The sequence below is a fragment of the Mustela nivalis genome (genome assembly GCF_964662115.1).
Source record: "Mustela nivalis genome assembly, chromosome: 11".
Taxonomy (NCBI): domain Eukaryota; kingdom Metazoa; phylum Chordata; class Mammalia; order Carnivora; family Mustelidae; genus Mustela; species Mustela nivalis.
Genome location: NC_139030.1, coordinates 102,009,201 through 102,297,558, shown reverse-complemented (window position 1 = coordinate 102,297,558; position 288,358 = coordinate 102,009,201). Strand labels below are relative to the sequence as shown.

Genomic DNA, 288,358 nt, shown 5'->3' with positions numbered 1-288,358 from the left:
TCGAGGGAGGACAATTATCAGGTGACCAGTGCTTACCTCACGGGTGTTTGCTGCAGTCAAGTACAAAGGCTCTTCTGAGATTCCCTGACGCATCCCCGGCGCCAGCCCCTGGCCTTTGGCTGGGCCCCCCGAAACTGCCAGAAGCACTAACACCCGTGGAAGCAGGAGACTTCCACAAGCAGGAGACTTCCACGAGCAGGAGACTTCCACAAGCAGGAGACTTCCACAAGCAGGAGACTTCCACAAGCAGGAGACTTCCACAAGCAGGAGACTTCCACAAGCAGGAGACTTCCACGAGCAGGAGACTTCCACAAGCAGGAGACTTCCACAAGCAGGAGACTTCCACAAGCACGCCCCAGTTTCTTTCTCTTTCTTCCTTCCTGCCCCTCCTCCCTCCTTCCTTTCTGTTTCTTTTGATGGTTCAAGGGTTAAAACTACACCTGAAGCAGAGGAGATCATTTGAGAAGAGTTTAATAAAGAGGCTATGAACAAGAGTAGCAAAAGCACAGGAGTATTTTAGCACTCAGCACCCAGGCTGCCTCTGGGGGAACTCACCGCCCCAGGCCTGACGGGGCAAGGTAGGCTTAGTGAGACCCGGGCGGCTACGGAGAGATGGCTGACAGGAGCTTCGATGGGCTATGGGCTATGGGCTGACAGGAGCTTTGATCTCCCGTCACTTTTCAGTGACCTCACAGGGAGGGAAGAGCCCAATAAATATTTGTTCCTACAGGGTCCTTCCTGTACTTCCTGTTGCCCTCACCCAACTGGAAGCCAAAGGGCTGCAAAACTCGTTAACATCCACTATGGGTCCGACTCTGGAGACACAGAGCAAAGCAGAAGGAGGTCAAGAGAGAACCTAGGAGGGTAAGCAGAACACGTCCAACACAGGACTAGATCCCTGGCTCCCACATTTAATTTCTGGCTTCATGCCATAATTAAGAAGTCTCTGAGCCCAATTTCCCCCTCCCTCAATTAGATTTGAAGGCATCTTTATTCTTCCGTCTGCTGACTAGATAGCCTATTGTATTTTAACTTCATAGACTTTGATTGCCTACTTTCCAAACTCCATGATTATTTCAAAAGTCACAAGCCAAAGTGATCATGTAGAAAACCAGCCTAGCATTTAATATCAGACAGACAATGATGGGTATTCAAATACTCACTGTTGGCATGTTCAATATCTAGGGTTTACTTTAACACACACACACACACACACGCACAGTTTTCTTGGAGCCTATACTAAGAGAGCAAAACCTAAAATCCCTCAGTCCCAAGCCAGACTAAAATGCTAGTTCCCCTAAAGTTAACTACATAGACATCTTTTGTGCTAAAATTCATCCAGGGCGGCTGATACGGCTTATGTGACAGGGGCTTGAATCTGGAATGATACATGGAATTCAAGCTTGGAAACCAGCCAGAGTATTTCACCTGCAAATTCTTACACTGGGCACTCTCTTCCCGGCTCCAACCCCATTGTGTGGGCAGAGAGATCCTGTTCCTGTCCCCCCCCCCCCGCCCACACACCCCCACTCCCTCCCGGTACGGTTTCCCAGGTTAACCATCATCTGATGATACCTAGCCAGAGAAATGTTTTGGTTTTAAACACAGAACTACTTCGAGTCATACATGGGTCGTTTTTCCAACACGCAGGCTTATAGGAGTGGATTTTCAATCAGAACTGCATGTCCTTCAGGCTAGCTATTTTGGATACCATATTTTCCAAGTGGAAAAATAATCATGGTTGAGCAAAGCACATGGCCAGGCGCACACCTGTGGCACTCCACCTCTGGGGCGGCCGCGACTGAAGGCAGATGCCCGACAGCACCTCAAGACAAGTGAGCCTGAACACGCGGAGACCCCGGAGCCCAGATATTCAATGCTGTCTCTTGATTTGTTCCACTACCTAGACTCAAACCAGAGTTTCTTTCTTTTTTTTTTTTTTTTTAATTTTATTTACCTATTTGACACAGAAAGAGATCACAAGTAGGCAGAGGCAGGCAGAGAGAGGGGGAAGCAGGCTCCCTGCTGAGCAGAAAGCCCGATGCGGGGCTCAATCCCAGGACCCTGGGATCATGACCGGAGCCAAAGGCAGAGGCCTAACCCACTGAGCCACCCAGGCGCCCCTCAAACCAGAGTTTCTTGAAAGTAATTTAGGAACTCACCAGGAAAGAGGAGTCATCAGCTTTTTAATGAAGACATCTGTGTCTGTATCTCTATGTCTCTATCTATGGGTAAGGGTATTATCTATTGCTGGCTCCGGTTACATTATAGTTCAAGTTAAAGGTCCATGTTTGGTCAAGAGTATCTTTATGGTCAGGATTCTAAATGTCTCCCATGATCATACTTGGTTGGTATTGAATCGTGTATGTTGTGTTGAATATTCCTTGACATCTACTCTTGGTCTGTAAGTCATGCAGCAAACTTTAGTCAAAAGCAATATAATTCCAGGGTGCCTGGGTGGCCCAGTTGTTAAGCGTCTGCCTTCGGCTCAGGTCATGATCCCAGGGTCCTGGGATCAAGCCCCACATCGGGCTCTCTGCTCAGTGGGAAGCCTGCTTCTCCCTCTTCCATTCCCTTTGCTTGCGTTCCCTCTCTCACTGTGTCTCTCTCTGTCAAATAAATAAATAAAATCTTTAAAAAAAAAAAAAAAAGACAATACAATTCTGACCTCCTAGTACACTGGCTGGATTCTCAAGGCACTTTTTTCTTTGTCTATTCATTTGATCCCTTTCTTAAGTAATCAGATAAGAAGAATTTTTAGGTCCTTCCATGTGCAGTACAATAGGATAAAAAGGAATGAACCTCAAGGAGGGTGCCTGGCAGGAACCGTCTGGTCCAGAGAACCAGTCAGCCTCGGGCACCCCACCAGAAAGGAGCTGGTGAAGTAAATACCTGACCTCACTACCTTCCCTCTACTTGCCTTGTACCTCATTTTTCTCCACTTATCAACTATTGACAAATTTATTAGCCTCCCTTAACCTTAATTTTTCTTTTTCTTTTCTTTTTTCTTTTTTGCAAATTTGGGGTGGTGATAAAAAACTATTCCATTGCGTTGCTGCGAATGTTGCTGATTAAATGAAAATGTCAATCCCTTAGGATATCATTTATAAAAATAGTGAAATGAACAATAGCTTCATCCACTATCTCTTTCTTCCCCACTCCACTGGGCCAGGCAAAAGCACTTGCAAACAAGCTAGGAATCACAGCATTTTATCCTTCAAAATGATCCTAGCCGTCATAGCCCCTCCCTTCCGTGTACCATTCCCATTCAAGGCCCTGTTGCATAAGCTGCGGGGTTTGAGCCTCATTCAGATGCTAGAGAGCTTTGTGACTTTGAACAAGTAAGTCAACTTCTATTGGACCTCAACGGCTCCATGAAATGAGAACCTTAACACCTGGCTAGACCTCTCTGGGGGTGGGGTGGGGCGGGGGGTGGGGGAGGAGCTCGTGGACACCACCTGACGGCTCTGTCGTGATCCCCCTCTCTGGCCATGCTTCAGCTCTTCTCCCCCTGACGGTACCCTCGTTTCTTTGAATGGTGGTTTTTCACCTGAAAATATTAAAGGACAGGGAATATTTTATGATGGAAACTGGTGACAAAAAATGCCTAACAAAAAGCGACAGCGGGCGGGGGTCTTCCAGACGATAGGCAACAAGGAAAAGGCTCTGACGTTGAGTGTAAGCACTCAGGACGATGGGGCCATGGTCCCAATATTATAAAGGAAATAGCATATGCCTTCCTGAGAGTGTGGCTGATTTGGGATCCCGCTAAAAAGTTTAAGTGAGAAATAATAATAGAAAATAGGGACTTCTGCAAGTTTTGAAGCCAGAGAAGGAACATAAAAGTGTCTTCCCCTTGGGGCGCCTGGGTGGCTCAGTGGGTTAAAGCCTCTGCCTTCGGCTCAGGTCATGATCTCAGGGTCCTGGGATCGAGCCCCACATGGAGCCCAGCATCAGGTTCTCTGCTCAGCAGGGAGCCTGCTTCCCACCCCCGCCTGCCTCTCTGCCTACTTGTGATCTCCGTCAAATAAATAAATAAAATCTTAAAAAAAAAAAAAAAAGTGTCTTCTCCTTAAAGGAGGAGCACCCAGCCCAAGATTGTGGGAAAGATGGGGGACATGAAAGCTTAGGGTTAGAGATACCAAATGTGTGGGGGGCGGTAATGCACACGTGAGCTGATGGGAGCCTGCACCGGGGTGGGGGTGGGGCGTCATGACATAAGTAGATAAAGAAGATAAATAAATAAGCAAACGAGACAGTCTGAGGAAACCTCTGACGGGCTGTGAGAACTTCCTGGATGAAGGAGAAAGTGGGAAGAAGTGCGAGAGTCGATTCCGAAATTTCACATTCACACACCTGGGAGAACGTGGGAACTTGGATCCGCGGCGGGCGAGGGAAGAGACAGATTTCTGTGGCGTTCAGAGCAGAGGGGCCGGCCTACGGGTCACATGGGTGATGGGAATAGACTCACGGGAGGGAAAAACGTGGTGTTCCTCTTCAAGGAAGCACACACACGTGGGAGCAGATGGCCCAGTCTGGCTCCAGGCTATACTGTCTTGGTTTATTTGGGTTTATTTATCATCTTTGAGTGGCAGTCCTATTTCCATAGCTACACCATTTTACTCATACAGTTTATGAGTCTGTGTGTCATTCTGGTTAGTTACGTATAGCTTGTCCTTAGCAGACTGGAAGCTCTCTGAGAGCAGGGATCCTGCCTGACTTCTCTGGATACCCTCCAGGATGTCTAGGAAATGGTTTGCACGCAGAGGTGCTAATCGATATTTGGAATCGATGATGAGCCGGATCGCCTACATGCACTGATGAGATCTTCCTAAAAAACACAAAGCAGGCAAGACAGCCGCCTCTATTTCAGGCATGGAACAATGGGAGATAACACATGAAAAGAATATTTAAAAGACTGCTCAAAACAGGAGCCCCTGGCTGGCTCTGTCTGGGGAGCGTGCAACCCTTGATCTCAGGGTTGTGAATCTGAGACCCATATTGGGTATAGAGATTACTTAAAATGAAATCATAATTTAAAAAAAATAGTTCAAAACCAAAAACCAAATTCTTCTTGGAAAAGAGATAAAACAGTAAGGCAAAGCAACAGGAGGCAAGATCTGGGTGCAGAAGTAGCCAGAGGTAGCGGGGTCAACCGTCATCCTGCAGTGGAGCTAAAAGGGTCCCAGGCCAGGCTGAGATGACCCAGTATTCCTTTTATGTATTATAGCATAACAAGCCACCCCCAGACTCAGTGGTAGGAAGCAACAACCATTTTATTTTATTTAAGAGATTTTATTTATTTGTCAGAGAGAGCGAGCACAAGCAGGGGGAACAGCAGGCAGAGGAAAGAGCAGGCTCCCTACTGAGCAGGGAGCCCGATGTGGAACTTGCTCCCAGGACACCAGGACCATGACTTGAGCCAAAGGCAGACGCTTAATGGACTGAGCCACCCGGGCGCCCCGACAACCATTTTATTAGGCACATGGATTCTCTGGGTCAGGAATTCAGAAAGGGCAAAGGGGACAGCCTTCTCTGCTCCGCAGTATCTGAGGCTTCAGCTGGGACCACTCACGCAGTGGTGAGCGATCTGAATGGCTGGTGGTGGGGACAGCTAGGGCTGGAGAGTCCATTTTCAAGATGGCTTCTTGACTCACATGTCTGGAGCCCAAGCTGGGCTGACTGAATGACAGACTCAGCGTCAACTGTAAACCTCACTAGAAAGTAAGGCAATGTGGGAAGAAATGAGAAAAGACAGACAAAACAACAAGGGTCAGCAAGAATGTAAGAAAATGAGATCTACCACGAGCAGAAGGAAAAACTTGTCAAATCCCTTGGAATTTAGTAGTATCTACTGCAAATAAATGAAGATTCATGTCCCTTGTAACCTAGCAGTTCCATTTCTAGGTAAAAGTCTTAGAACTTTCATTTATGTGGGCATCTGCCATATTAATTAGATGTTGTTGCATAACAAAGACCACAGTAACTCTATGGCATCCTAGAAGAAACATGTGTTGGCACGCTCATGCTTCTATAGGAGGGCTGGGGATCAGCTGAGGCAGGCGGTTTGGTTCCCAGCGGCTGGGGTGGTTCACAGCCATGTGGCGGTCAGCTGATAGGACCGGGACTCAGCCAGGAGGCCCAGCTCTGACCCATTTGACTCCTCCTCCTAGGCCTAGACAGTGGTCTACGCATGTTGTCATGGCAATGGCGGACTCGAGAGTGCTAATCTGACCACACAGGTTCTTTCCAAGTGTTTGGTCACATTTTTCCTACTAACATTCCACTGCACGAAGCAAGTCACATAGCCAAGCAGGAAAGTTAGTGGGAATAAAGGCAAAGTCACCTGGCAAAGGACAGGATCTTAGGGATTATTCCCTAAGAACGAGTCTTGAATGCAATCTACCACATTCACTGCAAAATTGTTTCTAATGGGATGAGGAGAACCTAAATTGTCATCAGAAAAAAAGAGAGTGGGTAAGTAGATTGTGGTGTTTTGGTCCATCCAGCACTGTAGAACAATGAAAATAAACTAGGGCCACCCATATCAACGTGTATAAACATCACAAACAAATGGTTGATTGAAAAAAGGACAAGTTGTAGAATGAAACGTGGAGCGTAAAACCCTTTATGGCAGGCTTTTAAAAGCTGCAGACTCAGATACATATTTCTTATGTACAGTAAAACTATAAATACATAGTGAAAATATAAATACAGTAAAACTATAAAGCAGGGATAAGAAAGATTGACCTAAGCCTCAGGGTAGTGATTAACCCTGGAGAAAAACAAAGATAAAATGGAATCCTGGAGAGGGGCGCCTGGGTGGCTCAGTGGTTAAGCCGCTGCCTTGGGCTCAGGTCATGATCTCAGGGTCCTGGGATCGAGTCCCACATCGGGCTGTCTGCTCAGCAGGGAGCCTGCTTCCTCCTCTCTCTCTCTCTATTTGCCTGCCTCTCTGCCTACTTGTGATTTCTCTCTGTCAAATAAATAAATAAATAAATCTTTAAAAATAAATAAATAAATAAATACAGTAAAACTATAAAGCAGGGATAAGAAAGATTGACCTAAGCCTCAGGGTAGTGATTAACCCTGGAGAAAAACAAAGATAAAATGGAATCCTGGAGAGGGGCGCCTGGGTGGCTCAGTGGGTTAAGCCTCTGCCTTCAGCTCAGGTCATGATCTCGGGGTCCTGGGATCGAGCCCCACATCAGGGTCTCTGCTCAGCAGAGAGCCTGCTTACCCCACTCTCTCTGCCTGCCTCCCTGCCTTCTTGTGATCTCTCTCTCTCTCTGTCAAATAAATAAATAAAATCTTTAAAAAAAAAAAAATGGAATCCTGGAGAGAGATAAAGTGGGCTCCAGCCATATCTGTGACATTGTGTTTCCTAAAGAAAAGATAAAAAGCAAATACAGTAAAATGTCAACATCTGCTAAATCTGGAATGCTGAAGGAAAGATGATGCTTATCTTGTTTGGTGAGGAAAGGGTTACAGCCAGCCAATGGAATAGCGGTTTTGGCCCTGGAAGAGAAACCACTGTCTGCTGCAAAGCACCTCAGGATTCTGCCCACTCTTTCTGCTGCCTCCCCTCCCTGTCAACATTTTGAAACTGCTCCAGGTATGAATGCAAAGCAAATGAGGCCAAAAATGATGACCAAGAATGAGCAAACCCCATTCATCTCATTCTGATCCCTTGTGGGCTTCGGTTTTAAATCGCAGACACACAGACCTCCTCTCGTTTTGTGACACGTTTGGCTGCTTCATGAGTCAGCAAATCAAGTGACTAGGACACCGAGTCAAGGTGCCTTTGTGGAGGGGACTGAGCGTGGAAGGGTTCCTTTCACTCACCTTTCTTTCCTTTTAAGTTCATTGTTTATCAAAGCACCGCAGAGTCTCTCCCCATCCCTAGGGGAAAGGAAAGGACCATTACGGAAAGAAAATGACACCCAGATTTTGTTAGCAAATATTAGGAAAATTTTAAATCATGGCAAGCAGAAACGACCAGCTGGCCGTGTCGACGTAGGAGCTGGAACGTAAGATGACTCCAAAGCCCTTCACTTTGAACATACGAGTAAAGCAAAAGTCAGAGGAAGAACATTGATTTTTAAGTAATATAAGGTTCAATATATTTTTCCCTGGTAGAGTTCAATTTACTGTCATTTTATTTTCACTGTGATATTTCACTCGAAAATGTTGGTTTGGGATTGAAATGTACACGCGTATGAAAAAACTTAGAAAAATCGCACAAGTATAATGTAGCCTTTCTAGATGGTCGCCGCTGTTACACCACGGCCGGCTGTGTTCGTATGTATTAATGGTAAACAGAGGACATGTCTTCAAAACACGCGCTTAATTGAAGAAAATGGGATTGTTGGATGCAAGGCCACGAAGGTGCCAGCCTGTATATTTTCCAGAAGCACTCAGCCCAAAATGAATATCCTTGCCTGTTTGCGATGTTACAGTCAACATTAATCTGAATGGTTTTTCAATGGAATAATTTTAAGGTCATTAGCTGTGATTTGTGAAGTTGCTCACGGTGGTTATTAATAAAGAAAAATCTCTCGCCCCTCCTCTGACACCCGTCTGGAATTATTTGTTACATAGTTCTCCTTCCAAAGACCCGTTTGAATTTTTCCACTTCTCCCAACTCTCATCCAAGCCATCCCCCTCTCTCCCAAGACATTCTGTCCTCCCCGTAGTCCGTCTGGCCTCCTCTTTGTCTGTTCTCCATACAACAGCAAGAGGAATCTTTCTCAAGTATGAAACTGGTCGCACAATTTCCGCTTGGAAAACATGTTTCCAGCACTTGCTTCCTATTGCCTTTAAAATCCATAATATGGCCTGGAAGATCCCACCTCTTGCTTAGGACTGCAGACTCCCCTCATGCAACTCCCTACTTCCTCCAGGGACTCCCGCCACGGGGCGGTTTTCATTTCAATCCAAGTTATAGGACAGTTCTAGAAGAAAGTGAAAAAAATCCTGTGATGTTCACAATGCCCCCATCTGAAGAAATGTCACACGCCCCTCTTCCCACAGCCTCCATCTCCCCAAAGACAACCACATAATTATTTCAGCTCACTCTTTGGAATTTTGTGCTCACATTTCTAAATATCATGGTTTTAAGGCTACTTTTATTTTTGTTTTTATTTATTTATTTATTTTTAAGAACCCTCAAAGCCCAACATGGGCCTTGAGCTCATGATCCCAAGAGCCACATGCTCTACTGACTGAGCCAACCAGGTACCCCCTTTTTTGGTCTTTATTTACTTCACTATTTACTTTAACTATTTTAAAAATAAAGCTCTAAGTAATCTCTCCACCCGCCATGGGGCTCGAACTCATGACTTTGAGATCAAGAGTTGCACGCTCTACCGACCAGGCCACCCAGGTGCCTCCTATTTTTGTTTTAAGTCTACTCTATTGAGTTCTTACTGTGCAAGGTAAGAACTTCTTTAATCCCGTTCTCCAGTTCTGCCCCCAACACCATCCTTCCCGTTCCCAATATAGTTACCTGATAATTATGGTTAGACATACCCTGTATTTACATTATTTGGGCTATATAAACATTTTTACAGCTCAGCCATGTGTGTCAAAGGTTCCTCTCCCTTCCTGAATAACGTACTTTCCCTGGAGTTATGAATTGTTTTGTTTTTTTTTTTTTCCATTGGTTTGATTTTCTTATCACTAAGTCAACCCTACACCCACCTTAGGTGAATAAACATTTTCTCCATACTCTCAATTAAGTACATGTCAGTGTTTACTAAGGTATTTCCCTTGCCCAGACTTCCACATCTGATGAGCAACTGTCATACTGGGTTCTCCCTCTATTCCCATTTTAGTGTAATTTCAGGAAAAAGCAAAGTAAGGGCATGTGTCCCATTTGCCATTTTGAGCCACACTTCTGGCTTCCTTTCAGATCCTTATTCAGAGGCCCAAGGGCCTTTGCACATGCTGTTCTCTCTTCCTCAAATCTCTTCCCCGCTCTTTGCCTAATCTCTTCTTGTCCCTTAGATCTGAGCTTAAAAATCACTTCTTCAGCAACATTCCCTGATTTCCCCCAACCAGCCATCCTCATTATACTTTTCCTTAATATCCTGTACTTCTCCTTCATAGCACTTATCACAAGTGTTAGTGCAGCGTGATAGCAATGGAAATATTAATTTTTTTCCCTCCACAACTTATACATGACCTTTTCCCTAATCAGACCATCCATTTATTCAAGGAAAGTGGGATTTGTATAGAGGGAGTGACAAGAGCAGGAAACATTTCATGCTCAGTTTTTCAACTTCCAATAGAAGCTTATAAGAATTAAAAGGGCAAGTCATGGGGATGCGCGTGGAGAGCAGAGCGGATGCTGTAGCTTGGGGACCGGGTAAGGAGGAAAAGTGGGGTTGGCATCGGGACCCTGGCCAAGCATTATCCTTGGCCAGGACCGGGGAGCCCTGGGAGGGAGCAGAGACATACAGTCCTGGGTGTACTTCACATATTTGGCAATCTGTTGCTAATATTCACTAGTACATAAGCCAATATATAGATGAAAAATGTAAAAGATCCCCTTTTATTGTCAAAATTATCGAGGGTCTGAAACTGCTTGCAGTGAATAGAAATTACAGTACAAGTCAGTCACTAACTCATTCTACCAACTGCCAAAACATTTGTTGGGTTGTGACAGTTGGTGTGCCCGTGTGTTTGATGCAGCTGTCACTGTCTGAGGAAGATTCTCCAGGCACCCCAGGCCACCTCCCCGGGGCCTCCCTCTGATTTCAGTTGCAGCTGAGGTAGTTGGCTTCCAAGCACACCATCAGCAGCCCAACACAAGTGTCTGCTAATCTCTTCGCTTTTCTGCCTGGAAGTACTCAACAGCAAACACCCTGGGGGCCAACCTTGCACAATGGTAACCAGACATCAACGGGAAACAGTGCCCTCAGACTCCCATCCTTTGGGAAGACAATTTTGAGGCACGTTCTACATGGTTTCTCCAAGGGTCCCTAGAGGGATCTGGCATCAGTTGCCCACAGTGGAAACCAGCACCATCACATGTCAGCTGTTGACATCCCTTCCTTCCCCATCTCATTCCCACTCCCATCCTCTTGCCTTCTGGGGTCGACTTCCAAATGTATGCCCTGTACCCAGTGCAATATCCTTGTCTTGGGCTCCATTTTGGAGAGAAACCCAAGCTCACATGTTCTCTGAATTATTTCCTGGAATGAGTCACGGCTCAAGATTGGGTGTTGCAGGAAACCTTTCAATGACTTCCCTCTTGCAGTGATAATCATTAGGGGAGTAGAGACCCTGTGAGGACCTGAGTGGTGGTTCACGCAGAGGCCCTCTCTCAGCTCAGCTGTGGAAGGAAGACCTTAAGAACTGGGGTGATGGATGTGTTCCTGAACTGGCGGGAGGAAACCTTCACAATGTGTATGTATATGTTTATCAAATCACAGTGATGTACACTTCACATACCTTACCATTTTGCATGTCAATTATACCTCAGTAAAGCTGAATTTTAAAAAAAGGAGGGAGGCTTTAGGAACTGGAGGCAACTTTCCAACACCTGAAATAAATAATCTAAAATCCAAAGCAAGTTCCAATAACCCGCACTCAAAGTCAGAAAAACAGCCTCAGTACTCTGGTACATAGGGTTTCTGCGATAAACCACATGTTCTGGTCTTCATGAATAAATGAAATTTATTCAATTTTACTTCATACTGTCATTACTCTTATATTATTTTGCAACTGACATGAAAATAATCCCGTAGTTTAAGAGTCAGCGCAGTCATTCTAGTGGACCTGAGGGTGATGGGTCCTCCCCGCAGACTTTTATCTCCATTCCAGGATAGGCCTCCACGGGTCTCTGGATAAAGCAGCAGAAGCAAGAAGGGTCAGTCAGTGAAAGACAATTATCATATGATCTCGTTGATGTGCGGAATTTAAGAAACAAAACAGAGGATCATAAGGGAAGAGAAGAAAAAATAAAACAAGATGAAACCAGAGAGAGACAAACCATAAGAAACTCCTTTTTTTTTCACTTTTTAAAAATTAATTTTATTAATTAACATATAATGTATTATTTGCCCCAGGGTACAGGTCTGTGAATCGCTAGGTTTACACACTTCACAGCACTCATCACAGCACATACCCTCCCCAATGTCCATAACCCACCTCTCCTACCTACCTCCCCCAAGCTGCCCTCAGTTTGTTTTGTGAGATTAAGAGTTTCTGATGGTTTGTCTCCCTCCCCATCCCATCTTGTTTCATTTTTTCCTTCCCTACTCCCCAAGCCCCCCACTTTGCTTCTCAAATTCCTCATATCAGGGAGATCATATGATGATTGTCTTTCTCTGATTGGCTTATTTCTCTCAGCATAATACCCTCTAGTTCCATCCACGTCATTGCAAATGGCAAAATTTCATTTCTTTTGATGGCTGCATAGTATTCCATTCTCTCTATATATATCCATAAGAGACTCTTAATTAGAGGACACAAATGCAGGGTTGCTGGAGGGGAGGGGAGTGGAGGGATGGGGTAAGTGGGTGATAGGCATTAAGGAGGCATTAATGTAACAAACACTGGGTGTTGTACGCAGCTGATGAACCGCTAAACTCTACCTCTGAAACTAATACTACACTATAAGTTAATTAACTAAATTTAATTTAAAAAAAAACAGAATACCACCTCTCCATTCCTAAGACTGTTAAGCCCCATCCAAATGTGGACATGTGGAATTCACCCACCCCACCCTTTTCAATGCCTCTTCAGAAATAGAAGTCCAGGCTTTGTTTCAGTTTTTGCTGCTATGTAAAAAAAAAAAAAAAAAAAAAAAAATCCCAAAACCCATGAGTTAAAACAAAAATTTATTATGATTTTTTTTAAGATTTTATTTATTTATTGAGAGAGAGACAGTGAGAGAGAACATGAGCGAGGAGAAGGTCAGAGGGAGAAGCAGACTCCCCATGGAGCTGGGAGCCCAATGTGGGACTCGATCCCGGGACTCCAGGATCATGACCTGAGCCAAAGGCAGTCACCCTACCAACTGAGCCACCCAGGAGCCCGAAAAATTTATTATGATTTCTAATGGCTCTGAGGATTGACTGGTCTCAACTGGCTAGTTTTCAATTGTGGTCCCTCATGGGGTTACAGTAGAATGTCAGCTGGGGCTAGTCGTCCAAAAGCTTGACTGGTGGGACATCCAAGATGGCTTCTTTACCACATGTCTGTTTCCTAGCCAGGGATGTTCGGAAGAACTGGAGGCTGTCCAGGCATTTTTCTTCCCATGGGGCCTCCCCATGTACTAGGTCAAGCTTTCCTGCAGCATGGTGGACTGAGGTCAATGTCTGGTTTGTCTTACAGAGAGCCTTCCATGAGACCAGGAGAAAGACTTCTTCTAGAAGTCTAAAAGCTACACCATGTAATTTCTGCCATATCCTCTTGCTCACTAGCAGCTTATAGGTTAGCCAGATTTAAGGTGAGAGGATGACCAAAAGAATCTGGATCCTGAGAGACTCAGTTCATTGCGAGCCATCTTTTAGAGACTTCCTACCACAGGTCTAGATATTAGAGGGTGAGAAAGGAATTTGGGTAAGACCAGACAATGGCCAAGCCCACCGACCTTGCTTAAATATCTATTTATTTGTGTGATCGTGTGTTTGATGGATTCTATCAAGACTAGGGTTTGGCAAACATTTTCTGCAAAGGGCCATGGAGTAAAAACGTTAGGTTTTGGGAGCCATGCATCTCTGTCACACTTATTCAGCTCTGCCCTTCTGTGTAAAAGCAACTGAAAACAATAAATAAATGGGCAAGTGGGACTATGCAAAATAATACTTTATTTACGAACACTAAAATTTGAATTTCTTATGATTTTCCCATACTGTAAAGTACTGCACTTCTTTTGATAATAGTTTTCAATTATTTACAAATGTAAAAGCCATTCTTAGCTGGTAGGCAGAACAGAAACAGGCGGCTGGCCAGGTTTGGCCCAGGGGCTATAATTTGCCAACCCCTGGTCTAGACTGAGGCAGGGACTGTGTCTGCCTTATCCACCCTTATAAGCCCTGTATTTAGTACATCCCAGCAGTGCTCGGTAAATATTTATTGAATGAATAGTTGATTTATACACAAATTATAACACCCTGAAATAAGAATTTCTCTGAGAAGTCTTTAGTGTTCACCCTCTCCATCAATCTCCTCCACTTAAAACCAGGGTCAAAAATTACATTTGCAGCTTTATTGACATTTTGCTGGAAATATAGCAGTATCAGTACACCCAAGTCTCACTTACCCATGCTAAATGTGCCCGGAGTACCTTGAATAATCTGAGATTTCAATACTGCAGAGTGATGGAGGTTTACTGCCTTCTCAGCTTCTCAGAGAGAGGCAAGCGCAGGCCGTGAATCGGTGGTCTCATAACTCGAGCCACACATCACTACGTAAATGCTGACATTATGATACCAAAGGGTCCTGGAATTGTCCAAAGTTGTCATGGAGACTCCTGCTCACGTCCCTTCATTTTCCAGCCATCCTGCTGACACCCCTGCCACGGAGGCCCGAACCACGGGACCTGCTGCCAAACCCATGGTCTCTTCCCTTTCTGCATTCCATCCTGCTGCTGCTCCTTCCTCATCGCTGCCTAACTTCCTTGTTTCCATTAAGGGTACAATCAGTCCCCAGTCCCTGAGGCTCAAAACTTTGGAATTTCCTTTTTCCTCTGCCTCTCCCCCATTATCCCATCTTCTCATTGCTACAGGTCCAATGGAGATCCTAATCATTCTGGTCTAGACTCTAGACCAATATAATCTCCAAAGCACCCCCCCCCACCACTTCCCACCCTCCCCACTCACCACACATGCACTTTTTGCTTCTTCTACCTCCAACACAATCTATAGATGTAAAACTAGGAGTAACCCTCAACCCCAAGGGTTATTAAGTAACCATTAATAGTTACTGCCTTTCTTCTTAATCATTCGAGTAGCCAGCTTCTTCTTTTTTTTTTTTTTAAGATTTTATTTATTTGACAGATGGAGATCACAAGTAGGCAGAGAGGTAGGCAGAGACAGAGGGAGGAAGCAGGCTCCCTGCTGAGCAGAGAGCCCCAATGCGGGGCTCAATCCCAGGATCCTGAGATCATGACCTGAGCTGAAGTCAGAGGCTTTAACCCACTGAGCCACCCAGGCACCCCAAATAGCAAGTTTCTTAAAGTATAAATCTCATCATGTCACTTGCTTGCCCCAAAACCTTTGATGGTTGTCCACTGTCAACCAAAGTGAACAACCTCCCTGGCCTAACATTCAAGCACTTCTAACCAAACGTTCTAGCCTCACCCATCATAGAGTGTCTACGTTTTCAGCAAAGCAGGAGTGGGACAGACTGCCTGTCTCCCAATACTTATTCTTTCCTTTTTCCTTAGAAATATCACACTTGGCTTTTATTCAGGCACGGGGCCACTGCATTTTCCAGCCTGCCTTGCAGTTAGGCATGTCTACTAGACAAAGTTCTGTCTAACAGGATGTGAGAAGAAATGTCATGTGCATCTTGTGAGAAGTATCCCTAAATGGTAGAGGGCATGCCATTTTCCTATTTCTTCCATCCAGTTAGGCAGAATGTGGGTGTGATGCCTGGACCTGGGCAGCCATCTTGGGCTGCAAACTGGAAGCCACAGATGAAGGGTGGCCACATAACATGATGGAAAGAGCCTGGGTCTTTGATGCTCATGGTCATCCTACCAACCCTGAACTCTCAACTCCTTTGTAAGAGAGAAAAAGAAACTTCTAACTTGCTTAAGCCATGGCGGTGTTGTCTGTTCTTTTGTTTTATCGCATGCAGGCAAACCAATCACAGGAATGTCAGGGGTTCCTCCTCATTTTCTCAGAATTTGTTGTTCTTGTCTCCAGGTCTCTCTGTTGTTCCCTCTGGCCATTGTACCCACCCCTTTTTATCCCCGTTCCCTTCTGCTATGCATATCTCTACATTTACAATCAACCCATTGTCAAGGCCCACCTCCGGTGTCTTCTCTGTGAAACCTTTCCTAATTCTTCAGTCATTAGAGTCTCCCACTCCAAAGATGCCTCCAGAACTTTTAATTCCCTTATGCAATGCCATTCTTCCTAGGGGTCATCTATAAACTAATCTTACCCCATGACCCGCCTTTTCTATGTGAGTGTGGACAGCCACCTCTGATAAGTTGGTATTTGTTGAGACACAATTCCGGGGTTGCTAGAGCTCACAGTGACTCTCCTTTCTTTGGGAACTCCCACTCCCCACACCCACTCCCATGACCTCTGTCAACATGCTTCACTCTATGCCTGTCCAGAGCCCTGGTTGACTGGACACGTGATGGACACCTTTCTCTTAGCTGACCCAGTCAGATTCTCTCTTCTGAGAAATGGAAGTAGAATTCAGGGGGAGCACATAATCTTGAGAGCTGTGGGCAGCCATGTTCTACCACAGGAGGTGAGGAAGTGGTTAGGGTTGGTCTGCAGTATGAGGAGAGGTGGACAAGACATGGAGAAAGGTTCTGATGACTTTCCACCTTCTTGGAATTTTATTTAACTGAAATTGTTGAAAGGTGACAGATTAGTTAGTGGCCAAATAAGGGAACACATCAGCGCTACCAATTTGGTGGAACAACCACATGGGTTAAAAATTTCACAGACTTCTTTTTCTTTCTCCCTAGGCCCAAATTGTGCCTTCCTTTGGCTTTTTGTGACATTTGTTATCTGTGGCACTCACATGACATTTATCAATTATTTACTGCCTTATTTGGTTAGTCTCCATGTACAAATCTAGCTCATAAATTACAGAGGGGCACAGCTCTTTTACTTCTCCTCCTGCTCCCCAAAGCTCAATGAATCCATTGGTGTGTTAGCTTTTCTCTATTTGCATTGGGAATAAACCAAGCGATCACAGGCCAGTGTTTGTTACCCAAATTAGATTAATACCAAGATTGAATTTATTCATAATTTAATTTGGTAGGAAACGAAGTCCACAGATGGAAAAAAAGAGAGAGAAGGCTTTATTTTCTGTACTACCTAAAAATCCTGACCCGAAAGAGAAGGAAAAACCAGAAGTGAGAAGGTTGAGGAAAAATAAGTTTCAGTAAGTGAATCACTTCAGGCTCTAACGTGAAATTCACTCTCAAGCGTGCTGTGCAATGGAACACGTATTCTTCTGTTTTCTGAGTTCAGCGGACAGCTGGAAACCCACACAGGATGCCAAACTATGTGACCTACATTTGCAGCTAGACGGCATTTGCTAAAATGAAATCTAAGGTTTAGAATCTTTTAGTTTAAATTTCCTTGGGAGTATTATGTATACTGGGTAATGGGGTAACAGACGCTTTACTCTGTTTTCTTCCAGGTATTTAAAACCACGTTAATCTATCTCTCCACTCATTGAAAAACAAAACAAAAAAAACACAAAAAACCAAAAACAAAAACAAAAACATTTCCCTTTTTGAAGGATTTTTGTCAGGTATGAAATATGAATCTATTGAAAGCTTAACCACACGTCTGCATCTTTGGAATGAAGGCAAAATCCTAAAATGAATGGAACCTCTTGCATTTTGGCTTACACTTGCTTTTTGTTAGCGTGGGTGAAATAAATAAGGCTAAATAATTAATATTGCAGTCAGATTCATTTTCTCTTCAGGCAAATGGTCTGTGAGTACATTTTCAGAAGCCAAAAGCAAATGTTTTAAGGGGAACTCCACATTTCCACAGGATTCCCTGAATAGGCTGACTCACATTTAGCAGCCGACTCCTTAAAGAGGGCACAGAGTTCGTTTTGATGATTGTGGTAACCACGGAGGTGGGCGGGAAACTCTTTTCTGGGGCCTAATCAGGGAGGGACTTCCCTTAAAAATCAAGATCTGTTCTGCCTCTCAATCCCCAAACCGAGCAAGGGCAGCCTCAACCTGAAGTGACCACGTTCCCTCGAAGCCTGTAGAGGCAACTCACTGAAAGCCTTTTATTTTCCTGCATGTCCAGGAGAACTTAACAAGCTCTTCCCACATTTCCATGGCTTTCATTTCTGTCTGGAATGTTTTTCCTATTCTTCTTTATTATTTCTTCCCCGCTCCCCCCATTCATCCAACTAACATGCTAAGATCTGTCTCAAAGGTCATTTCTTCAGGAAGTCTTCACCAACCCACCAAAATGAATCATTTTCTTCAGTGTCATATAACTCTTACAAATCACCTTAGTAAATGTTCTGTCCCCTTTCCCCAGGGGGCTGCCGCTCCCCCAGTGTATGAACTCCCTTTGTGATGGTGGCCCTGGTTTACTCCTGTTTGCATCTCAGTGCCCAGACTAGATAGAGTTTAACAGAGCTGCAGAATAAAAGTGTGTTGCTTTGCCACATCAATTATGCACTCTCCCTCCTCTTTCTTCCCTGGCTTTTTTTTCTATGTCTATAATCGTGCTCAAGTGTCTTGTTGGCTTTTTTTTTTAAACTATCCATGGTAAGAATGAGATCTTGGGATTTGCAACAACATGGTTGGACCTCGAGAGTGTCATGCTAAGTGAAATAAGTCAATCAGAGAAAGACAAACACCATATGATTTCACTCATGTGGAATCTAAGAAACAACAACAAAAAAATAGATAAACAAAGAAAAAAAGAGACAAAAAGAAAAAAGAAAAAAAAAAAAAACCCAGACAAATAAATGCAGAGAACAAATGAGCAGTTTCCAGAGGTTGGGTGGATGGGGGAGGAATGAGATAGATAAAGCAGATTAAGAATACACTCATCTTTTTTTTTTTTAATTTTAAAATTTTTTTATAAACATATGATGTATTATTAGCTCCAGGGGTACAGGTCTGTGAATCGCCAGGTTTACACACTTCACAGCACTCACCATAGCACATACCCTCCCCAATGTCTATAACCCCACCACCCTCTCCCTACCCCCTTCCCCCAGCCACCCTCAATTTGTTTTGTGACATTAAGAGTCTCTTATGGTTTGTCTCCCTCCCGATCCAATTGTGTTTCGTCTATTCTTTTCCTACCCCCCCAAACTCCCCATGTTGCATCTCCACTTCCTCATATCAGGGAGATCATATGATAGCTGTCTTTCTCTGATTGGCTTATTTCTCTACGCATAATACCCTCTAGTTCCATCCACATCGTCGCAAATGGCAAGATTTCATTTCTTTTGATGGCTGCATAGTATTCCATTGGATATATATATATATCACTTCTTCTTTATCCATTCATCTGTTGATGGACATCTAGGCTCTTTCCATAGTTTGGCTATTGTGGACATTGCTGCTATAAACATTTGGGTGCACGTGCACCTTTGGATCACTATGTTTGTATCTTTAAGGTAAATACCCAGTAGTGCAATTGCTGGGTTGGAAGGTAGCTCTATTTTCAACTTTTTGAGGAACCTCCATGCTGTTTTCCAGAGTGGTTGCACCAGCTTGCATTCCAGTGTAGGAGGGTTCCCCTTTCTCCACATCATCACCAGCATCTGTCATTTCCTGACTTGTTAATTTTATCCAAGGAATACACTCATCTTTATCGCCATCGACCCACAAGGACGACAAGAACCCCCAGTTCAGATGTATCTTCTTTCTCTTTATTTCCCGCAAGTCTACACACTTATATACGTTTACATGACCAATCAGCGAGCAGGGTACAGGAGGGAGCGAATCAGGCTGTGCACCTAAACAATCAATTTCGCTAGCAACCAATGCTGTTTACTTCCTCTTTGGGCATTCCGCTTAGTCTCACGAGGAAATCCTAACCTGGCAACTAGCCAGGCGCCATCTTTTAATGGTGGAAGCTGCTCTGGCCAGGGGCCTGCCTCCGACATCTCCCCCTTTTTTCTTTTATGGCAGGTATTGGGCCTGTCTTAGGTTGTCAGTGGCGGGGAATATCCTTACCCGTCATCAGATGACGGATATCAATGATCTGCATCCTGTCTTAGGTTGATATATTTCCCCCACCAATCTTACCCATCGTTGACTATCGATCCAGCATACTTAGCCACACTTGGGGGGATGTTCCAGCCTCGATGTCTAACAAGGCCTGCACCATGGCTTGCTGTTGCCTAGGTTGCTGTCGCCTCCAAATTTGCAGTTTCCTTACCAGTAGAATCAAGCCCACTACGAGGATTGTCATCAGACCAATTACGCTAGCCCATTGTTTCGTAAAGGTTAACACATCTTGCAATGTTTTGATTATCTCTGGGAGGGTTGCAAGCTCAACTCTGGTGTTATTTATCCTTGTTATGCCTAGTAGCAGGTGCTGAGTATAGTTTTGGAATTCTGTGGACTAATTCCCCTGCAAGTATTGGGAGAGCTGTCGGGAGACATTCTGTAAGTCACTCATATTAGTATAGGCTATGGGAGTTACACAAATTGCCGGGAAGGGTGCTATACATCCCAGTCCCAATAGGGCCCCCATATGTCCACTTGTTTTTGAACCAAATCCACTCTCTGGTTGACTATCAGGATTCCTGCTTGCAGATGTGCATTGATCTGAGTCTGCGTTTGAAGGGCAGCCGCCGTTCCTTCTGCAAGGGTGTTCACAGCTTCCACAGTGGGTATAGTTGCAGCAAGCGAGACTGCTGCTGCCGTGGCAGCTGCTGTAGATATAGCCAGTGCTGTCACAACAGCGGCTGTGATACCCAAATCTCTCTTCTTTCTGGATAGCACCACCGGTAACTTGTCCTCTGGAATGGAAACTGGGATAGGAACATGGGTAGGGATACGCATAATCACAGCCAGCTTGAAGGCCGTGACATTCCAGCACTGGGAAAGATAGCAATTCTTAGTGCAATTCAACGTATCATTCAGCTCGCTAGCATTTGTTACGAGGAAAAGGAACGGTGGCGAGACCCATATGGGAGTGGGCTGATAAGTAATATTATTGGGACAAGACACATTGACTGTTGTCTCAAAGGTACTAGAGTCATTTTGTTTATAAGAACAGTTGAGGAATTTGCCACCATTTAACATGGACACTGCTGAGATATCAGTACATGCTCCTAGCAAGTTACAGACCTGCCATGCATCAAAGGGAGAGGAGGGATTGCTTTGCTTAGGATTTTGAAAGGAATAATTGTACCCTGTAAAGGTATTATTTTTATAAGTAGGAAAGCGTGGAGTGAATGTAAAGCTATGCATTTCATTGATGTAAACTGAGCACAAAGTACTCTGACATCCAGACCACTCCAGTGGCCATACCCTGTTATTGGTGCACCTGGGCAACTTAAAGGTTGATATGGCCCCGAGGCATTAATAGGTTTCACAGGGGCCAAACCCTGGATCACAGGTCGTCCCATTGAGGTATGTTTAGCAAGCCTTCATCTAGGAACCATGGAGCTGCCTTTTCCACTGTATTCAAAAAGGCCCGAGCAGTTCTTGCTTTTAGTGGAGTTCCATTGGCTTTCAGCAGGTCTTTTAAAGACCCTTCCAACCGCACTTTAGATACTTCAGATCCCATTATGAACACACAGACAACAGACGCGGATGTTAAAGACACTAACTAGCACATTAACTTTTTACACGCATATACTTCAGTCGACCTTTACTTCCCGCTTTACCGCGGATTACCTTGCAAGATTCCTTTATTTACTTCTCAGGTTTCGGCACCATTTATCGCCCTCGACCTGCAAGGACGACAAGAAGCCCCAGTTCAGATGTACCTTCTCTCTATTTCCACAAGTCTACACACTTATATACGTTTACATGACCAATCAGCGAGCAGGGTACAGGAGGGAGCGAATCAGGCTGTGCACCTAAATGAACAACTTCGCTAGCAACCAATGCTGTTTACTTCCTCTTTGGGCGTTCCGCTTAGTCTCACAAGGCAATCCTAACCTGGCAACTAGCCAGGTGCCATCTTTTAATGGCGGAGGCCGCCCTGGCCAGGGGCCTGCCTTTGACAGACTTGATGAGCACTGAGTAATGTGTAGAACTGCTCTTTTATTATACATACACATGAAGCTAATATACTACTCTATGCTAATTATACTTTAATAAAAAAAAACCCACAATAAATGATTTTAACTCTTTGAATTAATAAGGATCCATGGGTCCACAGTAACATGAATGAATCATTAAATGAATGGAGAAGGGAAAGCTCTTCTTTATACTGTGAAGCCAATTAATAAATGTAGAAGGAATAATGAATTTAGAAAATTACCATTTTGCAACCCCATATAATAATAATTGATTCAGCAGGAATCATCAACAGATGCCATAGCTAGGGGTGAAAATTTGAAGAAAAACGGGCCATTTACATAGTTCCAAACTATATCCCATAAGATTCTTATTAATTATAAAGAGAAAAACAGAAAGTTTACAGTGAAGAAATCTAGCAAATATCATCACCTTGACCAAACAATTAAAGTGACCAGTGCGGGGCAAATCAGCACTGTGTGCCTCCTGATATGATGCACTGAGAAAGACACAACGTCACGTCCAAAGTATTCCTGCCTGCCATAAATGAACTGGCAGAATGTAATCAGGAGGAACATTGGACTAACCCAACTCAAGCAACATCCTACAAAACAACTGATCTATTCTCTTCAAAAATGCCAGACCACTACAAAGTGTAAAGAAAGATTGATGAACTATTCCAAGTTAAAGGAGACAAGAATGATGACAAATGAATGCAACATGTGGTCTGGGATTTTCTTTTGCAATAGAGGACATTATTGAAACAAATGATGAAATCTAAAGGAGATGTGTAAATTAGATGATGGCATTATACCAACATGAATTTCCTGATATTGATTACTGGGTTATTGTTATGTAACAGAATATCCTTCTCTTTTAGGAAATACACTGAAATATGAGGTATAAAGTGGCATCATATCTGTGACTTATTCCCAACAAGTTCAGAAAAAAATATAATGAGGTGTGTGTTGAGACCTGGAGAAGGGCATAGAGAGAGAAAGAGGGAGAGAAATAAAGCAAATGAGGAAAATGTGATGAAATACTAACATCTAGGAAACGTGAGAGCTATATAGGAATTATTTGTACTATTTAGAAATGATCTGAAGTCTAAAATTCTGTGAGAAAAAAAAAAGTCCATCAAACTTCCTTTAACTCTTCATCCTCCAATCAAGTCTCCAGAAGAAGGTATCTGGCAGTCTCTGCACTTGTCATTGACTCTCTCACCCATGATAATCCGTCATCCTTATCTATTACCCAACTGAAACGATCTTGATTTAATCTTCAGGGATCTCAGTGCCGCCAGATCCAATAACATTTCTCTGTCCTCTTCTACTTGTCGTCCCTGCAGCATTTGACACTCTCTTTACCTTATTCTTATTCTTAGGTCCTTAAGCCTAAACACGGTTTCCTTACTTACTTTTGTAGCTTCCCTCCTGACGATGCCCACAAGGGTCCTTCCTTACTATTATCGGAAGTCTAGTACTATTTGTGTATGACTCTTTTCATGCATTCACTTTTCTTACACTGCTCTCATCTTCAGTTAGCAAAACCAAATTCACCCCCCCATCACCTCCTTTGAGAGGTCTTCTCTGAATGCCACATCAAATTTTAGTGGTCCTTGTACCTGTGACTCCTCTCCACAGCACTTAGCACCATATAATATAGTTGCGGTTTTACTTATCTGTCTCTCCACTATAAAATCCCAAAGGACAGATACTATAGCTTATTCATCTTAAGGTTTTCAACATCTAGAAAGTTCCTGTCCCAAATAGGGCACTCGGTGTGTCTTGGGTGAAGAACTGATTGGCAGAAGTGCCACATTGAATCAGAGGAAAGAATCTGGCTTCTAGACCTCAAAGAACAAAATTTTATTCTCAAGTAGAATGTTGTGGTTGGAAGAAGGCATTCCTTTTTTTTAAGTAAGCATATTTCATAGTTATGGCTACTTAGTTCTTTAGAACTGTAATACCATTTGTGAAACTACTGTCTGGCTCCTATAATAACAAACCAAAATGGGAAAGCAAAAACCTTCCATGTAGACGTCCCTTGACTTGCAGGTCTTCTCAAGATTAATTTCAGTTATATTTCTCTTTAGACTCTAGTTTCCTAGTGTTTTCCATTTTAGAGAGAAAATGAGGTCTGGCATAGGGCATAAAATTTGTTCATTAATCTTCCAGCAGCTTCAAAGTGATGCTTAAGTAATGGCTTTATTCTTCTGCAAAAATATTGGTCAAATTGTTGAAACAGAAGGAAAGCCTGGAAGAGTTTCACAAGAGAAACACGTTCTTTTTGTCCCCCATAAGGATTCTGCCAGAGACCCACATTCGGAGTATCTTGTCAACTAGAAATGCACTGAACTACAGCTTGTTTTTCTAAAAACCATGACGATGTGGTAGAGATGATACATTAAGCCCTTGACAGAGTTTACATTTTATGGAATAACAAATTTGGTGTTGCTATTCTTTCTGAATAGTAACAAAAAGCATTACCTTTTTGTGTGTGGGGGGGGGGCGATAAGAAAGGGCACATTCAGAGCTAAAACTGGCATGGAGCCTAGTTTCATTGGCCTGAAGTTAGTACCTTTCTGTACTCGCGCTTCCTCTGTTATCTTAAGGAAAACACGGCTTCAGCTCGGTGTGGTTTTGCGGGGTTTGGATTCGAATAGGCATTCTGGATGGACAAGAAACTGTTAAAGCCTATAAAAGTCTCAACAAACTGTGAGGGAGAAGAATTGCTCAGAATTCAAGGACTCTTCTCAAAGACTCCTTTTTCACACACCCAAAATGTAAATCCAAATGCCGCTGTTGTGCCGTGCTCTGCACACAGAAATACAATATTTAGTGATGGTGATGATTTAGGATACACACAGTTTCTGAGGTATAAAACTGGAAGTATAACACAGCAATCTTTCTTGTTCCACAAGAGTACGAGAAGGAGAAAAGGTGACAACAAGATCAGTGAGGACAATTAAGTATTTGGAGATTAATTTTCAAAGGAGAGTACAAAGAAACATAGGAAAACATCTTTGTGCCCTTGGAGTCGGCAACATTTCTTTAGCAAGGCACAGAAGTAGTACTAAGCATAAAAGAAAGGTGGATAAATTAAACCATCTTAAAATATATAACTTCTGTTTATAAAGAGATATGATTCCTAAAAAAGAGAATCTACCCCTCCCCAAAAAGTGGGCAAAATATTATTAACATGAAGAATTTGATTCTAGGACATTTAAAAGGAAAAAAAAACTCCTATAAGTCAGTAAGACAGAAAGCAGAAAACTCAGTAGAAAAACTGGTTATTGATTTGACAGTACTTCATGAACAAAGATATCCAATTGGCCAATTAGCATATGAAACGGTGTTCAACCTTATTAGTCATCAGGGAGTTAAAATTATTAGTGTATCTTCAAAGATAAGTGATTGTGGCTGTATTTGTTTATGTGTATAACAAAGTATTCAAAGATATGGTAGGACACCTTTTTATTATTTGTCTATTTACTTAATTCTGCATTGCCTAAAGAGAAAGAAAATGGATTCCAAGATGCTCTGGCTCTGTCCCGAGTAACGATAACTGAGTCTTGAGAAAGATCTCAGACGTCATCAAAAGACCTGGCTCTCACTGAGGAAATAGGCTTTCATGGCTGGCCTCTCCTTCACATGTATTCGTTTCAAAATGACCACATCTCAATCACATCAAGCACCTAGATGACCATAATCATCTCAAACCATTCTCTTCAATGGGAGTGGCAAGAAGGAAACAGATAAAAGAAAATCTTTAAAGTTTAAAATGGCAAATAATCTACCCAAATTCCTAAACAAACACGAAACTTTGGATTTTAATTATTCAAGTATTATTTGATCCTTCCTTGGAGAAAACAGTCATTTTGTAAGTATGCTCTACCTGTCAGGCATGGTTCCAGAGTTTCAGGGATGGGAGACATATAAACTTTTGGCAGGTGTGATATTTCAAGTCACTAACTCAGAAGGGCACACATGTAACTTATTTTTTTGCTAACTGGAATCAGCTTCTGTCTGGCTGTTGGCATGTCCCTTAGTTTCGTCATTTCCAGATAAAGTCAGTTGTTTCAAGGTCTACTCCCGGATTTTTTCCTTTCCCTCCTTGCCTTCTCCAGGTCATGGGATTCGGAGTTCCCGTGGGCTAGCACCGCAGTAGTAGTGGGAAGAGGAGGAAGGATCTGATTGGCAGTCCTCCTACGCAGGCAGCTGCCAAGGCAGCCAATCAATCATTTGGGTTCTCAGGCACGACCACACCTCTGTCTGGGATTAGTAGGACAAGTCCTGTCTCCAGCCCTCGGTTTCTGTGTCCTCCTCATCCAGGTCTTAAAACCTACTGTCAACCATTTGCATAGCCCTTTCGGAGCAGAACAGCCAGGACCTCTCTTACCCTGGGGGGAGTGTCAAGCATCTCAGGGAGCACATCCCATGATGAACATTTCCGTGTGATTGGTACTACACGCGGGTAGATGGGATTATTTCCCCCAGTTGCCCTTTATCACCTTTTGGGTGTGGTCGGCCCCTGTTTGGTAGCTTGACTAGAGGAGGATCAGAGTTCCAAAGAAGGAATTCAGTGGAGACCAGGGTGGGGTGGATATACTTTTATTAGTAAATCAAAATAACATCCCAATGAATGCTCCCAAAGAATTTACACCCTCTAGGGGAGATAGACCTTGCACCAGTAAATATGAGGAAAGCTTCCAGATCTGTTTTAGACACATGTGTGTAAGGAATTTATTGGAGTCCAAAGGAGAAAAATAGCAAGTTCTATCTGGAAAGAGGTATGAATGAGAAGTTTCCTGGAGAGGGGCGCCTGGGTGGCTCAGTGGGTTAAGCCGCTGCCTTCGGCTCAGGTCATGATCTCAGGGTCCTGGGATCGAGCCCCACATCGGGCTCTCTGCTCAGCAGGGAGCCTGCTTCCCTCTCTCTCTCTTTCTCTGCCTGCCTCTCTGCCTACTTGTGATCTCTCTCTGTCAAATAAATAAATAAAATCTTTAAAAAAAAAAAAAGTTTCCTGGAGAAAATAATTCTAAAATAAAATTTAAAAGGTGAACACAATTCCCACTGATGACAAGTTAGGATAAAACCATTTGGGGCAGAAGAAGGAATATGAGAAAAATCTGAAGACTTTTTCCTAGATACAGCCAATACTGAAATCTCCTGTTATAATTTTTATTAAGTTCTCCTTGGCCTCCCAAATGACTTTGCTTTATTTTCTAGGTTGTTTGGTACATATGGATTTTTAAGTATTATAGGTTCTTCATAGATCATGCTTTTTGCCATTGTATAATCTGGTTCAATGTCCTATTTAACACTTTTAATGCAAGTTCCAGCATATCCAATATTAATATTATTTTCTGCTTTGTTTTTTATTTTTTCTGGTTTGGTGTTTTTTGGGTTTTGTTGTTGTTTGGTTGGTTTTTTGGTTTTTTTTTTGTTTGTTTGTTTGGTTTTTTTTTAGTATCTCTTCCCCATTCCTTTATTTTTATCCTTTGTTTTAAATGATTCTCCTTTAATCAGTGCATCACTGAATTTTGCTTTGATCCTAATTTAATAGTCTCTGTCTTTTGTGGGAGAATTGTGTTGGTTTCCATGTATTACCATCACCAATGTAACTGATTTTATTCCATTTATTTCATATTTATTTTATATTTTCATTTCTCCCCTTTTCTCCTGGTTTTTTTTTTTTTTCTGATTTGATCAAATTGCTTTTCATTCCTTTTCTTCCCTAGTGAGTTCACAATATTTTTCTAATCCATTAAGTTGTAACCTCTTCTACCCTCTTCTCATCATTACTCATCAACTTCTCTTTTATTATTTGAAAACAAAATAGGATTATACGGGAGTGCCAGGGTGGCTCAGTGGGTTAAAGCCTCTGCCTTCAGCTCAGGTCAGGATCCCAGAGTCCTGGGATGGAGCCCTGCATTAGGCTCTCTGCTCAATGGGGAGCCTGCTTCTCTCTCTCTCTCTCTCTGCCTGCCTCTCTGCCTACTTGTGATCTGTCTGTCAAATAAATAAATAAAATCTTTTAAAAAATAGGATTATACATTAACTAACTTGAATTTAAATGTTAAAAAAAGAAGAAAACAAAATACTATTTTAATCAACATGATGCACTGTTTCCCCATTGATAGAGTCTCATGCCCTTCTGTCTCTCTCCTGCCTCGGTAGGTGACCTTTAGAATAATTTCACTTCCCTCTTACGTCCTCCCATTCGTAGTTTCTAGGTTCGATCAGACAACTCAACACTTTCGATGTCAGACTGCTTTTGGATTTCACCTGAAGTATGTCATTGATAAGTTTTAAACATGGGATTGAAATGGTCAAACTTCTATTTTAAGAGAACACTCTGCTTTAGTGAAGAAGCTTGGATAGGAGGCAGATAGACTTTATAGCTCACATTTTCAGATGATCCAAATGCAGAATAAACAGTCAATAATGAAGGATTCAAGCATGCATGAGTTATGTGCAAAAACACGTATATTGTTTCCAGTGACAGCCACGTTTTTCTATTTTGTGCTTTACAAATATCGCCTCATAAACCTCATAAAGAAGTGGTAGATAAGCTAGAAGCAACCGATAGAAATTCAGATGATGATGGGATCATGAACTTCATTTTCTGATCACGATCTTTAAGTCTAGAATGCCAGCAGCTTAACTTTATGGTAAAGAGAAATTAGAGCAGTTGGGGGAAAAGCATTCACTTAGCATTTGACTCAGAAATCTAAGAATGCCAAAGACCAAAGTCTAATTCTACTGCTATTTCCTGTGGTTTTTGCTTTGTTTAAATGAGATATGTGCTATCTAAACTAATCTATATATATGGATTTAAAATTTTATGTATTTATTTGAGAAAGAGAGTGAGCTCAGGTACAGTGAGAGGCAGAGGGAAAAGAGAGAGAGAGAGAGAGAGAAAATCTCAGGCAGACTCCATGCTGAGCACAGAGCCCAAGGCGGGGCTTGATCCCACGACCCTGAGATCATGACCTGAACCAAAACCAAGAGTCATACACTTAACTGACTGAGCCACCCAGGCACCCCATCCTATTCTATATTTAAGGGAAACGTGGATATACTTTCTTCATCAAAGTGTGGCATTCCTTTAACGTTGTAACTCCTTATAGTATAACTAACAGTATGACCCCTAAGTCTGATGTCACAACATGTCAGGATATCTCTAATTATCTCAAAGCATAGCCATAATGGCAATACTATCTAATGGGTATTGTGTGATTATCACATGCCTAACATTGTTCTAATGCTTTATATGAATGTTGAACACTTGTATCAGAATTCTCACAAAATGAGCATTTCAGTTTGAGCTAATTAAAAATACACTGTGCCTACAGGTTAGCTGTGTTAGACTCAGGCCTAATGAAATGATTGCTTCCTGCAATTCTGGGGTGCCTCACCATCCCCTCCTGGTTCTCCTTATCCTACCCACACCTCCGTAAAAAGAACTTTTCTTAAGTTCTATCCGTGAAAGCTCTTGATTGAACCCTCTGATTCTTTCTGAGAGTCTAAATAAAACAGCAGCTCTCCTTGAATCTCTTACTGTTACACCAGGAGAAGAGACGAGGTAACTCCCTTCAAAGAACTTACTTGCCATTTACAAACAAGACTATTGATGTGTCTGGCATACTGTTGGGCACTGTGGAAGCGGCGACAGAAGTGCAAGGTCACTCTTCGTCAAATAGTGACCTTGGAATCCAAAGAGCTGGGTCTGGCTTTCAGCTCTGACAATTACTGACCAGTTACACTTTCTTGTAATTACCAAGGAAAAATAACTCCCACCTTGTTTCACAGGATTGTTACAGGGAAAGAAGAAAAGTTTGTACACGAGAGTGTGTTGCATGTTTTCAGAGCTCTACAAGGATGAGGCCACAGGACATTGGCTTGTATGGTCCCTAGGAGAGACAGCCGGAGAGCGTTCAGAATATGGGTGGAAACCATGGCCCCAGGGAAATGCCCCCTTCATAAACTTCTGTCTGCAGAGGATCAAGAAGGGCAAAAGGGCAGGGAGAAGAAACGTGACCTGAATCTGCTAAGACTCCAGCCTTCAATCAGGCACCCTACAGCCTCACTCTGGGCCACTCATCCCCCTTGCTTTTAAAAAACCAACGGAAAAAAAATAAATAAGTAAAAACCAATGAGACTCCACAATAGCTTTGCCTTGACCGTCTTGCTTCTAGCCCAGTGATTCCTCACTTTTCCAGATTGCCCCCTATTTCCAGACCTCAGAGAAGCCACATGATATGAAATTATCTGATGGAGGCACCACACCTGTGTGCCCTTTGGGCATTGTAGGGAACCGCTTGGGCAGACGAGTGCAGAGAGAGAACTTCACAAGGCCAACTGCTTACAGAGGCTGTGCTGTTGCCATTCAAATGTTCTACGCTGTTCTAAAGTTCAAGACATAATCACATCACTTCCTTCGACAATCAGGAGTGGCAGAGACAAGATTAGGTGACAGTCTCTGAACATCTGTTTGCTGGCTTTACATATTTATTAATGAGACTTTTAAAACATGTACAGACTATAAAATTACTCAGAAAATTTTAAATACTTGCTCTTTAGAGGCTAGTGGGGCATATTAATTTCCCATTGCAATAAACTTAACTGATTCTATGAGATGCCTCGATATTTGCAGATCTCGAAGCTCAATACCTGCCAGCACAGAGTTTGCTAACTTTGAATTTGCCCTTTAATTTTTAATCCGTGTGGTTCTTAAGAAAGAAATTTAATATATTGATTTGAAATTGTGTTCAATGAAAAATTAGCTCTCTCTGGGCTGCGGTTTTAAATTAATCATCGGTGAATTTATTGAGTCACTACGAAGGACCCGAATCTCTCTTACATGGGTGGTAACATGTCAGTAAGCAACCTCCTTCCCTAAGCAGGGAAAAGATATTCATGCATGGGGATGAGTGAAATGCTTCTAGAATCGGAATGAACTTTGCTGAAGGTTTACAGTGAGCATGCATACTTAAATAATGAGGAAAACAAATAATAAAAGACTATTTTGAAGGAGAACGGCTTGAAGACAGACAGGTAAAACTTCTGTCCCTAACCTCATTACCCCTTTCTTTGTTCTTGGTACTTCTTTCCCTTCTAAAAATCTCTCCAAGATCCCCAACTGCGAAGCCACACACAAGAATCAAGTAAACTTTAGTAAGCCGTTGAGATAACTTGTCCAGATTATATGCCCTATCTTTAAGAGCCATTCATTTATTCAACAAACATGCCTCTGTCCCCTCCGGTGTACTATCCGATGAGGTAAACCATTTAAAACGCACGGAGTCGGCACACCTGGGTGGCTCAGTTGGTTAAGCAGCTACCTTCGGCTCAGGTCATGATCCCAGCGTCCTGGGATCGAGTCCCACATCGGGCTCCTTGCTCGGCAGGGAGTCTACTTCTCCCTCTGCCTCTGCCTGCCATTCTGTCTGCCTGTGTTCATGCTCTCTCTCTCTCTCTCTGACAAATAAATTTTAAAAATCTTTTAAAAAAAAGAAGAAAAAAAAACGCACGGAGTAAGTTAACTGAGATACTGTCAGTTACACAGTGAAGATAGTCATTGTCATCATGCTGGTTTGCCCAGCATTGTGCGAACTGCAAAACCTTTTTCTATGAACAAGAAAAATATGGTCCCTGGCCTTGAGTGCCTTCCTTTGTGGTTGGGCAAGACAGAACACACACAAAAATAAGCAAGATAGTAACAATGTGATAAGCACTATGAGGGAAACAAATGGACTGTTTTGAGAGAAAAACTGGGGAAGTCATTTTTTAGAGGATTGAGTTTTGTGTAAAGGGTTGAACCCATGGGCCTAGGGTCACTTCCTTTTGTTAAAATACCCTGCTTTGTTAAAAAAAAAAAAAAATTCATTGAAACTAAGTCTCTAGGACGTTTGTTTAGACCGGTTAAGAAGAGCAGACAATCATCCCTCTCGTCTTTCTCTTGGGCTGTGGAAGGTTGGATCCATGTTTACTAACTTTATTATCAGAAGCAGAATGAAATTTATAGAATTCTCTTCTGAGAGGGAGATGCACGGAAGGAACCACCCTACCACCGTGAGGACACAGATATCAGAAATAACCAATTCTAAATCAAATCTGTCGTTGCAGTTCCTGCCTAAAATTAGTCATTGGATTCATTCCCCCCCCACCTTTTTTTTTTCTTGAGTGTAATCCAATTACTAAATGGTTTAGAAGAAATCCTAACGAAGCAAGAGTCCTGGTTAAAGGGGAAAGAAAATGAGACTTTGAAGTACAACCCAAGGACTGACTTTTTTTCTGTTTCTCTGCGAGCATGATGTTTTCGCGTAATTTAATTGGCTCATTGCTCATTTTTTGTCATCTCTTTCTTGTTTCCTAGCCCAGGGGCAGACCACTGTACTTTATACCATTGTTTTAACCTCTATCAAAGGCCTTATTATGCATACCCCATCCTAAGTAATATCAAAATCCATAATCCTTACCTTCAACTGAGTTCAATATAATTGGACTTAAAACAACCAATTATGTCCTCAATTCAGCTGGTGGATAAGGTGAAGAATGTAATTTCCCTGGAGGAAATGGGAACACCCTGATTCTGTGAAATACTTCTAAAGGGATTTTATGATTGTTCCCATGTCCTGTGAGGTCTGTCTCCCCTGCACCTCCTGGAGCATAGGCTCCATTTGTATATGTTACCTGCCCTTTCCCCAAACACCCCCACCTTCTTCCCAGCAGTCCTTTGTTCCTCCTTCCTCTGTAGAGAAGGCCTTTCTCTCCTCCCTGCCATTCCCTGGCTGAAATCCTTCCGGGCCCAGCTCGGCTCAGGTGGTAGCTCCTTCGAAAAACTTCCCCCATTCCCAGAACTGTTCCAACCTCTTGTTTGCTCCTGTAACGTGTCTTCTCACTTTGTGCCTGATTTTGTAGATCCTTGTGGTCTTTTTCTTTTCACTTTCTAATTTATAAATCTTTTTGAAAAGTTATTTATTTATTTATTTATTTGAGAGAGAGAGAGAGAGCACATGCAAGCAGGGGGAGGGGCAATGGAAGAGAGAGAGACATGCAAGCAGGGGGAGGGGCAATGGAAGAGAGAGAGAATTCAAGCCGACTTCTGGCTGAGCTCGGAGGCTGACACCGAGTTCGATCCCAGGACTCTAAGATCATGACCTGAGCCGAAACCAAGAGTCAGATGCTTAACTGACTAAGCCACCCAGGCACTCCTCTAGTTTGTAAATCTTTAAGAACAGGAATTTAGAAACATATGTTTAGTTTCCTTTATCCTTTCACATGTTGCCATTGGCCTACAAGGCAGTCCATATTTGTGTCTAGTGATTGAGTAATCAACCAGTCTACATGCTAGACCCATCATGATTTTCTTATGTTCTAAGTCCTTATGGAGTAGAATACGTTTTTCCTCCCCCAAAAGAATATATACTAATAAAAATTCTTTTCCTGCTCATGTTTATAAGAAAATATAAAACCTGGTACAGAGAAAAAGGCTAATGTTGGCTTTTTTTTTTTTCTGTTGCAGCAATTGCATGTCTAGAAAACCATTTTTCTCTAATCATTGCAATAAACATATAATGTGCTCGGGTAAACACTGCTGTCTGATGTGAACTTTTCCTGATGTAGGAGGCAGCTCCCAGCCAGGGTTTTCATTAAACAGGTTTCCACACTGGGAGCCGTATAATGCAGATACTACGGCAAGACATCTGAATCTTTTACTGGCACGTATGTGGTGGTTCCAGAATAGTAGTATTTTCCACCTCTTCATTACTGAATGCAAAGGTAATTAACATGCACTTATTGGTTTGGTAATTTCTTTTAATTAATTCCAGATTTGAAAAGGAGTCTCCTAGAGGATACCCAGCCCTTGTGGACTCAGAGGCTTCAAAACGGGAGTGGTCGGACATTCAAGTCATTAAATCAAAGAATGCTCCTCTCCCTCCCTGATGTTTGGAAGGAACTTTTAGCACATACACGTGTGCAGGTGCACACGCACACACACACACACATTGGTTTTTAGAATACTTCATCAGTTTAGCTAATCTAAAAACAGAGCAGAACATTCAGTTTTTACGTGTGTTGGGCTGATCACCAAATTTGATTCCCTTTGCAACAAAAGGCTCTATGAACGAGTTGAAGAGAGATGCCCCAATTAGAAAAAAAATTTACACGAGTCTCCAGGCTCTCGGCCACCCTTTTCAGACCCCTCAGACTTGCCCTACGGTCGCGGACTGGGTTAGCTCAAACTCTAGCAATTAAATCTTCAGACAAGCTCCAAATGGTGCTTTCGGGAATGTGGATAGTGACTATTTTGGTTCACCCCCCCGCAAGATGTGCCTCCAGACGAAGCCAGGCTCTGCCGGCAGCACACCCCCCGGATGACCGGCTCCTAGCCCGGCCATGCCTGCCCTGTGACACAGCAGAGTGCCGCAGACCTTTTTCTGCAAGCCTGAGACTTCACTGTGTCCAAAAATAACTAGACAGGCCAGGTTTGGATCGAGGAAACTTTTGAGCTCATAGACATATTTAATAATGGAAACACTGGTCCAAAATTTCCTACAGAGGCCTCTGCTTTGGAAATGGTTTTATTTAATACACAGCTACAAAAATACCATTTCTGAAATAGTGATGTGGGGCCCAGTATTTAATCTTTTCGGGACTTCTGGAAAAGTTCTTTCAACTGGTAAAATCCAAAGCTCTTCTGTTTTTCCTCAACAGCCACCTCTAGAAGGGTAACCAAGACTACGAGAAGCAAGTGAAACAGAGGTCGTCCGCCTACTTCTGATCTGATGCTTCCCTGATAAGGACTTCTTTTTCCCGGAAAATCTAGGGGCATTCTGTTCTGTTTCATACTCTCCTATATTTAAACTTGCAAAAATGGTGGTGGATATTTTTTATTTCATTTAATACTTAGCAATGCTATGCATATTGCCATTATGCAGCTTAAAATAAATGGTATCATTCCAAGGGAGTTTTGAATTCCCTGGAAAATCTTGCAAAATGTTTAAATCTCATTAAGTAAAAAAAAAAACAAAAAAACTCTTTTTAATCACCAGAGTATGTGATTTTTTTGCCGGCTCTAAAAGAAAAGGCATCTTCCTGCAGCAAAGACAACAGACGTTTGCAGTGCTCTGGTTGGTACTGCAAATAAGGCATCAAACAAGACCCAGCCCTTCATCATCTCAGAGAAGAAAAGGACTTTGGCTTTAAAGTTTTGGCATTGAAGTGCTGGCTTTGCTACTCCCGGTACAAACCTAACCTCATTTTACAAAACCTTTATTTTCTCTTCTGTAAAATGGGGCAATTCATTCCCCCCAGGATTGTTGGTAGAATCCAGTAATATATCTTATATGTGCAATCCTTTGGGAGCTCTGAAAGGTCAGAGAAACACATATATTGCTTTAAAAAAAGAGAGAGAGAGAGAAATGAAATAAGTTACTTTAAAAGCTATGGCTTTCTTTAGATGATGGAATATGTTGTCTTTTACTTTCCTGATTGCTACTAAGAGGCTTTCATAGCAGAAGAGAGCTTTTCTGTCTGTCCTCCAGCTTTTTGACAGATAGGTGAAGGAAACTGATCTGGGTCCAGAAAGTTTTGGCCAAAGGGTTATCAAAAGGCAAAACTACCCAGCACGTGTCTATTTGTGGACGTGCAGGAGCAGTGCACAGACACTGGAACTGTACCAGGAGCTCTGTACCTCCAGCTGTCGGATCTTTCTGGATTAGTGAGGGAACACTGACCCTTGCCACAAGCAGACCCTCAAATGTTACAGTGACCCCAATACAATAGAAGTTGATCTCTTGCTCACGTGAAGACCAACAAAGATGTCCCTGAAAGGTAAGGGCTTTTCTCCAAGCAGCATTTGAAGCACAGTTTCCTTGTATTATTTTGAATCACATATTAACCTCTAAATCTCTCTATATTTTTAAATTTGAAGATAAGCACCTATAGAAATACTGCCAGTGGTATATAAATACTTAAGAATTTTGAATGTTGAGTACATTGAAAAATAAGGGTTTGAGGGAAAGTCTGGGTGGCTCAGGCAATTAAGTGTCTGGGTCCCAGGGTTCTGGGATCGAGTCCCGCATCGGGCTCCTTGCTCAGTGGGGAGCCGGCTTCTCCTTCTGCCTGCCGCTCCCATTGCTGGGACGTGATCTCTCTCTCTCACAAATAAGTAAACTAAAAATCTTTTTAAAAAATAAGGTTTCAATTTGTTTTCCCTTTTATGCATCTGCCTTAATCCTGAACTCAATTTTCTCTTAGGAAACATTTAAATTCTAAAAACATCTTGCCTCAGAAATGCTAAATTTACTTCTAAATCTCCACTCTTCAAAAAAAGTCTAAACACACAGGTATGCAAAACTCAAAAATGATACGTGTGCTTCCTTCTTTTCTCCCAATGTTATTTTCAAATTATAGAGTCTCTTGGAGAGCGGAACTAAGCGAGCATTTGGAGGCGGAAGAGCCCGGGCCTCGTCAGAAACACTGCCATCTTGGTCTTGAAGGAAGAACGGTTATTAAGAAGCGAAAACATCTCTGAAATGAATACACCCTCTTTAGATTCCGTTGCATTTTTCTTTTTCTTATATTTTGTGCAAGATTCAGGATGGTCTCATGATCTCTTGCCAGCTCTTTTGATTAACAAGATGGTGTGGGGTGGGGGGAATGCTTTTTTGGAGCACACATCATACATTTTCCTAGAAGAATTGCACCGTACACGGTAATTAATGCTATAAAGAGTGAGTGTTTATTTGTGTGAAGGAGCTCCTAGCTGTATGCTCCGGCTGGCTAGGTGAGTGTTTCCTCGGCTGAGAGATGCACATTGTAAGGGCAATGGCATCCTTACCCAATAGGGGTGCGATGGGAAAGGAGCTTAAGGATACTATTCAAGGAGGAGAGAGTCCCACATTTCCTCCAAGTTAGCGGGACTGGGCTTCTGATCCTAGAATCGGACTACATTTTCTGGAAGCATCAGTGTGACGTCAGGCAGTAGCCGTGTAGAATGACGCTGAGACCATGAGCTTTGGGCTCCAATGGACCTGGATCCGAGTTCTGACTCTTCTCCTTACTCTCTAGGTGACTTTGGGCCATTCGCTTTACCTCTCCAAATCCTCAACGAGTTCTGTAAAACAGGACGACCTCCATTACAGGATTTTATGAGGATTGAATGAGATAATACGTGTGAAATACTTGGACGATATCTGGCATATGGAAAATGCCCAATACGGACTATTATCGAATTGAATTTTAGGACCCAAGAAGGAAGTTCGCAAGTAACTATGAGGCTTAATTTTTTTTTAATTACTCATGAACAGATTCTTTTGAGTGAGAGAAGCATGATTATTGTTCTAAAGTTCCAAATTTATTTTTAAAGGTCCCTCTAGGCTGAATTTGGTCTTCTTTAAAATTTAGTAAAAAGGCCCTTTACGGGCATCACATGACAATACAGCAGATTAATTTTTATTCAGAAAGAAAAAAGTGCATCATCAGTCTGACATAGTGAGACACCTGCCACTTTCCCGAGTATCATCCCCGCTTGTCCTCCCCTGATCATTTGCCTGATGTCTCCAGATAAGAATTGCTCTTAGGGGCTTTCCTGGATTTCAACACTACACACCTCCACCGGTTCGGAACCCTGGTTTGGCAGTGTGACGTAGTGGAAGGCAAATCTCTTTACACTGCTAAAGGATCCAGAGAAATAAACAATACCAGGTAATCACATTACCTGGCATCTCACCCCGGTCATCTTTAAAGGTGAAGAACTGTGATAACCACTGACAAGCCACGACTGTCTCAGGGAAGGAAGGCGAGGCTTTTCTCCATGCGTTTTCCTAGTTGTCGTCTGGTGTTTGAAATCCAGTTTCCTCTCCGGGCTCTTAAGCCATTTAAATCTTAAAGACTTAGGGATTTATGAACTTCAAAAATTATTTTCTATTTAAATGCATTACTTATTTTGAGAGAAGATTTCATCTATTATACACCGGTATTAAAGCATGATATTTTCTGCCTTTTGGGGAACTTTCTTTTTCACTCTAGGGACAGAATAATAGCAATTCTGTATTTGTTGGTAACTTTCAATTTCTGCATCGTATCACATTAGACCGACCCCATAAAATACTTGATTTCAAAGGCAATTTCACAGGAAATGCTAGCTTAACTCTTTGGCAATGACTATGCTGTACCTTTAATGGTCCTGCTCCCTGCTGCTTCCCAGCACTTAGACCTGCGCCTGACACATACTTGGCACACAGGAAATATTAGTTAAATATGGTGATGATCGATGAAATCAACCTTAGACATAAATTTATGTTATAAGCCCTAGTTTTAAAATAAAGATGCCTGCAAGATCACTATGGGATCAAAATACAAATAATGATTATTACTCAGTAAAATGAGACTATTAAAATATCTTTATTGATTAGCACATATTTTTCAAGAGTCAATACTATGTAGCTGAGCAGAATCACTGGCCATATTCTTTTACACAGATAAATCTTTGATTCTTCAAGTTCAAAGTCAAAACCATCAGGCACTATAAACTCTTTTGATCAACTGAAACTATTCCTCTGCTCCAGGAACTGCTCCAATGAACAGAATTTTCTTGTTTGCAATTTTCAGCTGGCAGATGAGAAACGCATGAAGCTTTATCCAAATGGAAAACTCAGTCATTCTTGGTAAAGTAGAAGGGAAAAAAAAAAAAAAAAAAAAAAAAACCCTGTCAGCTCTAAGAATTTGTCACTGGGAAGAATATTAAGGCGCTGTAACTTATTTGCACGTTACTTGAACTAGAACAGGCATCGACTGAGAACTCCTTAATTTTCACATTTAACTGGACTCTCCTCACAATTATCCTTCTCTTCATTCCCCAGTTCTGCGGCAACACACACACACACATACACACACACGTATGGGTGGTTGTGTGGTTTCTAGGAATTTCTTGGTGGGATTGGAAGGGTCACAGAAGGGGGAGAGATTCTCTCCCATGTACAGTTACTTTCAGTCCTGCTCAGCCTAGGACTCACGCAGGGGAGGTGAGGCCAAGATGGCTCTTGTGATACTCCTTCTGGGTCAGCTCTCTCCCCTCACCCCTGCCTACAAGTTGCATGGGAAAGTACATATTGCTGATGACTGCAGAGGCCCTCCAGGGAGGAAAGGCGGTGTTTACACAATTATTACTGAGCTGGATTCCAGACTCTGTATTGTTTTAGCTGTCTGTTTTAAATCAGAGAGAAGGGTTAGGAAGTATTTTGGAAACTGACCGAAAAAGAGAAGTGATGTGGACTAACGCAGGAGCTCCCAGACTTTTGGGTTTCCAGCACCAGTAACATGTCAAATAAGTTTGAGAACCAAGACCCAGTTGCCTCCTTTTATCTTGCCAGGTAAGACATTAAAACAACAATATCAAGCCATACTATCTATGTTCACCAGATCTCCGTAAAAGGAGCAACACTCTAATACCAAAACAGTAGGAAGAATGTATCTTTGAATAAAGGACCATCCCAAGACAGGATGGTTGGTGACCTTAAACAGGGAGGGAGAGAGAGCAGGCACAGTTAGGGGATCCCATGGTCATCCTAGGTCTCCTCAGATCCCCCTTACTGGTTCTTTGTGCCACCCCCCACCCCCACACCCCAGCCTCTTTTCTATGCTTCTGGTCACTTCCACCAGCCATCTTCTTCAGAGGACTGCCCTCAGGCTTCTAGAGTTGCTTTGGGTTCGTATCCAGAAAACCAGAAGTGACCAGAAGTGCCTGAGTGTGAAAGCCCAGTTCCCTTCCTTAGAGATAGGCCACATCTGAGGGATAATTAAGCATGATCAGGCTGAGAGTGGGATTGCCCCTGAAGTCATGCCCCTACTTGGCTTCCTTCCCATCCTGTCCCATTTCCCCAGCCCTTTATTGCTTTCTTCCTGGGAGCCATTCCTTAATATTTCCCATGCACATAGACCCTCCTCTCCAGGTAGCTTCTGGGAAACCTGACCTAAGGCACTCTGGTAAACATCTTCCCCGATCAGTATCCATGTGCTATGGCCTTTGAGGGAGCCCCTGGAGAGGAGACTTGGATGAGAGGGTTGGGGTTCCAGTGCAAGCTTCACCATCAACCAGCCGTCTGCTTTTGGCCACATCTGCAACCTTTGGCTTTTCCTGTTTCGCATCCATGTGACATGGTGGCTCTCAATGAATGAGGGTGACGTTGAGAGCCAATTCCACAAACACAGGTAAGGCGAAAATGCAGCTTCTCCACCTCCGAGAGCTGATCTCACTTGCTCATAAGCCTCTGCCCCAATGTGGAAGGAGGACAACATGCCGTTCCAACCCAATCAAGGTAGTTCATCCAATAATTTAAGTAGACTCTTGACATAATCAGTTTTTATCAGCCAAATGCTATTCTTTCAGATGTCCTCCTTTCTGAGGTGGCATCTGGAGAACAGAAGGAAGGTGTGTGGCCTCAGGGTGGCAGAAGAAAGGGGGACCTCAGAGCTGTGGGGTCACAGACTCAGACTTGACCCTCACACTGTGTGGTCTCTTTGGCCTTGTCCCCAGCTCCTGCTCACCCTGCTGGCGTCGGGTGTTGAAGATAGGGCTGGGCAACAGGGAGCACCTTCCTTGTCTCAGTCAGAGCATAACCCACTTCTCTGCGGTGCAGACCTCTCCAAGATCTCCCTGACATTAGGACCCCCTGAGGTCTGACTGTGATTTCCATTCGATGGCACCTGGATGGCACTCTGTATGCTTGTCACACTTCACTGTGTCCCCGCTGTGGTGACCCCTCTGCAGGCTCCCCAGCCACACTCAGTCCCCATATGTTCCTACAGATCAGGAAGGACATTCAGGTCTCTGCAATCCCACAGAAAAGCAGAGCGAGGCTAGTCCCCCCTTCGTCTCTGCCTGTCACACGGTGTCCTCCCTTTACAGTGAGTGAGTGCAGGGCGCGTGCAGCCAAGGTCGGAGTCTCGAACAAGAATAGGGATAAATGCATTCTTCTTGGAGCTCTCCCTTCAACTTACCCAAATGCTGCACTCTCTGGGATCTCTCTGTAAAGAAGAAAGATGGGGGCTCAAAGTCGATCCTTCTCTGACCTCTGTCTTTCTCCTCCCCACAATCCTTAGAGAGATGAGCTCTTTCTAGCCAGCTTCAACCCCGTGGTCCGTCAGGGGCCACCATGTACGCTTGGGCAAAGTGCCTGTGGGAGAATGCCCAACCGAGACAATGAGTAGGACTTGAAATCCAGTCTACCCTCTGCTCAGGCAAAGAGTTTTGTCTCCTTAGAACAAGAAGGTCCTTTTTCTAGATGTCATGAAAATACTGGAAGGTCTAGCAGCAGCTCTGAGGGTGTTGCCCACCCCTTCCCCGGAACTCCAGTGGCTGTCAAGGACGCAGTTTACAAGAGAGAAGAATGGCATACACATGGCTTCATCTTTTCTAAACGCGATCCACATTCTAGAGGCTGAAGGCCTTTGAAACCAGAGGGGTTGCGGTGGTCAATTAATGGACAAGTAGATGTTGTGTTTTGCCACGAGTCAGTGCTGGGCAAGGACCGGTGTCCTGAGGGCGGGGGGGGGGGGGGGGGGGGGGGGGGAGGGGGGCGGGGCGGTAAGACGTGACCTTTAAAGAAGCAAAACTGAAGCGAGCTTTGGGGAACAAAGCAGAAAACCACGCAACTGGGCACCAGCGGTGCAGCGCGGGCCTCCATCCCATGAAGCTTCCGGGCCCACCATCCAGGGAAGGCGGGTAGCCATGGCGGGACTCCAGGTGGGTGTGGACTGGTGGGCTTCCTAGATGTGCCACAATCTGACTTCTCTTTGCAGCAAGCTCTATCAGTTGGGCTTTCTCTCTTCTATCTCTATTCAATCGCTTCAAGAAAGAAAGAAAGAAAGAAAGAAAGAAAGAAAGAAAGAAAGAAAGAAAGAAAGAAAGAAAGAAGGAAGGAAGGAAGGAAGGAAGGAAGAAGGAAGGAAGGAAGGAAGGAAGGAAGAAAGAAAGAAAGAAAGAAAGAAAGAAAGAAAGAAAGAAAGAAAGAAAGAAGAAAGAAAGAAACCAGCCAAGCTTCCGGAAGTGGCTGCTGTTTGCGTGTGTACCTAGAACAGGGGTGTTCCTGGACCACCCTCAGGAGGAAAACAGTCACTTCTACCAATTTCAATGTGATTTATTTTCTGGTCAGATAAAAACCTGAAACATGATTATCAAAGTCAAACTTGAAGTGGATAAATCAATGCTGAGCCGCTGTGGATTCGATCCCCTCTCCTCAGCGTGACTCCCCACCCCACGCCCGCGGAGGCTGTGCCCCGCCTCATCTCCTCAGACAGGGGCGCGTCTGCCGGAGCTATCTGGCCAGCGTCCACAACAGGACATGAGGACATCTGAGCTGTTGTGGCCGGGTCTCTTTACGTCAGATGTATTCCTCCTCAGGCTGTCAGGGGCCATGTTTGAGTGCTTACCTCATACACTTGAGTGTTGCCCAGCGGTAATTTGTGCGGATCAGAGCGATGGGCTGACTGAGAGGTGATGGGCCCAAGCGTCCTCCAACATCTCACAGAACCAGTAAGGATCAGCATGTCCCTGAAGAGGCTGCAAATTTAGGAGATTCAGAGAAACCAGAGAGTGACTGACTTTTGGTGAACTAGAGTCTATACCTTCTTTATTTCTAGAAATAGATTTATAAATCTGTGTGCTATCTATAAATATTACAGATCGTTTCTAAGGAATAGAGAGAGAGGGAGAAAGAGAGTAAGAGGAAGAAAAAAGTGGAGAGAGAATAAAGAATGCTGACTAATAAGGGTGATAAAAAGGTATATTTATGATCCTTCTCAGAAGATGTTTTCTGGTGCTTTTTCTTTTCTTGTATTTATCAGAATAGATGCACTATGGAAAAATAATGCACTACCTAAATTCTACTTATATTAGCATAAAAATGAAAAGTAATCACAGGAAATGATTACAGTATAAGTATGCTTATAAATTCAATATTTTTCTTTGCAAAAGATGCAGTGCATGATTTTTAGTAGGAAAAAAAAAAGCATGTTTACTTCACATCTAAAAATGGACTTTTTTTTGGCCTGAGGAAGGAAAAAATACCCAGGATGCTTTACGTGAGTTAGTAGAATTCCAATCAGTCTGAACAACTCTCCCTACTGTCTGAAGCACTCACCAATATTTACAGAAATGCCAAGTCTGGCGCGCTATCACATGAGAACAGTAACATTCATGGTTGTTCCTGCCCATCCCACAGGGTTCTTCTGGAAGATAAAATGAGTCAGTAGTATGCACAGAAGAGGTCCAACCCTGCATCAGCATGGGGCTTTTCTCTCCATTCTGTCATAGTCTTCTGTTTGTCCAGGCCCAACACCATCTGTACACACAATGCAGGGTACAAGCGTGCTGAGTCATTGAAAAGAATGGGCAGATAGCAAAGTCTCAGAGAGGTGCCATCTTTCTCCCAATGGGCAACCCAGGACCACTGTGCAGGCAACTGCGGATGACAGAAACGTGACCCAGGGCCTTGAGGCAACAGCGAACAAGACTCCTACCCCTGCAGGGCTACCTCTAAGTATGACAATGAAAGAAAATAAAATAAGAGCATTGCAAGATTTTATCTTGAAACAGGCTTACATTTTTATCCGCTCAACTTCCCTCTCTTCCCTACCTTACAAATAGCCTTCTTTCTTTGCCAGCCTGGTTTCCGGGTTCTGTGAGGCAGAATCCGAAAAATGGACAGGAGAAAAACAGGACTCTGGTCTGGGCCTGGGGAAGACAGTTGACCAGTAGGTAAAGGCTAAGCATTACAAGAATGAGGAGCTTCTCTGTTCACCGGGTGTCTGCGAAAATGAGAGAGGAAGAGAAACCCCCAGAAAGGTTTCTAAAGATTGTGAAGTGGACTGTGGAGTAAAACCACACAATAACCGGAAGATACAAGTTCCTTCAGAAGAATGAGTAAGGTTGAACGGCTCCTGAATTACCTTTGGAGGTTTGACTGTGTTTTTTTGGCTGATACACCAGCTAACACTGGGCTGCATGAAGCCCTGGTGTTTCTTTAGTGTTCATCCGGGTACCCTAGCCACCGTCTCTCTTAATGGCATATATATTGTCTAAATTAAAACATATCTCTGACATAACTCAGAGGATAAACCTAGTGAGATTTTAATGAGACCTACCACATGTGCCTAAAAAATTCTTGAAACAACTAGAAATTCCTTTAGATCTCCACAATGATGTGGAAAGCAAAAGATTCTGTTTTCCACATGAAAGTGAGTGTTTCTAAGGATGCAGTATGCTCTAGTAGGAATTAATATGTGAGTCGTGAGTCTTGTCATCTATTTCCAGTTACAACTACAGAATTTTTTTTTCACTTTGGCTAAGTCATCCTTTCTGACTCTTTAGAACTCTCCCAAGGATGTAGTAAGAGAATAAATCAGATTATCATTTGTATCTGTAACATTCTAACAAAATGAGCCAGATTCTCACAAGGCTGGTACCTTAGTCCCTGTTCCAGGCACCCTGTGGTCCAGTCAAGTTGACACACGAAGTTAATCATCACAGCTGGGGTTATAAAATTATAAATAAAACCTTATTTTCATTGATAAAATGTTGTGTGCAATGTGTCTCTGCCTGTTTGCTTCAGAACTGGCCAAGAATTCATCCTTCTGGGTAAGGGCATGCCGACAGTGAGGGATTCCCCTGATAGATGTTTTCCTCTTAGACATTGCTCCTGAAGAGCCAGCCTGCTCATGAGTTGAATTAAAGGGGGGTCAAATACAAGGTCAGCAGCAGACTGAGAATAATATGGGCAAGGGGCTTATGGGATGACCAGAGGCTTATAGTTGGATGCCTCACTAGAGCACATCTATGGAAACTACTTCTTCCCATGTGAAACTCCCAAGACCTTGTACCACACCAGTGACTTAAGAGTTGGACCACCTTTGAGACATACACCCAAGGGCACAATGAAGTTGCTCCAAGAGGAAACAAAGGAAGCCCCTGGCTGATTGCCGAGCTCACATGTCAGCCCCAGAGAGCCAATCTCCCTTCTTTGCTTTGTCTCTCAGAGTTCATTTTGTTTTGCAACCAGAAATAAATTTTATTTTAAAACTGTATCTAAGTCACACCCCCACTCTTCTATATTAGGGGGCACCAACACTTCCCAAGGTGTGCCTTGCATCCAGATGAGACATCCCAAGTGAATATCGTTCTGGAGTAATAGCTTCTTTGTAATAATGACTTACAAGTAACTCATTACCTTCTCACCAGCCAAAAATATGCACTTCTCCAGGGCATATCTACATGACAGTAAGTAAATATAGAAGGAAAGAATTAACTGCTTTACATGGAAATATGCATTAATTTCTTTTCATGGAAATCGACTTGACAGACGGATAGTTCTGCCCTGATTCTTCAGTAGGTAACTATTCTTAGTTGATTAATTCCCATAATAAACAAGACTCTGGTATACTAACTTACTGCACCAGCCTCAAGTTAATCTCTCTCTCTCTCATTTATCTGTACATCTCCTCTGGATTATCAGTCTTCTGATATAATTATTTCGGTATACATCTTATCTTTCTGCTAGATTGTAAATTCCTTTACCTTTGTGTGATTCACCTTTATACCTTGCATAGCAATGAACACAGTGCTTTGCTTTTAGTAAGTCCTCTATAAATATAAGCAATAGAATGAGAATGTATATTTGCTATGCAAAAGCTAGTTAATACTTATCCAGCAGCCGCTAAGTAACCCATACTGTGCTATCCCAATGGAAGGACGTGATGTCCAACAAAGAGAGATTTAAAATGATGATAGTGAAATGACAGTTACTTATACACAAACAACCAGACATTTTGTGCAGTGGCTATTAGTGAGTTACCTTCTGCTTCGGTTAGTATCTTCTTCAGCTTGATGCAAAAACAAATGCAAAAAATTGTTAAAATAAGTGATACCATATCATGCAATACCCGGTTTCCGTAAATATTACTGCAGTGTATTGAGAAATACCGACTTATGTGTAAGCAAGTAAGAGAGTAAATATAACTTGACTAGCAAGATACTTCTGTTTCATGGCTAAGTAATATTCCATTGTATATACAAACCACATCTTCTTTATCCATTCATCACAAAGAAGAATAAAATCTTGTCATTTACAACGACATGGAGGGAGCTAGAAAGTGTTATGCTGAGCATATTCAGTCAGTCAGAAGGAGACAAATGTCATTTGGTTTCACTCATATGTGAAATTTAAGACACAAAACAAATGAAAAAGGGGAGAAGGGAGAGAGGCAAACCAAAACATAGACTCTTAACTGTAGGAACAAACTGATGGTTACCAGAAGGGAGGAGGGTGGGAGGTTGGATGAAACAGGTGTTGGGGATTAAGGACGCACTTGTGATGAGCTGTGTTGGATGAAAAGGTTGAATCACTGTAACTATGCACCTAATACTGACATTACGCTTTATGTTAATAACTGGGATTTAAATTAAAACTTTGAAATGTTTTTTAGATTTTTTTAAAAAAAGAAAAAAAGATGTTTTAGTAAAAAAACCCTATACTATTAAAAATAAAGATATCAAGTTAATTGTAAAGGTTATTTGCAAGAAGAACAAGCAAAAATAGCAGGAAACCCCCTTTTTAAAAGTTTGTACAAAAATCCCCACACACAACCAAGCAATAACAGTAGGGGGAAAAACCTTTAAAAAAGATCATTTGTGGAGAAGTATATCGAAATATAATATCAAGCCTCTATAATGAAAATTGTGTGGCATTGGCACATAAAGAGAGGGAAAGACCAATGGAAAAGGGAATCAAAAATGCAGAAACAGAGTCAGTTGCACATGAGAATATAATGTCTGATGAATCCAAAGTCTCAGATCAGTGGAGGCAAAGTGTACATTTTAGCAAATGGCAAGTGATAATTGAAAAATTACAAGGAATAATAGAAAATTGGATCCATTCCTCACACCATACACCAGGATAAATTTCAAATGGATAGCAAACTTAAAGGTCAAGGAGTAAAACCATATAATAACTAGAAAAGAATGATATGAGTGAATTTATAATCTGAGAATGGGAAAAACTTTCCTAATCAGAACTCAAATATCTAGAAGGAATCCAGGGAAAGATGGATGGATTTGGTTATATATAATTTAAAAAAAAACAAAACAACAACAACAAAAAAAAATGTTGAATGGTTAAAAAAATACTATAAGCTAAGTATAAAGATAAATGACAATTTGGAAAAAATATTTGATAAAGTGTTAATGTCCTTAGTATATGTGATGATATAAAGAAGTCATTGTCAACTTTTTAGGTGTGATCTTGCTCTTGTGATTACATTTTGCAAAAATAGTCTTTATTGTTTAGAGATGCTTATTCAAATACTTATGGATAAAATTATATACTATCTTGGATTTGCTTCAAAATAATCAAGGGGAGAAGAGGATAGATGAAATTAGAGTGGCCAGGAATTGAAAATTTTGAAGTTGGGTGATCAGGACATAGAGTTCCATTCTACTATCCTCTTTCCTTTTGTGTATATTTGAAATTCTCCATATATAAATATCAAATCTTTTGGGGGGAAAAATCTATATAAAATGCACAATTAGGTTCAAAAAACTGTCATTAGAGCTATGCTCATTACATATGTGTGAACACAAATGGAAGGCAAACAATCTCACACATTTGGCCTAATAAATTCTCATCCATTGTATTTTTAAAATAAAGGTCACTGCCTTCATCATTAGGGCTGACCAGATGCTCTGAGGGACTCCCCTTCCACAAAACAGTGAAATCCAGTTGAAGACAAATCTGAGACCTGACTGATTTCACACAAGATAGGGGGTGTGTTCAGAAGTCCTTCCCTACTGTGCCCCCACCCAAAATTACTGGAGACCAGAAGTACCAGGATCTGGGGCAGCTGGAAGGGACAGGGTTACCAGAGGCTAGCTGGACAACAGTGGGCTGGTTGGCCCGCTGTGGCAAGAGTAAAAGGAACCTCAGACTCTCTGCGCTAGCTGAGACCCTCAGGGAGGGTGATATGATCCCAGATATAAAGCTCCCAGGCCACTGGCAGAAGCAAATCATATCTGTGGAAAACCCAGCCAAGCTCCTGTGCTTTACTATTGCCCATAGCTGCTTTTTGCTACGGGAGCACAGTTGAATGGTTGCAATGGAGTCTGTAAAGTCCACAAAGCCTAAAATATTTTATTTTTTATTTATCATCTGGACCTTTACAGAGAAAGTTTGCCAAGCCCACCTTAGATCTTTAAGGATGATGCCAATTCCACTATCAACTCCCCTTCTCCCAAAAATGTATGCTGGTTTTGATTTACTATCTTGGCTGGGCAGAGGAACAGTTTCAGCAGCCTCTAGTTCACTGCCCTCCTACCCCCACAGGTGAAAGATCCAATATGGGGATTATTCCACTTGCCAAGCATAGAAATTCTAACTGTACCCTTATCCGTACCCTTACATCCTCAAGCTGATTAATGTCATGACTTGGCCCTAACTTTGGCTAAGTGGCCCAGGGGAGGGTTGGTGCAGATCCCAAGGGGGTACATGCTGTCATGTGGAGGAGAAACTGCTCAATTATTTCAAGGAAGGGGAATGTGCTAATTCTTAACAGGGGTAGACGGAATACTTCTGAAAGCTTAGAGGGTGTAGGGGTCCATGCACTCGAATTGTGAGGGGTGATTCACCCAGATGCGGGCAACCCAAAAGTAGGACCCCACTTTTCCCCAAATTAGGCATGACCTGGGCACAGCACACCCATCTTGGTTGGATCTTTAACCTTCTCTGGGGTTTGGTGACTTGATTAAGTCTTGGGCCTCAGCCTTGTATTCAACTTTCTCTGCCCTTCTGCTGTAAGAGATGAGAGCCCCTTTGTAAGTTACCAAAGAAGTCGTGCCTAGCTTTTCAATTGCTTGTTCAGCGTTTACAGCTTTTCATCATCTGTTTCTAGGGCATCAACAGTGCTTAGCAATAGGCATCCAATCGCATTCCCTTTGGAGCTGCTATTCCCATATAGTTCCCAACTGTCTGACACGTCAGAGCAGCTAGTGTATTACACTCCAGTACACCATCCCAATTCATCTCTGGTAAGATCATTAACCAGCAGATTGCTGCTGTGGGTCAGGTGTTACAGTTACTTATCCTACCACTGTGACCGGGGGCACCATCGCCGATAGGGAGGTGTGTGGTCCAGCTCCAAAGCCTCATCTTATCATCGAGTTTCTCTGACTACTCCTAGTACCGCAGATCTCTCAGATTGGGTTTCTTCTGCAGGAAAATGGGGGCTATACAAGGGAAGAGCAAATAGATTTATGGAAATTCTACCTAATATTCCTGTTCTTGAGTTGAGTGGTTGAGATCTGCTGTTGTTTATTGTGTTATCTGGTAATTTACATATATTTACATATAATCTTTTGGGTATATCTAACAATATTTTTTAAAGATAAGTAGGCAAAAAATAAACTGCTTAATAATTGTTTATAGTGCATAGCATCTTAGGTACAATAATTAGAAAACTATTAAAAAGCATTACTTCAGTAAAAACATTCTATTGTTGGTTCCTGGATACTTAAAAACAGTACATGTATTTTTTGCTGTGGTTGAAAGTATAGATGATCTCTTGGAATTAACCAAGAAGAGTAGTAGTTCACTGTCTTTGTCACTTTTTATTGTAATCTTGGTAGCTGATTTTGAATAGGAAAATGGCTCAATTAACTTTTAACAATATAGTCTATTTTAGTTTTTTTGGCAGGGGAGGGACAAACGGAGAGGGAAAGAATCTTAAGCAGGCTCCATGCCCAGTGCAGAGCCAGATATGGGGTTCAATCCCAGGCCTGTGGGATCATGACCTGAGAAAGTCAAGAGTCAGATGATTAAATCTACTGAGCCACCCAGGCTACCCAAGTCAGCTTTAGCTTTTAACCAATTGATGTTTTAAGTCTCCATTTTGACGTGCAGATATCTCTATAAGAAGTCATGACCTGAACGGGGCTCTGAGATGGCATTCTCAATGTAATAAAGGATAGTTTCCTGGATCAAGGTCTAATAAATCATTCATGCTGAACCTGCTTCATTGAGTTTCAACTTTCTATAAACTTGTTGCAATGTTAATGTACTGATTCTCAGTTCTTTGCATGATGGAATCCTTAAATATCGGTAAAATTTTACATGGAGTCATCAACAAAAATCTTGGATGACTATTTTTAGTTTTTTAAACAAGGGAGTAAATGATCATATCGATGTTTTGTAAAAACAAAAAAAAAACCACAAAAACCCACAAAAGAAAAAAAAAAAAAAACACCAACATATCTATCCTGCTGTTCTGTGGATAATGAATGGAAAGAAAGAGTGTTGGGAAGGAAAGAAGAGAAGCCACTGAGGACTCTTAACCAAAGTCCAAGTGAAAAACAATGTCTGAATCAGATGGTGGCAGTGATGATGGAGAGGACTAACCAAACCAAGAGACCTTCTGGATAAATCCTGGGGAAGAACATGGTGATGAATTCAATATAGAGATTAAGGGTAAGGACTACTCAAAGGTGACCAACGTTTCTAGTCAGGTGGGCAGGGTGGAAATGGTGCCATCTGCACAACTGGGTCATCAATAATTAATTGATAGGTTAAGCAAGGAAAAGCTTAACTCAAGTTTTAGCCATACTGATTGTGAGAAGTCTGTTGAGCACAGGGGTAGGGCCATCAGGGATATCCAGCAAGGATATTTGCCAAAGAAATACTCTGTAAAATTTTTAAATTTTTAAAAAACTTCTTCTCTGCTATTATCTCAGTTATGCCTTTCCTATTTTTCAAGAGGAAACCAAATAGATCTCGTGACCCTGGCCGAAGGAAGACAAGATAGCCATAAGGACAACCTGAATTCAAAACAGCCCTGGGCCAATCCTAGTACCATGTGTGGGCCCATGGAGGTTTAATACGAAACTGAATATTTCCCCATATTTTTTTTCTATTTTATTCTTTTTAAAATCATAAATATAAAAATATTGCCCAAACTACAACAAGTTCAATTCTTTATAAGTTTGCAACATACAGCCTGTGCTAAAAATGAATGATCATACACCGATGACCGCACAATCCGTAATTCCCATTTGGGTCAACACAGAAATAATCAATATACAGCAATAAGCCAACCGGTCGTTTTATAGATGGAATGTATAAAGCATTAGCAGCGGGTCCACTTTGGGCTTTTATTTTTAGTTGAGCTTAGCTGACCTTTAAATAGATTTGCATTGGGAGAAATGCAAAACTTCCTCAAATATAGTACCACTTAATTCAACACAAGTCATAGCAGGGGAGGGGGATGTGTCTGGAGAGACTTTTTATATTCCAGGAATTACAAAAGAAAGGTTCAAGACCAAGCTATTTCCCTGAAATCCCTACATTCGAGTGTCTTTGGGCTTAATAAAAAGCCATGGAAGTGTGTGCCCCCTCAGAGCTGTTCTCACCTCCGGAATTAGTTTTTGGCATGTACTCTCAGGTGATCATTAGATTTTGATAGCTGTCCCTGCAATTTGGTTATAATGCCACCAGATGGTGATAAAGAAAAAATATTAAGATCAAACTCTAGAGGCCACACCTCTGGGGTGCAGCAAGAGCAGGCAGTTAATTGATTAGGGGGTACATCTTTTCCACTAACAATTGTAGTTGGTGTAATCACAACAGCACAAGTCCATTGTTGTGGCAAGTCTTATGTAAGTGAATTGTCTTCTGGACCTCAACTTTTCCATCCAACCCCTTATGATCATAGGTACTTCTTCCATTCTCTTGCTCACCAATCAGCGCCTGCTTCTGCAACATCTGGCTGTTCATTGGGTACCAGTTTTCTCAAACACTATTTCAGTTATTCCTCAAACTTATCCATGAGATGGATGTTAATTACCCTTTCACTGAGGATTATAATACCAGGGGAAACTAAGAAGCTAAGAGATTAAATAATTTGCCCAAGTTAACCCAACTTATTGGGAATTCTATTAAACATCAGAGATTTTTTTACTGAGGTATTAATAACATATAACATATTAGTTTCACATATACAAAGTAATGATTCGGTATCTGTCTATATTGCAAAATGATCACCACGATAAATCTAGTTACCATCCATGACCTACAGTTTCAAAAATTTTTTTCCTGTGATGAGACCTTTTAAGATCTGTGCTCTTCGCAGCTTTCAAATAGTAATACAGTATTATCAACTATAGTCACCAAACTGTACATTGTATCTCCCTGACTTATATATCTGATAACTGGAAATTTGTACATTTTGACCCCCTTCACCCTTTTCTTCCGCCCCACACCCCACCTCTGGCAACCATCAATCTGTTCTCTATGAGCTTGGCTTTTTTGTCACTAACTGTTTTATTTTAGATTCGACATATAAGTGAGATCATACAGGATTTGTCTTTCTTCATCTGATTTATTTCAGTTAACATAATGCCGTCAGGGTCCATCCATTTTTGTCATAAATGACAAGACTTCATTCTTTTTTATGGATGAATAATATTCTATTGTGTGTACATACACAATTTTCATTATCCATTCATTCATCAGTGGACATTTAAGTCGTTTTCATGTCTTGGTTATTGTAACTAATCCTCCAGTGAACATGGAGGTATGTACATCTTTTCAAATTCTTTTTCATTTTTTCCAGATAAATACCCACAAGTGGAATTACTAGATCATAGGATAGTTTCATTTTTAATTTTTTGAGGAACCCCCATGCTGTTTTCCAAAACAGTGGACATTTTTTTAAAGATTTTTATGTATTCATTTGACAGAGAGAGAGATCACAAGCAGGCAGAGAGGAAGGTGGAGAGAGGAAGAGAAGCAGGCTCCCCGCTGAGCAAAGAGCCCGATGTGGGGTTCGATCCCAGGACCCCGGGATCATGACCTGAGCTGAAGGCAAAGGCTTAACCCACTGAGCCACGCAGGCACCCAAACAGTGGATATTTTTAAACCAGTCTTAACTCTAAGACCTCATCCATTACACGATCCTGATCTCATATGCATTGACCTGGGCTCTTCCAAGGTTTTAACAAAAGAGAATCTTTTGGGGAAAAGAAAAAATGGAATTTCCAGTGTGAAAGAGTTGGGGGGAACTAGAAGCTCTCAGGGGATATAGATTCTTTAGCTATTGGACCTACCAAGCCTCAGATGACATGTTGGTTGGCCTACTTGATTCAATTTAACAAACAATGATTTAAAGTCTCCAATTACTGAACACTGCACACAGTATTATGGCAGAAGTAGAGATAAACGAAACCAAGTTCTACCTCCTAAGAAGCTCATATCTCTCACCATCTTTGTCTAGCAAACATTAATGAATGGCATGCTTTCCTAATAGAAGAATTTGCCTTAATTAAGGCAGCAACAACCTCAGATTTATTAAGTGTAGATTAGTACACACTACAGGATTTACTTGGACCTATGCCAAGTCCCTACATTCCATATAGTATCAAGAACCACATCGAACGACAGAGGAGGAACATGAATGGAAATGAGGAGCACCCGTAACCTCTTATGTAGTTTTAAGACCACTAGAGTCTTATGGACCACTCACACGTTGCAGTGGGCATTCTTTTTATTTATCATCAACCCGTCCTTGGAGAATCTATTCCTTTCACACACGGTGAGATCCCGATGGAGGTATTAATCACACCTTCCTGCCACACTGGCCATTGGGAGTAGGTACATGACTCCTCAGATGATACAATTGTGTTTCTCAAAGCACGGTGATTGGTCCAAGGATGTATATCCTGTATATCCGCTCCAAGTAGAGCCAATCAGAATCCACTTTTGAATATGACCAATGGAACCCAGTAGAAGAAGCTATTTTTCCCACTGTGATTTCTAATCATGGACTATGTAAATTTCGCCTACCATGTGGAGTGTGTAGGTGGGATATAGCCAACCAAAGGCAAAGCAGTGCCAAGACCTGGAGAGAGTCACAGGACATGATGACATCATTTGAACTCTTGGATATATTACTTGGACTTTCAGTTATATGAAATAAACACATGCACACAAACACATAAGGAAAACATTTTGTAGGCATCCATTTTTTCAGAGCTGGTTTATTGGTTTGATTGTCCTGAAGAAGCAGTATGAAAAGTTGGGTTGAAAGTATGAGAAATTAGATTGAGTATCTGCTGCTTGGAATCAAGAATCTTGCCCTAACAAAGAAAAAAAAAAAATCGATGATACCCTTAAACTTAGTAGTTAATGGAGCCACACCTTAAGTCTCTGAGGACAATGAGGTGCTAAGTAGACGGTCTGGTACAGATGCCTGCTCCTCATTGGCTGTGCTCTCCTCGCTGCTTTTCCCAGGTCCGTTCCAGAAAGATTTGGAGCAATTTCTGCAGTTCTCCATCAGTATCAAGGACATCGCTGATCCCAGCCAGCCTGTACCTCCCTATTAGCAATTTGAACAGTGTGCCGTCAGGTATTGGGACCTGACCCTTTTTCTTTGCTCTGACTCTCCGCAGATGCTGAGCAATGAATGGAGATCGCTGATCTAAGGTTTCTACCTCCACAAAGAGAAATATTTTACCTCATTCCTCTTAGTGCTGAATAAATAGACACCCAGCTATGCATAATCTGAAAATAAGCATTTTGTGGGCCCTCGCTGACCATTGTTAAATTGCTAGGTCATTAATCAATTTCAATTACCTTGCACGATGGGAGGGTAGAGTCTGGAAACCAACCTCAGGGGTAAGAAGGGGGCTAGGGTGCCCTGGTCTGGAATCCGGCTACAAAGAAACATGCAAAAAGTAGCTGAGGTTTCAGCCTCACAAACTCTGATAATTTACTGCTAAAAATAAACATGTGCTCAAGAGACAACGACTATGTAAACACTCTCAGAAAGAATTTTCAGGATCTGCATACAGAAACTGCCATCCAATACCCAGGGAAGCTGAGGGCATGGCACACAAAGAAGGCTTTATCTTTTGGGGGAGCCAGCATCTGCTGAGCATGAAGGAAAGGCAGGACAGAGTCGCTTCTCTTGTTCAGGCAGGGAAATGAAACGTGATTCATTGTTCTGTCTTAAGCAGTTGCGCATTGACTGTTCCAAAACTATGCTAAATACTGGAGTGTGCCTTTCATTAGAATAAAATGCCTCTCCCTAGCCTTGGCATTGGGCTCCAAGCTACTTCCTGGGAAGTAGAGACATCAATACACCTTGTTCTCACAGAGTCCTCTGGGCCACATCCAGGATGTTACCTGGCCCTGTAGGCACTTAATTGTATGTACTTCTTGCCCACCTTTCCATTAATACTGTCTATTTTAGGCAAATGCCGTTTGTAAAAAGCAAAACCGTAAGGCAGTTAATGAGGACACAAATATGCAAAAATCAAAAAAAGGACTCTTTCCTTTGCCTCAGGTTAATCTTACACTGAAAGTTCCCTCACTTGAGGTGCATTTAAAATGTACAGTTTTACAACTTTTCAGCAACACTTCTAATATGTAAGAAACAGGACACGCGTTTGTGAGTGCCATTTTACCTCCATCAGGATTCACAAGAGAAGACTAGAGAGGAAGAATTGACCAAAAGAACAGCTGTTTCATGAGGCAAGAAGTTGAAAACTTAAAAGCCTTTAACTTGAAATTAGGTTTGGGGATTATCTGACGTCTTCAAATATTCATACAAATTGTATTCTCTGTTATCGCGGGTCAGAAGAGAGACGGCGTGATGCATGAGAATATGCTGTCCAGCACTGCAACGGGAAAACCTCCAGAATCATCAGTTTGTGGATTTGTGGGTTTTGAATGTGAATTTTTGCCACGGATCACACACTCATCAAGTTGCACTGGCTGAGCTGTGTGGGACACAGATGCCCCTGCCAAGACGAGGAGGGGTGGGAAAGAGCCGCGTGCTACTTGATTTCCTGCTTTCTGGGCTTGTTTGCAAGTCTGAAAGCCTTGGGCTGCCCCTCACCAGGGATCAAAGTTCCGTGAATAAAATAGCCTCCCAGTGGAAAGCCTCATTCCCCACCAGCCCAGCCCTGCCCTGTGCTGTGCCTTTTCACATCTGCCTGAGACATTGCAATGAAATTCTCCACCCCCATCTAAGCTGGAGTGTCCCTACAGGTGTCTTTCTAAATTTAGGTAGATGGTTTAGTTTCTTTTCTCGTATTTTGAGTTTGTTTATGAGCTTGTGATTTTATATAGTTACACATAACGCTTAAGAAGGATGCGAGTTTTTTCTAACTAGTTGGGGTCTGATTCTCACTTTGAGCATTTACTGAGTAACTAACATTTCTGACCACCAGCTAGCTCCTTTTCCATTCTCACTCCCCACATTAGAATTTTTTTGAAAAGCCATCATCTAATTCTAGTGCTTAGTAAGTCTCTCACAAGGCCTAAATTATGCCAGAGACCAGAATTTTAGAAAAAAATCTTGTGACTAACTCCATAAGCTTGAGTAATTCCCAGACTCCAGGATCCTTGCGATGGTTAATCTTATGTGTCAACGTGGCTGGGGCACAATGCCAAGCTATGTGGTTCAGTGTTATTCTGGATGTCTCTGTGAGGGTGTTTTTGGATCACTGCGCTAGTATAAAGCAGATTGCCTCCATAGTGTAGGTGGGCCTCATCTAATCAGCTGAAGGCCAAAATAGAACAAAATCATTGAGCTCCTCTGAGCAAGATGGAATTATGCATCAGACAGCTGGCTTTCAGACTTGAACTGCATCATTGGCTCATCCCTGGATCTCCAGTCTGCCAGGACTTGCCAGTCTCCCAGCCTCCCTAATTATGTGAGCCGATTCCTTAAAGTCAATCTCTCTCTGTGACTCTGTGCGTGCATGCGTGCATGTGTGCGCGCGTGTGTGTGTATATCTTATTTCTCCTGTTTTTCTGGAGAACACTGACTAACGTAACACTTTCTCTTCCATTTCATATTACGGAATAATCTGAATCCACTCTACAAACATCATGACTGGTATGAAGAGCTAAAGGAATAATACATGTGAAAGAGATTTGAAATCAATAAAGAACTGAACAAATATAAGGATTTACTTCAGTAAACCCTGAACTTAAGAATTACAGTGAAAATCAGCAATTTACTTAAAGATGAGCACCAGAACTTTCTTCTTCTGAAAAAGGCTCTTGTATGAATTTCTCTTCTTTGGTCAGGTTCCCAGCAGTGAGCTCAGACAACTTTGACCTAAAGATGGCCCCAAGGGCCTCAGAAGAAGTGGCGCTTTTTCTAGATGAAAAACCAAAGTCGTTCTCCCCATGTTGCTCCCCCAATTCTGGAAAAGATGGGGGTCCTAACTAGTCTCTAATAGGTCCCCACTCTCTTCAATAGGGTACCCAAGGGTTTTCTAGGTGACTCCTCATGTTCACATACATTTTGTTCACCAAGACCAGACTGCTGACACAGAGACTTCTTTGTTCATTCATATTTTTTTTTACCTATTCCTTCAACAAGTTTATAGAAGAATCCATTGATGTGTCGCACACCAAAGGTCCAAAGATGATGAAGAAACCATCCCTGTCTAAAAATATACCCTGAAGACTCGGAATTTCCAAGAGAGAAGACCAGAAACATTCTCAAATTCCTAAAATCAAGAAAAGGGAAATACTTTCGTAGCATCCTGGCTTTTCTCCTGAATCATATTTTTTGTTCAGTGCCACATACAATCTATGAATATTTTCACAACACACATTAACCACCTTTTCAACTTTTCTCAAGCTTAATCTCTTTACAAGGCAGTCATTTTTTCCTTATGCATTGAAAATTGTTCTGTTTGTTATGTGTTTGTTCCTGTTACTGGAGATATAATCTCTGGTGATGACCAGAGGGTCAGTAGAATCAATAGGTCAGGAGATTTATCTATTTACCTGATAACCAGCCTTGGACCAAGAAAACTAACTGAGAGGCTTTATCGATTTGCCAAATTCTACCAGCCTGTTCCACATGGACTACCCTAGTCCACACTGTTCCATTTCAGTCCAATTCCTGATACCCAATCTCATAATTCAAACAATTGAACTGATACCCAAGTCTGCTTACTGACATTTTTCTCTCCTATAGTTGACAAGGTATGTATTAAACACTTAAATGCCAAGAGTAGACTGCAAAATACATCTTCTCGTGCATAACTAGGTTCTCTGGGTGCTGATGCCATTCTGTCCTCTGGGACTTTACACCTTGCCTGGCCATTCTTTTTTTTTTTTTTTTTTAAATTAACATATAATGTATTATTTGTTTCAGCGGTACAGGTCTGTGATTCATCAGTCTTACTTACACACTTCACAGCTCTCTCCATAGCACATACCTTCCCCAATGTCCATCACCCAGCAACCCATCTCCCCTACCCCCTTTCCAGCAGCCCTCAGTTTCTTGAGATTAAAAGTCTCTTGCGGTTTGTTTCCCTCTCTGGTTTCATCTTGTTTCATTTTTCCTTCTATTCCCCTATGATCCTCTTTTTTGTTTCTCAAATTCCTCATCTCAGTGAGATCATATGATAATTGTCTTTCTCTGATTGGCTTATTTCGCTTAGCATAATACCTTTTAGTTCCATCCATGTCTTTGCAAATAGTAAGATTTTGGTGTTTTGATGGCTGCATAATATTCCGTTGTATATATATACCACATCTTCTTTAACCATTTTTCTATCAATGGACATCTAAGGCTTGGTCATTCTTTACAGTAACGTTTGCTTCCCACCCAGGGGCCTCCATTCACAAGCTGCTCTTTTCACCCTACCTGCCGCCCAACTGAGAGGCTTTATCGATTCGCCAAATTCTACCAGCCTGTTCCACATGGACTACCCTAGTCCACACTGTTCCATTTCAGTCCAATTCCAAGCCCTGATAAGAGGCTAGGCCAATTGTTTAATTTTTATTATATTTGAAATAATTATTTGATTTTCCATCAAACTCTTCCATATTTCCTACTATATTAAACTCTTCAATATCGTTTTTCTTTTGAGCTTGGCAAATAATCTTTTTATTTCTTTTTTTTTTTTAAGATTTTATTTATTGGGCAGAGAGACAGAGAGAGACAACAAGCAGGCAGAGCTGCAGGCAGAAGGAGAGGGAGAAGCAGGCTCTCCACTGTGCAGGGAGCTTAATTCAGGGGCTCGATCCCAAGATCCTGGGATCATGATCTGAGCTGAAGGCTGACGCTTAACTGACTGAGCCACCGAGGGGCCCTTCATCTTTTGATGTTAATATTACATAATAAGAAAAATATACAATCGCTAAGTGCATAGCTCAAGGAATTTTCAGAAAGTGAACATATCTGGTGTGTTGGCAGTACCCAGATGAAAAGACAGAACATTATCAGCACCTAGACATTCTCCTTACATCCCTTTCTAGCTACTGCAGCTATCTTGGCTTATCTGTTGTTTAGTTGTATGTAAATAAGAACAAATGGTATTGAAGTGAACACAGGTATGTGTCATTCTGATCTCCCTTTAGGAGAGAACTTGCAGTTCTCTCCTAAAGGAGACCAGTGAGCCAACAGACTACCTACTGCGCCATCACAATCCATTACAGAATTTACAAGACCATGCTCTCTCTAGGCTGCACCCAGCCAACAACTGTGCACAGTGGGAGAACTAGAGCCAAGCTATTTCTGCTTCGTGCTACACCCTCTCACTCTTTGGTCTAGGGGTCCTCACCAACCTGGCTGCCCCACTGTCAGAGAGTCTTCTTCCCCATCCTTCCTTCCTCCTTTTCTTTCCCATGTATCAGACCTGCACTGTAGTATGACCGTACCTACAGACCATACCTGTAGTAAGACAGCTCTCCCAGCCTATTTCCACTCTCTCTCTTTTACATATGACCTGTCTTGGAACTTCAATTCCACTTGGCATCTGCTTCTTAGAGGACCCAAACTGACACACTTTCTTTGCATCTGGCTTCTTTTGCTTAACATTATATATGTGAGAATGATCTGTGAGCAATCCTTTCATTAAGAAGTCAAATTATAGGGGCACCCGGGTGGCTCAGTTGTTAAGCATCTGCCTTCAGCTCAGGTCATGATCCCAGGGTCCTGGGATCGAGCCCTACATCGGGCTTCTTGCTCCACGGGAAGCCTGCTTCTCCCTCTCCCACTCCCCCTGCTTGTGTTCCCTCTCTTGCTGTGTCTCTCTGTCAATTAAATAACTAAAAAAAAAAAAAAAAGAAAAAAGAAAGAAAGAAAAAAAAGGTCAAATTACATACCAGTAAGGCTATGAAAAAGCTATGGACACACACGTTAAATTTTGGTAACTCACTGTAGTGTCTTTCTCATCTTTGCGAGTAGATCTATTTTCCTACCTGCCAACCTCTTTGAGCCTCAATTCTCCCAGAATGTCTAACGCAGTTTGAAGCACATCTCTGAAAAGAACAGGTCTCAGAAACAGCTCACAAACTTTCAACAGCTCACTCGGTCATATAACAAACAGACATCAACGCCTACACTGCCAGACGCCAAGAGGGGCACCCAATGGCAGGTGAAATCAATTCCAATAAATCAATTCAGTATCCTAGCATTTGAGAGCCCCACAGTGTGGCTCCAGTCTGCTTTTTCAGAGGCATCATAGTGTCCCCCCCCAACCCCCCCACCCCTCCCCGCCCCCGCCATTTATCCTTGAAGGTGTGCGTTCCTCCATTCCAAGGATTCCTTAGAACTTCCCACCTGTGACAGTCCTACCCTCAAGGCAGATCTGGGCAGGACTGCAATCTGTCCCTATTTGCACCCCCCAAACAGAGCCAAGTTTGGACGTCAGCTGTCGGGCAGAGTCTACGATGCTGGTAATAAGAAAGACAGGCCTTAGAAAATAAGAGGGGAAGCACTGGGCTGAGAAGAGACAGAACAGAGTTCAAGACCCTGTTCTTCCACTTTCAGCTTTTGTGACTTGACCTAGTCACTTCATCTTTCTGAGCCTCATTTGTTCAATAAAAAGATCAAACTGGATTGATCTTAAGTCCCTTATGACACTACTGAAGACTCCAGCCTTGATGATCAGAGAAGAGACAGCACTGGAGCATTTGGCTGCATAATGAGCCACAGCACATACTAAACGGTTCGGTCACTTTCATTTTGTCATTTACTCAGAATCTTCTGCACTGCCTTGCCCAAACACTGGGTAACCCAGGTCTCCATTTGGTACCTATTCTGTGGGCATTTCAGGGACTTGGATTTCCTGTATTCAAGTCTGGAATCCTTGAGAGCCCTAATTTCAGTTTGGAAGGGGATAAAATTGGCCCTGCATGTCCAAACTTAGAAAAGCTCCACATTCTATGATCCATCTGTGTCATAAACATGTTCACACGCCAACACACCCCCAAATCCAATGTCTTTAATATGTAACAGCTGTTGTGCATATCAATAACTTTGACTTTTAACTTGAGTTTATACAATTGAGTATGTCCTTTCGTATGGGTCTAGAAATTTTAATTGTAAGAAGCAAAGTGTTCATAATTCTAGGAATGCAAAATTCATCATTTCAATAATATTCTTTTGGTTTAGAATTGCTGCCAATGATCTAAAAATAGTTGAAGTTCTTTTGCTTTTATTTTAAATATGAATTCCTTTTGACTTGATCATCTGTCATATGAGGCTCCCAGCTTCCCTCTGAATTGAATTCTATGTGTGAATTTATAATGCCTGAAAATAGTAGGTAAAAAATGTAAGCATCAACAACATGCACACAACTACACTCAACTTAAAATGCTTACTATTAATGAGTGCGATTATGTAATATTTTAAGCACTTATTAGCACTTAAAAATCTTCATACAACTTTAATTTTCCCAGGAGTTTTAATTCCATTCTCTAAGCACAGTTACTTGCTGTTTTAGAGATGGCTAGAGAAACCTAGATAAATATCCAACTGGAAATTTAGTACATCTCTTTTCATTTATTATGTGACAGGAAAGAAAGGAAGCTAACACTGATTATGAGTATACATGCTAACTCATCTGCTAAGTACTTTCTCATATATACTCTCATTTAATTGTAGACAAAAAGCTTATAGTAAAACAGAGAAAAGTATAAATGAACTTTAAGGATTTAGCAAAAGTCTGATGACTTTACTGAATTTATGAAGATGTTTTCAATGCCTAATTTAAGTTCAAGTTGAATAATGAGTATTTATTTGAGCTCCCCAAAACATCACCTCTGATGTATAATTAAAACAAAATCTTCCAGGACGACCTTGATAATTAAAAATAGGTTCAGCATTTTGACCCTTCTATTTCTTCTGTTCTGTCATGTTCATGTAATATTAAAATTACATTTTATTTAGTCCCCCTTTGTTCAGCTTATTTTCTAGGAAATCTGAGAACAGATTTTCATTAAGTATGATGTGTTTTTCATTGAGTGTTGCAAAAATGGGCTTCATTTGTATCTAATAGACTTCATTGACATAAAGTAAGACATTTTTAGGTTAGTTCTAATTCAAGTTTTGAATTGTTAATGAGTCTGCCGCCAAAAAAAATAGCAATTAAAAAAAATAATAGCACTTAAATAGACCCATTTGTACCTCTAAAGTATACTGAAATTGCCCAAGCATGTAATCATAAAATAGAAATTATTGGAGGGGCAAAAGCTCTTTTATCCTGATTGGCAATGAACAGTCACCAAGATATAAGATTGTAAAAATTCCATCTTTGTAGAGAAAGAACAAAACAAAATTCTGCCCTTTCTAGGAACAATTTGTGGAAGATATAATATAAGAACGCATTCTTTACTCATGCAGAAACAGAAAAACATGGATAAAAGATGAATATTTTTAAATATTAAAATCTGTAACAACAATGGCAGTGCCAATTTTACCAGTTGATTGAAAGTTAGCATTTGGGGGAAATTGCTACATACTACTGTAGTTCACCAAAGTGGAAATATGATAAATAAGACTCAAATGACTTAAAAGAGTGATGTTATTAGAAACAGTTATTGATATTCAGGAGCAAAGAACCATCACATTGGTTTCCCGTTTGGTTTACACAACAGCCCAGGAAGTTCTCCAACATTATCACTATTCCCTTGTTACAGGCGATAGCGATGTTAGAGGCAGGCCAAGGTAAGAAAGGCCCTTGACTGATTTTTGAACTCCCTGTGGGCCCCATTTTCCAAGAGGTTTAATTGGGGGCATCAGATATACATAATTATTTACCTTTGTTCTCCCTCACCTGTATTCAACTTCTGTTAGCTTAGTCAATCAAGAGATTGTGTAAATTACAGGCCAGTGCTTCTCAAACTTTAACCTGCATAAGAATTACCTAGAGAACATGTTAAAACACAGAAACTCAGAACCAAACCCCAAAGATTCAAATTCAGTAGATCTAGGTGGGACTCGAGAATCTGCATTTTAATGAGTTCTCAGGTGATGCTCCTAATGCCAGCCCATTGGTTATGCTTTTCTGGAGAACCCTGATTAATACCACTATACAATGGGAGCCGCACCCACGTCATCTTGACGTTGCCTATTGCCATGCGTGCTACTCAATGGTTTCTAACTGACACACTTGCCATTTTAGCCTGATGGATTCCTCAGGCCAATAGAATCTACTTGACTGGTACACAGAGCAGCTGAAAGTGTCAGACAGACGGTGGGTCCTAGAGCACCCTCAACCAATGACTGAGAGGAGCTGGTTGCCCGTTCCCTCTCAGGAGTAACCCAAGGCCTGTCGTGCACTATCTCCCAGAGTTCAGGGCAGGATTGCAGGCCACTGCTGTTGTCTATGGCAGAAATATTTGGAACTAAACTCTTTATCAGGTTCTCTGCCCTTCCCTGTCTCATGTCCCCACAGTCCAACTTGTACTTCTAAGGATTACCTCCTAAGTAATCTGTTTTATTCAAGTCCTTGATTCAAGGTCTACTCTGGGTACGCCCAAGCTACATACAGACAGGGTGAAAGAATCAATAAATAACAGTCTGTAACAGTCCAAGCCTGTTATTTAGAAACACAGGGAAGAATGCCAGAAGAAACAGGGAAAACAGCTGAAAGTAATTGCCCTTGGGGGGAAGGAGATCTGGGATAGACCTGGGGAAACAGGTAGGTGAAGAACAGCTGGGGTTTGTTAAAACTTTGTAACATTATTTGATTATTTGATAAATGCACATGTATTTCTTTTGTGAAAATGAAAAATAATAGTAAAGTATGTTTTTGAGTTACTTACAGAATAGGAGCAGCAGGGGAGAAGAAAAATTTAAAAAAAATATTGGTTAACTAAGTTAGAAGAAGAGAAAAATTTTCTTGGAAGAAATGCGATCTTAGTAATCAGGCCAGAAAGATACGAAGGAAAGAAATCTACACAGACTTAACCTATACAGTATAGAAAGGAAGATGTACCCGAATCTAACTGCTTATATATATGGGAGGATAAAACAAGGTGGTGTTTTAGTCATTGCTAGCCCTTGAAAAGTGAGTGGACTCAAAAGAAATGGAAAAAAGAAAGACTCAAGATTTCAGGGAGCAAAGTGGAATGGTGTCCCTTGAGAGGGAATTCAGATGCAAAAAGTACTGAGTAGCATTCTCTTAAAGCCATAAGCAGGATGTCCATAAAAACATGAACTGGCCTGGTGATTCACAGACCTGTACCCCTGGGGATAAAAATATATGTTTATTAAAAAATAAAAAATTAAAAAAAAAAAAAAACCATGAACTGGGAAGTACCTCTTGGAGAATGAAATGTTTTCATTCAACGTTTCAGAAAACTTAAATGGCTTTTGAGAGAAAACAGCGGAGAAGATCAAGATAGAGTATGCAAAGCATTATTAAGGAGGTGAATTTCATGGTGACCTAGTTATTGTAGCATGAATCCAGAAACTGCCAGTCCTGTGAGAGAATTCACTCTAACCTTTCATAGAATTAAGTGGTTCAGCTTCTAGAAATAGCTGAATAAACTCCTATTAGATGATAACTACAGACTCCAGGAAAAATATAATAACAAAATAATCTGAAGTCTTAGAGAGTGAAAACAAAAAGGCAGATTTTGGAAAGGAGGGGATGAAGTAAGGTGAATTTCCCTTTTCTGTGGCTTTTAGGTCAGAGCTAAGCTGTAGTTGGCACCATGCAGAGCATCTCGAAGTCTGAAAGGAAACCAGTTATTCTTCCTTGAAGAACCAGAAGACATAGTGTGAGGTACAGCTGCAAGAAGCTGAGAGAATTATTCCAGAAAGTATTTGGATAGATGGAGCTCCAATAGCTCTGTACAAATCTCTGTTGGACCCCTCAAGTCTGGGTAATGATAAAAGGACTGAACTGAGATTTGAACCCCCACCTGAGAAACAGTGTTTGAAGTTTAGTCCAAACTGATAGTCAATTGCCTGATAAACCAAACTGAAATTAGATGAAACAGAAAAGTCAACACTCTCCAGAGGAATTTAATACAATCCAGTCTCTACATAATAATAACCACACAGTCTGGGATACAGCCCAAAATACCCAAATAAAACAAGGAAATTGTGACCCAGACTCAAGAAAGACAACAGTCAATGTAGATCCAACCCAAAATTAATGAGATATTAAAATTAAGAGGCAAGAATATTAAAACAGATATTAAACAATGGTCCATGAGGTAAAAGAAAATATGCTAAAAATGGATGCAAGATAGAAAACCTTAGCAAAAAAATAGAAATTATAAAAAAGCCAAATGGGAATTCTAAAACTGAAAGGTAGAATACTTGAAAAAAAGCATTTGCTGGATGGAGCAGAATAGAGATAACAGAGGAAAGAGTCAATGAACTGGAAGACAGATCAATAGAATTACTCTGAAAAATAGGGGGCACCTGGATGGCTCCAACAGGTGAGTGTCCAACTCTTGGTTTTGGCTCGGGTCATGATCTTGTGGGTCATGGGGTCAAGCCCTGGGTTAGGCCATGCTTGAGATTCTTTCCCTCTGCCCCCGCTTGGGCTCACTCTCTCTCAAAAAAAAAAAAAAAAAAAAAAAAAATAGAAAGGAAGAGGGAGGAAAAGAAAGAGTGAGGTAGAAAAGAAATTTTCTAGAAAGAAAAAGGAAAGGAAAATTAAAGAACAGAAACTCAGAGACCTGAAAGACAATATCAAAACATATCAAAACATCTAACAAATTTATAATTAAAGTCCCAGGAGAATAATAAAGAGAGAATGAAGCAGAAAAAAAAATATTTAAAGAAATCATGGTCAAAATTTTTCCAAATTTGGGGGTGCCTGGCTGGCTCAGTCAGTTAAAGCATCTGCCTTCAGCTCAGGTCATGATCCCAACATCCTGGGATCAAGCCCCACATCAGGCTCGTTGCTCAGTGGGAGTCTGTTTCTCCCTTTCCCTCCACCCTTCCCTCTTCTCATGCTTTCTCTCTCTTTCTCAAACAAATAAAAATCTTCCAAAAAAAATTTTTTTTTCCAAACTTGGTAAAAGTCACAAATTCACAGATTGATGAAGCTCAGTAAAACCCAAGCAGGATAAATGTAAAAAAACCCTTGTCTAGCACACAGTAATCAAACTGCTAAAAAACAAAAAATAAAGTTTTGAAAGAAGCCTGAGAAAAATACATTTCCTCTGGGTCATTGTTAACTTCATATCTGAAACAATGAAGGCCAGAATACAATGGAATGGCATATCTAAGGTGCTGAAAGAAAAAAAAAATTACATGCATGAAAATATCCTTCAAGAATGAAGATGAAATAGAAACATTTTCAGATTTAAGGAAAAAGAACTAAGGGGATTCATCACCACTTGAAGTGCTGTACTCCAAGAATTACAAAGAATATTCTTCGGGTTGGAGGAAGTGATCTGGATGGAAATGTGGATCTTCAGGAAGGAATAAAGAACACCAGAAATGGTAAAGAGCTGGATAATTACAGACATCTTTTTATTTAACCTTTAAGAATGCATACAGTTTGGAGGAAAAATTATAAAAGTCTTGTGGGATTTATAATATATAGAGTTGCAGTAAATATGGCAACCATAGCATAAAGGAAAAAAGAGGTAAATGCAACCACTATGGTTGCAAGGTTTGTGCATTTACATAAAATGGTAAAGAATAATTCTAAGACTATCTTAAAAAATTAAGGATAGATATTGTAATTCCTAGAGTAACTAGTTGAAACCTATAATGGAAAGAGGTGTAGTTAAACAACTAATAGATAGGTAAAAATGAAATTCTAAAATATATTCAGTTGGTCCAGAAGAAGGCATAAAAGGGTAAACAGAGAACAAACAGAAAGTGAATAACAAAATGATAGATATAATTCCAACCACATCAATGAAAACAATTCAGTGGTGATAGGAGTCTTTCAACAAATGGCACTGGAATAACTGGATTATCCATATGGAAAAAATTGAACCCAAGCTCACACTGTGCACGACTATGAATTTGCCATGGTTCAGCCAAACCTATGATCAAAATCAAAATTACAGTGGTTTTAGAAGAGAATCTAGGAAGATAGTTTCATGACTTGGGGAAAAACAACATTTTTTTTTTTAGGCAGGATACAAAAACAATCAACTGACGTGGAAAAATGATAAACTAGACTTCACCAAAAACAAAAATTTCTGCTCATCAAAAGTCACTGGTCTTTTTTTTTTTTTTTTTCCTTAAGATTTTATTTATTTGTCAGACAAGAGAGAGAGAGCACAAGCAGTGGGAGGGGCAGAAGGAGAGGGAGAAGCAGACTTCCACTGAGCAAGGAATGCAATGCAGAACTCCACCTCAGTATGCTGGGATCATGACCTGAACTGAAGGCAGATGCTTAACTGACTGAGCCCAGGCATCCCAAAAGTCACTGTTAAGGACAAAGAATAGATAAGCCACAAACAAGGGGAAAACTGAGATTTATTTATAAGGGTACTCTTTATAAAGATGTGATCAGAGTATAGGGACACTAAAAGAGATAGGGCCAGACCAGAGCTGGTCACAGCAGAGGGCAGGCAGAGGTTACCAGAAACCAGAAGGATAGAATCATGTACAAAGTCACCTTTAGAGGAGCTGTGATCTCCAGAATGCAGATCAGTGATCTTTAGTGGAGGAACACAGCCAACTTGGGGCAATTCCACAGGATAACACCCAGGGGAATAAAGAGCCTAACATTACTCTCCTCTATCTCTCTCATCTTTCACTAGGACTCCCTCTTGACCAAACCCAACCAGAAGCCAAGGGCAGGGAAGTTGATTGATATAATCGGGAGACACGGTAGGAGACCGAACCCCAACACCTTGGCATTTATATTCCCATATGAGTTTTGTCAAAATCACATTTGAACATTTTTATTGTATGATTACACAGGACTTGCCAACAGGACCATTCCAGACGTCCCCATAGACACGTGGTCAGATCTCTGGCCAACTCTCGGCTTCCCAGTTCCTTCAGCTCTCACACTCCCCATCATAAGTTTAGGGATCCCAGATAGCACAGTCTTGGACAGCACATTCATGATGCCTGACAGACTCCTTTCTGAGAAAGCTCAGCGTAACTTTCCTAACAGCCTACTATGGAAGGCTTCCTTACCTTTCATCACCACGCTTTTTAACCTTCCATCTTGTCTGCCAGGGTAGAGTAGGCCAGCCAGATACCTGTATATTTGCCAGTGATGTTGGACAGAGATTTTGAAATTACAACTGACTGACTGAATCAAAATTTGAATGTGAGATAAAGCAGAAGAATCAGGCAACTGCTAGTATTTGGAGCAGAAAACAGCTAAATCAGCAGTATATTAGAGCTCTTAGAATAGGGTTAGAGTCTAATTTCTAAGGAGATTTTAAAAATCAGATTTGCTAAATCTCACCTGTTTCTTGAACCAAGTTTCAACTTTTCAAGAGGCTGCTAAGGTTTTGTGCTATATCCCAAGAAACCCTAACAGATCTCAGTTTCTTGCAAACTTAATATACCCAAATGTATCCTTCCTTCAGTTAGGTGACAGATGTGAAAGAAAAAGGAAACTTACTGCCTCACACAATTGAGCAGCCTTGAAGAAATCAAGTGAAGTTTGATCTAACCATTCAATTATATCGCCAAGGACTTTTTTCATTGCCTATTCCTTCTGCCATCTATAGTGTTTCAGACAGAACCTGTCTTTTCATGGTGGCAGCAATTTCAGCCCTTACTATTTTATTATTGAGTGCTTGGAGGAGTAGAAAAGAAACTTCAGATAATTTCTGTACAAGTCTTGAGATTCACTCTTACTGAATCAACTCATGTCACATTCGCATCCATGAACCGATCTCAAGAGCTGGCAGCATTATTAGAGCTAATATATCAATGTCATACACCCGAAGTTAGAGGTAGGTTCAGCTTTTAGAAAACCATCTGACTTCCCAAAGATATGGGGTTATGAAGAATGGGATAGTGAAGAATGGATGCTTGGAAGCAACACATATGACCACATACATCTACTACCTAGCCTAAATGGCTACCCAAAGATGTACCTCTTCCACTGTTTTATGGGGTCCTGGCATTTGGCTTTAGGGCTCCAGAGACCAATCCAATATTTCAGACCAATTTTACTAAGTTCTGGTAGGCCACTCCAAAGGGGGAAGATGGGTTTATCTCTCTACTAAATTGAAATAAAATCTCCAATCAACCATCTCCTTCCTGCCTCCTACTAAAATACACAGATGCACACATATTATTAAAGGCATTTCATTCTTGCATGGGTCAAAATCCACACAGAAAAGATGCTTCATGGGGCTCCAGGGTGGTTTAGTTGGTTAAGAATCTGACTCTTGATTTCAACTCAGATCATGAGCTGAGGGTCATGAAATTGAGACCCATGCCAGGCTCTGTGCTCAGTGGGAAGTCTGCTTGATTTTGTCTCTTTCCCTATGCTTCTGTCCCTCCCTCCTCTCTCTCTTGAAAAAAAAAAGATGCTTCATGCAATAACCCTGAAATTTCCCTAATGCAGCATCTAAGAGTTTTGAGCACTTTAATGAGGTACCAATTAGATATATTCATCTCTATTACATACCTACCTTCTTTCTCATTATTCCTCTCCTACCTGAAAGGCCCAAGAGCTATCTAGAAAAAAACAAGCTTATAGAGCTCAAACATAACAAACTGATAAGCCAGTGGAACATGGGATACAAACAATGTTGATTTATTCCTTTACTATACAAATAAAAAAGTTAATAGAACACCTTGAAAAGAGAATAAATAAAGAGTATGTTTTCAAAAATTAGGCAAGCAGTTGGCTTAGGCTGTTGGCATAGTATCCCTGATTACAGACTTTTAAATTAAAAGCTTCCACTGATTCACAAGAAAAAACTCTCTTATAATTTGTTTAAATTTATATATGTTTCAATGAATTATTTTTTGCAAAACAATGAACTTCAACCCATACCTTCCACCATATATGAAAATTAACTCAAAATGGATCATAGACTTAAATGTAAAATCTAAAATTAAAAAATTTCTAGAAGAAAACATGGGAGAGGGGCACCTGGGTGGCTCAGTCTGTTAAGCATCTTCCTTCAGCTCAGGTCATGATCTTGGGGTCCTGGGATCAATCTCCCATCCATCCAGCTCCCCACTCAACAGGGAGCCTGCTTCTCCTTATGCCCTCGCCCATCCCCACTTGTGCTCTCTCTCTCTCTCTCAAATAAAAAAGAAAATGTTAAAAAAAATAAAAAAGAAAACATGGGAGAAAATATTTGTAAACTTTGGTTAGGCAAAGATTTTTTGGATATGGTATAAAAGTACAATCCATAAAAGAATACATTGAACTTCACCAAAATTAAAAATTTCTGCTCTTCAAAAGACAGTTAAAAGTGTAGAGCAGACAAGTCACAGACTGGGAAAAGATATTTGCAAATCATATATATCTGGTAAATAACTTGCATTCAGAATATACAATTTATCTTTGGACAACATGAGTTGAACTGATCTGGTCCACTTTAGACATGGATTTTTTTATATAAATACAGTATAGTACTGAAATGTATTTTCCTTTCCTCAGGATTTTCTTAGTAACATTTTCTTTTCTCTAGCTTATGTTAATGTAAAAATTCAGTATATAGTACTTACACAAAATATGTATCAAATCAACTGTTTATGTTATCAGTAAGGCTTCCAGTCAATAGCAGGCTATTGGTTAAGTTTTGGGAGAGTCCAAAGTTACAAGTGGATTTTTTACTATGTGGGGGAGTCATTGCCCCTAGCCCCCATGTTGCTGAAGAGACAACTGTACAAATAACTCTCAAAATAAGACATTTTAAAAGCGGGCAGAGAAAATAAAGAGATACTTCACCAAAGAAGATATAGGAATGGTAGGTAAGCACATGAAAAGATGCTCAACAGTGTTGGTCAATAAGAAAATGCAAATTAAAACCACAGTAAGACACCACTTAGCATCTGTTAGTATGGCTAAAACTAAAACTATTAACCACACCAAGTGTTGTTGAGGATGTGAAAGAATTAGAACAGACCATGGTAGAATTGTAAAATGATACAAAACTTGGGGAAACATTTGGCAGCTTCTTTTAAAGTTAAATATATACCTACCATATAATCTAGTCATTCTGTTCTTATTTATTCAAGAGAAAAGAAAGCATATGTCCACACAAAGACTTTTCTACAAATGTTCATAGCAACTTTATTTGTAATCACTGAAAACTGGAAACAACACAAAGGTCCATTAATAGGTGAATGAATAGACAAACTGTGGTATACCAATACAATAAAATACTATCCAGCAACCCTCTTACACTGTTGGTGGAAATGCAAGTTGGTGCAGCCACTTTGGAAAACAATGTGGAGATTCCTTAAAAAATTAAAAATAGAGCTACCCTATGACCTGGAAATTGCACTACTGGGTATTTACCCCAAAGATACAGATGCAGTGAAAAGAAGGGCCATATGTTCATAACAGCAATGTCCATAATAGCTAAAATGTGGAAAGAGCCAAGATGCCTTTCAACAGATGAATGGATAAAGAAGATATGGTCCATATATACAATGGAATATTACTCAGCCATCAGAAACGATGAAGACCCAACTTTTGCATCAAAATGGATGGGACTGGGAGATTATTCTGAGTAAAGTAAGTCAAGCAAAGAAAGTCAATTATCATATGGTTTTATTACTTGTGGAACATAAGGAATAACATGGAGGACATTAGGAGAAGGAAGGAAAAGTGAAGGGGGGGGGGGAGTCAGAGGGGGAGATGAACCATGAGAGACTGTGGACTGAGAAACAAACTGAGGGTTTTAGAAAGGAGGGGTGTGGGGGGATGGGTGAGCCTAGTGATGGGTATTAAGGAGGGCACGTATTGCATGGAGCACTGGGTATTATACTTAAACAATGAATCTTGGAAAACTACATCAAAAACTAATGATGTATTTTATGGTGACTAACATAACACAACAAAAAAAAAAAAAAAAAAAGAAAAAAATACTATTTAGCAATAAAATGAATGGACTATTGATAAATAAAGAAATAAGGGTAATTAAAAAAGAAGCCAGGCCCCAAAAGAGAGTACATAATATATGAGTTCTTTTATATAAAATTATAGAAAATAGGAACTAAGCTACAGTGATAGAAATTAGATTGGTCATTGATTGGCAGTGGGGGACTGGAGGATGGGGAGGACAGGAGGGATGAATCACAAAGGGGCACAAGAGGGAACTTTTGGCAATATGACTATGTTCCCTGTCTTGATTGTAGTGAACATTCAATAGGTGGACATATGTCAAAACATCAAATTGTACAATTCATATGTGTTTAATTTTTTGTATGTCAATTATATTTCAGTAAAATGCTAAATAAATCAATATTTAGCAAATACACTAAAATTGGAATGATACGGAGAAGACCAGCGTGGCCCCTGTACAATGATGACACACAAATTCATGAAGCATTCCATATTAATAAATATGTACATAAGTGACATTTAAATGTGTTTGTTGAAAATATCCAGCCATGTTGTCATTTGACAATAGTTGCTGAATGCTTCCATGCACTGAAGCTATAAGAGGTAGGAGACATCCTCCCAATACTCCAAAGGCTTTCAAAGCCATTGGCAAATTCTCATTTTGAACTCATGGGGCTGGAGCTGGTGGTGGGGCATAGGATCTAGAAGTCTAGAGCCAAGGACAAGGTATGAGCTGAAAGCATAGATACTGGAGTTGGGATACACAGAACAAATGAAATACCTTACATGGGAGGAGTCTAGAAATAGATTATAAATGGAGGAGTGTAAAGACTGAGGACAGAACACTAGGGACACTAACCATGAGATGTGCTAATGTGAGATGGGAAGGGGGTGATGGAGCTGGGATGAGAACTCAGAGTGTTGGCACAGAGGAGGCGGTGTCTGAGGACTCAAAGAGGCCATGGATAAGAAATGAACAGTGTCCACTGAACTTGGCAAATAGGAGGTCTCTTGGTGACAGCATTGCAGGTGCTATCTTAGAGAGGAAACTAGACACCAGTGTGCTAATATTCTTGCACTGTGCTTTGGTTATTGTAAAGGGGGCAGAAAAGAAGCAGTTTTGGACTTTTGGGTCATCCCTTCTCAGATAAGACACTACCGTACTCTAGAGCACTGAAAAGATGATGTCTGAGTCTAGTTTTTACTGCTCTGCTCTTTCATGGCCCCAGATAAACACAATCATACTCTCCTAATTTTGATCAGAATTCATGGCAGGTACCATTCATTATTCTTTTTCTCCTTCACTCAAGCCCTTCATTCAAATGCCTTCTTTCTTTCTAGCTCCATCTCTGTCCTTCAAGCTGCATCTCCACTCGCTTCCCTCCTCACCATCCTCAGGCTTCTTGAAATCTGATTCTGAGCTGACTGTGGGTGAGGACTGTGATGTCAGATTGTAGCCTGGAGAGTTTCATCACCAGACCGTGGGAGGCCAAATGTGGGCTGATCATCCAGATGAGAATTACAGTCTCATGAAAGCTTCATAGGTCTTGAAGTCTTCTATATGTCTCTGAAACCTTCACTACCAATGCAATTGACCTTTCTGGTCCCCTGCCTTCTCGATTCCCAGCCACCAAGCTCTTGACTGCTCTCTCTAGACCATCTGCCATCCTGTTCTTGGCTTATTGACAAAAGGCAATGTTGAGTGGGAGACTTTAAATTTGGATTGAAGTAGCTTTTTCAGAGAAGTAGGTTTTGAGTAGTGTTGTTCCTTTGGCTCTTTTATTATTATTATTAACATATAATATGTTATTTGTTTCAGGGGTACCGGTCTATGATTCATCAGTCTTACACAATTCACAGCCCTCACCACCAACACTTACCCTCCTCAATGTCCATCACCTACTACTTTGGCTCTTACCTTATGTCCTGGTCCTAGTAACTATGCTTCTTCCTTCTTCTTCACGTTGTACTGGAATTCTTAAAACAAAATCCCATCTCTGCTTCCTTCCTATTCCTTAACACTTGGCTTGTTGGCTGGCTGTATCAAAAATTTCTGTTGGTACAAAAACAGTGAATAACAGTGGCTTAAACAAGGCAAAAGTTTATTTTTCTCTCCTGTAAAAAACATCTGGAGGTAGACAGCCCAGGAATGCTCTGACAGTTTTCAGTGGTCAGAGACCAAGATTTTGTTTTTCTTTCTAGAACAACATCCTTAGCACTGTTTCTATTTGCAAGGTTTCCTCGGGGCCAAATTGTCTGTTGAAGCACCAACCATCATTGTTGTCTTTCAAGGAAATAGCAGAAGAAAGAGATAAAGAGGAAGGAGGTAGGAGGCACATGGTAGCTCTTTGTCCTCTTTTTACAGAATTTTCCAGGAAGTTCTATCTAGCAATAGCTGCTTATATTTTATTGGCTAGAAATTAGTTACATGGCTAAACCTTTCTATGCAAGCCAAATAAACAAAGATTTTAAGTAAGAGGGAACGAATGGATTTTGTACATATAATCCAAAGTGTCTGACATAATTGCTCAGCTTAGGAAACTTTGCCATTCATTTTATCCCTCTCTTTCCCTGGTCCAGGGATCTATCCTATCTCCATGATCCTAATATTTGCTGATGGGCTTCCAAAAATCTGACTGCCTGCTGATTACCCACCTGGGTCTCCAAATTTTGTCTGTTTCTAGAGTTTCTATTGCTGTATATATAATTGTTTAAATTACTTGATCAGTCCTATTTGATATTCCAGGCTGTGGACACCGGGCTTGGACTTCTTGTCTACAAATTCCTGGTGAGCAGTATTTTCCAGTATTGTCAAAGATGCTTGAAATTCCCTCAAGGAGAGAAAGATGAACATATTGCACAAGAGCAAACGTGGAAAGGGCGATGACAATCATCATGTCAGACAGGAATGCACATCTGGTCTGAGGCAAGCGGATCCTTACCCTGTGTGAACTACGGCTCTTCCTCTTCTCCTCCTTGTCTAATCAGTCCCTGTGTCTGGGCTGTGCCCCCACATCCAAGGGCTTCATTTTCAGTTTGGTAACTAGATTGTTACCTTCCAAAATTTCTCTTCATTGTGGCCTCCTTGACTCTGAGTCATTTCTGGCTGTAATTTCTTCAGTCTTAGACTTCATCTTAGAAATGATGCTTTCTTGACTTTTCCCTTCACCTGAGCTATCAGACACCCATTCTCAATCACAGCATCTCCTGGCTCTACCTTGAGAATGGTGATAAACAAGTTTGTTGGAACAGGCTCATACAGGCTTGAGAGAGCCAACTGTTAAATTTGAAATGTGTTAAAAATAAAGTAAATATAAATATGTTACATTATTGAATTGTTGATCGCTTGAAACTGGCTGTGGTAAGAGTATTTACAACATGGAACTTGGCAAGTGCTACCAACTAGGACCTGTTTTTCCCCAAAAGGTGGTTTACTAGTGCACTATTGCTCATTTCTCCCCATAACTGTCCCTTGTGCGTGTGCGCACACACACACATACATACACAGTGGACATTTCTAACTCCAGACCTTCACCTCTTCAGTCTTCCTTAGCTTCCAGTGCCAGATGACCTTTTAATACTTCCCTACAGAGAGTCAACATTTTGACTCCCACCTTAAAACACTTCTGACATTCGGTGATCAAATATATATTTTGGAAATATATTCTGGACCCTAAATAGACTTACCCAAAACTCCTGACCACACTATTTGAGAACTGCTCATGTAGCACATCTGTCTGTCTGCAGAACACCTGCAGGAATCATTTGTTGGGGGGAAACCTACACACTTAAGATGGTGTTCTGGTAGAGGGACTCATGTATCAGCATCAGGGACAGCTCTGCACAGGTTATTAACTTTTGTGAGCTTACTATTTGGAGGAAGAGAGTCAATTAATTATTACAGGTATTTCAGAGAGCCTTGTGCAAACCGTGCGATGAAAAAGCTTCACGAGCCAACCAAAATTATCGAGTTGCTTTGCCTTTGGTAAGAATTCTATTAGTTCAGATCTGGCTGTTCCCTTACCATGATCAGGAACTCTGTGACATGTATCTTCGATTAATAGCAGTAAAAAATGAGTTCTTACTTATCATTACAGTATTTTAGTAAATAAAACCATTCAAAAGGAAAAATAATAGAAGGACGATGGAAGGCTAGGGACCACTCGACTATGAATTTTTTAAGGGCATGCCGAAGTTTTACTTTAAAAGAGTTAATGTTTATAAACATGTAGAGGTTGCTGCTATGATGACTAGAAGCACAGGCTCTGGAGACAGACTGCCTGGGTGTGTGATAGAGCTGTGTTACTTACTAGCTCTACGATTCAGGGCAACTTAATCTCTCTGTGCCTCAGTTTTCCCACCTGTGAGACAGAAATAACAACACCTACCTTACATGATTATTGTAACACCAAAATGAAATACTCCATAAAGTGCTTAGAATGTTGTCTGGTATGTAGCAAATAATGAATAAATATTTGCTTTCATTCTTATTATCAATGCTCTTTTTGGAGTGCTTATGAGGTGTCAGAAACTATGCTACATGCATAGTCAATCTCTTGTAACAGTATGAGGACAAAACTAAACCCATTTTGTGAAAAAGAAAACAGACCTTCAGGGTGCCTGGGTGGCTCAGTGGGTTAAGCCTCTGCCTTCGGCTCAGGTCATGATCTCAGGGTCCTGGGATCCAGCCCTGCATTGGGCTCTCTGCTCAGTGGAGAGCCTGCTTCCCCTTCTCTCTCTGCGTGCCTCTCTGCCTACTTGTGATCTCTCTCTCTGTGTGTCAAATAAATAAAATCTTTAAAAAAAATAAAATAAAATAAAATAAAATTGGGCTTTAAATCTAAAGTTTATTATTAATGTAAGTAAGGTGCAGTATCCTTTGTCTGAACTTGCTTTGTTTATGAGGCAGCTGGATATAAAGATCCTTTTCCCCTGTTTTAGACATTTTTTTAAAATCCCAACTTCTTATCTAGAAGTTGCTGTCTACAAGGTGTCATGACATACTTAATAAGAATTTTAAAAATTTTCAAGTTTGTGTGTCATGTTTTTCATGGGGGTGAAGTCTAAATTCTAACATTTAGTCGTGCAATCAGGAAGTCAGGTTTTTTGGGGAGGGTGGGGGAGATATTTAAATAGCTGTGTGGACTGGTGTTCTTTAAGAGATGAATATTATGTCATTGTCAATCATTCATTCATTCTTCTTGTCAGGCACTGTGCTAGATACCCGGAACTAAAGACAATAGTCTCTGCTCACAGGGAGTGTGCAGGTCTCATCGGGGAGATAAGTGTGTAATTACTTAATTACGATGATAGAGCAAAGTGCAGAAATCAACAGGAATGTGGGGAAAAGGAGCAGAGAAGGCACCCTCAAATGTGGAGATGGTGGGGTCTGATAAAAATCCTGGGTGACCAATCAGAGACCCAAGCTCTACACTTATGCTTAATTTGTTTCATTATTATGCCTTCCCTTATGGCTGAATTGTATCCCTTCCCTTAAAAACCCATGTTGGAGTCCTATCCCCCAGTACCTCAGAATGTGACCTGACTTGGAGATGGGGTCATTAAAGTGACATTAGGGTGGACTCTAATCCAAAAGAGAGGGATTTGGATACAAAGACAGATGGGCATGACAGGAAGACAATAGGGAGAAGTCAACCATCTACAAGCCAAGGAACACATCCTTCCCTCACCGCCCTCAGAAGTAATCAACCCAGCTGACACCCTGATCTTGGACTTCTCCTCTCCAGAACTGTGAGAAAACAAATTCTGTTATTTAAGCTTCCCACTGCACAAACCCCACCCCCCACCCCAGTCTGTGTGGTACTTGGTTATGGCGACCCTAGCTGACTAAACGAGCACTGAGCTGTCACAAGCATGGCCCACGTCTCTGACTTCACTCCGGGCAAGGCACTCGAAACACAACCAACCAGAAAACTGCCTTGATCTGCCTTTGGCTCATTTGTATGCTGTGACTCAGAGGAATCTTGAGTTTTCTTTAAATAGCGACATTGAGTCTACAAGGTTCCTTTGTCCCCTCTAGTGTAGACACCACCCGTAGGCCTTTGTTTATAAGGTAATTTTAATTTACAGCAATATGGGGGATTTTTAGAGTACAGGCGACATCCAATAGGAAAACTCTCCAGTGAGTAACAGGTCATATGGTGCTACTTATGATGGATGGTTCACGAACATACAAAAGGACGTTCTATCTCACATGTAATCAGATTTGTGACAAAAGTACTCTTGGCAAGTGGAAGACATTAATACCCATCAGAGAACCAACAAACACATGTTTCCAGAGTGAATGACAGCCTGTTCACCTGCAACACACACACCTGTGCCCTTTGCCTTCCTGCTGGCACAACAAAGGTTGAATGAACCTGGAATTATCTTCCTGGGATACACAGTGATGTGTAACTTTTAAAACCGAAAACCAAAAGCCAAAAAAACCCCACCTTCCATTAGGTATATATTCATTTCACACAACAGCTTCTGAGGGGAAGTTTTCAACCTAAAAAATTCTGAAGCAGTGAAAAGATAACCTAATATTTAGCTCTCGGGTAGACTAAGCAAGTTTAGCCAAAGGACATTATTTGTTTGGGGTTTTTGTTGTTTTTGTTCCCAACATGTTTTGCCCTCAGGCCCGCAGGGCTACCCTTTCTTTGCTCACCCCAAGTCTTCCTCTTTCCTGGAAAATTTCCAGGCAGAACCCTGGTTCCGGGTCATAACAGCTCCATCTGCTGCCACTGGAACTCGGAGGGAGTGACTCATTCCTGTGCGTTTCCCTCAGCAAGCCTTCAACAAGCCTTTGTTCCTCTGCCCAACCATCCCTCAGCTCCTCAGCCTTGGCCCGTGTCCACAATGGGCTTTTCTTTCAGTCTTTCTTCATTTCTGTCCTTTTACTTTAAAAAAAATTATAATTGTGAAAATGATATACATAAGGGAAAAAAAGAAGTGTGTAAAGTTAAAAATGGAAGTCCCTCATTCCAAGGGTTATCAGTGTCAACAGGGTGCATATCCTTCAAGATATATAGATTCCTGTCTCCTTTCTCCTTTTTAGAGTGCATTTAGGGTACATATTGTTCTGACTTGCTCTTATCGCTTAAAAATATGTCAGCAGGTGTATATCTCCCTCATTTTTAACAGTTGTTGTTTCTCGGTGTATATGTATTACATTTATTTCGTTATTTAGTTATTACCTTAAAGATTTTATTTTTATTTATTTGACAGAAAGACATCGAAAGAGGGAGTACAAGCAGGGGGAGTGGGAGAGGGAGAAACAGGCTTCCCACTATGCAGGGAACCCAGTGTGGGGCTCGATCCCAGGACCCTGGGATCATGACCTAAGTGGAAGGCAGAAGCTTAACGCCTGAGCCACCCAGGCACCCCCGTATAACATTTACTTAACCATTCCTCTACTCATGAATGTTGAGGTGTGGTCCAGTTTTTTTGACTCTTACAAATGGTAGTATAATAGACATATAGCATAAATGTATTTTTACACACTTAGCGTTTCTGTAGGACAAATTACTTGTAATGGAAGTGCATGGACAAAGTATATATGCATTTTTAATATTTGTAAATGCTGCAAATTGCTTTCCAGAATTTTTATCAATTCAGACTCCAGTCAGTTGAGTTTGCAAGTTGTTACTTCTTATATGCACTCATGAACACTTGATATTAAAACTTTTTTTTGCCAAACTGATGAGTAAAAAATGCTGCCTTGTTTTTACTTACACTCTGATTATCAGTGAGACTGAATATGTTTTTATATGCTTATTAGCATATATTCCTTCTTTTGAGAATTACTTCTCCATATCCTGTGCAAGTTTTTTAATTTTGCTTATTTTCCTTACCTTGCTGCTTCTTTTTCCTATTGATTTCGAGAAGCTATTTGTTGTTTTGCATATGAAGCCTCTTCCTGTTGTTTATTTATGTTGCATATATTTTCTCCCACTAAGTAACGTTCAAATGTTGGGGTTTTGTTGTTGTTGTTGTTGTTGTTGTTTGTTTTTTTTTGTTTTTGGTACTCAGATCTGTTTAATCTTTTCTGTTAGTTTCTGGAGTTTTTATCATGATATTTCTAACTAATATTATAAAGATAGCCAATATTGTGAGTCTGTTACATTTTTAAATATTTTTTCTATTATTAATCCATCTGGAATTTTTTCTGGACTATGGAATAAGATAGTGTATGAGTTACACTTAGCCCTACAGGTCTTTACTCAGATAACAATTCCCTGTGGGTGGTCAGCAAGTAGCTACCACAGAGTGACTCAGAGACTCAAGCTCCTTTCATCTTTACTCTCCTCTAGGTAAGTAGTCAGCAGATGACCACCCAGGGCACACCGACCCACTGCCTGTTTTTGTAAATAGGGTTTTATTGGAATACAACCCATGTCCATTGGTGTACATAGAGTCTGCTTTCCTATAAAACAGCGGAGTTGAGTTGTTGCGATAGAGACTTTATGACCCACAAAGCCTAGAATGTATACTATGCGGCCCTTTATAGAAAATGTTTGCTGGCTCTCGTTCTAGAGACCCAGACTCCTGAGATACCACGTGGCAGATTAAACAGAGCACTTACCTGGTAGATGTTCCATGGGAGGGGCGGGGCAGTGTCTGATTCAACTTTCCCTTACTTTCCATTGGTCAGAATTCAGTCACGTGGCCTCACCGAGCTACATAGGAGGCCGGGAAATGTGGAATTATTAGCCAATCTCTGGCACAGCCTACCCTGCAGTGATTTGTTTCTTCCTATTTTTGATCAGAATAGGCTAGTTATACTGTAGAAACATTAAAAACCCTGCATCTCAGTAGCTTAGAACAAGGTGGATTTTCTTGCTCGTGCTGCATATCCACTGAAGGTGAGCATGGGCGACATCGCTCATTGTCGTTGTACACTCCAATCCAATGGAGAAGCCATCACCAGGCACTTTGCTGGTTGTAGTACCCGAGGGGAACGAGAGTGTGCTGAGGCATGAAGCTCTTAACTTCTGCGCAGAACTGATACTCCTAAGCAAGCTGCAGGGCTACATCGTCCTTCAGTAGGATGGAGAAGTGCAATCCTACTGTTTGCTTCAGAAGAAGCAAGGCTAGAATATTTGTGGTCAGCCCTAATGCATCACACACACACACACACACACACACACACACACACACACACACACACACACAAAGAACACATTCATCTTGTCCCTGAGCGAAATCACCCAGATTCCGCCCAGTCACTCCCCGAGTCAAAATCAAGGGTCTCTAAATGATGACTCTCCAGGTCTGAATACTGGTTTGGAGCATAGTAGTCTAGTGGTCTTAGATTAAAGCCTGGCAACTAAAATCATTCTCTGTCCCCATTACTTATTCAGATGCCCAAATGGTAACATCGAGACAACAACCGCTCATGGTCTCTAACAGCCTTCTGGGATCTGAGCTGCTTGCATGAGGGTAAGCCCTACTCTGAATGCCCAGAGAATCAGGAGCCCAGCACAGTCTATGGGGTGGAATATGGCATTTTGCTGAAATCGATACTGCAGGGAAAGAGTCAGCCTCATTGAAGAATAGGTCAGTATTGCCCCACACTTACGATTAAATAGATTGGGTGAAGGGTTTGGGCAAAAATATGGAGGAAAGCATATTCAAATTACCTATGTAGAAACATTAGACTATATAAACTAACATACCTTTTTCATCTCTCAAAGAACATTTGTTCATATGATTCTTGCTTGTTTTCTTAAGACTTCACTGTTCTATTTAATTTAGAAAAGAGTAAAAAGGGTTTTGTGGATTGTAATTATAGAGAATCATTTTGAACCATAGCATCATACTAGTATTAGAGAGATAACCACCAGATCAAAATTTCAAATAATATTTTTCAAATAAATTTTCAATATCTGGTGCAAACATGGATACATATTTTTTCCATATTCTATTTCTTTCAACTTTTATATCTCCATGCAGTTATAGAAATGTAATTCATATGTTTTTAAAATCATTTATGCTTAACTCATCAAAATACTGCTTTGGGAGTTATTTGATGCACAGAAAGTTTTTATATACTATTTAATAAGCATTTAAAACCCTCTCCCCCAGAAGTAGGAGAAGTTTTCATTTTTTCCAGAGTAAATAATTATTTTCTTTAGTGACTTTATAATTGTCTTTCCATGGGCTAGGTCATTCCCAGGAGAAGATTAATTTTAGTCTAGTCTGTGGTACAGTGGCCACTATTACACTCCTATTCTCCATTTGTTTTTTTCATCAGTTCAATGCTTTAACATTTTGCTCTCAATACACATGCCAGTTGTTCTTATAGCTACTACCTACTTGCTGGGAAACAGCCCCCAAATGCAAAGGCCATGTATGGGCTTCGGAAAACTTCCCGCTGGTGATACTCAGTTCTTAAAGGTTTTTCTTTCCGATATTACCAAACAAGTTCGATTTGGGAAGAGTATGAAGTGGTAGAGGAAAGGAATGAAGACTGAGTTCAATGTTATTTCCAAAGGCTTCCCAGGAAAACAATTTATCATTCATTTTGGAATTGTAATTATGGAGGTACCCCCATCAATTAAATGATGTATTTTGCTACAGAACCTAAAATGCATATTAAACTTAAGTCTAGTTGCTACAAGTTATCTTTTACTCTTAAATTTAATGTGCAATGGGGTATTTATTCTCCATATTTCTATGTAATAAGGCTTCTGGAAGCAAGTCTTATCTGCAGCACTGGTGGGGCCAGACTGCACAGTTTCAAATCCTCACTCCACCATTTGCCACTCCACCACTTGGGCAAGTAACTTAACTTGTCCGTGCCTCAATTTCTTTAGCAGGGAAAAAAAAAAAAAAAAAAAAAAAAGGCAAAAGGACAAAAGTCGGACCTATGTGATAGGATTGTTTGAAGATTAAATGAGTTAACACTTATAAAGCACTTACAAATGTTCAAATTATGTGATCAGTATACAAATCCAGTATAACAAGAACGGACACCACAAGTCACATACGAAAATGAGTTCCTTTACTTTCAGTTCCTCCATTTATTATGGCCGTGCTTTGTCAACCGAGGCACATAATGTTAGCAGATTTGAACTTTGCCAGAAAGGTGTCGGATTTTATTTCAGATTATGAATTCTTCAACATGGAACGATAACACCATTTTGCTGTACACTCAGAAACCCCTTCGAGTTTGGAGCGTGAGAGACATTCACTGACCTTGGTCTGATATTTGTAAGGGGCTTTGACATCCAAGGAGCCGTTGAGAAACACTAGTATTTAAAAAAAAAAAAAAAAAAAAAAAAGGAGTCTAAGAAGTCACCCTTTTCAAAAAAAATAAACTGGAGTGCTGCCTGCATTTCATTCTCCTGCCTCTGGAAGAGCTGTGTTATCTGAAGTGCTTCCATCATGAATACTGATTGAGAAACTGCCTTTACTTTCCCGACTCCTGCACTCCCAGGTAGAAATCCGTGGGCTGATGCCCCGGTGTCGATCTGGAACTCGGTCCTTCCTCGCGTTAGAGTATCGCATCCTCCCGGCGCCCATTGTGAGCGGGCCGCGAAGGGGAGGGGCGGGAGCGCTCCGGGTCCGCCGGGATCTGAGCACAGATCGGAGCCCCAGGACTTTTTAAGCGCCTCGTTGTGCAGGTCATTTGGAACCCGGCTCTCTGTGTTTACATTTCGAGCCTGGCTCGGGACCAGAAAGCATGACTACCTTCTAAAAGGAGAAGCATCCTGCGTTCGGAGACAGTGCTGGGGGAGGGGGGGGGCGAGGGGGCGGAGGGGCAAAGTCCACCCTCCCGGGGGTGGGAGGACGACTCTCCTGCCACACGTGCGGGCGGTGCCAACCTCTCCGAATAGCAGGGGCAGCTGAAGTGAGGTGGCGGTTCGGGGAAAGGCGAGGAGGTAGGTGTGGGGCAAGCGAGCAAAGTGCGGAAGCTGAACGGGGATTCTTCTAGAAAGTGGGGTGGGAAAAGGAGCTAGGGAGGGCGTGTGGAGCGAAGGCATCTGTGTCAGAACGTGCGTGTGAGCGGATACAAAACCCGAGGGAGGCGTGAGCAGCTCTGTGTGTGCGAGCGGGAGCGAGGGGCGCCGGCTCGGGGTGTGTGCGCCCGGGTGAGTGACACGGAGGGGCGGGCTGGCCGCGCGGCCGGCGGGCGGGGGCAGCTGCGAGGGGCGGGAGTGTCCCTGCGTGGAGCCGGCCGGGCCGGAGTTGTGTCAGTGAAGGAATCCAGTCCGGGGGCCGAGCTGGCTGCGCCCTCCGCCGCGAGCGCCGGCAGCGCGGGGCGAGCTCCGGACGGCGCGCGGCCCAGGCAGCGGCTCCCGCTCGGCCCGCCCTCCGCGCCGCGGGGACCGCCACAGCCGCCGCGCCTCCCCCGGCGACCGCGCCCCCGGTCGCCGTCCCCCGGCCCGGGACAGAGCGGCCGGCGCTCCGCACAGAGGTAAGCCCGGGACTCCCGGTCGCCGCCGCCCGGGACCCCCCACCCCCGGACCCCCGCCCGCTCCCCGCGCGGCGGGCCCGAGCCGGGATGCGGGGCTCGGGCGGACGCGGCGGGGCCTGGGCGGCCGGGACGGAGGCTCGGCCCGGGCCGCGCGTTCCGCAGCCTGGGCCGCCCAGCCCCCGCCGCCTCCCGGGGCGCTGGGTGTGGCCCCCGCTCGGCGCCGCCGCGGGCCGGCGGCGCGGACCGGACGCGGAGGTCAGCGTCCTTCCTTTCTCAGGCCGGCGCGAGCGAGAGAGCGGGCGGGCGGGAGGAGGCGCCGGGTCGGGCGCACATTTGCGCGCCTGGGGCGAGCGTGTGGCCGCCGCGCTCCGACGTGGACCCGCCCGCCCCGGATCTGAATCGGCCGCGGTGCCTCGCCTGCCCGCCCCGGGGCGAGCGCCCCCTTCCACGCGCGGAGCGGGGGGAGACCCACCGCCGCCCGCCGCCCTCGCTCCGAGCCGCGGAGCCGCCCGCCTCGGCCGGGACGAGCCCGCCCTCGCCCGCGTCGCGGCGCCGGGCGGGAGCGGGATGCGCTGGCCCCCGGCAGCGGCTCAGTCGCCGCGGTGGCAGGCGGGGCGATGCGGCCGGACGCCGGGCGCCCGGCCCGCGGGACGAAGCGGTCGCGCCGCCGCGTCTGGGCGTCCGCGGGCGGCGGCGGGCGGCGGCGGGGGCTCGGGACCGGGCGGCGGACTGAAGCCCCCCGCGGCGGTTGTGGCGGAGGCGCGGAGAGCGTTCTTGGCGCCCTCGGCACCCTCGACTTGGCGTGTCTCGGGAGATCGGCCCTGCTCGCCCGCACTCTGTCCGGTCAATCCTTGCGGCAGACGTGGGCGGTGAGGGGCTGAGACTTCACCTGGGCAGAGATGCGATCGCGGCTTCGCATCCTCGCGAGTAGAGGCTTCCCGGGGGGGGGGGGGGGGGGGCTCGGCCGGGGCGGGGGGTGTTTGTGAACTTCGTGAGCTTTCAGTTCCCAGCAGTCCTGGTGTGAGCGCCGACAAGCTTTTGGAGACCTGACACTGGAGATTCTTTCTGTACAGCGTTTTCCTTTCCTTTACAGACCCTGTAGCTCGAGAACTGGTGAAAAACCTTGAACTTCAAACACAGCCCCTTTCCTTACATAAAACGTTGTATGTAATATTTTTCCTTTGCTTTTTGAAACAAGATTTAAATGTTATGTTAAAAGCTTTTGCCTGTCCTGTCAAAAGTCAGGAAAAAAAAAAAAAGTCTCCGCAATTTTAGAACCTATGCAGATTAAGAGGTTTATTCCAGGATTTGAAAGAGTATTGTCGTGTGACCTTTATGGCATCGTTTTAGTTTGTCTTAGAGGAACAATTCATTGCCGTTCTGATTGATTTTGTTTTCTGGAGGTTAAGCAGATGGGCAAGATGGCAGGGGAAAGAAGGGACAGGAAGTCAAAATTGCTTCATTCTGAAGAAAAAAAAAATATTCAAGTAACTGATCCAATTGTTGTGAAAGATACTCTAAAAGACTAAGATTGCCTTCTGGATAAAGTAATTCATTGGCTTTATAAAACTGACACTTAACTGGAAAGCAGTGTGTTGTATACCTGGGGACAGTTTTATCAAGTAACTGTACTGCTTAGAACTATGTGTATGATAGTATTTATTGGATCTTTAACTGGAGAAAATCAACTTTGGGAATGATTTTCTGTTTGAACATGGCAAATATGGCTGCGGTCTCTAGTGTTTTAGATTAAACTCAAGCTTTGTTAAAACCTGTTTTATGAAGGAAGAGAATGTAAAATATGTCAAATTCTGTATCTGTATGGCTTTATTTTTTAAGAAGATTTTATTTATTTGAGAGAGAGAGAGCATAAGCAGTGGGGAGAGGCAGAGGGAGAGGGAAAAGCGGACTCCCCCCTGATCAGGGAGCCCCACAGGGCTGGATCTTAGGACCCTGGGATCATGACCTGTGCCTAAGGCAGAAGCTTAGCGGACTGAGGCACCCAGGCGCCCCCCTGTGTGGCTTTAAACACACACACACACACACACACACACACAGGACTAGCCTAGCCCCCAAGGAGAATTTGCATAAAAATACAAATCACTTGAATGCAGGGAATATTTAAGAGGATAGTAAAAACTCAACATCTGGCAAAGGAGTATATTGCCAATTTTCTTTCTCTCTTTAATGCCCGCCTCTGAAAATATTAAATTATTTCCTAGGAATCAACTTAATTTAACATACTAATCTAGACAGGCAGGATGATAAACTTCTTTTGTATTCATATCGTTTTAGGGAGCTCCCTAATGAAAGTCTTAAGTTGATGGTTTCTGTGCTCCCACTGATTTTTTAAGTGGCCATTGTGGGGATGGCTGTCTGTGGGCTTGTGAAGCTGTTTTATGCTTCATAATGATCAGGGAAAGAAAATGCTTAGGCCACACCATTGCAGTCTCTGAAGTGCTGCCAGTCGGAAGCATCTCGTAGAGCAATTTTGCTGTGCAGATGGAAATACTTGCCATAAGAAGTAAAGCTTTAGAGTCGTCTCATTTTTGGTTCTATCAGTTTCTCAGTCTCTGATCATACAGTTGTACTGGCATTAACCATGACTATTCATTTATGGTGTATGTATGAAAGGCGCCTTGGTGGTCTTTCTTCTATTATCCTTACACAGTCTTAATCAGCATCCCATGGTGGGAGCCAGGACAAGAACTTTTGGTTATAGGTTTAATGAAATGGAAGAAGTTGAGCTTGCTTATAGTTAAGATCCAAGCTGCCACCACCTGTCTGGCCATTGATGAAAGTGGAGTGGGTTTTGTACGTAATAGATAGATATTGCCCTGACATCTTCTGTAGACACTTTCCTGACTCTGATAATGGAATAGTAGGACTGTTAACAATTTTTGTACACAGAGAATAGTCGCTTTTATCAGCATGGCACAGAACATGAGGGCAGTTATATGATACGGAAAGATATAAGTGATGGAGTCTGTTTATTGATTTCTGAATGATTGTACATAATTCAGCTAATCAACTCATTCCATCACTGTTCTGCCTTCAAGTGTAATCACACAATTAAAATATTATTTTCCTGATACAAACAGTTAAAAACCCAGTATACATAATTATAAAAGAAAAACAAACCTTTCTTTTTTTCTTCCTTTTTTGAAGTAGTCTGCTGTGAAGGTGTTATTTCCTTGACACATCAAAATGGCTAATTTGGAGTTGTGATGCTTGTTATGTAAATAGGCCATATGCTGAATTTCTACAGAAGTTTATTCGTTCAGTGTTGTGGTAATGGATAGGATCCCCTAAGTACCAGAACTAAGAAACAGTCTACGAAAATGTATTTCTCTCTACTATTTTTATCAGACCCATTATTTTTGTTTAATCGTGAGTATTTTTATTTTCTAATAAAATATTCTTAAATGTGATGGTGTTAGCTATTCTTACAACACGTACATTTTTATCTCTAGTACTGTTCCCATTTATGTACCTGTTTAATAGACTTTTCATGGTGGGTGTCCTGCTGTGAGACTAAAGGCTGTGTGGCTGATAACAAACCTTTCAGATTCTCTGCTAACCCTGTTCCTTTCACAATGAAAAGACTTCCCTTTTTTTGATACCCAGCAATCTCTTCATCACCCAGAATTGAGACCCAGGGACCATACCTGACTCCTCTTCCTTTCATTACCTCAGTAAAACTCCATCAAGACCTGTAATAGTTTGTAATAGTTTCTCTGAGCCAGCCCCTACCTACATCTCCGCATTCCTCATTTTCCCCGAAGGCTCTGGTCCTTGGCCATCACTGTTCTAGGATGATTAGAGCAGCCTACGTCTTGGTCTCTTAGTTAATGAGTTCTCCTACTAAGCGTGCTTCCACATCAGCCGTTCAAACTCTTCTCCTTAGAACTCCTGTCCAAGGACTGTCTTGCAGGAAGACTGTGTTGACCTCAGGTTTATCTGATTCAAAAACCAGTGTTCTTTCTACTAGTTCAAGTTCTTTCCATGTGCCTCCCCCCAACCCCCAACTTCAGTCCCACCTCTCAACCAGGTTTTAATATACTCCACAGTCTTGCCCAAATTTGACTTACTGACTTTATTTTCTCCTTCTTTCCAACATGAACTTCTCTTCCTGGTAATTGGATCTCACTGCCCTTCTAAGATGACTGTGTGCCCTATTGTTCATGCTCTGCCTTTTAGAACGCCTTTTCCTTTTTCCTCTAACCTAACAACCATCTCCAAGTTAAAGTCAACCTGACCACATTTCTCATTTGTTTCTTCTTCTGCCCGTTTGTCCGCACCATCCCTTTAGAACATCAGATACTCTCCTGTGCCATGATATGCTTCATCTTGCTTTTCCAACTAGACTGCAAGTTCCTTGAGGGCACTGATGGACCCCGTATACTGTCCTTGAACCATCTACAGGGCTCTGGCATAGCAAACTCTTGGAAGTGTACCAGTAGAATCAATAAGGGTGAGTTTTTTGTAAATGATGGGGTTTGATATTGCCTGTGTCCTGCTCACCATTATGTCCCCAGAGCCTAGCTTGCAGCTTGACACCTAGTCATGACCTCAATAAATATTTGTTAACATAGAAATTAATGTTGACATTAGATAAAAGGGACAGGCATTTGAAGGAGACATCTGTCAAGGAGTTTTTTCCCCATTTTTCTTCTGTGGTTCTAATCAGCCTCTCCATTCATCAGCTGTGAGATTCTGAGGCCTCGGCATTTTCCAGAGTCGAGATAATGATGGAGGCTGGCAGTTGTGAGTTGGAATTAAGGAGGCTGTCGTTATTTTAAGGTGGAGTGATGGGTCTCAGTAGCGAGCAAAAATAAAAGCATTCAGGCTTTATGCCAGGATTTTATACCTGAAACAATTAGCCTGGAGTCCTCAGTTAAATTCAAGTTCAGCTAATCGACCATAAAATCCCCTGTATTGCAGGGGCTGCCCAGCCTTCTCATTTTAAAACTTCCTTGTAAATAAAAAAAAAAAAAAAAAAAAGAAATTCCTCTGGGGATCCATCCAGGGATGAAAGGTAAGGTAGGGGAAGTTGCCACATCACCATATTGTATTCAGGATAGAATTCAGTTCTTTTAAACTTGGAATGAGACTCCTTTTATCCAAGACCCTGTTTTTGCCAGGAAGGAGTTTATAGTTTTAACAGGAGGAATGACACATGTAAACCCGGAAACAAAGGTCTGAGAGAGCTCAGAAGGGAAGATTTCCCTTTTGCTGGGAGGCGGTGGGTCCTTTCTAAAGTGACAGTTGCCTGGGCTTGTTATTGAAAGATTTCAGAAGCTGTTATTGGGAATATGGGGGGCGGGGAATGGTGGCGGGGTCGGGGGGGATAGGGAGGGCCAGGCATTCTCCAGTTGCGACTGTAACATCAGTGCCCAGTGTCGCTGCCCCTGCTCCTGAGCTGAACCCCCACTGGAGCTCCCCCGGGCCTTGGTGGGCTGCGGTGTTCAATAATGAAACTTTAAGGATACACAGATCCCTGCGACAATTACTTTTGGTGCCAAGTGCTGAACTGACCATGATAGAAAGCCCAAAATAAATCTTGTAAGCAATATAACCAGTGCATTCCTGGGTAGCATCCAGCTTGTTCAGAACACGCGAAAGGTCTCCTGCATTATGGAAACACGGCTGAAGGTTGAAACTCTATGCAGGGAGAGATCTGGCCCCAAGGAGCCAGCCGGCTGTGAGGCGCTGCCCAGTGCACCCAGGAGAGCTCAGTAAAGGAAGAAACGTGCCATTCTCTAGAACCCTAGTTCTGATTCTGTAGAGCTACCCCCACAAACTGCAAACCTAGGACATATTTGGGGTCAGCGTAAGAAAGGTGGTCCTATTACAGGTTGTGCTGTTTCATGAGGTGGCTAAGGACCCCCACCCCCCACCCCTCATTCCAAAATGTATCCAAGCACAGGCTGTAACAGGCGGTGTCTCATTTAAATACATGCCTTATCTCCTTTTTTCCTCACAACAGTGCTCTCAAGTATAAACCCCCATTACCCCCTTTTACTGTAGGGCAATATCAAAGCTTAGAAAGGTTGAGCAGTGAGTTCGGAGTCGAACAGATGTCAGGCATCTGAGGGCCAAGACGGAGTATGTACTGTGACGAAGAAAGGACATGAACATTGGGTGGCCATTAAAATTTTTAATATATTTTTTAAAGATTTACTTATTTTTTTAGAAGATTTTATTTACTTGACACAGAGCAAGCGAGAGGAGGAACAGGGGGAACAGCAGGCAGAGGGAGAAGCAGGCTCCCCGCTGAGCAAGGAGCCCGATGTGGGGCTTGATCCCAGGACCTTGGGATCATGACCCGAGCCAAAGGCAGATGCCCAACCAACTGAGCCACCCAGGCACCCCTAGATTCATTTATTTTAGAGAGAGAGAGCATGCGAGCAATTGAGAGTGAGTGGGGGTGGGGAGGCAGAGGGGAAGAAGAGATTCCTCGAGCAGACTCCCGAGTGTGGAGCCCAGCGCGGGGCTCGAGGCGGGGCTCAGTCTCTGGACCCATGAGCTCACGACTTGAGCCCAGATCAAGAGTCTGGCACTTAACCAACTAAGCCATCCAGGTGCCCGCGGCCATTAGGATGTTCAGGGCCCTTCCCAACACTAGGATTGGTGGTTCAGTTCTCCTCAGGCCTCAAGATGTTGATCGCTGCGAAGTACAGTTTCATGAGCAGCGGCACCTGATTCTAAAAATTCAGAGCAAAGTGAACACAGCCGTGTCCTCTCATGACGGCCACCTCTAACTTTCACACTGGCAGGTCCATCGTCCAGGATTCTCTTCTGATTTTTGACCTGTGCACCCTAGTGATCAGTCTCTGCTCCTTGAAACTTGGCCCACCCGTTTTCCGAGTCATTCCTCTCTCCTGATTTCCCCTGCGGCCTATTCCTAATGTAGTTTCTCTCTGAATCAATGAAACCCACTTCACCAATTTTTCAATCTAGGAGTTGTTCTAGATTCCTCCTTCTTCCTCAACCCCTCTATTTCTCTGACCACCAAGCCCCGTTGAAACCATCTTTCTCAGAGGCTTTGGAATCTGCCCTGGCCTGTCTGGAACTTGTGCCACCATGACAGCTTTGGTTCAGGGCCTCCTCACTTCTCTGGAGAACACTGCAGTGGCCTCATAACCGGCCCCTCTGCCTTCTGCCTGGCCTGCCTCCAATCTGTGCCCCACACTGCTGCCTTTCTAAAAGGCAAATTTGATCATGGCTCTCTGCTGCTTAAAACCCTTCAGCAGAGTCACTGCTTCTCCAGGATAAAATCTAAGCTCCCTAGCATGGCACAAAAGCTCCTTTGTGATCTGGGTTCTCCCTTCGTGTGCGTATCAAAGTCTTCTGTAATGATCCTAGTCCCTGCCCGGGCTCTGAGCATCCCTACTCGAGGAAAGGAGTTGTTACAGGAGAGAAATGAGAGGAAGGATGGGAACAGAGAAGAGCTTCTAGAACTGTGCTCTCTAGTACGGCAGCCACTAGCTACGTGTGGCTCTCGAGTACTTGCAATAGGGCCAGTCAAAATTGAGATGTGACGTGAGAGTAAAATATGCCCCAGTTCAAAGACTCTGTGTGAGAAAAAAAATGTAGAATATTTCATTAACAAATTCAGATATTGATTACATATTGAAACAAATCTTTCGGATATAGCAGTTTGAATAAAACATTATTGAAATAATTTCACGTGTTTATTTTTATCTTTTTTTTTAAAAAAACCATGGCTACTAGAAAAATTCAAATTACCTGTGTGGCTTGCATCCTCGTTCTATTGGACAGCATCGTTAGGGAACAGCTCTTCATTCCCAGGAGATACATCCTCTATGAGCCAAGCCCCTGAGCTTGTTGAATGATTAAGTCAGCCCTACAGGTACAAAAAAGCAGCTATTGCTCCATTCTTAAATCCAGAGATACGAGTGGTATAGATAAGATTCAGAATCAAAGAGACAGATTGCGCAGGCTGCAGCCCGGAGTCATACACGCAGTGTGCATGGTGCTGAAATCATGATGATAGCACATCTGTCTTCCTTGGCTACCCAGGCGCCCTCGTGAGTGGGAGGGATGCTTGTGTGCCAGAGGGAAGGTATGAGATAGCCAGGAGGAGCAAGGGGAAGGTAAGTGGAGGCACATTCCCGAGAGGCCCCCGACTTGTGTGGCATCTAGAGTCTTGCCTAGGACCCTGAGACACCCCATCCTGCCACTGATCTTTCCCAGTGGTCTAAGGCCCAGCTCCCCCAGGATTCTGGACAAACTAGTGAACTAGTGGGTCTCGACCCTTAACAGTACATATGACAACAGCTGCGAGAGCCCTTGAGATACCGAGGGCAGCCATCGGGGATCAGTTGGCCCCCGAGGCTTGGAAGAAGGGCACATGGGCTCTCTGAAAGACCCAGAAGGTACTATGTTGTGTCCTAAGAGATATGCAGAGCTTTATGTTTTCACAGTAGAAAAGCCGACCAGTGGTAGGAAAACCAGAGCTTATCGGGCTGGGCAGGAGGGAGAAACCTGGAGGTGTGGGCAAGAAACCATGACTATCATGGGAAAAATTTAGCAGGATCAGATTCCAGTGAAGTCTGATAGGCAGAGTGACTCAGCGCCTTCTCTCCTAGTTGTCTGCAGATCGTGTTCTGTCGAGCCCCCCTTTGGTTCAGGGAAGAGTCCCCCTGAGCAGTTGTTTTTACCTGTGTCTACATATTAGGCATGTGTCTAAGATTCTCCTAAGGAGAGAGTTTCATGTGCTAAAAATAAAAGTTCAAAAGGCGTCGATCTACAGAAAATGGCCCGAGAAAATGGTGACCAAGTCGGTGTGGTTATTGCTCCATGTGCAGGATCTGGGACCAGTTTAGGCCATTTGCAGGAGGGTCCCAGCTCCTTTGCATCCATTCCTTACAGACTCCTTGTGGGATTGGCTCTGCAGTTTGCCTTGCCCAGGCAGTTTACCTAGAAAGCCGTAACTCAGCCTCATTCTCGGGTAACCACATTGTCACTTTGTGCCCTAGGTTTCCCTGTCTCCCTCATTCCCAGGTCTCTGCCTTGTGTTTAGTGTAGGAAACCCAGATTGCCTTCGGTAAGGGTCCCATCATAATTATCCGAGCTTTCTTAGGACAGTAGTCTTACTGCCGAGCTACAAGTCCTAGGCTGAGTCTCCGCTACTCCTTTCCAGGCTTCTTCAGTACCGACACCGGCCAGTAGTGGGCAGGAAACTCAGAGAGTTTGACAGCTTGCCTGGATACTGGCTGTTACCTGGTTCTAGACCCCTGACACCAAACACTGCTTACTAATGAGCTGCCCTCCTGGTCTCTGGATCCTATTTGTACCCACGTGCAACTTGTGGAGAGACGGGGAAGGCTTTTTCTAAATTATGATACATCCACTTCTTTGTCTCCAGTGGGAAGGCTGGTCTCCTGTGTAGCCAAGAAAGGTAGCAGCCTTCACAGTGTGATTTTAGAATCCATACTGCTCAAAAGGGCCCTCCAGATAGCAAGAGCTTCTCTCTCCTGCTCTCTGGTATGTGAAAGCCTACATACAAACTCTGTTCCCTTTTCTAAGATCAATAGTGCTTATCAGAAAAAGAGGACAAATTTGGTGCTTGAAAGACTTGGTTTTGATTTATGTAATTGGCTGTCTATATTATTTAAATTATTTAATCTTCCTGAGTCTTAGTTTTCTTATATATGAGGTGAAATCAATGATACCTACATGTTTTGTTGTGACTAGACAAAAGGAGACCTCAAGAGCCCAGCCGCAGGGCCTAAAATGCAAAGGCTAGGGAAGTGGTAACTTACCCGTGCTGGACACGCGCTCCTTCAGCTGAATACTTGGATGGACCCTTCCCTGAGACTGATGAGGAGGAAAATAAGCAATCTGAGTCACAGGGCCCAGATCTCCCCTATCAGGGATGAAAAAGGACCACAAGGAACTTGCCTTCACCTTTCGCTCAAGGCCAGTCCTACCTGATGGTTTGCATCTGTGCAAGCATTCATCTGAGATTATGAGGACAGCACGAAGGCATGGAAAAGGGCATGTTCACATCCTCCGCCAGGATAACATAAAAAAAAACAAAGCAAGTCTTTAGATCTCTGAATAGCCAGGTGCGCTGCGATCAAAATAAACTTTTATTTCTATTCTTTGCTGATAAATTACAAATAAAGGAAGTCACTAAAATACCGTGAAAAGGAAGACTCATAGACAAATTAGACACCAGGGACAGATTTCACACTTACTTTGTTGGAGCTGTTTTTTCCTTAACTGTGGGTGTTTGGGAAGTTCTTTTGTTGTCATCTTTGTTGCTTATAAGAAGGGGGAAGAGCTTTAGTGTACTAAGGGAAGAATGGTTTTGATTGGAGGCAATAATGTTCTCAGTGTGGGCTGGCTTTCATACATTACAGTGATTGCTAATACAGAACCGAGAAAACCCATCTATTGAAGTGCCATAAACAGAAGTGAGATGGTCTGATCTGACATATTGCCACTTCTGATCGATGAGTGTTTATGATAGGAATGTGGGCAGCCTTGTAATTCTTAGGAGGAAAGTGGAAGATGTTATTCTGGCTGTTGCGGCTCCTAACATCCTGATCTAGGAAGTCTCTGTCCTTTCTGTTTACTTCCCCTGTGAAGTGTGCACGGCTGGCTGGACGCAGTGCATGCATGGGGCTCCCCGTGACTTCCTTGACTCTGGATGCAATTGACAACCCCGCCGTAACACCAGAGCCTCAGTGTAGGGTCATGAGAAAATAGCGAATGCTCAAGGAAAAAATGCAAATCAATGGCCTCAAAAATTAAAAAATGAGAGCATTAAAAATATTATTGAGTGCCGGTTTGTGACATAGAATATATAAACCCATTTATTGTTTTGATAGTCCCAGAGCAAGAACTGTTTCAGCCGCACGGGATGATATCAGCTAGGGTTGCCATGACAACATTAATTTATAATTTCCGAACTTTGGTAGAATTTCACCTTCTGGACTCTTCCAGATTGCATTTAAATTTATAGTTATTTCTCATTTATCAAGGCAGGCATAGTTAGATATTGCTTACATAAAGGCCCTAGGACTGTCTTCATGAAAGTTACGAATGTGAAATTAGAAGCATAGGATGTGTGTTGCAAAGGGATAGTGGGTGCTATGTTTTTTTGTGTTGTATTTTTTTTTTCCACATTCCCCCCCAAATGCAGGATTCCTAGTCAGCCAGCTGCCACTCGAACCCTGCCAGGAATGAGGACTTCCCAATTTTTCTGTGCTGAGGAATTGTGCTGACAGTCATCCGCAATATTTCTGAAGCTTCTTTAGATGTGGACCCTGTCTCGTGTGTGGTTGGACCAGACTCACTATGAAGCACAGGCCGATGAAAATGCTGAAATCTGCCTCCGTTTATCCTTTGGGGTGCCCCAGAGTACCGCCTTCTTGTAGTAGGTCTTCAAATACTTGACCACAGCCATCGGACCTTCTCTTTTCAGGCAGATGTGGGGTCCCAGCTCCTCGGGCTGCGAGCTCCCATCCTGCCGTCGCTCCTCTAGTCACCCACTGCGCCACCCATGCCTTTTGGAAAGCAAGGATCTTGAACTCAACACCCTGCTCCCAAGTTCTCTAAGCCGTAGGAAACAAACTCCTTCAGCACACCCTTCTTTTATTAATCCAGTCAAATATTCTGTTGGCCTCCATTTTAAGTCTAGGACAGCACGTTGTTGGTTTATGTCCAAAGTCAAATAAAATTTCCAAGTCTTTTTTTAAAACAACTACTCCAAAGCCACGTCTCCCTCACTCTGAACTTGTGCAGTTAATTATGTGACCCTGTGTGGACGATTTTACATTTATCCTGGTTACATATTGTCTCTTTCTGTCGAATCATTTTTCTTCTCTGACAAGACATTTTTGAGTTCTAATTTTTTAAAATTCAATTTATTAGTGGTACTTCTTTCACTTACTAATTACACATTTGAGGATTATACTTTCTCTCTCATCGATCAAATGTCCACTGGGACAGCCCTGTGACTTTCTACAAGAGACTTGGCATCAATATGTGAATTCTGTTAGGGTTTTTGTTTTGTTTTTTCCTTTTAACCAGTTTGATAATCTTTGACTTGCATTTTCTTTCTCCCAGACTGCCAAAGAGGATAGAGTCAGGAAGTAATTTAGTCAAATGCCTCAGTAATGCTATCACTCTTGGTCCACATAATGCCAATCATAGGACCTCTATTATGAAGTGACACGATTAATTTGGAGTCACTTTTAGATGGTATTAATCAGTTTTTTTTTTGAAAAATGGTCTGGAAGCATACCTAAAGACTCTTACTTTTCGTTTAATTTAAAAATAACAATTTTGTAAAATAAATTCATCCCTCGTCTATAATTTAAACTTGTTTAGTTCAAAGCAATTGCTTTTTTGTCCATCATTCAGTTCTCTTTATAGAATCATTTCTCCGAAAACGAATCGGTGGTGTGACAGGAAATCACTCCTTAGGTGTCACTCCAACACATCATTAGATTCACACCTTCTGGAATAGACAGTAATCAGGCTGAGGCATGTCCAAACAGTGTGCTGGTGTCAACGTCAATGGCTCCATGACAGTATCACTTAACATGACCATGACAGAGAATGCGCTGATGGCATCATGTCACTAATAGATGTGTTTTTGCTAAGTGGAAAATTCTGTATTATTTGAAAAGATGTCCCTGCCCCCGTCCCCCACCCCCTGCCACACACAAGCTCTTTGAGTTTTTGTGTCAGTATCACATGTCTGTCAAGAATACATATGGTGTTTCCTGTCCTATATTTGGTTGTATTCATATTCTAAATAGTTTCTTACATACTTTTTACCTTGGACTCAGTGGAAAGAAAAAAATCATTTAAAAGAATAGTAGCACTGAGGAACTCAGATCTGTAAGTGAAGGAACAAACCATCACTTCCTAAAAATACTACCGTTTGTATAATACTCTCCATTTTGCTAAGTACTCTCACACATTTTCTTCTTTGAAATTTCTTTTTTTTCTGATTGTGAAAACAACGCATACTCCTTGAATTTGGAGAAGATACTGAAATGGATAAGAAATAATTACAAGTCAGCTAAAATCTCACCACTCAGAGATTGTCACTGCTAGCATCTGGTGTGTCTGTGTGGTGTGGCTTTGAGTGTGCATGTGTGCCTACGTTTGTGCGTGTTTGCGTGTGTTTAAACTAGCCTCCTGGTGGGCCTAGGAAGTTTGTATTGAAGAATCAATACAATACAATACAATAACCTCGTATTTAAAAGGGCTTTAGGGGTGCCGGGGTGACTCAGTCGGTTAAGCGGCCAACTCTGGATTTGGGCTCAGGTCATGGTCTCAGGGTCCTGGGATTGAGCCAGGTGTCGGGACATCCGCCTGCGGATTCTCTCTCTCCCTCGCCATCTGCCCCTCCCCCGCCACATGCTCTCACACTTTTCCTCTCTCTCTCAAATAAATAAATCTTAAAAAAAATAATATGGCTTTGAAATTAGACAGTTTGAGATTCCAGTCCTGGCTATACTTCTTATGTAGTGCCCGTAAATTGCCCAAACGATCGAAATTTCAGTTTCTCCTTCTATAAAATGGAGGCAATAATAGTATTCATGTAATAAGTTTATTGTAAGAATTAATAAGGTAATGCATGTAGAATGCATACCATGGTACGTGGCTCATAGTCCATGCTCAGTAAGTGCGAGCTGTTATTATACAGGTTTTCTGGTCTGTTTTCCTCACTTAAATTCTAGGATAACAATTTCCCTTGTCATAAAATATTACTGAAAAAATATTTGGCTTGATTGCTTACATTTCAGTGTATGGATATACCTTAATGTAATCATTTCCCTATGCTTAGGTCATATCGCGGTTCTTCGCCGTCATAAAGAGCACCGGCATTGATACCCCTTACGGTAGTTCTTGTGCACAGACAACAGTTTCCAAATGAATCACTAATGGCAGTTTTTAGATGGAAAAAGACCCACCAGTTCCTTAGTGTGTACTCATATACCAAGTTGTATGCCAGTTGTTTTTTTTTTTTTTTAACAGCAAAATTCTTGTTTACCTCTCCTGCAACCCCTTTGAGGCAAATCGGTTCCCCCCATTTTTCAGATGAAAAAGCTCTGAGAGGAGATAAGTAGTTTGCCCAAGGTCACAGAGATAATGGTGGTGGAGATGGTATTGGAAGCCAGCTGTCTGATTTCAAAGCTTAAGCTTCTCCATTCTGGCATGCAGTCCGTGCCTATCCTTTTAAGGCTAGCGGAATGAATAGTTACCATTGTGCTTTTTACAAAATGTCACTTGGTGCCACGTCAAAGATCAGACACTTGGCTGGAACTCTTGGCTTCCTCAATATAGTACCTCTTGTGTGCGTATGTTCTTATATGTTTTGGAATCAAATCTCATTAAAAGAAGGTGTTAACTAAAGGAAATAAGACATCGATAGGATTATTTGATGAAAGCAAACCTCCGGGAAGAAAACATTTATTTAGTCAATAATACAAAGGTCGTCTTTGTTTTAGTGGTATGGACTAGGTCAAAATGACTTCTCTGCCTAGGAATCAGAATATTTTACAGAAATCAGTATAGGAATGAAGTGATCATAACAGCCAAAGTAAATTGATGGCGTCAAAAGGAATGGTAAGTTTCATTACTTTTATATTAGGGGTTGAAAAGAAAAATCTTTAGCTTTAGCTATAAGATGATACATCCGGAAAGAGCTATAATATTTGCTAAAGGTATAGGTGTAGGGGAGACATGGAATATATACTGGGATGAACCCCCAAAGAATTATTCGGTGAACTGACAAGTTGTCTTTAAAAAGTCAGCCGTTTGGAACATTTATCTTGGCAGCTCTCAAATCTGACTTACAGCATGCAGTGTGGCAGTCAATTTTGTAGGAAAAATGCATAATTAATATGAAGATCAAGGTGTAGGTATTGCCAGTCAGTACCTAACACAGTTTCTTAGAACAAAGGAACAATTGAAGTTGTCTTTTAATAGGGTAATCCCGTTTTGTCATTTTTAGGCTTCAGTTCTTAGTAAAAATGAACGAAAAAAAAAATCCTAGTAGTAAAATTTCACATTGAAAAGGTACTTTGTTGCAGAGTTTATAACCAACTATTGTCTAATCAAGAAAGCTATCTTTGCTTAAAAAGAAGAAAGAAAGCAAGCTATCTTTGGTTTTGAGTTCTTGAATTTTTATAGCCTTTCAGCTTACACATTCTTGCATTAGAATTGTTCCAGTTTTCCTTAAGTCATCTTAGTTCTTGCAAGGGATAAACAGTGTTGCCCACAGCCAAGCAACTAAAAAGGTTTGGATCTTGACAGGACATGACCACCTACTTGACCTGTTGAGAGGATGTCCCCCATGGTAAGGTTCTAGCTGGAAAGGGCCCAACAAGCTAACTTTGGGCTCTGTAATTGTAACCGTGAGCAGAGAATTGGACATGAGTCTACAGACTGGATTCACTACGTGGCTCTATTGTGTAGTAGCTGTCTGACCCAGGGCCGACTGCTTGACTGTCCCTGCCCCTCAGCTCCCTCAGCTCGCATACAAAGATAACGACTGGTGCCCAGGCAAGGGGCATATGAAGGATTACATGTATTGAGCAAACCATGTGGTTAACTCAAAAGTGTTTTTATGGCGCATTTCCAAGTTGTGAATTGATGGCCATGGGCCATCCCTCTCGAGGAGGAGCCAATTTACCTTTGAAATATTTTCAAATGAATAATAGGAATATTTGTAAAATGTATGCAAGAACACACCACTCTTGGGGCTAGTCTCACCAGACCCTTCTCTTTCCTCGTTCTTTATCCAGTAATAATGGGATAGGCCCATGCTCTGCCCTGGAAGCCCCTGGTCCCTTGCTTGGAGTCTCTCAAACCTCATGCCCATGGTTTATTCCTCTGATGAAGGAAGGAAACCTTTGGCATCAATAGGTGATTCCTCTGAACACAGTCAAGACCTTTGTGAAAATAGGCATTTAGATCTATTACGTTGCCCCAAGACAGAAGATAGAAAATTTTGATATTTGATGCATTATGTAGCTTTCGATAAAAAAAAAAAAAAAAGACTCTAAGAACTGTAAGGTGGGAAAACATATTCCAACTAGATAGCTTTATAAAAAGTTCTAGGAAACTCTTTGATTTTTTAAAGTAATCATTGTTGCTGGAGGGGAAAAGAAAAGAGAACCAAGAGGTTAAGAATTTTGACACTGGGCAGTGTCCAGCAAGTTCTTCAGAAGTCTCTCTTGGTTTTTCTCACAGCCCGATTATGTCCCAGTTAAGGGCACAGAAACTACTTCTGAGTGTTGGCTGTAACAAAGGAACTCCCAATCCTGGGGCTGTGCTGACTCCCTTTCCCCCGGGTGCTGTGGGCCAACTTCTCCGCCTCTTATTGCCTCGCAGGCGGTCACGGTGGTCCTTTCTCTCAGTTCTTTAGAAGGACAGACTTGGATCCTTAGCTGCCTGAGGGCTGAAGGGGCTGTAGGACTCCGATGAAGGTGTTTCAGGCAGTTAATGATTGAAATGTCCCTGTGGCATTCCCCAGGGAAGGACATGTGGAAGCTGGGTGCTGGACGTTTTAGACAAGCCCGTTGAGCAATAGGGAGCCACAGGAGGGCCCACAGAGCCTGGGATGGCTTGAGCATCCTAGTTGGGAAGGGCTAAACCTGCTTGCTATACTCATTCTGAATCAATTTCTAAAATTTATTTCTCTTACCCTACCTGGAATCTATTCTGAATTTCCCTCATTTGCTTTGGTACTACATTTTATTCAGCGCATTTCTTCATTTTATTAAGCTATTTCTTGAGTGTCGACTCTGTATTAGGCACCGTGAGAGGAGGAATCAGACACTGAAAAGGAGAGATCATTACATGCCTTTGGTAGAAAGCGAGATATGCCTCCAGAATTGGGAAAAAGGAGAAGTTAAACACATGATTTTTTTTTTGGCTGTACTTTCTACAATAAATTGTACTACATAAAAATCTATACCAATATTCATTTATGTAGCAAATCCCATTATAATGAAAATTCATGTTATCTGTGACTGGGGCAAGCATCACCAGAACACAATTCCAATACAGCAGAAGACTTTGGGCAGTCCCTCGGAGGGAGCTAAAATGGGACCTGACCTATATATCAAGCTTTTCACAGTTTTGATATTTTTCATTTCCACATGTCAACAAATACCGGACTTGATATTAAAGCCAGTTAAATCAATATTTCTTCCTGTAGTCAAGGTACAGCAACATATATCCGAGGGCAGCATATCCCCAACAGCCATATTTTGTTGAGTACATATATTTTGTCATAACCCTAACTGACTGAACTACCTTCAGCTGCATAGGATGAAAACATCAACATAGCTAGCATTTAAAAAAAAAAAAAAATCTTGTCCCTCAGCCCTCATTTAAGCAATCCCATAATTTATTTTGCTCACTTTAATCATAAGGAATGAGAAAATGGAAAAGATCTTGATTGTGGTAGCTGTGGTTCCTCTGAGCTCCAGTGGGTCTGCCTCTCCCTTTCCCCCAACGCCCATCCCAACCAGAGGATCTCGGAACATGGCAGCAGTGTAGCGGGTACAAGGGAGCCCAAGAGTTTTAGACCACAGGGTCCTAATAAGTGTGAGGGAAAGGAGAGTAGGGTAGAAACTCATCCATCTTTTGGGGAACTTTTAACTATGAAAAGATTTCTGAAAGTTACCTGTTCAGAACTCCCAGTGTTTCTCTAAACAGATGGCCTGAAGTCAATGTATAAACACAAACAAATTTATTTACTGTCATCAAAGAGGCCTTCCTTCCCTGTGTATTGTGGAGAGAAGAGTGATTATCATTCCCTGGGCTCCTGCTCTGTGCTAAGCACTTACAGTATCTCACCTCTAGGAGACAAAATGGGGCTTCAAGCCATGTGTTATTATTTACGTTTTCTGTGCAGCAGGGACTGCCGAGTCGCTTATCTGGTGGCACCAAACCAGAAAGGGATTTGAACCCAAGTTTGTCTGATTCCGAAGCCTTTTCACTTTTTATATCAGGTGACTTTCCATAATACATCATGAGATCGAAAAAACATTTTTTAAGAAAAATTGTTAAAGTAATACCTGCTCATTATAGGAAATTTGGAAAGCAGAGACATTATAAAAAAAGAGGACACAACAAACAAAAAACCTGTAATTCTTTACCCAGGGGTCATCACTACTAAATTTTTAACTTTATTCTTTCCAAGCTTAAGAAAGCTCTCCTTTATATATCTGACAGAGTATTGTTCCTCAGTTGTCACCTTGGACATTTATGCAGGTACTCCAGCAATGTTGCTTTAAAATACTTTGGGAATCTCAGGGCCAATTTAGGCATCAAATTCTCTATAGACTTCCATGCCCAGGGTACTTTACCTGAATACCTATCAAAATAATACATTTTTTGTATGTTCTCCCATTTTTTGCCTTCTAAATTTAGATGCTAAAAATGTCTAACTATCCTGCAAAGAATGCCATCATTGCTCTCTTTAAGAACCATAAACATCTTGTACTGACTTCTGTTGTGGTGGGAGACAGACTTTGCCAAAATGCTGCTTCCTCCCATATCAAAGATTGATGGACATTCTGGGGCATGTTTAAAAGTCTGCATTAAAAATTGTATCTATAAATGTTTAATAGCTTATTTGACGACTCATGTTATTTATTACATTGTCTCCACACCATTATTTGCCCTTTTTAGTTCATAAAATCAAAAAATTGTTTTTGTCAAAAGCTTGAAAAGCATATTTTAAAATCAATGTCTTTTTAATGGAAGTATTATACTTGCAGAATTACTCCCCTCCTAGGAGTTCTGTGAAAGAAACATGTTTAAAGGTGATGAACCGATCTTTAAATAAAGTCAGTAGCATCTTGTATCAAAGTTAATGTTTCTCAAAGAAGCAGTCGCATGTGCACTCACACACACGTACATCAAAGATTGCTACCGAAGTGGTCATTAGTATACCTTAATAAAGTCAAGAAAGTCACATCAAGTGTCGAATGAGTTCTCATCTCTTTGGTTTATCGCACACAACACTATTACTCTTAGAAAACAAACCTAAAAACCCTCAGCCCAAGCATTTCCCTGCTTGTCTAGTTACTTTCATAGACATTCTGATCTGTGCCCATCATTTTAGCCTGGCACTCCCTCCCCCACTGTGGGACCCTGGTTTTGAATTGGTACAGAATTCACTGGGGCCACTTCCCGGGGTTCAGAGAGGCCAGAATGGGGGTGCGCAGCTGTCCTCAGGGCTGCAACCTTCCCTAGTGTTCTGATCGCCAAGATTTCCTTGATGGGACTTGATCCTGCTCTCAGAGCTAATTACAGAGTGTAGGCCAACTCTTGTGTTGATAACCTGAGCTGTTCCCAGTGCCTGGCATTGTGTTCAGTCAATGTGTGTTGGATGAATGAAGAATTAAAACATATTCTCTCAAATATGGACTATGGAGAGGAAGTTAGACTGAAAGAGAATCAGAATAGAATTGTAAATTAGAATCGCAGATCTGTCCGCTCATTTAAAGATAAAACCCGGAGAGGTCAGTTGACTTGGAGGAGGCCAGCCAGAGAGCTGGAGCCAGAGCCCGGTATGGTACCCAGTGTCCTGTCCTGACAGCCTCTCCCGCCCTTTCCTTGCTGCCTCCTTGTTGGCATTCCCCATTCGCTGCGCGGAGGTTGACCTGATCAAAGACCCAAGCCCCTGCAGCCCCACACAGCGCTTCGCAGAGTATCTCGGGGACACCTGAAGTGATTGTTGGCTTAGTGACTTAGGATCCCGGCACCTGTCTGTGTGCCTGAGTCGTGACTAGCTAAATGGTGAGCTCCCTGGGGTTTCGGGAACATTATAGACGATCTCTTGGAGAGGAGAATTTCATAACAGTAATAATAACAGTAGCTAACATTTATTTGTAATGAATTAGGTGGGATATCACTACGTAGCGTCCTGCTTCGCGGGACAGATGGTCCCCCGTACCCACTCCACCGCTTACCCGGTATGCTTTGATGAAACATGATGTGACCTTGCAGTGCCTCATTTCCCACACCATAGAATGCCAGTGGCACTAGTGCCTACCTCAGGGTGTTGAAGAGTTAGCCTATTTGAAGCCCTAGCACAATGCTGGGCGCTTTCTAAACAATGCATGTTGGCTATTATACTTATTAAAACTACTGTGTTTTGAGTTCATGGCACGAATTCCATATTATCCAGTCTTCTCAACAGCTCTGTGAGGAGGGTAATTAATGTTCTTATACCCCTCTCACAGTTGAGTAAACTGAGGCACAGAGAGTTTAATCTACCTAACAGCTATGAAGTCGTAGGTAAGGAAGGACCAATCTCGTGTCTGCCTGACTCCAGATCCTGTGCTTGGGATGTGATGGAACAGGGTGGTCTGCCTGCTAAATGTGAGATCTGACCTCCCAAATTTACTTTTTTCCTAGAGCGTTCCAGAATCCAGGCTGCTTTCAGGAATATCTCTGTGGATTCTTGGGTAAGTAGAGATGTTCCTTCCCTTCTCCATGTTCTCTTCCATTGCCCACGGCCCAGCTGTCCCTGCACGTTCTGCTGATGCCCAGAGGCCTCATCACAGCCCTTGGCAGCCCCTCAGGGTCTCCACGCCAGTTCTTGTCTATAGAGGTGTAGGCTGAAGTCACACGTGATGGGGTGTAGGGAAGGGGCAGTGGACCCAAGGCACTCCTGCCTCGCCTATATCCCCCTTCTCCATCTCCGACTGTGCATTTCTCCTGAGGAGTTTCATGCATGCAAAATACTTCCACCTGCCAATAGGGATATTATAGATGCCTTTGTGATGTATAAAGGAATCATTCTTTCTACAGACAAGAAGGATGATTTCTGGAGCCAGACTGCCTGGCTGTCCCTCCTTGTAGGGATTCTCTTTTTGCTGCTGTTGTTGAAGAGCTTAGTCCAGTGACTCTAGAAGTCTGTCGTGCTGTCTTCAGGGCTCACTCAGTGTTGAGTGGGAGTGGAAGGGCATAGGTTTTTGAGCCAGACAACCTGGCTTTGCACCCTTCTTTGGCTGCCTTGTAATTACACAGTATTTGCATGTCACCTGCTTCTCTGAGCCTCGGTTTCCTCCTCTTTGAGATGGGGATAATTCTACCCATCCTGCAGAGTTGTTGGGATATTTCTAGCTCATGTATGTAACCTGAACTGTACAAGACTGACATTTAGTTAAATGGTAATTACTATTGTTATCAGTCATTAGTATTTGGGTACATCAAAAGTGTTTGCTGTACAGAAAGCATGTTGTTATTTTTGATTATCATACTTTACCTGAAATATTTTTATTCACCCCCCAGTAGTCTTGCTTGTTTAAATTAATTTGCTTAGCAAGCCATATATTCATTGTGAAAAGATCACCCCTGATCTGGACACTGTCAAATGATTAAATTCTGAACTGAGGTAGACCAAATGAATGAGGTCTCACTGCACCTGAATATTTCCATGAATGTTGAATCTGAACTTGATCTTTTTTTTTTTCAATAGTCCTGAAACTTTAGTAATAAGATGACTAACTTTTTGAAAAGACCCATTAACATTGGTGGGAGTTGGTAGTTTTCCATGAGTGGAAAAGAATACTTTTACTTCCTCATATCTAAATTCTGAATCACCATTGAAAACACTTTGTAGTTGTCCAAAGAGAATTATTATGGAAACTACTGGCTGGATTTCCTCTCTCTCTCTCTCTCTCTCTCTCTCTCACACACACACACACACACACACACACACACACACACACACACATGTGCCCGCTGCTTAGTTTTTCTTGGGTTAGGCGACTGAAGAGTTACTATGTAAATTCTGGCAGCCCTCTCTCCATCAGACAAGCAAGGGCACAATCAATTACTGTTTTCTTGGAACGTACCAAATAATCAGAAACTCTGATTATTCTGCTAGGAGGCAACAAACAGCTTGATAGGAAGATATACCAACTGAAAACCATTCTGATCATATTTTTGTGAGACTGAGATGCCTCCAGCTGTCCGTCACTAATCATATTAGAGGTGGAAAGCAGGAATCTTTTGGCCTGCGAAAGATGACCTTAATCGCATGTCAGAACACTACTTTTACTGGCCGCTTATCCCAGGACAGCGAGACATCGGACATCCATTCTGTAACTCGTCTTGCCACTTAGTCGTCATCTCAAACATATGTCACATGAGCACACTCAAGGAATTTTCTAATTACAGTTCAAAGGCTTTTCTTTTCTCTTTTTATGCTCACTCTGCACACATCACTGATTGAAATGATTTCTCCCTCAGCATAATCCTACTGCCAGCAGTTACAAAAGAGTAGGGAGATGGCAGATGAAACCCACAATAACTGAAGAGGTGTCCGAATTCAATTAGGAAGAGGCCTCTCCCATGTGGACGCATAAGCCATATAAATCCATTTTAATTGTGAGCTTGTGGTTCTTATCTGGTCATGTTTATTTTGGATGCAAGTGCCAAAGCTGGATACAGACCAGAACGCCAGATCTTTGAGCTCTGATGACTAATTTGGGTATGCATTGAATCCCTTAATTCATTTCTTAATTAGTTCTCCCAGAGTTAGAGTTGCTTGGTTACAGTCATTTTCACAAAATTTTCATAGATCAAAACAAATGTACATAGATTTTTCCCCCTTCTATTGGTTCACATGCTTGCTCTGGTTTTAAAGAACTGTTCTTGTCGTTATCAGAATAATAACGATGCCAACAGTGATAACAACGAAACCAGTATGTTCCCAGACAGTGTGGTAGAGTACGGACTGAGACACCAGGAAGCTGAGTTTTGATATCTAACTCGACTACTTACTGCCATGGACCTTGGTCAAGTTACTTTCCTCTCTGTACCTCAGTTTCCCTTTTAGTTGGGAAGAATAATAGTACCTACTTTAACGATTGTTTTGAGGATGAAAATAGCATTGCATATGTGAACTAATATGCAGAAAGTACCTGGCACTATAATAAATGTTCGTTACCATGTTTGTTATCAGTAAGACAATGTGAGACTGATGAGCAGGCCAGTTTTGCTGATGCCACAATACCATCATCTAAGTATGTCCCATTTATTCGGGCCATTTGGAGATCATTTGTGATGGTTATGAAACATTGGAGACACTAAAGTTGGAATTAATTTCTTTTTTGTATTTGTATTTCCTCAGACTGGCTACAGAGTTAGCATTTTTGGCTTTCGTGCTTGATCAATATGAGTGTTAACTTTGAATGAGCATTTTGTAGATACAGTGTTGGCCCTCATTAAAAGGAAAATTGTGGTTACAATAGGTAAAAAAATATATATATATATATGTGGGGAGGGGGATTGAGAGAATTGACTTCAATAAATTCACTGGAAAATTTCAAACAATTTTTAACAGAGTTAAATGTATTTAGTAGTTCAAATTTAATGAATGTTCAGGAGTGAAAATCCAGGGAAAGATAAATCTAGTAATTTAATGAGCTTTCATCATGGCTCCAGAAAAGTTAGTTCATATTAAAATTGATTGCCAAGAGATGCACTAAAATTACCTTCCCTTAGGGGGATTTTGTTTTTTGTTTTTTGTAATCTGTAGTCCTCTCTATTTTCTTTTCTTTCTTAAAAAAATAGAAGTTTCAAAAAATATGTAAGTTTCAGGTGTATGGTTTTATAATTGGACATCTGTATACACTGCAGAGTGACCAGCACAAATCTAGTTACCATCCATGATGATACAGTTGACCCCCGTCATCCATTTTACCCATTCCCTACCCCTTCCCCTCTGGTAACCATTTGTCTGTTCTCTGTATCTGTGAGCTTGTTTTTGTTTGTTTTGTTTATTCTTCTGTTTTGTTTTGTTTTAGATTCCACATATGAGTGAAGTCGTATGATATTTATCCTTCTCCATGTAACTTTTTTTTTTCCATCTGATTCATTTTGCTTAGCACAACACCCTCAAGGTCCCTCCATGATGTTGCAGATGGCAAGATTTCATTCTTTTTTACAGCTGCGTAGCATTCCATTATGTAAATAGACCACATCTTTTTTATCCATTCATCTATTCACAGATACATAAGTTGTTTATGTATCTTGGCTATTGTAAATAATGCTGTAGTGAACACAGGAAAGACTTTTTTTTTGTGGAAAAAATGAAATAGAACTACCATATGACCAGCTACTCCATTTCTGGGTACTTATCCAAAGAACATGAAAATACTAATTTGAAAAGTTAATATGCACCCTTAAGTTTACTTCAGTGTTTTTTGAGGAACCTCCATATTGCTTTCCCTAGTGGCTGCATCAGTTTACATTCCCACCAGCAGTGCACAAGATCTCCTTTTCTCTACGTCCTCTCCAACACTTGTTATTTTTTTGTCTTTTTGATAATCAACATTCTAACAGGTGTTAGGTGATATCTCATTGCGGTTTTGAAAGCATTTCCCTGATAATTAGTGAAATCAAGCATCTTTTCATGCATCTGTTGCCTATGTGTATGTCTTTTTTGGAAAAATCCCTATTCAGATCCTATGCCCATTTTTTAATTGAGTTGTTTGTTTTTTTTGTTGTTGTTGTTAGGTTATAGGAATTCTTTATGTATTTTGGATATTAACCCAAAACTGGGTTGGATATATGGTTTGCAAAGATCTTCTCCCATCTAGTATGTTGCCTTTTCATTTGGACAATGTTTCTTTTGCTGTGTAGAAGCTTTTTACTTTGATGTAGTCCCATTTATTTTTGCCTTTGTTTCCATTGCCTTTGGAGTCAGATCCGCAAAGATGTCGTCGTTAATAACTGATGTCAAGGAGCTCACCACCGATGTTTTCGTCTAGGAATTTTATGGCTTCAGGTGTTATATTGAAGTCTTTCATCCATTTTGAGTTAATTTTTGTGTATGGTTTAAGATAGTCGTCTAGTTTCACTTTTTGGAATGTGGTTGTCCAGTTTTCCCAAAACCATTTCTTGAAGAGACTGTCTTTGTCTTTTCTCCATTGTATGTTCTGGACTCTTTTGTCGTAAATGAACTGTCCATATATGTATAGGTTTATTTCTGGTCTCTCAGTTCTGTTCCATTGATCTGTCTGCCTGTTTTTCTGCCAATACCATATAAATATAAATGCCATATAAATACCATATAAATATTCATATAAATAGAATAAGACTGCTATATATTCTTTTGTATCTTCCTTTGAACATCCTGTCTGTAAGATACATCTGTGCTATTGTGTGTAGCTCTGGCTCATCCTTTTACTTATTTATATGAAGTGTGAAAACAGACAAAACCACACTTTGCTGCTAAGGGGGCCGTCCATACGTGGCTCCAACTATAAAGAGAAAGAATTTATTACTGAAAGAATTAGGATAGCGGTTACCTCTTAGGGGAGGGTGTGCTAGGGAAGAGAAAGGATCTGGAGGGCTTGCGGGGGTGCCGGCACAGGTCCTGTTTTTCCACTGGCTGGGTAATTCCGTGGACAAAAGGCAGCACGTGGCATCAAGCATTAATGTTTTATATGCTTTTCTGGCTGAGTGAGAATTCATGATTTTTAAAGTTTCTAAAATGCAAAATAACTTTCTCTGTGGCCTGGGTTGGTTTGTCCTTGTCCTCCATAGTTTTAGGCCTAGAGATTCCTGTGATTGTAGGTTGCTGTGGAAGTAAATTATCGCCTTGTTGCATGGCCTCCGAAGTGTGCTGTCCACCCTGGGGAGCTCCTGAGAGGATTCATTTGGGTGGAAAAGAAAATCATTAGAACTTGCATTTACATTCATTTTATTTTCATAAAACATTGTGATGACTGCTGGTGATGACACTGGCACTGGCGTAACCCCTGGGTCCACATGTCGGAGGGGAGGGGGTTGGGGTCTGTTACCACCTGGAGAGAGGGAGACGAGGCCTGGCCCTTCACAGTGGCTTTTCCACTGCTTCCTCCACGTAGGTTTTCTGTGAAATTTCTTGTGCCTCATTAACTGGATTTACAGATTTTATATTTTAGTTTTAACAAACCCTCACAAACTAACAGAATCTTTCACAGATTCTGTCAAGACTTTCCCTAAATGGAAGAGAATTTTCATATTGTAAGCCACAACTAAATGGCAGAGTTCAACACAAACTCTTTGTCAGCCACATTATGAAATAATGACCATGACCATAGAGTCAGACCTTGCAAGAAGCTGACCACGAAAATTCTAAAGTATTTGGGAGGCCTGTGGATTTATGTCTACTATGGTTAATTAATCATTAACCTTATCCTATGTGTATTTGCCTTAAGATAGTCATGATTACCAAAATCTGGCCTTTTCTATTTTGTTCATGTTCTTTAAAGTGTATAACCTGTTACTATAATAATATCTGTACATGAATTGTTAGTGAACAACTACACATATTTGGGGATACATGTTGAAAACACCTTCAACAGCACTGCCTTGTAGTGCAAAGGGTACTCCCTGCTAATAGTTAAACTACGTAGAAGATGGTAGACTTGCTACCCTTATCAAATAAGGCACTTGTCAGCCCTAATGTTTTTTCTGTTGGCAAATATCAATAGCGAGGCAATAGCTTAAATATTTTACTTTATTTAAACTTTTCTCAAGCCTGTGTTGGAGTTGGGAGTAAGAGAGATGAAAAGATACAAACACACACACTCAGAATAGTTATGTATTTCTGTTTTGTTTGTATTCTCTTTTACTTAAGGGTTTTGTATGCTAAAAATAAAAGTTGAATACCAACAGGTAGGCTTTCCCAAGGCAAAAATAACAGCAGGCACTGGACGGCACACGCATCATGGGAAGGGCACCACCTGCTGTCAGTCGACTTGACTCCTAAGCCTGGTTCCCCCCTTTGCTGGCTCCCCAGCGCACAGGTAATACCCTCTCTGAGCTGCGTTGCCTTTCCTCCATTGCGAGGGTGATATCAGCAACCCTTCTCCAGCCCTTACAGGGATCACATATGAGAGCATCTGTAAAATGTAGAGTTTCCTACAAATGCGACAAATTATGATCGTGCCTCTTATACTTCTTCTTTAAGGAAATGTAACTTTTTTTTTAAATTTATTTATTTGACAGACAGATCACAAGTGGGCAGAGAGGCAAGCAGAGACAGAGAGGGGGAAGCAGGCTCCCCGCTGAGCAGAGAGCCTGATGCCAGGCTCCATCTCAGAACCCTGGGATCACGACCCTAGCTGAAGGCAGAGGCTTTAACCCACTGAGCCACCCAGACGCCCCGGAAATGTAACTTTTTATTAAAGTGCTGATGCCCTTAACCTATAAGCTTCTTTGGTGCAAGCTACAGAAATGGACTGATTTGCTTCGACAAAAACAAAAGCAAAGAAACACCAATTATTTTAATGTTTTTTACTGGAAGTATCCTGGTCTATATCTCCCAGACTTGAAGGAAGCGCGGGACCATGGAACCACACGAAGGGTTGTAAGCCCGGAAGCTCTGGCCATCCCAGCACAGGTTCTGTGCCCCTCTTCTCTGAGATATTGCTGTTAATGTGACACTGGTGACTTTTACCCTCTGTGTTTCATGCTTCCAGGTTTGAGCTCTGGGAAGAGAGAATCTAATTTGTCCAACTTGGGTTGATTGACTGCTTTTTACTAGTCAGCCTTGGGTGAGGGGCCAGGGTCACCTAGTATAGATAGCATTCTTAGGAGGTCTGGTCCCAGGAATTTCTACCTATAAACTGGGATTAGTAATGACTCAACTTTCTTTAAGGAATTTACATTAAAAGAATCAAGTATAGGGGCGCCTGTGTGGCTCAGTCCTTAGGTGTCTGTCTTTGGCTCAGGTCATGATCCTAGAGTCCTGGGATCGAACCCTGCATCAGACTTCCTGCTCAGTGGGAAGCCTGCTTCTCCCTCTCCCGCTCCCCCTGCTTGTGTTTCTTCTCTTGCTGTATCTCTCTCTGTCAAATAAATAAATAAAATCTTAGGGGGAAAAAAAAAGAATCAAGTATAAATACAGAATTAGAGGAGTGATTTCTTTAGTGTCAACATACCTAACCAAGCCTGGGCTTCTTCTCATGTTCTTCAGGTGTCCACTGAACTTGAAATCACTTTCATTGATGTAGACATTTCTGTGTGGGTGCTAAGGGGGATCCTTTTGCTTAGGCTGTATCTCTTAGGTTCAACTCTGTGTCTACATTTAGCTACTGCTTGACCTCTTGTTAGAAAGAAGGTATTGGGGTGCCTGGGTGGCTCAGTCGGTTAAGCATCTGCCTTTGGGTCAGGTCATGATCTCTCAGGATCCTGGGATCAAGCCCCACATCAGGCTCTCTGCTCAGCAGGGAGCCTGCTTCTCCCTCTCCCCCCTGCTTGTGTTCCCTCTCTCGCTGGGTCTCTCTCTGTCAAATAAATAAACAAAATCTTAAAAAATATATAAAGAAGGTATTAAATACACTTCAGCATTCCTAATGCTGATATTCCCTTCACTGACAGCCCGACTTGCCTTAGCATTTTCTACCAAAGCGGAAAGATGGAGAGAGAGGCGCCGAGTCTGCGTGCTGCGGACAAGTCGTCACACTATTAAAGAACCATAACTTTTTTTCTGTTGGGAGCCTCTTAAAGCATATTTGAATAGATCACAGCCTTTCCTAAACAGATGTGTACAGCCAGTCCTCACAGCAAACAGGTATTTGATAAGGAGCATTTGTTCTACTGGGGCTTAGGCAATTATTTGTAATATTTCAAGAATGGAACTGATGAAAATACTTATATGCCTGAAAAAGCGATGACTGTCTTCTAAAACAACTAAACATCACTTTCAGATTCAGTCCCTGACAGGTCCTAAATAGAATATTGTCCCATCTGGATCATTTGCCATAAAGCTATAAAGAGTTCGGAAAGTCTTTGTTCACAAGCGCATGTACATCTGAAATCTTCACAGTTTTTGTTGTTAATGCACAGGGACGTCTTCCTTCTGTAAAGAAGTTGCTTTCTTAGAGAAAGCATGCCACTGAAGACAGACAGTAACATTCACCATTTCCTTAGCCTCCTCTGTCTGAAGTGCTGACTTAAATCACAACCTAAAGTTGCTTCTTTTTCACCAACTCTCAATAACTTACCAACCACGTGCCTCACACTGGTTACAAGGATGATTTATTATTTGTCATATTTTAACTGCTGAGCCATGAAATGTTAAACTGGTATTGGCAGCTGTTGTCTGAAGGTTTGCAGGTATCCTGTCTAATGCTTTCAAAGTCCAACATTAGCAATAAATCACAGCATACATAATTTTTCAATAAAGGAATGGGAAGGATTTTGCATTCTGGTTCCCCAAAGCTTTGGTATTTGGGAGTTACTTACGTGGGAAATTCAAGTCAAGGGGTAAAACATTCTCAGGCCTTAACCCTTGAACTTTGGGCCGGCCATAGTCGATAGCAAAAGCATCTTGGTAGCTTTGTTCTCCTAACCCTGAGATCTCTTGGCTCTGGGAACTGACAAAGTGCCAAGTATAGGCCTAATTGCATTCCTTGTTACTGAGGAAAAAAAAAAAATCTCAGAGGAATTTTCCTTTTCTTTTAAAGGGGTACCTTGAGCATTAACATTTTCTGGAACAGCAAAATTGTTCATAAGACTTTTGCAAAGCTTTCTGAAAAGAGAGCTTGAAGAGGGCTCTGGCGGCCAATTAAGAGGACATGTGTTGCTTACCTAGAGTGGCAAAGAGTTAAGGAGATTAAATCAAAGTAGGAGAGATGCGGTTTTGTCCTCTGTGAGCTTGCGCTCTGATTAACGAGCTGGTGTTCCCTTTTCGTCTTCTTTCTCTGTGGTCTGCTCAAAGATTTATCAAGATGGTACATGATATATTCAGCTAGCCCCATAACAGACCACGGGCTGTCTGAATGTCAGTTCCGTTCACCAGTATTCCTGGTGCTGGTGCCCCTTGCCAGGTACGTAGGCATGTTTAATTAGTATGTATTGGAAGAAGAAATAGACCCTGGCAATTCTTCCTGTGATGTATATATTGATGAATTATGTATCGGGCCAGATATACTCTGGGCCAGATAAATTCTGATCAGGGAATCAGTACCCAAGTTCAGTAGATTGGGATCTTTCAGCACTGGAAGCCGATAATATAGTAGAGGAGCCGCAGAGTGAAGACACAAGGAACCACGTGAATAAACACAGCAAAAACAGCTAGCAGTGAGGGTTGCCAAAGACCTCAACAGGGTGAGCACTGTGATGGGGACTAAAGGATTGGAGAAACCAAGACCCAGAATAATGTAAAAACTTGGTGCTATAGAAGGAATTGATACAATTTCCCAGAAGGCTTAATTTACTCCAGAAGTTAACATATCCGAAGAAAAGGTTCAGCTGATCACAGCATTTCTTAATGTAAATAGGTTTGCAGAGTTTTCACCATACTGGCAGTAGGAATTTCTACTTTATAGCATTTTGCTTTAACACATCCGTTGATGAGCTCTGGGTGCCAAGGCCAAGGGTTAGCTCCCTGCTTCACTTCCCCTCTCCGGGCTGCAACTTCTCTCCCAGAGCCGGGCAGCTGTCTCCCAAACGTATGCTGTCAGTCACATAGGAAAGCAGATGACCAAAAGAGGGTAGATCAGCACAAATCTATCATCAAAGCTGAAAGAAAGAAAAAAACTCAGAGCGAACGCGGTGCTGACTGTGGGTCAGAAGGGTTATCTTCGTATCTCAAGGACAGAGTGTTTAATAAAGGTTTGGGTACAAAGTACACATCACCCTCCAGGCATGCTGAACTATGTCAACTAGAGCACTGTTCCTTAGGGTTTACAAATTCCCCCTTTTCCTAAATTAAAAAATGCTAATGTGAACTCTTAACTCCCAACAACACATGTTATTATTGTATATAGGGCAAAGAGTAAATAAGACACTTGCCTAATGACATGACAGTTCATTTTAACTCAGCAAGCTGGAAGTAATTTTAGCTCGTTTTCTTTTTTTCCATGCTTCTTTATGGAAATAGGTCACAATCATTTGTACTCCACCATTCTTCATAACCTTATAGCATGCTTCCTGTTTATGCTATTAAGAGCTGTTTTTAAAGACCCTTGAGGGATATCTTTTAATATATTCTTTTAAAAATAATTACTCTTCTATAGTACCCCCTTCGAATGTCTGAGGGCTTGGAAACACCGAAACTTCTTAATGAGATATGCTTAGTGGTCTGTGCAGAGTATCGCAATGTTTACACCTAGTTCAGTTAATGTAAATTATGTTTAATTAGTCACTCTGGAAAAGTAGTAGATATTTTGGAACAGATTCAGTATCTAAACCCCACCATTTGGCTTTTATGTATCATATTTACAGATAAAACAACATTTGCTGTAGCATCAAGTCAGTCATTAAACAGGACTCATAGTAATGTGAAGAATGTGTCTTGTTGGGGCATGAAAAATATCCCTGTGGGACAGAAGATCACTTTTATTAAAATGCTTTATAAACTTGAAAATGCTACACGGATATCATATGTTACGTTCTTTTTACACTCGTGACATGCAGAACTTCTGGGCTAAACAACAGTTCATAACTTTGTGTTTTAATGCTGAATATGTTCCTGTTTTGAGGGAGATTTCCTTTTTTTTTCACATGGAACTCTTAGGTCAAAGACGCCCTGACCCTCGCTTCCTTAACTGGGTTCCTTCCTGCTGCACTTGACGTTGGAACCCTCCGGTCCACACTTGGGCCCCCGGAAGCACGCTTCACATGGGACTGGTGGAGGAGGCCAGTTCCTGGGAAGAGACCTCGGCTGGCCTCACAGGGCCAGCTCATAGGTGCTGGCTCAGACCCCACCGAGGCCACCTCCCAGCCCCTCATCTGCACTAGAGAAAGACTGAGCTGTCACTCAGTCCCTCCTTCCTGTCGTCTGTGGCTCTTCTAGTGGCCCCTGACATACGTACTCTTCCAGAACTTCTCCGCCAGGACACTTGCTTTGCTCTCTCGCATGACGCTCTTCGGGATGCTGTGCGGCTGGTTCTTTTCCCCTTGTTCTCCCAGCGGCCTGCGGTTCGCCTCTGACAGTCTCGAGTATCGGTGGCTCCCTCTGTTCTTTCCTACTCTCCCAGCACCACATTCTCTGCACTTCGGCCTTTTTAAAATTTGATTTTATTATTTTATTTTATTTTATTTTTTTTGGCCCCCACGGCCACAGGAGAGTACAAACGAGAAAATGTGTCGTGGCGCGACTGCTCTGCTGATTTCCCGCTGCCCTCTTCTCTGAGGGAAATTGCTCTTCCCCCAGCACTCCGGAGTTGCCAGCTGCAGCTTTGTTCTCCTCCCGTCACAGAAGGCTCACGTGGAGAGGGTGCAGCAGGAGGCGGGGGGGGGGGGGGCCGGGGGGCCAGCACGGCCCGGAGAAGTGCTTCATTGTCCACATCAAGGACCAGGCCATGGGAAACAGACTCCCCGACAGTCACCATGGGCTACACAAATATTACTTCCATTTAGCCTGACCTTTCATTGTGCTCGAAAATGACTGAAAATACTTAAATCGTGTACAGTATTTTTCTGGAAACAGAAATTAATGGGGTTCTTTCAAGAAACCGCACTTGAACTTTTGCCCTTTTCTTCCCTTTTGACTCATTAGATCCAATTCAGGGTTTCCTTTTAGCATGTATTTTCCTTTTGTGAGAAATAGCTAATTCTCTACTGATAAAATTATGAATCGCAGAAGCAATGTAATTGTTAAAAATAAGGATACCTCATTTGGCCTTAAAACATTGAGCTCTGGGAACTGACTCTTCCGAACATTTTTTAAGTGCTTACTGTGTAAGCCAGACGGACTTTCTAATTCTGTACCCACTCTAATGTATTAACTCGATTGGTTCTCCACAGACAGTTCTGAGACAGAGGTAGTATTGTCGTGGGTCGACGTTTTACGACGTGGACACCTAGGCATGGTGAAGGTGCGTTGCCCAAGGTCTCGCAATTAATGGTGAGCAGGGCCTGGTCTTGCACCGAAGTGGTCTTGCTTCAGTGCGCTTAGTCACTGGACATAACAGCCTGAAGGACTCGACTGTGTCCTGTAACCTTTGGGTGTCTGACTTTCCCCATCTCTGAAGTGGGAATAGTAACACCTTCCTTACTAAACCATGGTGAGGATCAAATAAAATAGGTATTTTATTCACACATTATGAAGAGACACACTGTGAGGCTTAAGTTTGGGCCAGCCATTGATATCTTCTGTTAGTTGGGTCATTTTGGCCCTTGCTCCTTGGGTATACTGCTGGTTCAGATGAAAAACAACATGTTTCTCTTGAGGTTTTCCTGAAATCTCAGCAGACCTCAAGTTTCACAACAAAAATGCTTTTTTTTTTTTTTCTTCCAAAATGGTGGCATTCGGGAATATTTAGCGCCTCAGCAAACTCGGCATAACGCTTTTAACATGCCAAGGAATTTCACTGACACTTGTTCCCTTTAACTCGTCCTCATTAATGTAGCCCTCAACACCCTTTCCTTTTTTTTTTTTTTCTTTTCTTTTCTAAATCATGCAAAATCAATTTTCTTTCAAGTCTCTGCTCACCACATACTGGTGACTTGTCATTAAGCTTCTTTCAATATGTTGTACAGGGTCTGGGACCTTGTCTCTTACGCTGGTGTGGGGCCGTGAAACAGAAGAGGATGTGGGGCAAGGTTTAGGCCAGTGGGAAAGAAGTGGAGATCAAGTGCGAAGATGAGGACTTAGAAAGGCCATGGCAAAAAAAAGGGGAGGGGTGGGGGGGCTTCAAAATGTGGGACCGGAGAGCAGAGCTGGACTCCCGGGAGACAGGCTGTGTGGTGCAGGGAGAGGAGGACCAGGGAGGAAAAAGGAAGAGGACACTGGGAAGACAAGCCGCGCAGGACACGGGTATCTTCTTGCCACTGGTCTAGAGAAAATGGTACCTTCCTCCTCCTCCTAACTCTGGGCTTGCTTTCCCTGCTGGCAGCCTCCTGCCTTTTCAGGTCTCACAGTTCTCTCATAAATTAGGATGTTGGGGGATCTGAATTCTTACAGTCCGTTGAGGGGAATGCACAGCCTAAGGGCCTGACTTTTTTTGTGATTCTTTGAAGCTTTTATGCATCCTGGATACCTAGTTCTTCCTGTGTTTTCTAATAGTTCTTTCTAGTGTTTTCTATCACATACCCAGGGTCACTTGGTTTCGGAGGGTCTTCATGATCATAATGAGTTATTTTTTCCCCCTTTTCTGGATAAGAACAATATCCTTGTCATTCAGTCTCCAAATATAGCAAGCAGTTATGATAGAAGAATATCCTTATGTTAGGAAAGAAGTTGGCAGTCTCGATGATATGAAAATGTCCAATTTAGAAAACATGTTTAAAAAAGATTCCTTTTTGGAATCAGGTGGGATAAAAAGGAACAAATAAAATTTAAAAGAAAACGTGTGGTCTGACAGCACCTTCCACTTCCTGTCTTTAGCCTTCCAGGTACTGTGGATTTGGCCCGAGCGTCAGATGTCTTTGCTATCATTTCATTAAAATGTCAGACAGAAAACTGGTTCTGGCATCTAATTGGGAGCCTAACTTGGATGATAGATTTTTTAGCTGATGCATGTAATCAGAGGACTACAAGAATGCTGCCAGGGACTGACTGTCTGGAATCTCTTTAAGAATGGTGTGAAGTGTATAAAAAGAGTGCTTGAACACAGGGAAGGGGAAAAAGGCATCAAATCCCAAAGAAAGAGTAGAAAGGAAATATGTAAGTTAATCATGGCTGGAGGTGTATAAACAGGGAGCTCCTAGTATAAAATCATCTAATTGATTAAAGTGCCTGTAGTTAACAGTCATCAGAATCGTAGACAGAAGTGCATCTTTCGTGTCCGACCAATCCCAGCATACCTGTAGTTTCTCTTCCTAAAGCGCTGAACTGACCCAGATGCTTGATATGCAAGTAACTCAAGTAAATCAAACCGGGTGAGTCCCTTTGTAGAGGGTAGTTTGGCAATATATGTATTTTTCAACCCTTTATTTTTTTTTATTTTTTAATTTAATTTATTTTATTTTGTTGGGGTTTTTTTCTATTTTTTAAAAATTTTTATTTTAAGTAAACTCTGTGCTGCACTTGGGGCTCAAACTCACAGTCCCAAGATCTAGAGCCCCAGGCTCTGCAGCCGGTCGCCTCGTTTAATCCTTTAACATGTGTCCACTGTTTCACTAGAGAACTTTTATCTCTAGGGATTTATACTGAGGGTATATATGCAGAGGTTTTAGCCACGAAGATGTTAATCCCATCATTGTTTACAATCGGGTAAATAAAAAATTGCTCACATGTATAAAGCAGATTAGTTACAAGCAGCATGTTGTAGTCAAAGAATGAAATACTATTCAGATACTACAGAGGATGTTGTAGATGAATGTTGATAATGAGAAGAAATCCTTTCTGTATTGCTGGGTGAATAAATCATGTTCTAAATGTGCACAGTGTGGTGTACATTTTTGTTAATGTATGGATGTATTCTTAGAAAATGGCCTGGAAGTACGTTTAAGGGTTTTTAAAGTGGTTCTCTGGGTGGTATGATCATGGGCATTTAAAATGTTCTTTTTTGTTTATCTGGGTCTTTAATTTTCCCACTCTAAACATATACTGCTTTTACAAAAAGAAGGAACCAACAAAGTTTATTTTTAATTGAGGAGAGGGAAGTATGTGAGCCAAACCATATGAAAATGACTGATTCTGGACGACCAGGGACGTCCCAGGATGTGTTTTAGCTGAATCGATTCACAAACTGACTTCAGCTGAGCGAGTGCACCGTGATTTGAGGACAGTCATTGCTCTTCGACGTACCTGATTTCGCAGAGATTAGGAGATTTCCCCCCTAATCTCTGCAAAATGAAGGGACTCAACCTAGTAGACCAACTCTGGGCTTCCTTCCTACTTCCAGTTCCCAGGTCTGCACCTTCTAGGGTGACACAGAGAAACTGCTGATCTGCGGACTCACTGCATTTCTCATACTTACAAGCTGCCACGTGATGAGAACATATTAATAAGGATTTATCTTATTCCTTGTAGTACACAAACCCACTCTGCAAGTTTGTCCCGGGTGTCTGCTTTCCGCTATTTTGAAGAGAGACCTTCCAAAGATTTGGTTTTCCATCACTTTTTGCCTAGTTTTGAATTTGGGGGGAAAGCTTATGGTGAGGGTCACACTGCCGAGAACTGCTCGGTGCTCCAGGGGAAATTTTGGCAATAGGTGGATGGCAGTTGAAGCAGACAGTGGCAAAGAACTCACTTCCATTAGCAAATGAAATTCTCACCAGCAGTTAAACCCTGATGACCTCTCGGCCTCTTCCTTTGGTATCATGGAGGCTTCTGTCTGTCCACACCTCCTGGGCCCAGTTTAGTTCAGGGATGGGCAATATCATCTATTTTTACTCATTGTTCACTCTTGACAGATTGGTATGACAGTAATTTCCACCTCCCTTTAAAAGTGTAATTTCAGAACGAGCTCACGGTCCTCATCGAGGTAGATTATAGTATACATCTTGCTGACGGGCTTCCTCATTCTGTATCTTCTGTAATGGAAGTTAGTGGAAAATATGTTGTGCCATGGGTTAGGAAACCCGTGTTTTGACTCTGGCTCTGGCATGAACCTGTTCTTAAAACACTGGAGACATGACCTAAGCTCTTTAGGTCCAAGGTTTTCTCTATAGAGCAAGTGGGCTGAATTTGGGGGTTTGCAAGCTTCCCTTCAGCTCCAGGATTTTATGAAAATGATCTACAAAGGCCATGTATTGTTGCCTACATAACTCAAGACTGAAGACAGAGCTTCTGTTAACAATTCAGCCCCAGGACTCCCCTCCTTCTTATCTCTCCCGGTGCAATAAACCATGGTTTTCTTGTTTATCTTCCTTTCTCATGCCACACGACAGGATTTCAGAGAGAATCTCATTCTGGCATTCTCTACATCCTCTAATGTATGATACGTCTTTGTGACTTGTGAAAAAAATTCTTAAAAGCAGCCACTTCCATTATTCTCCAGTTTTAAAAGCTATCCCCTGAGAACTAAATGTCAATTCAAACATTCCTACATTTGTTATCATTTCTAGCCTAACCTATAGAAGTTTAAGGCATAATTTGAAACAGAAGAATTCTTGCCTTGAGACAGTGGACTCATAAATATGTAGTATGATTTATCCATATGATTTAGGAAGAAATTAGGATATTTAACATTTCTAGCAACATTTTTTTCAGTATCCACATTGAATATGAAAAATTTGGCTGCCACACACGCTTGCCAACCCTGCATTTTTTAGGGTAGATAGCATATTTTAAAATGGAGTAACAATTTCAAACAGATCTACTGTAAAAGAAAAATTAGATTACTCTAATGAAAGATTTACAAATCAGAGGTTTTACTTGTGTGTTTTAGCTTGGTGTCTGATTTGTAGACTCTGAAATATGTAGTATCTCCTTAACTTATATAAGATACCTGTTTTCTGTAGTAAGCATAGAAAACCCAACCTAAACAGGCCACAGAAGAGACTGGGAACTGCCCACTCAATACCCATTCTTTCCTCCTTCCTGAGTTACACACCCTGCTTTTATTCAAGGGACCAATGTACCCACCCAAAAGACTGCCTCCTGCAGTTAGGGGTGGCCGGTCGAGAAATCTTTAGACCAGATTTCCTGGAAACCTCCTCAGCAACAGTTGCCTGGGCTGTGCCTGCCTTTTTGCCTTTTTTTCCTTCTTTCCTTCCTTCCTTCCTTCTTTCCATCCTTCCTTTCTTTTTTTTTTTTTTTAAGATTTTATTTATTTATTTGAGAGAGGGAGAGAGAGAGTAAGCACAAGCACGTGGAGAGCAGAGGAAGAGTGAGAAACAGACTCACAGCGGAGCAGGGAGCCCGACGTGGGGCTCCATCCCAGGGCCCCGGAATTGTGATCTGAGCCAAGCCTAAGGCAGACACTCAACTGACTGAGCCGCCCAGGTGTCCCAGGCTGTGCATTTCTTGACTCTGCTTTTACGTTTCTCTACATTGGCTCTTCTCCGGGCTCCATGTGTTCACAAGATGGCTTTAGTCCCATCGTCTTCATTCAAACTTAGCAAAGAGGAAGTCTAGTTTTCTCATAGCTCAAAGTCTAGATTGGCTTCTGATTGGCTTGATTGCCCCCTGAGGGTGCATCAGAGCCATGACTGAGACACTCAGAGTGATGTGCTGTTCATGCTGGTCCACGTATCTCACCCCCAGCCCATTCTGGAGGTAGCTCCACCGAGTCTTCTAGAGCAAAATGGAGCTGCTGTGGGAGTGAATAGATCCTGGATGGTCAAAGCACAAATATCCACCCTACCAAGTTTGCCAGTTTCTTTAGGTCCATCATTGACTTATTATAGTCTCTGGTAATGAGGCAAACTAATCATTTGGTTTGCAAAGTTACGGTATGCAGTGATTTGGTCATTGAATTCATTTATGGCAATGAAATTGAATTCTCAAGGCCACACCATTAATCCAGATTAGATATCAAAATATCTGAATTTAATTTTCCAGATTAATGTCTTGCAATAAGCCATATCACTTCCCTTGCTCATTATCACCCTATATATGGCCCTCTGAAAGGGTAGAATCCGAGTTCGCCAAAAAATGTATTTCAACCCCAAGCAACTGTATTTTCCAGTATAGCTGTTGGTGCAACAGAGGACATTGTTTCCGAACATAAAGTTGTATAACAAGTTAGAGCTAAATGGAATTTAAAATGACTTGTGATAAACCCGGAAAAAGTGGTACTTTAAAAAGGTAATGTCAGCAAGCTGCCTATTACTATGTAACCATAATGCCAGGGCTCCGAGTTTAGATGGAGGAGCTACAGGGCAATGATAAAAAATATTGTGGGCTTCTGTTTTGTATGAGTGAACATGCAGAAGTGATTTTCAAGTGATTTACTGCAGTTGCATGTTGGGACATGGTATGCAACAAGACAGATGATTATGGCCACAGTTCTGAAAATGTTCAGATGGCTTTCAATTAGCTTTGGGCAAGGCTGCTCCTTGCAGAAGCCAGTATTGATTTTTCAGAGCGCCTCATCACTTTTCAGCGGAAGGGCTGATCATGTCAATCCTTTGAAACCACAGGAAATGTCACCAGAGAGTGGACTGTGGAAGGCCTGCCTGCCGTGGCTGGGAGACCGGCTCTCTGAGCTGAAGACAGTAGGAACAAGACTATAGGTTCAGTTAGAGGGAGACCTAGGTCTGACCCTGACCCCTTCATGTGTCCCAGTAGATCAGTCAAGCTCGTGGAGCCTCCATCTTCTTATCTGCAAAATGGGGTACATCAGACTCTACTGAGAAGAGGCAAGTAGAGCGTCTAGCCAGTGTGTCAGACTGTCTAAGTATTTAGTAAATGTTAACTATTGTTCCCTTTTCAGAGTTGACCCTTGAAAAGAGGGAGTGGTGTTGAGGTTTTCGCTCTTTTCTCTTGAGTTTCATTCAGGACAAAAAAGAAAGTGTGAGAGTGAAGAGGTTGAATTTGGGTTGGCTCCACCTGACGATGCTTTTCCTTTTGTGTGGAAAAAGGGAGAGTTAATGTTGGCAAATTGTAGGTGCCCTGTCCTGTACTTACTTAGGAGGCAAGTTTGTTGGACACAGCCTCTCTGGAAGGAAGGCGCCATTGCCTCCCGTCTGAGAATGGCAGCCATCTGCTGTGGGAGCAGCAAGGATTTCAAGAGATCAGTGAGACCTCATGCTACAGATGGCACCACGCTAAAGACCCCTGACTGTCTGTCTGTCATCTGAGACCTCCTGGGGAGAGTGAGCATCTGAAAATAACTGAACCCAAGGACTGGAAACTGAAGCCTAGAAAGGAAAAGTGACTCAGAGGTTGCGTGAAGAGTCAGTGATACAGGCAGGACCTAAAGCCAAGGTTCCTGAGGCCCAGGTCAGAGGAAATAATGACTGTGGCCACCGGACTCTGTTGGTTATCCTCAAAACCTCTCCTTCTGCTCTCCTGTTAATGGCCAGTCTCTTGAAGCCCTGAAAGACAGGAATTTGTTCCCTTCTGCAAATTCCGTTTGCAAGAAGCCACCTAACCCCTCCCTAAATGTCAACATCTATAGGTCTTGCTATCATGGTCACTCTGTTTCACATGAATTAAATCCTCATCTCTTGCCTGGAGGTCTAAGAGTAACCATTCTTCTAAGCTGTTGAGTTGGAGGTCTCTCTATGAGTGCCCTGACTTCCTCCTAAACCCCCTGTTTCCAGCCTGGTGCTCAGACGTCCTCCATCCCAGCGGAAGCCTCTGGCCTCTTGAGGTCCATTTTTCTGGAGAATAAACCCATGTCTTAAGGCCTGGGGACGAGGGTTGCCTGGCTGCTCTGAGTGGAGGTAGATCTGTCATCCTTCTGAAACTTCTTGGGGTTCTCTGGGGACCGACTGGCTGGCCTTCCCTTTACATTTTTGTCTGGGGGTCCTTAGGTGTCAGTCACCTCGGCAGGGCCCCTTGGCTCTTCAGTATGCCTTCCGTCTTCCCAAACTGGTGTTTCACGTGTCAGCCCCTTGTGGCTCCTTGCCCATTTGTTGTCCTCCTGGGCTTCTCCCTTTTTTCTTTCTTTCTTGTGATACTAGTAGGTTCTGGAAGGAAGCAGAGATCAGCATATCTCCTCCCACCCCCACTGAATGTTAGTAGCTTCCCCTTCTCGGTATATTGTCCAAAATTTTATTTCTCTTAATATGAGGTTCTCATATGTACCTAAAAAGCCCAGTAAATAGTGACTGACCAAGGATGACTGCAGTTAATTTTCTTTTTTTTTTTGAGTGTTGGGGATCATGATGATGGCCTTCCACTACAGAGAAAGGGTTAAGGAAATCTCTCAATACTGATGTGTGAGGCGTTACCCCCAGCAACAAACACACCATATGTGCAGTCACTACCAAGGAACCTTCCAAATGACAAATCTCGGGTTTTGTGTTATCACCAAAAATTAACCTCACAGCGTGGCTCACAATCATGTTTATGAAAGTGTTTTGAAAATGAAATGTGCCGCTACGAAATCAATGGATGGAAATCAATGAGAATTCTGAGGGGGAGGTGGATTTGTATGTTTCTTCCGTAGCTGAGCACTCGCTAGGAGGAAGGGCCAAACGTCTCTCAGTGTTTGTGTTTTCAGATGCACTAACCAGCCATAGAGAGCTTTCCCACAAGTGCGCACATATCAGGGATGCCGGGGATCGAATGTGTGTTAAGTGAGTAAACTTAACGTATGGTGGTGGGTTTTTGTGACGGCAGCAACATGTCTGCAGTAAAAATATTTGAATGCAAGACACTTTGCAAAATCCTGAGAAATAAAAATTAAATGAATGGCACATATTTTATTTTGCCAGGGACTAAAATTTTCCATTAAAAAAATAAATTTATTCGCCTGTCAGTAACTTTTTTCCAACACTTGATGTATTTTAGTTAATCCTACATTATTCCTGGTGTTCTGACATGCATAATTGTTACCAAAGGGAGTCACTAATATTGGATTCAGAATTGACGACTGATTTACATACCTTAAACTGAAAGGTGAGACATAAGAATTTTGGTGTTTACCCCTCCCTCATTCCTCCAGTGAGAGATTATAAATTGAGTTTTGGCTTCAAATACAGCTACAGCTCAGCCCTGTAAAAACATAGCAAACGATAATGCGGTCTTTAAGTGTGAGATAGCCTTGGACTTCATACAGGAAATACTGGATTCTAGAAACACCTGAAGAGCTTGGTTATCAATCCCTGCCCCCCTGACATAGTTCTTTAAGAGGGTGGGTCTAGTTCAGTATTGTTCAATGAATGGTTACTTTCTATTACCTTTTAACGGCTTCTGACAATGTTGTTCTATCTCTTCTCCAGTCCATTTGGCTATCTTTCTCATTCAGGTACATCTCAGTTTTTATGTTTCAGGCTCACATCTCCAGTTTTGTGTTGATGCGCTTGAAGAAACAACCAGAGACTGATGCGATTCTGTGTCCTTCCTTCTCGGGTTTTGATAGCGCCTAGCCAATGAGACTGAGACGATGCCTCATGGTTTAGAACCAAAAGAGAAGCAGGCTGCATTGGTATTCTGAGTTTGTATTCTCGCGTGAGGGAAACTGGCGATTTAAGGCCGATAGAAAAGGGCATGCACTTCAAGACATAAAATGAGTTTTGCAAGCTGTCTGTAAAATACAAAACGCTTTAGTCTCGTAGCCACTATACAACCAGCAGAAACTAAAAAAGAAAGGCAAACAAGCAGTGTTTCTCTCTCTTAAACATCATCCCAAATAACTGGTTTAACTGCCCCCCCCCCCCGCCGCCACCCCCAACCCTGCTATTGATCAGTTGCTCTGGCCTTGTGCACACGCAGCTATGGAATGCTCCTGTGAACCTGCTGCCTTTTTTTTTTTTTTTTTTTTTTAAACCCTTGGCTTTAGAATAGCTGGATTTAATGGTAGGGAGCCTCAGCCTCTGTTCCTGAAGCCTCTTTTCCTCCCACTCCCTTGGAGGGGGCAACATGATTAATTTCTCCCCTTCCTTTTTGATTATAGGAAAAACCGGGTACACCGTAGCTCAGTGCCAGCTCACCTGAATTCAGGGGGCAGCTTCCCAGACAATCGCTCCCTTGTTCCTTAGTCTAATGGGCTTGGGGAGCAGTGAGGGCCAAAGGGTAATGAATTCCTCTAGGTGGTGATAAGAGCTACATTCCAAGAGGATTAACAGCACAAAAACCAGCTTCTAGGAGGAAAAAAGTGAAAAAGCCGGGGAAGGGGAACACCCACATCGACACAAAAACACAACCACCGTGAGCTTTCTTGTGTGTGTGCTCAAAGCCACATTCCAATTTTAGCTGTCAAAAGGGAGCTACTTTGACGGGAACATCTACATGTCGTACATGGCAGGGCTGGTCTTTAAAAGGCTTGGGAACATTCTTGGTTTGCTGCAGCAGACCGGGGGGTCACAGGTTCTGGTTTGCCCTAAGAACTACATCTGGTGACTATCAGTGCCTCATTGATCAAGACGCAGAAAAATCTTCAAAATACCTTGATTTCAGTAGAGGAGCCTAGAAAAGTAGAGGAAAAGTGCATGTAAGTTGTTAACCACATCTGAGAATGGTTCTGCAAATAGAAATTTGGCCCCATTTAAACTTTCCTCAAACAGCATGATCACAGCGTTGAAATTTGGGATCTTGCTTGTGCAACTCAAGTGGAGGCCCCTTGTGTGTGTTTCAATGGATATATTTGGTGAAACGTAAAGGCAGATCGTTCCTTTGTGCTAATCAAGGGCCAGAACCAACCCACACACATCTGCCTAGCGATTCCTCACTGCTGTTATGAAAATAAACCTCTCATTTTTTTTTACAGGAAGTCAGTACCCCCCAAAGGGGAAAACGAGAGCACATGGATGTAGCCCCTGATTTTCTCACTCACTTCTAGCCCTTCACCCTACCCCCCGTTGCTGCAGTACCCCAAATGTCCAAATTTTAAATCTGAAGACCCTTTGTTTCATCCCCTCTTGTGCACGCGCGCGTGCAAACACACACACACACACGCACACCCCTGACTTATTTAGTTTATCCTCCCAACGATAATTATGAAGGTGTTTGCTACTCAGACACATTTCTATCAATTCTTCCTGAAGCAGTGACTTTTATAAGTTCTGTGCTCTAGTCTAAACCAGAAATACGTCACACTATTGTAGGCAACTACAGCTCCCACATTTTCTTGTCTGAACTCTGCTCCTCTTTCTAGTCAGAAGAGTACATTCCATAAATATCCGAGCAGGCCTTCGGTGAGGAGGCCTGATCCATATTTTGGATGGCGAGGTCCATTGGAAATCTACCCTCTTGATGTCAGTACAGGCTTAATGAAGTTAAACATTTGCCTAGTGAGTTTGTTTTTAAGAGGAGACGCTTCAGGAAGGCGTGTTGGAACAAATCTTAAGCTTAGCTAACCATGAGTAATTCTTTGCCCATGTCCATAATTTTAACAACGTGAATCATTAGCTCAGACCCTCTCTTTTATCCCAAAGAAGAGAAAGTGCATTGGACAAGCCCACGAATTTTAGGGAAGGTTCCCTTTGTGCTTAGTAGGAAAGAATGTTGATGTTCCTCGCCTTTGTACCATGAGATGACTTCAGCCATAGCCTCGTGACCCTGGAAATGGGGCCACAGGCCTTACCCAGTGTCGGCAGCCATGTCTGGCCGCCTCCATTCTGCTCTGTGCTTCTTCGGTCTTCTGCCTCCAGAGTCCATGCCAAAGGGGGAGGCTAACATTGCCAAGGATTCCTGTTCATGTCCTTTCTTCCCATGTTGAGGCATAGTGTGTAGAAAATCCAAGTGGCTTTTACTGTCTGTAGACGTCTTTTAAAGTGATTTCTGGGATACACGAGAAGATGCTTTTCAACGGAGTTTGTGAGTTATTTGCTGTGACCGAACAAAGCCGATTTTAGCAACAAAGGCAGTACCTTTGACGTCTTGCCAGGGTTGTGTTTTGTAGCTAAACATGACATTTAGGAAATGTCAACTCTGAATGACTTTTTAAAAAATTGTAGTAAGTATGGTTGGATGTACGTACAGTCCCTGACTTACAAGAACTTGACAAACAAGTTTCCAGTCGACATAAAAGGCCGCCCTGCCTTCTTCCCTCCCCTTTCAGGGTCCCTTTCATTTCTCCTCTTTGCCCTTCAACCGGCCTCCCTCCCGGCCCCTCAGTGCCAGGCCCCTCGAACACTGCTATGGAAACTGCCTGTGGGAAAATTGGGCTCTTCTGGAAAAAGTGTGGTTTCTATAGAAAAAGCAAAGAAGAAGCTGTGTATAATAGGCAGTGATTTGGCCTGGCACCAGAAATAGCTCCTGGGAAGGACCAGGTGGGTTCCCCAGTATTTTCTTTAATGTGGCATGATTCCTTTTAACTTCATTTACTTTTATTCATCTTGACTTACAAGTATCCTATTTTTTCCTCTCTCTCTCTCTCTCTTTTTTTTTTTTTTTTTAAAGATCTAGATGTCTTTGAGAGAGTTGAGGAAAACCGCCTTTGTTCGATGAACTGGGTCAGGCTATAGTGACCGCACATACAAACACACAACCCTTGTGTGTGTTTAGTGCTTTTTGTCTCTGTTTACAAAAGGTTTCCACACACACATTTGTTCTTCAGCTGCTTTACAAATGGTGAGACAGACTCAGAGAACTTGAAATACTTGAGCTGCTAGAAGCAGAACTAAAAACTGCATATTTAAATTCTGAATTTAGTTCTCCTTCCATTCCATATTCCATTGTGCGTGTCAATATTTTTGTGCATGTATGTTTTTGTATATGCACACACGTGCATACATCTCTGCCTTTTTAAGTAGTGAAGAGACCTGTTGGCAGATGATTAAGAAACAATGCAACTCACAGAATCTCAAACAATCTCTCACCTCAGTATTCTGCTATTTTATAAGATCCTTATGCCTAGATGGTGGAAGTTAGATAACTGGGCCTTATTTCAAGAGCTTTAGGGATTGAAAGTATTGTGTGTGCCTATAAAACATACCTAAAAAACCTGAACGTTAAGATTTTTATGACTTGACTAAGAAATAACTCTTAACTCTTAATTTAAAAATTACTAAAACTCACGAACTATATATTTTAATAACAGGCCTGAGCCCAACACTAATAGTATATTTACATCTGTGGTTTTGCAGTCCTTGTATATACTAAGTCAGAACACTCTTGGCAAATGAGTATTATTTGTATCTACAAAGTAAATTTGAATTCCATACCAGAAAGCCAGGTCCGTTAGATGTTTTTATGTGTTAACCTTCTGATCAGGGCTTAAATAGCACAGTTCTGAAACTGAAAATGATGAAACATGCCGAAAAGCACATTTTACAGGTCTGTTTATAGTAATAATAATGATAGTTCTAAACAGATTGTCTCACTGGCAATGAACATACAATGGGGACATCATAAGAAATGAACTGGTGCCATTTTCTGAGATAGAAAATTCTCACATTTTACATAAAGCCAGAAGTAAAAATGGTTCCAAGAAAAAACATGTGTTAAGAATTATAAGTGTTTAACTTAGAAGGAGGGAAAAAAAATTGGGTTATCACAAACATTGCTTTTTTTTTCCTCCCAAAGTATAGAAACAGTTTCCATTCTCTGACTCCATGATGTCATACTCTGAATAAGAAACGGTGAAGGAAATGGAATTATGCAAATGAATGACAAACTTGTGATCAATTAGATTTAATAGGAAATGAAAATCTGAACAGTGTGATAAATATCTAATATAGCCTTAAGGATCATGGAATTATAATTTGTTAGAATCTTGTTTATGGTGAAAATTATGTAACGTAATGCCTGAGTATTTTCTCAAACTATAGCATCATCCTCCAGCAAATGAATTGTTCCATTCATTTTTATTTTATGGCCGGGTTTTGGTGGACATCCATTTACCCCTCCAATCTGCCTCCCTAGGATAGATTACTACCTGCTATTCTTTTTTTTTTTTTTTTAAAGATTTTATTTATTTATTTGACAGAGTGAAATCACAAGCAGACGGAGAGGCAGGCAGAGAGAGAGAAAGGGAATCAGGCTCCCTGCCGAGCAGAGAGCCCGATGCGGGACTCGATCCTAGGACCCCGAGATCATGACCCAAGCCGAAGGCAGCGGCTCAACCCACTGAGCCACCCAGGCGCCCCGATTACTACCTGCTATTCTTGATGGTCACCACAATGGCGGTATCTGTAGGATTCCACATGCTTGGGCCCTGTGCAGTCTTTAGCATTGCTGGCAAAGTGAGACCACCGAGAAATGAAGCCAAACCCCCAATGTCAAGGGAAGACTTCTCCCCATCCGGACCTGGCAGAAGTTCATAGGCTCTGCGTCTCAGCTCACCCTCTTACTTTCTTTGGAGACTGATAGGTAGCTGTAGAGACCAGCAGCTTCTGCCTTTTGAGAAACTTGGAAAGGGAGAAAAGCCACTATGTAACTGATGAGATTTTATTATTATTATTATTATTATTATTAAATGTCTCTTTTCTTAGTTTAAACAGGATTTGAAAAGCCAACCCAGACCAAATTCTTTTTTCTGTACTTTCATACATCTTGGCCAAATTTTAAATCACAGGTTGTATTTTATATGACGAGGCTAGGGAAACTTTATTCCCATTTCACACGAAATAACTTGGTCTAGATCCATTTAGATGCAAGTAGACCATCATACCGTTAACTGTGAACTTGGGTTTTAAAGTCTTCGTAGTTGGGGCACCTGGGTGGCTCAGTTGTTAAGTATCTGCCTTTGGCTTAGGTCATGATGTGGGACAGAGCCCCACTTCGGGCAGGAAGCTGGCTTCTCCCTCTCCCATTCCCCCTGCTTCTGTTCCCTCTCTCACTGTGTCTTTCTCTGTCAAATAAATAAAATCTTTTTTTAAAAAAGTAAAGTCTTTGTAGTTAATTTTAGAGCAGCCACATATATGCGAGAGCAGTACCTGTCTCAAAGTGCGTTGCAGACGTCATGTCTTGAGAGAGGACAAGGATAATCAGTCTGACTTCATAGCTGAAGGCACCCGAGCACACAGAGCCTGGGGGAGACTTACTTACCCAGAGACAAGGAAACTGCTCTGATGTCAAGCAGCTAATGTCCTGTCACTTGCCAAACATTCCTGCCATGGAGTCATGTTCTGAAATTTTCATGAACCAACCAGACCAACAAACTGTGTGGTCTGGATTAAATAATATCTGCTGAAAAAGAAAGGAGTGAAGTTAGCCAGAAGGCCAGATGGCAGCTGTATTTTCTGCAGAACTCTATTTGGAAAGTGAGCTTTATGTAATTTTTGGTCATTTCTTCCCATCTTAAGTCCGTTTTCGGAATAAGTCACACCGGTTTCAAAAAATGAACTGCACAGACATAAGCACATCATTTAACCTGTCCACAGAATTACAGCTATTTGGCGAAAGGCTTGGTTTCTTTTTCTTCCAGCATTGTTGTCTGTTCTAGCCTCTATCCCTTTTTATTTTCCAGCTGTCCGAATTACCCCAGAGCTAAACTCCATAGCTAACAATGCCATGGAGTTCACATATAGGAAAAATGTGGCTGAAAAGGTCATGAACTTATTACTAGTCTTTGTGGTTGACTAGATGGTTCACTTTTGTGTAGGAAGCCAGCAGCTGTCAACTGCATACACACAAACGTGATGTTCCCTTTTTCTTCAAAGCCAAGTGCCATTTCGTGATTGTATCTTCCAGCAAACTTAGTAAATAATACCCTGGACTTGTGAAAATGTAGTCCATGTTCCATGTTTCAGAATTTACTTTGAGTTTATAGGGTGAGCCTCAAGCATTTAAATAGGAGCAAAGAGACATCAGTCACACTGGGGTTACTTAAGCATTGCAAATCGTGAGAGAGGAAGATTTCCAGAAATCAGTTAAATTTGTTCATTTTCCAAGTGGTGGAATCATCTCCAGGCATATATGTTTTCTTCTCTTTCTTCCTTTGTATCTTACTGGTTTCCAAGGCTGGATCATATTCCTTCTAATTGACTATACTTTCTTCCCCATGATTTCCTTTATCATCTCATCATCATAGCCAGACTCTCATCATCTCATTCTAGACTCCTCAGAGCTGTTCTAACCAAACGCAAATATTAATCCTTCTGATACGCCTCCTAACTCGTCGGATCTTTATAAAACATAAAACGCGATGATGTTGACGTCTTTAAAGTGTCTAGCAATTCCGTATTCTGTTGTACAGGGAATCAGGTACAGATAGAACGAAATCTGCCTAGATTCCATGACCCAGAGTGACCTGCCACCTTCTCTCTTCTCCCTCTCCTCCGGTAACCAGCTTCGTTTCCTGCCGCTTCACCTTATGTTGGTTCTGAAGTCAGGGTCTGATGAAAGCCAGCCTCTATCCCACTTCTGCGATGTCTGTTTTTGGAATAAAGTGTTCCAAGAGAAGTCACACTCGGAATGCCCTTCCCTTTTTCCTTCTAGCTCAATGAACCCATTCATCCGCTTTCTCCTTCCGATTCAGTTCAACACGTACTTCCTGGGCATGTGCCATTAAATGGAGAGCCTCCTTACAGTGTCTGGTGAGGAGGGCAAGGCTGCACGAAACGGGGTCCCTACCAGCCTGCCAAGGTCTGTTCGGACTGCTCCAGACCACCAGATCCTTCTCTCCTAGCCTTGTGCAGTAGTTTTTAAGTCTAGACCAGCAGGCAACAGAGTGGAGTGCTCAGAATAGTCCACTGCGGGGTGGGAAGAATCTCCTGGAACTTAGGTTTACATTTGTTCATGTCATTTCAAGTTTCTAATTTAGAGTATTTTTAAAAAGTATGTAATGTGTTAGTACCAAGGTACATGGTAACCATTTGTACTCATTGGGTATCCATGTGCTAGCATTTACTAATGGAGTAAATGATTAAAAAATACAGAGCCTCATGGTGGCTCAGTCAGTTAAGTATCCAACTCTTAACGTCAGCTCAGGTCATGATCTCGGGGTCCTGGGCTCGAGCACGGCATGGGGCTCTGCTCCGCAGGGAGTCTGTTTGAGGATTTTCTCTCTCTCTCCTTGTCCCTCTGCCCTCCGCTCTGCTCTCTCTCTTTCTAAAATAATTCTTTTGAAAAAAAATAGAGCCTCAAATTTAGAACTTTCATTGGGATTTTAGGGGGTCAGCAAACTGGCCCACCCAGGTCCATATGTTTTCCCATTCAGAAATATTTGCTAATCTACCCTACAGTGGGCCAAGCCGTGTGGAAAGATAGAGAAGTCAAGTAAGGGGAGATCGAAACGTCCGCTTTATTTCTGATAGATGCTTCCTGGAAAATGTGGCTTTGTATCAGGGCCTCGATGGTTTGCTAACACTTTATCCCTGCAGTAAGCAGACCCAGTCACAGGCAAAATGGGAAATTATAGGACATTTTCTACTCAGTCAGGGACTGTGCCTGTGCCCAAAGCTTTGAGCATGGTCAGGAGCAGCTGAGAAGTCACTCTGTTTGCAGGCAGGCGGAAAGGTCCTAAGGTGGGGGAAGGGGGATTGAGTGGGGCGGGCTCAGTTTATTCTTCTAAATGCATCTGTGAGCTAAGCCATTTCTTCGTGGGGGAGGGAAGGTAGGTAGCAGGTAAAGAGAGGTCACAGCGGTTCTGTAATCTGCGCGTCCCGCCTGGTAATTATGCCACTTTTGTTTCAGCTTTTATCACCTCTTAATAAGTAAGATTTTCTGCATTTTCAAATGTATCTTCCTAAAAAAGAGTACTCTTTTCACCAAAAGTACAAGCAAAACACATAAAACTTGTTGACAGGATTTTGACTTGTGTGTTTGAAGGCCTTCGATGTATCTGGACGGAGGCCTGGAACTTATGCCATTATAGGGCCCTTCCCCAGAAGCCCCTATCTGATTTCCCAAACCCTGCATTAGAACGGAATGTGTGTGTGTGTGTGTGTGTCTTTGAAAAGAATGGTGTGGCCATCAATCTGGATATATTGTGAAACTCCTTTCCTAGCTCTACCTCCCTGTTCCCCACTGTTGCACACACATGCGTACACACATACAGAGTTCCCTAACATTAAATTTTGCAGTTTTTGGCACATTAGGGAATGGAAGACATAGGTGAAGGCATGTTGTTCTGGAACACAAAGCAAAGAGAAACAGAAGCTTGTTGCTTCTCACTGCTTATAAGCAGAAGGTAATTTAGTGTCATTCTAGAAAGAGGGAGGAAGGGAGAAAGAGGGGTGTGTTGGGATCACATCTGGCCCCTGAATGAGGGACTTTGTTGTCTTCAGTCCTCCTGCCTGACCTCATGGGGTAAAACTCTAACATGACATCCTGAGAGATTAAAATCTATCCCGTTTCTAAATACCTACAGAGAAAGATTTCACAACCTCCCTCAATATTGAATTCACATGATTAAACAAGGGCTCAGAGAACACTTTTCTCCAAAGTGTCAAGGCATTCTTGCTTCAGTTGAAAATGGTTTCCCTTCTGGAGTGGAAGAGGCAGTCCGTCACCTTCCTGTGTGACATCGCGGTATTAAGAGGACCTCCAGCTTTCTGAATAAGCCAATCCAATGCCACCCTATACCTCTTTTTGTTTATTTTGAATCTTCTGTGTGCTGCCTTCTTCCTCAACTTTCTGCACCTTGTTTTAGTTGTGGAAACTAGATAAAAGGAATATATGATGGTTTTTATGTGCTTTCTTAGGTTTATCCAAAATAGTCAGCTTAAAAAAAAATACAATGCTAATTTAAAAATCAGCCTTTTTCCTGTCCATTTTGATTTCTTTGGAGGTATTAGGACATTTGTTCATAGTTCTTTAGGATACAGAAGTCTTTTTAATCCAAAACATTAAATGCTAGAAATTTTAAGAAGGGCAGTGAGGGAAATTTTTGAGCAAATATTAGTTAGGATGCCTATTTGGCATCTGCGATAAAAGCAAAACAACGGTGGCCTCAAAATGTAAAGGTCAGTTTCTCCCTGCGAAAATGTACGCGAGCGCGCAGGCTGATGGAGGGACTCGTCTTTTTATCTTGTAGCTCTTCCATCCTGTCCTTAAGACTTCTGTTTCAAGATATTGTCACCCTTCAGCTGAGGAGAGGGGGGCAAGAGGCAGAGGAGACCACACCCCTCGTTTTAAGGGGACAACCCAGAAGTTATACATCTTCCTTCCATTCACATCCCACTGGCCAGCACGGAGCCGCATGGGGGAGTCTCAAGGGGGTCCTGGATTATGCTGGGTGTGCGTGTGCCCAGGTAGGACTTCAGAGTTCCGTTACCGAAGAGCAGAGGGGACAGGTGATGGGGGTAACAGCTCTGCTTCGGGCTCCGTAGAGCCAGCCCGAGACGCCCGCCTTGACCACAAGTTCAGCCAGGGGACTTTGAAGTCTTGTAGAAAAAACCTAAGGATGTAAAGGAGGAGGCAATCTTGCTGTGCAGAAGGAGCCCAGACTACAGGAGAAGACTGGTGGTGTAAGCCTGCAGATCTCAGTCCTGGCCTTGTGTAATGAGGTACGCCTCTTCTGCTGCTAGACACGAAGTGGATGCTTAATTAACTCCAAGAATATTCTTTGACTACTGTACCACCTAATTAAAATAGATTACCTAAGTGAAGTTTCCAAACGAAGTAGGTTCAATATAAAACCAAGATCACAACTTGGCCCGGTTACTCTCGTTTTGGGCCACAGAAGTCACACTAGTCTATCGCCTCTTGATCTAGATCATTCTATTAGTCTGAGGTACTTCGCTACACTTCGGGTATTTGAGGGCTGTGATGAAAAGAAAAAAATAATAAAACTTTTTAAATGCTAATAAATAAAAATTTTAAGTTTAAAAAAATCGTACTACTGCTCCCACCCCCTTGTAAGATCTGCATTACTTTAAGAATGTTCTAGGAAAATAACCATAAAAAGACATTTTGCTGATTACAGTGCTATACATATTCCATCTGGGACTTGCAAGTCCTATTTGTTTACTCGATTAGCCAGGCGCTTTTTCCTGTTAGTGTCCACATTCATCTTTTTCAAGTGGAACCCTGGTTTTCATCTCAGCCTGACAAGACCAACCTGGATTTTGACAGTCACACTGATTTTTATCTATTTAAACTGCTAGAAGCAAAATCCGATTTTGTTCCTGGCTTTTGTTACTGAGAAAAGTAATAAAAACCAAGGCAGAATTAGATCAGGGACATCCATTATTTTAACCAGGAACAAGAAAATAAATGTATAGCTCTCCCTAAGTATTGGATTAATTTAAGGATATGGGGGATGTTAAAAATTGCATTTAAAATGTGTTTCTCGGCTGATCATTTATTTGACGTACAAATTTAACATTTCTATTGTCTGTTGTAGAAATAATAGTATAATAATAACGGAAACTCTCGTGTCTTGAGTTCTCAGTATGTACCTTCCCTGCACAAATTTTTCCGTGCTTAGTGCTTAAGCCTCGAGTCAGTTCTATCCAAACTGCAGGGCTGCTAACCCAGCAGAGGAAAGGAAAGCCAAGGAGCTTTGGGTGGGAGATAAACCAGAGCTTCTATCTCAACGCCAGCATCCCCGATTGGAGTAGATTGTGCATTCTCAGCTGGGGCTACATTGCTCCCAAGAGGGTGAAACTTCATTCCTGAAGAGTGAAAGGGTCAGATACTATTGCTGAAGTCAGAGTGGGGGCAAGGGGGAGATGTGACAATGGAAGAATGGCCAGAGAGAAGGTACAATGCTGGCTTGGAAAACGCAAGGAAACAGGTCCTCTTCTGGAACCTCCAGAGAAGAGTGATGCCCCAGCGACACGTTGATTTCAACCCAGTGAGCTCCATGTTGGACTTCTGCCCTGCAGAACTATAAGATAATACATTTGTGTTCCTTGAAGCCGCGAACTTTGTGCTAATTTGTTATAGCAGCAATAGCAAACGAATGCCCCAGTTTCCTCTCTCTTCGTGAGAAGAATAGAATGTCTATGTCACGAGTTTCTGGTCAACATTAAATAAAATAATCCATGAGAGGTACTTAGCATAGGGCCTTGCCAGTGTTCAGATGGTTAACGTTTGCCCATCTGTTGCCGTGTTTATGTTGCTGATAGACCTCTTTCTTTGTATCAGTGACAAGAGTCACATTTTAGACTGGCCCCTTCATTACTTTAAAAAGATTTTGTAGATTAGCAGCCCAGTAAGGGACGGGGAGCCCCAGGTGGGCCAGCCATTTCAGAGAGAGAGAGACATTCCTTTTTTTTTTTTTTTTAAGATTTTATTTATTTATTTGACAGATAGAGCTCACAAGTAGGTAGAGAGGCAGGCAGAGAGAGAGGAGGAAGCAGGCTGCCCGCTGAGCAGAGATCCTTATGCGGGGCTCAATCCCAGGACCCTGGGATCATGACCTGGGCCGAAGGCAGAGGCTCAACCCATTGAGCCACCCAGGCGCCCCAGAGAGAGACATTCCAAATGAGAGCCTGGCTGGGCTGCGAAGGAAGGATACACTAGGGTGTATTGTTTTCTTTTTTTAACTTTAAGAAAGTGTGTGTTTTCATTCTTGCTTTTTTATCAACCAAGACAATCCCCACTGAAAAGGAGAATCTTCACAATGTAACATTCACTGACTTGCTTCGTTAAGTCAGTTGGGTAGAGCCTAGCGTAAATGAAGTCGACCGTTTTTACCTGTGTTTGTTGAGCCAGTTACTTTCACAGAGAACAGCTTTTGTATTACCACAGGAAAAGAAACTAACAACCTTGTATTCCTGCTACCCAAGTGTTAGACCTACGTGTGTTTACATATGTTATCTTTTAACTCACAGCATTGCTATGAAGTAGGGAGTATGACTCTCATTTCCTGCTGAGGAAGAGGGCGTGTCCTCACAGTATCATTATGAAGTAGACAAATAGGTATTATCACTCCCGTGTAGAGCCGAGGACCCAGGGGCTCAGGGAGGGTGGCATCTCCCCTGGTTTGGGTGCGATAGCGATGCGACTGCTCTCTGGGGCTGCTGCTAGCTGGTTGCGCACGCAAGGCCTTTTGGTTGAGGCCCGTTTCAGAGCCTGGTTTTTAGTCTTCAAGGTCCACGTACTGGACTTTGTGAGCTCGGAGGTGCTCCGGCTCTACAGTGATATACTCGAGCTAACAAAATTTCAGTAAGGATGACGGTTCAACCTCTTGTCATTAGAGCATCTCTCTTTCTAAGGACCAGGACATGCGCTCTCCAGTGTCAGTGGCTCACTGACTTCTCTTGCTCCACACCAGTCTGATCCCTGCACTGCCTTAGCATTCACCCTGAAATGTGCCTCTGTCTGGTTTCACCCCTCACTTATGACCCTTCAGGGACTGCTTGCTAACCTCAGGATCAAGTTGAGGCTCCATAACCTGGTTCATAGACGTCTTTCTCTCTAGATTCATCTCTTCATTTGGTTCTAGGGATAATGATCACCCTGTCAAGCCCAAATGTCTTTCACATCTTGGCTTTGGTGTATCCGAGTTCCTCTGCTAAAATCATGTTCTCCCTTTTCGTTCCCTCTTTACTGCGCCCCATTCCTCTGGGTAATCAGGATCCATGTAGGTCTGATCTCCATCTTGAAGCTTTCCTTGACTCTCCTAATCTTGCTTACTTGCCCCTTTCCCCCACAAGTCAAAGTGCTCTAATAAGACCTTGTACTTCTCCTCTAACAGTGTGCGTTGACATGTGTCCTTTTTATCTGGCTGGTAACCCTCAGCAGAATCAAAAGTTCTCTGAGGCCAGGGTTGGTATTCCACTCACTGTTTTTCTAGTTCTTGGCACGGGTTTGTATATCTAGGAAGTTCTTGATAAAATGTTCTTGAATCGAATAGGACTAGAAGACATATATTCAAGGCCTGGCCCTGCTGCTTTTTAGTTGGCAAGTTCGTTATACACTTCAGGTCTTTTTATAAAAAGAGAAATTTCACTGAGATGTTTTGAAGTTCTTTTCCAACATGAACATGCTGAGATTCTAATGCAACTCATTAGCCACCCAGAAACCATAAATCAGCAGTCATGTCTTGCAAATGATCAGTTGAGCGCATTGCCATGGACTTAATTTCTTGAGCACAGATTGATTATTTCATTCCACCCACTTCTATACATTAGTGGTCAACAGACTCATGCCTGTTCTTATGTTGATATTTTTGTTCTTGACCCAAGGGTTTATTTTCTACAGGGTACTCTCTTCATTTTATACTGATTGGCACATCTGAAAAGGCCTCTTAAGCCCAAGAAAATAAGGTCTGTTTATGTCTACTTTTTTGTTCTTATGTCCATCTGTTTTTACCTGGAGGGAGTTAATAAAACTTTTTGCTGTGCCAAGAATTTCAAATGAAGGTAATTTAAGAAACTATTAGATGAGAACTGTAGTCTCAAATAAGAAACAAAATCTGCCATTTTTGCTGATCACTCATGGACTTGAGTTGCCAATAGGTATAATACCATATATAATTGTGTGAAGTATATGAGATGACAATAAAAGAAAAAAAGAGAACCACTGACATGCCAGCAGTAAAAGGGTTAATGTCGAATGTGAACCATCACAGTGACTCCCAGGTGATGTCTGCTGGGTAAACTTCCTGCTCAAAGAGTCCAAGGCCACTACGGACTGTATTTGTACTTATACACTCTAGAGGTTGCTAATGATCATAGGGATCACAGTATTAGTATATCTCAGTTACTTCTTGTTAGTAAATTAAATGTGTTTAGTTATTTCATTCATATGTTCTATGTCCTAATCAGAAGTAGTAATTTTACTAAGAGTTTCCCCAGATATAATTAGCTTTTCCTAAAATTTGCTCTATATTTCTTGGTAATTGTGACCAATTCAAACTTGAAAACAGACTTAACATTTTTCAAAAGTTTGCTTCTTAACCGTATTGCAAAGTCTTGATCAGTGTTATTAAAATGATATACCTAATGGGATAAAACATCAGGACTCTTAGGCAACTCACTACACATGATTTTTGTTTTCTGCTTTTCATTGAAAGTTTTCTTGCCCAATGCAAAATGCTTTTTGTCTTTGGACGAAACTGTATTTGGCCTAGCTGATAGGCTAATTAGCATTAGGATCTTTTCCCCTCTATCTCTGTTATTTTTATGCACTGTTGCTTATTTAGCAGTCCATGGTGATCTCTGACCTCCTGACTCAGCAAAGCCCACTTCCAGGTCAGGTGGCCATGACCTCGTGTGGACAGAGCAATTTGTTAGCAGGACACCAGGAAAACACCAAAGACAAATGGATTTGTTGTTTCTTTACTGACAAATTACTCTGAGCTCAAAACACAGCCAATGAAAGTGATTTAATGACTCAAATACTTGGTATAGAAACTCTGATGAAAGTCTGTACTTTTCAAGAAAATAGTATATCTTTATTTTATATGGAAAATAAGTTGTGGTTTATTTGGGGGACAGTTTTTATATTTGATTACAGATTATGTAAATGACTTTGCAAAAAGTAGATCAGAGGAATTAAGAAAATAATGCTGATATTTACATGTCTGAGAGTTGAAAGTGAATTCCAGTTTTTATGCTGCATATGGGGTATATGAATATGTAAATGAAGTTCAAATTCCTGAAAGTTACTGGTCCTGTTGATGAATCAATGAAATAGTACTATAAATTTGGCTGTGTTCTTCTAGCATGTTAATTACTTCCATCATTAAGATCAATGATTTTTTTTTAAGATTTTATGTATTTATTTTGAGAGAAAGTGAGAAAGAGAACACAAGCAGGGGAGAGGCAGAGGCAGAGGGAAAGAGATCATCTCAAACAGACTCCCCACTGAGCCCAGAGCCCCATGTGACACTGTATCTCACAACCCCGAGATCATGACCTGAGCCGAAACTCAGAGTCAAACACCCAACCGACTAAGCCATTGAGGCACCCCAAGATCAATGATTTTTAATGGCAGGTGGTTACAGATGCAGTTACCAAACAATGTAGTGCTTTGTCTCATAGCTCTGACTTTTAAAAATCACTTAATTTGATATTTCGGTAACATCACAGGAAAATAAGAATGTTTTCCTTACCAAAAGATTGAGAAACCCTGCTTTAATTAATCTGCAGTTAAAAACAGGTTGGTTAATGGTAGGATTTATGACAGAGAAGAAACGGACAATAAGCTGTCCCATGCAGCAGGAATCCAGATGTTCCAAGGGTAGGCAGAAGGGTGGGTATCTGTAAACCCAAGAAAGGACACACACCTGGCAAAGTTAAAAGGAGGAAGGAAAAAAATACAGTGTCCAGAACAGTTTCTTGCACATAGTAGGCACTCCGTAAATAGTTTTGAGAGAATAAATGAACTGAGACCTTCCAGCCATATCAAGCATTGGTGTCATTTACTTCTGATATAGCATACAAAAGTGACCCAAAAATAATAAATGGGAGTGATGAGAAACTTAAATTCCTTAGGCATCTGCTAGAAGTCTTATTCATGTTTAAAGGCAGACAGAATTTCAGATACCAATTTACCTTGTTTTCATCTCTAGGAAGGTAAAGGAAGTGAAAGGAGCTACTACTTTGGATCTAATTTTAACGAAGAAGAGATTGGTTGGTGAAATAGAGGTAGAAGGAAACTTGATCCATTTATTCAATAACATTTGCATGTCTACTACGTGCCAAAACTCTTGGAATGATAACCAAAGAGCAGGTGATGGAGATAGCCAGATGTGTATCTCAGATATTAGGAGCGAAATTGCGAACCTCAGAGAAGAAATAAATAGGATTCTATAGGGGAAACTAGATTAAAGAGATGAGAAACCCAACTTTTAAAACTGAGATTAGGGCTCTTTCTGTGTGCTCTCAAAGCTTCTTAAACTTCCTTCTCAAATTCGTATCACACTGGATCATGAGTGCCTTTGCACTCACTTATCTATTTGTTGTGAAACTTTAAGCTTCAAGAGGGCAGCACTATATCTATCATGTTTATCTTTGTATCCTAGTAAATAAGACCGAACTTGGCATATAGCTGATACCCAGTAAATGACACATACAGGCGTGTGCACACGCGCGTGGACACTCATTGTATATGTAATGAATTAAGCAAAAAAAAAAGATGAAATTCTGATAATATAATGATGAATATTTTCCCAGATTATCAAAGTTAATGCACACACACACACACACACACACACATTTGTCAACTCTGAGAGTCCACAGTTTTTTGAACAATTAGAACTAGAGGTCTGAAAGTTCTAAAACAGGTAAAGAGATGGCCATGGCCGCAAAGGGCATGCTCGAATTAACTCAAAATATAAAAGGCCGTTTAAAGAAGAATGCAAGGACAGGCAAATAACCAAGAACAAATACCAAAGAGAGAGATAATCCCACTAGAATGGTGTCAGGAAGCCTAGAGTCCAGAGTGAGCTGAAGTATGTAAAAAAAAATTCTAAAAACAACAAAAGGGACTTAAAAAGCTGGCAAGGAACAATTCTACAGAAAATGAAGGTCGCAGAATAAACCAGATGTAGAAAATTAGAATGCTTATGATGCCAAGTGTGTTGTTCCCATTTTTGATAATAACATAGTTACAATTTCTTGTCAAGAGTGGAGTATTATTTTTAGTTGTACTTTTTACTGTAGAATTTTATTTTGCTATTGTAGAAAAAAGTACAAGAGAAGGACAGGACCTCTGACAAGAAAAACAAAGGACTGTTCATCTCTTCTTATTCTTGGCTTTTAATCAAGGATCATGATTTCCCACCTGGTAAGGGTAGAACAAAATGATGATAAGAGGAAATTGAGGCCCGTGGCAACATAATACCAGATCCGTAGCCCTTCCTGGTGGATTGGGGTCCCCTGGCCCAGATTGCATCCACGGGCCTGAGAACACTCAGACCTATGACTTTCCCTCTCCAACCACCCATCTTGAAGGAATGTCAGCAAATGGATAAAGCCCCAAATGCCCGGGGATTGGCAAAAAGAGAAAACATGGAATCTCAGCAGAATTTTAGAATTCATTCTGAAATTTTTGAGAACATTCAGAAATGAAAGTGATAATCATTAGACGCCAACAAGAAATCAAGGGGGACTAAGTGATATTCCTGTTCGATAGAGTAATTGGAATGCAAGATGAAGAAAATGTGGTAGTGGGTGCCTGGGTGGCTCAGTGGGTTAAAGCCTCTGCCTTCAGCTCAGGTCATGATCCCAGGGTCCTGGGATCGAGCCCAGAGTCGGGCTCTCTGCTCAGTGGGGAGACTGCTTCCTCCTCTCTCTGCCTGCCTCTCTGCCTACTTGTGATCTCTATCTGTCAAATAAAGAAATAAAATCTTAAAAAAAAAAAAAGAAAATGTGGTAGTTATGGTATAGAGGAATATCATGCAGCCAGTTTTTACAGTATCTCCAGATTTCATTGTGGATTTAATAGAGAAATATGAATGGAATGACAGTAGTTGTGCAGATTCACAAGTAGGTTTGCATAACCAGACCCAAAGAGTACTGAAGATTATGTCCATGTGATCATAGAAAGTGATTTACAGGGGCGCCTGGGTGGCTCAGTGGGTTAAAGTCTCTGCCTTCAGCTCAGGTCATGATCCCAGGGTCCTGGGATCGAGCCCCACATGGGGCTCTCTGCTCCATGGGGAGCCTGCTTCTTCCTCTCTCTCTTTGCCTACTTGTGATCTCTGTCTGTCAAATAAATAAATAAAATCTTTAAAAAAAAAAAAAAGGAAAGTGATTTACAATTCTGTTTTATTCTAGATTCTTCTTTAATAATGACTTTAACAATGATGAATTGGATAAAAAATAATAGAAATAACAGATACCTGTTGATTCTTATGTGTCAAGCACTGTTCTGTTACTCTGCATATATTAGTTTATTTAATCCTTACCACCATCCCAAGCAGTCAATACTTTATTCCCACCTTATATATGAGTAAGCTGCAGCACAGAGTTTAAGTGACTTCCTCAAGGTCACACATATCTTAGGCGTCAGAGCTGAGATTCAAGCCCAGATTGTGTACTTAATGGCATAAGTTAGATAAATGATATCCTTCAAGCTTGTGAATGACTGAAGAGAAATGTAGAGTTGGAGTGGAAAGTTGTAGATTTGGTATCCAAAAGAATTCCAGCCAACTGGAAAAACTGGCCAAATTAACAAGACAAAACTGATTTAAAATAAATATATCCACATGCACTTAAGTTCCCAAAAAAATCAACTCTAAAAGTAAAGATTGGGGAAAATGGAACTTAGTAATGGATCAAATAGATCGAATGAGAAAATCCTGGGAATTTCATTAATATAGGCTCATTATGACCAATGTGTAGTGTGATGTGATTGTCAATAAAATGCAAACTTAGGTTGCATTAAAAAAAAGGATAAGCCCATAGAATGAATACATATACAGACTGTTATACAATATCTTGGTATATAATATGATATAACATAACATATGGTATAGGTATCTTCTATACCAGGGTGAGACGACGCAACACTATGTAACATGAAGAGTGAAAGCACGCGCATAAAGAAGGTTCTGAAGTTTCGACAATACAAAATGTTTTATCCATAAAATAATTTAGAGATTTGTGAAGTCCTTACCCAATCTAACATCCTGTGATTCTATGAACAATTTTATACTGGAATAGAGAAAGCATATGTAGGACAAATGTGACACGTGGGGAAGTGTGCTCAGACTATCCGAAGGCCTAGCTAGGAGCCTTGCATGGGAAATTATAGGAATATAGGTTGACTCCATTATTACCTAAGAATTTACTCAAAACTAGTCTCATGCCGCAGCAGCTATGTTAAGAGGGGCAGAATCTCCATCATGGAATTTGTTTGAGCAGACACTGGATGGCTACTTAGCGAGGGTGCTGGAAAGGAGGCTCACTTGTAGTCAGGAAGACAGGAGACTTCTGAGTCTCTTCTGACTCCAGGTTCCAGAAGAGTGGACAATTACTAGACCTCTCTCTGTGAAACAGGTAGTGAGGAAAGGATGTTGAATGTTGAAGCTGTTCCAGCTTGCAGGACTGTGGGTAAGTTGAGATCTGGAGATGCAGTCCATGGGAGTCAGAGTTATGAACCAAATCAAACAAAAAAATATAAGCTACACAGAAAGTATTTGTGCCTTTCTGGTGACAATTTTCTTTCGATTTTGCCTCAGTGGTAAGTCACAAGTTATTTTCCAACAAAGCCATATATTTGGAAGCATTTCACATCTTGCCTACAAGCAGGCTCTTTCCATGACCATCTCAGAGCCCTAGGCACAAAAAGCCCAGAGGAAATATTTCACTTCTGGGAGTATGCCTAGTATCAGCCAGACCTAATTTGATTTCAATGTTCATTTCAAGCTTTTAAACAATATGACAATGGCAGAATGAGATACTTCATGGGAAATGTAGAGGAAAGACTGAGGAATGATTACAAAACCACCTTGCCTCCCCTTTTGGAATCCTGGAGTTGCAAGGGACTCCGAGGTCCCCCATTTTCCTGAACTAGAAGTGAGTCCCTTCTCCAGCATCCCACTAAGTGGTCGCCCAGCCTACGCCTGAATAAATCCTGTGCCAGGAGACGCATGACTCTTACGACAGCACCTTCCACTTAAAGACACCAGATGTTAATATTCCATGTCAACTCTACCTCAGTTGGAAATTTTTTAAAAATTTTAAAGAATAACAAAGACCTAAGCGGTAACAGGAAGAAGGGGGAGGGAACACAAGGAGGTAGCAAGTAAAGGGAAAGGTGAGCAGGAGGATGAAAAATGGTTTGGCAAAGTGTATTCCACCAAGATTTGTCCTCAAATGGAGAAGTGGAGAACAAAATTTAAAGCATTGAGAAAATATTGGTCTTTCCATTGATAATTTTTCTATCCCATTTGGCTTTTCTGCCAAGCCAGCTTTACATTTCTAATTCTAATGCTTGTGAATATGAAGACTTCCCAACTGGAGTGAACCCATGAAATAGTTTTTAAACAGTTTGCTTTATGTGCGTTGAACCAAAACAATGGCAGCAGTCTAGGGAGATAAGCCCATGCCTGGGAATCAGTTTCAGACACTGGAGTCCCTGCCTTGCTATTGACCAGCTCTGGGACCTTGACCTGAACTTCTCTACACCTAGTTCCCGTATCTGAAACAAAGGATAAAACCCAATGCAGTGCTTGAGGAGTTTTTGTTTTGTTTGCTGTTGTCTTCCCCAGCACCTAAGACAGTGCCTCACAAAAGGAGGTGCTCACTAAATGTTTGCTAAATGAATGAATGAATGAGCTCAGTGTATGATAGCTCTTGCTAAAGGCATGACAGTGTTATCAGACATGAGAAGTCTCTGTAAAGCAAGAGGCTACTGGATTTTCCAGAGATTTGAAGAAGGAGAATGCTTTGTCACAGATCAATTTATTTTTTCCCCATCATATGGCATAGCTTCAGGATTTTTTAAAAAATTAAACTAAAACTGTGAGCATTATGTAGTCTTGGTAGTCTTTCCTTATCCTTCCCCGATGTTTTCTATGAGGTTATCTAGAGTGGTTTCATTCTGTCTAGTCATATATTAGAAGACTTGAAATGAAAAATGAAACCAACTCAAGTCTGGCTGCCAGCCATTCAGAAATAGATTTTTTTAAAAAGTAGATTAATTTTCAAAGACATTTTCCCTCTTTAACACTTCTCATATTTTTAAAAGAACCACCTAGTGAAACAAACAAGAGTGTCTTTTCAGTGTCTGGTTATCTCTTTTTCAAGACCAATTTTGGTAAATGACATAATATTAACTGTTAGGTATTCCCAGGATACAAGTCAGGTAAAAATAGAACCAAATGAAATTTTTAATGCAATTTATGAGTTGCTTTCCTAGAGTGATGAAACTCAGCTGCATAGTTTTTGTTTTGGAGTATATATTTAATATTCGTCAGACTAAAGTGTATATTTTTGCAAAACTAAAGAGACAAATAATCAAGTTGCATCAAGTTGAAATGGTTAAAAAAAAAAAGGTCAAGTTTTCAATTCAGCATATCAAAAATAATAGAGAAAATTGGGTTTGGTTTCAGAACCCATAAGCAAAAATGACAGGGGAGTGGGCCAGAGAATTGGGGTGGGGAAAGATGACAAGGAACTCTCCCATTTGCTAAAAAGAAAGCAAAACCAGGACATGATCTCTTTGCCGCATTACAAGCAGGACAAGTGTATAACCGAAACCTCACCACACACCTTTCGCGAACTGCTTTCCGAGGTCATCTAATCGCTTATCCCTGCTACTCTTAACTCTGTTCAGAGCCAGTCTTAAAATTATACTGCATTACAATAAGCTAAACACTTTGCATCTATCCAAGATACGTAGCGGACCCCAATAAATATCTATCGGTTGACTTCTGTGAACTCTGGAGGCAGGCTTTCTCTCCGGCCTCACACGTGACTTACGTGTTTCCGCCAGAGGGTTTCCGGTTCGCCTTTCCTCCTCACCGGGAATGCGGTTCCCATCGCTGCCAGAACTTCCCGAAAGCGGTCTAAAACGCCCCCCCCCCCCCCCCCCGGCAGAAGTCCTGTCTGAAATCCCACCTAAGCTAGGGCCTTCTTGCCCCTCTAGAAGGCCCTTTTATAAACGTGACTGTAGACATTACAGGATAATTTAAGATGCCGGTCTTATTTCTCTTGGTTCTGACACACCCCACCCAATGCCCCACGATGTCCATCCCTCCAGAAGGGGCACTGAGTGTCATTTCCCACAGGGACACACATGTGCATATTACCCCCTTCATGCAGTGTCCAGCCCGCAGGCAGTGCCCTCAAGAGACTTCTATGACTGGATATTGACATTTTTAGCATCAGTAAAAAATCAAACAACCCCGATTGCTCGTCTCTATCAATCCTCCAAGGATGGTATGGTGGAATCAAGGCGGTGAGAGATGGATCATTTCCATAGAACAAAGGATCAAAACCTAATACATTTACACCTGAAAATTGCTTTAAGGTAGGTTGGATGACTAACAGTCTTCCGAAGGGAAATAATATATGGTATTATATTTATTTGAGAGGCCTGTACAATATTTGAACTACTGTACAAAAACCAGTTTTGATACAATCTTTAGAAAAATGGTTTAGAAGAGATTAAACTACATATTGCTGAGGCCTATAGACCATCATAAGCATGCAGTGCTTTCTGAACTTCCCCCAGTGCGAGCTGAGCCACAGGGCAGGCTGGAGAGAGGGTCAGGTGCGTGCTCCCAGGCCTTTCATGCTATAAACTAAAGGAGTAAACAGGTAGACCAGGAAAGAACTGGTCTTTCTACAAAAGAACCCACAGCATACATATGGGTGTACACAGCAATAAAAATCCATATGTGTGGGTAGAGTTCATGGGGGTGTATATAAATGGTAGTGGTTAGATGTTGTTTAGCATTGGGTAGAAAGCCAATTAATTTTTGTTTTTTCATATTCCATAGAAAGTGTACAGTGTCAGCCCTTCTCTTTTGGGCAGAGTATAGGTTTTGATGGAGAGGAGTGAACTAGAGGGTTAGTCTAGTGACCTGGTTACCCTAAAAACAGGACTTTAGGTGAGGAAGAAATAAAACAAGTAGAAGACATTGGGGAAGTTACCTGCTTAAAGAGATGGGGCACCTGCTGTTTGAGATGGGAAGGTGTGGAGGGCTTCAGTGCTCATGATTAGACCTTGACCTTGAGAATGACCAAAATATTGCCGGGTGAGAGGAAGAGGAGGATAAGGAGTGGATTGGAGGGTGTGTAAAGTGGTGTAGCTAGAACAGCATTCGATGCTGCTGGTTTTAATAGTGGCACTTAAAATGATAACCCAGTCCTAGATGTTGAACGCCAAGGAATGAATTATTAAAGGCTCATTGCAATCAAAGAAGGAAAAATAAAATGAGAAGACATTTATTCCTCTTTTCCACGTCTTCCCTGAACATTTAATTGTCCGAGACACTCTGCTAGGTACTTTGGAAAAGAGAAAGGAGAAGTGGAGTTTATTCCGTTGAAAGGGAAAGGATTCTTTCTGTAATTCATTAAATCTATAAATATCTTATAGATTTGAAGTACTTTTAAAGTCCGTATTAATTTTCCCACCATAGCATATTTCAGGTGACAAATTTGTATTTTTTATTACAATTAGAAATTGAAAGAAAATTTACTAAGATAGTAAATATGAACTGTAGAATTTTTAGCATATCATAAAATGGTGAAAATGAGTTTTTATTATCCGTGATTGCATTAGAATAAACTCAAGGGCATTAAAATCATATTCATTCCCTCTCTTTTATCCATCCTTAATACAGTTACCTGAAATCAGAAGGTATGAAAGGAGATTTAGTACTTTCTAAATTGTTCTCTAATTAGCTGTAAGACTTCATTTGAACTTTGCTCTCTCTGTATTGTAACTGCTTATCGTCCTCTGAAGAGTACCTTAGCTGTGAGTTTGGTCACCAGAGCTTCGATCACATCTGGTTAGCTACACGGCTGGAAACTCTGACCTGGCATGGGTTTCCAAGCCATTCTGCGGCGAAGAGGTCTTTGTGAGAAAGAACAAGAAGAACAAATGACCCTGTGGGCACAGAGCCCTGTGAATTTATATCCCTTCTGGCAATGCTGCATCCGGGCCTTAGCCTGCCACCCACGCCTCCCTGGAGTTGTCCTGGTCCTCCCATAAGGTGTCAGGGTCCAGGAGAGGGGAGGGCATAGCCCTATAAGGACACTTTGTGGTCAGAAGGTTGCGTTTTGAGGGCCAGCCCCATCACTGGCTAGCTGCATGACCACCTAGATGCCAGGCTTCATTTCTCACCTGTAAAATGAGGAATATGGAAAAGCAATCACACAGGCTGTGGAGGAATCCAGTGAGATGATTTCTCTATTTATATTTATTTTCTAACACCTGCTGTGTGCCCAAGCACTGTTTTCATCACTTTTATGAGCATGAACTCATGTCACCGTCATTACCACCCAATGAGGTCCTTATTATTAGCATCCTCATTTTACTGGTGAGGAAGCAGAGCCACTGAGAATTTTGTGTCTGCCCAAATACCAAGACTAGTAAGAGGCAGAATTGGGATCCTGGTAATTATTTATTTTCCGTCATAAGAAAATAAGGAAGAATCGAAATAGCAGAAAATTGGCAGTTTCCTTTCTGTAATCATTTATGGACAGGCACTCTGGATGTTGACGGAAGCACCTAATTCACGCCCAGGCCTCTAGCACTCTACCATAGGGCCAGCGGTTGCGAGGGGGGGGGGGCGCTCCTTGGATGACTTTGCCTGTGGGTCGTGACTCACATGGGCTCTATGCTGGGGACCAAGACAGGCCTGCCCCGAAGGAGAAATAGCATCTTTCTGAAGATATGTTGAATTCGCATACTCGTTTTTTTAAAAACCAAACCAGCAAACAGAGGTAACATACATAGGACTAACTTGCCTCTAGGTAGAGCAGGCGTGACAGGTAAGAAAGCCTTCTCCATTCTCCCTTCCCCTCCACAGCCAGGGGTTATCTCCACCCCCATACATCCCCCATGAGCTTTTCCGGTAAGGACTGAACATTCACCATGAGAATTTCATTCCTCCGGATGAGAGCATGACCCTTCGTAAAATGTACACACCCGTGGACATGGTAGTACACGATTCACTTAGTGCACAAGTAGCCAGCAGATGCTTCCTCCAGTTAGGTCTAGAACCTGGAACAGGTTTTAGATGGGGGAGGGGATAGGGCAGGCCACAGGGTGTCGTGCCAGGAATGTTTGCTAATTGATTGATAGGCCTGCACTAGTGTCACGGGAAGATTAGAAACCTTCCGCAGATGACCATACCCAGAAACTGACCTTTGGAATGATGACTAGAGTCCCAGCCTGTATGTCCCTTAGCCTCCAAGGCAGTCCGTGTAAAGGTTGCACGTTCGGTCTTAGAGCTGAGCCTTCCCTAGGATAGGAAGAGTGGAGAACCGGGAATTCACTCGTAAAAGCCCGAAGGCAAAGCACTGGCCAGTTAGCAAGCCGTTTCCCGAAGGTGAGTCCCTCTGAGCCTCAGGTGTAGGCCACCAGCCTACTGCGGGTTACTGGGCCACACCCAGGATCCTGCCACCTACCCTGGTTTCTGATTCCACCCGCGTCACTACTGAGATGACTTACTGGTCATGGTAAAAGCATGTCAATAAAGGTGGCCGGTCGGAGAACTGGGCTTATCTGCCTGGTGAGAGAGCCAGAAGCTCAGTCTTGCACGAGGAGCCCTGATTTGGGACACGCTGGGAAGCCTTAAAAAGTGAGTTGAGGTTGATTTTGTCAAAAAGCCTTAGGAGGAACAGTAATTGTGCTGGGGGGGTTGGGGGCGCTGAGGGGTGGGGGTTATCAATGCTTTAGAGGGGCTGGCTCCTTGTGGGTTCTCTCCTGCTGGATATCAAGGTGCTGCCTCAGTTTCCTAGTACTCCCTCCCCACCCAAGGCTGGGGCCTGTGAGGCAGTCATCTTAGACTGTCTTTACTGGGCCAGTGCCATTTCAAGGAAGCAGGAAAAACCTTTCCATGCTACTTTGAGAAAATCATTAAACGTTTACTCAAAGAGTTCTGACTTCATGAATTAGGAATATTGTGAGCTTCTTGGAACAGAGGTTTCTGCAAGGAGACACGGCTCTGAAAAACGGATGGTTCCTTTACCAGGTGTTTATTCCACGACAAATGAGCCAGCTTCCACAGCGCTGGCTTCGAACGTGTAGCTTCTCTTTGCCAAGTTGAGTTAGGATTTCTCTTTGCCAGTCCAGAGTTATGTTGCAGAACCACGATGCATGTTTTCTTTGGAGGCGACTATCAGGGTTTCTTTTATAAAGTTGCTGTAAAAAGTTTTTAAAAAGCATGCAGCCCCCGCTGGCCGCGAGCCCGCCGTGCCCCCTCTGCCGTGCGGGTGTCTGCAACGGCCCTGGGGCGGCTCTGCCCTGCTGCTGGAGCCAGCTCCGTTCCAGCTCTGATTTCCTGAGTCTACACTCTGATTTCCTTCTCCACCTCCTCGTCTGGCTTTCGTCTGTGTTTTCGTGTCCAGATCTGTCTCCCTCCGGTGACAGAAGGATTCAGTAGGTCCAAGTTGAGGGGTGTGACTCGAGTAAGTACCTTACTCTCTGTGCTTCCATTCCGTTTTCTGTAAAATGAGGCCAGCATACTCCATAGAATTATTAGGAGGATTAAAGGAGTTAATACATGCAAGGTGCTTAGTGCGGTGCCCCGGCCACAGTAAGAGTTCGGTTAGGATTCTTTTGTAACCACTGCGCGCAGTCCCCATAGAGCATGAGAACAAGCATTGCCCTCGGTAGGACTTGCCCATAGCCAGGGGACTAGGAAAGAGAAGGAAAGGGTGTCCTTTTTCAGCATTTGGGGAGTCTGTGTAATGCAGTTGGTGCTGTGGTGTGTGAAGGAGAACTCTGCTGGGCTTTTGTGTCCACACCCCTCTGGGATCAGAGATTTGCTCGAGGGCCAGGAGGGGGATGGGAGCAAGCAGGTGTCATCTGCGGTGAGGGAGCCTGTTAGAGCGTGTTTCTTCCGAACCTCACAAGGCCAGTCACTTCACCTTTCCCAAGGCATCTCTGAAGATGGGCATGTTTTAAAGCCTTGAGCTGACATCACCGCATCTTGAAACATAATTGAACGGCTGGTACAAGTGGGTACTTGCACCGGGCCCAGGTCACCCACATCTCTATGGAAACGCATGTTTGCCTGAAAGCCCAGCGATCAGAAGCAGAGCCTTCCCCGAGCGCCAGCATCGGGTCACTTTTAGTAAAAAGCATTTATTTATATTCTCAAGCCGTCAGAGACATAGGAAATGAAATAATTTCACATTAAATAGAAAAATCCTGCTACAGCTGAATGCTAAGAAAGCCTGCCACACGCCCACCCCGGTGCTTGCAGGGCCCAGGATCCGCTGCATTCATTGATTTGAGTTCCCCTCTGCTCTTTTGCTTTCATTTGCATTCTGCTGCTGCGGGGTGGTGGTTTGGCACTCTATGCAAAAATGGGTAATCTTCATTCATACGCATTTGCCAGCACTAAATGGAAAATTCAAAGCCGGGCCTGCCATAGAGTGTGCTTTGTGCTGTCTGCTGCCTCGGCGGCGTGCAGCATACCCGAGCCTCCCGCGCCAGTGCCGGGCTGTTGAGAGAGGTCTGAAACTTGCATCAGCACATCTTGCCCTAGATGCGTTCAAGTGATATTCTAAGTGATTGGAAGCTTTTATCTGCCTCCGGAAGCAGGCCTTTTCAAATAAGTATTGACTGTTAATGACCTGTTTAAATAAAACATTCAATTTTCTTTCTTCTCCCCACAAAGAACTTCGTAGGCAGCGACATTTCTAAACCAGAGGCTAACCCTGCCTTTCAAAAGAGGCAGAGTCTGGGCTTTTTACATGTGAAATTTTTTCTGACATTTGCCCTTAAAATGCTTTTCAGCGAAGTTGTTCTAACAGTGAGTTTAGTACATTGAAGTGTCTTTGAATAAAAATGCAACCTTGAGGTTGTTTTTTTTTCCCCCCTCCAAATTAAACAAAAAAGTCTTAGTAAGTATCTTTATATGAAATTCATATTTCAATCAGTGTTCTCTGTTTCATTGTTTATGTGTCCTCATTCCTAATAATTAAAGCAGCTTTCCTCTGAGGAACAAGACACAGCGCAGGAACTTTTATTAAATTGTGGGAATCAAACCACAGAAGAAAGAGCTAAAGCCCTTGAAACTGGAGGGACCTCAGTAATTACAACACCAGATAAGGAACAGCCAAGGACTGAGGGAAAGGGAAAAGAAGGATTAGGCCACGGGAGAGTCCAGCCACAGAAATCCTACGTACTCTTCCGTTTAGACGAAGTCCCCGTTTTACCGAAGGAACACTGTCTCCTGCTTAGGTGACACCTGCTTAGGTGACACGCAGGTACCCCCGACTGGTCATGGGGGACTGGACAACTAGTCCCTGACCAGTTTAAAGGTGATCTTCACAGGGAAACACTGCAGATGGCACCCACACATTTTTTTTTTTAAGGTGCATTTTCACCTTGCCTGCTGCCTTAGCGGGCGAATGTTCCCGTCACTCCCAGGGCCCTTCCACCCTTGTAGTCCTGAGAGCCGAAAGGGGCCACAGAGGTCATACTCCGAAGGGTGGAGAATATGCCGCCCAGAATATGACTGTAGATATACAGGACTTGCTGCCAAACTGTGCCCCTTTGACCTATTGATTTTCGGGAGCTGAAGGCACTGGGAAAACAGCAAATGCAGGGAGAGGCTGTATCTGAGCTCCCCTTGGGCAGTTTTGTCAACCACATAAGACTGTTGACTCCTGTCACAGGAGAGGAGCCTAGGAGTCGACATCACACTCAGACACACTGTGTCACGAGCTGTCGAACCTCTCATCCCTCCTAAAAATGATTTGCTCTCCCCTGAGAGGCCTACATCCCTCCTCTCCTTTCCCTGTGAAGATGGTATTTGATGCTGCGCTCTAATACGCCTCGGGAGTGTCCTTGCTTTTCCCTCGTATCTCCCGTGTATACAGGAGGTACGCGCGTTAATAAATTTCTGTTTATTTTTCTCTTGTTAATCTGTCTTTTATTACAAAGGGAAGAACTCAGAAGGGTGTAGGTAAAAAGTGTTTTTCTTTCCCTACAACACCAGCGTCTTATTCTGTGTCTGGAGACCTGAGGCCCTCACGCTATACAGTGACAATCTAGAAACTTTTTTGCGACATCCGTCAGGATGTGGCACCCCATACAGACAGGTCTGTTCAAAACATCCCAGACCTGTTTCTCACTGACTCAGAGCGCTGCTCTCTGCTGAGGACCCGCGGACGGCCGTGGAGAAGGAAAAAAACGAATCCGTTGTATTCCACCTCCTTCCAGAGGTAGACCGAGTGAAAATGCAGCTGTCTCTTAAGCTTGCACAGGTTAAGGACTGGCACTGTGGGAGACCGCTGGACACTTGGCTGTGACCAAGACTTTCTGCTGCTCCCTCTGGCCACACCAAGTAACTGACCACCTGCCTGCAAGGTCGCTTCTCGTGCCTTCTCTCTGGGACAGCCGTGAGCAGATGGCTCAGCAGGCCCTACGTGACCACAGCACTGTCTGGGCTGTACCTGAGTCGGACACCCAGACACTTTAATTACTTGAATTTCGAAAGAAGAAGCAGTTAAGCTTCAGGCTCTGGAATGTCATGGAGCCCCTGGGCAGGGTGAAAGAGCCAGGGAGACCCTTCGTTGGCTCAGGGCCAGCTCAGGGCAGCTTTTGACAATCTCCTCTAGGGCAGGAAGCCGCCGGAAAACAACCAGCCTCTCTAACAAGTATATTCCTGTCCCTTGCCGTGTGAGTTCCGTGGTTTTGCCCTGCAGCGTGTACAAGGTCCACATAGGCACGGGGCATATGCATCGAGTGCCGCCCCGCCCGAGAAGCCGATGCGTGGGACGGGCCCCTGCAGTCCCTGCGGGATTCTCGCGGCGCTGCCCATCACAGCGCGCCCCATGACTCGCTTACCGTGACTCTGAGGCGCCAGCAGCGCGACAGCTGTGGGCTCCAGAGTCAGACTGCCCAGGGCTTGAGTCCTGGGCCTGCTACTTACTCGGCAACCCTGGCTGAATTACTGAATTTCTGTGCCTCGGCGTTCACATGTATAAAATGGGGAGTAATCATAATTTCGACTTTATAGGGAGAGAGTTAACTGGAAGAAATGTTTACCAAGCACTTAACAGAGGGCCTGGCATTATAAATGTGTTAATTATTATTAATAATATGCTGGTGGAAAGATCATTCGTTAGTGTAATCTGTGGGAAACCGGCCCCCCATTTATCTCTCTAGGTTTCTGTGAGACTCAGTGTGTTGTGTGTAGTGGTTGAGATCCAGGAAGAGGCTTTTTCTTAATATTCCCAGGATGGAGACTGGAGAGTAGGGGTTCTCGAAGCTTAGATTGAGATCTGGGGGCCTCTGGGAGGAGGGGGGCAAAACGCTCACTGCTGAGCTGCCCTGACCCCAGACTTCAGTTTCTCTAGTGAGGGGCAGAAAATTGGCCTTTCTAACAAGTTCCTAGGTGACACTGATACTGCCCTTCTGGGAATCAAACTAAGAACAGCTACTCCAGGACAGGACTTTCCAGTGGAAACACAGCATAAGCCACATAGGCCATTTAAAATTTTCTAGTAGTCACTTTTAAAAACATAAAAAGAAATGGGCAAAATTAATTTTAATATTGTGTTTTACGTAACCTAATAAGTTAAATAGTATCATTTTGACACATAACAGATCCAAAAATTATTGGGATGACTTACATTCCTTTTTCGTTGTTTTAAGTCCGAAATCTAGGATATATTTTACAGCCCCAGCACATTCTGGTCCAGCCCAGCCACATTCAAATCTGGCTTTGCATGAAAATGACCTAGGGAGTTGCTTTGCTCAGGGCTCAACCCTGTCCTACTAGTTAGCAAGGGGTTCCAGAACTCTCTATTTCTGAAAGCTCCCCAGTTGATTCTGATGATCAGCCAGAAAGTCAAGTGGATCCCCATCTTCTACGAACCTGCTCAGCTTCCCTCTCTGCACATTCTCACTGGGATGTCCGCCTCTTCCCTGTCTCCTTCAGCTACATTATGATAATTTATGAAATACTCTATTAACAGCTCCAATTATGTGTTGTGATCTTTACACTTTTATAAATCATGGAAGAAGTTCGCATAAATGACCTTGAAAAAAATTGCTAAAATCATTATTTTAAAATTTTTCTTATATATTACCTCTGGTTCCTTGGATCCATTTCAAGAAAAGTGACGTAGTACCTGAGAACAGGAAAGTGAATCTAAAAGCAGTCATAGGTTTCAGAGAAACAAAAGTGAAACCTCGTTACTGTCTACACAGTAAAACACGAGGGAAACAGAGTCAGAAAGCAATTTGACATTTCAATACCTTGTTTTCACTCTCTATGTTGTATATGATTGTGTGAGAATTAGAAATACATATTTTTTTTAAACACAGAGTTTGGTAGCTGATTCGTTTGGCACATATATTGAATTTCACTGATTTGTATTATTTAGGAATGCTGAAACATATTTGCCAGAATTTGTGCTCTGCAGATTTATTTTTCATAAAAAATATTTATCTTTGTTATAAACCAATAGATTTCCTGACTGACATTAACGTATATTAAGTAAGATCTTTGCATAATGAATACTTCAGTTTGATACAACTTTGCATATGAAGTGACTAGTGGTAGCTATATTTCTGGATTATTAATTTTGCACCAGAGAAGTATATAGGTGATATATTGGTGATAAATTGTAAAATTCTTTTCTTTGGGATTGATATCTTTTCCTAATAAATTTTTGACTATAGTATATATATATGAATATATATATATATATATATACACACACACACACATCTATATATGGAACGAAGTAAGAGATAAACTTGTTATTTCATTTTTGACTATGGAGTATATATATCTATATATGTTATATATAGATAGATATATCTAGACTGAAGTAAGAGATTAGTATGTTATTTCATAAATAAAATTTCAGTCAACAATATTCTTAACCTTTATTTTTGTCTAGGATATGTATAAAATTTAAATGATATCTATGTATGTTTGTAATGTTATTACTGAAAGCATAGTACAGCTTTAAGGAAAAAAATTTCAAGCAGAACCCAAGCTATTGAAACACTATATCGATATCAGAATTTCTGGTTATTTTAATTTTATATTGATTGACAGGCACAGAACACATACCTATGGATTTGAATAACTGGGCTTCAGTAACTGGTCAGTTATAGAACACTCTTAAGTGATAATAGAAACTAGAAACCAGATGCTTTTCCAAGAAGCCAGAGATCCTGTACTTTTCTGTGGATTTAAAGCTCTTTTGATCATCGTATATTAGGATATGGGCATCCATCCTGTCCCGTAATGATAAACTACGATGTGTGGTGACCAAGTGTGACGCAAGGGAATTAAGGAGGCCTGTTGGTCCCCAACACCTGTCAATCATAGCCTTAGAGGGCTCTCAGGTTAGCTCAGAGGTCTACAACTCTTAAGTTGCCAAACTCTGGGCTTATTACTTTGGAGGATGTGACAATATGTGTCCTGGAGGAAAAGTTCTTTAACTGTGTAAGCTAAATAATGAAGGCACGCCTGGGTGGCTCAGTCGGTGAAGCGTCTGCCTTCCGCTCAGGTCATGATCCCAGGGTCCTGGGATCGAGTCCCACTTTGGGCTCCCTGCTTGGTGGAGAGCCTGCTTCTCCCTCTCTGTCTGCCTACTGCTCCTCCTGCTTGTGCTCTCTCTCTCCCTGACAAATAAATATATAAAATAAGAAAAAATGTTAAAGAATTAAGATTCAGATCAAATTGAGCTGACTGTCCCAATGGAGTTCATGGCAGAAAAGAGACTCCCAAAAGAAGAGAAGCACAGCACAGTTTCATTTTCACAAGGGAGAGGAAGTTAGCTCAGGAAGGGTAACAAGCATATGGCACCGTGCCACGGTGAGGTGTACTTTGGAATACCAGAGGGACTGGCGCCAGACTGAGGGTGTGCACATTTAACACTGATGATCAACCTTGCCCTCACTTTGTCCTTAGCGATAGGACTCAGTTTGACTGCCTGGCCAGTTAAACTCTTTAATTCTTTAGGGAAAACCAAATTTATATTCTATTTAGATTAAAACTCTTCCTCTAGTTTCCATAATTGGAACTACAGTTGATGCCCTCATCTCTCTGTTATATGCCAGACAGCGGAAAGCCTTGATGTGGAGAGAGCGCTGGAGTCCACCTGGGAGGTGGAGCCTGTAGATGCGGTGCTCCACATGGGGGGAAGGACCAAGAGAAGAAGATGGACAAAGAACAGCCCCCACCATTATCTTGATCTTCTCTTACCATCTGAGAAACCTGTAATAGATCATTTCACCCCCAGAGCCAGCTTTTCCGCACGCAAACACACACTCACAGACGCGCACTCGCGCGCACACCCACACAATGTTGTAATTAATTCACTGGCACCACTACCAAAGAAGAATCTTCTTGAGTTAGACTTTGAGGTCAAAAACAAAGAGAATTGCCAAGGAAATATATATGAATAGATATATATTAAGTAAAAGAAAGCTACACATTCATGTGTATATTGTTCGTCTACAAATAGAGCTCACCATTCAGTGCTGCCGCCTCCTCAGAGCTCAGAAATTTTCTGTCTTCGATGGAATTCTTCCCTGATTCCGCCGTGGATTATGACACTCCAGCCTTAGAAAAGGCTTCACACCCAAATCCGAGGCAGCAAAGCAAAATAAAAACAGAACGGTTTTTCTATCAGATTTCACACATCTATAATGGCAAGATTAGATGTGTCCGGAAGATTGGCTAATCTAGTTTAATGAAGGGAGCTGTGGCTCATAGATCTATCCTAACAAATCGCACTAAATCCAGCTATCACCCTGATCCTTCGTAGTTCCCAGGGATAACCCATATCTGCCTCTTCCCCATCCTCATTTTTTCATTCTCTCTCTCTCTCTCTCTCTCTCACACACACACACACACACTCACAGTCACACGCAGAAAAATCCACGTGTGTACACAGTGTGTATTTACATGCCAAAACTTCCATTTGAATAAGAAAATCAACCATCAGAAAATAATTCCATTCTCGGTTATTAGTAACTCTCAAGAGCAGCAATAAACAAGAATGAAATTCAGGTATTATTTGCGAGCTAGTGTTTTTTTTTGTTTTTTTTGTTTTTTTTAAAGATTTTATTTATTTATTTGACAGAGAGAGATCACAAGTAGGCAGAGAGGCAGGCAGAGAGAGAGAGGAAGAAGCAGGCTCCCTGCCGAGCAGAGAGCCCGATGCGGGACTCGATCCCAGGACCCTGAGATCACGACCTGAGCCGAAGGCAGCGGCTTAACCCACTGAGCCACCCAGGCGCCCCTAGTGTTTTTTTTTTAAGAACTTATTTATTTATTAGAGAGAGAGAGAGCATGCAGAGGGAGGGGCAGTGAGAAAGGGAGAGAGAATCTCAGGCTGACTCCCCACTGCGCTGGGAGCCACACTTAGGACTAAATCTCATCACCCCAAGATCACAACCTGAGCCGAAACTCAAGAGTGGGTCACTCTTGGGTGCCACCCAGGTGGCCCCTCTCCCCAGCTCGTATTATTGGCTTTCTCCCATATGCCAACTCAGAGATGCAGAATTGCGATTTGGGACAGTTATTTAAATGGGAGCAATGTGTAATGGCATGGACACTCTTTGCAGAGCATATGGGAATGAGCTGTCTTACTGGGGATGGAGTTTGCAGAGTCTTTCCTGCTAGTGTGCCCAAATGCATGTGTCTGTCATTATCACTTGGAAACTTACAAAGATGAAATCTTACTATTTATAGTATCTAGTAATAGATAATAATATATCTATGTGGATTTCCTATGTGCATGGTAATAGAGTTAAGATTACATATTGCCAGGCTTTCATCCTAAATCAACAACAAAAAAAGATAATGGATCTGAGTGTATGTTTTATTTAAGACCTGGGTTTAAAAGAAAATGGCGAGGAGAAATCCGAGAATTATTTTAAGTTATTCCTGAAATGTATCAACTCTAGATACACTCACTGTAGCATGAGTCAAAAAGAATAAAAGATAGAGTTTCAGTGGTTCTTGATTGACAAAAAGCGTTAAACATGCAAATAGGGAGTGTATTGATATCTTGGCCTATCCTGCTGCTAATTCCTGAACCAGTCTTTGCCCATTTAAGTCATTTATGCTCTATTTCAAAAAGAGATCGAAACTATTAAAGACTTAAGTTCTATCTTCCATAATAATGGGGAAAGATTTAGACCAGATGAGAGGAAAGAAAACACCACCGCTTCTTATTAAGAACACAGATCTTCCCTGAGTGGGTCACTTCACAAGGAAGATTGGACACCCGAGTTAGAAAATCTAAAGAATTTAGGGAGACAGAAAGATTACGGGCAATTTTAAGACTCCATTTCATAGAGATCATGAATTTATAGTCGTTAAAATTATGGTGAAGGAATAGGTATGCCTTGATCTGGAAGGAAGTTCATATGTTGATAAGTGAAAAAACCGGTTTAAAAACTGTTAAGTATGGTGTTTCTTATGTTTAAATCTTGAATCATTTCTTCTGTTTCTTCCTCGAGAGCTTTGGTGTATTTATGTGTATGTAGGAAAGACTGGTTAAATATTTGTTATATTAACTAGAGGCAAATAAAATAACTAAGAGACAGGAAGGATTGGGATGACAATGCTCAGTTAAAATAGGTATGCTCTTCCTTCTCTCAATTTTTTTAAAGGATTTTATTTATTTATTTAACAGAGAAAGACACAGTGAGAGAGGGAACACAAGCAGGGGGTAGTGGGAGAGAAAGAAGCAGGCTTCCTGCTGTGCAGGCAGCTTGATCCCAGGACCCTGGAATCATGACCTGAAACTAAGGCAGCCACCTGGGCGCCCCGCCTCTCACTGTTTTGACCATCTTTCTTTTATTTACTAAGAAATACAGTTTGGGTGCACACGCGTCTGTCTTTGTCATTTTTCATGTCAATACAGTATGCATAAAAGATTTTACATTGTCTTCTAGAGTAATCATAACATGCTTTTAGAACATCTAAGACAAATGCTTAGCTTGAAAGTATTTTTACATTCTAAAATGGTATTTATGATTATGGCTGAATGAAATTGTTTACTATGTTTGGAAAGAGCATGGAAGTAACACACTGAGAAATCAATTTTAAAAGTTTAATCTTCTTTTCCTTCTTTATAGGGCTTATTCCACTAGAAGCAAGATGGCTGAACTCAATACGCATGTGAATGTCAAGGAAAAGGTATGATATAGTTACGTATTGGCTGTAGAAACTCCAAACTGGATAGACTCTAGCTAGTAAAAAATTCAGTTACAATGGAAGAAGGGAAAAATGGTTTTGGGGTATACATAGTAAGTTTGACACACTAGAAAACCACTCAACAGAAAGAATCATGAGGAGCATTCACTGAATGTGTGTTAAACATATTTTCATTTTCTCACTTAATCTTGACCATAACCCCATGAAGTTAATTGTATTGTTATTCTCATTTTACAGAGGGGAGAACTGAGACACTGAAAAGCTACGTAATTAGCCTAAGTTCGCATAGCTAGTAAGCTCCAGAGCTGGGCTTTGAACCCAGGCAGTACCATTCTACAACTCAAAGTCTTAACCACCATGCTGGGTTACAGCTGAGGACTAGGGTATTAGGTTACACCTCCAGAGATGGCCTCACAGAGAGATGGTCACACCATTGCCTAGTGGTCGTGCTGGATAACCTGTAACGTTTCTTTGAACACAGAGGGTTCATCACTCTGAATATCCTCCCTTCTCATTATTTGCTGGGGTCTGATGACACTTCAAAGCCCTTCTTTTTTTTTTTTTTTTTTTTATATTTTATTTATTTGACAGAGAGAGACACAGCGAGAGAGGGAACACAAGCAGGGGGAGTGGAAGAGGGAGAGGCAGACTTCCTGCTGAGCAGAGAGCCCAATGCGGGGCTCCATCCCAGGACCCCGGGATCATGACCTCAGCCAAAGGCAGATGTTTAACCAATGAGCCACCCAGGCGCCCCACTTCAAAGCCCTGTCTAAGTCTTGTCCTCCTCTGCAAAGTTTCTTCCTGTTAGGGTCAAAACTCCTCACTTCTTTATATACAACCTTGCACTATTAGCTCCTAAAGACCATAAACCACAGACCATATGAGACCATGGAGATCAATTCGTCCAAGCCTTTCATCCGGCACCATGGAGACGGAGGCCCTACGAGAGATTTGTCCACGGTTCTAGGACATGGACAATTTCCCCACCTTCTACAGGGCCACCTCCCACCTCCATTAGACTGGAAACGACTTGAGGGCAGAGTTTGTTGTTAATGTCTTTGTATCGTCATGGTACCTAAACACAGAATGTCTTTGTATCGTCATGGTACCTAAAACACAGAATGAGGGATGGGAGATTAGCATTTGTGGAGTCCCACTTTTTTGTCTTTTATTTGGCCAACATGTGTTGGTCTCCTCCGTGGTGCCCAACAGCATTCTAGATGCTGGGATTATGGAGCTGAACAGGTAGATGAGGTTCCTGCTGCCACGGAGCTTGCTTTTTAGGGCAGGGGAACAGAGAGTCCATATGGAGACCGCATAAATACACATAATCTTTTCAGATAGTGGTCTGATAAGGGTGGCTCGGGGAGGGGGTGCTTTCGATGGGGCTGCTCAGCGCAGCCGACTCAGAAGAGGTCACACTCGAGATGAAGACAATAGGAAAGAAACACCCTGCAAAGAGCCGAGAGCAGAACATTCCAGATAGAAAAGCAAAAGCTCTGGCAGGGGATGGGGGGTGGTAATTTAACGTGTTTGGAGATCACGTGGTCAGTGTTGCCAGCGTGTGGTGAGCAGAGAGGGATGGTAAGGGGAGGTGAGGTCAGCAAGCGCGGTGGGAATTGGTGTTGGTCGAATATTCACTCTTGGCCTGTGTTCCTGGACCGCCACGGGATCTGCGGGTGGAATCCAGGATTCCACAAACTTGCATGAAAAAAAATGCATTTTCATCTTCACTCACATCCAGATGAAATTTAGCATCGCCTTCAGTCCTGAACGCAAGCGGAGAAAAAAGCTCACGGTTGCAGCAGGGGTACCTGTGACTTTCACAACTAGAAGTCACAGATGCCTCAAATCAAATTACAGTTGCCACAGATCTCCTGAAATGCGGTTTGTTTTTCGATACTTCAGAATGACTGCAGTTACAGGAACTGCCCTTCCATCACCTTATTATTTTTTTAAGATTTTATTTATTTATTTGACAGAGAAATTTCACAAGTAGAGAGAGGCAGGCAGCGGGGGTGGGGGGGGTGGGAAGCAAGCTCCCTGCTGAGCAGAGAGCCTGATGCTGAGATCATGACCTGAGCTGAAGGGCAGGGGCTTAATCCACTCCACTGAGCCACCCAGGTGTCCCCTCCATCATCTTATTTGATGGTAATAGAGGAGCCCAGATAATCCCATGGCATACTCTTTTGTTCCAACTTTATTTCAGTATGAATGGTGGTTTCCTTTCTAATCATATGTATTTTATTTAAAACATTCTAAGAATGAACTCGTAGGCTTCACCAGACTGCCAAAGAGGGTCTGTGCCCGAGAGATATGAGCCAGGGAGGGCTTTACTCAAAGGGCAGAAGTCACTGCTGAAAGGTTTCAAGCAGGAGCAGGACTTGTGAGATTTTTTTTTTAGAGCTCTCCCTGGCTCCGTCAACGGTTATGCTACCTGTTTTGTAGATCTTCCTATTAAATAACTTTCTGAGGACACGGAGGCTTAAGGTACAGTGACTTGGTCAAAGTCAGACTCTCAGGAAACGTGGAGGGGCAGGGTTTCACACCCAGCTGTGTCTGGTTGTAAAGCCTGGCCCCTTTCCACTACACGTCTGCTTGCCAGAACTTTCCACCCAAGTACCGCCAGGACACAGAAGAACAAACCTGTGAGCCCAGGTCTCTGAGAATGTGGCCAAAACCATTTTCCACAATGTGCAGCGTATTTGGAGTCCTAAGTGTCATCACAGAAATTGATGCAAATTTGTTAGTCGTTGTCTTGTGTAATATATTCCATATATCATTTGCATACAAAGTTGCTTTTACTTACTGAGCATTGAGCAAAGAAGAGCAAAGCGATGTGCCCCTTTGATAGGAAGGCTTCACATTCTCTCTGACTCCTGGTCACCTCCTTAGGTGAGACCGTGTTTTCCAGTGTGAGATGCTGGTGCTGACCAAAGTTTGGCCCCTTTCCAAATGGCTGTTGATGGATGCACGGGACAGCTCCTAACATTGGGTTATGGGAAGGAAAAGCACTTTAAAGAATCAGAGTCATAGTAATCGATTCTCTGCAAAGCCTGGCTGGTTGGACAGACTAATATGGTAGGCTCAGCAGAGTGTCTTATTCAAAACACTGGTGGCACCCCGCCAGTGAGGGGACGGAGGCTGATCTGTCAGGGCCCAGACCACAGCAGTGCGGGGTGTGTGCTTCAGGCACTGGCTTAGGCGCCATTTCCATCCACTGGTCCTGATCGCTGTCACGTTCGTGCGCAAACATGAACAGTAGACGGTGTTTTTTCCATTGCCCTCAGTAACTCGTCAAAGCGCTGGCATTGTTTTGAAAGACAGTGATGTTTAAGTTGTAAATATTATCAATCTGCATGGCAATGAAGGTAGAGCTCCTCTAACTCATTCAGTAAGTTCCATCTTCCTACATGAAAAAGGTTAATAGATTTCTCAACTCAATAAAATAAATCACGATAACTGAAAATTCCGGTCATTTATAATTTTACATTGATTTATTTTAGTACATGTATTTCCTTTACTTATTAGCTTTTATGGCCTTTTTATGATTAGTTTGTTTCTCAATCTGTCACATGAGCAATGGCATTTTAGTCCTGAGAATTAAGAATAATTACAACTGTTAGGTCTTAAATTACCAATTACAAGCTTTTAGAGATATGAGAACAGATCTATGCAGTATTCATGTAAACACCTAGCCAAGCATGGTGGGAAATTAATACTTAACAAAAGCCTTGTGATGGAATGAGTTCATCAGTGGATCCTCTGTTGGATGAATCGAGAAGGAACAGGTACTTTGGTGAGGAAATAATTTCTGTCCTCCGGCAGCTTTTAGTCCAAAGGAGAAACTATAACTTAAGGTTTAATGTATCTAAGACAATCGAAATTTACAATCTGCACTATCTATGGCTGTTTTATTTTAAAATATCTTTATATTAGTGGATTACAGCTGTAGGGATTTAAACTGGAAGTATCGGTGGACTGAAGTTCAGTCTCCTCAGTGTGACATAGCGTCCTCCGAGATCTGACCCCATCTGCCTTTCTGTCTTATTTATTGCCGCTTCCCCACAGGCTCCCTTCAGTGGCACCATCCTGACCTTGAATGTTCCTGCCTGTGGACCTTCGCAAAGGCAGTTTTCCTCTGTTTGGGAGGTGTCACCTGCCTTTCAGGAGCTCTTTCAGAGGAATCACCCCCCCACCCTCATCTCCTCCTGCCTCACCTGAATTCTCTTGCCCTCCTGTTCTCCTTTGAGCGTGTGCTTTGTGCACCAAAGTTGTCTTCTCCCCATGCGAGGCTCTGTGCTCCTTGGGGACAGGGATTGGATTCATATTCTTGGATTTGACACATAGCTGACCCCCAGATACCATTGGGTAAATGAATGGATAATGAATGAATGAACATGTCTACTTGAGTGGTTAAGTTCTTTAGAGACCACATTTCCCATTCACAATATTTCGCAAAATCTTGAGCCTTCTTGAAAACTGAAATATAGGTTAATGGAATTGTCACCTTATTTTAGTACTCTTTGCTATTAAATAAAGCAAGTTTTAAATTGCTTCTTAAAACAGAAAGTAGGGTTACATAGGTTGACTACTTTGTAGTTCTGCAAAAAAATGCAGCATCTTTATAAGATGGTTATCAAATACAGGTGGCCTCAGGAAGTTTTCACCATAGTAAGTGAGGTCCTTTGGTGAGTAAAATTAGTCATATTCTGATGTACAAAAAAAAGGGGGGGGTGATCCCCACATCTCACTTTGTTAAGGAAAGATACCAGAACAAAATCTTCACGCTAATTAGGGACCTTATATTTTGAACATACTCACTTTTTATAACTCTTTTCTAAATGACATCTTTTTTTTTTTTTTAAGATTTTATTTATTTATTTGACAGAGAGAAATCACAAGTAGTCGGAGAGGCAGGCAGAGAGAGAGAGAGGGAAGCAGGCTCCCTGCTGAGCAGAGAGCCCGATGCGGGACTCGATCCCAGGACCCTGAGATCATGACCTGAGCCGAAGGCAGCGGCTTAACCCACTGAGCCACCCAGGTGCCCCTAAATGACATCTTTTTAAAGAAGTTCAGTACTAGAAGGGTAGCTGGGTGGCTCAGTTGGTTAAGCGGCTGCCTTCAGTTCAGGTCTTGGTCCCAAGGTCTTGGGACCTGGAGTCTTGAGGCTCCCTGCTCAGTGGGGAGTCTGCTTCTCCCTCTCCCCTGCCCCTCTCTCCACTTGTGCAATCTCTTTCTCTCTCTTCTCTCTCTCTCTCAAATAAATAAATAAAATCTATAAAACATAACAAAACAATAATAATAAGTTCAGTACTAGAAACTCATGAATGAATTAAGGTTAGGATCTCCATAGTGACTATTATATTATTTCTCACATGAAACTGCAGATTGTCAAGCTGATTTATAAAATTTTGTATGTAATTCTCCACTAAAAAGTTATTAGAACTGCCATAGACAAAAGAAAATTTTTAGTCAAATATTGTCATGCATTATTATGTATCAGTTTAAGTAGAATATAATTCAGCAATACAATTTGGTGATGGAAAGCAGAGGGGATCCTTGCTTATAAAGTGGGGTTACAGAATAGTATTTGCCGACTGTCCAGGTATGTACTGATAAGTAATTCCAACAAAGAGTGAACCCTAAGCAACCTGAGGGAACCACATATACTTGGGAAGTGATCTCCAGGGAGGTAAGGTTATAGAATTTAGAGAGCGAGGCAGAGATTATCGGCCCCCCAGTTGCTAACTAATCAGTCTGGAAGGAATCACCTAACTTCTCTGAGCCTCAGTTTCCTAATCTGTAGATTGGACGTGGTATTAATAGCACCTAACGAGTCTGCAAATACAATAATAAATTGAGCTTCATGAGCTCTTAATTACGTAAACTCTAAAAGATCTGAGGGAAGGGACGCCTGGGTGGCTCAGTTGGTTAAACAGCTGCCTTCGGCTCAGGTCATGATCCCAGCGTCCTGGGATCGAGTCCCACATCAGGCTCCTTGCTCCGCAGGGAGCCTGCTTCTCCCTCTGACCCTGCCTGCCACTCTGTCTGCCTATGCTTGCTCTCTCTCTCTCTCTCTCTGACAAATAAATAAATAAAATCTTTAAAAAAAAAAAAAAACATCTGAGGGAAGCTCATCTGTTTATTTTACAATGTAAAAAATGGAAAAGGAGCTCTGGTTTGGAACTCAAAATACAAATTTACATAGAACCGAGATTAGAAAAAAAAATAAATAAAAAGCCCAAATGAGAAAAAGAACATAAAACTGGACTTGACTTTTCCAAACAAAAATTTTATAGCTATTGCTGAGCCTCGCAAAAAATAAGTGAGGTTGGAAAGCAGAATGATACAGAAATGGGGAATAGCTTAGTCTAGAATACCCTTGCTGAGCTGTACCACTTACTGGGAACGGCTTGTAGAGCTATTAAAGTTCTAGAAGTTAGGTTGTAAACAATAATCATAGTCATTAAAATGAAGAAGGAAGAATAGAAAAGGAGAGAAGAGCCTCTAGGCCACCATGAGGACAGAGAGGTGTCGTTTCTACAGATGACCGAGCTAAACTGCTCAACCATACAGTCTGTCCTCAACAGGTGGCAGATGTCCCATTTTATTATTGTTTTTTTTCTGTAACTATCTTCGTCTGTGTTTTACAATGTCCTGAAATATAGTTCCAGTCTTTATGTGTGGTGGAATATGGTCAGAAAACCCCAGGCATCTGATTAAAGAAATTTTAGCAGAATCAGAGCATCTGTAAAATGTTAACCTCATTTAAAAGAGAACTCATTTCCTAGGACGTGGCCAGTTTTAATGATACATTGTTGTGTTTCTTTGTTTGTTTAATTCCAGTGTAACACACAGGGTTATATTAGTCTCAGGTGTAGGACACATAGTTGATTTTAAAGACCAAATCATTCAAGCTTTGGGGCAAATCTTAATTTCATCATTTTGGAGGAATGTGTAAATCAACTGAGTCCAGTCCTTGGATACAAACAGCAAAAGCACAGACCACACAAACAGCTTTCGGGTTTCACCATGGACAGGTTCTTGTCATCATTTTCTCATAGGAAAGGGTCGTTAAATTTCCCTTTCAAAGAAAGGAGAAACATTGACAATAGTTATTGCCTAATGCTTATGTACAGAACGGCTGTTTTTGTTGCTTGGCAACTAGGAGAGATTTGACAGGGAGGCTAAAGGAACCGAATGAATAGATGGAAATGTCAGCATCAGTTTCGGGGGATAAGAAGAAATTTACTATTGCAGGATTAGCATCACATTGCCTTTTCCAAGCTACATGATTGGAATTCACAGTGTTTCTGTTCTGCTTCTCCTGTCCCCCCTCCTTTCAGCCTTTTGCTGGAGAAGGGGCCCCTTTTGCACTATGGCTGAGAGGTCTATGTAATGTGTGTAACACAGACAGTTAATGCCAGAGTACACAGGAACATGCCAGAAATGAAAACCTGTTGGCAGTCCCTTGGAATTTATGGGCACTTCGCCGATCTTCTAGCTGTTTCTCACAATGATCCTTCATACTATATTATCCCAGTTGATACAGGTTTTTAAAAATGACAAGGATGCAGTGGTTTCTTCTCTTTTGACCTTGAGCACAGGCATTGGATGATTAGATTAGATTAGATTAGATAGATTCAACACTTAACAGTGTGCCACTTACCTCATTATTGAAGCCACTCTTTCTTTCTAAGTCCTTCCTCTACAACTTCATTACTTGCTCCTTATAAACACAGATGGACTTTAAATTTAGTTATGTACTCAATAGCTCCTGTAATAGTAATATCATAGACATTATGTCCCTAAAATACTTGTTAATCAATATTTAGCTAAATAACTGAGCCAAGATTCTGGAACGGTGGTTCTCAGCTCTTAGGAAGAAGGGAGAAAGGAGAGGACCATGCCTCCCTGGTTTGGGGCAAGCACTGGAACGCCAATAGAGAAAGACAGGAGTAGTTAGAAAAAGCTTATTTGTGTTCGTTTGAATCCTCCAAGAAGCAGATGCCAGCATGGGATTAGAGGAGCAAGAGATTGCTTGGGGGTTGGGGCAGTGAGGGACAGCTTATGAGAGAAGGGAGAGGCTACACTGCAGGCAGGTCTGGAGTCTCTGAAAGAAGAGGGAGAAGAAAGGAGAAAGTCAGGTCGGGAGAATCAGAGTTGGGAGTGCGATTTGAAGGACATTGCCGCTGTTGGGGAGTCCTGGGACCAAACCTAGGACTGAGTAGTGGAAATGAGCTTCCACTACTGCCCACCAGCCCAGGCCCTGGGCGGGGAGCACCCTGTGGGGGCCGTGGTTTGGGTTTGGCTCGGCTTCCTGCAGCGAGAGATTTCCACAGCATCACGATATTCTAGAGTGTAACAACATTTTCTAATAAAAAAGAAAATTGTAATACTTCTTTTGAAATTCAGTCATGCAAGAGAAAAGCACGAGATTTATATGTTCTTTGAAGAGAATTAATAGAAAGTTTGGAAACCATTGTTCATTCGTCAATTAACAGGCCAACTCCAGGATTTCCCCTCCCTCAGCCAGCTGAGCCGTACCGCCACTGGCGTAGGGAGTCTCTGGCAAATAATAATTTGAGGGTCCTATTTTCTATTAAAAATGTACTCTTTTTAATCACATCTAAGGAAAGAAAGCATGTTAATTTTGCTGAAAAACTGTGTATCTTTTGGTAGATACCTCTCCGGCCTTCAGTTCTGTTATCTGCCCAATGAGGGGGTCCACACAAAGGCTTTCCAGAATCTTCTCGAGCACTAATGTTGGATGAATTTATGGCCTTTCCCACCATAGAGGTGTCTTACAAGCCCGACAAAGTGGACTGTGTCACGGGTCAGAGAGCCTGGAGGCAGTCTTAGCTCTGATACAAATGAGCTGCCTCGGTTCAAGTATAGGACATAACCTGTCTGTGCTCAGTTTCTTGGAACATCAAGAAATTTGATTAAACCAGCTCTAAGGTCCATTTATGGTTCACTGGTAGGACATGTCTGATGTCACCCTATCTGCAGGCCCTTCAGAACTCTGCTTCTCATCCTTGAAGGTGACTATCAGTTTAAAGAAAAAAAAAAAAAAGGACTGAAATGATGATGGGGATCAATTGCATAACCTAAAGCTAACATTTTTTTCTTTTATTGTGATAAGAATGTTTCACATGAGTTCTATCCTCTCTGAGGGTAGAATGTGTGCTTAACCACAGCCCGGTGTCGCACAGCACTCCCCTAGAACTTAATCATCTTGCAAAACTGAAAACTTCTACCCACTGAAAAGCAACTTCCCATTCTCTTTCCCGCCAGACTCTGGCAAGCACTGTTCTTACTCCCTGGGTCCATAGGAGTTTGACTGTTTATAGAGACCTCATGTGAGTGAAATCGTGCTGTATTCGTCCTGTGTCTGCCTTATTGCACTTAGTAGAATGTCCTCAGAGTTCATCCATGTGGTCACACGGGACAGGATTTCCTTCTTTTTTTTTAAGGTTGAAGAGTATTCCATTATATATACATACAACATTTTTTTTTTCTGATAGACTTGTTTTGTTTTAATTTTTAATTATTTTTTAAATTTGTTTTCAGTGTTCCAGAATTCATTGTTTATGTACCACACCCAGTGCTCCATGCAATACATGCCCTCCTTAATAGCCACCACCAGGCTCACCCAACCCCCCACCCTCCTACCCTCCAAAACCCTCAGTTAGTTCCTCAGAGTCCACAGTCTCTCATGATTCATCTCCCCCTCCAATTTCCCCCAACTCCCTTCTCTCCATCTCCCTATGTCCTCCGTGTTATTCCTTATTCTCCATACGATAATTGACTCTCTCTGCTTGACTTATTTCACTCAGCATAATCTCTTCCAGTCCCATCCATGTTGCTACAAAAGTTGGGTATTCATCCTTTCTGATGAAGGCATAATACTCCATTGTATATATGGACCATATCTTCTTTATTCATTCGTCCTTTGAGGGCATCTTGGTTCTTTCTACAGTTTGGCAACTGTGGCCATTGCTGCTATGAGCATTGAGATACAGACGGCCCTTCTTCTCAATACATCTGTATCTTTGGGGTAAATGCCCAGTAGTGCAATTGCAGGGTCATAGGGAAGCTCTGTTTTTAATTTCTTAAGGAATCTCCACACTGTTTTCTGAAGTGGCTGCACCAACTTGCATTCCCACCAACAGTGTAAGAGGGTTCCCCTTTCTCCACATCCTCTCCAACACTTGTTGTTTACTGTCTTGTTGATTTTGGCCATTCTAACTGGTGTAAAGTGATATCTCAATGGAGTTTTGATTTGAATCTTCCTGATGGCTAATGATGGTGAACATTTTTTCATGTGTCTGTTAGCCATTTGTATGTCTTCATTGAAGAAGTGTCTGTTCATGTCTTCTGCCCATTTTTTGACATGATTATCTGTTTTGTGTGCGGTGAGTTTGAGGAGTTCTTTATAGATCCTGAATATCAGCCCTTTGTCTGTAGTGTCATCTGTGAATATCTTCTCCCATTCCGTGGGTTTCCTCTTTGTTTTGTTGACTGTTTCCTTTGCTGTGCAGAATCTTTTGATCTTGATGAAGTCCCAAAAGTTCATTTTTGCTTTTGTTTCCTTTGCCTTTGGACACATATCTTGAAAGAAGTTGCTGTGGCTGATATTGAAGAGATTAGTGCCTATGTTCTCCTCTAGGATTCTGATGGATTCCTGTCTCTCATTGAGGTCTTTTATCCATTTTGAGTTTATCTTTGTGTACGGTGTAAGAGAATGATCGAGTTTCATTCTTCTACACATAATTGTCCAATTTTCCCAGCACCGTTTATTGAAGAGAGTGTCTTTTTTCCACTGTGTATTTTTTCCTGCTTTGTCGAAGATTAGTTGACCATACAGTTGAGGGTCCATGTCTGGGCTCTCTACTCTGTTCCACCAGTCTATGTGTCTGTTTTTGTGCCAGTACCATACTGTCTTGGTGATCACAGCTTTGTAGCAAAGCTTAAAATCAGGTAATGTGATACCCCCAGTTTTGTTTTTCTATTTCAACATCTCCTTAGCAATTTGGGTCTCTTCTGATTCCATACAAATTTTAGGATTTTTTGTTCCAGCTCTTTGAAAAATGCCCATAGAATTTTGGTCGGAATGGCATTGAAAGTATAGACTGCTCTGGGCAATATAGATATTTTAACAACATTTATTCCTCTGATCCATGAGCATGTAATGGTCTTCCATCCTTTTGTGTCTTCTTCAGTTTCTTTCATGAGTGTTCTGTAGTTCCTCGAATATAGATCCTTTACTTCTTTGGTTAGGTTTATTCCGGTATCTTATGGTTCTTGGTGCTATAGTAAATGGAATTGATTCTCTAATTTCCATTTCTTATACTGCATTTCTTTACTCACTTCTCCATCAATGGGCATTTTTTAATGTTTGGCTTTTTTATTGGCTGACGTTATAATTTTAGCTGTTTGACTGAGATGGAATGTGCAAACGAGCTTTAATTCTCTTTTTTGCTGCCGTTAGAGGAAAAGCAGCCTAAGTCATAAAATCATCAGTAAAACAAGTCATGATCAGTTGGATGATAATTTTTACCAATGCTTAAACCAGCATGCCTGTTTTGAATTGGTCAACCCTGTAGGAATTAAAACATAGTATGTAGGTGAAAACAAACACACTTCCCCCAAAGCAAGTGTTCCTGGTTTCCATGGCATTTAGACAGTCTCCTTACTTAACACCACAGTGAAAAAATATCCAAGGTTGAAATAATTTAGAGATTAACTTAACTCCTTTATTCTGGTATTGACTAACAGGTAATTAACTTCTTTATTCTGGTATTGATTAAATGGTAATCGTGACATATCTTACTGGTACTCTTTGTCTGAAAATTTCTGTGAATGAGCAGGAGAAAAAAAAAAAACTCAGAGTGAGAGTGGATGTCAGTAATTATCTTTTCCCCCCACCAAAGTGGAGACCTCAAACAAACTCCAAAGAAAAGGAGGAAAGATTTTTACTGAATATTCTAAGAAGCAGAAGATCAATCAAAAGCATCTTACTTTTCTATTCTGATTAACATCTCAAAAACAAAATCCCTTGTAAAAATAACATCGCCTTTTATTTATTTATTTATTTATTTATTTTGTCCTCACTAGTAAGTCCCAAATGTGGAATTAATCAAAGAAAGTAGCTAGACAGAATATTTACCTAAGTCCTAATACCGTGTGGGTGTAACAGGCTGGATGAAAACACTTCCAGCAGACTGGGGGCTCGCCATGCTCTAAATTATGTGCAAATGTAACTGGTAGTTCTGGAAAAATATGAGGAATCGAGCACAATTACAGTAAACATGCAGGTGTATACTGAATCCGTGCTAGCTAAATCAGTAAAATAAAATAGGCATAAAGCTCATTTCTTATCTCAGTATGAATTAGAGGTACCACAGCTGCTAATAGCAGCCATTTGATATATTTTTTAAACCTGCAGGTGTCAGATTAAAGGTCAGAATTCTAATATGAAAATTTTATCGTGGACTGAAATTAAAAGAATTAAGATACTTTGGTTATCTGATTTTTACTATTAATTTTACTATTTCTATAGATAGGAGAAAACTCCATTTAAATGTCTCTTGCTCTACAAGTCATCAGGTTAGTTCTAGGAATTCAAGAAGTTATATAACTTTAAGCTATCAATTTCCATTTGGTATTACAACAACGGTTCAATTAATTTGCTTTTGTCCCCCTCAAATGTTCAGTGACTTGACAAAGAGTAGACCTAGAACTGATGGAAAGAAATCTGGGTGGTGGTGGTTGTTTTTAACCCTTTGAGGTGGACTGTATTCTCCAATAGCTTTAACAATATTTCTTCCATTGAGAGTTGGGTTCTGTGCCCCTCCCCTTAAAATTAGGCAGGTTTTGGGGGTGCCTGGATGGCTCAGTGGGTTAAAGTCTCTGCCTTTGACTCAGGTAATCATCTCAGGGTCCTGGGATGGAGCCCCACATCAGGCTTTCTGCTCAGCGGGGAGCCTGCCTCTCTGCCTACTTGTGATCTGTGTCTGCCAAATAAATAAATAAAAATTTTTTAAAAATTAGGTTTTTGGAACTGGTTAACCAAAGCGGTGAAAAGGAGGGAATGCCATGGGACTTCTAAGGCTGGGTGATTCCGCCTCTCTCTTACCAGTTGGGACACTCGTGCTGGTCCTCTGGGCTGCCATATAGACACTCTGACTGTTCGAAGCCCACCATGTTGTGAGGAAGCCCAGACTAGCCCATAAGGAGAGCCCATGTGGAGAACGCCCGAGTCTCCATAAGGAGAGAGAGCGGCGCTGGCTGGACCCCACCTGCGTCCCTCTGCCTGCCCCACCAGCTCCTCCACCTGCCTGCACAGGAGACCCTAGGCCAGACCTACACAGCTGAATTCCCAAATTCCTGACCAGCAGAAACGTTGGAAAATTACAGATTGATTATTGTTTTAAACCACAGAGTTCTGGGGTGACTCTTTAGGAAGCAATGGATATCTGGAGTAGCCTCTTTAACGCTAACAAAAGTGTCCTAAACTAGAACGGATACTTTTGAAGTTATGACATTGCATACATAATGGAGAGGTATGGATGGCTAGGTCGTGTACTCAAGTCAGTCTGTTGACAGGTGAGCAGTCATACCCAAAAAGAGGTCTGTCCCGAGCCACTCTCTTTTCTTTTCCTTCCACACCGTCCCTTACTAGTAGGACTTCCCTTCTAGTTCTCACTCGTGGTTCTCAGTTTCTGGAGGGACATTAGAATCACTAAGAAAACAAAACAAAAAATCAATGACCAGGCCCAGATGTACTTGTTGGAGATGGGACCCAGGTGTAGGAATACATTTAAAATTCACCAGATGTTTCCAGTTGGCGGCCATGGCTGAGAACCGCTATCTGATGCCAACAGTGCCCAAGTCTCTTTTCCTGGCTCGGTTCCTCCTTGGAGGTGCGGATTCAGAGGTTGTATTTCTGTGGAGACTTCATAAATCCCCCAGGTAGGGTGCTCCCCTCTACCAGGACTCCTTGTCTCTCCAGTGACACCACTGTCACCTGAATGATCAAGCCAGAAACCTGGCTCATTCATAGTCTTGCGTCTTCCTCATTCCTTGCGTCTAGTTAAACACCCATCAATCACTCCTCTCAACTGATTTGGGAGTCATCCTCTACACTGCTCCCATCTTGGTCTGTTTTCTGTCCCCTGGACACAGACGGCATTAGAATCCTGCCGTCCACTTGACCTCCTGCTGCTCATTTCTATAGACACAACGGTGACCTTCTTAAATATGCAACTGTCACTATCTTCTGGCTAAAACCATTCAATGGCCTGCTCTCAGAATCAGGCTCAAAATGACAGCATGGCTTGCTGAGCCCTGCACTACATTGTCTCGTGCCTTTTCCATCCAGCTTCATCTGAAATCCTCTTCCTTTTAACATTTAATGCTCCCACAATCCTGGAGCATCATGGCTTTGAACGTGCTTCTAGTCACTCTGTCCTGTCCATCACTAGAGGTTGTGTGCTGTTGTAGAACACTCCATTTCTTCCTCCCCACCCCACCCCCGACCCTCTCCTGGTCTTAATCACCCTTCATTCTCAGTTTTGGGATGGGGCTTCCCTGATTCTAGATAAGGATAGGTTCCCTTGTTGCTGTCACCCAAATCATCTTTATTTTCCCTTTGTGACATTCATGGAACATCTGCCTTCCTACACTGTAAACTCCGAAGCTGGTCAGGGGTATGCCTGTCACCGCGTGCAGTCCAGCCTTCAGCAAAGTCCATGCACAGTGATTGAATGAATAAACATGGGTTAAAAGGTGATCATCAGCTCCAAAGGAAGTTCTTGTAATACTCTGGTCTCTGTACTTGGCTCCGGCCCATCCAAACCTTCAAATCAGTTTGGGAAAGACATAGAAGACATCAACTAATTTAAAAAATTATACAAAGTTAGAAGGAAGAGCTAATACATTTCATGTTTTGTGGAGGGGGGCGGGCAAAAGCAAGGTTCCAGGGGATAATAGCCGACTGGAGGAATGGGCTGGGATTTACAGATTAAAATTTAACAAAGATGAATACAAAATTCTACCCTTGCATTCTAATTACTGCACAAGTATAGGACAGGGGACACTTGTCGCAGAAACAATCCACGGTGTGTTAGTAGCAAAGTAAGCCCCCATTTCAGCCAGTAATTGATGAAAGTGCTAATGCCATCTTAGATTCCTCTCATGGATAAATGGAGCCCATCCAGGACAGGTGCAGGGCCCACAGTCCTCTGCTCCGATCCACACGCTCTGGAACAATGTGCTTCAATTAGAACCACATTTCAGATACATTTAGAGGAGCTTGACCAGGGTGGTAAAATCTTGGGAAACACTGCTAATTAAAAAAAAAAAAAAAAAAAACCTGATGAAGAGCAGACATTTACTCCATAAAAGATGGCATTCTGCGGAACACTTTGGTTCCTTGAGAAAAGCCAAGGGCTGACCTTAAGGAAAAGGATCTATTTACACTGCAGAAGACTAGGACCAACGACTGGCAATATCAACATCCTTGTGATCACTGACGTCTCTCTTCCTCCCCTTCTCTTCGACATCGGCTCTGTTCTCGGCAGGTTCCCACAACCCTCAGCCTCCCCCACTCTCTGTCGGTCATTCCCCTTCATAGACGACAGATCCCTCCATCAGCTGCATTTATGACTCTGTCTATATCTCCTGAGCCCTAAGATGTACCACTGTGTTTCTTATGGTTCGTACGCTTGAAGCATTGTTTTCTCTGCACCAGCTCTTGGCTTACTGAGAAGTGCTAGGGGAAATCAGGCCAGGTCCGTGCTGCCCAGCGTTCGTGGACCCTCACTCCTGCCCTTCGTGCTTCCTTTTGTTAAGACAAGTCCTCTCACCTTCCCATAAGGCAGCTCTGAGCCTCTTCCACCTTTTAAAGCCTGAAGCAAGCTCTAGATCTCTCAGTCAGCAAATAGTTTCCTTACAGTTCCTCCTCACAATCTCAAATTTGCATTGTATCTTCCTTTCTCTCCTTTCTCAGAATTCCAAGAATGAGAGAGAAGAAACTCCACTCCTTTCCAGAGTTTGCTTTTCCACATGGACTTGGATACCATTTTCTCCCATCTCCTCCGGGCCTTTGTTTCATAATCCATTCATCTCCTGTCTTCCCTCTGCTCAAATTCTTTCTCACTGCCGGCCCCTGCCCTCAGTCAGATAAACATACTTAACCATTTTGGGGAGATTTATTGTGCAGTGGTTGTTTTAAGATGGTTTGGAGAGAGGTAAAAACCAAGCCAGAGAACTCAATCAGAAGGCTTTTTCCAGAGTCCAGGCCAAAAACAAAGGAAACCTGTGAGGGTTCATGGTGAATAGAAACATAGAGAACATGTGAATCAGAGAGGATTTCGTTGTCAGAATGACTCTTGTCTGGTTGTTATTTATGACTTTGCCTTATTTTCACACTGTTTTGTCAGTTCCTGGGGGCAAAGATTGTGTCAGATTCATGTCACTTTACTTCACAGAATTTGGCTTGAATGAATAGTTAGAATTCCCTCAAAATATGGAAGTGCTACCCTTTAGAAGGTGTATTTTTTAAGAAACATTTTTATTTATTTATTGGGGGGGGCAGAGGAAGAAGAAGGAACAGACTCCCCGCTGAGAAGGGAACCCAGCGCGGGGCTGGAGCTCTATCCCAGACCCCCAAGATCATGACCTGAGCAGATGCTGAATGGACTGAGGCATGCAGATGCCCCTGGAAGGTGTATTTTCCCTTTAAGGGGTCAGTTGGCAAGCAAGCGGAAGACATTCCCCTACCAGGAGGAAGAAACGGGTAGACCTTGCTCCTCAAGTTGCACACCACTGTATTAGTTTCCCTTTGTTGTAGCAAATCACCACAAATTTAGTAGCTTTCCATAGCACGGATGGATTATCTTCCATTTCTGGAAATCAGAAGTCCAAGTGGTTATTATTGGGCTAAAATCAAGATGTCAGCAAGGGCTGTGTTCCTCTCTGGAGGCTCTAGTTGCAGAATTTGTTTTCTTGCCTTTTCCAGCTTCTAAAAGCTGCATGCCTTGGTCATGGCCCCTTTCATCTTCAGACTTAGCAACGGCCGGTCAGGTCCATTTCACGTTGCATCACTCTGAAAATTGACTCTCTTCCCCCTCCTTCCACTTACAAGGATCCTGTGATTGTATTGGGACCACTGAGATAATCCAGGATAATCTCCCCATTTCAATGTCATCTGACTAACAACCTTGATTCTGTGCAACCTTAATTTGTCATGTAACCTAACATATTCACAGGTTCTGGGGGACTGGGACACGTATGTCTTGGGGGGCCATTATTATGCCTACCACATCCTTGGACAAGCAGCATCTGCATCACCTGGGAGCTTATTAGAAATGCAGAATTTGGGGCTCTGCCCCAAGCGTCTGAATTAGTTCTGCATTCTGATCAGATTCCTAGGTGACCTGAATATACTTTAAAGTTTGAGAAGCCACAACTAGCCTATCTCTAACATCTTCTCTACTTTAAACTTCCCATGATCCTATGAAAATTGCATTTTTTCCACTTCCAAATCTTCATTATTCCTTCTAATCCTGGTTTCCTGCAAAAAAAAAAAAAAAAAAAAAAAGTTAATTTTGATTTGTACCCCTGGTGTTAATTCCCCAAAAGTCAGCCAAGTAGAAAATGACAACACCTCATGCATATTTTTTTGCTGGCAGAAAGTAGATGTTAAAAAAGGCAATTAAATTATAGAATTACCCGGGATGCAGAGGTGCTGGTTTACAAAGAGTATTTTCTTCCTCAAGAAGATTCATAAGAGAAGCGCCTTCATTAGTGTGTAGATGATAGTAGTGGTCCAGCAAGTGAAGCAGAACGTACAGAGATGAGCTGTTTTTAAGGCATCTCCGAACGGCTCAGCATTTGAGAAATGTGACCAAAGCTGATTATAAAATTCCTTTCAAAGTTGCAGGAATGGCAAACCCATAAATAACTCTGGTTCTTGCTGATGTGAAAAGGAGGTTGCTGGCTGTTTGATTGCTGTCCTTATTGTAGGGGAGGAGATTAAGCTACAAGATTGCAAGCTCTTCAAGGCTAAGATGAGCCACATACAGTGCCTGGGACCTAGGAGGTACTCCTCCCATTTGGGGCTCGAATCCTTTTTAATACTGCCATACTTGGGCATCTGGGTGGCTCAGTCATTAAACATCTGCCTTCGGCTCAGGTCATGATCCTGGGGTCCTGGGATGGAGCCCCGCAATGGGCTCCCTGCTTGGTAGGAAGCCTCCTTCTCCCTCTCCCACAGCCCCTGCTTGTGTTCCCTTTCTCAATGTCTCTATCGAATAAATAAATAAAATCTTTAAAAATAAGTAAATAAAATACTGTCATACTTCATGCTGAATTTCAGAAATGCACTGGAAAAAAAAACAAAAACAAAATGAAACTGGGCTATTTCCATAGCCATCTTACTAGACTCCCTACTTCCTTCAGTTCATACCGTTGGTCATTCATCTACTCAACAAACATTTATGAATCATCTACTGAATGCCACCCATTGTTCTAGGCCCCCATAAACATGAAACAAAGGTCTCTCTCACTGACGAGCTCCTATCCCAGTGGGACACGTAGTCACATAAATAGTGACACCAACACACGTGCAGGAAGAGGTACGTGAACCAGGCTCTTGGGCCTTCTCCATTCTGTCCTTCACATCCTAACTGAATTTATCTGTAAAATCGTCCATTTCTCCCTTTGCCAACTGAATCAATTATTTGGCTTTATTCTTTTTATTTTCAGCCCTAGCTGCTTGTGTTGCATCTAGGCACTTGCTGCTTACTCTAGAAAGTGAAACCCTCTTGAACTAGGGCAAATACAAGAGAGGTTATTAGAAAGGTCTGGTAGGGTCTCATGGGACTTCAAGAAAAGTTGAAGAAGCAGGAAGGCAGGACGTCAGGCAGCTCCAGAACAGCCCTCTTCATCTCCACTCTGTTCTCTCCCAGTGTCGAAGAGCCCAGACTCCCCAGGCTGACAATCTGATTAGCTCACTTGTCTTTTCTGCCAGGCCACTTCCTGACCCCTGTGATCATTATCACTACATCCTGATTGCTTCCTTCATATCACTCACTTAGCACGAGCTGCAATTATATACATTTTAAGTGTACACATTTCCATGTCTTTTCCTCTATAGCGTTGTTGTGACCTTCACTATTTTGTTGCTACTGTATCCAGCCACTAGTACAGTGCCTGATCATTGAAGGCATTTAGTGAATCAATAATGGAAGAAGGAGCAGGGGGTGGGGGTGCAAAAAGCACATGTTGTTAGTTACCCTCGAGATGGGCTTCCTTATGGTGCATCAGCTTGCAGGAGAGGGAGGGAATGAGGAGAGCCTTAGGTCCACTGACCGTTCAATGAGGCTGTGTGGGAAGTTTCTTAAGAAGAGAGGAAACCAAGTAAGTTTTGGCCATGACCCTGGCCAGATGTTCTTTCCATTTCAAAGACATGCCAGAGGGACCTTTCTTCTTCGTGGCCCAATGTAAATGTGCCAATGCTTTTAAAAATTTATTGAGCAGCTAATATATGCCAAATTCTATATCAAACACTTGACATGCATCATCTCTTTTCATTTTTATTGAGACCCTAGCAGGTAATATCCTCATTTTACAGCTACAAAACCAGATTTTAACAATTTAAGCAGTGCATCCAGGGTCCTAGAGCTAGCATGTAGCCAGGTCAAGAATAGACCATAGGTCTGTTCAATTCCAAAGCTCCCTCTGATATTTGGCTGTCTCCTCTGTAAAGTATTCCCCCCTCCTCGGGCAAAAGTTACTGTTTCTTTCTCTGCAGTACCCCAGTGTGTTCATAAAGACATCACGGGCTTGCTGTACACTTCCAGGTACAAACGGTTCTGCCCCACTGCTCCACTGTCCCTCTTAGGGCAGGAACTGTGTCCAGGTCCTCTGGGCATCCTCAGGGCCCGTGCCTTAGGGAGAGCTTAACCACTATCTGTCCCCTGGGCTGGCCTTTGGAATGATAGCCAATTACTGTGCTATTTCATATTTTTAAAATTTCACAAAATCCTATGAGTACCTAAAAGGAAATAAAATGATCAAGTCTCCTAAATAGCCTTCCCATCTCTGTTACTGAAATTTAGGTACATATTCTCCTCACCACAGTCAACTGACTCCCCGCTGCCCGCCCTGTTACTGTGGATGGTAAATGCAGAGTGGTGGGCAGGGCTAAACCTGCGGGCAGGATCTTCCTTTGACCCAAAACAGCAGCCGGATATTAGCTACAGGCTGGCATTCTCCCACTCAACAGAGAGTTGCTAAGTACCTACTAGGTGCCTTATCGGTGGGCCAGGGTGGGCGCACTGATTATGCAGAAAGGTCTGAGAGAACTCGTGCCCTCGTGTTGCTTACCATCTAGTGACCACAGCACCGGCGCACTTAGGGCAGAGAGCAGAAGGTACCGGGTGTGAAGAGACCCCTACTGACTGAGAAGGGCTGCGGGAAGTGAAAGGAGGTGGGGTCACTTTGGGCGGGGCTAGGAAAGGACTTCATGGGACACATGGCATTTCAGCTGGCCTCTACGATTTGGACAAGCAGAGGCCTCTCCTGTCAAGGGCAAAGCCGACAGCAGTGGGGGTGGGAGCTGATACTGGGCCGAGCCTGACCCAGCTTGGAAGCGCAGGTTGAATGCTACGTCGTAGAGCCACAGCTTTCCTCGTAAGAGAGGGGGAGGAACGGTGGTGATCACACTTGAGTGATGTAGTCTGATGGTAGCCTCGCAGCGAATTTGCGGGGGTGGGCGGCAGTGGAAGCAGAGAGAGCGGTTGTCTTATGTTTATTGGAGAATACTGGGTCTGCTTCACCGATCACAGAGCTGTGTGGTGCATTGAAAACCCTAGTCTGAGAACCATTTTTGAAACTCAGACATAGTCTAAGTGACTCATCAGTAAGCCAAGAAGAATTTCTAAGCAGTCATCCCAGACTGGCTCCGCGAATGCACACCGGGAGCGAGCTCATCCGACCGCTCTGAGCCCAGACCACTCCAGTCCAGGGGAGGTGGGCTCCGTGGGAAGCTGAAACCAAGCAGCGTCTGTGCAAGCCCCTGGGCCTGGCCTCTTGGAGCAGGCGGACCCTGGCTGACCCCGCGAGGCAGCCCGGGCCGAGCCTGCCCAGCCAGACAGAAAGCCCCCGGGAGAGCCCGGCAGGGGAGACGACCACGCGGAAGGGAAAATCCGAGCAACTGCGGAGCGCAAAAGGCACATTTCTCAATGGCAAACTGAATTTGCCAAATCAGACTTAAATTAGGAGAAGCCCAGCAAGGGAGCAGGGGTTCGAGGGAGCGCAAGCGGTCGCTGAATGGGCCGCTGCCGCCCTCGCGGTCCCGACGCCCTCCCTACCCCCCCACCCCCCCCACCCCCCCACCCGGCAGCCCGCGCCGCCCGCCCCGCCCCTCCGGGACAGCGGTGTCGCGGGCGGGACAGCCCGACAGGGACCCGGCGGGCGCGGCTCCAGCAGGGCCTTGGGTGCAGCGGCCGCGGCAGCCACACCGGCTTGGGCTGTGGCAGCGAAGTAGAGGCCGCGCGCCAGAAACGGGCTCTGCGAAACAGGCGCTGCGGGCGCGAGTTGTGTGAGCTCCCGGGAGGCGCACCCCCGGGAGTCGCGCGTTCACTGATCCGCTCCTCCGGGAGCTTCATTTCCAAACGCAGAGGCAGCCTCTCGTGCAGCCTCTCCCTAACCCACTCCTTCTTCTGGAGCTACTTCACCATGAGGTCTTGTTTAGATGGAAATGCTCGGACCCCTTCTCACGCCTCCTGCATCATGAACACTGACACCCCGAGGTGCTTGTATTTTTACAGGCACATAGGAGCATACAGGATTTCTCCATCTTTCCCAAAAACGTCTTCATTGGAAAATAGAGGTCGTGGATTTATAAAGAGGAAGGTGGAAAGACAATAGTACTGTCTTCCCATTACCCAAGCCCTGTGATGAAAGCAAACAGAGCTTGGCGCAGAAATTCACTAGAATTCAACATCGCTGTGGAATGTCTAAGGATAGGCAGAAATCCTTTTTTCTTTTCTTTTTTCTGTTTCTTTAACAGGACATTCTTGTCTTAGGGATCTTCCTCTGAGGACTGTAGGCAATATTCATAGTTAGATTTGATATCAGAACTCAGTTATTGGCAATTTTCTTAGGATATGTTTAGAGTTGGAATATATAAAATGACAAGGATAGATGTTTTCTATATCTGACTGTGATTATTGTTTTTTATTCCTTTTAAAGAGGAATAGGCAAGACTTGTATAAATGCCTAAAAAAGAAGTGTCTCCATATGCTATGGTTTGTGTATTGTGCTTCACCTTAACATAATAAAATGTGTTTTGCAGAGGAGAAACTGGAGGCAAGGACAGCAGTTCCTTTATGTTTATTCCATAATTCTGGGTCTTTACGATCACACAATTGTACAGGTAGATTGAAAACTTTGATCTAATGTAATTATAATGCAATTAATGGAATTAATAACTGATCGTTGCATTATATAGAAGGGTATGGGTGATAAAGTAATGATAATGATAATTATTAAGAAATTTTAGATAATGCTAACCAACCTTGAAACGCTTGAAATGCTAGAATTTTATTTAAAAGAACTCCGGGGGCGCCTGGGTGGCTCAGTCGGTTAAGCGTCTGACTCTTGATTTCAGCTCAAGTCATGTTCTCAGGGTCCTGAGATCCAGCCCTACCCAAGTCAGGCCCCGCACTCTGCACAGCGTTTGCTTAAGACTCTCTGTCCCTCTGCCAAATAAATATATCTTTTTAAAAAATAAAAAATAAATAAAAGAACTACATTAGAGGGGTAAATGTAGTGTTCATACATAACTCCAACGGACTAGGAACTACTAGGTCAATTGTATCTGTTATTGGACACACACTGTTAGTGACTTTCCTTGGCTGGATGAAGGTGTTTTTGTTCTTGTTTTTCTCTCAGGTTCTCATTAAAAAAGAGACAGAGAAATGGGGAGATATGAGTCAAAGAGCACAAACTTCCAGTTATAAGGATACCAAGTTGTGGGGACCTAAAGTACAATGTGGTGATTATAGCTAATAATGTTCTATGATATACTTGAAAGTTGTGGAGAGTAGATCTTAAATGTCCTCACTACAAAAAAGAAATGGTGATTATGTGACAGAATAGAGGTGTTAGCTAATGCTGTGTTGCTAATCATCTCTCAGGATATAAATTAGCAAATCAATGTACTGAATACCTTAACTTACACAATTAGAGAGAAATAGAGTGAGAAAGCTATTTTTCTAACCCAATGAAGAAGAAAGGGATGGTTGGGTGCCTGGGTGGCTCAGTTGGTTAAGCAACTGCATTGGGCTCAGGTCATGATCCCAGGGTCCTGGGATTGAGTCTCACATGGGCTCCCGGCTCAGGCAGGGAGCCTGCTTCTCTGACCCTCTCCTCTCTCATGTTCTCTCTCACTCTCTCTCTCTCTCTCAAATAAATAAATAAAATATTTTTTAAGAAAAGAAAAGAAAGAAAGAAAGGATGGTTGAGGGATGCCCATAAGACCTAAATCCTTTGCAGGGCCTTGTAGGCCCTGCAGGATTTAGTCCCTGCCCACAACTGGCCTCATCCTCTGTTATGAAAGCCTCAATCACAGCCACCCGCCTCCCTCCCCTCCAGCTACTCCTTCCTCATCTGGGCCTCTGTCCTCAGTCATGCTGTTCCCTCTACCTAAAATGCTTTTCCCCTTACCTCCTACCCGTCTCTTCTTACTTGTCTTTCAGATGTTAGCATGCATATGTAATGTCAAGTCACCCTGTTATATGACAGTATGGCATTAATCACAATGTAGAAGTATGTATTCACTTGTGTGATCATTTGATCAATGTATACATCCCTCTTTAGTCTCTAAGCTCCAGGAAGCTTGGTGCCTTGTCATACAATAGGTGTTCAAAAAAATATTCACTGAATGGATCTTTAAAGAGGGAAAGGAGAAAAAGTGAGAAAGAACTTATATCTGAAGAAGTTAGCTTTTTTAATGTGTAAGCTAAAAAGCTAAGAATCCTAAAAGGTGAGAACAGAAAAAAAAATTAAAGGAATCTTGAGTCACATACATACAAATATTAGAGTCCTCAGTAAAACCCACATGTGGCATTTATGAATGTCAAGTTTCAAAACCAGTTTTCTGATCAGTAGTGTCAGACCTCTCTTAAGTTAGATACTCATAGCTTGTGCTGTTTGCTCGTAATAATCTAAATACTCCTGTGTACAGATCTGTGTGAAATAGGCTGCCCGTTTTCTGACGTAATTAGTAAACAGGCTACGCTGCTTAACCAAACGTTCTGGTCACTAGAGTCACACTGCACATATCATACCCATATAATCCATCACTCCTGGATTTGATTACAGTAAACTGTATGTAATTCCAAAGCCCCATTAGCCACACTTGAACCATTGATGAAAACATGTCAGGATTCTGCAGCCCTTTCATGATCACTGTTATGGATACCACATGACTTTGGCACAACGCAGACTCTAGAATCTATCACTAGAAGCTAAGGAAATCCCCACCATAGAAAACTGGGTGAGGGGGTGCCTGGGTGGCTCAGTCGTTAAGCACCTGCCTTTGGCCCAGGTCATGATCCTGGAATCCCAAGATTGAGCCCTGGGATCCTGGGATAGAGCCCCGGGTAAGGCTCCCTGCTCAGCAGGAAGCCTGCCTTTCCGTCTCCCACTCCCCCTGCTTGTGTTCCCTCTCTCGCTGTCTCTCTGTGTCGAATAAATTTAAAAAATCTTTAAAAAAAAAAAAAAGAAAAGAAAGCTGGGTGAGCTAGGTTTTGCTCAAATAAGTAGTGCATCCTGTAATAATTCCAAGTTCTGTGGGATAGAGGTCAACCAGTTCTGTTAGTAAAGAACATGTGCTAAATTTGATTAAGAAATACATCTGGCCATTAAAATTTTATTATCAACTTAACCTGTGGAAATCCTTAGCCCTCATATAGGTATTTACTTTTACAATGTTTTGAATGTTTGATTTTCAGAAATGTGCTAAGCTTGCCATTTCAAAAGTACAATGCCCCATGTTTTTATATTTCATTTTTATATTTCTGTAAACATTAGTGGAGTTTTACAACACACTTGTGTGAGCCTTGAGATGACTCTTTCCACTGTGCAGATAAGAGAAGCTGAGGCACGAGGCTGCTTCTGTCCGTTTTCCAAAGATAGCCCCCGAGCCTGTGGAGAGGAGGGCCGGAGACAGAAAACAATCTGTGTCTTCACTGAAAACACATCTTGTACGCATCTGTAGTCTTGGGGGTGGGCTGGGGTGGGTGGGCTGGGGGCAAGGCGGATCGCAAGACCAGAGCTGGCTTTTCACACTTACTACTACGGTCCCCACAAGGAGCTCTTTGTGAAAATGTGTACATAAATAAAAAGGGTATCGAGGTGATTACTAGGATGAATCTTCACTGGTCTGAAATGCCCGAGTCCGCCTAATGGCACGAAGAGAGACCAGTTGGCTTTGCAAGGCCTTTCTAACAGTTACAGTTCTATCCCAATGAGAGATTCATGGGTGAACGATATTTAAAGTATTTATCTTTCTTTTTCTTTATAGATCTATGCAGTTCGATCAGTTGTTCCCAACAAAAGCAATAATGAAATCGTCCTGGTGCTACAACAGTTTGATTTTAACGTAGATAAAGCAGTGCAAGCCTTCGTGGATGGTAAGTCTGCGTGACTCATAACTCTTCTGTGTCTTCTCAATACATTGAATTTTTTCCCCCAAATGCATTGAATAACAATTCATTCCTAATATTTTAATTCTCATAAAAATATGCTAAGCTTTTTTTTTTTTAAGATTCTATTTATTTATTTATTTGTTTGTTTGACAGACAGAGATCGCAAGGAGGCAGAGAGGCAGAGAGAGAGAGAGAGAGTAGGAAGCAGGCTCCCCACTGAGCAGAGAGCCCGATGTGGGTCTCGATCCCAGGACCCTAAGATCATGACCTGAGCCGAAGGCAGAGGCTTAACCCACTGAGCCACCCAGGCGCCCCCAAAATATGCTAAGGTCTAAAAACACATCTACATACTCAGTAAGAGCAGGATTTGGGATTTCTTTTTCCTTCATTAAAAAAAAGAAGAAGAAGAAGAAGAAGATTGTAGCTAGTTTCCAAAAGCTACCTGTTATAATGATATTAATTCTATCATCCACCATGTTTGTTATAAACATGTCCTTTACTTGATGGTGTCCTTGTTCATGGAGAGTAATGCACTTCCGGATCCAGAAGGCCTCCTCAACTCCTCAGCCAGCACAGTTCTCCACAGCCTGATTGACTGCTGTCCTTGCACTTGATGCTTACACAGTCTGAGAAGACTGGTTTATTCTGTAATATCCTTCGTTTTTTATTTTGAGATTGCCTACTTAATTGGAATATCTGTTCATCTTACCTACCTATAGAACCTTTGTGCTGTCTAAAAGTGACATTATTGAATCTAAAGTCTCAGGAATATGTTTATCTTATAAACTTGTGACCTCCTCCCTTATATTTTCTGCAAATTATGGGGAAATTTTCCTCTCCTCCTTGAGCACGTTCCATTTATGAACAAAGATCTCCTGCTTGTCCTTCATTACCATATGTCTTCCATTCTGGTGTTAGTTTCTCTGTCATAAATATGGACCAGCTAAACACATCTGATAAATGTGGTCAAGGAAGACCCGTCAGTCCGTTTCTCAGGTATATCCTGCTTATACTTGATCTGTTAAGGATGGCTTGATTTACTTATTTTCCTAGGAATAGAATAATTTCCCCAAGGTTTACAAGACATTTCAGGCAAGATCCTGATACACTCTCACATTCTGATATCCACAATCAAGGTTTAGGGTCCCAGTTGAATTTAAAAATGATTGTCATTCAAAGTAGACCTGCAGGTAGACCCCATAGTGAGTAAATTTTCTGGTTTTTTTTTTTTTTTTTTTTTTTTTTTTTTTTTTGCCTCATGAACGAGCAGATACAGAATTTTGAGTCGTAAGGAACAAATAGTAGAGAATCTGATATTCACTTAATTTGCAGCATTTGGCGCAGTTTGTCTCAAGAAAAAAATTTTTGGAAATCTGCACATCCTGGCTCCAATAAACTCTCAAGATTCACTTGCCAACATCACTTGCATGGAAAAAAGCTTTAGGAAAGGAAAAAGGTTATTATCCCCATTCCTCCCCACCCTCACTTGGATTGAAGCCCCCACATTCCCCATCATGAAAGTTTTTATTACAAAGTGGCCCTGTTGAAACGCACAGATGCCCAGGAACTGAAAGAAAGTCACCAGATCCATTTGTATCTAAGTAATGCACCTTGCTTGTCCTTGAAATTGTCACCTCATCAGTGTTGAGATCTCGTTACAGTAACTCATTGATTGCTGAGAAACCTCATATCACTTTGGTTGGGGACCAGTTGGGAAACTTGCTTAAAAACCACTGATATTCAAAAATATTTGTTAGGAATCACTAATGAGGCATATTAAAAGCACTGTTTCCAAGTGGCTTCAAAACCTCTGAGCAGTTTCAGTATAATTAAAATTTAGTAATAACGTTTTCAAAATTTGCTGTGAACATGAGTATTTCTCCTTCAGAATTACTGTCTAAAAGCTCATTGTCCAAATTGCAGATAGAATTTATGTCAAAATAGGAAAATTCGGGGAATAACTGAATATTGCACTTCAAGCAGTAAATAACTCACCTCCTTTCTCTGATTAAAAAGAACAGTTCTTGACACTTTCTTAAGATTTAATTTTATTTGGAAAACTGAAATGTAGCTGTAAGTAAGAACTACCCTAATGATTATTAGCCTGGATTGACTAACCAAGAAGCCTAATGAAAGTGACTTTCCTTTTCCAAAAGGAAAATATGGTGAAACATTAATTCTCTGGGCAAATGAGAGAGAGACCAGCTCAGTTAATAAAAAGTCTGAATTATAGCTTACTTTTAAGTGCCGTCGTATTATTTCAAGTACATGTAACTCAGAAAGCCTAAGAGGGGCATTGAATTGGAAACTTTGAATAGATAGGAATAATTAGCCTGTTTAAACATTAGTCAAAGCAATATGGCCTTCTGCTTATCTAACAGTGACAGTGGACTCAATAATTGGGACTCTACTAATTTGAAATTTTGTTATAAAGACCAGCCTGAACTTCATCTTTGTTTAGCCAACACACTCATCGTAGAGAACTATTAGTATAATGAGATTGTACGAGAAGGCTTAAAATTGTTAAAAGAATACATTTAGGGGCGCCTGGGTGGCTCAGTGGGTTAAGCCTCTGCCTTTGGCTCAGGTCATGATCTCAGGATCCTGGGATCAAGCCCTGCATCAGGCTCTCTGCTCAGGAGTGCTTCCCCACACCCCCTTTCTCTACCTGCCTCTCTGCTTCCTTGTGATCTCTATCATATAAATAAATAAAATCTTAAAAAAAAAAGAAGTACCTATTTATATGAAAACAACCCATGTACCCATTACCAATAACTCAATAACTTAGTGTTGAAATGACGCCCCACCCAATTGGAATGAGGGAGAATTCGTTAGGCCATGTGGAGACAGTGACCATAGCTGATCAGTCTTTTAAAATATTTTACAACTTAATCAGGTTAGGCTTTTCCTCTCTGAGCCTGTGCATGGCCACATAGGTATGTGAACGTAAGTTTCACATATGAAAGTGAAAACCTGGAATCAGCTTGTCATTCGACGAACTACTTTTTTGTTTCCAGGTGGAAGCCTGCCTTCGGAAGAGCCCATTCTGTACCTTTGCGAGGTGACAAGCGTGAAACTAACATCAGATAGTCAGTTTGTCCTCTTTACCGAGCTGCAAAGTGGGACTGTAGTGGGTGAAAGGCAGGGAAAGGGCAGGAAGGGCCACACAAGAAGCTTCGATTCACTTGGTTAATAATATTCCAAATCCCATGTTTGGTCTGGAAGATTACAGGTATTTTGATTCATATATCAAACAGAACAATTTTAATTCCACCTATGGCAACACAGCTGACAGAACATTCTCGATATATATTTCATTTTCTGTAAGACAACATAATGATACAAAGGTAAGCTTCATGTAGTGAGGCTTTAATGCTTTGATAAAACCAACATCATGCAGTGAATTAAATGAAAATCTGGAAATAAAAAATGAAACTGGCATTTTTATTAAGGTAGGATGTATCAAAACAAATTGAAAAGCCAAAAAAAAAAAAAATCGCTGCCAGGATGGAAAGACAGAGGTGAATTTTGTGCGGTGATTTATTATGTGAATCCGTGTTGAAGGTTCTTTGTCTTTGTCTAGGCAGTGCAGTCCAAGTTCTAAAAGAATGGAATATGACGGGGAAAAAGAAGGTAAGATGAATATCGATTGTAAATTAATAACATCTCTAGTCAAAACCTTCATGGTGGTTACCATTTAAACAAGGTTACCAATTTCATGCCTCTTCCAAAAAGGTTGATAATGTATAAATAGAAGGTTTGCAATTTGCAGGCTCTCCTCAGTTACCAGCCAGCCTCACTGCTAATGCCCTTGCTTCCTGTTCGAGTGTCTTGAACCACCAGGTGTGCCGTGGAAGTCCCCGACTTCTTCTTTTTTCAAGTATTAAGGGGAGCCCAGACGGGGAATTCAAAGGATTCAAGACGTTAACTTGCCTGAACATATTCCATAGCACAAAGGAAAAAATTAGAGAGTGTTTTAAAGATACTTAAAAAGCTCTAAATATATTTTCTCATGCTCTCCCAAATGTAAGAATCTGTCCAAGGCTACCCTGAGATACATTTTTTTTTTCTTTTTTGCCGAGTTCTAAATTTGATCTTTAACAAAAGAAGAAGAAAGAACATACCTTGAAGTCATAGTGAGTTAGGGACCCGTTTTCCCTTCTGGAAAAAGCCTTTCTTCGAGAGCACAGATAAGGAGGTTTTATTCTGCCCACTTCGGGTCCTTTTGCTCCCCTGGCTAGTCACAAGGAGTGGGGCTTCGGGGCGCACATGAGATGTGTCCAGGAACCCCGTGGCCCTCGGGGTCCCGCACGGGCCCGCCTGATCTGTGAGCATCTGTAGAAGCACACCAGCTCCCATATGGTGTGCCACCCTTGTTTGGGGCCTGCGACCTGCTGGATGACTTTCACAAAAAGTCCTATTCTCATTTCAAAGTAGCTGCTCCCCCCACGCCCGTTATTTCGCAGTCGGGCCTTGTGTTTTGGGTATCCCACCATATAACAGGCCAGCCCAGCCTTTTCCACCGAGGGAAGATCGCACGCCTGCAGAACAGGTTGTAAGCAAACAGAAAGCAACATTACTTTCCTAAAATCTTGAGATGACTGAAATTACCCTTCCTCTTTCTTTCACCCCCTAGATTCATGGAAATAGGAAGAATTACTAGATATTTTTTTCTTTCCTTTTATTTTTTTTAATTTATTTATTTTTTTTAACCTTCTTGAGTCAGCCCCTTTGACAATCTCTGCTTAACTCCATTCATGGCTTCCCTGAAGTCTGTGCCAGGTGACGATTCACAAGTGATAGAAAGGCAATATTGACACGTCTGTGGAAACATGCCGGATGTGTGGTTGAGGTATCGAGTTTCTCTGACGTGAATCGGGGAGCAGCAGCCGTAGAGTCCGCATCTTAGAGGCTCATTGAGAAAATGGTCTCCCCGGCCCAGCAGACTCAGAGCCTGGGTGGGAATTTGGGCGGCCAGCCCTCCCCTTCATCCTGGGAATGGCTTCTCTGGGCTGGAGGAGCCCTCCCTCGGGGCTGTGATTGTGGTTTCAAAGGGAAAGAAGAGGAGCTGGGAGGAGAATTAAGAGAAAACTGTTCCCTTTTATTTTTTTCCTTTCATATGTGCTGGAGAACAAAGCCAGGCTGGTGTCCAGCGGGGAGCTCCTGCTGCAGCGGGGTGGGGACAGGAGTCCAGGCTGAGGGGTCAGGCCTGAATGTTAACTCCACGGAGCCCCCTGTGGGTACAGAACCGAAGTCAAGGAAAGCGTTCCACGGAATTGGGAACATCTTCTTAATTTCCTCTATGTTATTATATATTGACCATTAGGGCATTTTAGGAGAGGGACAGTAAAACCTGACCTATCGTGATCACCAGGGTCCAAAACGATTTTGATGGCCTAAGATGCAGGACTGGGTGTAAAGTGAGGCCTGGTCATGCTGTTTGACTAGCCCTGAGAGGTCCAGCATTCCAGCTGCGCAGTCCCAACCCAGGGTGGACGCAGAGCATTTTGGCCTGACTTTATCGCAGTTGGGTGCCTCCTTTGAAATACTCCCGGGATGACTATGGGACCCATGGCCGCCTTGCGCCCCGTGCCCTAGGGCAGCACTTCCAGGAATCCCCTGGCTGATCCAGGCTTAGCTCAGAGACCCAACTTGGACTTTGGGACATGCCTTCCACTTCCTCATTTTGCAAGGCCTTGTGGTCTTTTTCGTACTGATTGTCCCCCTCGAGCTCCTGTCCTCAGACCACCAGCGCCCTAGAGTCCTCCTTGCCTCCCACCTGGCGCCATCCTCTCTGTAAGGAACGCGAGCGCTTCTCCAGTGGCGCGCCGTCTGAATTCAGGCTATTTCAAAGCAGTTCTCACAAGGTTCGACTGTATTCCCCTTCACATACATCAGGCTTCGGTTTGCTCAAATAATATTTCGGCTTTTAAGCCATTCCCTGCTGTTTTTCCCTTCTAGGGGAATTTCTTTTGTTTACTGGGTCCATGAGTTAAAAGTTTACACAACTTACTGTGAGGGGAAAAAAAGAGATTTATGTCTACGTGGGTGGTCAGTAAAGACGTAGGTGTTTCCCCACATTCGATTAGAAGGGCCAGAGAGCAAATAAGTTAACACATTTTATTTTGATCTCTCAGGTTCACCTTCTAACTCAAGGGCCTGAGCAGAATAATATTAACTTCTCATTTGTTTCTCGTTCTAGAACAACAAAAGAAAAAGAAGCAAGTCCAAGCAGCATCAAGGCAATAAAGAGGCTACGAAGGACAAGGCAGAGAGGCCCGAGGCCGGGCCCCCGCAGCCGCTGCCGCCCCAGATACAAAACGGCCACGTGAATGGCTGTGAGAAAGACAGCTCGTCCACAGATTCCGCCAGCGAAAAGCCAGTCCTTGTCCCTCGTGAGAAAAAGATCTCGATACTCGAGGAACCTTCAAAGGCACTCCGCGGGGTCACAGGTCAGTAATTCTTATATAAAGTTGCTTAGGAAGACACAGAAGAGAAGGAGGCAGAGGGAAGCCACAGAGGCAGTGGTGGCCGCTATGATACTGTTGGAAGAGAAAGGGCTTCCTTCCAACAAGGACTCAAACGTCTTCTGCGGGAACAGGGTCGGGGGGTGTTAGAGGCTGAAGGAGAAAGCTCAGTGTAGCCCTGCACTAAATCAAAGGATAATTTTGGCCAAAGAACATAGTTCTAGTCTATATTAGGGTCATCAGGAAAACAGAAATCTCAGTTAAAAGAATTTTCTTTCAAGAACCTTTGCTGGGATAAGGGAGGAATAATTGATGATAACAACAAATGTTATTAAAGGTTAGATCAAATTATTTTAACTGCTGGTATTTCGTATTACGCAAGAGAACGTAATCTTCCAGGGTATTAGAATCTGGAATGTTAATTATTTGTGCTAGAGCTATATCTCAATTAATCTACAAAAGGCTACTTTTTAATCAAATTATGACCTTGGGTGCATCATTTCATCTCTAGAGTCCCATTTTCTTTCTGTAAAATAAGGACACCATCCCAGAATGTACTAGGTCAGTGGTCTCAGCACTAACAGAATGCTCCACTTTTATAACAAATCCTAAAATAAAAATCAGAGATAATGTTGTCTATCTAGAAATGGAACTTCAGTAAAGCAAAAAATATAAGAAATCAGGAACAGCTAAACTAGAGGACTTTTATAAAATGGTCAGATATTCACACCCACTTAAAATGAATCACTTTGCACTTAAAATAAAACAATGGTCAATGGGACATTGTGGACACTAGTTTTTATTTTTATTTTTTTTGATATTTGACACGTGAAGCAAGAACAAAATAAACATGTTTGTATACAGACCTAGAATCACTCCGAAAGCAGCTACTACAAAGGCAGGCTGAAGCGGGGACGCTGGTTGTCAAGTCAGATTCCATGACCACACGTGTCATTGGCTGTGAGACTTTCCAGACAGTGCAAAGCTTTTGGTCAGTTCCACACACCGTAAAGTACAGTTTTTTCTTAATTTACCCCATATTAAATCCTGGAAATCCATAGGAAGATTGTACAAAAACTACTTTGTGTGTATATATAAAGCATCCAAGAGGACCTGAGAAACCCATCGGGACACGAGGCGATGCTTTATCGTGCAGGATTCCTGTGACAGTAAGTTACTGAACTATAAGGTGTAGGCCCCTCCCCCACCCACACATTTTTTTAAAAATGCCTCCTAATTCCAAACGCCTGGCAGGTCCCCTAGCCAGGACCCCACCACCGGGTAATCCCTACAGTCCGTCTTCTAGTTACAGAATCTTTCACTGATGGACTCAGCGACTCTCCGGACTCCTTTTCCAGGCTAAGCCCTGTGCTCTTCTGCCCTGGAAATTCCCGGAAGGATATGATACGCTTGAGGCCCTGAGGGAGTCGCTTTCTGTTATTCCCGAAGAGAGGACCGAGTTTACAGTTTGGGGAGGAGAGGGGCTAGCTGCATCTGTGAGCGATCCGGGAAAGCTTCGGTGGGCATCACCGTTATTGAAGGATCCGTAGCCTCGAGGTGGTAGAGGGCTTTGGAAGGTTAAAACGAAGTAGAAAGGACAGGACTCCACACCCTCTGTGGTCTGTGGGGCAGTACTATCCTCTCGGATCAGCCAAAAATGATCAAGAGGGGCCCTGCCAGGAAGAACTGAGTCCGGCAAGAGACAAAGGCAAACAGACCATCTCACGCTGACGGGTACCAAACCGGGGCTCCGGTGGGGAAGCATTAAATAACTCACGGGCCGTGTAACAACGCTAGGGTGTTTGTAGTTTGCTCAACAAGCACTGATTTTCTTCCACAAACACATTGCCTATCTCGATAGACAGCGAGCAGTAAATCAGGAGAGCCTCCCAGAACTGTGCTTCCTTAAAACCAAACAAACAGCAACAGCTCATTTCCATTTGGAATCTCAATTTTCCAGGAATTCTTAAATTCAGTTTTTACCAGGCCTACGGTTTTGAGAATGTTTTGATTTATAGTAAGGGCAGGAGAAAGAAATGAAATAATTGGGTGGCAGATTCCCAGCCTGGCTTGTTACTGCTTTCCTATGAATTACTTTCAAAATCTAATTACTCAAGTTGCCATTTTGATATCAATCACAGACTAAAAGCCTAGCACGTATATTCGTTTATTTACTTATAATTTATACCTTCTTTTCTAAAACAATTTCGGTAGCTCTGTCAAGTATATGGCATTAGGACAAATTCAATATTGAAGCGCTTCATGTCACAGTGGTTAGCTGCCTTGAAAGTTAAGTATGCACGAGAGGAGTTCTCTGTATGAGGCGGCTTTTGTCGACTCTCACATGAAACTTTCTGTGAAGCCTCCTTTACTGCACAAAAAGCCATCTCAGGATCCTTTTGGTTTTGTTAGGTTCGGCACAAAGGTGTTGAAGTACGTCAGTATTACCAGTTAATGTTGCTGGTTCAGTACAAATCCATGCATCACGTCAATTTTCTTGTTAAAGAATAAATGATGATCTTGGAAGGTCATTAGATATTTTTGCAAAAGGAAGGGAGTCCTGGTTGACCATGAACTCATCAATGGCTCACGTGCTATGATCATACATTTAAAAGTGAGTTTGTAACTGGTTAGGTTTTCCTTCGCAAAGACAGTGGTGCGGCTTTGAAATGCGCATCCCAAGGCCTCGAACCAGGTATTTCACAGACGAGTGTTAGGTCTTGGACGGTCTGCAGCCTATTATGAGCAGAGCCTTGGAACTGGAAAGGTGGGCAGTGACCCTTTAACACCATCCCCTCACTGAACTGGAGGAAGCCGAAGCCCCTACCCCCGCCCCGCCCTGGGTTGAGAAGACAAGAAGAGAACCCACACCCCCTGGGGTAACTCCTACTGCTTTGCAAAAGCCTGACTCAGGTCTGTGCGATTTAATGCATGCATTGGAGAACTGCCGCTGAAACCACGGGCTTCCTGACTCCGAAAAGATGTATAATTGAAAAATTAGGAAAAAGGGATCATAACAAAGCCATATAATGATATTCTGTACTTGAGTGGGTTCGAAGTATGAGCGGAAAAGAAATCTCCAGGCTGCTTGGCAGCGGAGCGTTTATCAATCTCTCCAATAATGAAACTGGCTCAGGGAAGCTTGCCCCGACTGCCCAGCTGAGCGGCGGGCTGTGAACACGTGCAACGCATGTTTTATCTTTTTATAACACCTTGACACTCAAGATCCCTCTCTTTTTAAAAAATTTTAACAGAATCATTTTCTGGGAGGGGAGAAGTGAGCTCGAAGATGTATCCAGGTGGTCCAGGGGTGTTGGTGTGACTTCCTACATGAAAACCCGCCACCGAAAGCATCATCGTTTCAGGCTGTAAATATAGCACCGTCGTGTGGGACAACGCTGCCTGTCAGCCTGTGGCTTGCAAGTTTGGGACATTGATTTAAACTTAGTACAAAATTACTTCTTTAAGCCATGGAGTAGTTTTTTTTCTGTATTTCAGAATTTTTAATAACAGCTCAAATTAGATCTTTTACATAATCCAATCAAGATCATTCTGCATCCAAGTACAAAGTCAGACAAGGAGTAGATTAAGATTTATTTTTACCAAAAGTAATGCCAAGGATCATTTTTAATCCTGAGGCCCATCTAAATGTCTAAAGCACATTATGACTTTAGGGGTCGAATTTCCTAAGTATACTTCCTGCTCTACTTTCCCCAAGGCTCCGGTTGCTGAGATATTTAAGTGCTTATCACCGTGTAGGCCTGAACAGGATTTGGGATTTCTCTGTCATCCTCTTCCCACTGGACACAATTCCCACTGAATAGGAAAGGAGCAAGATTATGGGCCACCAGCTGGCTCCAGTGACAGAAACTTCGGGGGCAGGGCTTTCCTTGGCGATAGCCTGTCTTGCTGGCTGGCCTGCTTCCTTTATGTTCCCTCATCTCGGGAGGCGTTCCAGGGACGCAGCTCCTCTGTTACTTGTTACCTGTCTCCAATAGAAGGCTCCACGCTGTGTTCACTGATCTCCGCAACCCGGGAGGTTTGTATCCAAGACCAGGAGCAGCCCTGTCGTTTTTGCCAGGACAAGGCGGATTCTCTCTTTTGCTGTGGGCCTGGCGCAGAACTGCTTTCTCATTCTCAGAGTGAACTGAAGCAAATGCGACAGAAAGGGTCCTGTTATTTTCAAAAGTTGATTGTTTATCTCTCATCTGTGCTTCTTGTTAAACACACACACACACATACATACACACACATCTCACCAGACTATTTCACAGTATTTTTACGCTGTGAGGTTCCCTATAGGATTTTCAACCAGGTTTTTTTTTTTGTTTTTTTTTTTGTTTTTTTTTTGTTTTTTTAATGCTGCTGTTGGTCCTAGCCTCAAGATTATCTCCCTGGCTTCTCTAAGCCCTATATTGGACCAGGGGATTAGAAAAGATCAACAAGATGAAAGCAGCTTGCCTAGAACGTTAACAGTAAAGCCAAGTGTGTATATTCCAGGATTTCAGCAGAGCCCGCTCTCAAACGGAAGCAGTGTCAGATTGTAGCGAAGAACCAGGCTTTATCCCTGAGGGTGTTTGGATTCAAGTCTTGGCCTGGTCGCTTACTAGGTGTGTGACCCCGCACAGGTTAACCAGTCTGCGTCTCAGTGACCTCACCTGCAAAATAGAAAATAGAACTTCACTTCACAAGAGCATGTGGGCAGCGGTGGTGATTCGCACAGCATCTGGCACGGGGTAAAGCCACAAATCATTTATCTGCCTCGTGAGCCTTTTTAAGCGCCCTGCCGTGGGTCAGGAATTCTTCTAGAGGAAGTGAACAGGACAACACGGTCTCTGCCCTCGTGGGGTTTGTGTACATGTTTGAAGGGAGGAGAAGAGATACCTGATAAACCAGAACACAGCCAAGTTACCGAGAGAATTCTGGATTGTCATAAAAGCCATGGGGACAGTGAGCAGGAGAGAGCAGGCCAGGGGTCGAGGGCGTGCAGGGCGATGTGAGAGAAAGCCATGATGTCAGGCGAGTCATTGAAGAGGAGACACGGGGGCCGAGGCCCAGACGCCCCGAAGCGCGTTCTCTCACGCCAGCTTGCCGTGGCCTGAGCAGCCCATGTTTTATTTAAACCTTAATTAAGGACTTATAATCATAGGTTTTTACCCCTTTTTTTTTAAAATTAAAGATGCCGCACTTTATTAATCTATACAGCTGATCTTGGGTCCTGTTGTAAGAACAGGCATTTTGGAAAGTTTACACTTTAAAGCAGGTTTATCGTGACTGTCACCCCTCCTTAATTATCTTAGCATCTGAATACGTAAGGTTAGCTCCTGGTCTAGTTGGGAGCTGTTCAGCGCCCTCTTAGGCTCCCAGCAGCACCGTGTCCGAGCTGTTCTAGTAGCCAGGGGAGGCCTGCGACCGCATCTTCCGGGACTGGGACCGCTCCTTCCTTTCTCTGGGTAACGAAGCAGCAGAAAGACACCGGGGCACAGGAAATGCAAAACCCCTCGGGTATTTTTCTGTCACCTGGGTAGAGTGAAATCCAGAGCTGTCTCCATTCCCTTCTCATTTGCAAACGCCTTTTGCTGCAAGCCTGCAGCAGAAACACAAAACGACTCCTCCCTCAAGAGCTGATACCTTCCTAACTTCCCCTCCATACTTTGTTAGGGGATTTCCCTTACAAGCAGCCCTTACTGAATGGAATGCACTCCTTGCAAAGAACAAAAGGCCTCCTGAAAAGCCAATTTTTAAAAAAATTTTCGAACAAAGATTTAAATGGCTCTATCCCGATGCAACGAGAATTGAACCTGTTTTGCAGTGAAATAAATGAAGGGAACCCATCCACCTGTGCCATTGACAGCTTAGCGCATTGACTTTATTATCTATTATCTTTTTCTTTAAAATTGTATTTATCTTTTTGAGAAAAAGAGCATGAAAGAAAAGAGGGGCAGAGGGAGGAGGAGAAGCAAACGCCCCGCCAAGCAGGGAGCCTGATGGGGGGCTCGATCCCAGGATCCCAGGGTCACGACCCGAGCCGAAGGCAGACACTGAACCCAGTGAGCCACCCCAGCACCCCTATTATCTATTATCTGTAAATATAAATAAACCTGTAAAGGTATTAATGACATATGAGACCATGAAAGTTCACATAAATAAAAGCAAAAGGTTTCTTTTCCAATCTGAAAAGTTACGAGCCTTTTGCCCACTGAATTGATGAAGTTTCATAGGATTTGAAATAATAAAGTCCATCTGTCTTTGATAAAGAAGTTTCGGGAAGGCAGAACTGACTGACACTGTGTCTTCGAAATAAACCTGTGTGTCCGGGTCTCCGTTTCAAAGTTACGGGTTCCTCTGACTCTCTGCTCATTCCGCTGTCGAGCAGTGACAGAAGAATGGTGGAACATGCAGATCCAGGGGCACCCATCACTGTCCTGTGAAAAGTTTTCTTGGGGCATCATCACTAGAACATCATTCTGCAACATTTGAAAGACTTATCTTTACTTACTATCTCTAGGTCTTCACTTCTACCTCTTGGTTATCAGCCTACTCATTGTGCCTTACAGTCCCGTCTAGCCGAAGACATTGCTCCCACTAAGGGAATCAATATGGCTTCCCTGTATTGAGTCTAGCAGGCATTTTCAATCCTTCATCTTTTTTTCCTTCTGCAACATTCAGTGCTGTTGATCACTTTGTCTATAACTACTCTGTGTCGTCTTTTCGGTGCCTGGGACATGACACTCCTGATTTCCCCTCCATCTTCATTGCTCCTCTGTTTCCTTTGAGGGTCACTGTTCTCTACTTGGCTGTTAACCGGTAGAGCTTGACAAGGCTTGGTTGGCTCCAAGTCCTTCCTCATAGAAAACCATACCATCTTCTTAGATCGTTTCAACCGTGCCCGAGTTTTAATTATGTAAGCTGGCTCACAAGTTCGTCTTCCCAGTCCAGGCAACTCTCTGTCTTCCAGGCTCTTAAACTTGACATTTTCACTCTAACAGTTCAAAGCACTTCAACAACGTGCTTAAAGCAAACTCATGATCTCCGTCCCAGTCCCAGCTTTCTTACAGTATTCCTGATCTTCGTGTCCTCTCTATTTAATGTGCCAGCCAGCAATCTAGGCATCAGTCCTGACATCTTCTCCTCTCTCTCCTTCCACATCCAATCCATCAACAAATCCTGTTGATTTTCTTTTCCAAATATTCCTAGAATCCATCCATTTCTCACTATCTCTACCTGCGCCTTCCCACCAAAGCCATCATCCTCTCTTGCTTGTGTTGCTTTAGGGGTCCACTGATTAGTTTCCTAGCATTTACATGGTTCCCCTCTAAGTCAGTCCGTATCCTGAAATCTTTTCAAAACTACATCTCTGAACTCTTAAGATAAAAATCAAAAGTCTCACCGTGGCCTGCAGGTTCCGCATGATCTGGCCCCTGTGTGTCGCTCCAGCCTCATTATATGACCTGCTCTTTCTCACTGTCTCTACTCGGCCATCCTCGTCCTCTCGCAGTCCCTCATGCTGGCTGCGTGAATCAGTCAGGTTCAAGTCTGGAGACAGAAACCACAGTTTATTTGAATGGGAGGAAGGTAATACAGAGAATTACTAAAGCACTAGAAACACCAGGAGGTGGTTAATTACTAAAAGGGATAAGTGAAGACTCTGAGGGATCCAGACACGCAAGAGAGCAGTTACTGTCTCCAGGAAGGTTGGACAATCAAGAGCCGTCCAGTACAAGACTGAGATTCTGATCCCGTCAAAGGTATGTGGCCCTCAGAGGAACACACAGCCTTGTGGTGACCAAACAACAACAAAACCTTGGGGAGCCAGGACCAGGCTGTTCCATAGACAGTTACCATTGCCAGAGGGCGTAGGCAGACTGGCACTGCTCAGAGTCACGGGACTGGAGCAACTGGAGACCATGCCAGGGTGCGGCTGGGAGCTCCTGTGACGAACAAGCATAGCAAAGACCCAGACGTGGAAGAGAGGGGTACGCCTGCCCTCTTAGCCCTGCATGGTCACCTCACGGCCCTCCCCCGCTAAAGCTAACATTCTGCCAGCAGGCAAAACAGGGCCACCAGCTCCAGCAGCACAAAGTGAGGCAAAAAAGGGGAGATTTGAACCAAGAGACAGTAACTTGGTAACTGGCACACGATGCTTCCTCCTGCCTCAAAAGCCTTCTTTGCTGGACTGCACAGATTGGCCTCCTTACCTGATCCGTTAGTTCATGGACTTTCAAGTGACGGAGGGGATGGCTGGGGAATTACTAGCATGAAGTCAGCTACGCCAGTGACAGATTTCAGAACACTATGCACTTCTCTTTCATAACACTTATCACAGTTGTAATTCCACATTTGTTTGTGTGGCCATTTGATTTATATGTCTTCGTAACACCCAGAAAGTTCTGGAAAGACTGAGAGCACATCTGTCTTTGATCACCCTTGTAGTTCTGGGGCCTAAAACAGTAACTGGACATTAGAGGTGCTCAAACAAGCCTTTTTCTGTTGAAGTATTAGTGATAGAATATGTAAAGAAGTGTAGGTTAAATTTTGTTAAGTCACTGTGCTGCTTTTTAAGGACAATTATGAACTTTGTATTTCTTATTTTAAAAGAAATTTATACTAATGAAGAAATTTGAAAAATGAAGCAAGTCTTAAGAGATCAAAAATCCTCCCTCCCCAAAACAACCACTGTTAAATTTAATTTCAGAATTTCTTAACTGCACAGATGTATGGGACTTTTAAAAGCAAATATCCTATTAAATAGCATGTGAACTTTTGTATTCTTTTTACTTAAGGTGACATTATAAACATTACCTCATTTCTTTAAAAACATGATTTTAATGGCCACCTTGTGTTTTTATGAATTTGACGTATTTTTAATTATTCCCAAACTGTTGTCCATGTGGATTGTTTCCGTTTGTTTGCTCTTGTAAATAATGCTCTAGTGAACATTTCCCATGTATAAATCTTTATAAACAACTATGATTTCCTTGGCACATTTTCTTAGAAATGGTATTTTAAGGTTCAAAGAGTATGAATATTTCTGAAATTCTTAATATATTGCTGTCCAGAAAGATTGTGCTTATCACATTGTTTCTATTTGTAAAACTGGTTAGTAGGGCAATGGCATACTTGAAGATGTTTCATTTCCATTTGCATTTCTCTTTTTGTGAGTACTTAAGAACACTAAGATTATGATCAAAGAACTATTATTATTATCAGGTATCATTAAACACTAACATATTGACCTAATTACTTTTAAGTGAATTTAATACGTTTTTAGTAACACAGACATTAGCAATTTTAGGCAGAATTTTATAACAAAATTAGACTTTGTTTCCTTTCCGGTTTTTTCTTTTTTTTTTAATTTTTTTTTTTTTGAAGATTTTATTTATTTATTTGACAGAGAGATAACAAGTAGTCAGAAAGGAAGGCAGAGAGAGAGGGGGAAGCAGGCTCCCCACAAAGCAGAGAGCCCTATTTGGGGTTTGATCCCAGGACCCTGGGATCATGACCCTAGCTGAAGGCAGAGGCCCAACCCACTGAGCCACCCAGGTGCCCCTCCTTTCCAGTTTTCTTCATAATACCATATTAATCATCAGGCAACTGTTTTACTATGTATAGGAGTCGGTGTTTTACTGTGTATAATAGGAACTTAATGGGTTAAAATTATTTTTTTAGACCTGCTCTTATATATAACACATTTCTTAAACTTAGATTTGAATTCCATGTATACTTCCTTCAGTTCTGGTTATAAATACATGAAGCTTTCACTGGAAAGTAAAATCTAACAAGAAAAAAGAGTTTTCAGAAACTTTCAAGTCTGAACACATACATGACTATATATATATTATGAAAATCTCTGAATCCTAGTCCTTTATTTCTCCCAAGATGAAGATTTTGGTTTTTTTTGGTACTGTTAACAAAAAACAACCACCACAGTTTCTGTTTTGCTGTGTAAAATAAATCCACACAAGACGCAATCAAATATGACCTACAGTGAAGAGAAAGATTAATCATTAGAAGCAGAACAATATCATTCATGATTGAAGAAGCAGAATATTCCACAAAATATTAGCAGGTTGGAGTAAGCAATTCTATCTTTTTATAAAAAGATAATGCACTATGACCGAATGTGCTTTTTCCCAAGAATGCAACTTTGGCTTAACAGGTCAAAACCAATTAATGTAATTTGCTATGCTAATAAAATATGATCATCTCAATAAGTGAGGCCAAATAAAATCACTTGGCAAAATAAGAAAAACTCCCAGAAAACTAGGAATACAGAGAATTTCCTAATAAACATATGAAAAACCTGCTGTACCATTAATATCATATTTAATAATAAGTATTGGATACAGTTTGACTAAGATCAAGATTGTATTATTCTGCATTGTACTAGGGTTCCTAACCAGTTTAATAAGGCAAGGAAAGACTGGAAAGAAAGATGCTAGACTGTATTTACAGATGCCATTATTGCCTACATAGAAAAATTTTAAAAACCAACAAAGACAAAAAAAAAAAAAAAAGAAAATTAGCAAGGTAGCTAAATATATAAAAAGGCAGTTGTATATCTGCATTCTAGCAGCCAACAATTGGCAAATGAAGTTTTTAAAAACATTTTATACATTAGCCTACGACATCTAAAATACCCAGGAATAAATTTAACTAAAGATGCCTAAGACACTATGAACTGTAAAACAGTGCTGAGGCCAATTAAAGAGTAGCTAAATAAATGGCATGATGTATCATGTTCGAAGATCAAAGTATGCAATATTGTTAAGATACTAAATATTTCCAAATCAAATTAGAGATTCAACTCGAGCCCAATCAAAATCCCATCAAATTTTCTTTAGAAATACACTGATTGTTTTTGTAAAAATGAGCTGATTCTTCAATTTACATTGAAATGCAAAGGACCTAAGTTAGCCAAAACAATCCTGAAAAAGAAGAGCAAAGTTGGAGGACATGCATTGTCTGATATTAAGACTCATTATGTAGTTGCAGTAAAAAAAGTGTGGTGTTAGAGGGGAGGATAGATAACTACATCAGTGGAATGGAATGCAGTCCAAAAATAGACCACACATATATAGTCAATTGATTTTCAACAAAGGTGCCAGCATAATTCAGTGGGGAAAGGTGAACTCAGATTTACTGCTATGGTCTGTTACTTTTTCACATTTTACATATTAGTTGTTAAGGGCAGTGAGCCTGTCCCATTTATCTCCTATGAGTAAGCCAGGGTTAGCACTTAACTGGGCACTCCTTTTGTATCTATTGAGTTAGAAATCAGAATGGTACTCAGGAAGATATATACCATCAATGTTGGGATTTGATAAGTATTTTTAATAAAGGGAAGGCTCAGGTAATAGTTAAATTCAAAAACATTTACCCTTGTAGGAGCCATTTTAGGATTAAATTAAAATGTATATAAATTAAAATGTATATAGTATTTATTGAAATGCGAGCAGATGAGGTGTGTCCAAGATATAACTACTTTGATTCAAGTATTTGATGAATATCGGATAAAGACACAGCCAGAGACGCATATCAAACTAGACTCCCTATAACAAGAAGGCCCCAGTGCGGAAAGTACCAAAGTAATGCTGATTCATTCATTCATTCATTCGTTCATTCGTTCATTCATTCGTTCAGTAGTCACCATGTACTTAATAGGCACCAAGCACATAGTGTTGAACAAGACATACATAACTCTGTCACCGCTTTTCTCATGTAGAAATGCAGTGGCTATTTTAAGGTTTCACTAAAGTCAGTACTCTTTTAGTCTAGAACATAAATTAGTAGTGATGGCAGATTTTAGATCAATAATCTCATGCTCCTTCTGATTTATAGTAGTGCTACCCAGTAGAAATATAATGTGAGCTACATGTATAATTTTAAAATTTCTAGTCGCAAAATAAATAAATAAATAACATTCCTAGTAGCCACATTAAAAAAGTAAAAAGAAACAGATGAATTAGATTGGTTAATATATTTTTTCCAACTTAATACACACAAAATATTATTTTGACATATCAGTATTTTTTAAATTATCAAAGTAATATTTTTAATACTTTTTTTTGTACTAAGACTTCAAATCTCAGTGTATATTTTACACTTACAGCACATCTCAATTTAGTCAAGCCATATTTCAAGTGTTTAGTGTAGCTAGTGGCTACCTTATTGGACAGTGATAGGAATCAAATCTGAGTCAGCTGCAGTCTGTTGAAGTTTATAAGTAGATTCCAGAAAGATAGAGAACTGATGGTACTTCTGGCCATAATGTTAGAGGGAAATCGCTCTATCCAGGAAAGAACCCCCATTATTCTGTTGCTAGAAATACCAGGATTTGTGGTTAAGATGAGCCTAACTCTGTTGTAGATGAATAACTTCCACCAGCTTTCTTCTGAAAGCGCCTCAGAGTTTTACTATATTTGGAGATAGATCTGTACAGCTAATGTGCAAATATATCCAAGCCATCTTTGAGAATTTCAGATCTTTCCAGTGTGCAGTGATTTCCACCAATAAGACAGCTTTTCAGGACCCTAAAAAAAAGAAAACCCTGCTATTCATATTTCTCAATGAATTTTTGTTGGATGAATGATGAAATGAACCAATAGCCCACATACCAGTTCTCTGAGACACAAAATATTTTCAGCTCTAGGTTAATGAACCCATGCACATTTGCATGCTTGCCTTCCATTTAAAATTCTTATGCATCCAACAGAATAATGCTTTCCCTTCATTCTAAGGTCATTATTTCCATTAGGCTATAATATAAACCCCCTTATTTTCAAGAATAAGACTAATTTACTACACTGTGCACAGCGATCTCTACTTTAGATTCTCAATTTATAATATTTCATCCAGGCTGAATCTTCACTATGATTTAGAGAGGGGGTGAGTTGTATTCAGCCTGTACTTAATCACTATTTTAACAAAACATTCACTGACTCATCAAAAAATCAGTTTTTCATCTTAAGCAGTAGAGCTTCTTTAGCCATCCATCTTCACCCCAGCAGAACCACCTGGCAGGTAGGATCCTGGGCCCACTGCTGAATCAGAATCCCCGGAGGTGGTGTCTGGGAATCTGCATTTGTAACAAGTACTAAGGGAGATCTCGACCTCACTAAATCTTGACGACCACTGCCCTAAAGTTCCATGTCACTATCCCTAGCGATAAAATCGCATCCTACGATTTAAATCTGTTTCACCACTGGAGGAAATGCTGTTTTCAGTACTTAATTTGTTCACTACCTTTGTTGAACATTTCACTGTGTATTGTAATTTCCCTTTAGAGAGTACTCATCATTCAGCCCATAAACTGTATGCTGTGTTTTCTTTCTTCTTTTCTTTTTTTTTTTTTAAGATTTATTTGTTTATTTATTTTAGAGAGAAGGAGCATGGCGGGAAGGGGCAGAGGGAGAGGGAGAATTCAAGCATATTCCCTGCTCAGTCTGAAGCCTAATGCAGGGCTCAGTCTCATGACCCTGAGATTATGACCTGAGCCGAAATCAGGAGTCAGACACTCAACAGACAGCCACCCAGCCACCCCTGTGCTTTCTTGATGTATAAGTTATGAATGATGGATTCAACGAAAGTCAAATTTACACTTCTCGTAAATGTCTAAAATCAGACTGACTAGGACACAGGCGATAGTCCTTTGCACCTTCCAAGTATAGTCTCCATAATATTTGTGGCAAATGTTAAGAAAGGCTCTTCATTTTCCTATGAAATCATTTTATGAGTACTTCAATTCAGTCACAAGTTCACAGATAGCTATCGAGCCAGACCCAAGTACCAGTGCTTCAGAAATGAATCAGACTTCAAGGGAGTTCTAGCCTTCTCAAGGCAGGGGTGAGGGGCAGACACATAAGTCTTGTGTTTGAATATAATGCAGTAAATTTTTATGAGGTACCCTGGAAGTAGAGAGAAGGGAGGCAGGGCGCAAAGGGGCTGGGGTTCATAGAGACAGTGCTGTGCTCTGTTTGAGTGTGAGCCACAGGCAGCCAGAAACGTGAAGTCATTCCTACAGGCTCGCCCAGGACACAGGCTCAGAACATGGGATTCTGGATCCCCACCTGCCCTCTCTCTACTACACTCAACTTTCTCCAAGAACCTGGCCTTCAGTAGCACACCGGCTTCCTTTTCTTAACATCCAAAGCTCTCTCTAGTTGTGAGTAAGATGTTAAGGGTGATACATTTCCTTTTCCGGCCACTAAGGTGCCATTTAATTCACTCCAGCAATAACTAAATAGAAACCTACCTTTAAAAGATGCTGAGAGCAATGTGCTGCTAATTTATTGCCACATCTATTAAAGCTCTAGAGAGAATTTGACTCCCTAGATTTTAAATATAGTAGAGATATTATGTTTCCCGATTTAATCCCTCCATAATAAATTAAGTGAAATGATTATGGTACCTGTTGTGACTTCATTCTTGCCCTATCTCCAATCACTCTTCTGCCTTCATTAATTCAGAATAAAATACCACAAGACATTAATGTAGCACTTGGAGATAGGAAGGCTGCATTTTTATAGCCTCAATATGAAACCGTACTTAAAGATGCTTATACCTTTACTGAATGAGGAGAGAAAAAAAACCAAAACCCTCTTCGTCTCCTAATAACCTTCATCATGAGTGAGGAAACCAGGGCTGAGATGTGAGGTGGCTGGCCCAGGGCCACCGTGTAAGTGACTACCAGAGCCAAAACGCCCACCCAGGTCTTCCAACTCCCAGTGCAAGGCTCTATTGCTAAGATATCCTCAAATCTTCTAGAGATTCTATTAAAGCAGTTTCTTCACTGTTTGCAACGAAGGGCATTATTGCCAACATGAAAACAAAAACAAAACTCTTGGCATTTCCCCATCACTTTCTCATCAGTGTTCTCAGTGTATCACTTCACAGTCATTATTTGGTGTTTTCTTACAGAAGGCAACAGACCACTGCAACAGAAACTATCCTTAGATGGGAACCCCAAACCTATACATGGAACACCAGAGAGGTCAGATGGCCTACAGTGGTCAGCTGAGCAGCCTTGTAACCCAAGCAAGCCTAAGGCAAAAACATCTCCTGTTAAGTCCAATACCCCCGCAGCTCATCTTGAAATAAAGCCAGATGAGCTGGCAAAGAAAAGAGGTAAAGTGATTTCTTTTGCACAAATGATTCAACACATTTTGCACCCCGGAGAAGTGCCAGAATGCTAGAACATTCCAAACGGATGCTGCTTAGTGAAAAGAGATGCACATGTAATTGCATTTCTCTCGGTGACCCACATAGATTGAAAAGTAAATGTGATACCTCCCATGTGAACCAAAGGTCTCGAATGTTCACGAGGAATCACCTCTCCTTTCTCTGCCCCTGTGGCCATTCCGCTCTTCGTAGACATGGACAAACTGGCACCACGAGTGCTTTCTACCCTCGTGTTTCATGAAGCGAACGGTAACGCGGGAGCCCTTTTAGCAGAGGGAATGCCGACTGATTCCCTGGCCCGCAAGTCTTCCCTTACCCTGAATGAAGATGATTCTAGAGGCTGACCCGTCTTCTTCAGATGTGACCTTCCTCACAGAACCTCAGTTCTGTGCTAGAACTTGCAGAGACACTGTAACCCCAAAAGAGGATTTTATATTTGACACACTATGTTTTTACTAATTTTTGAGCTTTGTCATACTTTACACTGAACTGGTATTAAACACGAAAGGGGCTAAATCGCTTCCTTTTTGGTTCCCAGAGGATGAAATCCATGATATTCTTCACATTCAGCCTCGGTTGTATCTGATTTCCTTGGCTTTGGTTTGATAGACTTTCTTACTTCTCTTGAGGGAGAGTTCTTTCTTCTAAGAAACATGGCCTTGTTGGGATCAGTACAATTGGCCCACTTGCTTTGCCCTATCTGTGTACCTTGGTGACGGTTTCAGGAAATCAGGCGAGACTGGCAGCCTTCGAGCAGCTCTAAGTGCTGCTGCTCTAATTACAGGGCTGGCTCAGGACCGCTGGGGCGGGAGCCAGCATACCTGGCACCAGAGCTCCCTCCTCTCTCGAGCTCATTTGTACCTCTCCCAAGCTCCATGGCCTTTTCTTCATCCAAAAGCCCTGCTGGCTTTTAACCACGCAGAGTGGTGAGAGCCAGCAGCACACAAACAGTCTTCAGACATATCAGATTCTATGAAACTGGAGTTTGCAATAGAACATCATGACCACAGCCTCTTTCCAAAGCACAAAGGAGGCGTGGGTGCCCCAACTGGCCCACCCACAGAGCCCCTGGTCAAATCCCAGCAGTCCCAGGGGCCACACCAGTCACCCACTGTGGATTTTTACAACTCTGGGTTATAAACACACAAACCTCTTCTAGACGGAACTTTTTTTTTTCCCCCATTGAGAAACAAAAGATAAATCTCTCTCTTTTTATTAGGGGTAGGGGAGATCGCTGCTTTTGTTGTTGTCGTTGTTTAGCTCAGATGTAAAAAGATTAAGTGTTCAATTTAACATTGTTTCCATGACATTACTTTTAGGCCCAAACATTGAGAAATCGGTGAAGGATTTGCAGCGCTGCACTGTGTCTCTAACGAGATATCGTGTCATGATCAAGGAGGAAGTGGATAGTTCGGTGAAGAAGATCAAAGCTGCCTTTGCTGAATTACACAACTGGTGAGTAATTCAACTTAGAAACTATAAACTTACGGCACTTGAGCTGTTCCTACAGGTAAAAGCATCTGATGGGAAATGTTGTTTATTTAATACATAAACATCACAGAACAACTCCTTGGCAAATTTTTTAAAGTCCTGCAGGCAGAGGCCTCTATCTTGGGAATAAAAAAAGAAGGGAAAATGTTTGAATAAGAAGAAACCTGATACACATAATTCACTGGAGTTTGAAGTTGGCCCCAAAGTATATGAATGATGTAGAACACAACCTCAACAAATGATATTTTTGACCAATCCCTGGAAGGCTGATATGATGAATGCTACTGAGACAAAAATATTTTCCAGCCTTATTGTTGTAAAATAAGACTCCCTTAACAAAACTCAGAAACATCTTAGGCAAGCTTAGTGATGGAATCCCATCCTTGGACTGGAATTTAGGAATGGTTCACTGGTATGGTTTGGGTCCTGCCCTGCCCTGCTCTGCAACTGATGTTGATGGGAGACATTTCTTTGAGCTGTGTATATGTGCTTACATGCACAACTGAAATGAAGTCACTACTGGTGAAGGTTATTATCCATAGAAAAAGTTCTCAGTGTATCCATCAGGACTCTTCCAGCTTCATGTGACAGAAACCCAAGTCACACTAGTTCACAACAAAGGATCGTTTACTGGCTGATGTACATGAAAAACCCAGAACATTCCTTTGGGCAAATTTGGTTCTAAGCCTAAATTGTGTTCTGAGAATTCAGTTTCTCTCTCCCTCCCCTTCTCCTTTTCTCCGTCTCTCGCTCCTTTCCTCTCTCAGCGTCTCCTGCAATCTCTTGGCTCTGCTTATTCTTGGCTTGATTCTTAGGTATGATCTCTCCATGTGGTAGCAAAGATGGCCCCCTAGCAGCTCCCAGCTTACATAATCCTTAGTCCCTGTGATCTGAGAGAGAGCTTTGTCTCCAACAGTTCCAGCAAAAGTCCAAGGGCTAATTTGCATTGGCGGGCCTGGGTCACATATCTGTCCCTAAATCGGTCACTGTGGTAAGAGGGACAGTCTCTCCAGTAGCCAGGCCAGGACCATGTACCCACCACAGAGTTAGTGGTTGGGCGAGCCCCACCTGAATCCCACAGACTGAGAGTTAAAGAGCTGTGGTTTCCTGAAGGAAAGTCGGGGTGCTAAAGAGAAAAATATATAAAGACAAGAAGAACATATCCACAGTGCCCAGGCTCACATGTGTTCTCTGTATCTCATTGGCTCTCCATGATTCTAGAATTTGATCCCATGTTTTTCATAGCTTTCTTTCCAAGTCCTTTCTTTGACACAGATGTGCTTTTCAGCAGACTAGAGAGTTGTGTAAAACCAAGGATTACACTTGACACAATCTAGAAGTCTTGAATTTTCAACCATCTGCTATATATAAGATCCCAGTGTACATAAGCTATCAGAGACTTGAAAGGAAACTGTCTCCATCACTGATCATTCAGGGACGGACCCTCTCCCCTCCACCCGGTCATGTCATCTTCACCTTAGCGGAGCTCTTCTCTGCCTGATCAGATGCTAAACTAATTGTTCAAAGTAAACTGCAGGCATATGTTTGAAAGTACTTAGAGAAGATAAAGATGCTATGTAAATGAAAGGTGTTAGTAGTATTGCTGATTTTTATTTTATTATTTATTTTTTAAAAGATTTTATTTATTTATTTGACAGAGAGAGAGAGATCACAAACAGGCAGAGAGGCAGGCAGAGAGAGAGGAGGAAGCAGCCTCCCTGCTGAGCAGAGAGTCCGATGTGGGCCTCGATCCCAGGGCCTGAGATCATGACCTCAGCCAAAGGCAGAGGCTTCAACCCACTGAGCCACTCAGGCGCCCCAGTATTGCTGATTTTTAAATCATACACACACACACACACACACACATATGCACACTCAACTTCCAGGCCTGTTCTCCAGAGCCAGAATCAGCAACCTTCATCTATAAAATGCCAGCTAGTAAATATTTTGAGTTTTAGAGTCAGTCGTGTCTCTGTTGCAACTACTCAGCTCTACTGTTCGGGCACGAAAGCCAGATAAATGCAGAGAAGCAGTGGACCCGATTTGGCTCGTGGGGGTCGCAGGTTCCTAGTCTCTGGAGGGACTAGTCAACTGCTCAGAGGAGACCCCTCTGTGTGGCATTTTAGAGTCCACTCTTCCTCTGGGGCCTCTGTATGAGACCTTCCCTCCGAGTGACTCACACACTAATTGACAAAGTGTAGCACTGACCTCAAGTTACCTCTCTCCTCCAGCTGCTCGGAGTCCTTTTTTTTTTTTTTTTTTTTTTTTTTTTTTAATTTCCTTAGTAAAATGAACACCACATGGGTCACGAGACATCTGGAGATTTATAACAGACTCTTTGAGCGTTTCACTCCTCAAGAGCTGAAAGTGTGGGCCAGGGAAGTCAGGTTGTGTGTCTTTTCTCTGCTTGTGTGTCACACTCTGTTTTAAACTGAGGGTAGGATCGCCCCTGAGTGAGCTCTGCCAAGCAGGACCGCTGTTTAAAAGTTACCTCGTAACGAATGGCACCTTTCCTCCGTACAGAAGAAGAATAAATATAGATTAACCATTTTTTATGTGTTTTCCAATCTAACCTTTACTAAAAATGATCCCCAAGTAAGGGCATTCGTGTCAACTTGAAAAGAAAACAAAAGGCATTCTTTCTCATCAGCCATTAGCAGGCATTTCTGCCAAACGAGAAAACGTTACCTCTCTGTTCCAAACAAGCCTGCAGCCTCGCCAGCATGGTGATTGATGTACTTGGATAAAGTCTTCCTCTCGTCTTCTGACGGGGAGAAACCGATGAATTGTAGGGATCAGGCAGCTCCTAAAAAAATAACTGGCTACAGAATGGAGGAAGGCAGCTTACACATTTTCAGAAATGAAGCTTTCCTCTTGGGGGTGACATGGCGGACTCCAGGCATTGGAGAAAATTGTGAATGCAGCGCCACTCACTGAATAGAATCGGAGCCTCGGGGTTACGTTGTAAGGCATATCCAGATGTGGACCAGGTGGGACAAGTCCTCTGGAGATTTCCCAAACGAGTGATGGTCCTGAGACACGTTTACCTGGTGCACAGGCCTCACTGCCCTCCTGACCCCGCTCTCCTAGCTTCAGGCCAGCCGGTGCCCTCACCAGACCCTTCAACAGGCTTTGTGTGTAGCTTGGAAATAAACAGAAACTCTCAGGTAAGACATTCTAAACATCCAGCAGGCTACCAGGCTTCAGGAGGTAGATCCTGCCTGATCCAGTTCTCCACAAGCCCGCGGGGATGCACGGAAGGAAGATTTGGGGAGGCGGGGAGAAAGCACTTGCTTGCACACGCCCAGCCCCCCAGTGAGTGCATATCTGGGTAAAATGAACCCAGTGCATTTCTGACCCCGTCTGGCAGTGGAGAATGCTTTGTTCAATCCAGTTCCTGAGGAAAACCGTGAGGTGGCTCAGAGCTGGCCTGCGACCAGGACACAGTTACGTAAGACTAAATGACCATTCATGGATCAATCTCATTTGCCCATAAAGAACTGGGGATCCGAGAGGACAGCAGAGATGACACGATGCTCTCACGCCGTCTTAGCAGAAAATAAATTTTGCAGCATGAGTGTCTGTGTGAAAAGTCACATCAGGAACTAACATGAAACAGCTGGTTTCCTTTCTATATGATTGGCCCCCTACGACAACTGGAAAATATTCATCCTTTGGAGTCCTAGCTGCCAGATTTAATTGCTTTGTGTGCAAACTAGTCTAGCTTCTCATGACAAGTGTGTGTGTGTGTGTGTGTGTGTGTGTCCAAGCTGATGGTGCAGGCTTAAAATGAATAATAAACATTAAATTCAAACAACATTAAGGAAGGAGAATGGGACTTGATCGCTCTGCCATATGCCGGGGGAGGAAGGATTCCAAAATCGAGCTGTAAAAATTGCTAGGTGCCATTGTCAACTTAACATCTAATTAAACGCACTCCTAAAGGAAATGCAAGATGGTAATGAGCCAGAGGGTGGAGCTTGTGCTGGGGATGGGGTAGCGGGTCACAGAGAATGGAGGCTGGGGGAGACCATATTTTTCGGCTGCTTTGCGTTCATGTAGGAAAGGGAAATCAGTCCCAGCCTGTGTCCTTATACCTCATGTTTATTTTTTCCTGAAGCGCCGCCAGGTCTTACTTCAGTGGAATTCGGAGTAGGTCAGGAGTTCCAGGCCCTGTCCTGCCCCACCTCCCCTCTCTCCCCTGCCTCCCCCTCCTCCCCCTCCCCCCTCCCCCCTCCAGCCTTGCTTTCCTCTTTCCTTGCACCTTGGAGTTTCGTCCCCCAGAGCAAAGACAGGTGCTCCCCACTCACTACTACAAGATAAGCTTGCACTGGAGCCCCATAGCACTGTCCTTTATTCCTCATTAATGACGGACACTCATTCCTGTATCACTGATAACCTCATCCTGCTGATGGCCGTGGGTCCTCCTTCCCAAGTGTCCTACTTAATTCAGACGTTAACAGTGTTGAGACCCTCTCCATCAGCCAAAAGTATAACCCTGCACGGGAGAATTTGAGGCTGCAGAAAAGCCTGCCTTCTCCCAGCATTCCTCAAATCCCACTCCGACGTGGGCCTCTCACCTGTCCTGGAAGCTTCGGAGGTAGCCGAGCAAAACCACGCCCGGACCACCAGTAGTTAGCAGGGTGACCCCACACCCACCAGAGAGCCTCCCTGTGACATTTTAAACATTGTGTCCTTTTTCTGAGAAGCCCTCCCGAAGGGGAAATTGCCAGCAGGGCCTTTCAGAGCACACGAGGCAGCCCTGTGTCCCACAGTCCCGGTCGGCTGCTCCTCGGGTGCCCAACTCAGGTACAAATCTCGGAGCATACAAGGCTCGGAACGACTTCCGTTCAAGTCCAAGTGAGACCATTTTTCTTTCCTAGCAGGTTTATCACACAGCAGGATTCTTTCCTCCTGGGTTGGTTCTCACCCCATCCCGCAACCCCCCAACATTCCCCAAACTTTTAGCTGATTTTTGGTGAATACATGGCTTTCCATTTAATGCTAGAAGACCGGTTTTCCTGTGCTCTTGGAGTTTTTTAATGTGCTGTCTTTGTGAATAACGTACCATTGACTGAAAGACGGTGCTTGTAAATTAATACTTACTTCTCTCCATACTCAAGGCCATGTGGTCCACTAAATTAAAAGCCCTAGAGCTTTGCTGAGGTAGCACTGCCAGAAAGGCGGACGCTCCTGGTCTGAGGGGAGCTCAGGGATAGGTGGTGGGTTTTTTAAAGAATTCCAGGTGATTCTTTTGTGTGTCTGTGGCTGAAAGCCCCTCGCGGAGAGCCCTCCAAAGGGAGTGCCACGTCTGGAGCTAGCACATTGTCCACCCCCAGGAGACAGTTGCCATGTCTGGAAATATTTTTGGTTGTCACAACGGCTGGCACCTAGTAGGTAGAAGCCAGGTATAGCCCAGCATGTGCTAGAATGCACAGGACAGCCCTCCCCCCACCGCCCATCACAAACCACTGTCTGTCCCAGGACAACAGTAACCCTGAGAAAGCTTGGCCGGAGGACAGTGAGAGGAGTAAGAGAGTGAGAGGGTCCAACCGTCCTTTTGCGTATCCTGCTATAGCTCCTTGAGGGGGGATGGGGATCCCTCACTTGGCAGCACTTCTGAGTCCTGTCTGCCCCTCCCCCAGCGGCCCTCCTAACCCACGGCCAGAAACGCAGGAGAGGACCTGTCCTTTCCAGTCAGTTCCATACCCCCCAAAACATAACCATACTGTCCTCTGATCGGTGCTGTAGGAAATTTTAAACCTAAACTTTCTGGCTATATGACATTACATTTTTGTCTCCTCAAGACCAGACAAACAATTATGTGGAAGTGTAGCAAATGTGAGGGCTTGGCGGGTTTTGCTATTTGACATGGCAGAATTCAACTCGGTTCTGAGGAGAAAAGGGAAAAATGAAGACCCGGAGGTTGTTGCTAACACCAGGCAAGCACTCTCATTAGCCAGCAGTCCGTCTCTACCTGTCTTTTTCTCATTCTACAGTAAAACCAAATATCACAGGGGCTAGGGCTAGGATGAGGTATGTAAAGAAAAATACAGAAAAGAGTTTTTTCACAGAGTGTCTGTTTAGAGGATCGCTATTTCTTTTTGGCTTCGGCCAGGCGGCAGTAGTCCTTGTTGCTTCTGGGCTCACGTGGCCTGTGTCCAGCTGCCATCACGCTGGTGACATCGGCAGCTGTGCCGGCCCTTGAGCTACTTAAGCTGAAGGAAGACAGGTCTCTCTGTCACTTATGGTGCAGTCATGGTGGAGCAAAAAAACTTGGTGACCATCTAGTTAGCTGAATCATGCACACTGTGGTGCTGGGTGCACCTCGGTAGCTGAGTACAAGGAAAATATGGATTAGTTGAAGCGGTTTCTAGAATCAGAGTAGATGCCATGACAACAAGCAAACTTGGTTTTCAAATTCAGTCACATGGAAACATTGATTTAACCCCAGATAATGAGCAGAGACTCGATTTTTTTTTTTTTTAAGATTTTAGTTTTTAGAGAGAGAGAGCATGAGAGGGGAGAAGGTCAGAGGGAGAAGCAGACTCCCCAAGGAGCTGGGAGCCCAACACGGGACTCGATCCCGGGACTCCGGGATCATGACCCGAAGGGAAGGCAGTCACCCAACCAGCTGAGCCACCCAGGCGCCCCCTCCATTTTAAAACCATGGCTGAGATGGTGCTCATTCCTCGTGCGCCGTGCATATCATGAGTTCTGGAGGCGTGTGTCGTCCATGAACGGAGTGATGCTTTTCTCTAGGCCCTTCGATGGGGTTTGCTCGTAATGGGATTAGCTGTGGGAGAGCTGATGTGGAGAACCTTTGCAGCCACTTGGCGTTGCTAAGTGATGCCGTATAGACTCTGGTTCCCTGCCGCATGTTCAGCAGCGCGTTCAGTGATAGCTAGATTTTGCCAGCTCCTTAGATTAAATGTGTAATGAAGTCAAAATCAGGAGTTTGCTTTGTCCTTTTTTATAGTTTTAGAGTGAAATTTTATAAAAGGTCTCCCTGTCCTTCTGCTTTGGAAATAAATATAATCCTCCCGTTGATCAAAAGCCGCACTAACAAAGACTTTCCAGCTAACCTCTTTCCTTCTCATTAAATGGCTATTCCAAGTGCCCACCTGCTTGTGACTTGTACAAAGAACTAGACGGAAATCAAACAAACCTGTACCTTCTCCCCACACCCGACATTCGAGACTCTGCCAGCATATTTAAGGAACTCACAGTACGGAGATGAACTTCACCTGCAGAGGATATCAAGAGGCAATGACAGAGGAGGCTAATAAATATATTTATGCCTCAGGAGAGCCCTGTGTATGGTTTCTGTCGCTGTCCTCGCTGACAGATTGCCCAAAATGACTCCTTTTCCTCACTCTGCACCAGTCCAATAAACAGAAATCAGCTCCGGGATCCATTCTGAATTGTGAAAAGGGTAAATACCATAAACCACGGAGAAACTCAAGGTCCCTGCGACTTTGGGACTACGGCGAGTCCCCGCGGTACACTGTATTTCAAATCTTGCCTCGTTTGTGAATATGTGTCATTCTAAATAGGCGTAGCTCCCTCTTTGGAGGTGAAAGCTTCTCTTTTCCTATTTTCTCTCCTCCCCAAGGTTTTTGTGTGCATTAGATGGTTCCCTCGGGCCGCCGCAAGGACTCAGAGAATGAGTCGACGTGAAGGAAGAGCAGGTTGATAAACACAAAAAGTACAGAACTGGCCTTTTCGGTTGGGTAGAGTCCCAGGAAACCAACATAAATAGCACCTTGTATTAATAGCCTCGCCGAGCTCCGGGTGTGATTACCTCCATACGTTACGTCCGTCATACACTTGGCGCTGGAGGTCAGCTTTCCTTTCACCGCAGACCCACAAGAGCTGGAGGACAAGAAGCTGATTGTGATTTCAGCTTGAAATCTGAAAAGATCTCTGAATCTTTTTCAGCAAATGAAGGCTACCCATCCCACCGGCTTAGCAGCAGGCTCCTGAATAGGGTTAGTTTTCCTGATAGAATAGAGATAATAAAAGGAATGAAGCAAATTGTTCTTATCTGTACACTCCCAGATGGAGAGTATGTGTTTTCTGTATGGGTGTGTGTGTGTTTTAATTTATGGTTTGATCCATTTTCACTGGGAAAATAAGACAAATTTGTTCCCATATATTAGTATAAATATAAAATACGTTATAGTTTCCAAACCGGGATATCCTGGGTCACAACTTCAGAATGGATCTTAGGACTTATTTCCGTTGGTGACACTGATACAGAGGGAGTCCCTCTGCACCCTCTTGGGGTGAGACGAAGGAGTCATTTTGGGCAATTTGTCAGCTAGGACAGCAAGAAATCCCGTAACAGACTGTGCCTGTCCGTAGAACAGAATTCCTTATGTCAGCTACACTGTTCTTCCGGTGACTGTAACCATATTCGCACAAAAGTCACATCTTCCAAGGTTTATTAACCACATAATTAGGAGGCATGGTGCGTGGAGTTAGAAGAGGGTTTAAATCTCATCGTCACATATTCTAGCTCTGAAGATGGTTGAGTTTCTTCACTTCCACTCCGCTACAAAAAGGGGTGCTACTGTCAAGGGGTTTTATGAAGATTTTGTGTGCAAGGTATGCATTGTTCAGAGTATTCTAGAAAATCTCTAGCCTGACCCATCTAGGTTGATTCTCTTTTCTTCCAGGTGAGTATTTAGTCCATTTTATTCTCTCTGTACCAAGACAATGGGAAGAAATTCTCTTTCTCCAACTTCTCTGTTCAGCATGCAGCAGATCCCAGCTTTGGGGTGCGAATGTCTCATCACACGGTTCCACTGTTCGTTGCTTGATGGAGAGAGAAGTGAGGCAAAAGGACCCTGATTCTGCGTGGCCACCGTGGCCACCAGATCAACCCTCCTTCCGCTCTCCCATCTGGCCGTGCCCTCCTCCTGCCTTCTCTCCTCCCTTTTCCGTCCGCCCCTCCAGGAGGGAGAGGAACATGTCGTGAGCTCATGCTTCTCGGACCTTGGAACGCACAGGGAGCACCTGGACGCCATTCCCAGAGGCTCTGATTCTGTGGGTGCAGGGGGTGCCCAGGAACCTGCGTGTCATGAGGACAGGGGGGGCCAGTGTACATGGTCTGAGGACCACACTTGAAGAAGCGCTGCTAGAAATGCTGCAAGATAAAAGACGGTGTCCTTCCAAAAAACGCCCAAGGTCTAGTGGGAGTAGACAGAAAGGGGTAACACAGTATGGCGAAAACCAGGAAAGGGAGCGCACGTTGGGGGGCAGGGGGCTGATGGCCGGCAGGAAAAGACTCCATCGCAGAGGGGACATTGGACTGGCACTCGAAGGAGGCTAGGAATCGGCAGACTGAGAAGGGGGGGAGGATTCCCTGCGGGAGGAACACGAGGAGCCCGAAGCAGAAAGACCACAGTGCACTCTGGGAGGGGTACGTTCCCTGGGTCTCATGCCATTAATAAATGAGTTATGAACACATCCCTCTCAAACCAGAAAACTCGTTTATAGGTCACATCTGTATACCGCTATTAATCTGTATCCTAGAAATTAGGAAAGTCTGCTTTCTTAAATAAAGAGTAAGAACATGAAGCTTAATATTTCATTTGTGCCCCCCCCCCCCCGGGAAGCCAGCGGACTGGGGCAGGTGCCCTGCAGGAGTGGCAGTAGCGAGCCTGGAGATGGTGGGTGGGAAAGAGCCTTGGGGCCCACACCAGGAAGCTCGGGCCCTTCTCACACAAGAGCGCATCGGGAGGCCGGGAGCAGTCTCCCCGAGTCCAGGACCTTGGGCTGGACGTGGGCCAGCATCGCTGGCACTCCTTGTGCCGCGTCGGTCCTTTCCGGCTCCCGTTTGTCTTCCTTGTGTTCAACAACCAGGATGGCTTCTGCATAGACGACTCCCCTCCCCGCTCAGATTAGAGAGAAATGCCACAGTGTTCTGAGTGCTTGACTCTCTTTGGGGTATGAAACGAAGAGATACTTTGCCTTGTTTCATTTTGAAGTTGGTTTTATTTTATCCTGCTTTCTATATTTTCCCGCTTTTTTAATGAGCATGTAACATGAAATAAAAATGTGAAGGATGTTAAGTCAGTGCCTTAAATGGCACCCTTGTGCTGTGAGACTGTTAACGTCCACAGATACGAGTCCGCCTTCATAGTGGGAGTATTAGTTTGGGGGTTTGTTTAAGGGGGTGGGAGTAAATGATATAATGTCTATAGCTATAGAGATTGAAATACCATTAAGTTACTTTCCCTGATTAGTGATCTCCATAGAAAGAAACAAAACTAAGAATAATTAATAAAGACAAGAAATTATATTATTAAGTGAAATCCTACGTAAAATTCTAAATGGAGGTATACAAGGAGGAGAGATTTTTCAGCTGAGCATGTGGTACTGTGAGATTGGTAGAATTTGTAGGACAGTGCAACTCTCACATCACTTTTTAAACTCCAAGAAGAGAAAGAATCTCTGTGGTTTACTTTTTTTCAATTAACTGTTTGCTTCTTAAGGAACTTCTGGATTTTAGAAGTATTGGGCATCAGTCCTTATGCTGTATCTGCATGAGCCTCACTCCAGAAGTGCCCCTCAGACAGTGCGGTGAAATAGTCATTGACTGTGATTTAAATTATTGTAGGATTCCAATATGAGATACGCAACCAAGAGATATTAGCGTTAACAGATGATATTACTTCGGATAAAAGAGAAATAAAACAGGCCCAGCCTGATTGGCAAATGGACGGCGGTTACTGCGTTCATTGACAGCCAGAGGGCTTTTGGCTGCTTTGTCATTTAAGCATGATTCATGCTCTGAGGCGCTGACGCTTTGTTTCCCCGATGGCACCCCTTCGAAGGGCTGTATCCCAACCCCAGTCTACCTGCCGGAGGATGTATGTTGCGTTTTGCCGTGTTTGCCAAATAACCGTGTGGAATTCAGGAGACATTTAAAAAGATCAGTTTGTCACCACAGCTGCGTTCAGAGAAAGGTTCCAATTATAACAAAAGAAGCCAAGGGCTGGTAAAATCGAATGGAAAAAGGTACAGAGTAGAAGGCGACAGACCCAGGAATCCCCACAAAACCACAGAATGAAACTCAGCCAACTACTTGATAATGAGCGGGGAGTGAAACTGGCCAGAGCAGGTAGGAGAAGGGCAGGCGAGAGCTGTCTGCAGTAGACTTCGGGGGCCGTGATCGCATGGAAGGGAGGGAAGAGGAGTCGCACAGAGCACATGACACCAGTAAGCAGCATACAGCCTACAGGAGAGGGGCCGAGATGGGGATGACGGCAGGACAAAGAACTTCCCGTCCACCCTCCGGGTTTTGGCCGAGACCCTGATAAAGACAGATTAACAAAAGAAACACGAACAAAAGTTTATTAACATGTGTACCTCATGTATACATCGGAGAGACCCAGAGAAACGTCAGGAAGCTCCCTAGGGGGCTCAGAATTCAGAATTAAATGCCCTTTCAGCAGGGATGGGGGCAAGGTGGGGGTAGGTGTAGGCCTCTCAGAGGAGAGTAAATGATTCTAGAAAAGATGAGAGGACTCTCAGAAGGACAGACGGGAGGCGTGATCACTTGTAACGGTGTGTCTGAGTGTGGTGTCCACTTCTAGGCTCCTGTCCTGTGACAGAAGGCAGCAGTCTCACCGGGTTGACAGAACCCTCCAGGGGGGGATTTATGACAATTGAGTTCCTTAGAGGCTCTGTCTTGAAGCAGATGAGGAGAGTTCAAATACTGCCTTGCCTTGCGTTGCTGTTTTTCAAGTGCCTGCGGCTCACGATGATCCGTACACCGCAGTTCCATATTTGAGAGTAGGGGGCGAATTCTGCGACCCTTCAGAGAGCAGAGCAGACAGAGCAGGAGTGGGGAACGGGCAGCACTCGAGATCACGGGCGCCGTTCGCGTGCACCTGTTGTACGCGGTAGAACTGCCAATCCTCTGTGCCAAGGACGAGGAAAGCACCTGTTGGTCCCACTGCCCCTGTGTCTCTTGGGCCCAAGACAGAAGCTCTGTTGACCACAGCAACAGTTAAGAAATGGGTTTTACCCTGGGCCCATGAATTCCTTGGGTCCACAAATATTTGGGGAGTAGGACTAGAATGGCATCCATACAACAGGATAGTACCCCTTAAATGTTTAATAAATGGAGTTTTTCTGCCATCCACCTGCTGGGCAGACAGGCTGCCTCTTCCATCATCCGGGGCTCCTCAGCTCGAGGCCCGCGTGGTGGCCACTGGGCCCGGAGGCTGCCGGGAGCCCAGCCGGCTCTCCTCGGGGCCTTCACAGTCCTTCCCCCGATGCCATGGGCAGGAGCGCAGCCCACAGTGGGGCAATGATTTTACCTTACTCTCTCTTAGTGAAGAAGGAGAAAGTCTTCATACAGGAAATCTGGCTTCATGGCTTTGCCCTTCATGTGCCTGCTTTATGCTCTTCGGTACAGGCCGGAAGGACCGGAGCATCACCTCCGAGCTCACGGGCATCCTTTCTCCGAGCCATTCCCATAATCTCGTTCTCTCTGCGGGGCTGGGGGACAGCACATGCTGGCCTCGCCCCCCCCCCCCCGCTTTGTCCTGCTTGGCACCTGAGGAGTTAAGGAGGCTCTGAGCAGAAGCTCTTCATCCACAAGAAAGTCCTGAAGCCAGATTGTCTGGGATCAGATGGTCCCCGGCAATTTCTCACTGCAGCCTCCCTGAGGCAAACTCACCGAGATGAAATGTGTTCTAGTTTTAACTCTTTTTAACATCGAATCTGGCTGCCGCTGCAGATTGATTTCTTGAAATTCCCTTTGAAATTCTGCTTTCATTCCTCAGTAGCCACGAGCAGGTTCCGCTCGCCGGCTTATCAACCACTGCCAGTCCCAGGGCTGCTCCCTATCCCAGCATCTTTATTTATGAAGGACACCAGACTCGATGGGGCTCACCCCTGCTTCCAAAGGAAGACACTGCCCCTCAGTGTCTTCGTCTCCGGGTTTAAGGAAAAATCTTTCAAGAGCAGAAAATGATAAATCTCTTCCTGCTAAAGTGCCTTTCTGATTCTTTTTATTATTGTTATTATAACTCCTCTGTAGAAAAGAAGCAAGACAGTAGAAACATTTTTATAAAATGACACTTTATCTCTGTGATTAACTGCATAATAAACCGTAAGGGCTTTGCCATGGTAATCTCCTCCTTACACCTTATTGCTTTAATAATAAAAGCTTTTTTATGGCAATAGAATAAAGTTTTACTATCCAGACAGTTTAGATAAAATGAGAAGATGTGTTTTGGGAAGGATAAAGGGCACATCTGAAACATGTGAGGTCAGCATAGGTTTTATGTGAGCTCAGTTGATATAGAACGTGTTCGATGTGTCTTGAGTCTGGTGCCCTCCGGAGGACTTTATCCAACCATTTAAAGAATGTTTAGTGGGGGGGAGGGGGGTGCCTTGGTGGCTCAGTTACCTGAATGAACATCAGACTCTTGATTTCGGCTCAGGTCTGGATCTCAGTCTTGAGATAGAGCCCTGCGTGCTCAGCAGGAAGTCGGCTTGTCCTTCTCCCTCTCCCTCTGTCCCTACCCCTGCCCTGAACGTGGTCTCTCTCTCTCTCTCTCTCTCTCAGATAAGCAAATAAATAACTGTGAATTCTAAAAAAGAGAACTTATAGTGGTCAAAGGCTAGTTAAAGAGTTCTGTATTTCTGTCAAGTACAGAGGATTACCGTTTCAAAGCAAAAATGTTCAAAAGCAGGAATTACAGATGATCAGTGAGGGAAAGCACAAATTTCAATAATTTATTACCACCCTAATTTGCATACAGAAACATCAACTATCTGTTTTGATTCTGAGCCAAACCCTGTGTGGTTCAGTGATTATCATTGCACTGTTATTCATAAGCTTAGGTCTCAAATGATTAGATTCCATCAGTGGCAAAAATGATATAAATTTTTGCTTAAACGTGATTTATATGCAAGCGCTACAGTATAACGATTAAGAAGTTTCATTATTGTTATCCCACAGAAAAATAAATACGTTGTCTCTCCTGCTCTTCACTGTTGGGCAGTTTCTTCAAGTTTTTATTTAAATTCCAGTTAGTTGATATATAGTGTCCTGTTAGTTTCAGCAGTAGAATTTCATCACTTACCTATGACACCCAGTGCTCATCCCAAGGGCCCGTCACCCATTTAGCCCATCCCCTGCCCATCTCCCCTCCAGCAACCCTCAGTTTGTTCTCTAGGGTTAAGAATCTCTCATGGTGGGACGCCTGGGTGGCTCAGTTGGTTAAGCAGCTGCCTTCGGCTCAGGTCATGATCCCAGCGTCCTGGGATCGAGTCCCACATCGGGCTCCTTGCTCGGCAGGGAGCCTGCTTCTCCCTCTGCCTCTAGCCTGCCACTCTGTCTGCCTGTGCTTGCGCTCTGTATCTCTCTCTCTCTCTCTCTCTCTCTAACAAATAAATAAAAAAAAATTCTTAAAAAAAAAAATCTCTCATGGTTTGTTTCCCTCTCTCTTTTTTTTTTTTTTTTCCCCTCTTCCTCTATGGTCGTCTGTTTTGTTTCTTAAATTGCACATATGAGTGAAATCATATGTTTCTTGTCTTTCTCTGCCTGACTTATTTTTCTTTGCATTATACTCTCTAGCTCCATCCATGTTGTTGCAAATGGTAAGATTTCATTCTTTTTGATGGCTGGATAATATTTTATGTGTGTGCATATGTGCACACATGCACACATGCACACACACACACTATGTCTTCCTTTCATCAGTTGATGGACATTTGAGCTCTTTCCATAATTCGGCTATTGTTACTACTGAGCAGTGTCTTGTTGAGCAACCCATAACAGTCTAAGACCATAAAGTTGAACAGAAGTTTTTAAAACTCAGAGTTTCTCCCTGAAAAAGTGGTGACTTAGTGGAGACCTGAACGAAGACTCACAGTTAATGAAATAAAGAACAGCAGGGTTGGGGAGCAGAGTTGTCTTCCAGCAGCAGGAAGGGCATGTGCCAAGGCCCTGTGGTGAGGAGAGAGCAGAGCAGAGACCTTGCAGGGTTTCATGAAGCTGGTGCCTAGCACACAGTAGGCACTCAGGTTGTGTTAGTTATGATCAGCTCTCATTCTGAAGCAACTCAGGGCTAACCTCTGTCTGCACAGGTGTACCTAAAAAGCAAACACGTGACCTTTCTGCTCCTTGGTAGGAATGTGGTCTGTGACACTGCCTGTGATTTCTCTATGACTCTTCAACTCTCTGATGTCATTCCTCTCAAGACCCTCCCTCCGGGCCTCTGTATCTGCTGACCCTGACCCAGGGCTTTGCCCAGCACGCTCCATCCTTGCCAGCCTGCAGAGTGTTTCAGGAGGCGCACTCGTATGTGTCTGTCCCAGGACCCCTGAGGAGATCCAGCCGGGCTCACACAAGGCGCTGAGGCACGTGCTCACGGAGCCAGCTCTGACACCAGGCCCTGGAAGGTGTTGGACGCAGCCTTCCCTCTTTCCCTCCTTTGGTCTGGCTCCTCGCTGTCCGACCTTCACTGCTGGCCTTTCCGACTGCCGCCTCTCTATCTTCCGTGTCTACTTCCCATGATGTCCTTCCCTTCCACGGTCCTGCCGCCTTTAAAGTGAAGCCCAAACAGACCCTCAGGCGTAGCTTACTGAGATTCTGGAGGGAGGATCGGAGGGCGCTGCTTCCGCTGGCCCCGAACCCTGGTCTGCGTTCTGCGCAGGGTCCGGATTCAGCAGGGATCCCTGGCTTGCCTTCGTGCATGTGAGTTTTGAAAGTAGTTGCACGGAGCGATGCTTGAATTACTGAGACGCTTGAGGACAGTCTTTTGTTGAAATACCCAGAGGAGTGGAAGCACGGTTTGATGCCAGCTTCACGGACGCCTTCACAAACTCATGTGGGCATTAAGCAGATTAACAGTTTCCTGTGAAAACCTGCATCCCTCCTGTTGCTGGCCCGGAAGGTCCGAACTAACCACTGTGTCAATATCTAGCTTTGTTGAGGATGTGTTGGGCCTGAGGATAGGTCTTATACCCCTGATGTCCATCTTGTTAAACTCTCTGGGCACATAATTATGTGAACAAACTTAATCAACAAGAATTTACCCCGATCTTGCAGCTGGCAAAGAAATTAGCAAAGGCCCCTTCCTCCTCCATTCTCCCCTCCCAACACACACACAGGCGGCAGGGCTCCCAGCCTCCAGGCTCCGGGCCTTGTCTGGGAGCTGGGTGGGTGGGAGGACCAGCCAGGCTGCCGTGGCACTCACCCTGGGGAAGCCTGAGCACACCCACTCCTGTATCCTGGGCATGGATTTCCTTTGGTTCATCCCTTGCATGCTCTCGGATCCCAGCGACTCTAATTAGAAGCCTTTGGGTTGGTTTTGGGGGGTTGGGGATATGGAGGTATTTCTTACCATCATCATTTTCTTCCCTTTCCAGCTGGTTTTCCGTTTTTTCTCCAGTAAGTCCGGCAGGTCCTCTCACCTTCCTCTCCCCTTTCCCGAAAAGCCAGTGGGCTCCACGGGGATGGTAGGGCGCCTTCCTCCCCAGCTGCATTGCTCTGCCCCATCACCCTTGCCGGCACGGGGCAGGCGCCCAGCGAGTGCTTGTGCCACGGCTGAATGTTCTCTGAGTCCCCGCATTTCCCGTGCTCGCTGTGGCCTAAGCCCGCGCGCCCCGCTGCAGCCGGCAGGTGCACGGGGAGCTCGAAGTTAGCTGCGGGCTCGCACGATTCCGCCGCAGTATCCCCGCCCCCTAGTTCTTGGCACTCCTGTTGGTGTCCAGTGGAATTCACATCCCTCCCTGAGATTTGTGTCCGATCCAGGGGGGACGGTGGGCCGGATATTCTCGCGCTCAGTCGCCTTCATCTGTTCAGCCTCATACTGACCCAAACGTGGAAGGCGGCCCCTGCTCGGTGTCTGTGTGCGCACCTGCTCGCGTTCAGACCGTCCGCGCCCCGCACAGTGACGGTCCGGAAGGCTCACATCACACTGCAGGCCGTGTACACCTTCGGCCTTGTGGCTCCTGGAAGTTCCTGTGCTTCACCCCCACCCCCAACCACCACCACCGCTGAGGTCTCTCTTCGGCTCTTGACCCCCCACGGTCCCCACCCTTCTTGCTGACTTCTCCCCTCCTCTTTGGCCTCTTTCTGTAGGGGATACAAATTCAAAACGTGTTCCCAGGCAGAGAAGCTGAGTCGCATCGTTGTGACTGGGGCTCCTGACTCCAGATTTCTAGGTTCTCCCCTTGTCTCTCTAACAGCTCATCCGTTAGCCTCCCTTTCCTAGGCAAACGTGGAACTGCCCTCTCCGGGTGAGACACAAACCCAAAAACACAAACACAAAAAGTTGCCTGGCCCATCTTGGCTACATGTGTGAACTTGACAGAGGAGCTAAATATACCTTATAATCAGGGGCGCACAAGCCTCTTTTGACTTAACTCAGCATTTCATATGATTAAGACACATATGCTGGTTTATGAGTAGATGGTCTCTGGGAAGAAATGGAAGAAGCTGGTGTTGGTGGAGACGTCCAGGGAAGGGAGCCAAGTACACGGGGACAGAGGGGAGATGAAGACTTTTATTTCCTCTGTTTAAAACACATTGACATCATACGTATTTAATGTCAATAAAGAAGTTACGGGTATCCTGATGGACCGGTCGGTTCTTTCCCTTGGGATTTCCTCGTTGGAACGAGCGGAGTTTCTCAGCACACAGTCCTGACTCACCAAGTGTTCAGGTTCTATTGTCTGGATGAGGAGCCCAAAACTCCTATAGACATATCTTACAAAATATGAATATTACAAAATATTCGTCCTAAGAGGAAATAAATTTTAAATACACTTTAAGTTTTAAAAGTACACCTGATGGGGGAAAAACATATCGGTTGGAACAGAAAGGTAGTAACTACAGATGCTTACTGCCATGTATTGAAGCACCTTAATTATGAGTTCACAAACTGTACAAACAAGCAAAAAAATCTCATTGGTTTCTGCGGAGGGAGGCCAGGGAACCAGCTATATCATTTGGAAAACGGATATCCCAGCATTTATCCTGCTGACCTACATAAATTGTACTACATGTTAACCCGAATAGTTGGTAAGGCAAAGTTTCTCTTTGTGCAAGACTTCAAGGTAAATAAATGAATAAGGAGTAGTAGAATTTGAATAGCCCCATTTTTAAAACACTATTTATCCAGGTAACCATCATCAGTGACTGCTGATAATCGTAAAAAAATAGAGACGCCCTTTGTATTTCCTACAAATTTGTTATGAGATGTAAGAATTTGAATACGTTCAGGTTTGGTTTTTTTTAAAAGGAATATTTATAACTGCGTTGGGTCGTTATATGTCTGCTGGTGGAAGGAGGTAACATAAGGTACCCTTCCTGAAATATAAGCAAATCTAATCAGATGTATATATCTCATACCATATTCATAGGAAAATTTAAAGAATGGGTAAAATAATACCATGCAGTACAAATCAGCAAAATTAAAACCTTGGACAACTTAACAGAACAAACAACCTGCTTTCTTCAACAAATGAGTTGCAAACAGGCTGTGGAGAGATAAAAACAGATTTCCTAGACAATTAACCAATGCAGTGGCCAGACTTACTTAGATCCTGGCCCAAACAAACTGTTAACAAATACATAGGGAACAAATATGTAGGGAAATTTGAACATTGAGTAGATACCTGATAATATTAAATTGTTGTTAATGTTTTTAGGTATTCTAGTATTCTATGTAATACTATGGTAGTAAAAGTATAAAGTAATACTATGTAATATAAACACTATGTAATATAAAGTAATATTATGTAATACTTTGTAATACTATGTAATACTATGGTTGTAGTCCCAACAAAGTCGTTATCTTTGCGAGATATGTATTGAAGTATTGATGGTTGAAATGAAAATTTAAAAATACCTCGCATCTATACTTATCTATACATGAAAATCTGTGAAAGGATATGCAGCTGACCCTTGAGCAGTGGAGGGGAGAGAGTTGGGGTGCCTACCCCCCACTCAGTCTAAAGTCTGTGTATAACCATTTTGACCCCCCCAAAACTTAACTTATAGCCTCTTACTGACCAGTAGCCTTACTAATACCATAAAGAATCCATTCACACATCTCATATGTTATATGTATTACATAGTATGTTCTTACAATAAAGGAAGCTAGAGACGCAAAAATGTTATTGCAAAAATCATAAGGAGAATACACTTGTGGTATCCTATTGTGTTTACCCAAAACAACACGCATATAAGAGGACCTGCAGAGTTCAAGGTGTTGTTCAAGAGTCACCTGGATGAGGGGATTCTGATGCTGTGTTCTGTTGTGAGGGGAACTAGGAGTCAGGATGGGAGAGAAGTGAACTATTGGACAGATTATTATTTATGCAAAGAACTAACCAAAAAGTAATACAGTGTGGGGGAAAAAGTTAATTTGAACTTGAAATGCTTCTTTGGGGGAATGAGAACGTATGGAGTTCTATTATAGAACCTGTAGATGGACTGATCCAGGCCCTACTTCTCAAAGCAGGTCCCAGGGCCATCTGCATCAGAGATGGGCCCACGTCCCCGCCCACCAGCCAGTATCTGAGGGAGCAACGCACAGAGGCATGTGAGAACTACAGGCCTAGATCCCCTGAACCCCGGCTTTTCAAATACTCTTCATATAGTCGTGGAACTTCAGAATTCATAGGGCAAAAGTACTGCCAAATTTAAATTCAAAGCAGCACAATTCTGAAAGTCGGAAAAGGCTTTTTTTTTTTTTTTTTTTTTTAAGATTTGCTGACAATGATTTAATCAGCAGATGTCACTTTGAAATACTTGGGAGCAACCCTTCCGTGTTGCCTCATTTTTGGAAAGGCAGAGGGTGCTGCTGGCATTGTAACATAGAAATATTTATGGTAATTTTGTATTTTGTTTAATGAAAATAATTTTTCTTGTGCTTCCAGTGCTTATTAAAAGTTTCTCTTTGATTAAGCATTCTTTGCTTTTGTTTCTGTTTTTCCCCTCCCAGCATCATTGACAAAGAAGTTTCATTAATGGCAGAAATGGATAAAGTTAAAGAAGAAGCCAGTAAGTAGACACACGGTTGTTTGGTTAGGCGCCTCCTACTCTGAAGCAATCTGTAGGTCCGCTGGCAGTGATATGGATTCTGAGAAAGGTCCTAAAATTCACACCGAAATCCTGGCTAATGAGCTCTGGGACGTTGGGCAAGTCACGTAGCCCCTGGAGACCTTGGGCACCTCGTGTGGGCGTGGCCCCAGGAGCACACAGCAGAGCAGGTACTCAGCAGGATAGGTGTCCGGTTGAGTTACTTAAAATTGGGGGCGTATAAAGGGATACTTACAGGTATTTGGGTTCAAAATGACATTGAATTTAGAATTAAATTTTCAAACATCAGTTTTATGCGTTTGCAACTTCCATATCTTGCTGTGTGCCTTAAAACGATACGTTTCCCTGTTCTTTCTTAGGTTCAGCTACCTCAAGTTTAACACATCACATTCCTCTAAGAAAACTGTCCATTTGAAACTTGACTTAAATTCCCCTTAACATTTCGAATCACATCTTTAAATTAAACGCGTCTGCCTTTTTTTCTGAGCACTTCGGATGCCGGCATCCGAACCAGCCTAAAAGCAAGATGTTCCAAGCTTTTAAACAGCTCTTATAAGTTTAATAATTCAAACGTAGAGATGTACTAAGTGAAGTTTTCTTAAAACACTCCCGGTTCTGTTTACAGACTCAGTCATATCTGCTGACAGCTGCCAGCGTAACACCTCGCAAGAAAATCAATGACAGGTTTTAAGTTGAAATCACAAATGAGACTATTTAATGTCCCAAATACCCTGTTTAAATAATAAACACCCTCAGACAGTCTTAAAATATTCGTATACCCTGGGTTGGATTTATTGTATTCTCTTTATACTTATTTCTAGTTCTTAGTTTGTCCAATGGTCGTAAAACTAGTCAACAGATAGTAGGACAGATTTCAACTCCCGCAAACAGGCTGGGGTTCACGGGTGCGACATTGTGAGACCAGATTGCTTTGTCAGCGGCAATAGCAAGCCCCAGGTTCGGCTGCTAAGCCCTCTCTTAGGATCAAATGCAGTCCCGTGTCATTGATGAGAACCCTAAAACCACATTTTTCACCTGGGATCTAGTCTTACAATTCTTATCTCCTATGCATTTTTTTTTAAATTTTTTAAAAAGATTTTGTTTATTTATCTGACTCACAGAGATCACAGGTAGGCAGAGAGGCAGGCAGAGAGGGAGGGGGAAGCAGGATCCCCGCTGAGCAGAGAGCCCGATGCGATGTGGGGCTTGATCCCAGGACCCTGAGAACATGACCTGAGCCTAAGGCAGAGGCTTTAACTGACTGAGCCACCCAGGCGCCCCTCTCCTGTGCATTTTAAATTCTTTATCCTTACCCAGATTTTTCCTCACTAACTGGATGAGTGACTCTGCACCCCAAGAACCTAATTCCTTCCCCTTCAACAGTGGTGCCTTTCTTTTTACCAGAATGAAGGATCCGACCAAATTTTTCATTCTTTTTCTATTTTTCTTGTCTGGCCCTTGGTCGTAATTCAGTAGTCACTTTGTGAAAAGTAACGATTGGTATTTTTGTTACACAATTTTTAAAAAATGATTTTAAGCAACGTCTGAGCATTTCAAATAACAGCAAGTTTTTATAAAATAAAATGAAATGTGATCCAGGGTTCAGCTGTGGAATATTTAGGCAGTTACACAATCCCTTTGTATGTGAAATTATTTTATTTTATAAAATGTTTTTATTTTATAAAGTAAATAGTATTTTATTCTTATGAATATGTTTATTTCTTTCCACATGATGGGGGATTTTCCCTATTTCTTAGGTATAACATATTCTTTCTTGTTAGTTTCATGTCCTATTGATAACAATGTGAGCAGCCAACACAGACACAAAAGGATCTCTAGCACCAAGATACAAAGTTACTAGCACATCCCCTCCTAAGAGGTTAACAGTAGACTTCAGATATCACGTGCTCATTCTATCTTCTTTTTTTTTTTTTTTTAAGATTTTATTTATTTATTTGACAGAGATCACAAGTAGGCAGAGAGGCAGGCAGAGAGAGGAGGAAGCAAGCTCCCAACTGAGCAGAGAGCCTGATGCGGGGCTCGATCCCAGGACCCTGAGAGCATGACCTGAGCCAAAGGCAGAGGCTTTAACCTACTGGGCCACCCAGGCGCCCCTCATTCTATCTTCTTGAGAGAATAATATTGGGATCCAAGACTTGTGGGATTTGGAGCATCTCTGGAGAGCTTCCCCGTTTTTAAAATTCACTCAATTAATAAACATTTACTGTGCACTCGCATATCACAAACTGGGTTTGACGGCAAACAGCAAACTCTGGGACCTGCACACACACGGAGTTTTAGCTACGCTGCTAAAAGCATGAGATTGGTTGGTAGGGTTTGTCTAACTTCATTCAGTCACTGGTGCCAAGTCTCCTAGTTTGAGAACTGCCCAGAGCCCCGGGGAAGCCATCTTGCTTGCACTGGGGACAAGCAAGACTGAGTTCCAACCCAGATTCCACCTGTTTACTGGCTGTGTGCCTTCGAGCCATTTTGTTAAGCTCCTCAACATCCACGCTGACCTCTCAGAAGAGGCGGAATAAGAATAGTATCATCTCAAATAGTTACTGTAAAGATAAAAGGGGAAAATATATGCCAGGCACTTAGCACAGTGCCTGACCCAGTATGTGTACGAAAAGGGAAAAGCACTCACTAGTGAAGGGGTCAGTCCAGCCTCCTCACATGACCGCCAGAAAATGGAGCCGACGGACCTCAACAGCGTCTCTCAGGTGACACAGGCGTGTCTCCACAGGCAGAGGGAACCACTGGATTTCCCTCCACTAAGAAGTGAACTGTCTTGAGATGGCTCATCTATGGTCTCCGGAGTACTTTCCACATTTTCTGTTGGCTGCCCATGTTACAAACCTTATTTCCTCAGTTATAACATAAGCCCCTCTGTCCGTCATGGCGCCTGACGTAGTGCTGAGAAGACTGTGGGTACTTCATAATATCTGTTAAGTGAATTATTGTAATTAATTCAGTGTCTCTTGGCTGTGGGATCCAATATTAGTAATTGCAAAAAAAAAAAAACAAAAACAAAGGAAGTGTATTCTAGATGAACATATCTCACTTTATGAATATTTGAGGTTAGCATTTTTTTAGTGTATGGTACTAAACACGTCACGTAGGTTATTTCATTTAGTTCCACAGTAGCCCTAAAAGTAATATGATTATTACGTTTATAGATGAAGAAGCAAAACATGTTGTAGGGCTGTTGTAGGGCTATGGTCTCAGACTGTTTGAAGGAACTCAAGACCAAAATAGGTGTGTTCTTGGAGCATCAAATTTATTGGAGATACGGGAAGAAAACATATAAACAGGAGCGCAGATCTATTGGGAGGTGAAGGAAGGACTCAGAACAGTAGGAGGGTAAAAGTATCAAAGTATCTTCGTGCTTGAAACAAACTTTGTGTCCCAGCTCCTCCCCCCAGGATTTCAAGCCCATCCTCTGCTAAAGGGTATTATTTGAGAAGCCCTAAAATTTTCCATGGTTCATGCAACAAGAGCCAGCTTCCTGCATGTTCCAAAAACTTGAAGGAATTCATAAATCCTATTATGAAAGTGGATTTCAGCCTACCAGATAGTGTTTATAAAAAGTACCTAAATAATATTAATGAAGTCCCAAATGCAGTGAAAATGAAAGCTGCATGAAACTGTCTCTCTACAGATTTCCAAAAGGATGTTGCTTTCAAAACATACCTTATTATTCTATTTTAAATTTGAGGATCAATGAATCTTAGGATCTGGTCTGGTTTTGTTTTTGCTTTTTGTTTCTGTGATTGATGTTTTTGAGGTGAACCTGTTAGTGTCCCCACAGAATATTGGCTTTAGATCTCTAGTTTTAAGGCTTTTTCATAATGAAAGGCTTTGAGATGTTAATGAGACTGTATGTAAAACTCATCCCAACACTGGCTGAGGCAAAAGTATTCACTTTCATACACATTTGCATGCGGGTAAACTCAGAATTTATTGGTGATTTTGCACCTGCATTCCTGTTTCAGGACCCATTTATATCTATTTCTACAAAATCTTTTGTGCGAATGCCCAAATTCTTCTCAAAAAGTACAATTATGCCTAATTGTCACCAGTCCCACAAATGATCCATTAAGAAAAGTCAGATCTGTTTCACTGTGTAGTCATTCAGGGTCTGCTGACCCCTTTACCATCGGCTCACCAAGTATAGGCCTTCGGAATTTCTTTTTTTAATCTTTGCGAGAGCAAAGCACTTTCTTTCAACTCCCTGCTCAAGAATCGTTTTTTCATGCTACAGATTTAGTCTCATTCCTGTGTTGAATTATGGCAAATACATGAATAATCAAAGGTATAAATGTTAAACATGCCTCAGTGGTCCTTCTAGAAAAAGAACTTCTGTCCTTCTTTGTGTATTCTTTTTTTCCCCCCCCCAAGACTTATTTATTTGTTTGAGAGCGCGCACTCATGGAGGGGAAGGCCAGAGGGAGAACGAGCGTCTTAAGCAGACTCTGTGCTAAGCCCAGAGCCTGACAGGGGGCTCTATCTTATGACCCCAAGATCATGACCTGAGCCAAAACCAAGAGTTGGACACTTAAGCTCCTGTGGCACCCAGGCACCTCGCATATTGCTTTTTTTTTTTTTCAATAAGTGTTTTTTTTTTTTAATTTTTAAAAAGATTTTATTTATTTATTTGACAGAGAGAGATCACAAGTGGGCAGAGAGGCACGCAGAGAGAGGAAGGGAAGCAGGCTTCCCGCTAAGCAGAGAGCCTGATGCGGGGCTCGATCCCAGGACCCCGAGATCATGACCTGAGCCGAAGGCAGAGGCTTTAACCCACTGAGCCAAACAGACGCCCCGCATACCGCTTTTAAATAATGGATTGACCCAGTCGTTCAGTCCCTCATTCAGCAAGTGTACATACTGGGCACCCACATTGTACCAGGCCCTAGGCATTGTGGACATGGAAAACTGTAAGTGTAGCCTCTGCCGTGATTGGAGATGCTTCCAGGGGCCAGGCTGGGATCATTAATGAGCCAGGCAGGGCAGGGAGTGACCACGGCACTATGGGCGCCATGCTCCATCCCTAAAGGGTGACAACTCAAGAGTAGCCAGCTGTTGCCACATGTTGGCCAACTGTGGCCAGAAATTCCAATATTTTAGGAGAAGCCAGAAGTCCGGCTTCTGAGTGAAATCTCCTAATTTTTAAATGGAGACAATTCATTTGTATAAGTAAAGTGTGGACCAAACAAAACATATGTACTCCGTGGCCACCCATGAGAGTAGGCCACCTCTGTGTGCCCTCTTGTGTGACTGGGTAACTGGGACATCATTCAGTAATACGGGGTCTGTACTTGGATGGATTCTTTCCACACCCATCATGGGAACTCGTTCTCGACTAGCTCCCCTGTGTCCTGAAAGACTACCGGCACACATCAGCTTCCGCTCAGCTACATGGGTTTGTAAATGGGAGGCAAGGGGAGTCCTGGTGGATAATCAGAGCATGATTAGAGGAGTTTAGCCAACAATTAGACCTTGTGAGTTACAGATTACTGATTCTATCGACATCTCAACATTCATATCAGCATTAGTGATAATGTTTCTCTGTCTGTAGAATGGATTATAGTTTGCAGGAAATCTTAACTCTTGATTGCTTTTCAACTTTTCGAGGGGTTTTGAAGTGGCTGTTTTTGACATTTATACATTAAGAACCCTTACGGTGAGAAATCATTGTTCGGCTCTGCGTGTATGCTGTGAATCTGGTCTAATAAAGCAGTTGACTTTTGTTCAGCCAAGAAAGGAATGTAACTCCAATATGTGTAGCGTCTTCATTGGGTGGACTTCTTTCTTCTCATAACTCAAAATGCTTGTCCAAAAGAAAGGAAGGCAGTTCGTCTGTGACTTCAAGTTAGAGAATAAGCTATCTCTCGGAAGAGGAAATTTCGTATTTAAATCTCACTCTATGTGATTGTATGCATTGCTTTTGAGCTAGCTGTAGAATCTTTTGGGAAACACAGACACATGCACACAAATTCACCTGTGGACTGCTACCTCTGCTTGAACCTTCAGGCCATCCGACAGACATGTGAAATGTGGCACCGGACGGAAAACTCCCTGGTGTCTTCTGCGCGGATGCTAAAGAGGATACACAAATCCCGTCCAAGCGGGTTTTGACTCACCCTGGACATTTTTCCATGGGGGACGCTTAAAACAAGGCACTCTGGTCTAGAACTTCTCTTTGGTTGCAAAAATGGAAACAGATCTGTGGAGTATCAAAAGCAGAGGCATTTTTTAGCTCACAAAAAGCTAATAAAGTAAAACTTCAATGTCACATTCCAATGATACAGCTAATGGCTCTCAATGAGTAAGTGGTAAAGTTCAGAAGGTCTGACGCTGTTAGAATTTCATAGTCCGGCACATCCAGGAGAATGGTTTTTGCTTAGTGGCCTCCCTATCTTTGCGATATCATTCAGACAGGATTTCACCAAGTGTCTTTTTTTTGGTGATAGTGGTTCTGAGTAATGCACAAGTTGCAAAGACTAAATTAAGGAAGTGAGATCAGACGGCGGTGAGGAAAGCAAAGGAGACCGTGGGTGTACAGTGAGTCCAAAGGGACCGTGTTTGATTGAGGAGTTGGTGGATAAGACATACAGAAGTGATCAGTCCCGAGCACCGAGGGCCAACCCACCTCAGTAACCAACTCGGAAAACCTAGTCATGGTCCAACAGAGCGATCAGTACGTGGAGGGAGAACCGATCCCAAGAAACAGGTCATTTAATATGTTTAGATCGCTGGCCCTAATGCATTATTCTTTCTTATTTGGCAGTGGAAATCCTGACTGCTCGTCAGAAGAAAGCCGAAGAACTAAAGAGACTGACGGATCTGGCCAGTCAGATGGCGGAGATGCAGCTGGCGGAACTCAGGGCAGAAATTAAGGTCAGTTCTAAAATATCACAGCCTGAACCCGGAGCCAGAGATCTGATCCCCATTACGTTTGTTTTGCATCGATAGAGTGCGGCTCTCTGAGGATCTGATGTAATGCACCCAGCTTTAATGTTCTTTCCCAGTGCTGAGCTAGAGAATACAGAAGGGCAAAGAACCCACTAATCACTGTATTTAAGTCTACTATGGTTTGCAGGGATATATTATTACAGAGGAGAAGTACGAGCTCTTTTCTTAGTCAGTAGAGACTGACCCAAATAAAATGTATTCAACCACGAATTAGAGCTGGAATGGGGGATATTATTTTCACCATATGTAATTCAGGTGTATGTATATAAGCACTCGGACATGGGGACACACAGCGAGTGTGAACCTGGTAGAACAGTAAGGATGCTAAAGCTTACATAATACACAGCGACTTCTTTCTTGTATCCTTTTCTAGCTGACTTGCCCTTTTATTAAGAAGACCACCCACAGATATGTATTTATTGGATCTCTATAGTGGCAAGCGATAGAAGCTGACCCTGGCTAACCTCGAGAATAAGAGGAAGTTGAAAGAAAATGAGTGCAGCTCTCCAAAGTGTGATCGGAGGACTCCAGGCTACACTTGGGCAGAAACCCAGGCAGCCTCCTGGGTGACGTAGACAGCTGCAATTACCAGACTTTCTTCAGGGCGCCGTTAGAGTGGGGGACCTTTAGATGTCATCAGCCTTTGTGCCACCCCACCCGATTCACGTCCCAAAGAAAGAGATTCTGATTGGCCTCAGCCTGAATCACAGACACCATTGGGCTAAGGGAGGCCTTGACTGACCCACCAACACTGGGGATCTTTGAAACTGCATTGGGATACAGTTATCAGGAGGAGAGAGGTTCCCAAAAGGGCAAAAACAAGTGTCTACAACAAAACGGGAACTTCCAGTTTCTACATTTTCCATTATCCTCTTCTTTTTCCCCAGTGCCCTGAACATACACACATGGGCTCAGCATCAGCATCTTCCCAGCTTCTAGGGTCTAGAGTGCTTTGAGGACACAATTGCTACTCGCTTTCTAAGTAGGACCGTCTGCTCATCCAGGCATAAAAGTTGCTGGGGTGGCAGAAAGTGGCAAATGACTTCAGTCCCCTCTGCCCTGGTTAAGCATGAAAGGGAGCCCCTTGGGGATAAGGACCTCCTCTGAGGGTCCTGAGAAGTCCTGATGGCCGTTCCCTTCTCGTCTGGTCTTCCTTGTTGCCAACCAGTCCCTTGCAATGTCTTCCCACCTTTCTGCCTCCACTGTCTCCCTCCAGCCTGGTCGGCCACCCTAAGACCAGAGTCGCAGTCCAGAGCAGATCTGCCCTCCTCCCCCCATTATGGCCTACCCTCCCCTCGGAATGAAATCCAGAGCTGGACCCCATTATTTATATATATATTTTCCAAGCTCTGTGCCCAAGGGAGGAAGGTGAAGTTGCCAGCTCCAGGTCTGGTGACATCTGCTTACTTTCCAAGTTTCATTTCTGCCTACCCAGATGCAACTCATCAAAAAATGGTTAACAGCACAGGCTTCAGGCCGAAACAGTCCAGCTCCTGTGACCTTGGGTAAATTAAATTCCTCTCAGATTCCTAGAACCTTGATTCCCTCTCTATAAAATAGAGATAATAACAGAACTGACTTCATAATAATACGATCAGATGAAAATGAGATTATCTGTTAAGAATTTGGTCCACGTCTGGTAAGTGATCAATATATTTCTTTTAAGGTTCCAGCACAAATGCTCCCTCTCACGTAACACTTCCCCTATGCCCCTTAGGAGGAAATCATTCTTCCTCTTTTGTATTCCTCAAGCACTTACCACGTTCTACCTCGTATTGTGGTTATCTGTTTCCCTGGTCTTGTGGTAAACTCTCTGGCAAATTCAGGAGGGACTGAGTCATAGTTATTTCTGTATATCTCACTCTGTCATCTACACACAGATCTTAATTTTAAATGAATTGAAAAGTAATCTCTTTCCTACTTCCTTAAACAGCACTTGAAATTCTACCATTCAAGATAATGTTTTCTAGTTACTAAAGCCTTTTTGAGTGTCCTGCTTCCCTGTTAGGATGGGGAAGGATTACGTGTCTTCTTTCAAGAGTGGGTGACACCTTAGCAAGTCATTGGCCAAATTAGAAAGACTGCCAGAATGCAATCCTGCGATCCCAAAATCTGTAACGGGACAGAACATGCTAGAAGGTGGGCGAGGGGGGCTGAGAGTTAAGCACGGGAGTCCAGATGCACATTTTGCCGGATCACAGTTTTCTCCAGGTCTGGGCAGGAGAAAGACAAAACGCTCACAGAGTCCCGAAAGGAGAAGGTGATGGATGTTTCTCCAGGCAAGTCAGACCAGGCCCGGTTTGACGGAACCTCCCAGGGGCAGAGCCGGCATGCCCGGCCTCCTGGTTAGCAGGGACAGCGGCCGCTGAAGGGCAAAGCGACTGAATCCGCTGAGTGCCTGGGTCACTCCCGTAACCGTGGGGCTCTTGTCTCCTCCAGCACTTCGTCAGCGAGCGGAAATACGACGAAGAGCTCGGGAGAGCCGCCCGGTTCTCCTGCGACATCGAGCAGCTAAAGGCCCAAATCATGCTCTGCGGAGAAAGTGAGTTTTGCGGACTTGCTAAATAATTCTGTGTGAGTTAAGCTCGGTGCTATTTGGAGTTGATATCGGAAATGTCAGGTGTGCGGTCCCCCACGGGGGTTAAAGCAAGGTCTAAAGAGATTTAATGATCTAAGGTCACGACACAAGTCACTAGAAATGTCAAGATTTGAACTTAGAGTCTTCAAATGCCACTGCCCGTCCGTAAATCCCCGGGATTTATGAAGCAGAACAGAACGGGTCAGCTAGTCTGTATCTTTTGCAAACTTTTCTTAAGCACCGCCGGATAAACTGCCTTTCTGAATTTCCACCAGCCTGGCTCCACGGAGACCTGTTACCCTGAGAGCTGGGCTCCCTAACAAGTCTGGGGACAATCGGCTCTGGTCATAAAGGGCCCAGCTGTTGTCTGTGAACGGCTCGCTGTGCCTTGAGTCTCTCCCCCTGGTGGGTTCTGTGTGCTTGCCGGGGGAAGTCTGCAGATAATGAAGGACTTCACTTCAACCATTAGCTTTAGGCTTGTTCGCTATTAAGCCTTAATTAGAGCAGTTAATGTGCAACAAAATTGGCTGATCTTTCTTTTTTCTCCTACTCCAGCCACCCATGGGGGCGGGTGGGGACGCGAACGGACAGTGAGATGGCGGGTGAGATGGCGTTCAGGGTGGGGACAAGGAGGAAGGAAGGACTGGAGAGGCACGTGAATGCCCCACAACCTCAGAGTCCGCTGGACATTTGCAACGTGGCTGCACTTTTGCTTTCAAAGTCAAAAGTGCCTCCCCCCCCCAAGTATAAAAAATAGAAGCTTGATCTAAAAATTAGAGAGCTGTATTAAATAGAACATGCCATTACCATTGTGTATCCCTCACACTTTCTATGCACGTTTCACTTGGGTTAAGTCAAATATTACATCTCTCATGATACTGTATGTTATAATTTATTATCCTATACTACATAATACAAAGGAATTGATTCGTTTTTATCATTTCACAACATACGGTTGAGATTTTTCCATGTCAACATTTAACTCATAATTTATATGAATATAACTGACACAACCAGTCCCCTAATTGTGGACCAGTTGCTACCAACTTTTTCACTGTTAAAATAACACCACTGTGGGCTCCATAGCTCAGGGCTTAAGAGCACTGGTCTTGTAAAATAACACCACTGTGAGCATTCTTGTTCACGTATCTTTAGCAGTTATCTGATTTTCTGACTGAATGTCTTTTTTTTTTTTTAAGATTTTATTTTTGAGTAATATTTATAGACAACATGGGCTTGAACTCAACCCCAAGATCAAGAGTCACATGCTGTACCAACTGAGCCATCCGGGAACCCCCCTCCCAATGCATTTCTTTTCAATTATTTTCCTTTTTTTTTTTTTTCTATGTGTTCCCTCCCTCGTGTCATAATCTACCCATTTATCATTCTCTACCCCCCCATTTTCCCCATCTGAAAAACAAATGAGTGGGTTCACAGTTGGCCATTCAATTGTCCATGCAAGTTTCCACTTCAGCCTGGTGATGAGTGAGACCCTGAGGCCAAGTGACTGTCCCCATCTGAGGAGGGATGGTTGGTGCAGCTTCACCCCCTTCCCTCCAGAGCACTTCCAGGGCCATCTCGTGGAAGGAACCATCCCGTACCAAACAGCAAGTGTCCACACGAGAGACAGCCTCCCCTGTTGGAGACAGTAGTCGTCCAACAGAGGACTCCTTCCAGCTCAGCCTTGTTGAGAACACACTGGAAACCCACAGCTAATGAACCAGTCATCCCTGAGCTGTAGGAAATAATGACCACCCCCTCCCCGCTGAAATTGTATCTAGTGAACACAAGAGCCACTGAAATCCCCTGGTCACGTTGGGACAGTCCCCAATGGGCTGTCACACCTTACTTACAAATAAGGGGACTAGAGATGCATCCCTGTCCTTCCCATTTCTAATGTTCTGTGATCCCTCCTCGTCACTGCTGATCCTCTGGAAAAACCCAAGGATGAAGTCCGATCCAATACAGGTAGCACAGAACGTTGCTTTTAAAAAATTGTTGACAATTTTAAGATTCAAAGGTCTGATTGCCGAGCACGGCAGTCAAATTCCGGTGAACGGTGAGAGGGAGGTCGTAACTTCATCCTTGAGCGGTTCCCTCCAGCCCGGACTCAGGATCATCACACAGAAATCATCCCAGCCCAAACCACCTCATTCAAAACCGGCGGGGCTGGGGATCATGAACATTGAAGAGCCCAGCCCACTGGGATCTGTGTGATGAGGCACTGACTCGAGCTTTGACTCGGGACCCACCTGCAGATGAGCTGTAGAAAATGGCATCGAGGAAAGAGGCCCGATCATGTGGCTCTCGTGGGACATAAACAGTGCTTTAGGGCCTGTTTGGGCCGGCAGGCCTGGCTCCGTCATCACAGAACGTGCATGACCCAAAGTGACAAAATTCCTGACACCCAGCAGAACATCCACGTGTCCACATGCCTCCTGGTCCTCCTGTGTCTCCGCAGCCCCCACTGGTCTAGCGAGCAGACGGCAGGCCCGGGCTTGGGAACAGGGAAGCCGAGAGGCAGATCACCCTTGTGCGCAGGCGCGAGAGGGTACTTCGAGACTCCGCTGTCTCTCTTCCTTCTGCGGTTCCTAGCCTAAGGAATAACACTACAGTCGCTCAGATATGTCTTCTTGCCGACAAGTGTTTCCCAACTTGTATGATGATGCTGTCATCACCATCCGGTGACTCTCCCAGACAGGACAGTGCCCTTTCAGATGACATCTTAAATATATATACATGTACATGTTTTGAAACTCCTGTGTGTCTGTATATATACATATATTTATGCGTGTGTGTGTGTGTGTGTGTGTGTATTTTAAAGATTTTATTTATTTGACAGAGATCACAAGCAGGCAGAGAGGCAGATGGGGGGTTGGGGAGCAGGCTTCCTGCTGAGCAGAGAGCCCGATGTGGGGCTCGATCCCAGGAACCTGGGATCATGACCCGAGCCAAAGGCAGAGGCTTAACCCACTGAGCCACCCAGGCACGCATATATATATATGCTTTTTGAAGCTCCTGCCAGCGTCTCCCGTCTGCTAAGGGCTTCCCGAGGCGGGAGGGGTCATGGCGCAGCCGGTAACGCCAGGCGCTTTCTCGTTGCAGTCACACACCCAAAGAACAGCTATTCCTCAAGAACGCCCTGCAGCTCCCTGCTGCCCCTGCTGAACGCCCACGCAGCAGCCTCTGGAAAACAGAGTCACTTTACCCGAAAATCGACCAATCACAACAAGCCCTCGGAGGGTAAAGCCGCAACCCCCAAAATGGTCAGCAACCTTCCCAGCGCTGCCGACAGCTCTCCCCAGGCCGTGCCAGCTAATAAGCAGGTGAGCCTGTGCAGGGAGGCCAGCGTGCGCTGCCCCCGGGGGTCCCGCAGACCCTGGTGCCCGGACGAAACTACCTGCCGGGCTGGGGAGGCCTCTGGCCCCCGGGGGCCCTCCCCGAACTCCCCTGGTCAGTCCACACACATTCCAGAGGCCCTTTTCCAGGCAGATGAGGTGGCCTGCATACGCCTGAAGGAGCCAGCCCTTCTTGTGCCTTTCAAGCCACACCCCTCACCCCCCAACACACCCCTGCACCCCCCCACTCCCCACAACACCCCCCCACCCCCCACCCCACCCCCAAGCCCCAGACATGGGAATAAGATTCCGTACCTGCTCACACTACTGATGAAAGGAAATCTGGCGTCTGTCTTGTAAGTTCCTTGAATTCCCAATTATGTGTAGTTTTTCAGCACAAGGCCAAAGTCAGTTCAAACTTCCCTGTCTTCTTCTGGGCTTTCGGTAAAGAGAGTATCTTTCAAAATGACATTGGAAATTCCTCTCTGCCGTGGCTCCTAAAAATAGAAGCGTCCAAAGGTCAGTCTTCCTTCTTTCCTTCTGCTCCTCCACTGTATGCCTAAGAAGCGATTTCCCCCTGGTCATTAGAGGATGAACAAGACATGGGGTTTGATGATACAGACGTTGGGCATGCTATAAAGACAGCTTTCATGGTCTCTAAGAAAGAGAGCTCAAGTAAAGAGACTTCTTTAAAGCATTCCCAAATCCTGGTTTTCCAGCAGGTGCCCTGTTGGATTCTGTGGTCTAGGGTTTTTAGCCTTCTCATAAATGACACTGACAGGCATTTCTCTGGGCCCAGACGTCTTTCCCAACGTGAAAAGAACACTTTGACAAGGAGCATTTCATATATTCATGGGCTAAAGATCATTATCAGGTCTGTTTTTCTTGTCATCTAAACACATCTTCACACCATTTGTTCTTTGGTCATTACTAAACCCCATACAAAAAGTAAGTCTAAAATTTAGGCCGGGTTTCCCTTTCACTTTTCTAAAAACAAAAGAAGCCAAATTAAATGCGAGCAACATAGATACTTTTTTAGCTCACTGTTACCATTTCCAGTAAAACATTTCAGGCGATGGCTCATTTAAGCCGAAATATTCTTCCACAGAGAAGCCAGAACACTGCAGACCTAGGCAAGAAGGGCCCTTGGGCCAGGCCCTACACTTGGGAGTAACCCCTCCTGGCCCTCTCGCAGCCACGGACCTCCCTATGGAGCAAGCCCGAGGAGATGCCAGGACTCAGAATCGGTACTCTCCCTTCTGGAAAGTGCTCCAAATACTCCAGATCCTGAATTCTAGTCCCAAAATGGCCCCAAGCCTGCTCTTAGGGTCTGTTTGGACCGCTTTCCTGGATATGGCACCCTGAGAGCCAACCACACCACCGGTGTGCACACCCCCAGGTCCAGAGCAGGATTACTTGGGGGTGAGGACGAAGCTGAAGCAGGCTGGAGTGCCCACATTCATGCGTGCAAGGCCCACTCACAACGCGGGAAGGAGTCAGAGCAGGGAAGAGACACTATTCACTCGTGCGGTTATATGGGCCTTTGTACTACTGCCCGGGTCCTACATGACGAGGGGTGGGTCTGCCCTAAACCTATACCATCCAGTCACCGCGCACAAATTCAGAACTTTGTATCTTTATAAGCCATAAAATCACACATTTTAATAATAGATGTTTGATTTTCAGTTAAGGTCTCTATTCATGGAACCAACTATTTACGGATCTTGTCAGGAAGACCATATGCGAAATGGGAATGTCTCTATCGTTTTCTAACTGTAGACCTTGGGCAAGTCTCTTATATTCATTATCCTCATCTGTAAAATGAAGTAACAGCAACTATCTTAAAGGGTCAGTGTGAGGATACACGAGATGGCCCCTTGCGTGAGGCCCGGCATGCTACAAGCGCTCAGTGAATGTTGGCTGTTACTGACCTCGAGGAGTTCAGAAATCCTTCCCTTGTACAGGGACAGACACACTGACTGTTGCTTCCTCTCTACTCTTCCATTTACATTCGTGGCTGCTGGTTTGTTGAAGGGTGCCAGTTTTTCAGTATGATGCTTCAGAACTCATGTTGGCTGAGAACTCTGAAAAGTTTATTAGAAGAACGAATCACCTGTAGGAAAATTCACATCACCTCTACACCCTGCCAAGATCTACCAGATACACCTCAGCCTTGTGTTTACCCAAGATGATGTTTCTAAGCTATGATAGTTGTTTTGAGATAAAAATAGAAAAGCTACTTTAGAGAAGAAAACTTACAAACTGAATTTTAAGCAGAATTTTACATTTTGCTTCTATATCTAATGAGAATTCCTACACCTAATCCATTTAGAAGGTCCCAGAAATTTTCACGGTAGAGAATTACCATTGTCCTGCCTCTGTGTTAACATTTTATTCCATGATATTTTCAGTGTATTTTATGGGGTTTCGTTGGTTCTGGCATTGTCTCTCTTAGACTTCTGAAACCTCTCTTCCAACATCAGTAATTTTCTTGGAGTTCCACTCACAAGACGGTCTGCTGTTTTTTTAAGCTTGAGGATTGTATCAGCTCGACCCCATTTGCATGTTGTCATCGTCCTCTAGGGTGTGAAAAAGGTTACCTGTGGCTTAGAGGTTTGGTTTCCCTGATGTCATCTGGAGTTTGGTGCCATCCAATACCCATCTCTTTTCTTTTCGTTTTTCTTTCTTTCTTTCTTTTCTTTTCTTTTTTTTTTTTTTTTTTTTTTTTTTTTTTTTTTTTGTGCAGAATGGGTCTTCTAGCCAAAGACGAAGATTTAATCCTCAGTACCATAACAACAGGCTGAATGGCTCTGCCAAGCCACAGGGCGGTGGAAATGAAGCTGATTTGATGACGAAGGGCAACAACCGCCATGAACACAGAAGACAGCCGCACAATGGCTTCCGTCCCAAAAACAAAGGCGGCGCCAAAAACCAAGAAGCCCCCATGGGGACAAAGACCCCCGAGGCCCCAGCCCATTCGGAGAAGCCCCGGCGAAGGCAGCACGCTGTAGACAACTCAGAGGCCAGGCCGTTCCGGGGGAACGTCGCTAGGGTTTCACAGTGCAATCTCTGCCCCACGAGAATAGAAGTTTCCACAGACGCCACGGTCCTCTCAGTCCCAGCGGTGACGTTGGTGGCCTGAGTGAGGAGGAAGAAAAAAAAAAGCAGTTTTCACTCAGTTTTGGTTCCCTGCCCGAGGTGCTGACCCAATCCGCTGCCGAAAGAGAGTCAATCAGAATATACAGACCCTGTATGGTTGTGTCATCCTCTCTTAATCATTTTTACTAATTCTAATAATCAGCTCTAGCTTGCTTTCATAACTTTCATGGCTTTGCTTGATCTGTTGATGCTTTTTCTCATCAAGACATCGCAGCATTTTAGCCCAGCAGTATTTACTCGTTTGTTAGGAAAATCAAGATGTGGCTACAGATCAGAGGCTCAGTAGCAACCTGTGTTGTAGCAGTGATGTCAGTCCATTGATTGTCTTTAGAGAGTTAATGTTGGGAAAAAAAAAAAAAAAAAAAAAAACTTACCGATCAGACAACCATGATCTGCTGAAGACACATGCGCTTTTGTAGAATTTAACACCTGGTGTTTTTCTGAAAAAGAAAATATATATATATACATATATTGCTTTATTTGAAACAAATTAAAATATGCTGCATTTGACACCTGGCTGGCTTTCTTTTTTATTATTGATGCCCACTTTGTTTTTCAGTGTAGGACCTCCGAGCAAACTGGAGGGAGTGTGGCTCAGAGCTCTCCCCAGTACTCTTGCTCTTAGGACAAGTACCTTTACAGAAAAAAACAATGCCTCACAATGGCCCCGGCCAGTCTGTTGCCCCACATATAAATGGGTGTGCACCCCAATCATCTTAGACACCATATGGTAATTCGGAAGCCTTGGTCGCAAGAAACAGACCTCAGCTCAGCCTCATTGAAACAATAAAGACAATTTATTGGTTCAGTGACCGAAAAGTCCAGCAACAACAAATGCCTTGGGTCCAGGTTGGTCCAGACTCCAGCTCATTTCTCTTCATTAGCTCAGCAATCCTTCCTCCTGAGGCTGACATCGTGTTCAGGGGTGTGGCAAATAGCCACTTAGCTCCTAGGGTTCAAGTCCAACCCCTGCACTGTCCCGAAGAAAAGAGACGCTGTCCAGGTACCATCCACATGGAGCACGTGTCCTTGTTAGAAGTCTGCGAGGAAAACCGTTGGCCCAGATTGCTGGTAGGCCTGTCACTCAGCCAATCAGCAAAATGGGGGAGGGGCAGCAAAGAAGGTTTACTAATTAATACAAACTGGTTGGATCCCAGCCTTGGAGCTGGGGTGTGGCCAGTTCCCCAGAAGCACAGGGGCCTGTAGGAAGGGCTATGGTTTCCTCGGGAAGGGAGAATGGACGCTGGGGAGCCCAAGCCCCAAAGAACCCCAAATCCCGTTATCTTTGACTTAAGGGCAGCTCAGTGTGGGCCCTACTTGCAACAGCTTCCCCATGTCCTACAGATTGGTTGGCCTCTCTCGAGTGCACACGCTGACTTCCAGCTCAACGTGAACGTTTTTTCTGGCAACCCAGCTTGAGCGGTTCTCTTGCACAGAGCAGCCCCGAGCAGCTGAACCTACAGGCCACGCGAGCATCCGTTTCTTTGGCCAAGAGCAGGAGGATGTTTGCTTTCTCCGGAGAGAGCTTTCCGAGGTTTCTGGATGTACCAGAGATTTAATAGGAATTTTAAATGTTAAGTCACATTCCAGGAAGGAAGGAAGAGTTTGCTCTTAAGAAAGATAAATGTTCAGGACTGCAATCCCTGTTTCCTCCATCCGAGGCCCTGAATTTATATTTTACAAGATAGAAGGACGAAGCGCAAATTTTGTGTAGCGAGGTTTGGCCTGCCACTGAGAAATGTCAGTGTGTATGTGACAGCTTTAAAGATGAGTCAAATAATTCTTGCAACAGAAAAACAACGGTTTTTCCAGATCAGGGGTGCGTCTTCCTTTGTGGGCTGCGCTGGCCCCACCGCTCTCGGCCTGGACTGACTTACCAGCTCCTGCCGCTCTCAGCTCTCAGCGTGAAGGTAGCTCAAACACATTCCCAAGCACAATGCAAATGCGCCCAGGTCACAGAAAAGAAACCAAAAAGAGTGCTAAAACGTGTTCAGACCTAATTTTGGTTTTTCCTAGATTTTGCCTTTCTTAGAAGACCCCAGGGCATGGGAGCCTTTACTAATTCACGTGTTTGAAATGGTAATTTCAATATTAGAGTGCCACTGTCAGGCCATTTGAATACTATATGGCATCTATTCAGGTAGAACCATTGTGATCTTAGCTGGGTAGTAGACCGCCATTCTTTTAAAACTTTTAAATTCCTTTAAAAAAAATCCACAGTCACGAGCACTTTCATGTCTCTGCTTAATGCACAAGAACCCGAAGAATAGATTTCTCACTCTTAAACAGGTCTCTAGTGGAGGTTAAATAGAGCATTTTAATACCCATGAAGATTGAATCACTTCAAAACTCACCTACATTGTACCAAGACTCCATCTGTGAAATCCAACCTCCTTCTTCTTGGGTTCCCATTACATTCCAAATTTACATTCCATTTCAGAGTGTCTGCCTACTCCAGCTCAGTAGTGTTGAGCCTCTCCAAGGGGTGCCGAATACAGCAAGGCTTAGGGAGTTAAACACAAGTCATACAAAATTCACCCTCAATAAAAGACGCAGAGGAGTTGGAGGGAAGAAACTAGAAATATAACATATCTGCTTTAAAGCTCAGGTCACAAGTAGTTCAATGCTGCTGGCATCAGAAAAGGAGATTCTAATTAAATATTCCTAGGGAAGCGACATCAAATGAGGTTAATGGGAAAAGTTGCCAGACCAACAGCGACCTGCAGATTTTTGCCAAAGTAAGAGATTTGGGAATCCTGACTCTGAAAGCCTAGATCTGAGCCTCGGTTTCAATTTAATCATGAGAAGAGGGAACCTAGGACGTGGTCAGTTCTCTTTCCTGGGGCAACTGGGGTGCCGGTGGGAAAGGGGGAGCTGAGATAAGCGACCGATCCCCGACCCCGCCCCCCCATGCCTAAATTCAACACCGCCTTCGACAGAGAGCTTGACCCTGGCTCTCTTTCTCCCTCCCATTTTGCACTGTCCCCCACCCTGTCTGTTTCGAGTGCCCTCTTGTGTCTAGAGATGGTAAGATCTTCACTTCTCTACGGTCGCTCATGATAACATCTGTGAACTAGGCAATGGCACCTCCGTTACTCCACCGGCTTCAGAGGCCTTACCTAAAATTCTGGCACAGTTGGGCTAGGACTCCAGATTTCCCCGCAGGCACCGAAAAACGACACAGAAGACAAAGATCCAGTTACCTGCTCCCACATTTCATAAGCAAACTCATCACCTCCATCTAAATTATTCAGCTGCTCCAGCATTTTCCTGAAAAGTACTGAGCCATCGTAACTTCTCGAATCTGGTGAGAAAAAAATATGATGTGTTGCTAAGTCCCAAGGATTCTCTTCTAACCTCAAAATTTGAAGCACAATTTTAATACTATTCATTGCAAGCTGTTACAAGGAATTTTTTTTCATCCTTTTGCTTTTTCTAACAAGGCTTTCTAAATCCTAAGCAAGTTCTCAGTCTATTCTTAGTATCAAAGAACCAGGTCCCCAGTCCTTGGCAGTAGATCGGCCCAAACCAGTGTTTAATCCCAATACAGTGGCCCCTTGAGCAAAGGCACTCTGGTCTGGATCTCGACCTGCTATCTGAGAAACATACAATGTTGCGCTCCCCAAGCAGGTTCTGATAAACTATTTTCAGGGGTTGATTTTCAGAGGCCCCCTTGATTGTGAACTCTGCCTCTCTTCACAGCTCACAAGAGCTTTGGGTGCCACTGCTAAGTTCAAGTCTCACAGGTGACATCGTCACACACAGTTTTTAGGGAATAAATAAATTGTAAGCAAATATTTTTCTCTGCTTGAGAAAATATGTAGATTTCTCACACACACAAAAATTTCAGAACCACGTGTGCAACAATGACCAAAGAATTTCCACAGAAAACGAATGTAGAAAGTACCTCCCGTCAAAAACAGAAAACTATCCTATTTTTTACCTTCAGATGCTTAAGTTTGAATTAGATTGGCCTGTTTCTAGTCCTTTGTGAGACCTCACTTTCTATAAATTACTATCTTAAATTACCACTCTGTACCGAATTGGCTAATATTATTATTACCCCTCTGTCAATGCCTGACACACAGTAGGAACTCAAGAAATACAAGAGAGCAGACAGGAAAGAGTGATCAATTCCAATACCCCTAGAAAATTCTGGAGCCCAAATGGCTTTATGCAAAATAATCCAGTAAGTCAATTCTAGAGAAGATGGGAAGACAACAGAGCAACAAAATCCTGTCCTTGGTGGCAGACTGCCTAGATTTGCTTCTAGGCCTCACCACGGCCCAGCTGTGGAAACTTGGGTGTGTTTCCAAACATCTCCCTGCCTCAGTTTCTCTGTGGGCTGATAACCACACCTATAACAAACCTATAACAAACCTTGAAGGTTTGTTATAAGGATTGAAAAAGTTCATCTTTGCAAACGACTTAGAATAGTTTCTGGCAGTTTGTACATACCAGGTTCCAATTAGGGGATAGTAACCACAAAGTAATTTAAATGGGGAAAGTTTATGAATGTGTATGTGGAAACTTCATATGTATGTTCTTTTTTATGTGTGTCTATATCTGTCTATAATTGAGAGAAGCAATAATGAGTAGCAAGGGGTTAGCTATGAAGGAATTCAAGAATAGCAGATAGAGGGACAATTACCACTGGAGTAGAGACCAGTGTCCAAGGAAAAAACAAGTTTGGGCGAGCTTCCTACCCCTGCTCACTCAGGCCCCCCTGGTGGCTCTTCTTGGAGCAGGTCCTCTATCTACATTATGGTTAGGCCATTGAGGGGGAAGAAAAGAGCTTTTTCTGACTCTGCTGGGTTTTGATTGCTTTCAACTCAAAATAATCTTCATGCCCAAGTAGCCCATCTTGAGGCAGCTACAATACAAAAACCAAAAATGGAAGTGGAAACTAACAGGATATATGTTTGAACTGGCAGGCATGAGACACCCCTTCTTTGGTATCACCCCCCCCCCTTAATCCCCAAGGCTGTGATTGACAGCAGGGATGTTTCTTCATATACCCAGGGCCCCCAATTAGGAGACAAATTATTTTGCTCAGGTTAAGACACCCAACTAAAACAATGGTTCTCAACTGGGGGTAATCAACTGTGTGCCCACCCCTCACCCAAAGAAAACATCTGGAAAAGTCTGGAGGCATTTTGATGACAAGAACTGGGGCAGGGGTCACTGGCCAGAAATGCTGGCATAGTTACCCACCACACAGAATGATCCAAGATGTCAATGTTGTCTATGTTGAAAAATCCTCATCTGGAGGGAACAAGGGATTTGCAAAAAGAGAACACAGACAGAGCTGGTGAGAAAGTACATGTTGGCTTAGTCCCCCAGCTATGCTGGGTTCTTGACCGGTTCAGCCTCGCTTACCAGTTAACATCCAGATCGTCTGACCCACCTGTCATCTACATCAAAGTCGATGTAGATGAGTTTCCACATCTTCCAAACCAAGAATTTAGGGGACGAGTTCTTGAAAGAGCTGTCATTGAAGCAAAATGTCCAAAGTTTGAAGAAATCTTGGCAGATGGAAGCAATATTTGACTTTTCCCAACCTCAACAAATACACTACCTTTTGCTTTCTGTAACGTGCTCTCGGTTTAAACCAACTGTTCTTCCATGCTCCGGGCCCGGTCCCCGGTTCATCCCTGTAGCTGGGCAGAATCTTACTAAGGTAATGAGGGCTTCAGGGTAAAGGAAGGAAATCAAAAGTACAAGACACAACAGTACAAAAGGAGAAGCTTAAATAAACAAGTCGGGCTGAGTACTGACTGCCAGTTACTATACAATTCGATTTATCTTGGTTACAGCCTACCTCAGGAACCGGCTAGCTCGTGGATATGAACTGTCTATGGGCTATTTCGGGCAACACGTGAACAAAGAAAAATTAGCTTTTCTGGAGCGACGTGGAACAATGTGTAAGCCATGTGTGTCTCACGAGGCTGACAGGACTGTAAGTGAAAATGGCCCTTCTGAGGCTGCACCACCAAATTCCATGAATAGGAAATTCCGAAAACAGCTGGAAACCAGTGTTTCCTACTTTCCCCCTGTTAGCTATTCGTGTTGGCTTTTTTGGCTGCACTACATGCCTGAAATCCTCCATACTAACTGCAGCCCTCGACAAAGAATGCCTCATCCGCTCTTCAGGGAGGAATCAGCACCTTCTTGACAGTTTTCAAGGGAGTTTCCACATATGGCAGAATGACAGTACTTTCCATCAGTAGAAAGTTCCTAGTTGCTTTAGGAATACAAAGATGTAAAAAATTTGAAAACACTTTCCATTTGCTATAGTAGAAGTTCTTTCCCTTCATTTTATCAACTTTGTACTTTCCACTTTGTCTCTAACCAACATCCTACCAGATAAAGACTGAAGCTATCCAAAGGAATTGCAGGTAGAAGGCGACCCGTTCTGAGGTAACCTCATATTTATACAAATATTAGCATCCTCTAATATTCCATCCACAATTTACTACCACAAGTATTCGTGCACATTCAAAATGTTATTTTTTTTTAAGATTTTATTTATTTATTTTACAGAGAGAGATCACAAGTAGGCAGAGAGGCAGGCAGAGAGAGAGGAGGAGGCAGGCTCCCCGCTGAGCAGGGAGCCCAATGTGGGGCTCGATCCCAGGACCCTGGGATCATGACCTGAGCCGAAGGCAGAGGCTTTAACCCACTGAGCCACCCAGGCGCCCCTCAAAATGTTATTTAGGTCAAAAATGTTCTATGAACATTCTCAGGTAAAGTCAAATATGCTTGCATGTTAATTCCTTCTTTAAAAATCCAGGACTAGGGCGCCTGGGTGGCTCAGTGAGGTAAGCCTCTGCCTTCGGCTCAGGTCATGATCTCGGGGTCCTGGGATCGAGTCCCACATCGGGCTCTCTGCTCGGCAGGGAGCCTGCTTCCCCCTCTCTCTCTCTCTCTGCCTGCCTCTCCATCTACTTGTGATTTCTCTCTGTCCAAAAAAAAAAAAAAAAAAAAAAAAAAAAAAAATCCAGGACTAGCTGGATAATTATACTATATTTAACCACAGACTGGGAAGTGAGTCAACAATTTTTTCAGTGTTAGCACTTGAATAGGATTAAGTCTGTGAATGAAAAAGAAATTGCATCAGCAATTCTAGCAGAAACAATGAAGCCGGAGGACAGAGGCCAGACTTTTCCTTTCTCAGAAGTCAGACAGCACTGGCATGGACCTCCCTGAGATCTGGTGATCCGTGGCTCTGGATTACTTTAAACAACTTGACAAGTCCTATAATTGTTCTGGTCATTCCTGACGATAATTTTGGTCATTAGCAATAATCACCCTACGAAGGAACTTCCACTACCACTTCTTCTGTTCTGACAGGATATACTCTGCAAGGTCGGAAATCAGTTTCCACAGCTCCAGAAGATTGCTACCAGACATGTTTTTAAAAATACATATGGGGGAGAGAGAGCTGGGGATTGCTTTAACTGTTCAAAAATTTACTGAAGGGGGCGCCTGGGTGGCTCAGTCCTTGAGCATCTGCCCTTGGCTCAAGTCATGATCCCCAGGTCCTGGGATGAGCCCCACATCAGGCTCCCTGCTCAGCGGGAAGCCTGCTTCTCCTTCTCTCACTCCCCCTGCTAGTGTTCCCTTTCTTTATTTATTTATCAAATAAATAAATAAAATCTTAAAAAAAAATTGGCGGAAGGACTACCATGTACCAGGTATTGCACACAGAGAGGCAACAAAGTGTAACAGACATGTAATCCAAATACAATATTAATACTTTCCTGCTCAAAAACTTTAAATATTAAACAAGTTCACGTTTTTAGTCTCCTTCCTCCATCTACCATTTCCTTTGGTCGGTGATGTTGTGTTAGTCTGTGGTTATCAGATTATGGGCCTAAAACGTGGGGGTGAGGTTGGGTGTAGGGGTGTCACTATCGTACAGCCTTTAGTTTGTTCCACCTCATTTTTTTCTTGGTCTTGAAGGAACTGGGAAAGGCGACCTTCATTATGTTGTTGTTCTGCGACTAACAAACAAAATGAACACAATCAAATAGAAGATATGAAAATACTTTCTAAAACTGTAGTGTAAGGCAATAGTGAACCAAAAACTTACTATTTACAAATATGAAACATAAATTGTCAGCCTTAGGCTCTCTGATATAACTAACCAATTTTAATCAGGCCAAACCAGTTTTCAACAAAGATGACCTATAAGGGCATCATAGTCAAATGTCTTTTTTTGAAATGAGCAGTAACTAAATATCCTTTACTCACCACTAAAATTTTCTATTGTGTCCTCTGACCCCAGAACAGCACAAAACTATATTCTCAAAGTAATGACACTGAACCGTTATTTATAAAGCATACTCTCCCATTTCTTACTTCTCATTTTCCAGGAAGAACAATGGGCTATGATGAGTTATTCCTTTGTATCTGCAGAATCTTGAGAAATGTTTTCATGCAAAAATTCCTAATCCCCAGGGAACCACTTCAACTAATGTTCAAGTTACTTGAGCATTCGGAATTTGATTTTGACTCCTGATACCCAAAAGGGGCCACTTGTTCCTTTCTACCTCAGCGGCACCACGGCCTGGTAGCTATTCCAAAAACTGCTTATAACGTTGTGCTAAATCGATTTCCATTAAACTGTTAGCGGCAAAGAAGGGCAGGCTGCTCGCAGAATCACCCAGGAGCACAGGCACACCTCATTTAATTGCACTTTGCTTTATTGTGCTGTATAGGTGGTGCACTTCTTACAGATTGAAGGTTTTGTGGCAACCCTGCACCAAGCAAGTCTACGGGTATAAAATATTCTTATGTGAATCAGCAATTCAAAATGCTCTAGATCCAGCAATACTAGCAAAGTCTGAAATGGAAGTTTCCCAAATTCACTGTGATCTTTGATATTCAGAATGCTTGGATTCTTTACAATAGTATTTTTCAAGGTGACTAAATATTTTTTATATTCTATAGGGAAATGTCACTCATGAACCATCAGTTGAATATTTGCTTTTTTCTAGCCAAATAAAACACCTATTTTAAAAGGCTGTTGGTATCTGGCTAGCCATCCAAAATCGGTTTAATTATTTCATATATTATCTAGACAAGAAAGCAATTTTGTAACCAGAAATAGATAAAGCATTAAACAAACCACCTCTCAGACTCCCAAAGGGCTCTAGGGCTTAAAAATAAGCACAGTCATGGAAAATGTTACTTTTTATGGAAAAGTTTTAATTTATTTTGTAAAAAGTAATGCTTTGAGTATATTTACTCTACCTTTCAAAGTAATGCAAGTACAATGATAAGCACAGAGTAAAAAGTACCCTGCTTTATGAACTTATTTTTAATACACTGAAGGCATACTGCTTACTGAAGGTAGAAATGTGGGATCCAATTATAAAACTTAAATGTAAGAGCAGACACATACAACTGAATAGTTGTGAAAAAATAGAGGATTAATCAAAATATTCTGTTTAAAAATATTAAGTTCAAGGTAAGTGGGAATTTTATGCATAAAAACCATATTGTATAATCAGAATGACTCCTCATTGGTCATTCCTGAGAAACAAGTAGTAACTTTAGTTAAAAGTTAATGCTTAACTTCCTTTTCAAAGTACTTTCAGAATTTCACTGTTCAAATTAAAATAAAATATATTTAACAATTTATTCTGAAGACATGTTACATAGTTCTCATCCAAAGACATCTTATGATGTATAAATAAATCTGCTAGCAAAAAAGGGTAAGAAAAAAAAAAATCTAGGAAAAGAAAATAGTTCAATTGAGTCAGAGTCAAAGTGTGACCTTAAATTACTATTTCCCCCCCTCGTCATTTCTTTTCATAAAGCCTTCTGAGACTGAAAGAAACCTGCAGGGAGCTCACCTGGGTCTGAATTTTCTCTCACATCTCTTGGCTGTGACACAGCACAGGGAAACACTAATGTCCCCCTATTTTACCAGACGGGAATATCTAACCCCATTCGGCCCTGGGCAGCAATGAGTAACATTACAAAAGTGCCTAAAATCTATAATCATTCAGCAACAAAGTGCACTTCTGTAGTGATGATTTTACTGTACTGCTCCGTTGCCTTAAGACCAATGAACCATCAAAAAAAAAAAAAAAAAAAATCAAAAACCTGAAATTCAAACCGTCAGTAGACAACCATTTCCAAGTTGAGACAAGATAGGCCCAACCACTTAAAGTCTCCCTCTTCCATGCCTACTTGACACATTCGTTTTTCCCGTAATGATCCTAAAGAGAAACCCGGGTTTCCAGCCCTCCTGCACCACGAAACAGCGCCACGGCAGAGCCGCGCACGCTCGGACACTCCGGGAGGTGAGCGGGCTGCTTCCGTCAATCAGCCTGGCCCCGCCCATTTTCAGTCTGCGCGTGCGCGCCGGGGGCTTCCGGGGCCGGCGCGGGCTTCTCCGCCGGCCTGGCTTCTGCGGCGGCGGGCGGGGGCGGCCCGGCGGCGCGCAGTGGAGTCCGCCTCAGTTTGATCACGCGGGGCGGCGTGGCCTTCTGGTCGGAGAGCAGGACCTTGGCGGGAGGCGGGTGCGCGGCTCCGTTCTCCGCGCTCCCGGCCCCACGAGGAGCCTGGGGCTGCCCCCGCAGCGCAGCGCCCGCCCGGGACGGGGACCGAGCGTTCGGCGGCGCTGCCTTCCCGCCTGCAGACTGGGGGGCGGCGGCCGGGGACACCCGCACCGACGCCGAGTTCTTGACTTTAATTTGGGTGCTGGTGGAAGGGCCCAGGAATCTGACCGGCTTGGGACCAGCCTTACAGTTCACACCTTCGTCTTCCTCGTCACTGCACGCCGTCAGCCGCCTGTGAACACAGAAGCATGTCCTGGTCAGCGTCTACAGGGCTGGGTGACCCGGGGACGCGTCTCCGAAGTTCTGTCTTCAGGGCCAAAATCGTTTTCCTCAAGAATTGGAGTCAAGAGGTTCGGAGGCATCAGCCTGCCTCATCTCCTCCCCCTCCAAGGTCAACACATAAACCACCAAGCTTACATGAGATTGTATCTACTCGAAAACACGCTCTTTAAAATCACCATAATGTTAATAAGAAGGACAACTTGAAATTTACTATGTTACACTAAAATTACATCACTTGGTTCCTAAGAATCCTCAAGCGGTCCGGAGGATTACCAGGATGATCCCAAGTTGTTCTGTTTCCTCAGAACAACAGTTTTTTAAGAGAGTTACTGAGGAAGTTGACTTTCACAGTCCAATAAACTCCTTAGAAATGCTACTGCATATTTTACTCTCCTCTTGAAACTTTACATTCTAACAAAGTTCCTGAGGTCTAAAAGCAACTGTTGAACTTTGTTAACTGTACAACTTTGTTGTATCCGTATTTCCCAGTAATTCTGTAATGCAACCTTTGGCATCCAGTAAAATTAGCATTTTTTGAAATGCATTTGGGGAGCTGCTAGAATGATCAAAGCCTTGGTACACTTGGATGCTTTTTGAATTTGAGAGGTACTGGACAAACCTTCAGAGATACCTGAATTGAGTCTGTCATTCATTATAAAAAGTCTGAAGGCAGAGCAGTGTTTTATTTAATTTTTTAAAAATTCTATTTATTTAAACAAAACAACCCACCCTAGTTTACCCATTTCTTTCCTCCCCAAGCCCTTGCCTTTGGCAACCACTGATCTTTGTATCCATCAGCTTAGAATTAATTGGTGGGGGGAGGGTCCACATATTAGATCACACAGTATTTTCTTTGACTTATTTCACTTACTGCCCTCAAGGTCCATCCAGGTTGTCACAAATGGCAAGATTTCATTCTTTTTTATGGGTGAATAATATCCCACTGTATGTGTGTGTAACACTTATATACACACACACCACATCTTTTTCCAGCCATCAATTGACATTTGGGTTTTTCCATGTTGTAAACAATATTGCAATGAACATAGGGATGCATGTATCTTTTCAAGTTACTCTTTGCACTTTCTTCGGATAAATACCCAGAAGTGAAATTGCTGGATCATATGGTAGTTCTACCTTTAATTTTTTGAAGAACCTCCATACTATTTTCCATAGTGGCTGCACCAGTTTACATGCCCACCGTCAGTGCACAAGGGGTCCCTTCTCTCCACATCCGTGCCAACATTTGTTATCGCCTTCTTTTGGGTAATAGCCATCCTAACAGATCTGAGGTGGTATCTCATTGTGGTTTTGATTTGCATTTCCCTGATGATTACTGATGTTGAGCATCTTTTCATGTACCTCTCAGCAATCTGTATGTCTTCTTTGGAAAAATATTCAGATTTTCTGCTCATTTTTTAATCTTTTTTTTTTTTTTTTTTTTTTGCTATTGAGTTGTATGAGTTCCTTATAGATCTATGATTTGCAAATATTTCTCCCATTCAGCAGATAGTCTTTTGATTTTGATAGTTTCCTTTGCTGTGCAGAAGTTTTTTAGTTTGGTAGTAGTCCCACTTGTTTACTTTTACCTTTGTTATTTTTGCTTTTGGTGTCAGATACAAAAAAAAATCATTCCCCAGGTCTGTGTCAAGTTACTTACTACCTCTGTTTTTCTTCTAAGAGTTTAATGACTTCATATCTTATGTTCAAGTCTTTAATCTATTTGAGTTAATTTTTGTGTATAGTGCAAGATAGTGATCCAGTTTCATTCTTTTGCATGTGGATGTCCAATGTTCCCAACACCATGTACTAAAGAGACTGTTCTTTATAGGTATCTTTATTTCTGGGCTTTCTATTCTGTTCCTCTGATCTATGTGTCTGGTTTTATGCCAGTACCATACTGTTTTAATTAGTATAGTTCTGTAATATACAGTAGTCTGCCCTTTCTGCAGTTTCTGCAGTTTAAATTACCCACAGTCAACCACGGTATGGAAGCAGATGATCCTCCTTCTGACTACAATCAGAATGTCAGTACTAGCCTAACACCATGTCACAATGTCATTCATACTATGACTACTCGCCTAACGCTATGTCTGTGTCCCTCACGTCATCTCATCAATACGCATTTTATCATCTCACATCATCACCAGAAGGGTGATGTACAGTAAGATATTTAAAGAGACCCCATTCAGATAACATTTATTACAGTATCTTGTTATAACTGTTGAATTTTTTAGCTATTATTATTAATCCTGTGCCTAATTTATAAACTAAACTTTATCACAGGTATGTACATATAGGAAAAAACATAGTACATATACAGTTCGGTACTACCCGTGGTTTCAGGCATCTACTGGGGGTCTTGGATCGTATCCCCTGTGGAAAAGGGGGGAGGGGAGGACTATGTTAATTTGAAATCAGGGACCATGAGGTTTCCAGCTTTGTCAAATCTTCTTTCTCAGGATTGCTTTGGCTATTCGGTATGTTTTGTGGTTCCATACAAATCTGAGGACTGTTTGTTCTATTTCCATAAAAAAAAAAAATGCCATTGGAATTTTGATAGGGATTGCACTGAATCTGTAGATTGCTTTGGGTAGTATGGACATTTTTACGGTATTCTTCCAATCCATGAGAACAGAATATCTTTCCATTTATTTATGCTTTCTTCAGTTTCTTTCATTTCTTTAATATCTTATAGATTTCAATAAACAGGTCTTTCACCTCCTTGGTTAAATTTATTTCTAGATATTTTATTCTTTTTGGTGCAATTGCATATGGGATTTTTTTCTTAATGAATCTTTCTGATAATTCATCATTAGTGTATAGAAATAAAGATTTTTGTGTATTAATTTTGTAACCTGCAAATTTACTGAATTTTTTTGTTTTCTCTAATTGTACTGATGGTTTTAACGTTTTCTATGTATAATATGCCAACTCCAAATAGTGCAGTTTTACTTCTTCCTTTCTAATTTGGATGCCCTTTATTTCTTTTTCTTGCCTAGATGCTCTGGCTAGGACTTCCAGTACCATGTTGAATAAAAGTGGCAAGAGTGGGCATCCTTGTCTTATTCCTGACCTTAAAGGAAAAGCTCTCAGCCTTTCACCATTGATTATGTTGCTAGCTGTGGCCTTGTCATATACGGCCTTTATTATGTTGATGTACAGTCCCTCTATTCCCACTTTGTTGTTTTTATCATAAACTGTTGTTGAATTTTGTCAAGTGCTTTTTCTGTATCTATTGAGATGATCACATGATTTTTGATATGATATCAAAACCTAATGAGACATTTGTTTCAGTTCACAATAGTGATGTTGTAAAATCTTGAATTTACCTCCTCCCATGGATACACTGAGTTTACATCTATATACAGAACAATTTCCCCTTAAAAAATAAAATCCTAAAGAATAGCTGAGTGACAACTACACATTATTAGTAGAAGAAAGGAAATAAAGATTAGAGCAGAAGTAAATGAAATAGAGACTATAAAGACAATAGAAAAGATCAATGAAACTAAGAGCTGGTTCTTTAAAAAGATAAACAAAATTGACCAACCTTTAGCTAGACTCACCAAGAAAAAAGAGAAAGGACTCACATAAATAAAATCAGAAATGAGCAGATGTTACAACTGATACCATGGAGATACAAAGGATCATAAGAACTTCCTATGAATAATTACATACCCCAAAATTGGACAACCTAGAAGAGATAGATAAATTCCTAAGTGATTAAGAGGTACAAGCTTCTAGTTATAAATAAGTCATGGGGATGAAAAGTATAGCCTAAGGGAATACTGTCAATAATATTATATAATATTGTATGGTGACAGATAGTAAAGAGACTTAGCATGGTGAGCAATGCATAATGCATAGAATTGTTGATTCACTATTTTACACCTGAAACTAATATAACATTGTATGTCAACTATACTACAGTATTTTTTTAAAAAGGAAATAAGTAAATAAATAAATTTTTAAAAATTCCTAGAAACATACAACCTACCAAGACTGACTTATGATGAAATTGACAATATGAACAGACCAACTACTAGTAAAGAGATTGAATTAGTAATCAAAAAGCAACCAGGGCACCTGGCTGGCTCAGTCAGTGGAGCATGTGACTCCTGATCTTGGGGACATGAGTTCAAGCCCCACATAGGGCCTGGAGCTTATTTAAAAACAAAAACAAAACAAAACAAAAATACGCCCAACAAACAAAAGTCCAGGACCAGATGGTTTCACTGGTAAATTCTACCAAACATTTGAAGATTTAATACCAATCCTTCTCAAACGTTTCCAAATAACAGAAGATGAGGGAACTCTCCCAAATTCTTCTTATGAAGCAAGGAGAACCCTGATACAAAAACCAGACAAGAATGCCACAAGAAAAGAAAACTACAGGCCAATATCCCTGGTGAACATAAATGCAATAATACTCAACAAAATATTAGCAAACCATATTCAACAATACATTAAAAGGATCGTTCACCAAGACAAGCAGGATTTATTCCAGGAACGCGAGGATGGTTCAACATCTGTAAGCCAGTCAATGCGATATACCACATTACTAAAATGTAGGAATAATCAGAGGGAATATTGTCTAAAATGACCTTAAAACTGTGAAACAACCACCGTCGAAACCCTGCCTGTTCCTTCTACTGTTTGCATCAGTTTCATTGCACGAAGATCATCTCCTGAACAGGAAGTGTAATGGCCATTCCCCTAGCCTTCTCCCTCTTATCAGCACTGGTGCATTGTCAGAGGCAAATAAATGAATTTTGATCCTGGAAATTGGATCATAATGGCACGGTGATCTGAACACTGACATGAAGTAGAGAATACAAACATATTCAACCCTAAAACTACTAAACATAACTAAATTTTGTTAAGTGCATCAAGTCATTCTTTGGGACCTCACAGTTGCTTCTAAGTCATCAATATCATTACCTTATCCATGAATCAAAAACCATGCTTAATAAGCCAGAGATAAGACAAACAGAGGAGAATCTCCATAAAACCACTCCTGCTTGTTTTTTTCTGTCCACAACTTCCACTAGATTCTTGACCACGTTTTCTCAACCTTAGCATTATTGCCATTTATGGCTGAATAAATTTTGGTTGTTGGTGCTGCCCAGTGCGTTCTGAGCTGTTTAGCAGTGTCCCTGGCCTCACTTACTAGGTCTCAGTAGCATCTCCCACCCCACTGTGTCTCTGAATATTGCCGAATACGCCCTATGGGACAAAAGTGCCTCCCTTTGAGAACCACTGCTCTAGACCCAAACAATATTTGCTAACTGTAAGCCCACAAAGAAAAATAAACAATAATAAAAAGGAGAGTCTTTAAGAAAAAAGATCATTTAACAAGAGACAATGAACTACTAAAAACTGAATAAACTTCTCTGCATTTCTGTGGAAGATCCAAAGAGTAAGAAGAAAAAAGAAAACAATCAGAGATCCTACAGGGGCACTGAATCAAATTCTAGAACAGATGACTAAGAAATCAGAACATCTGAAAACCATGAATAATACCCAGTGAAAAATATGATTTTAACTGTATTTAAAGGGGCGCCTGGGTGGCTCAGTGGGTTAAGCCGTTGCTTCGGCTCAGGTCATGATCTCAGGGTCCTGGGATCGAGTCCGACATCGGGCTCTCTGCTCAGCAGCAGAGGGCCTGCTTCCCTTCCTCTCTCTCTCTGCCTGCCTATCTGCCTACTAGTGATTTCTCTCTGTTAAATAAATAAAATCTTTAAAAAACAAAAATAAATAAATAAATGTATTTAAAGTGAAAGGCAGAGATGTGGAGCGAAGTTAATGCTAATAATTTCATAGAATTGTAAGAAATACCATTACATTGGGTGCCTGGGTGGCTCAATGGGTTAAAGCCTCTGCCTTCAGCTCAGGTCATGATCTCAGGGTCCTGGGATCGAGTCCCACATCGGGCTCTCTGCTCAGCAGGGAGCCTGCTTCCTCCTCTCTCTCTCTGCCTGCCTCTCTGCCTACTAGTGATCTCTCTGTCAAATAAATAAAATCTTTAAAAAAAAAAAAAAAGAAAGAAATACCATTAAATTAAAATGCTATTTGTGGTAACAGGAAGGAGAAAGGAATTCAGAGTTAGTCAGAAGATTTCAAATATTAAGTCAATAAATAAGTTTTTGACTACTGCCAATAAAGCCTAGGATTTCCCTTTTATAGCAAAAAATACCACAGCATTCTTACTGTATCCACCAGTATTCTTAAAAGCACACTCTCCCAAAAAGGGCATACTGTAAGTCAGTGTTAGAGAATTATTTCCAATGTTTAGATAGTTTTGATAATTTTGAATTTATCATGATTTATATTTTGATGGTAAGGCAAAGCACTTAGCTCGGTGATTAGTAAGTTTGATAAGGTCAAGAACCATTATTCGTTTCCCCAGTAAAAGCAGTAAAAATACAGGTTCAAATTCATAAAGTGAAAAACAGTATCAAGAGAGCACAGATAACCTCTTTCGAATGGGGGCCATGTGGCGGAGGCTTCCAAGCAAGGGCCGCTCTTCCAGAGTCCAACATTCTATGAGCTCATGAGGCACCCGCCAGTAGCTAACACCTAGAAAACAAAAAGGCATAATTAAGAGAGCCATTGTTCCCTGCAAAAGGTTCAGCAGCACAGTTTTGTGTAAGACTAGGCAGAAAGAGTTTGAAATTCAGGCCTCTCGTCTGAAGAAGGTAGGTGTACACCGGAAGTGTCCCCGAGAAGAGCCAAGGCAACAGCAGCCCAGCTCAGGTCTAGGGATGGCCGGCCACCGGCCCCAGCTCTGCCAGTGATGTTCTGCAGGTGGTCATACGGGTCCTGCACAGGAGGGTGTGCGCTGTTAAAGGCGCGGGCTCTGGGGCCAAGACTGCCTTGGTCTCAATGCCACGTCTGTCACTCACTGACCGTGCGACCTTGGGAAAGTTACTTAACTTTTCTGTGCCTAAATTTTCTCATCTGTGAAATGACAACAATGGCACATACTTCATAGTTTGGTTGTGATGATTAAATGAGTAAATAAATGCAAAATGCTTAGTATATGTACTGGCACCTGAACACTTAAGGGACATTAGGTGCCTTTATTTTATAAATCATAGCATTGAAGTCATGTAAAGATTGGACAGTGAGGGTTCTAACTGCCGCCGTATCTACCTCATTGGGTTGCAGTAATCATCAAATCAGGTATATTTTGTGAACCACTCTATAAGAGGCAACCACTATAAAAATATGAGCTATCACTACCTTACAAGCAGCTTTTCAAACAAGAATAATCAGAGTTAATGTGTTGGGTCAAGACTGTGGTCAAATTTTAATTTTTCAATCTGGTTAGGTTTCTGAATGCAAGTTGGAAATGTATTTTTATGAACCTCAAAAACATTATGCTGAGTGAAAAAAGACAAACACAAAAGGTCACATAGTGTACAATCTCAATTACAGGAAATATCCAGAATAGGCAAATGCACTGACACAGAAAACAGACCGGTGGCGGCCAGAGGCTGAAGACAGAAGAGAATGGGGAGGAACTGCTTACAGGTACTGCCTTTCCTTTTGGGGTGATGAAAATGATTTGCAACTAGATGGAGATGGTGGTCATACAACATTGTAGACATAGTAAATGCCACTGAAGTATATGCTTTGATTTTATGTTATGAGAATTTCACCTCAATTTTTAAAAAAGAATCACCAAAAAAAATATAAAGATGCATTTTAAAAAGACTTTAAAAATGACATTAGGGAAAAAAGTGATTGACTTTTCTTTTTTTTTTACTTTTCTTTTTTAAAGTAATTTTGAAGTCCCAGGAATGGATATGGTGTCCTGTTTTTTTGTTTGTTTTTTCAAAGATTTGTTTATGAGAGCAAGAGAGGGAGAGCATGAGCAGGAGGGGCAGAGAGAGGGGCAGAAAGAGAATCGCAAGCAGATTCCACACGAAGTACGGAGCCCAGTGTGGGGCTCGATCCCATGACCCCTCCCTGAGCCCAAACTGATTGTGCCAACTGAGGCTCAACTGATTGTGCCACCCAGGCACCCCTGGTGTCTTGTTTTTTTAATCATTAAAGATTTAGTAATACATATTAACCAACTTAGCAAGTTGGGCATATAAATTATTATATATAATAGATATATCCAGTATTCACAGAAGCCTATGGACCTCATTTTAAGACAATAATTTTCTGGAACTGCTTCATCATGCTCCCAAACCTACTTACACTACAAAAATATTCCCAAATCTCATCCATTAAGACTTTTTTAAAGTCGGGTTTATTGAGATATAATTTATATAAAAATAAAATTCACCCTTTTAAAATACTTGGTTCAGTGAGTTTTGACAAATGTATAGTTTTGTTTTGTTTTGTTTTTTTGGTTTGTTTGTTTTTAAAGATTTTATTTATTTATTTGACAGACAGAGATCACAAGTAGGCAGAGAGGCAGGCGGTGGGTGGGGGAGAAGCAGGCTCCCCACTGAGCAGAGAGCAGATACGGGGCTCGATCCTACGACCCTGAGATCAGGACCTGAGCCAAAGGCAGTGGCTTAACCCACTGAGTCACCCAGGCGCCCCAACAAATGTATAGTCTTGGAAACAAAGCTACAGTGAAGACATAGTACATTCCTATTACCCCCAAAATCTCCCTTGTACCCCTCTGCAACCAGTGCCTCCTCCCACCTCTTCAGGGGCAGCACATAAATGGCTAGCTTCTTTAGCATGATGCTTTCAAGATTCATCCATGTTGCTATACACATTAATGATCATTTCTTTTTATTGCTTATATTCCATTATATGGATATACCACAATGTAAAAAATTTTATTTTTTTTCCTCCCTATAGAGTAATTCACTTCCTTTGTACAGAATTTGGGTTATATAGAAAAGTATATATTTAAAAAAAAATCAAGATCACTTCTAATCCTGAAACTAGAAACCATGGTTCATGACACTTTGATGAATCTGATTCCAGTCTTTTTCTTATTCATATGATAGGCACATAATTGAGCATACTATATATTTAATTTTTTTCCTGCTTTTGATCATTCCGTGATAGCTTATTTTATCATGGGCATTCACGTATGTAAAAACTTATTCAAAATAGGGGCGCCTGGGGGGCTCAGTCGGTTAAGCATCTGCCTTTGGCTCAGGTCATGATCCCAGGGTCCTGGGATTGAGCCCCGCGTCGGGCTCTCTGCTCAGTGGGGAGCCAGCTTCTCCCTCTCCCTCTGCCTGCTGCTCTGCCTGCTGGTATGCTCTGTCAAATAAACAAATAAAATCTTAAAAAAAAAAAAAGTTAATGGTTATTTTTTTAATTATTCAAAATAATTTTAATAGCTATAGCTCAACTATATCCCACAGATGTACCAATATGTATTTAATCCTCTATTATAGACATTTATATTGTTTTTATTTTTTCTGTTATGAATAATGCTTCATTGAATACTCTGTTCATAAGCCTTTGTCTGCATTTGTATATGACCTTAGGGTAGATACCTAAGAGTAGAATTATCGAGTCAAAGAATATGAAAAATTTTGATGTTATTGATATATAATGATAAATTATTTCCCAATAAAGTGATATTAATTTTTACTCCTGCCAAGAATTCATAGATCTCTAATTTGGTATAAAAAAATAAGTCTCATTTAATATGTATGTCATTGATAAATAACAAGTGTGAACCTCTTGCCACATGTTTATCTCCTTTCCTGGAAATTTTGTGGTCATGAACTTTGCACATTTATTTACAATAGGGGTTGAACTGACTATCTAATCAATGTAAATAAATCCACTCTATTTTAAGGATATTCTTTGTCCAGTTAGTGTAATATTTTTATCTAAGTTTTTATTAGCCTTTTAATCTTATTTATACATTTCTGCTTTAAAGTTAATATATTAAATATTATGTAATCAAATTTATTCATCTTTGTCTTTATGATTTATTTTCCAATTAAGAAAACAGTTATTTGCTTAAGTTTCATTATAGTTTATTACAGCTTCATTTTTCAACCATAATTCACCTGGGATTATTTTGATACATGACATGAGGCTAAGGTTGTTTTCTCCCAAGCATATTTCTCAATTACTTATTAAATCATCTATCTTTTTACACCGATATTTAATACTCCTTATCACATAGTATTTTTATTCTTACAACTCCACTGGGGTTCACTTCTGATCTCTCTATCTATTCTTGTACCAGAAACATACGGTTCTTATTACTACAAATCTCTATATAGTATTTTTACTATCACACAGTGATAGACTCGTTCCTCTAATGACTTCTACTCTCCAAAATGTTCCTATTTCACTGAGTTATTCTTTCAAAGGAATTTTAGAATCATTTCCTCAAGATTCCCCAAGAATGCCACTGATATTTTGGTAGGAACTACGTTAAACCTGTAACTTAATCTGAGAAGTACTGATGTCTTTATGATGAATATTATAAAATCTATCTGAATAGACTTCCCATTCGGAAGCATGGTATGTCTCACCATAATCTTTGTCTTTTTTTTTTTTAATAGGTGGATGAATTGATGGATGGATAAACATATTTTGGCAGTTTTCTTCACAAAAGACTCCACAAAAGCATTTTCTTTTCCCACAAAAGCATTTCCTGATAGGTCAGTCCTAGTTATTTTGTTTATTGCCATTGTGAGTGGGATTTTTCTGCTGTGATTTCTAACTAATCTATCACCAATAAGCTGGTCTCTGTTTACTTATATAGTTTGGTCTACTAAACTCATGGTTTAAAATACCTTTAGTTGATTCCTTTGAGTTTTCTTAAAGGACATACTGTTCCCAAATATTAAGTGTCTTCTTCCTTCCAATAATTCTTTATCCTACTTCTGTATCCTATCTGATGGTTTTCCACAGGCCTTCCAGAATGGTGTTAAATACCAATGATACCTCATTGCATGCTTTCAAAAAAGTTAAAAATCAGTCTTACACTTAGTCAGTGATATCAGCTCTCCACTTCAGCTTCCTGAGTCAGTGGAGAGAGAAGCCCAGCCAGGGCCCTCCCGAAGGCTCCTGGGTCGTTGGCCAGTCCGGAGCCACAACAGGAGACACACAGAACACAGAGTGGGTGGGGACGGGGTGGGGGGCGTTGTTCCTCAACTTAAGCCTAAGTGTCTCAAAGTCAATTGAATCCAAAATAAAAAGCTTAAAGAGAATAGCACTTTTTTTCTATCTGCTTGAGGGGTATGATTTAGGAAAAATAAATAAAAAAGGGAAAGTGAGGGGGACAAAGTCGAGGAAAGGAAGGAGGGTTGGTACTAGCAACCCACCCAGAAGGAGAACAGGTGGGGGGAGAGTTTTTAAAAGCCTCCTCCTCCTTTCCTTTTATTCCATCTTATGTGACTTGCAATGTCTGTCTCTACCAGCTTTTAAGATCATTTGAGGACCAAGATGTGTTTTATTTATCTGTGGACCCAACTTTAGGGCTTCTTACAGGGTTTGCACCTAAGAGACATTCAATACATACTTGTTAATTAAGAAAAAAGCTTAGACATAGAATAGTTAATGCTCTGTGATCCTTACAAGTGGCGGGGCCTCCCTGAGACTCAGTTTTCTCATCAGTACAATGGTAAACAGCATCCAGAATTGTTTTAAGACTAAGAGGTACTGAATGTAAACCACTTGTCACACCAGATACTAAACAGCATTATTATTATCAAATGATATGAGCGATTGGTAAAAATGGTCAAATTTCAAAGTGTGTATTTAAAGATGATTGTTTCTTAAGTGTTCTTCAGATATCTTCTATGGTATTATTTTCATTTTCTCCTTTTTTAACTTTTCCTTTTTCTTTTTTTTTTAAGATTTTACTTTTAAGTAATCTCTACACCCAACCTGGGGCTGGAACTCACAAGCCCAAGATCAGGAGTTGCACACTCCACTGACTGAGCCAGCCAGGCAACCCTCCTTTTTTCTTTTGATTGTATATTGCATGCTTATTTAAATGTACACTTCCTGGGAACAAAGCTAGGTGCATAGTAGGTGCGAAATAAACTGTTGTTTAATTGAACTAAATAAGCATAACTAACAAATGCTGAAATTATAAACTATTTTTTAGGTTACTGGATTATAAACAATTAGTAATATCTAGCTATTCGGGAATCTAAGGTTTTTTTGTTTTTTTGTTTTTTTTTTTTAAGATTTACTTATTCTAGGGCGCCTGCGTGGCTCAGTGGGTTAAGCCTCTGCCTTCGGCTCAGGTCATGACCTCAGGGTCCTGGGATCGAGTCCCACATGGGGCTCTCTGCTCAGCAGGGAGCCTGCTTCCTCCCCCCCCCCCCCCCCCCCGCCTGACTGTCTGCCTACTTGTGATCTCTCTCTGTCAAATAAATAAATAAACAAATTCTTTAAAAAAAAAAAAAAAAAGATTTGCTTATTTGAGAGAGAGAGAGAGAGCAGGGGGAAGGGCAAAGGGAAAGAGAGAGAGTGTCCCAAGCTGACTCTGTGCTAAACATGGAGCCCAACTAGAGGCTCCATCTCATGACCCTGAGATTGGGACCTGAGCTGAAACCAAGCGTCAGATGCTTAAACACCCGAGCCACCGAGGCACCCCAAGAGATCTCAAGATTTTTAAGTAAACTGCCTCAATCAATGATAATACGCGGCGACAAATACACAAAGACGTACTTGACCTACACAAAGAAACACTTTCTCAAAAAGAGAAATGCAGCATTTGAGCTTACTTTGTTTTTTGCCATGAAATAAAAGAATTGTACTATACCTTTTCCTTCCCAGGCATCAAAGGCATCCATCATTTTCTTCAGTTCAGCTACTGAATAATAGCTCCAAATGTACTGAACATTATTTCCCGCCTCTCTAGAAATATTGCAAAAGGTGATGAAAACATTCTACCTAAGTATGAATGTGTGTATGTACACACACACACACACACACACACACAACTAGATACTCACCAAGTACTTGTTAATTAAGGGGGAAAATATGTTGGTATTGAATAACATTTCTTCTGTGACCCTCCCTTAAGTATATAGATAATATATTATATATTATATATTATGGGTATAATATGCTATATTCATGATAACCCACATTTGATCTTTTCTGTGGTAAAGCACTTGTTAATTCCACAATATAGACTGTGCAGACAAATCAACAAATCTTTAAAAATAAGTTTTCTAAAAAATTTTCAAAGATTTGCCTTTGACTAAAACTTGCATAGCATTATGCCAAGCGCTCACTTATCTTATATAAACATCCTGGAAAGAATTCAGAAAGTGATGACATATTTAAGCAAGTCATGGGGTCATTCATTAGTCACTAATACATGAGCCAATCTAGCCACCCAGAGAATTTAAAAAATAACAACAACAAAAAACAGGACTGCTAAGTGAACTGACCAATGTTAAGTAAATTTACAGAAAGAATATTAAGAGAATAACCCTTAAGAATTTGACATGTTTGAGTCATAGAACTTTAAGGCTGGGAGGGACCAGGGAAGTCCTTTGTTATTTCTCAGAACAGGTCACCAAGGCAGAGGCCAGTCCTGGGTCACTCAGTGGGCCTGCTGACTTCTAAACAGTGCTTCTGCTCCTAGACTACGTATGGTCCGGGGGGAGAGCGCCAGGCAAGCAGGTGGCTTTGCTTTTCTTTCTTTTCTTTTTTCTAAAGCCTCAGGGGATTGTGATGCCCACTACCAGTTGCGAGGCAATAGACTAGACCACTGTGCTTGTCCTGTGGCCTACACGCACATCGTGAAGCTGGTCTTGCCAGCCAGGGTTCACGCTGCGCACTGCCCAGTGTCGATCATGGCCTCTAGTCAACCACATACTCCATTCAGTAACACCTCTTACAAGACACCAAGACTTTATTTTGTTCCTTTTCCTATTTAAATTTGGACATACCTTTTAAAAATGCTTTTGCTGTGAATTCTTCCTCCTAGCTGCTTATCAATAGCATCTGTTCCGTCCGTTTTTGTGGAATATACACCGATGATTCTACTCTCACAGCTTGCACCAGAGGTGTTAAGATAGTGGAGAACCCAAACTGTTGGCTTATTGCAAACTAAACCATAGGAATCACAAAAGTCTGTTAGAGCCTGGAGCAAAAAAAATATAAAAAATTTGAATTTAATTCTGGAGTAAAGTAAAAATGAATGTGCTCTGTTTCATGTAAAGCTGCATTTTAGTTGGTCATACGGGAAATAAAAACATTATAAATTTCAGCCTAGTCTTTATGCCTTGAAAAAGCAAACTTGCAGGTGGCTCTGTGGCGCAATGGATAGCGCATTGGACTTCTAGTGAAAAAGCAAACTTGCTTTTGTTGAATTTGAGGTGAGCGTGGGGCAAATCACAAAAGGCACCACCCAAAAACCCAAGACCTTTTCCTCTACCGAATCCTTTCCCACAAAGAAAATGTATTTTCCTCCCCCCCTCCCTTTAGCCTCACTACCAACATTATTTTTAATTTGAAAGTCTTCGTATGACAAAAGACCTTTTTCTTTTCCCTTTATTCACCCAACTCCCCCACTGACTCGGTCTTCCTTTCACCGTCTACTGACTGAGCCTCATGGTTGCTGCTTATTTTTAACTCCAAGTCCAATCATGAATTAAGCAGATTAACTTATTCTTCTCCACTGAAAGACAGGAATACATGAACCCCATGTACTTATCTACCTATTCATTCATTCACTTGAATATTAAGAAGCTGCTCATGTGGTGAGTGGCGTCTAAGGTCCTGGACACAGCGTCCCAACCCTCCTTGAATTTATAGCTAAGGTAAAAGACAGTCAGCAAGCCATCAGCGCACGGCGTAAGTGCGGCCAGGTGAGCCGATGTCACGTGAGGGGACACAGAGCAGTAGGGCTTCGCCCATTGGAGTGGCAAGAGCTTTCCCAGGGAGAAACAGCATTGCTCCTCTGAGCGCTCTGAGGACTGGCACTTTTGTCTGCTTTTGCCTGGAATCGTGCCTGACGCAAAGGAGATGTTTATATTTATGGACTCAAGTGAATGAAAATAAGACCCTCACATGTCTTACAGTTTCATTGAATATTGCTATCTAACTGTATGTTGTATTTCTTTGTGTCCCACGCAGTCCCTAGAGCAGGGCTCTATACACCTAAGACACAGGAGATAAGTATGTGTTGGCTGACATGGTGAATGTCCTTTTTGCATACAAATCAGAAACAAAAGACTATGGAGTTGAGACTTCAGAAGATGAATGTCAGCCCACCCCAACTTTCCAGTAAGGTGTTTTAGCCCCATTCTGCAGATGTGGCAAACAGCACCCAATAACTTCTAAGTAACTTCAGTAGCAGAACCCACGCAACCATGCACATTCCTGAAGGCGATCCAGAACCAAATCACCTTTCTCTTCATGCCTCACTCCTAATAACCGTACCGTCAGCTTGCTCTCCTAAGCCGATGTCCAAATTAAACCAGTTGAGATCAGTTTTCACTATTATTAATTATCCAGGAAAAGTATTTTCCTTTTAGATCCCACAAGGTGTTAAAAGTCAATATAATACTTATCTGTATGACCAAAACAGGTAATGATGCTTTTCAAGTCACGTAAAGATCTTCAAAACATGATTTAAAGGAGAAGCATCTTTAAAAAAAGATTTACTGATCCCAACGTAAATTAATCAAAGTGATGTTTTAACTTAGTAACAAACTGGAGTTTGTTACTAAATTCACTAAATCAGGTAGGAGATCTTATACACTAAAGAGGTAGGAGATCTTATACAATCTTTTATTCATCATGACCATTCTTTTAAAAAGTCATTTCAGTAAATAAAATACCACTATACCGTTATATACTACAGTATTGCTATTAATTTACAAAGAACCTAAAGACCAGAATGCTTTTAAAAAGCCATCAAAAGATATTAAATCTTTTTTCTCTCTGCCTACTTGAGATCTCTCTGTCAAATAAATAAATAAAATCTTTAAAAAAAAAAGATATTAAATCTTCAATGAGAGAGAAAAACTCCATAAACCCCTGAGTGGCAATAAAATACACTTTCCTAGACCACAGAATTTTGGTCTTAAAGAAATTCATAGGGGCACCTGGGTGGCTCAGTGGGTTAAAGCCTCTGCCTTCGGCTCAGGTCACGATCCCAGGGTCCTGGGATCAGCCCCGCATCAGGCTCTCTGCTCAGCAAGAAGTCTGCTTCCCTTCCTCTCTCTTTGCCTGCCTCTGCCTACTTGTGATTTCTGTCTGTCAAATAAATAAATAAAATCTTAAAAAAAGTTAATAGTAATTAAGAAAAGTGTCTTCAAATGTTATAAAAAGTAAAACTTTCCCATGTTTGGCTTATGTGGCAACACAAGCTATGCAAAATAACACACATTGCTTTGTGTATAAAAATGTAAAAATATATACACATATATATTTTTTAAAACTTAAGAAAATGCCAAGACCTTTTTAAGTTCTATATTTGACCTTAAAGAATATGTCTCCATTTCATTGGCCAAGTGGTCAGACAGGCTGTACGGATAAGGGATGCCAAAGTAATCAGCCTCTTCCTGGAGAGCAACTCGGGTGTGCTCATCTGTGGGAATGTGAACTTCTCCATGAAGATAATCCAAAAGGTATTTAAATAGATGTCCATCACGGTCAATAACACAAGCCCCTAGAAAACATTCAGTTCAAAAATCATTGCATAGATACACGTGATCATAGATAAAATTTCAACATGTCTAACTAAAATCAGTCTGAAGACCTCTACAATGAGAAACGTAGTAGCTACGGTTCAATGGGGTTAGTCAGATTTGGTGATTCTCTGTATTTTCACCAACAGTACAGGAAAATGTATCCCAAGCTCCATTTGGGATTTTGGATGCAATGACCATATTCCTGCTGTGGCCCTCTAAAAGCCATGGAGACCCCAGACTGCTCCTGAGATGTAAACTTACCCTAACCTCAATGCTGCCCAGCCAGGAAGGACGTATGGAGCTCCTCCCTAATGAGGGTGTGCCCTTAACGCGTCATGTTTGGCTCGAAGCCAGCTGCTAGGGTCACTATAAACCCAGGGCTCCTGAGGCTATGCTGGCACTATTTTATGACAATTTAGCAAAGTTGATGGAAGGTTACTCAGTAATTCCTTTTCTCCCTTGAGTAGCTTAGAATAGAAGGGATTAAGAAGCTAAAACCTGGAGGGGGGAAAACCCACACCCCCTGCTTACCATCTTTTCATCTACAATCTTCCTACCCATGTAGCCATCGAGCCCTGGCCACCAGCCACTGGTGTTTCCCATTCATTCAACTGCCCTCCAGCTGACAAATCACTCTCCTAAGACCCAGAGTTACCAACAGTCCCCTGTGCTCAAGACTCCTCACTCCCTCTCCTCTGACACAAAAGCAAGAGTGGGTTCTCTGAGCCCCAGAACACCGAAGAAGGGCAAAATGCCTTACTCGTGTGGCCGAAGTTTCTCAACAACCAGTAGTAGGTTCAGTAAACACCAGAGAACTCCAAGCAGGGAGAGCAGCCCAGATCCCTATCCTTGTGTTCTACAGTCCCTTCTGGAACCCCAGTGTTCAGTCCTCCCCCCACTTGGTGACTGACATGTTCTCGTGTGTACATGTCAGCCCACACAAGGCTACGCAGCTAGAGGTGGCAAGTTTCATGCTAATTCAACACTACCACTGACTGCCCTGCGAACCGGGGGGATGGCTGCTTCTCCAGAGAAATCGGTGTTTTAATCTGCAAAACACAGAGGACGCCTCAACACCTTCATCCGTGGAGTTACACGGATGGAACAACATTCCAAATACAATCAATTCCCATAATGAGGTCACGGCTGGCCTTTACACGCATTCGTCTTCTTGTCAACTTGTAGTGACAGCGTCACAGACTCTGGAAACTCATATTTCATTCCTCCATGTATTTAATGAATCGCCATTCGGCCCTAATGGTCTCAATAATTAGTATACTGGTCGAATACATTCTATTGTAATTACGAAAACCAAAGGGAATTCAAACTAGACTATTTTAATGAATATTGATGACCATGCTTACAGACTTTAGGTATTTACCCGATTCATCTGTTTTTAGAGGAAAACGACCACTGAACATGGATGCCAGCATCGAGTCTTTAAAGCGGCACAAGGACTCACGTCTGGCTGTGTAAATACAGCCACCCACATTCAGTCGAAGAATATCTAACACCTTTTCTTCTGCCTTGTGACCTTCCATTGCTCCCAGCAACACCTGAATTTTTGCCTTCAAACAGCTTTCAGAAACTGCAAAGTAAGGGCGGTCCTGTTCCACCTCTGTGAAAACAAAGAACAACCACTGCTGACACGTCCTACAAGGCACTAAGTAGATAATGAAATAAACACATTTTAATGTGACTCAAATTCCTCAGCTCTGACAGTACTGAAGGGCTTTATATAATATTAAAGAAGTCCGAGATATGCTGGGAAGCTGGAAAACTTTGGCTCAGAGCATTTGCAAATGATAAACTGTCACCAACCAAATCATAGCTATTGAAATGACTGTGTAAAGAATTAAAATAATGCACTGAATGTTACATATAAAGCAAAGGTGAGGTTTGCTTATGTTCTCTGGTACTCACATATTTTTTTATGCTACAATACGCTACAGTAAGTCTGAGGGAGCTGTCTCGACCGCAGAGGGTCAGCATGTAACGTGGGATTAGGCTACGAGGCTCTACCACTTACTAGGGTGGGACAAATACTTATCTCCCTCTGCTGTTTCCTCATCTATAAAATGGACCCAGGGATGGTGCCCACCTCAAAGGACTATCAGAGGAAGGACCGACAGGACATATAAAAAGCTAAGATAAGCTGACAGAACATACAGGACAGTCTCTAGCTCAGAGCAAGTGCTTGGTAAGTGATAAATATTATCTATAACGATATAAATTTCATGCTAAGGTGAATACTGAGGGATTGAGATTGGCTCTGGAGATGTAAGGAGATGTAAGAGCAGAAAGTATTAACAATGGTCATTGCAGTTCCCAGGTTAGGTCACTAAGGAACACATGTCATTTATCCACTGAAATCAGAGTTTTATGTATACCAGTAGCCAGACCCGTCCAGAAAGCAACAAATAACACCTCTAAATCACGAGGCTTCTCCAGTCAAAAGCGGCTGAAGCTTTAGGGAAGTTTTAAGGATCTGATTTGCTAATCCTCTCAGGAGATGGATGACCCCAGATGGCTGCGGGGTTTCTCCGGAACCAGAAACAACACGGTGATGAAAAAGCTGCACATTCCACAGCACCTGTAAAACGGCTGTCTAGAGGCTCAGTCCTGGCAACTCAGGTGTACTGCGAGCATCCTCTCCCAGATGCTCCAGTCCGGCCAGTCTCTAAGGCATCAGCGAAAGGAGACCACTGGTGTCTGACAAAAACACAGGGCGTCAAACATGGTCAGTAGACAGAAACTCTCACGGACCCACGGTCCAGCTTTCCAACGCCACTCATCAGTGTGACTTCTTTCGCTGCCTGGAAGTCGGAGGAGCAACCGGGCCAAGATCCAAGTGGGAGAACCACGTGTGAAGCCTGGGAGGGAACCGGCTCCCGCCGCCCCGGCCACCTGCCCCCCGGAATCCATCTCTTCTTGAGAGCCCCAGGCAAACCACACCCCTTGCATACCTTCCCGCGCACCCCCAGTTAGAATCCGTGCGAAGTCCACCAAATATACTTTGTACCTGCCCACACGTTTTATCTCACTTATTTAATCCCTAACTTGGGGGGAGGGGGGCATAAACCCTAGGAAGGCAGACTCTACAGCACTCTTAATAATTCCCATTTACTCAATGCGTAGGGGGTTTCAGTTACTGCAGGAGCCACGTGGCAGACATTATCTAATTCACAAAAGCCCCACGGGGTCGGAATTACTGTCCCTACGGACAGAGGAGGACCCCGGAGAAAGACCTAGAGGGAGGTGAGCAGGGTCCACACTAGGGCTCCGCCGCGGGTAAGTGGTGGGGTCGGCCCCAATCCGGGCCAGCAGGACCAGCTGCACCCCACACTGCCGACTTCAGCATCGGCTCATCCGCAAGGCCCTGACCCGGACACTCCACTCTCTCGGCATCTGTCCATCTGCAGGCTTCGCTGTGACAGGAGGACCACGCAGCACCCTGAGCGCGAGGATGTCAGAGCCGCCCCTGCCTCAGTCCGGTTCTCCCACGGCAGAGAACCACCCGTCACCATTTCGGGGCCAGTCACCGGCCCCGTCCTCAAATGCACCCGCTTAAACACTGGCTGTGTCGGAAGTGCCCTGCCCTCCGTGGAACTGCCCCCAAAGTGCGGCTCGCGGACCCCCTGCCTCAAAACAACTCAGAGACGCCTGCTGTCAATTCAGATTCCCGGGCCACAGCACAGAGTCGGGATCAGAAAGTCTGAGGTGGGGGTCGCTGGGCCGCCCGCGGACCCCACTTTGAGAAACGCTGCTCGGGGGCTTCGCACTCCTCCCACGATGCGGGACGAGAGGGGGAGGGGCTGGGACACCAGAAAACCCCGCCAGGGTCTCCCCGCTGCCTGGGGGGGCCCGAATCGGCCCGAAGGCCGAGCCTGCTGCCCGGGTCGCCCGTGATATCGGCGCGATCCGGGCCCTTCCTCGGGGCGCCCCGCTGCCTCCCGGGCCCGCGGCCCACCCGGCGCCCAGGTCCTCTGCACGGGCGGGGCCGGGTAGGCGGCCTCCTCGACTGACCTGCGGCCCGCCCGGCCCTCCGCACGGACGCCGGACGCCGCGGGGCCCGACGCGGAAGTGAGGGCCTCCTCGGCGGCTCGGCAACTCGTGGAGCAGCGCGGCCCCAGCGGCGCCCCCGTGTGGCCCGGCCCGGCGGCGACTACACCCGGAAAGAGGGCGGCCCCGCCCCAGACACGCCCCGCCCCGCCCCTCAGGCCGCCTCACCCACGGGCTCAGGTAGGGCGAGAGTGGGAGGTCTCGGTACCTGCAGGAAAAGGCAAGACCTGGCAGAGGAGCGGAGGAATGTCGCGTCTGTGCAGAGGCTGCTTTTACGCGAGAAGAAAAGAAACAACACCGATGTTCTGGTTGTTCCTGGTCAGTTAAGTGGTAAGAGTTAGGAAGAGTTATGTCTTCTTACTCCCAGGTGAGAGCCCTTCCCTCCGAACTGGGCGGCTCAATGCCAAGTTTAGTAATATACGCATGCACTTCGATAAATCCATTCGGAGAGTGTCTGTAGTTTACAAATGTTGTACTACCCCCATATTTTTATTCCCATCACAGCAAAGAAAATTGAGGCAGGAGCGATCTTGGAGTGAACACTAATGTCCATCCAACATTATGCTGAGCCCGTTGCCTGATTATTTCATTTTATCTTAACTACACCCCCAAAAGAGTTCTTCCAGCTTCCAGCAGCATCTTACCTTGTTCGAAAGACTTTGCTAGATATTTCAAGATGAATAAAACCCAGTCCTGTTTTCAAGATACTATTTCAAGGTACTATTTATAGAGCCAGTAGTAATTGGTTCCCAATTCCACTGCCTGGGTCTTCGAAGGGAAGCCAATGGGACCTACACCCACCCACCCCCTCAGACAGTAATAGTTCTTGGAGAGTGGGCAGATTGATTCGTCCTATAAATTGAGCATTAGCTGTGGACCAGGCACTAGGAGGGAAGGACTGAACAAGAAAATCAGTGCCCCTGACCCATGGCACCCACATTCTAGTGCAGTGGTCTGGAAAACTTTACTGGGTGTGCCTGGCCGACTCTGTTGCTAGAGCATGTGATTCTTTATCTTGGGGTTATAAGTCTGAGCCCCATGTTGGGGGTAGAGATTACTTAATAAATAAGTTTAGAAGAAAAAAAAAACTTTTTCTGTAAATGTTCTAGGCTTTGTGGGCCATATGCAGCTGCTCAGCTTTGCTGTTGTAATGTTAAAGTAGCCATAGTTAATACCTAAATGAGAGTGACTGTGTTCCAGCTCTATTTGTGGACTTTGGAATTTGAATGTCACATAATATTCCTGTGTTGTGAAATATCCTTAAGGAACCTTCTTCAAACACTTAAATATGTAAAAGCCATTTTTCGATCCTGGCCATACAAAAACACTTGGCTGCCTGTGGGTCATAATTTGCCTACGCCTGTTCAAGTGGGAGAAACAGACACTAAGCAAAGTGGTTATGGGTAGTAGAAACTGCTTGAGAGGAAATAGGATCACGTTGGGTGGAAATGATGGCTGGGGTGGAGAAGGCCCTGCTGATGAGGGGGCATTTAAGTTGAGCACTAAGGATGAAAATGAACCTACCCTCTGAAAAGATGGAGGAAGAGTAATTATGGAGAAGAGAGAGCAAGAGGAAAGGCCCGAAGGCAGGAAAGGATACAACAGTTTGTAAGAAGAGAAAGGACACTAGTAGGGCTGGAGCTTGTAAGTGTGGGGCTAAGGAGGAAGGTGATATAAGATGAAGCTAAAAAGATAGGCAAGAGCCAGGTTTTAAAGTACCTTGTGGTGGTCATGGGAGTTTAAATTTTACCCCAGGTATAATGGAAATCTATCGAAAGGTTGTAAGCAGGAAAGTGGCATGATTGATTTACTATTTTTAAAAAAGTCTCTCTGGCTACTATGCTGAGAATGGTTTGGAGAGTAGGCAGCCGTTACAATAATCTAGGGGAGAAGTGGCGTAGCTTTTACTCAGTGGTGACGGCAACAGAGAGAAGTGGATGACTGCGAGGGATGTCTGTAGGAAACAGAAATTACATGAGATTGCTGACTGTTCAGCTGTGGTGTGTTAGTTCAGGTTCTTTGAGAAACAGCCCATAAACTTAGATTAAACATGCTGAAGACTTATTGGACAGACACCTGTGAAGGAAAAACAAGGAGGGCTTTGAAGAGGGCTGGGCAAACCTTTAGCCTGGATGGTGAGTCAACTCTCGTGGAGGACAGGAAAAAAAAAAAAAACGGATAGAAAAAGTTGTAGATATGATGCAAGATGCTCCCCAAGAAAGCCAGTGGGGAGTCCTCAAACCAGTGCCCCCCAGCAGAGGAGTCCTATGTCTCACAGGAATGGGCCTGCCTTACTGACCCTGCCTCACTCAGTCATTGGCTCAGAGCAATCCAGGGGAAGTACAGCTGGATCATGGTGATAGATTTCAGAGAACAGTGACTGGGGACCACCAGCCAGTAATGCTCCCTGTGATCAGAGATGTGAGCGGTGTGTTTTCTCGGCTGCCACATATGGGAAATACGGGAAAGGAAACTTGCAGGGTCACTTCCAAAATGTTGGCTTGAAAAATTGGATACTGGTGCCACTTACTGAAATGGTGACTTATGGGAGAGATCAGAGAGATGTTTAATAGGCATCCAACTAGAGATTGAATAGCTGGTGAATAAATTTGGAACTCAGGAGTGAAGTTCTGTGCTAAAGGTTTGAATTTGGAAGACATCAGCATTAAAAGCCATGGAACTGGGTAAAATCACCTATGCAAAGAACAGGTAAATGAGAAGTGGTATGGAGCATTGCCTCTAATACTTAGAGTTCAGGCTTAGAAGAAAAAGCCAGAGGGGAGGAGAGTATGGAGCTACAGAGAGGAAAACGTCACTTCTGTCAAATGCAGCTCAGAGATCAAGAGTCCATTGGTTTGGATAACATGGGCATTCTTGGTGACCTTGACAAAAGCAGTTTCAATGCTATGATGAAGAGGCAAGCCCAGATAAAACTGGGTCAACGGGTAAATATGAGATGGGAAACTGGTTATAAAGCTGGAGAAGACCTATGGTAAAGAGAACACGAGAGAAGTGGAGCTGTAGGCAAGGTGGGATACAGGATCAAGGAAAGAAGCTCTAGGATGAAAATTACTAGCGCAGGTTATGCTGATGGAATGATTCAGTGGAAGGTAGAGATTGGCGATGCAGGAGGGAGAGTGGGGACCACTGAAGGAATAAGAACTTGAGAAGACAAGAGAGTACTGGAACCAGATCACAAATGGAGGGTTTTCCTTTATTTTTTTTAAGTTTTTAATTTAATTCCAGTTAGTTAACATACAGTGTTATATTAGTTTTAGGGATGCAATATAGTGATTCAACAATTCCGGGTAACAGCGGTGCTCATCACAGATGTACTCTGCAATCCCATCACCTGTTTCACTCCTCCCTAACCACCTCCCCTCTGGTGACCATCAGTTTGTTCTCTGGAGTTAAGAGTCTGTGTATTGCTTTCTCTCTCTCTTCTTCCCTTTGCTCATTTGTTTTGTTTCTTAAATTCTTCACATGAGTGAAATCATATGGTATTTATCTTTCTCTGACTTACTTATTTCCCTTAGCATAATACTCTCTAGTTCCACCCATGTCATTCCAAATGATAAGATTTCATTCCTTTTTATGGCTGAGTAATATTCCACAAGCGGAGGAATTTCTTTTGGACAAGAGCAGAGACAGGAGATAAAACAGAGAAGGCAGATTAAGTTCTGATAAACTGGTAAAATTCACAGTGAGTAAATGAGAAAATTCTGATGGAGTGGCTTCTACTTTTTCTACTAAATATAAACCAAAGTCAGAGGCTGAGAGTAAAGAAGATGAGGTATGGACAAGGTTTGAGGAAGGAAGATAAAATATAAACTATTTATCTTCAAAAATTGAAAAATCAAACTTTCTATAGAAACATTCTAGGATTGCCAAGAAGAAATGAGAACCTATTGGAAGATTATAGTCATTGTAACATGGATGATAAGTCAGTCATCCCAGGTATGTGACTTTTATCCAGGAACATTCAACCACTTCATTGTAGGAGCTGATAATGGGACTCGGCTAGGGTTGAAATATAATACAAGGAGAGAGGGGCAAGAGAGTTGATAAGTGATTGATTCGCCTAATGAAGGGACTCTACACTGGAAAGGAGAGAAGTAACTATATAGAGATGGTGGTGGGTAGTGAAGAAAAGTGAGGTTAATGGATTGGAAATCTTAGTGAAATTGAGAAATGATTTAAATAGGAGTATTAGAGTGAAGTGACCTGGAAGGATTAGAGGCAGTGATTAGAGACTATCATACTGTGTGTGTGTGTGTGTGTGTGAGAGAGCGCAAGGAGAGACAAAGGGAGAAAGGGAATCTTAACCAAGCTGTACACCCAGCACAGAGCCCAACACAGGGCTCGATCTCATGACCCTGAGGTCATGACCTGCAATGAAATCAAGAGTCAGATGTTTAACCGACTGAGCCACCCAGGGTGCCCTGAGAATATAATATTTTTTAAACTTTATTTTATTTTCCCTGAGAATATAATATTTTTTAAACTTTATTTTATATTATTGAAGTATAATTGAGGTACAGTATTACATTTCAGGGTATAATATACTGATTAGACAATTCTATACATTACTCAGTGCTTATCGCTATAAGTACCGTCATTATCTGTCACTACACAATGTTATTACAATATTATTGACTGTATTCCCTATGCTATACTTTCCATCTCTTCGGCTTATTTATTTTATACTGCAAGTTTGTACATCTTAATGCCATTCCCCTATTTTGCCCATCCTTCACCCACTCTCCCTCTGACAATCACCAGTTTGTTCTCTGTGTTTAGGAGTCTGTTTGTTCATTACTTTTTGTTTATTTCTTAGATTCCACATGTAAGTGAAATCAGATGGCATTTTCCTTCTCTGACTTATTTTACCTACCATAATAACCTCTAGATCCATCCATGTTGTCACAACTGGCAAGATTTTGTTCAATATTATTTCATTTTTATTCATGTTATGAGTAATTTTCCATTGTGTGTGTTTGTATATGTATGTGTACATTCATACAAAGATGTTGAGCATCTTTCCATGTATCTATTGGCCATCTATATGTCTTTTTTGGAAAAATGTCTATTTTTCCTTTGCCCATTTTTTAATTGGATTGGGGTTTTTTGGTGTTGAGTTGAGTAGTATAACTTCTTTATGTATTTTGGATATCAACCCCTTATCAGATACATCATTTGCAAATATCTTCTCCCATTCACTAGGTTGCCTTTTTGTTTTGTTAATGGCTCCCTTTGCTGCACAAAAGCTTTTGATTTGGGTGCAGTCCCAGTAGTTTATTTTTACCTCTTTTTCCCCATGCCTGAGGAGACAGATCCATAAACTTATCTTTAAGGCAAATAATGTCCAAAAGATTACTGCCTATGTTTTCTTTTAAGAGTTTTATGGGTTCAAAAAAAAAGTTTTATGGTTTAAGGTCTCACATTTAGAGTTTTCACAGGTCTCACACTTTGAGTTTATTTTTGTGTATGGTGTAAAAAAGTGGTTTCATTTCAGTTTTTTGCATGTTGCTGTCCCGTTTTCCCAACACTATTTATTGAAGAGGCTGTCTTTACCCGTTATATATTCTTGTCTCCTTTGTCACAGATTAATTGATCAAACACAGGTTTGTTTTTGGGCTCCCTATTCTTCCTATTGATCTATATGTCTACTTTTGTGCCAATACCATGCTATTTTAATTACTATAGCTTTGTAGTATATCTTGAAATCTGGGATTGTGATACCTCCAGCTTTGTTCTTCTTTCTCAAGAAGCTTGATAAATAGCTTTGGCTATTCAAGGCCCTTTGTGGTTCCATGCAAATCTTAGGATTATTTGTTCTAGTTCTGTGAAAAATGCTATTGGTATTCTGATAGGGATTGCATTGAATTTGTAGATTGCTTTGTATAGTATGCACACTCTAAAAATTTTAATTCTTTGAATCCATGAACATGGTAGATCTTTTCATGTATTTGTCTTCAGTTTCCTTCTTCAATGTCTTATAATTTTCAAAAAGTATAGGTCTTTTAACTCCTTGGTTAAATTTATTTTTAGCTATTTTGCTCTTGTTGGTGCAATTATAAATGGTACTGTGTTCTTGATTTCTCCTTCTGCTACTTCATTGTCAGTGGAGAGAAATAACAACAGATTTCTGTATATTAATTTTGTATTCTGCCACTTGACTGATGTAATTTATCAGTTCTAATAATTTTTTGGTATTTTCTGGTTTTCTATATATATGGTATCATGTCATCTGTGAATAGTGATGGTTTTTACTTCTTCCTCAGCAATCTGGATGCCTTTTGGATGTCTGATTGCTGCAGCTAGGACTTCCTGTACTGTGTTGAATAAAAGTGGTGAGAGTGGACAACCTTGCCTTGTCAGAGAGTATTATACTCGATTTCAAGATTTCAACAGTATTATCATTACAATGACTATAATGCCAAGGTTCCAGGCTGAGATGGGACGGAAGAAATGATTATTTTCAGATGAGCTATCCCCATAAGTAGTAAAGTCAGCAAGAGTGAAAACAAAGAAGATGAAACAGAAGCCAATTTCATCAACAATGTGTGATTAGAAGAACCTTAGAAGATGACATAGAAGAGACAAGGAGAGATACTATATCCAGATGGCACATAGTTCAGATTAACTAGGACTTAGAGAAAAGAAAGAAGAAAAAAATGTTTGTTAATAGTGTAAGAGCCTATTCAGCCAGAGCAGCCCCAACCCGGTTGAACTGCCATTTTGTTGTAAAGCTTAAATTGGCCTTGCCGCCCCCACCCCACCAGGGGAACTTACTTAAAAGCAAGTCCCGGAAACCAGTCCCAGGTAACAAAGTCCAAGTACAAGGGTGGTTCAGGACAGGTGGAAGTATTCAATCAGTGGGGGCGCATACTGTCTCCTAATTACCGAAGAGTATGGGCCCCGCCCTTTGGGAGCCTTTTGGCGCCAATCCTAACCAAGGTGTGATAGGCTGGTTCAAATGTCTACTAAGGTAGGGCGCCTGGGTAGCTCAGTGGGTTAAGCCGCTGCCTTCGGCTCAGGTCATGATCTCAGGGTCCTGGGATCGAGTCCCACATCGGGCTCTCTGCTCAGCAGGGAGCCTGCTTCCTTCTCTCACTCTCTATCTGCCTGCCTCTCTGCCTACTTGTGATCTCTGTCTGTTAAATAAATAAAATCTTTAAAAAAAAAAAATCTTGTGCAAATGTCTACTAAGGTAAATTGTAATTCAATTTGTCGCCTAGCATCACTTGGAGTTTCCTGTGTGTGTGTTACAATCTCATTGGCCACCTGTCTGTGGCCAGACCCAACCACATAGCGTTTGCTCTATAAAAGTCAGTCTGGAAAGCAGGGAGGGGTCCCCGCCCCGTCTATTTGACAGTCGGTCTGATTCCTGATGCTTGGCGCGAAATAAAGCTTTGCTTGGCCTTCGCTTTGTATCAGTCTCGCTCCTTTAATCACGGACCCATTATTGGGGTACCCAATTTTTGGGTGACGCAACAATAGTAATACATACCTACCCTGATGTATGCAGAGTGGAAGGAAAAGCAGTCACTACTTGAGAAGGCTGCAGAGGAAGCAGATCCTCTAGGAACAGACAAGTTGCAATTAAAAAGAAAAAAAAAGGGCGCCTGGGTGGCTCAGTGGGTTAAGCATCTGCCTTCAGCTCAGGTCATGATCCCAGTGTCCTGGAATTTACCCCTGCATCGGGCGCCCTTCTCCATGGGGAGCCTGTTTCTCCTCCCTCTGCCTCCTGCTCAGCCTGCTTGTATTCTCTCTCTATATATATATATATCAAATAAATAAATGCAATTTTTAAAAAATTTAATTTAATTTAATTTCTTTTCAGTGTTCCAGAATTCATTGTTTATGTATCACACCCAGTTCTCCATGCAATACATGCCTTCCATAATACCCACCACCAGGCTCACCCAACTCCCCCCTTCCTCCCCTCCAAAACCCTCAAGTTAATAAATGCAATCTTTTAAAACATAAATATCTTGAGGTGGAGAGATTATCTGGGATTTTCAAGGTGGGTACTAAACTGTAATCACAAGTATCCTTATAAGAGGCAGGCAGAGGGAGGTTTGACTATAAACAGAAGAGAAGGCTTTGTAATGGAAATGGGAAGTCAGAAGCCCTAGATGTGATGCTACTGGTTTTGAAAAAGAGGGAAGGTACCCTGGGTCAAAGAATGTAAGGAATGCAGCTCTGGTTGCTGGAAAAGGCAAGGGAACAGGTTTTCCCCATGAGCTTGCAGAGGGAACACACCCTCGCTGACATACTCATTTTAGCCCCCTAAGATTTGTCTCAGACTTCTGGCCTCCAGAACCACCAGAAGACAGGTTTCTGTTGTTTTAAACTGTTAAATCTGCAGTGATTTGTTAGAGCAGCCGTAGGAAACTAGTAAGGATGTAGGAGTGAGAAAGGGATAGAAGAAAGGAAGTGATGATTTTGAATACATGTATTCATAAAGTTCTGACTTTTGAAACTAGTTAATGCCTCACATACTAAAATGCATATATAAACATAAACATACATGCATATAAAGATAGGGAAAAAATAAAACTATATACACATAGACTTAAGCAAACCTAGCCATAATTCAAGAGTCAGTCACCCTGAATAGAGGGGAAAAAATTAATGAATCCAAGTAACTTTAGATCACAGTATCTGACCACCCTGCCTTGAGCAGAAGATTAGAACAAAACCGGTAAACAAATATCCAACTCTAGTCAGTCGAGTTTTCAATTATGGGTTAGCAATTCTGAAATTACTCCCGCCTTTTCTACCCAGCCCTTAATATTTACATTTTATCTGAACTGGACTATTCATTAGAAAATTTACTCATTTTTTGACATTTTATTGCCTTTGTCTGCCTTTTTTCTCTCAGTATAAAACGCCCTTTTCCATACAATGTAACTCTCATCTGTGAAACCCTATGCATCTTTTACAAGCCCTGTACTACTTTCCTGAAGCTACTGCAACAGAGTCCCCCAAACTGGGTGGCTTAGAACAACAGAAATGTATTCTCTGACAATTCTGGTGGCCAGAAACCCAAAATCTAGGTGCCAGCATGACTGCACTCTGTCTGAAGGCTCT

General features: G+C 42.7%; 3 protein-coding genes and 3 long non-coding RNA genes across 19 annotated transcripts; 1 reads left to right on the top strand and 5 right to left on the bottom strand.

The window, feature by feature from the left end:
• Window positions 1-250: 250 nt before the first annotated feature.
• LOC309843435 lies at window positions 251-14,408 on the bottom strand. The gene is made up of 4 exons (XR_014300142.1): window positions 14,276-14,408; window positions 7,846-7,902; window positions 3,459-3,550; window positions 251-440 (listed from the first exon to the last, which is right to left on the bottom strand). It is a non-coding gene; the product is annotated as an uncharacterized lncRNA (long non-coding RNA).
• Window positions 14,409-83,752: 69,344 nt separating this feature from the next.
• Window positions 83,753-248,229, top strand: SPATS2L (spermatogenesis associated serine rich 2 like). 10 transcript variants are annotated; one of them, XM_082688964.1, is made up of 13 exons: window positions 83,753-84,084; window positions 105,057-105,106; window positions 162,637-162,697; window positions 188,322-188,430; window positions 192,029-192,078; window positions 194,648-194,897; window positions 209,832-210,038; window positions 211,412-211,547; window positions 231,569-231,627; window positions 238,460-238,569; window positions 241,084-241,186; window positions 244,328-244,548; window positions 247,307-248,229. In XM_082688964.1, exons 3-13 carry the CDS (start codon window positions 162,659-162,661, stop codon window positions 247,700-247,702), a joined length of 1,680 nt encoding a protein of 559 aa, XP_082545090.1. In that variant the 5' UTR covers window positions 83,753-84,084; window positions 105,057-105,106; window positions 162,637-162,658; the 3' UTR covers window positions 247,703-248,229. The 10 variants fall into 10 exon arrangements, with proteins under 10 accessions (XP_082545090.1, XP_082545095.1, XP_082545089.1 ...); XM_082688963.1 differs by lacking the exon at window positions 83,753-84,084 and adding an exon at window positions 84,129-84,294; XM_082688961.1 differs by lacking the exon at window positions 83,753-84,084 and adding an exon at window positions 84,394-84,620.
• Window positions 150,080-151,923, bottom strand: LOC309843439. Its single transcript, XR_014300146.1, has 2 exons — window positions 151,708-151,923; window positions 150,080-150,681 (listed from the first exon to the last, which is right to left on the bottom strand). It is a non-coding gene; the product is annotated as an uncharacterized lncRNA (long non-coding RNA).
• Window positions 163,264-163,924, bottom strand: LOC309843440. Its single transcript, XR_014300147.1, has 2 exons — window positions 163,825-163,924; window positions 163,264-163,790 (listed from the first exon to the last, which is right to left on the bottom strand). It is a non-coding gene; the product is annotated as an uncharacterized lncRNA (long non-coding RNA).
• LOC309843434 (uncharacterized protein) lies at window positions 197,048-214,742 on the bottom strand. 3 transcript variants are annotated; one of them, XM_082688976.1, is made up of 5 exons: window positions 214,432-214,742; window positions 214,272-214,347; window positions 202,303-202,448; window positions 198,898-199,059; window positions 197,048-197,671 (listed from the first exon to the last, which is right to left on the bottom strand). In XM_082688976.1, exons 2-4 carry the CDS (start codon window positions 214,306-214,308, stop codon window positions 198,928-198,930), a joined length of 315 nt encoding a protein of 104 aa, XP_082545102.1. In that variant the 5' UTR covers window positions 214,309-214,347; window positions 214,432-214,742; the 3' UTR covers window positions 197,048-197,671; window positions 198,898-198,927. The 3 variants fall into 3 exon arrangements, 2 of the variants coding, with proteins under 2 accessions (XP_082545102.1, XP_082545101.1); XM_082688975.1 differs by lacking the exons at window positions 214,272-214,347; window positions 214,432-214,742 and adding an exon at window positions 202,755-203,924; XR_014300141.1 differs by lacking the exons at window positions 197,048-197,671; window positions 214,272-214,347; window positions 214,432-214,742 and adding an exon at window positions 199,571-199,796 and having other exon boundaries at window positions 198,151-199,059; window positions 202,303-203,924.
• An 8,682-nt stretch (window positions 248,230-256,911) lies between the features above and the next one.
• KCTD18 (potassium channel tetramerization domain containing 18) lies at window positions 256,912-279,358 on the bottom strand. Of its 3 annotated transcripts, XM_082690297.1 has the most exons (8): window positions 279,224-279,271; window positions 277,791-278,013; window positions 276,579-276,815; window positions 274,964-275,175; window positions 272,447-272,640; window positions 271,306-271,400; window positions 265,055-265,157; window positions 256,912-258,525 (listed from the first exon to the last, which is right to left on the bottom strand). In XM_082690297.1, exons 3-8 carry the CDS (start codon window positions 276,736-276,738, stop codon window positions 258,054-258,056), a joined length of 1,236 nt encoding a protein of 411 aa, XP_082546423.1. In that variant the 5' UTR covers window positions 276,739-276,815; window positions 277,791-278,013; window positions 279,224-279,271; the 3' UTR covers window positions 256,912-258,053. The 3 variants fall into 3 exon arrangements, with proteins under 3 accessions (XP_082546423.1, XP_082546421.1, XP_082546422.1); XM_082690295.1 differs by lacking the exon at window positions 277,791-278,013 and having other exon boundaries at window positions 279,224-279,358; XM_082690296.1 differs by lacking the exon at window positions 279,224-279,271 and having other exon boundaries at window positions 277,964-278,685.
• Window positions 279,359-288,358: the final 9,000 nt, after the last annotated feature.

Coding starts and splice junctions, on each gene's coding strand:
- KCTD18 (XM_082690295.1), bottom strand. CDS start 276,738: ATGGAAGGTCACAAGGCAGAAGAAAAGGTGTTAGATATTCTTCGACTG. Junction 272,641..274,963: donor CAAATATAGAACTTAAAAAG/GTCTTGGCATTT, acceptor TTTTTGCTCCAG/GCTCTAACAGACTTTTGTGA. Junction 265,158..271,305: donor TGATGCCTGGGAAGGAAAAG/GTATAGTACAAT, acceptor TTTGTTTTCTAG/GTGTTAGCTACTGGCGGGTG.
- LOC309843434 (XM_082688975.1), bottom strand. CDS start 202,860: ATGCTTGTTCGTCACAGGAGCTCCCAGCCGCACCCTGGCATGGTCTCC. Junction 202,449..202,754: donor GCCTACGCCCTCTGGCAATG/GTAACTGTCTAT, acceptor TTCTGTCTCCAG/ACTTGAACCTGACTGATTCA. Junction 199,060..202,302: donor TGCGGAACCTGCAGGCCACG/GTGAGACTTTTG, acceptor CATTTGCTTCAG/TTCACTCTGAGAATGAGAAA.
- SPATS2L (XM_082688964.1), top strand. CDS start 162,659: ATGGCTGAACTCAATACGCATGTGAATGTCAAGGAAAAG. Junction 192,079..194,647: donor ATATGACGGGGAAAAAGAAG/GTAAGATGAATA, acceptor TTCTCGTTCTAG/AACAACAAAAGAAAAAGAAG. Junction 211,548..231,568: donor TTTGCTGAATTACACAACTG/GTGAGTAATTCA, acceptor TTCCCCTCCCAG/CATCATTGACAAAGAAGTTT.